Raw genomic sequence first — 288358 nt, 5'->3', positions numbered from 1 at the left:
CTGCCGGGAAACTCCGTATTACAAAACACACAAAAAGGAACTGATGGAAAAGACTGAAAACTGAGTTACAAAAGTGCAAAAACGTAATACACTAATCCCCGCACATACAAACGTACAGGTGTAGTACCACAACAGACATACAATTAGTCATAAACAGAAAGAAATAGATTTAGTTAGGTCAAATGGTGTGCACTAAAGTGTACTTGGTAGTGTACACTCAAAAAATAGTTTACTCCAGTAAACATGGAGTAATAATTTTGAGTAAAATGCAACTGAAACATACAAAATCAAAGGTTTATTTATTCAGATAATTAATCATGAAGGAAAATGAGCTTGGTTTAAACAGAATGTTCCAGAATGACCAGATTCCATTAAGGTTATCATTTTATATGTAAATAGATCATATGTAAAGGTTTTACAAGTTGTCAAATTGCTTAATGTCAGAATTTGGGGCATAAATACTTCATTGATTGTGTGAGCTCTCTGCTGCTCCCCATATTTGTGTCTCTCTAACTTTGGCTCTCTAACCTTTGTATTCAAGGATATTAAAGTTATTAAATAACTTTGCACACACATTAATTGAAATAAAACAGAGGTTACACCAAAGTAGGTTGTAGCTACATCTGTGGTGGCTCCATCTGCGGTTCTATAGTTGTATTCCTTTATTTTTAAACCTTTCACTTTTCCCTTATTATAGGATGACTAATCTACATAATACCTGTAGAAGAGCAGCAGACGTTTGAAGCACATGTACCCTTGTTTTGCAGACACTGCACTGGGACAGTCCATCACGTTCTTGCTTGCTATGTTATCACTGATCAAGCTGACTGTTCACGGCAGGCCACGAGGAAATGTTCCCCACCAACATGTTTTCAATTACTCTGGATTTTTGGTATAGTAAGCTTCACTTTGGTGGTTTTATGCAGGATACTACATGATGAATGATAACAGAAGGAACTGCACTGCCTCCAACCCAAACCAGTTTGGACAAGCAGTCCCGAGTAAAGGTCTAATCAGGCAAGCAGATACCTGTGAGTGTTTGTAGAAGCTTTAGGGGCCCAACGCCTCCACATAATTTTAGTGTTATTTTGAGGGGGCAGAATGGGCCGTGTCAACAGCACACACTAAGTAGACCCAATATTCAGAGTCTCAGGTCCCTTCCAGTATTGCATACATCAGTGTTACCAAGACAACCGTTCAATCTTTTAGTCAGGTTTTATAACCACTGTGATTAGGGCTCATAAAGCTGAGACCATAGCCTGATGTTGTTCTGCATTGTAAGAGATAGAGAGACAGATATATGAGCGGAGGCGAGGGAGCACATGTGTGTGTGCGGATGTGCGTGTGGAGTGAAGTGTGTTACAAGGAAAGATTGGATCTGACCCATTAACTTTACAGATCACTCATTGAGCTCCAGAGCACTAGGGGTCAGGAGGGAGATTTCACTGTAAATCTCTAAAACGATCAAAATGATAGACCAGAGAGCTGAGGGACAGCGAGAGGGAGGGAGGGAGAAAGAGAGGGAGAGTAGCAGAGCAACGAGCAAGCACAGCTTGCAGCAATGTTTCTGACTCTGTCCAAAGCCAAGATAAGTTTCACTATGGATGTCATCTGCGTCCAAAACAGCCAGCTGGACTTTATTTTCCTCTGTTACTCGTGTAAACAATTTGCAAAAGGGAGATTTTGACAGCTTTGCTATTTTCAGTGTAAATGGTGAAAAAGTACCTTTGGCAAAAAAAATAAAAGAGTTCATAAAGCCTCCTGAATTATGAGGATTAGGCAAACCTAATCAGACTAAACTAGTAATGCACAAACAGTTGTACTTCTCGTCTGTTTATTGAGCACATTTAATCAAGTAACTGCAAACTGTGTTGGGTTGTGTCTAAAAAAACAGCTTTTTGCGGCAGCGACATTCCTCACATGTTTTTGTTTGTGAGATTTGGACGTTGAGGAGGAAGAGGAGGAGGGATTTTGGACACTTATGTAACTGTGTCTGGTTCTCAACATTTCCAGGACATCTTGATCAACAGTTCTCTGCAGTTCATACTAAATCGTCATGGGTGGGTTAAGGTTGGGTTCTGAGTTGGGTTTTCTCACAAACAAATACTGGGTCAGGCAGAAAAACATCCCTCAGCCAATGACATATTCCTCATCATATTTCAGAGTTGCCCTTTTCCTCCACACATATTGTGCTTTTTTTCTTTTCTTTTTTTTTTTTCCAAAAACTTCAACTTTTGTCCCATCTGTCCACAAATGGTTTCTGGATGGTCTTTGATAGGTGTTGGCTGCTGGTGTTTTTCTGTTGCACACAGGTTATTTTCACCTATTTTCGGCACTCCACATTGTGCTGCAGATGGAATTTTTGTAGGGAGCCCGCTGCAGCAGCAATTCTCAATTTTCTCCATGTATTGAAAGTTTCCCTTATTGAGGACTGGTGAACCCCCAAAATTTCATAAAGGTTTTGTAGCCTATTACTATACTATTACTATCACTGTGAGCCAACCTTTTACGAGAGCTGATTTTGTTCTTAATCAGCTTAAATATACCATATTGTTTTTAAGCCGGTACTGATCTGGAGCCCACAAATCCAATCTTATTTTTAACATTTTGATGAAGTCATTAGTACAGAGCACAGTGATTATTTTTTCAAACACAAACTTTGTCTTATTAGTTTTTTCAGACTCTGTTTGTCTGTAATTTTGAATCAGATGGAGAGAAGTACATATTTTATGTACAATCAATGCACAAATCCTGGTGAATGTTCAAAAACATTTTCTTGCAACTAGCCCTGGATTATTTTTCCTTCTGGGTCTCTCATATTTCTGCCTTAACCTCCTAAGACCCGAACTCTTCCAAAGCATGCTTTTTTAATTCCTCTTTGATATTTGGGCATATTGGCACCCGATGAATGTAAAAACAAAGAATTACCAGATTTTTTTTTTAACCTTATTTTTGTTTCTAAGAAAAACGAGAGCCACATATGAGGATATTTGTTTAAAATTTCAATAGAACAGTGGCAGTATAATGTCCTCAAGTGGATATCAGGCCCTTGTGTAGAGCAAACTTGAGTATTTTGGTCTAAATAACCCAAAATGTGATGTCCACATATGTGGATGCCAGGTCCTAGGGTGTTTTTAGATGTGGCCTCTGGCTGTGTTGGGTCATGGCCTGCAACCCAAAACATTACTTCAAAAAGATAGCTAAGGAGGTTCACATGAGGACATTCAGCGCCTTAAGGTAAACACAAACAGCAGATGTGTCATGTAGAGGAGGTGAAGCGAGAAGAGGGAAAAGTCACTGTACTAAACTCTAGCCTCAGACCAGGATGTTTTTTTGCCCTTCTCTTTTGCCCAGTGGCACAGGAGCTTGTTTGCTTGGTCACACCTCAGATCCAATGACCTCTACCCGTCAAACCTCTACAATATTGTGGAACCATTATCTAGAATGACTTCTAACAAACCAACCACCTCTTTGTATTATCGACCTTGATTTTAGACATCCAATCACAATCTACAGGAAATTTTTCTGCTGTGTGTCACTATCACTACAACTGACCATCACACTCAGATAATCTATAACCTGGTGTCCATCTCATCCAGTAACACGTGATCAAGGTCTAAGTTCTTCTGCGATCAACGTTCTTCATGTATGTATGCACCGAAACCTTGAACAGCGTTACTAAAAGTCTCTCTTTTTCACTATAACACCAAAGAAAGCTGGATGTTACTCTATCTATAAGCCTCATTTCATGCAGAAAAATCTATTGACATACTATGGGGCTGTAATGCAGTCTGGCTTTTGCTTAGACACTCATATATTGCAGAGTGTAAAGCCAATCATGGTAATGGCTTTAGCCTGGGAATACTGGAAGGCCCAATCATCAGCCTGAGAGTGCCTTTTTTTCAGACTTGACATTTGATATGTGATTGCCGCTTCCATTCAGTTTTGTTTTGATCATCAGAAATCCACCCACACTGTTTTAAGCTAGATTGTTTGGTGCATAGAGCTCAGAAGTACTTAAGTGCAGCTCTTGTGCTCACTGAGGTCTAGCTCTGTGCTTTTGTGCCTGGGCTTTTACTGATTGAACTCTGAACTTTTGTCTAAGAGGCTAAGGAACTCCTGGTTAGTTATAACTGACCGCTTGATATGGGAAAAAACAAACACTGTATCATATAAATAACACTGACCTGCTAGATTTACATAAACTTTAACTATTTTTTTCACCCAGCAGACATTCATTTGTTTACTTTTCTTCTTACTGTATTTACTGATCTGATCAAGCCAGATGTTTTCTCTTGAACACTGCTTTTCCTCTGACCTTGGCCTTGGTATCTTGTGGGAGGAAGAGCAAGTGAGTAATTGTTTACCAAGTAGGAGATTAATTGCAGTTAAGGTCTCTGGCTAATTATGGGCCAAGAACCCAGATCAGCAACAAATTTCATTACTTTTTTTGTTTCTTTGTGCATATATGCATATGTACTCGTGTGTGTGTGTGTGTGTGTGTGTGTGTGTGTGTGTGTGTGTGTGTGTGTGTGTGTGTGTGTCTGTTTGCATTAGTAAAGTATAGTTATATTTGTGCACAATACATCCACACGCCAACCACTTAGTGATGCAGCACAGCAGAGGGAGTAATTACAGATTAGGACAGGTCACTAGGCCTGAGGTTCACCTCAGCCCTGAACGGTGGAGCTATTTTGGACCTCTGGGAAAATAGGAAGGGCTGCACTCAGAGGCCAGCTTAAGTTACGAGGCTAAGAACATTAATTACTCACTGGGACAACACATGAGTGCAGCTTAGACTGTAATTGGTGGGTTTGCCTACAAACTCCATGAATCAGGGTGCACCTCTTCTAACCACTGTATCCCTGACTGATTATGAGGATTGTATTCTTTGACTCCCAGTGAACCACAATTATCCTTATGCTATTAAAATAAGTGTTATTTGTTTTGCACTCAAGACCAAACAATTATGTAGGTAGAGGACGTGGGAATTTTACATGTAATATGAGGTGACTGTGATTTTGTCTATGAAGTTTTTTGTGTGTGTTTAATTTGAGGCACGGTTTCCATCTACATGTATGAACCTGTTATGGTGAGCTTGTCTGAGCAGAAACATTCCACACGTTGATTCTTAACTGCGCATTTCCTTCATGTCCTCATATCAACAACTTTCATCTACTGCATAATCTGGGTTTCTTGTGCTGTGACTTTATGTGATAAATTGGGGAAAATATTTTTTTCCAGCTACAGTACATTGAGGTCTTGTTTTCCAGTGTTGCATAATATGTGTGGTTTCCCAGAAGCCTGCCATAATTCTTTACTTTGCCACAGTTTTCCTGGCAAAGCAAAGCACAGAGAGACAGAGAGGCTCAGATAGAAAACTAGGGCTCTCTGAAACCTGCCTTCAACCTTTTGCCATGGAGTTTCCCAGATTAAACAGACTTCAGTCTGAGCCAATCCTAAAATGGGAGGGGATAGACCAATACAAAAACCGACTCAGGACTGAAAAATCTGTCAGTCTAGAAAATGACAGAACAGACACATGAACTTGAGAGGCAGTCAGATGGTCCACTGGCACTTTTTCCAGAAGATTTCCTTATTTGAAGTAACAGTAATTTAGTTACAACTGTCTTGAACTTGGACACGTTACCCAGCTGTCACTGGGCTTGCAGAAGACCTGGTAGAGCGTTTTGTTCTTTCAGAACCACAGGAGGTATTCTCCCTTTTTGTGTCAGATTGTGGCCGTGTTGTGTGACAGACTGAGCAGCATGTCAAAGGAGGTGAATTCAGAGAGCGTATCGCTGTGTCCTTTGAGCACAGCAGCAGCCACTGAGCAGGAGATGCTATGTATCTTTGGGACGGGGGACTTAGGGCGCTCTCTGGGCCAACGTTTGCTCCAGACTGGCTACAAGGTGGTGTACGGCAGCCGCAGACCCCACAGCTGTGGCCCATTGCCTCCGGGAACTCAGGTACAGAGCATGATGTCTGTTGTTTTTGTTGTTCTTGTTCTTATTTGACAGCTGATATCACAACATGTGAACTGAAGGATAGTCCTTAACCAAAACAAATACCCGTGTTCAAAGTGCATAGTTAATGCTGTGAGAAAAGCAGCTCTTCTAATCAGGCTTGACCTTGTTTAGCTAAACATGTTTGCTGATAATTTGTGGACATGCAAGCATCTCTCCAGATGTTGCTGTTTTTGTTTGTGCTCTACATTGTGCATTGGTTTGTTTCTTGTCCCGACTGAACTAGAATGTCAAAATAAATGAAACCATTTGTCAGCGGTCGTGTTACTATGTGTCATGGCCGTGCGTGACAGTTCTCCTGTGTTTATGTCTTGTGCAGGCGATGAGTCATGTGGCTGCAGCCCAATCAGCCAGGCTGGTTTTTGTTTGTATTCACAGAGAAAACTACAACTTCCTGGAGACGCTTGCACCTCAGCTCAAGGGGAAGGTACCTTGTTGCACAGTGAGATGACTTTGTGTGACAAAGCACTTGGATCATTTCTAACTTTTCATCCACTGTATTTATTTAATTGATTGGAAGGTTCTGGTGGATGTCAGCAACAACCTCAAGAAGAATATGTACCCCGAGGCCAATGCTGAATATCTGCAGAGGTAAGAGGAAACTAGGGCAGTAATGTAATAATATGAAATATTGGGATATCTCATGGACCATGTGGGTTGAATCACCTAAAAAAAATGTAAGAACATGAGGCAAATGATTGTTGTTTAATAACCAGGCTAATCCCTGGAGCTCAGGTGGTGAAGGGATTTAACACTTTGTCTGCATGGGCCCTTCAGAATGGACCTTCAGATGCCAACAGACAGGTAAAAGCTACATCTGCTTGTTGTGTTACAATCTCCTTGCTTGCATGAATACTAGGGGTCATGTAAAAGGCCTTATAGTAAAAACTATTACGTATTTCCATGCAGAACCACATGCATTTGACAGTCTACATGATATGTTCACACAGCAGCTGCTGACCAAGAAGTTAAAAATAATAATCTCTTTCCTAAAGGAAAATATTTCCAACCAAATTATATTATTAACTCATTTTGAAGTTTTGATCAAACCAAAGCCAAGCGAAAGAGGAGGAGAGGAGTCAGCCTCATGTCTTTCCTGAGAATGCTGTCTCTGTGGTATCCTTGAATCAATTAACTCCACACTCTCTCTTAGATCTAAGCTTCCCGTCATGTGTTTTGCTCTCTCACTGCAGCATGTGTGTATTTTTCTGCTCATTTTGATCCAGTTTCGGAGTCCCAGTGGACAATAAATAAAAAATAAAAACCACAGGAGATCGCGTGTGTTGTGGGGAGTGCATGTTTATGCACTGGACTATGTTTAATTTTGAGCACCATCAGCAACATTGTATAGGTGTTGAGCATTCCTATGACCACATTGACTGTCAGTGTGTCTCTGTTGGTTGATCATCATGTGTGTGAGATTCATAAACATAAATGTGTAAATGTAGAATGATGAAAACCTGCACTTCTCACATGGGGCGCTTCTTGAGCGTTAAAAAATATAGATTGTTTTTCTTTCCTCTCCAGGTGTACGTGTGTGGGAACAGTCTTGAGGCAAAGCAGGCAGTAATAGAGGTGGCTACCAAATTAGGCTTCACTGTTCTGGACAGGGGGTCTCTGACTGCAGCCAGAGAGCTGGAGGATTTCCCTCTGCAGCTCTTCCCAGAGTGGAGGCTGCCCTTGCAATTGGCCACTGGCCTCACTGCCTCCTTCTTCTTCTATCTACTCATCAGAGATGTCATCTATTCATATGTGGTGAATGATAAAGACATCTCCTTTAGAATCATGGCATCCTTGGCCAACAAGGTAAATCCTGTTTATTACCTTACAAATTAGCACATGGTACACTTTGAAAAGTCACCGCCAAATGTATCCCATAAAAAATGACTAAACAAATAATAAGTTTTCACTTAAAACTCATGGTTTTTATCCTCAAAACAACTTGCGCTGTAACTGTCTCCGTCTTTCAGGTGTTCCCCATCGTGTCGCTCATTATGCTGTCTTTGTGTTACTTGCCTGGAGTCATAGCTGCCTTCCTTCAGCTCTACAGAGGAACTAAATACAAGTCAGTAATCAAAATAGGATGCAATTATATTTAATCCCAGCAGAGAGGTGTGCAATTTTCTAATCATTTTTGTGCCATACTACTCAAACCCATGTTTCAGGCGTTTCCCCGACTGGTTGGATCGTTGGATGTTGTGCAGGAAACAGCTGGGACTCGTAGCTCTTGCTTTGGCTTCTCTGCATGTGCTCTACACTCTTATCATCCCTATCAGGTGCGTAAGAGCTGCACATCTTCATGCCTCTTCATTAAACATATCTGGGACTGTTTATAACTGCTCACTAGAATAACATTGTTTGGGAAGATGTACATGGTCCCAAATGTCATTGACTTTCTTTTGGTCTCTGGTCGCCACATCGTTGACAAATGCTTCATGTGTGGATTCAACTTTAAGCACTAGTTTTAGACTACCCATAGATGACATGTCAGGGTCTGGTTGCCTAGGTAACCCTTTCACATATATACAGCTATAATGATAAGCCTAAATCATGCTTTAATAAACTTGTGAATAATGTTAATTCAGCAATTCTTGTGAAGTCTTCATCTAGGTTTTATTTCAGATCTTAAAGAGTTATGCCCATCTGAATTGTCCACATGATTTTTCTCTAAATAATCATTTTTGCCCTCAGATATTATGTGAGATACAGACTGGCAGCACATACTATCTCACAGGTAAGACTTGGAAACATTTTTAATCATACCTAGTTCCACCACTCCGTAAACAGCTGGTAAAAATGTTTACTGTGATTTTAAGATCAAGGAGAACAAAACGTCACCGTTTGACACCACCATGGCCTGGCGTACTGACTCGTACTACGTTATTGGGATTCTGGGATTTGGCCTGTATCTCCTTTTGGGAATAACCTCCCTCCCTTCTGTCAGCAATGTGCTCAGCTGGAGAGAGTTCAGCTTTATACAGGTAAGACGGATATAAAATGTAGTATCTAAAGTGATGTATCTCTAGCAGAAGGGGATTGATCTTTGAATTTGTTAGAAGTCTGGCAGCCAAGTTTTCAATGAGCTGGAAGCAGAAGAGGAGGGATTTATAGTAGCCCAAACATCATGAGATGAAAGCATGGAGCACTTTAGCAAGACCTGCTAGACAGTAAAGAAAAGAAAGTAATAAAAACGTTAACTGGAGAAAGCTTAGACCCAACGTTGCCTTGTAAACCTGTCCTAACAAGTTGATAGAATTGACCTGCTCATCCACTTATTTAGAAAATATAGCTGACTTAAAATGTTCTTATTGAATAAAAGAGGCCAGAATTATATACTGTACCCTGTTAACTTAAGTTGTGATTCAAGAGCCAGGGTCCGTTTATCAAAGACATCTATATAATCACACCACTTTTTACAATCAGAGGAACTGTCCTCCGATGGTCACTAAAACAAATGTAGGTTTTCCATCTTTGATTTATAGTATGTGGTTAGTGCAAACTCATATTGGCACATCAGCGAAACAAAACTCTTGGCCTGATGAGTGAATCCTGTTTATAAGAAGAAAAACTTCAAGTCACAAGTGGAGGAATGTGTGTGGGATTTTTCCCTGGAGCTGGCCCACTGATGTTCCGAGCAATCCATCCAACAGATTTGTGCTTGTACAGAAGTTGGCATCTTTGCTTATTACTGGAATCAATTAATATCAAATAGAAAATGGAAAACATGCTCTCCATCTAGAGCAGGGGTGTCAAACATAAAGCCTGGGGGCCAGAATCAGCCCGGTGAAGACTCCAAACCAACCAACTGGATGGTTTTGGAAACAGAACATTTGGACATTTACATCTGTGTTTTCAAAAGTTTTACAGATTTTCCTGATGATAAAGAGATTCCCCGTGGCTATCCATACAAAGCCAAACTAATTAAGTTATAGATTTGTATAATTTAAAGATGTCACAAAGATAAAATGTGTTTGACATCCCGGATCTACAGTAAATGAGTATTTTTGCTAGTCTCTGGTTTACTCAATCACGCTTAAAAAAATAAACAAAAATAACAGAAGTTTCAAAACATATTTTTTTAAACAAAGAACAAATAAACACAGTGGTAGGAAAGAGCATTTCTATGATATTTAATCTGTCAATTTCTCATAAAATGAATACAATAAAGCTCATTGGTAAATTTAATTTGTTTCAACTGATCATCTCTTCACTTGGCCAAGAAAAGCTGCAAATGACAACCAGATTGATGATTCAGTTAACACACGGATGCTTTTTATGAAATATCCCTCGTTGGCACTCACTTCTAATATGTTGGCTGGAGATGCTTTAAAGTGCACCCTGAAATTTTCCACATACTGCTACTCCACTATTGCACTTATTTATACTTGAGGCTGCTGAGGAGCAGTTAGTGTGAAAATTGACAGAGAGGCTACTGCGCCTTCAAGGAAGGATTCTGGCAGAAAAATTGTTTGGTAAATTCTTCACATTGTGTCTAATTTGCAAAGGTACAAACTGTGACTGGCAAGTACAAATGTGGATAGGAAAACACACACATGGGCCAGGCAGCTGTGTTAAAGTTCCCACTGGAAACAAACTGTCAGAAATCTGTTAGTTATATTTCCCTCCTTCTCTTTCTAACTCTGTCTTTACTTAAACAGACACAAATAATGTTTACCTTTGTTCCCACTCTGACCAATCAAAAATGAAATGGGACACACTACAGGGAACAAACTCATTCATAAATGTATCTGGGTCATGTCAAGCTCATATTCTTATTCCACCCCTCCCTTTACTCCAGCCCAAATTAGAGCAGAGATTTAAATGTTAAGTTATGCATCAGATGTAATTTGGGGGCATATATTATCCTGGGCCTCAGTCCTAAGGCTTTGTTCATGTGTATATAATGTATTTAAATGTGCACAAGTATGTATGTGTACCTTTATGTATATGAGTACACAAAGTCAAAGAGTGTATGCGTTGCACATATGGAGCTATGTCTCTATTAAGGTCAGCTTGTCACTGCAGTTTTTGACTTCATATAAAAGAAAATAATTTGTCTTTTATCTTTATTCTTTTTTATTTTATTCACATTTATCCCTCAGCACCTCTCTCCTCTGAGTAGCTGAGGCATTCACACACAGACGACATGTTCCTTATGTATAGATGCAAACAAGTCTGTCAGAAAGAAAACTGACTGCACATCATAACATCAATGCTTTCTGAAAATAAATGGGTGAATGAAATGTAACATAATGAACCTGTTTCATTGTTTTACTGTCTTTCAGTCTAAGCTGGGCTACCTGACACTGTTCTTCTGTACATTTCACACCTACCTGTACGGCTGGGATAAGTTTCTTCATCCTTCATCCTACAAATGGTTTATGCTCCCTGGCTACATGCTTAGTCTGGTGGTGCCTTCCGTGGTGTTAGTGCTCAAGCTGCTTCTCCTCCTGCCTTGCGTGGACAGCACTCTCACCCGGATTCGACAGGGCTGGGAGAGAACTGATCCCGAGCAAGAACGCAAAAAATTACTCCTAACATAAGGCAATGGCACTGTACAAATGAATTATAAACACAGACGCAAAGGCATAGATGTCATAGAGCCAGGATTATATGTTTACAAGAAAACTGTTCAGTGTTGTAAACGTGGTACATGTAAAAGCAGCTTTCCTTTGCCTTTGTGTTCGCCTCCATTGAAGCTCAATAATTTCCACATGTACCTCCAGAAGTGTTACATAATGTAATCTGAGATTCTGTGTTGTGTCCTCTATGACATCCTTATAAAAAAAAAAGAAAAAAGAAAAAATACTATCAATCTGAACTTGCAGTGTGTAGTGGGTTATGTTTATTGCATTTATAGTTACGTATTTGGTTCTCACTGCTTTTCCTTTGTTCTTTCTTGTTAAACACCCATTATGTTAATTGTAACCACTGTAAATACTCTTTAAAATAAACAGCAGTGTAACAGACCAAGATTGTCTTGTCTTGTCTCTCTTTCTATATCTCTTTCTATCCAGAAGCTCAAACTTTGGGAGATTTCCCTGCTGAGTTGGCTGTGTCTCGTTTAGTCGTCTCGATCTGATCCCTCTCCAGGGTTCATCCCTCTGGCTGATCAGATAGCGTTCTCTCAGAAACATTTGGCCTGAAAACCAGCCTTCTCCCCAGTCACCGCTGGATCTCATCACTAGGAAAGAGGAATTTAAGACTCCTCCATCACCGTCGTCTGTTGAAAGAATCTATTGTTGGGTTGTCACAGTTCAGATAGCCCCGTGATGTTGCGCTGCATCAAGTCATTTCCTGAAGTGAGTAAGAACACGTAAACGTCATTTTATTAGTAGCTGTAAATGAAATCTAATCATGACAAGTACAGGCGTAGATGTGAAAGAATCTATTCAAAATAAAGGATACACCATTCCTGTGACTCCTGCTGAGTGTGATGGACGCGCAGTGAAGGAAACTTAGGCACAGGTTAAAGTCCAAAAAAAAGATTTTTTATTTAACCCAAAAAACATAATTGGTTAACTCGTTGAAAAAGAATCAAAATCTTGGGCCCATAAAAGAGGTCAAAATAACAGAACTCTACTCAAAGTTGCCAACACTACTGATAACTCAAACAAACTGACCTAACTTAACGAGACAAAGGGGAAACTTAAATAGTGGCTGATCAGCCCACAAAAAACATGAGAAGGGGTAAAACACACAAAACCTAACTAAACCAAACATAATGAACTCCAATTCCCCCCCATGGTCCCGAGTTATGGCATGAACCAATTTGTAGTCTTCCTTTAAAGCTCGCTCCGCCCCTTTTCCACCTCTTGGCTCCTTAATCAAGGGACTGGAACAGCTGCAACTAAGGTAACTCAGAAAACAAAAGATTAATCATACATAACAGTGTAAACTAAAATGTGCGCACTTATTTTAGAATGCAGTGTTATGTGGATATGTGAATTAATTCTAAACCAAAACCAGTTATTTATTGTCCTGTAAATTAATTCCCATATGTAAAGAAAGACAAATGTGAGTGCAATGTTACTTATAAGCCTCTACACTAACATGGTGGGTATTACCACTGTGTGGCTGTAAGTGCAGCCATCACACTGAGATAAAAACCTTCCGGTCTCATGAAGTTGCCTTTTAAATGGCCCTTATCAGTTAAAGATCTATACCACTGCTGGTGGTGTCAGTCAAAGTTGAACTTTTTGCCCTATCCATAAACGGGTGAAATGATAACAACTTACTTGAGCAAGTTAGGATATGAAGGAGTGCCCTTATAACGCCATCTAATAAGGACAGTCCAAGGAATGCTATCTCCTGGTAATGATAACACTTAATAAAGCAATTAAAGGACTCCAGAGACAAAATATAAACTAAGAGGCAGTTTTATTGCTGGGAGTTACAAATGAAAATACAAAATACAAAGTCTTGACGTGGCAAGGCATGAACCACGTACAGAGAACTTCAAGCTAGACACAAGAAATGAAACAGAGCACACAGCACAGAGAAAACTCAGCGGCAAGACTGACATGAAGACTGACGACATGACAGGAAACAGAAGGAAACCGAGGACTTAAATACACAGGGGAGGCAAAACAAAACATAACACACGCAGGACAAGAGACTATCAAAATAAGACAGGAAGTAACACACAGTAAGACCCAGACTAAGACATGTGAACTAGACAGTGGGATATGACCGGGCTGAGGAACAGAGAAGGAGAGAGGGACACATGGGGAAACATAGGTAAACATGGAGACGAGGCAGACTTTCACAGAAGTCGATGAGGACAAAACAAAAAACACCAAAAGCAACCTAACAATGTCAAACAAGACTAGAGAGTCAAGAGTAAACCGCACAAAGCTCAAACTTAAATCATCTTCTTAAGGTAAAAATGCACAATAAAAATCAAAATGCTGGGTCAAAAATTCAGGACCATGACATAAAGACTTAACACTTATTTGATGCTTTCCAAGCAAATACTCAAAACACTATCCTTCTGTTTTGCAAGATGCTTGAAATAAAGCAAGTGCTTGTTGGCACTGATGTGTGATGTCCATGTGAGGGATTGTGTGTTTTTGTTTGTTTTATTGTGACATCCACAAGAAAATAGCTACATACCTGGGAATACCATCAGCTGGAGGGCACTGGAGTTACAGACTTTAGAAAGAGTGCTGAACAGGCACATGCACAGATAGACCCCAGGTGGTGCTCAAGCACCTGACCCTTTGGGCAGGAAAGTTTTTTCTCCCACGTGTGTCTATTTTATAATTTTACATTTTAATTTCAAAGTAGTCCCATGGCATCAATTCCTAATTGAAAGCATGTAATGCCCAACAATTGTGTTTTTATAATTCTGCAATGCCGTACACCCCCTGGCCCCTGCATCGCCTTTCCTTGTTGTCACAATCAGTTGCTCGTGCCATTGAAGAGCTCTGAGGAGCAGCGTCACATCTCAGACCTGCTTTTACTGATTACAGACAGGTAACATTAGTGTCTGCACTGGCCTCATCCACATTTGTTATTGCTATGTAATTAAAAACCACTAAAACACATCAATTTAGGCAGTTAAACATTAGCAATTATACCGCAACATTAGCTTATCAAATGCAAGGTACTTTAAAATGCACAAGAGAAGTCACTTTCACTCTTTGTATGACAGCAGAAATAATTACGTGATCATTAGTCTAATATTTTGGAATGTTCAAAACTGAACTATTATCAGTACCATTGTTCATTACATTATTATTATCATTATGAATGCCTTAGTGTAATACAGAATAACCATTAATTATCATGTACAACGTTAACTTTGAATTTACCAATGACAGCTCTATGCGAACAAAGGACATGTTATAAAACAGCAAGACAGAGATCGACAGCAGGCGTCCCTCTTCTGTCCACGATCACGCCATCAAACAGTGAGGAAGATGAAAGAACAAGTAGCTTATATAAGCAAGTAATAGCTGTGGTCCTGGATACCATTTGATTTTTTTAATATATATGCCACCAAAATGTGGCATTATTGTGTTGTTAGCTATACAATGTAGCATGAGCTACAACTCTTAGGCATCACTTTGAGAATTTTCCATAATAATTTCATATCTCACTGTTTTATTCCCCTTAGTCAAACGTTTTAAGCTCATTAGTCTCCCGTTTATACTCAGTTCATGGTTTAGTTGAGTATTAGTACAAACCAAGGAAGTTTCAACTGAACTGACCTTCACCACTGTAGAATTATCATCATACTGCAGATTACAGGAAAAAAGAAAAAAGTAGGAAAAAAGAAGAAGTGGATGAAGGAAGTGAACACACTGACACAGACAAACCGCCAGAAATGGGGAAGAAGTATATAAAACTCAAACTTTCACAACATTCACAACTGCTGCACAGACAGTACCAGACACAGATTTCAAGGTAAGTTGAGACATTTAAAACTGGCATGTGTAAGAACGTAACCTTCATTCTGTTATATACAAAACTTCATTTTCTTTCATTTTGTTTTTACAACGAGCAATACAGGTGAAGTAGATAATTTACGCCTCTGTTGTTTATTGTAGGAATCCAAAGCAAGCAGTAAACTGGTGTCACTAGTCTTGAGAATAATTCGAAAAAGTTCCATTTATATAATTAAGTATAATTTGTGCTGTGATTTTTTGCCTTGTATTAGATGAAGCTGTTCCCTGTACTGGTGATGCTGACAGCATGTGCTGCAAGACCTCAAGGTATTTTGGGTTTTTTCTGAACAAAGTGAATACAACAGCAGATTTCTACGATGTTCATGTATTTTGTTATTCACTTTTAATGATACTTTGTTTTTTAATAACGTTATTAAAATTTCTAGCCAATCTTTGTAACAAGACTGAGAAACAAAAAGGATTTACATATATTTAAAATTTGTATTTTTAATGTTGTTTCTTTCTGGCTTCATGTGAATTTGACTCATTGAACACCTTTGAGAAAAATATAGTATTTCCTTCTTTTAAGTTTTCTTATTAATCGTATTCATTTCTTATTAAATCTGAGTGTTGGCGGGACCCCGCGCACATGCTTCTCTGTGTTCATAATTTCCTGCATTTTCCTTTTTCATAAAAAAAGGAAAACCACTTGAAAAGTGTCTTCCTCTTTCTCTCTTCTCAGATTTGTCTGGTAAAATGTTCACTTTCCCACTGGAATCCAACAGAGCTCATGTGAGGCTGAATGCGTCGAGATTGGATTTCAGTTCTTTAACACTCTGTCACAGGTAGCAATGAATATGTATGCATTTCCTATAAGAAGCAACTGTATCTCTGATTGTGAAATAAGTCATCCTTTGCCATGCCTACAGATCATTTACAGACCTTAAAAGAGACCACGTTTTGTTCTCTCTGGCTACACCTGTTCATTCCAATAACTTCCTGATCTTCTGGGATGGTACAAATAAAGAGATTGAGCCCCATATCAAGGACAGGAAAGCTGAATTTGGAGGACGAGACTACAAGCCAAACATGTGGCACTCTATCTGCACCACGTGGGACTCTGAGTCTGGACTGGTGCAGATTTGGTTTAATGGGCTACCTTCGATTAGGAAATTTGTCAACACTGGAACAAACATCGTAGGACCTGTTATAATAATTTTAGGACAGGTACATGTTTTATTGATAAATTATAAATACTTATTTAGATTCAGTCAGACGCTGTATATACTAATAATGTACTATATGTACTATAATATACAATGTAGTTTTAATCTATTGTATCTCAAACACTGCATTCTTTACAGGAGCAAGATTCCCACGGTGGCGGATTTGACATTAAGCAGTCTTTCATTGGCATGATGTCTGACGTCCACTTGTGGGATCACATCCTTTCCTCCTGTGAAATTCAAAACTATGTGGATGAACTAAACTTCACGCCAGGGAATGTGTTGAACTGGAGCGCAGTGGAATTTGAGATCATAGATAGAGTACTGATAGAAAATAAACTCATGACGTGTCGTTAATCAGAAAATTACAAAGTCAAAAATCTGGTCAAAAAAACTACTTTGTTTTTATGTCCATCATAAAGAATATTTGATGATTTTTTTTAAACCCTTTTACGATAATCATATGAAAGCGTTACACTGGTCGCTGTGATTACGTTACATGTTGGTTAATTCATGAACAACATTGAGAACAAAAACTGGTGAGCATAAATATAAAAAATAAAAAATAATTTTACGAATTTCTAATTGTAAATTTATTGTAAAGTGAACAATAAATTGACAATTCATCAACTTGTGCTCTAAATGTTTTTCTAGTCAGTGCATGACAATAAAATGTAAAAAAAAAAAAAAAAAAGAAAAGAAGAAGAAGCTTTTTTTTGCCAAAATATCACCATCAGCACTGTGTCACAAAGTGCAATCGACAGAGAAGTCCAAACTTCTCCATTAAATCTGAAAACTCTGCATCTCTACTTAAGTATTTCAACTTAATCTAAAAGGTGGTGTTTTAGATGTCGCCCTCTACTGGCCAAAACTGATAAATGCAGTTTTTTTCGTTGTTTTGGCTTTTTTAAAAATAATCAGATCGTTCGAGTACTATTTGTGTAATTTTATGATTAAATGGACCTATACCATATACACAGAAGACTCTGGGATTTTTATTGTTTATGTGAGTAGTTCCTTTTTGACAGATGCCCCACAGTGGTGCAATCTGTGAAACTCACAGATGAACACACACTGTGTAAGAACACTGAAAGCTGTGTTTGTTTTATTTGTTTAGATCAAACATGACAAAACACATAAAAGTGTTTTTAGATTACCATAGAGCTGTTTAACGCACACATCTATTAAATCTTCATGTATTTACAATACAGAAATGGCATTGCCATGAAAATTGTGTTGCTATGTTCAGTTCAAATGTTCAAACGATCAATGAGTGTAAGTAAACAAGTCCAAGGAGCACATGCAGGAGCAAATAAGTGCTTTGCTAATAAAATGGGGGAAAACGTGCACTCACGTGGACTTTTGATTGCCGTACAGGTCGTTCTTCAGCCAAACAAATACTAACTGTCAATAAAAGTCAATAAAACTACTTCTGCCATTCATGCGTCCAAGATCAAAGTGAAAGTACAGAGACTTGATCTGTAAATGACTGCAGAATATCAGCTCTGGTAGAAAAACAACTCACCAATCACCTCTATTTTTGATATTTTTGTTGGGAACTAAAGAGAACCTCTTGAAGGCCCGATTCTTAGTGTTAGTGACCTTCTGCATTTCCACTAAAAAATAAAAAAAATATAAACTCAACAGTAAATTTGCATTTCTTACATGTAACTTAGCACTGGCTGGAATTAAATAGGACACAATAATGCTATAAAGTGCGTAAGATATTTTAGTTTGGACCAAACTGTAATGCAACTGGTGACCAAAGTAGGACTTACAGCTTTATTTACAGTCTCCCACTTTCAGAGGCTCAAAGGAAGTTTATCAAACTAATATAAGGATTGTTTTAATATGACAATAGGATGAAAATTCTTTACTGTCTGGAATCCAGAACCCATGAACATCATCCGATGTGTGTTTCCTGGCTTTAGATGCTCTCCAAGGCCTTTATAGCAGCCACATTCACTTGCTGCTTGTTTTTGGGTTTTTCAGCTGTCAGTTTTGTCTTTGGAAACTGAAAAACTAATTAAGTCAAGTTAAATTTGGTTTAATCTGTCCAAAGATTTGTTTCCTGTGCATGCTCTTTTACATGTTTTCTGGCAAAGTCTATTCAGCCATTTTTGTTTCAAGTGTAACCAGTTGTTAGCACTTTGTAAACTCTCTGCATTTACGCTCAGGAAGGTTTAGCTTGATTGCAGACTTTAAAAATAATATATCTGCTTCATTGAGATTGTAGTTTCTTAACAATGGTCTTCCAGGCCTTTAGGCATTTAGTGTGCAGCAGGTTTATTTTATTTTTCACCCTGATGATGGTCATAAGATGCAAGAAAAAGCTACCAAATTACAAGTTTAACACTTTGAATTATCTCCAGATCTTTTATCTGCTAAATCTGACATGAAATATTGAATAAACAGATCTGATTTGGCCATGAAACTACTCATATAGATAATACAATTTTATATAATATATAATATTGTATTATACATTGTCGCAGGATGCCCTGAGCTACAGAAAACTTATTTCTAAGTCAAATATTAAAAATCTAAGCAATGTTTGATTTGTAATATGAGTAGTGTCTTTGTATTAGATGGCACTGTGGCTTCTATTGTTGATGCTGGCATCATTGCTGCCAGTCCTAAAAGTACAGAAGATAAATATTAAAATGAAACTCAAAGAAAATTCATGCTGATGAAAATTGTGTGCAGGATTTAGATGTGTTAAGTTTTAATGCTTGTTATCGCTTAGTGGTTTGATTTAAGGATGAAACTAACATTACTAGATCTTAAACCCATGCCTCCTACAGCAACAGCAATAGATAAATTATACAGGTTGTGCATAATTGTATATCTATTGTCTTATAGACTGTATTTTGACTTTTGGCTGCTCCATAAATTCACTGACTTGTTGTGCACTAACAAGGAGTTCACCAGGCTAAGTAAACAAGTCCAATGTCCAAAGGCATGTCAGAGATAATGAAGCTTTGGAAAACATAAATTTCAGAGTGGATTAGCGGGAATTTTGGCAGCTCACAAGGACGAAGTTCATATTTTTGGTAGAGCAGCTTTTAAAATGTTTAATGTTTCAGAGAAGACATGCATCTAACTATTAAAGATGCTTCTATCATATACTTCTATAGACTGTTTTAGACTGAGATATGACAACAACACAACTCATTTGTGTGTCTAGAAAGGAGGGAAAAAATGACGGCCAAGTCCTCACTAAAGCAAAAGTACACTGAACTACTTTTGTTTCACAGGGTAGATAATGCTCATTTCAATGCTCTAAAGTAATATTGTTTTAAAGTAATATTGTTTTAAAGTAATATTGCTACTACAACTGCTTCCTCTTGCCCATAGTGGCCATAAAGAGATCTCAGTTAGACAAAATAACAGGATCTTTCAATGGTGCACTTTTGTACAAAATGCTTCTGTGTTACTGGACTCACTGTCTATGGTCATACAAAGGAGGGAAAAGAACTTTCGAAAATATCAATTTAATCTGACTAACTCAGACTCCCAAGCTTTATGGTAGCATAGAAAGAGGACTATGGAATTCACTTTTCATTGGAGAAGAGACCTCTTCTCAGCCATTATAATTAGAGCAGTAAATACACAATGTCATGTGAAGCATCCTTTCAGAGACTTGAAAATGTGACCCACATGTTTCAGATGTTAGAATGACGTCGTAATACATTATTTTTACTATTGCTTTCATAAATCCTAGTGCAGTCGAGCGCAATAGGTCACCGAGTGCAGTAAACTGATGGATTTTACATTTAACACCTTTTTTTTCCTTCACAAAAATGCAAACTATATAGTATTCAATGAGTAAATGACATGGTATATCAAAATGTCTATTAAGTGTTACGGGTCTGCTGTTCTGTGGTAGCAAGTTGTTCTTTCATTTAAAATTGGTTGAGAAAGTTTGAGACTTTCAGCCTAATGAGAACATTAAATTACTGGTTTTGGCTGCTGGTCCGGGGATCTCCTGCCCAGGCCTCCCCAGTAGTAACAAAACAAGTACAAGTACAATACTTAATTCTTTTTTTAACCAGTGTTTGATAGGATTTTAGAGAATTGACTAGAATTAATTATACGTTTTCTTAAGTGTGCTAAAGCTCTTTCTGAGACGCTTTCTCTTTTTGTAATTCACTGTAAGAGTTTGAGGCCTTAAAGGAAGCAATTATAAAGTAGGTGAAATTGGGGGTCAATTAATCAGAATGGTTAAAATTCCTACAAAGTTAATGCAACACTTTGGAAAAAACCCTTGTATCAAAGTCTGTACTCCAGTCATGTTGATTGTTTGATTTAAAATCCAGAGGTTGTTTACAGAGGTAATATTACAAAATGTGCTTTGTTCTTGATCTAAGGGTAGGACAAACCCAGAGTCAATGACCTCAATGAAGAAGACCTATTTTCACTAACAAACACTGCCACTATAAAACTCACTCCCTCGCTGGCCTCATGCAACACAACCTCCTGAGACTGAATTCAAGGTAAGACATGATACAAATGGCAAATTAAATTAATGCTTTCCACACAAAAGTTTTAAAATTTTTCTGCCTGCATTATATATTGTAGCAGGTTGCCTTAAGTGACAGACACCTTATTTCCATACTGAAGTTGAAAGGTGAACATTTGAGCAAATGTTTGTTTTGAATTATTGTATTTTCTTTGTATCAGATGGCGCTGCTGCTTTTACTGGTGACGCTGACAACATGTGCTGCCACTCCTCAAAGTAAATTTATGTATTAAGTCATTAAACACTACAGGGAGTGCAGAATTATTAGGCAAATGAGTATTTTGTCCACATCATCCTCTCCATGCATGTTGTCTTACTCCAAGCTGTATAGGCTCGAAAGCCTACTACCAATTAAGCATATTAGGTGATGTGCATCTCTGTAATGAGAAGGGGTGTGGTCTAATGACATCAACACCCTATATCAGGTGTGCATAATTATTAGGCAACTTCCTTTCCTTTGGCAAAATGGGTCAAAAGAAGGACTTCACAGGCTCAGAAAAGTCAAAAATAGTGAGATATCTTGCAGAGGGATGCAGCAGTCTCAAAATTGCAAAGCTTCTGAAGCGTGATCATCGAACAATCAAGTGTTTCATTCAAAATAGTCAACAGGGTCGCAAGAAGCGTGTGGAAAAACCAAAGCGCCAAATAACTGCCCATGAACTGAGAAAAGTCAAGCGTGCAGCTGCCAAGATGCCACTTGCTACCAGTTTGGCCATATTTCAGAGCTGCAACATCACTGGAGTGCCCAAAAGCACAAGGTGTGCAATACTCAGAGACATGGCCAAGGTAAGAAAGGCTGAAAGACGACCACCACTGAACAAGACACACAAGCTGAAACGTCAAGACTGGGCCAAGAAATATCTCAAGACTGATTTTTCTAAGGTTTTATGGACTGATGAAATGAGAGTGAGTCTTGATGGGCCAGATGGATGGGCCCGTGGCTGGATTGGTAAAGGGCAGAGAGCTCCAGTCCGACTCAGACGCCAGCAAGGTGGAGGTGGAGTACTGGTTTGGGCTGGTATCATCAAAGATGAGCTTGTGGGGCCTTTTCGGGTTGAGGATGGAGTCAAGCTCAACTCCCAGTCCTACTGCCAGTTTCTGGAAGACACCTTCTTCAAGCAGTGGTACAGGAAGAAGTCTGCATCCTTCAAGAAAAACACTGATTTTCATGCAGGACAATGCTCCATCACACGCGTCCAAGTACTCCACAGCGTGGCTGGCAAGAAAGGGTATAAAAGAAGAAAAACTAATGACATGGCCTCCTTGTTCACCTGATCTGAACCCCATTGAGAACCTGTGGTCCATCATCAAATGTGAGATTTACAAGGAGGGACAACAGTACACCTCTCTGAACAGTGTCTGGGAGGCTGTGGTTGCTGCTGCACGCAATGTTGATGGTGAACAGATCAAAACACTGACCGAATCCATGGATGGCAGGCTTTTGAGTGTCCTTGCAAAGAAAGGTGGCTATATTGGTCACTGATTTGTTTTTGTTTTGTTTTTGAATGTCAGAAATGTATATTTGTGAATGTGGAGATGTTATATTGGTTTCACTGGTAAAAATAAATAATTGAAATGGGTATATATTTGTTTGTTGTTAAGTTGCCTAATAATTATGCACAGTAATAGTCACCTGCACACACAGATATCCCCCTAAAATGGCTAAAACTAAAAACAAACTAAAAACTACTTCCAAAAACATTCAGCTTTGATATTAATGAGTTTTTTGGGTTCATTGAGAACATGGTTGTTGTTCAATAATAAAATTATTCCTCAAAAATACAACTTGCCTAATAATTCTGCACTCCCTGTAGGTGTGAGAAATCTGGTCTGGTTATCAGCATCACGGAAAGTTACTGATCATTTTATTAATTTATTTCTCTAATTCCTTTAAGACCTGGAAAGTAAAATGTTCACCTTCCCAGAAGCGACAAACACAGCTCACACGAAGCTGTTAACAACAAAACAAGATTTAAGTGCTGTAACTGTCTGTCTCAGGTAATGTTGAATATGCAAAATCAAATAGTAATAATAATCATCATCATCATCATCATCATAAGCATCATCATGTACGTCAGTGTCTTGTCATTGCTTACAGATCCTTTACAGACCTCAGAAGAGGCCACCCTATTTTCTCTTTGGCAACATCGCTTGCTTCCAATGACTTTCTGATATTCAAACTAGATGCAAGTGATTTGTTTGATCTGTGGGCCAGGGACAAAAATGCTGAATTTGCATTGCAAGACTACAAGCTGAACACGTGGAATGCGATTTGTTCCACTTGGGATGCTACCTCTGGAATAATTCAGCTGTGGGTAAATGGAAAGCCTTCCAGCAGGAAATTCGTCAGCTCTGGATTCAACATCAGTGAACCCATGTCTATTGTTTTAGGACAGGTACAGTTCAAACTCACTGTGACTGGTGTACAGTTGCTATATTAGATAAAGTACGGTGATTTGGTCTGAGAGGTTAATTATGTTAGCTTAGCACAGAGCGATGGGGAAACAGGCTGAAGCTCTGGATCTGTAACCAACATACTAGTGCTTCAAGTTCACTTTATATTAAAGACAAGAATTAAAGTGAAAACCACAATTTTATTTTTAACAAAAAGAGTATAAGACCTGACAATACTTGTCTGGAACCTGTGCTGATATCCATAAGGAGTGCAGCTCCAAACTTCCAGTGAAGCATTTTTCCTGGTTTGGTTTTAGTATTTTTGGGATCAGCATTGCTTTAGATTTCCCCATTTCCATTTTATGTACTATGCTAAGGTGACTCAGACTACTTACAGCGGCTTGCAAAAGTATTCGGCCCCCTTGAACTTTCCCACATGTTGTCACATTACAGCCACAAACATGAATCAATTTTATTGGAATTCCACGTGAAAGACCAACACAAAGTGGTGTACACGTGAGAAGTGGAACGAAAATCATACATGATTCCAAACGACAAACACAGCTCACACGTGTTTGTCACGTAATTATTCAGCCCCCTTTGGTCTGAGTGCAGTCAGTTGCCCATAGACATTGCCTGATGAGTGCTAATGACTAAATAGAGTGACAATGTGACAAAATGTGGAAAAGTTTACAAGCCAAGCCACTGTATCTTGGACAAACAATACTATTATTATGTTATATAATTAAAATGTTTTGAAATTTCACAGCATTTATTTATTTATGTTTTCCAAATATTCTCATTCTCCTTATTTGTGACATTGTGTCAGTCAGAAACAGTGCAATATAACTGTTAATTCAACTCTTTGCCATTTCTCAGGAACAGGATTCCTATGGTGGAGGATTTGATATTAATCAGTCTTTTATTGGCATGATATCTGATGTCCACATGTGGGACTACACCATGTCTACTTGTGAGATCCAAAAATACTCAGATGAGCTGAGATTCACTCTGGGGAATGTGCTGAACTGGAATGCTCTGGATTTTCAGATAACAGGAAGAGTGTTGATAGAAGACAAGCAATACCGTTACTGTTAATACTGTTAATACCAATTTTATGCCCAGAATTTTTCCAATCTATACTATTAATATGTTACACAATAAAAATGGTTTTAAAGCGTATATTGCATTTTTTTATTACATATTTTGGAGTTTTCAAAGCTGGGCTTTGTGTGTAATGTATTGATACGTACCCCTTTTTCTTCTCTGTTTCATTTGTAAGAATGAAATGCACACTTTTGTGTCACTTATAATTGACAAGATTGTCAAAACAGACTCTACTCCGCATACTCTAACTTATTTCTATAACCCAAAGACATGAATGTTAGTGACTGTTGATTCAAACTTCGCTATAGGCGTGAAGGGGAAGTTTTCAGATTCCTCGGATCTAATCCCGTAAGTTGTAAACACACGTGCGGGAAGTAGGAACATGGAAATTTACAGAAACGATGACTGCCATAAAAAATTAACCATTTACAGCAGCAGCCATGGTATAAAAGGAACCATTCTGCACTGTTAAAAAACAAACCATTCACAAAAGGACCCAGAGTATAGAAGGCTCTATCCTGACACTGTATCCAAGGTAAGATATGATTTTCATATTGAAACAAAATGTATTGCATGTGCAGAAACCCTTCTGTTTTTTACCTGTATTGTGGTGCGGATGATGAAAGTGACATCAGATTTGTTTGTATCACCAGTACCAATAAACAATGTGAATTGGTATGTTTGCATGTCTTTGTAGATGCTGCTGGTGCTTCTACTGGTGATGCTGACATCGTGCACTGCAATCCCTCAAAGTACCTTCTATTTTTTTTAATTTATCTTAATTATTAAGTATTTAACATATGCAACCAAAATTAATAACAATGAAGGTGTATTAGACTTAGAGTGTGTAGCCTACTGTGTTGATAAATACTAACATTAGAGGTGTCCATGTTTACCATTTTAGATATATACTCCTTCATCCTTATTCAAAAGGAAAGCAGGAATAGATGTCACGGTCCTGGGTCGGTGACCTGGTGTTTCAGTTTTTTGTATTATTATTTTTGGTCTTGGATTTCATCATGGTGGCTTATGACTTCTAGTTTTGTATTTCTAGCACTCAAGTTCTTCTATGTTCTGTAAATTTTTGTTCCTGTGTCCTCGTGTTCAGTGTAGGTTTAGCTCAGTGTCTAGTCTGTGCCTGTCGTGTGCTTCCTGTTTTACTTTGAAGGTCCTATCTCATGTTAGTGTTTCTAGTTTCGCTTCCCTTCGTCTCGTCATGAACTCCCAGTTTAGATCATCCTTCCTAGTTTGAGTTTTGGTTTTATTTTCTAGTGTTTCTAAGTTCCTTTTCTGCCAGTGAATAAAAACTGCCGCCTTCGGGTTTAATACTCCATCTCAGTCCTGCATTTGGGTCCATAGCCTGCTACACAGCTTATGATGACAAGAGACAGAATATGTTTAAACACCACACCATACGTTCACTTGGCAAAACTTATGGCTAAACCAATTTTCCTTCCTTTCAAATTCTATACCTATTATTGTAATTGTTTTTTTAATACATTTGATACTTAGTGTTAGAGGCAGGGATTAATTCCAAATATGTCAGAAATAATCAAACAATGGCAAATATTAATATGCAGTGATCTGAGTTTCCAGCTAGAATGTTTCAGGGCACACAGATATGGGCAGGTATTATGGAGGGAAAATTCGAGCTTTTAAAGGTTGCATTTAACATTTTCAGTACCAGTTAAATTTGTATACATTTCATTTGAATGCGCATTGGTAATGATAAAATATTGCATAAATGAAAAATCATCTTGCATAAATCATTGCATGTCTGCAATATGTTTTCCAAAAAAGCTCATTATTCTTCTATGAGACTTTTTGTCATCTGTCATAAAAACATAAGAGTGAAATACACCTGCTAATTCATCTCTCGGCCATTTCTCAGGAACAGAATTCCAATAGTTAATATTTAATTTGAATGTGAAGTGTTGTTGTATTGTGAAGCATTAGCTGCACTAGTGCTGTTGCTCTGTGGAGGGCAAACTTTGCCGTAAAGACAAACAGCTTCAACAAAAATCATTCTTCTGTTTTGATTTTAGATTTTCTCAAATATTCTTTTATTAATTCATTTTTATTATAGTATGCTGCTTATTACTTCCTTTTCTATTTGCATTATTCATATGTTTCTCTATTTTTTTAAAGATCTGGCAAATAAAATATTCACCTTCCCACAACAAACCAATACAGCTCATGTGAGGGTGACTACATCAAGACAAGATCTGAAGGCTGTAACCGTGTGTTTCAGGTATTTTTAATTAAACAAACTGAATTAAATAAAGAAACATGTAACTACCGCATATCAGACTATTAAATCAATTTTTCACTGCTTTTAGGTCCTTTACTGACCTCAATAGAGGCCATTCCTTGTTCTCTCTGGCTACACCCTCCGCTGACAATAACTTCCTGATATTCAAGGAAGCTGCAAATGGCTTATTTGGACTGTGGGCCAGGGGCAAGTCGAATACAGTTGAAGGGATTGCCTACAAGCTGAACACATGGCATTCTATTTGTTCCACTTGGGACGCTACCTCTGGACTCATGCAGCTGTGGGTCGATGGAGTCCCCTCAAGTAGAAAATTCACCAGCTCTGGATCCAACATCAATGGACCCATTATCATTGTCTTAGGACAGGTACCTTTACAAAGCACCACACATAGAAAACTTTTACTTTATCTTCAAACAAACAGACACTGACAAATATAATACAAATTCAAAATTTGATCCATTTGTTCATGTTCATGGACATGTGGTTCATTGCGGCATAAGAGCGTTTATATTTAGAGTATGTTTTGTGGGCTACATGCTACATCCAATATATGTATAATATACTCTGGGGCTAGAAGAAATTATACATTTGAATACTAAAACACATAAATGAAATACTCAAAGTTTATTAGATCATACAATTTAAAGATGTGTCTGTGATATCACCAAACTGTTTTTAGCCAGTGACTACGGCTTGACTGATGTCTAACTGTAGATGATTTTGCTTGAGACCATACAGTTAGGTATATCGAAATATAACAATACATCTTCTAATTAAACGCTTTGCCATTTCTCAGGAACAGGATACCCATGGTGGGGGATTTGACATCAATCAGTCCTTTGTTGGCATGATGTCCGATGTCCACATGTGGGACCACACCCTTTCCTCCTGTGAGATCCAGGACTACTCGAATAATCTGAGCTTCACAGCAGGCAATGTGCTGAACTGGTATGCGTTTGAGTTTCAGACAGTTGGAAGAGTGCTGATAGAAAACAAACAAGAGTTGTGTCAATAGGCAAGAATTCTGAATTCTTATAAGATTTTAAAATCAATATCTGAAGTTGGATTTTATGTTTAAGTCAAAGGTTTAAATTTTAATTTTCTGAAAAAGTACAAAAACTTTACTGTCTATGTGTTGCAATGTAAATGTATATATCTAAAATCAAGTCTTTTTTTTTAAGAATTTTTACTTTTCGACACTATTTCTTTGTTTTTTATATTTGTCTGATAATTTTTTGGCGTAACTGCACTGTTTCTTTGATCTTTTTGTTGTATAGTGAGTGCTGCATTACTGACGTAAAATTTTACAGCATATTTTTGAACATGCTCAGTGTTGAAATAATTTTTGACAAATATGTTATCTTTTTATACATATAACAAATTGTGTTACTGTTTTCCATTTCAATTATCTATGTATGTTTTTTTTTTACTAATTGTGTACTGGAGGCATGATCAAAGCAAGAAGTTTTACTTTTTATAATAACATTTAAATTATATTCAATATGCATTAATTTCATATGTATGTCTTTTGTAATAGTATGATAATTCAACACTTTTACTGGACAATCGCAAAAAAAGCAGGAGAACTGTGTGGTGTTATAAACACCATATTAGTGGACCATGGCCACAGGTCTCATTGTTGAAGAGTGTCATGAAATCAATATCCTTAGTATCCTTATTTTCCTATTATATTGTTTTATGTACTTTAATAATGAAGGCTTGTAGAGCAAGGCCACTTTTGACTCACAAAGTGCTCAGCCAGACTAAAAAACAGGAAGTTTTAGTGCACAGGCATATTAATAGATAAGACACAGAAAAGAGGAACTTTGCCATATAAGCAATGTTTGAAACTGTGTGACGTGTAAAGTACCAAAATAAAACCTATATGAGGCACAGTTTATGATTCTAATGTTAGAGATCCTGCAACTGGCATTTGGGCTGTGAAGGGGTCTCTCTCTTCCCAAAGATGATTGAATAAAAAGAAATATAAATGTTTTAACACACTATGAGTCGGTTTTCTCTGTTCTATCACGGGGACAAAAGAATCGGGGTTAATAAGAGACAGTGAATGCAATGAAAAATGAACCATTTATACCAGCAGCCACAGTATAAAAAGCACCACCCTGCACTGCTGTGTATAAGGTGCTGACACTGCATTCAAAAAAAGATTTTAAATGAACTGCGAATTAAATTAAATATGTGCACAAAATCCTTCAATTTTTTACCTGTATCGTACTGTGAAAGGATGAGAAGATTAAGTCCAAACTTGCCGGAGATAATCTAACAATACCAAACATCATGCAGTGAGCTCAGTGGAAATTATAATAAAAATTAAATAAAAATAATATTAAAATTATAGTAATTAAAAAGTAATTCATTACACTAATCATTACTTTCACATTACTTTGTAAAATGACCTGAAATAAATTGTCACGCAATTACCAGTTAACAATATAAACCTACAGTTCAATACACCAACACAAATCCCTGAGGACCCACATCAATCTTTGTTCTTTGTTTTAGTTTTTACATGTGAACACAAAATAAACACAATCACCAAGGTGATATTACTGTAGAAACATGTAAAGCTAGAAGTGAAAGCTAAAATGCTGCAAATCATTCTGCCTTTACTGCTTATTGAAGTTTAGGGTCATAAAGGCTGAGGTCATAATGTAATGTAAATTTATATATCTACAATAGGGAAATAAAAACTCAGGTCTGTCTCATTTTTAAGAACTTTGAAAAGAAAAAACTTCGATTTTCTAAGATGTTTGTTTTTATGTTTGCCTGAAAACACCCACAAACACAATAGTGCACCCAGGAAATAGGCTGAAATGAATAATAGAAGAATAATTCAATCCAAGTTGGTGCAAAGGGATTGTAAATTGTGTGTGCAGGTAATATTGTTAGATGCTAGATAATGCGATCTCGGTGGCTAAATGTTGAGCTTTGGGCAAAAAAGGTGCTGCATGTATTGTCGTGTAACACCAGACTCCTCTCTCTCTCATCTTCTCTGCACTCAATCATTTGCGTGCAGATTTTGGTCTTCGTGCATATGAGGTTCTCCTTGTGTTTTACAGAGAAAAATAGCAAAAAAACCTCCTGTCTTTTCAGTGCGTGGTGAGCTACAAAGACATGAGGTCTCATGTCACAATTCAGGTTGTTTGCGCTAAGTTTCCTCTCTCACACACACACACATGTTGTATAGCCCTGTGAATGTTACAGAAAATAACAAGAATCCTGCTTACCTGATGTTGCCTTTGGGCTCTTCCACAGAAGACTGTTATTTGCCCTCTGGCCCACACATGGTGACCAAGCTCTCGACATCAGTGATGATCCTTAACATGATGGCTGAAATTGCAAAAGTGTTTGTGAAACTAGTCATAAGAAAAAAAGAAAATGTTTCCAGGGATCCGAATAAAGCAGGTGTGGTGGTAGTGCTGTAGAGGTCCACAGAGAGATTAACTTGAAACAGAAATCAGCCAAATTTAAAAAAGGTATTGTGCATTTTATGGATTGAATTACAAACTTTTTTGATCATTTTGCACACATACTTTATGTGCATTTGCACTAAATATCCACACCTATATGTTTTTCTTTATTTTTTTTAATTTGATATAGAACTAAAATATGACACTTAATACAACCAGGGCACCCTTAATTCACTTTAGTGTGCTTATTTCATGTTGAGTGAGGGTGTAAGTACCAGTGCACCACTTGCATCCCTAGCATTTGCATTTGCACTAATCTGGTAAATAGATTTCTGCATATAGAGGTCTAAGAGGGACGTTAAGAGGTCTGAGGGATAATACAGGAATTGTGGCACTATATCCAAAGAACTGACTGGTCAGATGGTGATTTCATCCCTCACTTGCTCAGCATACGCATATCCTTATGTTTTTGGAAATGGCAACATTTTTATACTACAGACTCATTATTTTTTCTTACCTTTAATTATTACTATTCTAATCATTTGATTTTTTTTTTACTTAATAGCTCTGTGTCAAGGACATTACTGTTTTTAAAAACCCTGATGTAGCCCTGCATGTGTATGTGTGCTTGTGGTTTTCATTTCAGTAGTAGTAGTTTTAACTTTTTTCACCCTGTAAAACATCCCACATGCAAGACGAACCAGTCATGCAAACGGATTTATTTTACATGGCACAAAAAGGTTTTTAGGATTTTTGTCATTCCCCAGTTTTACTTAAAAATGTTTCCTAGACATAAATGTAATTCACCAGACTTCTGCACGCACAGAGGGAAAATAAAACTATTGTGTGTAGTGAAATCATGATTCCCTTATATGAAGGAACATTACCATCAAGATAATAGGTATAATTAATATTTTGTTCACCGTTTCATCACTATCATGGCTTGTGGTTTTACTGACAGGCTGTTACATTTTATGTTTTTCATTGCCAAATTTCTGCACAGCAGCTCAGTGGTTACAAGGTAAACTCTGACACTCTGACAGTTGCCTAAGGCTCTTTATGCAGGTCACTGCTTAGTGTTGTCCTCTGCTGCACCATACAAATGCTGTTTTAACAAACTTCTCAGAGAATAACTTGCATCTCGTGCCATTTCCTCTTTATGTCTGTTATGTCACACTGTATTGTTGACAGTTGTTTATTCACATTGTTTCATATGAAGTTGAGAAGCAGGTTCACACTTGAAACACTCCTCTTCCCATCATAGGCATGTACAAATGCTGGCATATATGTTCGTTCTTGCTCTTCCCTTCCTCATTCTTTATTTGTCATCCTCTCTCACAGATGCCAGGCCTCACTGAGGCCTACTTCAAAATGCAGCCTTTGGCTTAGCTAGTTATTATTATTTATCTATTATTTTCATTATGATAGTGTGGTTCTTGTTGATAAAATACCACACCTCCTACTGCTACCTCTGTAGTATTAGAGTCTTTTTTTACTTTGTGATAACATTTGTGAGAATGAAACATTCCCTCTTGTGTTGAGAAACTGATAAGAACATCCGTTTTGCATTTAAATCTTGTTAATAACAAATGTTTTACAAATACAGAGTCGATTCCCAGAACCGTCACAGAAAAGTCATTTTCTTCTGTTTTTGTATGTTGATCTTTCTCTTTGTCTTTCAGCAAGATAAGATTGGGGGGGAAATGCTTAGCTAAATTTCCTGAAACTTGATGGAGGTAGAGCATGAGCAATAGATGAAGCCATTAAAATTTGATGCAGACTCCAATTGCTTTAGAAAAATATGCAACTTTTTATGAAGTTATAAATTATGAAAGAGTAGTATTGTAGTAGTTTGATATATTGCATATTCTAAACAATAGCAATGTCTTGGGCACAGATATATACAAAGATGCTTCAATGTATGAATACCTGAGGACCAGTTACACCTGTTGTTCTGCACTCTCTTGTTAAGAAGGGTAACAAAGAATAATAGTACTCATTTCCTTTCAGTAGTAACACAATATTAAAATAGTACAGCATTTTATATTCATGATTATATCTAAAACCAGCTTCATACCTGAGTGTAAAAACCATTAAAATGTTCCTCAAACTGATTCAAAAGTTTTTCTCCATTTCTTGCCTGCCAACTACGTCTCATCCTGTCTGGAGGTGAAACTTGGGGAGTCTTTCCCTGCTGAGTTCAGTGTGCTCTGCCTAGTCGTTTCAGTCTGATCCCTCTCCAGGGTTCATCCCTCCAGTTCATGATTCTGTTCTCCATGACAGACACATCACAGATGTCCTCTGAAGACATGGTGTAATATTTGGATGTGACAGTACAAATAGGCCCTTGATGTTGTGCTTAGACAAGCCATTTCAGCTATTTCTGATAAAGCAATGACTTTATCAGACAACCGGCAGCTGCTTATCACAAGTAATCAACCTTTATTTAATTTAAGTCTGATGGGAAAAGGGTAAGCAAAAAGACCGTAAAGGAAAAAAGAAAGAAATCAGGAAATACTGTCTCGCATATCAAAATGCACACGTTTACAAAAAAGGATGCTCACAAAAGAGCTTCTCACTCTCATCAATGCTAGTTAAATAAAGAAATTCTGGACTTCTGACTAACGAAAAGATCAGATAACTGCAGCATGAAAAACCAGAGGACTGGAGCACGATCCTAAACTTTGGTTGCATTTGTTGAAAAGGTGGCATTAAATTAAAGTACCATATTATGATGGTGGGGTGTGGTCTGTGGATCAGCTGCAGGAGAGGTGCAGTGGGTTCATGAGTAATGCCAGGGGAGGCTGGCCGGCGCAGCTGGTGATAGTTATCTAATCATGCCTCCCCTATTTCTTCTCTATCTCTTCCATCTCTAATATATTGCATCCTTTAGCAGATTGAGGCATCTAACACCACTGACAGTTACATGTTGCTTTCCCAGTTTCTTGGTTTGCGCATGGATTTTAAAAAGAAACACTTTGTAAGCTGCTGTAGTCTGTTTTATTTTGACGTCCCATATGACTAGGACTTCAGCCAAATTACCTTTTAGTGGGTCTGCTTGTAGTCCTTATTGCCTCAAGTTAATGATGCAAGGGTGTGTTTATCTTTTTTAAATTGCATATACGCTGATTTATTTCCTTGTTTTATTATTATGAGTTTTATAACCCACATTATTGAATTTTTATCATTTGAATTTTTATTTTAACTTTCTCTCACACTGTCCATTCATCCATTGTCTTCTCCTTATCCTCATCAGGGTCACCAGGAGGGGCTGGAGCCAATCCCAGCTACCACTGGGTGAGAGGCAGGGTACACCCTGGACAGGTCGCCAGTCTGTTGCAGGGCTAACACAGAGAAACAGGCAACTATTTACACCTATGGGCAACTTAGAATTACTGATCAACCTAATTCCTCTCATCCACTCTCAGCAACTCCATTAAAACATTTTCTAAAATAAGGAGACAATATTTTTAACACCAGCACAGTCCTGACCTTTAAAGTTCATTCTTCTTAAAATGGTCACATTTACAGTAAACCAGTGAAAAACATGTTGCACACTGTTATTTACCAGGACATGGTGTAATCATGAACGCTCCAACTGAATTGCACATCGATTCCAGCTAGAATGGGGAAGCTGTGAAGGCATGAACTCAAAATTACAGTTCATTGTTGATCTTGACAAAGGCTTATTGTCTAATGAAAAGAGCCAGAGTGTTAAGGTGGCTGTACTTTCTTTTCCTTCTGAATTGTGTGTATATATACATATATATATCTATATATATATATATAGATATATATATATATATATATCTACATATATATATAGGGGTGCAACGATACTCGTATCGATATTGAACCGTTCGATACAGTGCTTTCGGTTCGGTACGCATATGTATCGAACAATACACATTTTTTTATTTATTTTTATCAACTTTTCTTCTGACGATGCTGTCTGTGTTGAGCGCTCAGTGAATCTGCGTTCGACTACTCTGCCTAGGCTCCACTGTCGAGTGCAGATCCACTGAGCGCAGCGCAAACTAGCAAGACAGAAGCTAAGCTCGTTGCAACATGGCAACTGCCTCAACGCTACCCAAAATTGAACCTCCACCACCCTCATTCAGATCTGGCGTTTGGAACTATCTTGGTTTTCATGTGAAGCATGACCCTGATGGTAAGCACGTCATGGACAAAAGTAAAACAGTATGTTGGATGTACTACGCAATCTCAATTACATTGGTGGGAACTAGTGCGTTAGCTCGTTAACATGTTGACGCCGTGTCCAGCCCCACACACGGGGCAATCCGCGGTAACTCGTGTTACGAACTCGCATGTCCATGTGTTTGTTTTGTGCAGGTGTTGTGTCTTTTTATGTTAATTTAGCTGTGCCAGGGCCCTGCTCCGATTGGTGCGTGGATACACCGCCCCGATGTGACTGGTTCCAGCTGGAGGACCCGCCCATTAAAAGGAGGCTGGAGTGCTACAGGGGGAGAGGTCCTCGCGTTTCTCCTCATGACCCAGCAGTAATCCTGTGGCAGCCGCTGGCTGCAGTGCGCTTGATAGTTGTGGAAGTGGAGTGGGTAGGGGTGAGCTGCCGTTTCTTTTGATCACCCGTTTTCTCCTGTTTTGAGTTAGTTAAGGAGGTCAGACTCTGTCTTTATTTTCGACTTTGTTTTGGTAAAGGTCAGGGATGCGGGATTTGTGTAGATTTGTTTTGTTTATTGTTTTGGCCTTGGCTCACCCTGAAGTGTTGACACTCCCGTTTTGGTTCCTTTGTTTTCACATTGTAAATAAATCACCTTGTATCTAACGGATTTGTTTCTTGTGGCTGCTTGGGTCTTGGGGGGGGGGAAGCGAGTGCCTCACTCATGTTATGGCCTGGCCCTAGACGGGTCGTAACACTCGTTAACGGAGATTTGCCACGTTATGGCGTTAATGTCATTTTAACGAGATTAACGCTGACAGCACTAGTGGGAACACAACGAATATGACCAGATTTACGCCGACATCATCCTAGTGCAAAGACAAGTGGAAGCAGACAAAAACAACAAGCACGCATGCTACAAATTTTACCCGAGTCATTTAGACAGCCGTTAGCACATGATTCTCCTTATGGGGACCTGATATGTTTAATATGCTGCTGAGAATATAGCCCAGAAGAAGCTTTTATTTTGGAAAGAGCCATTTCTCTGTAATAAACTCTCTTTTCCAAAGATGAGTGATTCCTCAATCAGATAGATTTATTTATGTTTTATTATTTTGTTGTTTCAGCAACATTAAATTTAAAAACTGTACTTTTGAGTTAAAATATATATTTATAATTTTAATAAATGACAAATTAAAAAGGCATGAACATTTTTTGTATCGAAAAAATATCGAACCGTGACACCAAAGTATCGAATTTTGTGTATTGTTGCACCCCTTATACATATATAAATATATATGTATATATATATATTTATATATATATTTATATATGTATATATAGGATATGCATATATAGGAAGGTTAGAGGGAACATGTTCCCTCTAAGCCTGAAGGGAAAAAGAAGGAACACACATGTAAAGGAAGCACTTAAAACATGCGGTTATCCTAATTGGGCGTTTATAAAGTCAGCAAAGATGCACAGAAAAGAAGATCAGACACCAGCTAGGGAGGATAAGAAAGTCAGACGCAACAACATTGTCATCCCCTATGTAGCTGGTGTATCAGAAAAACTCAGGAGGGTCCTCTCCAAGCACGACATCCCAGTGTACTTCAGACCCAGCAACACACTCAGACAGAAACTGGTTCACCCGAAAGACAAAAAACCCCTAAACACAAACTTAACAACATGGTATATGGTGTACAGTGCAGCGAGGAATGCCCAGACCTCCACATCGGAGAGACCAAACAGCCACTTCACAAGCGCATGGCACAACATAGAAGAGCCACCTCCACGGGACAAGACTCAGCTGTCCATCTGCATCTAAAGGACAAAGGTCACTCTTTCGAGGATGCCAATGTTCACATTTTGGACAGAGAGGACAGATGGTTTGAAAGAGGAGTGAAAGAAGCCATCTATGTCCACTGTGAGCGACCATCTTTGAACAGAGTCGGTGGCTTAAGACACCAACTGTCTGCCATCTATAATCCAGTTTTGAGATCCCTTCCCAGACACCTTAACGTCCACTCACATCCTGGGCCATCTGACCTCAGGAAATCACATGATAGGGTGGGGCCAGGTTTCACAATGAGCTCACCCGAAACCCTGGCTGATTGTGACCCACACCCACTTTCACACCTTGGCTCATGTGATTAGGTAGAGGATCATCAGGGGGTCCTTTGTCCCTCTTTGGGGGGAAACTCCCACTGGGTTTAAATCTGGGACTCTCCACCATTTGACCTTAGAACTGAAGAAGCTTCTCGGATGAGAGGTGAAACGTCTTCAAGCAACTCATAGAAGTCCAGACGCTTTTCTTTCCAAGCTCCTTAGACTACGATGACCTGGATGACTGAGAACCTTCACAGACACACTTTAATAATTAGGTTATTTAATAACATGGTTGACTTTTAAAAAGACCCACCCAGAATAAGAAGAGCAACTACTACTAAAGCTACTTAGAAAAGAAAGCTTGTCTCAGGGAGTTCAGGCTGTGTGGTCATATTAAGTGTAGTTTGGTATGATCATCTGGTTGTATAAACTGTGTTTTTGCCCTCGCATGCTTCAGCAAATTGCTGGTCATGTTTTCCTAGCAAAAAATAAAAGGGTGGATCAAGAGTTTTGCACATGCTGTACATCATTAAATCTTGTAGTAAATAATAGTTCAATTTATATACTGAATGGCTAATGGGGCCATGAAAATAATAATGGATTGCATTTATATAGCGCTTTTCGGGACCCTCAAAGCGCTTTACAATTCCACTATTCATTCACTCTCACTTTCACACACTGGTGGAGGCAAGCTACAGTTGTAGCCACAGCTGCCCTGGGGCAGACTGACAGAAGCGAGGGTGCCATATCGCGCCATCGGCCCCTCTGGCCAACACCAGTAGGCAGTAGGTGAAGTGTCTTGCCCAAGGACTGTCATGATCCTGGGCCATGTTGGCCCTGTATTCTTAGTTTTCATGTATTTTTGTATTTTGTTCCTTATTTAGGCCATGCTTCCTTGGGTTGCCCTGTTACGTTGTTCCTTATGTGTTTTCCCCTTGTGACCCTTGCCCCCTGTGTGCCCCTCTGTGTATTTGTGAGCCCTCATCTCTCCTTGTGTTTTATTCCGTGTTTTCCCCAGCCTGTTATGTCTGTGTTCTCCCCATGCTCTCTCTCCTCCTGTCTGAACCTCTGTGTACTTCCTGTTTTACTTTGCCCGTCTCCCGTCAGTGTTGCGTTCACTCCTGCTGTGTCTTGTTATGATTATCAGTGTCACCTGTGTTCCCCGTGTGCTCCCACTTCCCTCGTTAACCCTCTGTGTATTTATGTCTGCGTCTCCCTCAGTTCTGTGTCGCCTTCTCCCTCATGACTGTGTGCCCCTCCGTGTGTTTCCTCGTAAGTCCGTTCCTTAGTACTTCCCAGTTTAGTTTCATGTTATTTTGTATCGCTGTTATCTTTTGTCATCTTTTGTCAGCAATAAAGCTGTATTTTGAGTTCAGTCCTGTTTTCCCGTGAGTTTGCGTTTGGGTCCTATTTCCTGCCTGCCCCACAGCCAGATCATGACAAGGACACAACAACCGAGACTGTCCGAGTCGGGGCTCAAATCGGCAACCTTCCGATTACAAGACGAGCTGCCAACTCTTGAGCCACGATTGAAAGACTAAAAAACAACATTTTAACACAAATATGGCACTAACCTTTCATATTTGTTATTATTAAATGGATATTTTAAAAAAACAGTAGATTTCCAGTGTTGAAGTGCACAGTAACAAGAATGAGGAAGCAGGTATAAAACACACAATTCCAGTTTGTTCTCGTCACATCGTCTTGGCACAGACTTAAAGGTAAGACTACGACATGAATAAGGATTAAGGTGGCAGCACCTTCCCTTCTATTTTCCACTGCCTATTGTATGAGGTCAGGAAAAGCTGTGCGGCAGCACTGAATTTATTGGACTGAATTGTCTGGTTTGACTTTTTATCAGATGGCACTTCTGATTCTCCTGGTAATGCTGACAGCATGTGCTGCACTGCCTCAAGATAATACATATGTATTCTTATTTCTAAGAGAAAATCAAAAGGGCGTTTTTACGTTGATGTTATATCTTAAAAACAGTCTTAAAACACTTTTATCACTGATGTCTTATACCTTCATGTATAAAAAAGGTGAATAGAACATTTAAAGTGTTATTAACCATCTTCAGTCAGGTTCATCCAACTTTTTGTTTCTGTCATCAGTTATGTAATGGATAAACTGTGCACAGTATTGAGATGTACAATATGGCATTAGATTTGGATTTTTTCAGTCATAACTTGGTCTGTCCAACACCCCTTTTTTTGTAGATCTCTCTGGCAAAATGTTCATCTTTCCACAACAAACTAACAAAGCTAATGTGAGACAGAATACATCCATGCAGAGCCTCGCAGCTGTGACGGCCTGTTTCAGGTAGTTTTGAAACAATGATAACTGCTAAATGGAACCAACGATTGATATGATTACAAAAGCAACATGTCCTGTATGATCATTTTATCTTACCATTATTCCTGCAGGTGCATTACAGACCTCAGCAGGAACCACAACCTTTTCTCTCTCTATACAAGTTTTCTTTCAACAATGGCTTCCTGGTATTCAAGGAAGCAGGAAGTAATGTGATTGACATCTATGTCAGAAACAACAGAGTAACAGTTACAGGCCAGGATTACATGCTGAATCGTGGCAGTCTATTTGCACCACTTGGGATTCCGAATCTGAACTGGTGCAGCTGTGGCTTAACGGAAAGCCCTCAATAAAGAAATTCATTGGGGGATTGGTCATCACTGATCCAGTTGTTATCATAGGATAGGTAAATTCATACTTTCTGGGTATTCTGGAGAATTTATTTATTGTATGAATATATTTCTGTGAGAACTCATCCTAACTCTCTGCAATTTATACAGGAGCAGGATTCCCATGGCGGGGGATTTCACATCAATCAGTGTTTTGTTGGGATGATGTCTGATGTCCGCATGTGGAACTATGTCCTTTCCCCTTGTGAGATCCAGCTTAGAAGATCTGAACTTCACTCCTGGGAATGTGATAAACTGGAGGGCGCTAGAGTTCGAGGCCACAGGCAGAGTGCTAGTAGAAAATAAGCTGACTTGTGAATAAAGTTACACTATAAATAAATCAAGTCATTCAGAAGAAGCTTGAAAACATCTGCAGCTGGTCTTTGGGTAGGGTAATGTCATTAATCAGTTTCATTTCTATGAAAAAAACAATCTCATGCTTAATCAGAATAATCAATTTAAAGAAAAACATGTTAATTAATTGCTTTGTATGTGTATAATAGTTTGGGGTTTCTCTTTTACACCAGCTCCTGTCATCAATAATCTAAATAGTTTCCTCAGTATAAATACTCTTCCCTGTGTTTTCTGCCAGATTGTCTTGGTGCAGCGAAGCATTACTATGTGTGATCATGTGTCATTTTATTTCTCTAATGTTCTTCTTCATAGTTCATTAAAAACAATAATTTTGAACTGCAGTCTTGTGTCCAGTGTCCTTTATGACTATACTGACAAACCATTTATAACACTGTAGTATAAAGCAAGGGTTCCCTGGACTTTTTGACCTCTGAACATAATTCAGTTCCCCTTTATGTGTTATCATCCATGTTTATGAAGACTGAGTCAGCTCTTGGCTCTCCTTGTGGAGCTCATCTCTACACATTCATCTAAATGTGAGTAAATTCTGCTTTATATTATCTTTATGATTGTAGCCCTTGAAGGCAGGATAGGAGGAATACTTGGGCTCCTGCACGAGTGTGCCCGTGAAGTCATGTTGATTTATTCACTGTAAAACTGCACAGCTCACATTAGGATCAAATTAGGACAAAACCCGAGGAAAGGCAGAATATCAGTGCTTTAAAAGAATTTCCTATATGTCACATAGACAGTCACAAAACTACATTCAATTTTCCACCTACATTTTTACAACCATTAATCCATCTAATGCTCTATGATTTAATGGTTCATATCAGAACTAGTGTTACTTAGTTCAATGCCTGGACATTAAACTGAGCAGCTTGTAATTATTCTATATTTCTCCTCTTTTTATGGCTTCTTAATTCAACTTTAATGACCGTATTTTTAAGCCTTTTTTTAGATATGAATGCTTGGTATTACTTTATAGAAGACCAAAAACTTTAGTGATTTCTGTCTTTGAGTAACTACTTGGCAGAGCTTACCAAGAAAAGATAGCAGGTAAAGTGGAAATATCCACTTTAAATCACAATAAATCTCCTAGAGTGGTTATTGTTGCAAAACGCATTCTTGTAATATTTTTAAAGAGGATTCACCCAGTTACAGACACCCTGATTAGTCTCACTCATTCTTGCTTTATGGGTGGGTCTTCTTATCAGTACTGTTGTGTACTCTCTTTAAGACAGTACTGAGCTGAACACAGAAGCTTGCAAGTTTGTACCACCTTCAACATGCGCTTGGAATTAACCAAAACATCGAGTTATTCATCATCACATTGTTTTGCCCAGGTTGAGCTCTTTTTCTGAAGGAATTGCAACATTTCCTCAAACCATGGCACTGGTGATGCTGTAGCCTACTTGCAAACCTCCAGGGGCTTCCACAATAAATTAGGCTGCAAGACTGGAGCTGCAGCAGTAACCCTGCTCACTTTAAACACTTCACTTTTGACATTTGTGCTGAATCAATTAAGCATATGTGCTGTGTGAAAACTCAGAAAAGCCCCTTGTGATAGGCTAGCTGCTTCCTGATGTAATGGAGGGCAACTTTTACCTCAACAGAGTGAGGGAGATGAGAATTTCTAAAGGTCCAATCCTCCAGACAATGGGAAACACTTTTTGCTTGAAGTACCATTTGCTCCACTGATGTGCTCGGCCACAGTGAGTGCACCTCATGCTGCGCTGAAAATGTAAGTCTTTAATGCAATCCTGAAGCTTACACAGTTTGCTTGCATGAAAAACAAATAAATGTGAAGATAGCATATGGCAAAATTTATTTTAAACAACACTGCTTTTTAAAAAAATATATATATATATTTATTTTTTTTTTCTTTTTATTGAACCTGAAGACCTTAAAATTTAATAGTTCAGGGAAAGCAGAAATATTGAAACTGTGAAGTGGAAAAAAAACTTAAGTAGATCCTTCTTTGAGCACTGTGTTTATTTGGGTTTTAATAAGAGTTCAGTGAATACTTCTTAAGACCCTTTTCTGAATGTTGAATGTCTGCAAAGCCTTGGATTTCTCTGAGAGAAACCATGTGAAACAGGACAAAACAAAGAAAGAACAACACAGTTTTTACCATCTATTCTTCATAAAAATGCAGAAAAGCATTCAAGGCTCAACACTCAAATCTAAATTAAATATAAATTAATAATCAGGCTAAGTATGCAGAGGCATATTTCACATGAATCTTAGTTTAGAATATTTTTAACTTTACAAAAATAAAGACATTTGTCTGTGTAGTCTGTGATTTCAAAAGCACTTTTACACAACAGATGTGATACTATGAGGCCTTACCCAGTGTTGGGAATGTTACTCAAAAAAGTAATATATCACACAGTACTCATAAAAGTATTGCAGTACTTCACTTACTTGCCAGTGAAAGTCATTAGTTACAGTACATGTTGCTTTACTCTATAAATTACCTGAAACACATTGTCTCATTATTTCCTGTTACCAACATAAAAAAGGCTACTATTCCACAGTGACATAAATCCCTGAGGATAAATGTCTTTCTTTTAGTTTTTTATGAAAGCTGAGCAACCCCAAGAGTCTTCAAAGTGCAGATTGAAATGCAAAAACACAGATAGCTACAAGCCTGAGTGCTCATCACTGCGTTTATTACCCGTTGAAGTTCAGGTTCTGACTGCTGGGCAGAAGTCAACATACGCTTTAACCTCACTCTGGGTTCATGGATAGCTTTATGTTAGCATGCTGTCTGTGCAAAGACATCCAAAGATCCAACGTTCTGTTAGCAGCTTAATGCAGTTGTTTCTGTCCTGGACACAGTTTGTATTTTACCATTGTGCTCTTGTCCTTTTGTGCAATAAAAATAAAAGTCATGTCTATATTTCCACTGAAATCAGCAGATTGCAGCACAAGTCCACAGGAAAAACAGCAAAACAAAAAAAAAAGTCTTTTTGTTTGAATTTTTTTTTTGAATGCCCAGTGTGCAGATATAACTGAACCTTACCAAACCTTTACCAAAATTTTTTTTTTCTTTTGCAAAATATTTTAGCATTAGAGGGACATTAGTACGGTACAATCTCAAAAAAGGTTTGAGATGGCGCCGGTGAGGTCGGCTGCCGTCACGACTGCTCCGACCACCTTTTCTTTGTCTTTGTTTTTTACGTTAGTTTTCAGCATTTCTACATCGGCAAAATCATCACCATTGGGTACATTAGGTATGACAGTGACACTCTTGTTTCTATTGGTATACAATGTACTCACAATTTGAAGTTTTTAACTCCGGATCCGAGCTGGCCGAGTGAGATCTTGAGGGAGAACAAAGGACGCGATGCGAAGCGGCAGCCTCGAGGGAAACGAGCCGGCGTCAGGAACAGGCTGAGAGCTCGTGCACACCGCACACCTCTGCCTAGCATCCTGCTCGCCAACGTCCAGTCACTGGAGAACAAGCTTGATGACCTCACGGCCAGGATAAAGTTCCAGAGAGACATTCGGGACTGCAATCTCCTCTGCTTCACCGAGACATGGCTGAACCCAGCGGTGCCGGACCACGCCATCCAGCCGGCCGAGTTCTTCTCGGTTCACCGCATGGATAGGACACGGGACTCGGGGAAGTCAAGGGGAGGCGGCGTGTGTTTAATGGTGAACAACAATTGGTGCAACAGTGCGAACGTTGTTCCTCTCACACGCTCCTGCACACCAAATCTGGAACTACTGTCCTTCATGTGTCGTCCTTTTTATCTACCTCGAGAATTTACATCGGTCATTATACAGTGGGGCAAAAAAGTATTTAGTCAGCCACCGATTGTGCAAGTTCCCCCACTTAAAATGATGACAGAGGTCAGTAATTTGCACCATAGGTACACTTCAACTGTGAGAGACAGAATGTGAAAAAAAAATCCATGAATCCACATGGTAGGATTTGTAAAGAATTTATTCGTAAATTAGGGTGGAAAATAAGTATTTGGTCAATAACAAAAATACAACTCAATACTTTGTAACATAACCTTTGTTGGCAATAACAGAGGTCAAACGTTTACTATAGGTCTTTACCAGGTTTGCACACACAGTAGCTGGTATTTTGGCCCATTCCTCCATGCAGATCTTCTCGAGAGCAGTGATGTTTTGGGGCTGTCGCCGAGCAACACGGACTTTCAACTCCCGCCACAGATTTTCTATGGGGTTGAGGTCTGGAGACTGGCTAGGCCACTCCAGGACTTTCAAATGCTTCTTATGGAGCCACTCCTTTGTTGCCCAGGTGGTGTGTTTTGGATCATTGTCATGTTGGAAGACCCAGCCTCGTTTCATCTTCAAAGTTCTCACTGATGGAAGGAGGTTTTGGCTCAAAATCTCACGATACATGGCCCCATTCATTCTGTCCTTAACACGGATCAGTCGTCCTGTCCCCTTGGCAGAAAAACAGCCCCATAGCATGATGTTTCCACCCCCATGCTTCACAGTAGGTATGGTGTTCTTGGGATGCTACTCAGTATTCGTCTTCCTCCAAACACGACGAGTTGAGTTTATACCAAAAAGTTCTACTTTGGTTTCATCTGACCACATGACATTCTCCCAGTCCTCTGCTGTATCATCCATGTGCTCTCTGGCAAACTTCAGACGGGCCTGGACATGCACTGGCTTCAGCAGCGGAACACGTCTGGCACTGCGGGATTTGATTCCCTGCCGTTGTAGTGTGTTACTGATGGTGACCTTTGTTACTTTGGTCCCAGCTCTCTGCAGGTCATTCACCAGGTCCCCCCGTGTGGTTCTGGGATCTTTGCTCACCGTTCTCATGATCATTTTGACCCCACGGGATGAGATCTTGCGTGGAGCCCCAGATCGAGGGAGATTATCAGTGGTCTTGTATGTCTTCCATTTTCTGATGATTGCTCCCACAGTTGATTTTTTCACACCAAGCTGCTTGCCTATTGTAGATTCACTCTTCCCAGTCTGGTGCAGGTCTACAATACTTTTCCTGGTGTCTTTCGAAAGCTCTTTGGTCTTAGCCATGGCGGAGTTTGGAGTCTGACTGTTTGAGGCTGTGGACAGGTGTCTTTTATACAGATGATGAGTTCAAACAGGTGCCATTCATACAGGTAACGAGTGGGGGACAGAAAAGCTTCTTACAGAAGACGTTACAGGTCTGTGAGAGCCAGAGATTTTCCTTGTTTGAGGTGACCAAATACTTATTTTCCACCCTAATTTACGAATAAATTCTTTACAAATCCTACCATGTGAATTCATGGATTTTTTTTCCACATTCTGTCTCTCACAGTTGAAGTGTACCTCTGGTGCAAATTACTGACCTCTGTCATCATTTTAAGTGGGGGAACTTGCACAATCGGTGGCTGACTAAATACTTTTTTGCCCCACTGTAAGTGCCGTTTATATTCCACCACAAGCGGACATGGTCACCGCCTTATGCGAGCTGCATGAGGCACTCACACAGCACCAGACACAACACCGGGACGCTGCGCTTATTGTGACGGGGGACTTTAATAGTGCCAACCTCAAACGCGCAGCACCGAACTTTCATCAACATATCACCTGCCCCACCAGGGGTGAAAGGACACTGGACCACTGCTACACTACGGTCAAGGACGGCTACAAGGCACAATCCCGCCCTCCGTTTGGCAAATCCGATCACGCCGCCATCTTCCTCATGCCAAAATACAAACAAAGGCTGAAACAGGAAGTTCTGGTTCAGAGGAAGGTCGCGCGCTGGACGGATCAATCGGTGGCCGCGTTACAGGACGCACTCGATGACGCAGACTGGGACATGTTCAGAAACAGCTCCGATGATGATGTCAATGTGTTTACGGAAGCGGTTGTGGGATTCATCGGAAACTAGCGGATGATACCGTGGAGACAAAGACTATCACAACGTTTCCCAACCAGAAGCCGTGGGTGGATAAAACCATCCGCGACGCTCTGAGATCCCGCACCGCTGCCTACAACACGGGACTCACGACGGGGGACATGGACCCGTACAAAGCCGCGTCATATAACGTGCGGAAGGCGGTGAAAGAGGCGAAGCAGCGCTACGGGAGGAAACTAGAGTCACAACTCCAACAGAGTGACTCTAGGAGCCTGTGGCGGGGACTAAGGACAATAACGGACTATAAAGCACCAACAACCGGTATGATGAACGCGGCCGTGACTCTGGCAGATGAGCTGAACTCTTTCTATGCTCACTTCGAGGCTGCAGCTAAGGACTCCAACGATACTAGTGCTAGCGGCGCTAACGGCTGCAGACAGGAAGATACTGCCAGCACCGGAAACGTGCTCGTCATCTCCGAGCATGAAGTAAGGAGAGCCTTCAAGAGAGTGAACACCAGGAAAGCAGCAGGACCAGACGGCATCCCAGGTCGTATCCTCAGAGACTGCGCATACCAGCTAGCTCCTGTGTTCACTGAGATATTCAACATCTCTCTATCTCAGTCGGTGATCCCCACATGCTTCAAAGAGTCCATCATTGTTCCTGTCCCGAAGAAACCCCACCCTGCTTCTCTCAATGACTATCGCCCTGTAGCCCTCACCTCAGTAGTGATTAAATGCTTTGAACGCCTGGTCAGAGACTTCATCATTTCTTCACTACCAGACACACTGGACCCACTACAGTTTGCTTACCGTCCAAATCGTTCCACAGACGATGCCATCTCTCATCTCCTCCACACATCACTCACTCACTTGGACACTAGAAGGGGGAATTATGTTAAAATGCTCTTCATAGACTACAGCTCTGCATTTAATACCATAATTCCCTCCACACTCACCACCAAGCTGGAGCATCTGGGACTCAGCTCATCTATGTGTCAGTGGATCTCCAACTTCCTAACTGGCAGACCACAGGCAGTAAGGATGGGCGGACATGTCTCAGCCTCCACCACTCTCAGCACTGGAGCCCCCCAGGGGTGTGTTCTGAGCCCCCTGCTGTACTCTTTGTACACATATGACTGTGTGGCCACTACCAGCTCCACCACCATCATCAAGTTTGCTGACGACACCGTCGTGGTGGGCCTGATCTCTGATAACAACAAGACGGCCTACCTGAAGGAGATTAGGAATCTGGAGAACTGGTGCCAGAGGAACAACCTCCTTCTAAACGTCAGTAAGACAAAGGAGCTGATAGTGGACTTCAGCGCTAAGCAGGAGAGGAACTACCAGACCCCCGTCATCAACGAGTGCCCAGTGGAGAGAGTGGACAGCTTCAAATACCGCGGAGTTCACATCACGCAGGACCTGTCATGGTCCTGTCACATCAACACCGTGGTGAAAAAGGCCCGTCAGCGTCTCTACCACCTCAGACGCTGAGAGACTTCCAACTGCCCTCCAAGGTGCTCAGGAACTTTTACTCGTGCACCATAGAGAGCATCCTGACGGGAAACATCTTAACCTGGTTCGGGAACAGCACCATGCAGGACAGACGAGCTCTACAGAGGGTTGTGCGATCAGCTGAGCGCACCATCCGCTCCGAGCTCCCTGACCTGCACTCAATCTACAGCAGGCGGTGCTGGACCAAGGCCAGGAAGATCGTGAAGGACCTCAGCCATCCCAACAACAGACTGTTCTCTCTGTTGAGGTCAGGAAAGCGATTCCGCTCCCTGAAGACCAACACAGAGAGACTGAGGAGGAGCTTCTTCCCGCAGGCGATACGGTCTCTCAATCACACCACCACACAGTACTGACCCACACATATAGTTCTTACACACACACTGGACATTCTGGACATTGTTTTCACTTCATCACTTAAATCACTTTAAGCATATTTGCACTGCAGAAGACATAATGTGGATTGCACAACACTGTACACTATATTCTTCATTTCCAGTTAATACTTGTACAGCTGCTGTTATTGTGTATATATATATATTTATATCTCTTCATACATTCTTATATATTTCTATACTGTGTATTGTGTATTTTGTTGTACAGTTATTTTATTTTCAACTTTAATTTTTATATTTTATTTTATTCCTTCCCCGTTAAATTTACCCTTCATTCTAATTTGTGTTGTACAGTTATTTCATTTTTAACTTTAATTTTTATATTTTATTTTATTCCTTCCTAGTTAAATTTACCCTTTTTAATTTTCATATTTATTTCCTATCTTATTCATAGCCCTTTCGTTTTTTTTTCTTTAGGTCACGAGCAGTTGTCTAAGCATTTCACTGCATATCGTATTGTGTAAGACTGTGTATGTGACAAATAAAATTTGAATTTGAATTTGAAATCTTACAAATCCAATTCCCAAAAATAAAGAATAAAAAAATGGGACACTGTGTAAAATGTAAATAATAACAGAATGCAATGATTTGGAAATGTCATAAGCCCATATTTTATTCACAAGCAAACACAGAAAACATCAAATCTTTCAACTGTGAAAATGTACAATTTTAAGAAAAGCATATTTGCTCATTTTGAATTTGATGGCAGCAGTGCATTTCAAAAGATTTGGGACAGGGCCCAGAGGTTTTTCTATACCACGATTTGGCATCCTCTCCTCTTTTAACGGCAGGCCGTAAACGTCTGAGGGCTGAGGAGACCAGTTGCTGAACTTTTGGGAGAAAGTTGTCCCGTTCTTGTCTGATATATGATCCTAGCTGTTCAGCAGTTCTTTTTTGTTGTATTTTGCAGGCAGACCAGTCCAGCATCAGATTCTTTTACTACAAAGCCATGCTGTTATAATAGTAGCAGTACGCAATTTATCATTGTCTTGCTAAAATATGCAAGCGCTTGCCTGAAAAAGACATAATGTGGATGAGAGCAGATGTTTCTCTCAAACCTGTATATACTTTTTAACACCGTTGGGACCTTTCCAGATGTGCAAGCTGCCAGTTCCACAGGCACTAATGCACCCTCAAGCCATCAGAGCCATCTGACCACAGAACACTTTTCCGCTTTGCTTGAATCCATTTTAAATTAGCTTTAGCTTAGTGAAGACAATGGCATTTCTTGATCATGTTCACATATGGCTTCTTCTTCGGATGACAGATCTTTGACCTGCATTTGTGGATGGCACAGTGAACTGTGTTCACAGTAAATGATTTCTGGAAATGTTCCTGAGCCCATGCAGTGATTTCCATGACAGAATCATAGCTGTTTTTAATGCAGTGTTCCCTGATCATCACAGGCAACCAGTACTGAATTTCAGGCTTATCTCTTGCTCTGACAGATTCCCCCAGATTCCCTGAATCTTATAATGAAAGGAACATTCTGAAAATGTTCCAAAATTTGTAGATGCAGTTTTTTTGTAGACAAGTGAACCTCTGAAGCTATACACAGAAGCTATTCACAGCTTTTAGCGAATTTGCCGTAAAACTGAATGCCTGTGGAAAGCCACAAAACTTGAGGTTCATAAGCTCCACTTAAAAGAAGTATTATCTACCTTCAACAACATGGTGAAAGATGCGAGAGCCACTTATTTCTCTAAACTACTCGCAGCAGGGAAAAGAAACAACATAGTAAATAACATAGTGTCCCCCCAACTCCGTGTATACCTGCCTTTTCAGATAAGGGCTGCAATGACTTTCTAAGATTTTTCCAAGGTGAAATCAGTAACCTAAGAGGAAACATAGCTCCCTCAGATAGTCCTTTCAACCATGATCTTCCACACCCTGTAATTATGGAATCCTTTCACCCAGTTTCTGTAGAAGACCTATCAGAAATAGTGACCCAAATGAAACCCTCAATGAGTCCAGTTGATGTCCTACCTACTTCGTTATTTTGCAAAGTTTTTGACACCATTGAGCCCTCTGTGGTCACACTGATAAACTGTTTCCTGCTGTCTGGCTCTGCCCCAGGTGCTTTAAACAGGGTGTTATTCAACCTCTGCTGAAAAAGCCGAACCTGGAGTTGACTCTTCAGTCCAAATTCAAATTCAAATTCAAATTTTATTTGTCACGTACACAGTCATACACAGTACGATATGTAGTGAAATGCTTGGACAACTGCTCGTGACCTAAAGAAAACAAAAAAAAGGAAAGGCTATGAATAAGATAGGAAATAAATATGAAAAATTAAAAAGGGTAAATTTAACTAGGAAGGAATAAAATATAAATTAAGGTTAAAAATGAAATAACTGTACAACACAAATTAGAATGAAGGGTAAATTTAACTGGGAAGAATAAGATAAAATATATAAATTAAAGTTGAAAATAAAATAACTGTACAACAAAATACACAATATAGAACTATATAAGAATGTATGAAGAAATCTAAATATAAATAATATATACACAATAACAGCAGCTGTACAAGTATTAACCGGAAATGAAGAATATAGTGACCAGTGTTGTGCAAAAACAATGTCCAGAAAGTCCAGTGTGTGTGTAAGAACTGTATGTGTGGGTCAGTACTGTGTGGTGGTGTGATTGAGAGACCGTATCGCCTGCGGGAAGAAGCTCCTCCTCAGTCTCTCTGTGTTGGTCTTCAGGGAGCGGAATCGCTTTCCTGACCTCAACAGAGAGAACAGTCCGTTGTTGGGATGGCTGAGGTCCTTCACGATCTTCCTGGCCTTGGTCCAGCACCGCCTGCTGTAGATTGAGTGCAGGTCAGGGAGCTCGGAGCGGATGGTGCGCTCAGCTGACCGCACAACCCTCTGTAGAGCTCGTCTGTCCTGCATGGTGCTGTTCCCGAACCAGGTTAAGATGTTTCCCGCCAGGATGCTCTCTATGGTGCACGAGTAAAAGTTCCTGAGCACCTTGGAGGGCAGTTGGAAGTCTCTCAAGCGTCTGAGGTGGTAGAGACGCTGTCGGGCCTTTTTCACCACGGTGTTGATGTGACAGGACCATGACAGGTCCTGCGTGATGTGAACTCCGAGGTATTTGAAGCTGTCCACTCTCTCCACTGGGCACTCGTTGATGACGGGGGTCTGGTAGTTCCTCTCCTGCTTAGTGCTGAAGTCCACTATCAGCTCCTTTGTCTTACTGACGTTTAGAAGGAGGTTGTTCCTCTGGCACCAGTTCTCCAGATTCCTAATCTCCTTCAGGTAGGCCGTCTCGTTGTTATCAGAGATCAGGCCCACCACGACGGTGTCGTCAGCAAACTTGATGATGGTGGTGGAGCTGGTAGTGGCCACACAGTCATATGTGTACAAAGAGTACAGCAGGGGGCTCAGAACACACCCCTGGGGGGCTCCAGTGCTGAGAGTGGTGGAGGCTGAGACATGTCCGCCCATCCTTACTGCCTGTGGTCTGCCAGTTAGGAAGTTGGAGATCCACTGACACATAGATGAGCTGAGTCCCAGATGCTCCAGCTTGGTGGTGAGTGTGGAGGGAATTATGGTGTTAAATGCAGAGCTGTAGTCTATGAAGAGCATTTTAACATAATTCCCCCTTCTAGTGTCCAAGTGAGTGAGTGATGTGTGGAGGAGATGAGAGATGGCATCGTCTGTGGAACGATTTGGACGGTAAGCGAACTGTAGTGGGTCCAGTGTGTCTGGTAGTGAAGAAATGATGAAGTCTCTGACCAGGCGTTCAAAGCACTTCATCACTACTGAGGTGAGGGCTACAGGGCGATAGTCATTGAGAGAAGCAGGGTGGGGTTTCTTCGGGACAGGAACAATGATGGACTCTTTGAAGCATGTGGGGATCACCGACTGAGATAGAGAGATGTTGAATATCTCAGTGAACACAGGAGCTAGCTGGTATGCGCAGTCTCTTAGGATACGACCTGGGATGCCGTCTGGTCCTGCTGCTTTCCTGGTGTTCACTCTCTTGAAGGCTCTCCTTACTTCATGCTCGGAGATGACGAGCACGTTTCCGGTGCTGGCAGTATCTTCCTGTCTGCAGCCGTTAGCGCCGCTAACACTAGCATCGTTGGAGTCCTTAGCTGCAGCCTCGAAGCGAGCATAGAAAGTGTTCAGCTCGTCTGCCAGAGTCACGGCCGCGTTCGTCATACCATACATAGTCCAGCTACAGACCCATCTCAAAACGTCCTTTCATTTCTAAAATATTAGAAAAAGTTGTTTGGTCCCAAGTAAAAAAGGCACTGGAGAAACATAACATTCTTGATAACCTTCAGTCATGATTTAGAAAATCACACTACACAGAAACTGCTCTCCTCAAAGTCACAAATGACCTTTTGATGGCCGCGAACAGAGGTGATTGCTCAGTCCTTGTCCTATTGGACCTTAGCTCGGCCTTCGATACCGTTGATCATCAGATCTTAATCCACCGCTTAAATCACATGGTAGGGATATCTGGATCTGTTCTGAAATGGCTCACCTCATTTCTGACAGAAAGAACAATCTTAGTTTCGGTAGGAAACTTTCGGTCAGCTGTTGCTAAATTGCCATGAGGAGTCCCGCAAGGTTCGGTTGTGAGCCCCCTATTGTTGTCATTATATATCCTTCCTTTAGGTCATATCCTATATCCTATATCCTATATTAGCAGCTTCAAAATTATTTCCTACCATCTGTATGCAGATGATATCCAATTATACATCTCCTTTAAACCCTGGGAATTCGACAAATTATCCACTCTAATGACTGTCTTAAAGAGATTAATGGTTGGATGACAAACAATTTCTTGCAGATGAATGCAGTAAAGACTGAGTGTTTGATTTTTTTTTTTTTTAAAATTTTTTTTGCCTGTCCCATTTGGTTCTTTAGCCGTCAGAATTGTTGTCTGAAAACCAACAAGGATACCCAATGGATTTACTTTGCCAAATGGATCATCACGGCTCATCATCCAGGCTCCAGACATCCAGAGGCCCCAGAGTGCGAGAGCCCAAGGAGGACCACCGGAGGGGCATCCGTGCCACCCTCCTGGAAAGAGCTGAGGAGAGCCCCAGATGAGGGGTCACCCAGTAACCACGGAGCAGAAGCCAGAGGGGGCTGCAGTGGTGTGCACGCCGGCTCTGCCGGCAGCCAGCTGTGCCAGAGTGAACTGAGCCGCAGGCCCAGAGGCCGGAGGCCCGAGGGCCCCCTTTGCCCCGGAAGAGGCCTGACCGAGCAGCAGGCACCAGGCCCCACCAAGAGTGTTTGATTTTTGCCCCAGAGAGCATCAAGTCCCAAATTAGTCAACATCTGGGTCCTTTCTCATCCTCAATTAAAGCTACCGCTCGGAATCTTGGGATCATTTTTGATCAATCTCTGTCTTTTGACGCTCATATCAAGTCTGTGACCCGCTCCTGTTTTTTTCATCTAAGAAACATTGCCAAACTCAAGACTATTATATCCAAAGGCGAATAGGAGATGCTTGTCCATGCTTTCATCTCTTCTCATTTAGATTACTGTAACGCACTCTTTTCTTGTCTGTCTAAGGCTTCCCTAAATCGCCTCCAAGTGGTCCAAAATGCGACAGCAAGGCTTTTATCCCACAGACATAAATTCGCCCATATCACCCCTGTGTTAAAATACTTGCACTCGCTTCCGGTTGAGTATAGATATCAGTTTAAAATCCTCACTTTTACATTCATGTCCCTACAAGGTGAGGCCCCCAATTATATCAGAGCTTCTCCAACCCTACTCTCCAAACCGGATCCTTAGATGAACTGATAGTGGTCTTCTAGCCATTCCACGGACCCGTTTGAAAACGAAGGGGGATCGTGCTTTTCAAGCCTTGACTCCAATATTATGGAACAGTTTACCTCGCCCACTACGCACCATCAACTCTGTAGCTACTTTTATTAAACAGCTCAAAACACATCAGTTTAGACAGGCATTTAGGTAATATTCATGTGTAGGAAGCTGTTTTATTGGATGTACTACTATACCCTATTTATAGTGTTTTATTGTATCGATTGATATGCTTTTATACCTGTTTTATACCATTTTTATTGTTTCGTTTGATGTTCTTTTATTCCCATGTGAAGCACTTTGAAAAAACTTCCAGTTTCAAAAAGCGCTATATAAATAAATGTTACTTACTTTACTAACTCTCCCTCTCTAAGATGCTCTTTTAATTTACTGACCTGTTGTTCCATTGTGAATAAAATATGGGTCAATGAGATCATTACGTTGTTTGATCTCATTTTACAGTCCCAACGTTTTTGGAACTGTGGCAGTACAATTCAAAGGCAAACCTCATAATTTATCTGTAAGTATCGGCTCAGTCAAATTATCGTCTTCTGTGAGTTAAATTTAAAAGTGTTGGTATTGCACACTCCTGTGCGCACAATTTCAAATATCTAATTTCTGTATGTGAATAGTAACTAAAATATAATGACGGCTGAATGTCTGTGGATGTCCGATTTTGCAGAATTTGTCATTTTCCGAAGTGTTTTTAATGAAGAAAAAAGGACCTAATGAATAATAAAAACAAAATCCTTTGCAGAAAAGCTCTCATAAATAAACCATAATTTCTTAATTAAATGCATTTTATTCTGTCACAATTCTGGGATACATAATTTACATTTCTGAAGTTCCCATGCTATTTTGTTATACACCTTTCATTTAATATCTAGTTGTACATTTCACAGGTGGAGCTTGAATGTCAGTGATCTCTGTATTAACCCACAATTTCTGCAGCTTATTTACACTCACACAGGTTTAAGCCTTCAAGGCTAGACACAAATAAAGTTATTATAGGTTTCATGGCTGTCTAGGTGTGTAAAATTAAAGATGAGAGGAAATGAATTATGTAAGTTAGCTTGTTTCACAGCTATTCTGCTCTGCATGTTGCTACATCTTAATTCTTTCCAGAGGCAATACTGGAATAATGGAATAACTCACACACCAACACACGCACACACCAATGCACACGAACAGCAGGCAGTTTGGTAAAATCGGTTCACTGGTAACAGGAGGCTAATACAATAGGAGAGGATGTAAGGGATTACAGATTGTGTATGCAGATAATGCTGTTAGATGCTAGATAACAGGATGTCTCTGCCTAAATGTTCTGCTTTAGGCGAGAGGCACTGCGTTTTCTTTATATAGCACCAGAATCTGTCATGGCGACAGCTACTCCATCTTCTTCTTTCCTTTTTCTGTCTCTGTATCATTAGGGATGTGCATACCAACCTCTTCTAACCATCCTGCACCTGTTCATCAGCCATCACTATTGAGTTTCCCATTTCTGCTCATCATCTGTTCAAATCTAACTGGATCTGCTTTCTCAGCAATTCCTCGGTAGTAGTGGGTATTTTGAGGGCAGCCTGCATGTTTTATTACTACCTACCTGCTTCAGCCGGGTAAATTTGCTGGTGACTGTAACACTGCACTAGACCTATGGTAGTAAAGGTGTTTGTGAATCTGCTTTTGACTACAAAATCTGTTGTTCCGCCCCCAAGTTAAGTGCTTCGTGTTTTTATTTTGTTTTTTCATATAATCTGCATGCAGAAATCCAATTAACTTACTCACCTTCATGCTGTGTATGTGCATCATAAGCATGTGTGTCTTAGTGTGCACTCTGGTGTGCTCTTGAGACGGAGGCAGGTACGGGTAGTGAGATATTTGTGTCAGAAAGCAGGGAGATCAATAACATCCTGAAAAGAGAGCAACCTCAGGGATACAATTGCTCCACTTGAAGGGAAAGGAGAGTGGAATACAGAAACTATTGCCTATGTTTATCAAAACAGTGGATTTCAACAGGGGATAGCAATCTATTTTTCAGCACATTTGGTGAAAAAGATACAACACAAACATCTGAAATGTGTGGGGGGGTTTCACTCAAAAAGAAAATACACATTAAAAATATTTATATCAACAGAAGCATGTCAATTTGGCATAAACCTAACTTTTCTCTGAGTATTGCAAAGTTAGGAACAGGCAGGATCAGACAATAACTCACCACTGGAACCACTGGTCTTTCTTTTTCTTTACTTTGTGCAAAATCAAAACGATTGTTATGCTATTTCATTTTCCCTACTTTATGATTGTCTACAAATGAAAAATAATATAACATGTCATTGAAACATTCAGCAACCCTGGATCACATGTTAGTGGCTTTGAGTTCACCCATCTCATCCTTTAACCGGTTGCGTTCCCAGCCTTGGCGAATGCGCATGAGCGGACGGTTCACGCAGGGGAGGACGAGGACCAGCTTGAGCACCAGTGTTACCGAAGGAACAATTAGACAGAGCATGGAGTCCGGAGGAGTGTACCATTTATACGTAGATTTGCGAAGGAATTTATCCCAGGCATAAATGTAGCAATGTGCAGTGGAGAGAAAAAGAGTCAGGTAGCCCAGCGTCAACTGTGGGGAAAAAGAAACACACACACACACAATGGTAAAAATTAAAGATTAAATACAAAAGAGTTAAACAAGAAGACGATAAGCTTTCTGTTATCTGTTAAGTAAACATGAAGCTAGTGTTGAGTTTATTAAGTAGGTAATAAAAATTTTATTTCAAGCATTTTGTCATCAACATCACAAAGTGCTTTAAAATAAACTTACAGAGCATAAAAGCAAAAGTTAATCAAACACAAGTAAAAAATATGGGTTCAGCTTAGCTTAGCAAAAATACTGAAAATGTGTGGAACCTTTGTCCAAAGGTAGAAGGTTTTTTTAAAAAAGCAAATTAACTGGTGAGGTTTAGAGGCGCTCAGTTTTGTTGTGACAGTATTTGCTTTCTCCTTTTGTCATGCTACTCTAAGCTAAGATAAGTCAACTCTAGGCTGGTACGAGCAAATTTACCACACAGACAAACTAATGGTATCAACTGTCTCATCTAACTCTGTGGATGAAAGAGAATGAGAATGAGCTATCTCCCGAATTACCAAACTATCCTTGGAAATGCTTTATGCTGAATTTAAGACTGACATGCACAGACGCAGACATAATAACAAACAACCTAGTGCATAATGTGCCTCCATTTCCATGTTTTAGCATTTGCAATAAGGGCAAACAGCAGAGAAAGCAAACAGTGCTATTGCTATGGCGCAGTAATAAACTGTGCCCCTGTGTGATGACGATAAGGGATCTTGCACCTACTTGCACCTTATTAAACCAGTGGAGAGCAAATATCATATTACACAGTGTCCTAGCATTTTTGGATATTTGCTTGTATTCAGGGCTTTATATTCCCATGTTGACAACAGTGATCACAACTAGAAGCAAAAAGTAAGCTTATGTAAGCATATTATTGTTATTTCATGTCTTATTTCATAACTCTCCTCACTAGATCATAAGAATTAGTTTGACTTTCACCTCCATCTCTGAGTACCATTCGCTGTCTGAGGTCTATCTATGGACCTGACCTTTACACAAATGGGCCTGTGACCTGTATTAAAAATCTTCTCACTGGAGGATTATACCAGGTATCATAATTCTATTTAATGAATAACTTAACATTTAAAATCCTTGGCTAAAGTCTCTCTGTGTGCCTGTGTTAGGCAGCTAGTTAACTAGGCTCTGGGGAGACGAGTGCCAGTGACATATTGCTATATTGCTTTTACAACACTTTAATAACTGATAAAAATCTAAGAAGTTCTAAATGTAGATTATCTAGAAGGCTCTAAAATATGACTTTACTGATATGAAACACATGACTGATAAAGCGTGAGAATTTAAAGGTGTGCATGAGAAAATGCACATTCACACACAACACATACATGTGAAGGACTGTGCATTTTTATCTGCACTGACCTGAACAAAGCTGAACTTTCTCCAGCTGAGAGTGCCTCCAACAGAGGGCAAGGATGTTAGCCCCAGCAGGACAAAAAGAAAGAAGCCCAGGATTCCCAGTGCATATAATGAGTCAGTGTGCCATGCGCTGGTATTGTCAAAGTAAAGTGGAGTGGTAGTATTTTTCTTCACCTACAAGGAAGAGAGAAAAGTGGAGGGACTGTTATTGCAGTGAATGTTCTACATGTACATATAAGCTTTATTTAATATTTTTCTTTGTGCAGGATTGCAGAAACACTCCAATCAGTTTGCACCAGCCTGCTGCACTTTACCTCATTCAACACATTGGAGATGACTCTTTGTCTGTCAGAGTAGCGGGCAGGAATGATTAATGTGTAGATAGCATGGAGCAATGCAGAGCTTAGTGCAAGAAGACCCAACTGTTTCCTGCACAGCATCCAGCGATCTAGCCAATTGGGGAAACGCCTGGAACATAGGAAAACGAGCTAGGCACTTTACGCTGCAAAAATCATGCCCTTTTTTTTTACATTGTACCAGGAATGAAAATGTTTATGTTTGATGCCTGACCTGTATTTGGTCCCTCTGTAGAGCTGAAGGAACCCAGCTATAGCTCCAGGGAGGTAGCAGAGCGACAGCATAATGAGGGACACAACTGGAGTGATCAGACACATGGAAAATAAAAACACAATGAGAAATGTAAAATACCGTTTTACGAGCAACTAAACAAAGAGGAGCATATCTTTACCTTGTTGGCCAGGGATATCATTATGCGGTAGGAGATATCTTCATCATTTTCCACATATGCATAAATGATATCTCTAATGACCAAATACAAGAAAAAGAAGGCAGAGAGGCCGAAAGCCATGTACAAAGGCATCCTCCACTCTGGGAACAGCTGCAGAGGAAAGTCCTCCACCTCTTTAGCAGCTGACAGGGACCCTTTGTCCACAACAGTGAGGCCTAGTTTGGTGGCCATCTCTGCCACATCCCGTTTTGCTTCTCCATTGTTCCCACACAGGTACACCAAGGGCATAAATAGAAATAGTCTATAAATGTGTATTTCTCCAAAGGCATAGAGCTTGTCACAAATATAAAATTACAATTTTTTAAAGGTTTGAAAAATTCTCACTAAGCTTTGCACTGCAGGTTTTATCAAAGACTCCTGAAACAGGAATAAATGATGCTTTTGTTGGGGGCTTTTCAGCCGGCAGTCTGGTTCTCTAATGAGTATTAAGGCAGCAGGACAGCATATGTGCGACTGATTCAAAAACCTACACCTTCTGCATTCATGTCTGCAGGCAGGAGAATTTTTACCAGTGCAACAGCGCGGACCATTAATCTGTTCTTAGTCGTTTTTGACCAAAATGGAAGATGATGCGGTTTTAGCTGTCTGTGAAGTTTCATCGTGTCACTAATATTATCTTTTCTTTGCAGTTACAAACTGTATTAGTTGGTAAATTGATGAAAGCATATTCTAAAATAATAATATGAATATTAACATTTATTAAAAATTTTCTCTCAACACATTTCTTATGATCTGTGTTTCTATTACTAATAGATGACTCACCTGATTCGAATATCTAGTGAATGACTGCACAGCTACACCTACAGTGTGTGTCCACAGAATTACCCCTGTTTTATCTGTCACCCACCGCTCCTTCAGTATTTTGGGAAGTAGCCCCTGAAAATGTATTACTAGGTAAGCACACGTGCCTACTTTATATACATATGCTGCTCAATATGTAATCCCATTCTAGATCACAGCATGGTGAAGCTTATTACTGCACTCACAGCTCTGTGATAAGACGATTAACTTGTTTGTAAAAGGCGAGAACTAACGAGAGCTAGAGAGTGTGTGACAGAGAGAGAGCAGTTTGACAGGCATATAGGAGAGTCAGTGGGATTGAGCAGTTTTCCCCAGGTGTGTGTGTGTAAGTGGACCGGGCAGCCAGCCATGTCTCCCTACATTACTGCACCAGTAACAGCAGGGGACAGCCGACAGACTAAATCTCCATCTGAATGTAAATGTGACAGAGCCACAGCCCCGCTGTGGATCTAATCAAATTGCTGGCTGGGGAATAGCACACACTTAAAAGCATGAGTGTGTGTGGATATATACTGTAACTACATATGCGCTGATAAAGAAACACACATTCAAACACACACACCCTCTTTTCTCTCACAGCTACCTGTTTTCAAAGAAATAGAACACTGCAGTGGTTTCTGTGTGTGTGTGTGTGTGTGTGTGTGTGTGTGTGTGTGTGTGTGTGTGTGTGTGTGTGTGTACGTGCGAGCGTGTTTGTGTTTACGTGCACACGTATGGGGGCTTGTTTGTGTTGAAGAGGATTTGAGGCAGATTCAGGTTTGGTCTCCAGAGGTTCGAGGATGTTTGTGTTTCTCTTTGTAGCCGTGAAACGGAAGCTGCAATAAACACTGGTCTTTCAACTTTGTAAGATCATGAAGTGTGCTTGTTTGTGTATTTTTACAAGCGCTGCCCTCATTTTCTCTCGCATTGTTATGGTAAGACAGCAAAATCAATAATCAGCAGCAACAAAACTGAAATCAATTGCTTCCCTAAATTTTGCATGGCGTATGTTGAAGCAATCTCCTGTTATTAAGCAGTTCAAGAGACATTTTTTCCCATCGCAAAACAGAAAATGCTGAAAGCAGATGTTATTTTGTAGTTTGAAGTCAAAAATTTCTCATGGTGATCAGATCAATTTAGTAATCTCCTCTTTCTGTTACTGCTTTGTTTGTATCTTTATTCTTGTCAGCCATAGTCTTCCTTAAGGCTCAGAAGCTTCCTGACTTTGTTTTGTCTTAAGCCAGCTGACATCTTTTTAACAGATCCCTTACTTCTACTCTTGTCTTACCTGTCTTCCTGCTAGAAGTCCATTCTGCAGGGCCCAGGTGGACAGGGTGTTAAGGCCTTTAACAACGGCTGCTTTAGGGACCAGCCTAGAGAACACACAGAAAGGACTTTAGTTGCTATTGTTTCCTTTACAAAGACGCCCAGGGGAAAGAAAAAGTCTCAAAACGATGAGAATCAATGTTTCCACTTCAACCGAATGGATACACAGCAGGCTCACCTGTCAAGGGAGCTGCAACCACTTGATTTGTTTCACTTCTTTAGGATTCAGTGGAGAGTTTTGATCTCTCATTTTCCAAGAGGTCTTTAGGAGCATTTTTCCACAACAATGTCATTCTCACATAGATTTGTAATAAGCACAGTTGCAATGAAAGAAAAAGATATCTTTGACAACAAATAAAGATTGAACAAAAAAAGGTTAGGCTCCCTTGGTGAACAGAAGGAATGACTTGCATGCACAGTGTATTCACGAATGAGAGACTCTTTTTCTTTTCCATACTTTTGAGGGCGTATGTTACCTCTGCAAGTAGACGGCATTTGCTTCCATGTAGATGTCTTTCTTCAAGTTGTTACTGAGGTCCACCAGCACCTTGAAATAAATCCATCAGCATTGATTAAGTAGAGAGAAAAAATAAAGTAGTTAGAATATTTGTCATTTATTTCATGCACATCCTTTTACAAAAATCATGTGAATGATTCTGTTAAGATGTGAACATCAGAAAACACTGACATTACACACACATAAGGTGTGACTGGATAACGTTGTGTTTTTGTGTAGCACCTCTTGTCCACCCTCCTCACTCTGTGTATTCATTTCCCATGATTACATGTCAGTAGCCTCTGGTTCTTTCTCCTGTATTTTATGCTTTCTCCTCTCTCCGTACCTTTCTGGAGATGTGTCTCGATCCATAGCTGCTTGGTTTTGACCTGTGGTTACTGTCCCTGCAAACCTGCTCACTGTTTGTTATTTTTCAACTGCTCATTTTTTTTTCTCTCTCCACTCTCCTGTCACCCCCGACCGTTTCAGACAGACAGCCCCTCAGCCTGAATTTGGTTCAGTCAGAGGTTCTTCCTCAAGAGGGATTTGTTCAGTGTCTTTCTGTAATACTGTAAGGTCTAGAACCAACTAAACTGCCCTGAGATAACATCACAACAACACACAAATAAATTACTAATAGTTTTGTCTCTGATTTGCTTTCCTTGAAATTTTTTGGTTCCACTTCAAATATTTCTTAATAATGGGCCATTTTGATCTGCTTGTGTTTTTAATTTCCTGAGTTATTTTTGTTTATCATGGGCTAAAATGTAATATTCCCACATGTAACTTGGCCATTCTTTTAAAATGAAAATAGTTATCATTATTATTAGTAATAGTGGTAGTAGTATTATACTGTGCTGTTGCATGGCATTAGTTGTTGTTAAGATTTAATCCTTAATTCATGCTGCAAATAAAGTTACAAAGTAGCATAATCATCTTAGCAGGATTTAATTGATAAAACAATGCAAACCTAAAAGTAATTGTTTTTTTCATGTCTTTTGATCTGTAACAGAACTAAAGTAATGCTAATATTTAATGTTTTCTTAACAATTCAGAACATTTACTGAGGAAATTGTTGTGGTTAATGTCTTGAGGACAAACTGTTCCACAATCCAACTGGATGCAGAAGATGTCAGAAGATGTTCAAGTGAAGTAATAAACTTCCGAGATCTTGAGATTATTTTATTTATAAAAAAAAATTTCACAAATCACTGTCAGGGATTACCTACATACGCATACAAAAGCCCATTTTCAGACGTCCTCTCTCCTGTCTTACGGCGGCACTTTGCTTTATCCAGTGTGAATGTGTTTAAAGTATTTTGAGACTGTAATTGAAGCTACGCAGGCTCAGATTGACCAATGTATCGCTTCTTTAATCAGCTGTGCTAACACCAGTTAGACCTTTAACATAATGAACTTGCATTAGGTAATGCTGTTATCAAAATGAGTTACAAATTAATCAGTCATTGATTGTCAGACCCATGATTTAGATAACATGTGTCTAAAAATTATTTCCTTGATATATGAATGACACAGCAGTTAATATTTATATGTTCTCTCAAACAACATGAATTATTGCTGACAAATCGCCATGATAATTCCATGAAAATGTCATTTTTAAACTCTTGCTATCATGTTTCCACTGTGGGAACAAATGCAATAACCTATGTGTACACAATATGTTAAATATTGTTTCCAGGCCAGCTGGCAAATAAAAATGTAGAAATGTGGATTCACAGAAAGAGAAAAAAAAAGAAAGAGTTTAAAGGTGTTTAAAGATTTAAAGGTGTATCTTTTTGATTCCAATTTTAACTTTGGACTCAACTAACCTTTCTTTCAAGTTGAGGTGCCATCTTCTCCAGAAATTCATAGTGTTCTCTGTGAACACAAACGAAGATCATCTTGGCAGACCGGGCTGATTCTTCATGGGTCATCACCTGCGCAAAACAAAGGACAGAACATGTTTGAGATACGTACAGTAATGTTTCTAAATTTAAAAACTCTATTCAGGTCAATATAATGCTATAAGGCATACCTGAGCTCCCTCAGGCAAGGGGCCACAGCTGTGAGGTCTGCGGCTGCCATACACCACCCTGTAGCCGGACTGGAGCAGACGCAGGCCCAGAGAGCGTCCTAAGTCCCCAGTCCCAAAGATACACATCAGCTCAGGCTCAGGGCCATCTCCCGATGCCAGCGGATGCAGCATCGCACCTTCTGTCTTCATGTTCTCTGATATTTCTTTTTCCACACTTATGATCACACACTGAGATTGGATGGTCAGTTTTAGCTGTGTATTTATAATGTTTTGGAATCTGACCTATACACTGCCTCTCCCACTTTGTGCGTGATTCTTCTTTTAACCTCTTTAACCTCTGTGTGACATAAGTGTGTGTAATGAAGTTATTATAGCTGTTTATTACATCTGCAATCAACATCTGAAATCGCATGTGTTGGAATGCAATACAACTCATATCTGTGTTTTGTTTTTTTCGCAATGTGAGTCAGCATTTTATCCATGATTTCTTTTGGATGTATATTTAGTTTGTTTTTATATTGCTTGTGCTCACCAGCTATTGGCTGATAGAGCAAGACTTTGAACTCTAAATTAACTGTATGGGGAGCCATCTGCACTCTGCAGCAGTAACATTAACCTCAGATTCGCACTTTTTTAACATTTTATTATTCTTAGAAACGCCGACTGCTTTATCTACCTAGTTCAGCCAGAATTTGACTTTTACATTTGGTAATAATAAAAAAAATCTTTTGCTGCTGCTTTCCAGTGCTGCCTTATTCTATTTCTTCTGTTTCCACTCTAGACATGATGCCATGTGGGAAATCCTGGCCCACGGATTCATTATCATTTCAAAACCCGCTGTTCCAACCAAACAACCGGGAAGAGAATTTCTGCAAATTTAGTGTTCATGTCCCCATGGCTTAAACATCTGCAAAGTTGTGACACGAACAAACTCAGTAGAGCAGAAATGAAGCTTGGCACATATGTAAGTGTTTTGCGTGTGGCTGCTTTGCTTTGTATGAATGCATGGGTCTGTTCGCAACTGTCAGTTGGTGTATATATGTGTGTGTGGTCGAGCGTGTGTGTGTGTGTGTGTGTGTATCTGTGCACTGAAATGGGTCAGGAGGATCGGAGCTGAACAGAGTCCCAGCTGTGATGTGAGGTACCAGGGGAGTTGGCTTTGTGTAGACAGAATGACTACCTGGCTATAGAAATGACACACAGCATCACATCAACTTTAACTATTTGCACAAAAATATACTCGTCTCCATAAAAGCAGCCTCATTCAAATAACAATATACATACATATAGCCAGAAATATTTATGGCAGACAAGCAGCCTGTTACCTCAGGAGCTTTTACACTCAAGTCCATAACCAAAGCGTTAATGTCTACCAGGGGGTATATCGCAGCAAAATGAGAAATCATTTTATGCCTAACCTTTAAGGCATCCATTCACTTGTAGCACTGTTAGAATAGACCTGATAGCAGATTCACTTCAATGACTCATTTACTAGCTCTGCCTCCAGGACAACTCTCTTTTCACGTCCTCTTCTTTCTTTCTTTTTCTCTTTGCATCGCCACTTAGCCCTCTCCTCCAAAGCCTGCGTTCTTTCTGTGCACTCAGTTCCTAGTGCTCTCCCACCTCTTAGCCGAGCTTTCTCTAACTTAATAATTATTGAACCCACCGAGTAAATTAAACCTACGTTGGCTTTAATTATGCTGTCCAAGGCCATGACTGTCTATCCAAGAAAGTTAGGTAACCTTCAAGAATAGTTCTTCCCACCTAACATTATCAGTTTAAGTTTTTCCCACAACTCTTTCAAGTAAGTATTTCATCATTAGTGACTGTAAATAGCTCTTGATATGTTTGTCTATATATGTGGTTGATTTGCCTATTCATGTTTTATAGATTCCAGGAAAGTGTGAAATTCTCACGTGTCATTCACATGGGGCAGCAAATATGTCCCTGGAATAGAAGAGAAACAGAGCTGAAAGAATTCATCACTTTATACTCTTTTGAAGTGACTAAGCAAAGACAGTTAGTGGCAGTGTTGCCAAGTCCGTAATTTCCCACAGAACTGGGCTACTTTTGAAGTCTTGCCACAGGGTGAATTTATGGTCCACTTGTTGGGTAGACCTAATTTGCATGAAAATTACACGAATATCTATAAATAACCACACATAAGTTACATGAAACAATGAATTTATACTCAGACCCTGCTAAATCAACCGCAGATCAGATCAACATGTAAACAATTCCAGCTACATTCAACCACGCACAGTATGCCATAATTGCCGCACAGTGTGGGCACTAAGCTAGTTTTGTCACAGTCGTGTCTAAGGAAGGGAAATGAAAGAATTAAGCAATTCCAATTGTATTATTGATATCAGTTATCAGTTTGATTACTTATTGATTTTCTTATAGATTCTCAATGAGTTCTCTTACTTTGAGAGTGACCATCAACTCTAAGCAGCAGATCAAACACATTTGTGCAAATGAATTGCATAATGTGGGTCTTCGCAGCCAGCAGCGGGGAGTTGGCGAAGCCAGCTCGCACCGGCATCTGCAGTTAGAAGACGTGACTGAAGAGGAATTCGCTGTCATCCTAGGAAGGACAGCATGCTCTCCGTGAGCTCGAGAGTGGTACGAGAGAGAGGAGTTTCTCGGCCCGCTCTGCATCGGAGAGAGAGTAGCGCCGCAGCAACAGCAGCACCTTAAGAGCGATGTATTTCCCTTGGGTGGGGGGATGCCGGAAAACGGTTATCACAGGACGGTTGGACAGCGGATCCAGCAAGGCCACCACGTGTTGGTATTTCATGTCGTCAGCTGAAACGCCACGGGGAGCAAACTGAGCTTCAATGTGCACGAACCACGAAGGAGGGTCATGAAGCCAAAAATCCAGCAGCTTAACTGCCACAGCAAAAATTAAAACGTGCAGCTCTGTAATCACTTTCGACATAAATGAAGACAGAAAACTGAAGTTGGGCTAGCTGGTATATAATGATGTGCTAGCTACACAGCTATGGTTAGCACAACATAAACACAGTGAAGCTTGAGGATGAACGCTAAGGTTTTTTCACTCAATAAAAGTTAACCTGAGAGTTCCCGATGATTAGGGACAAATGTAATTGCATGGCAGGATGCTGTAAACGGACCAAACTTCAGTCAGGAGAACAACTGCAATACAAGGTTAGTCATTAATACACTGCTGCATGGGCTGGGCCATAGGTACATTGTAAGGTTTTAAAAACTGAGCTTTAAAATGAAAACTGATGATAACAACCGAGAGAAGTCGACAGTGGTCACTGACTTTTTCAAATAAATTCAAAGCATTAAACAGGTTAAAAACACAACAGCCTTAATAAACGCAGAGTAGTTTGGACCCGGAAGCAGGGTTCATACGTCATCACTTAAAGATTGGATTTCCCAACTGCTGTGGATGTTTTAATGCAGTGCAGTTGTTATTATTAAAACTTGCCACATCCTGTTTATGACAGTTACAATAAACACTGTTCCTTAGTTTGGAACTACAGTGGATACTCATATTACTCACTCATCCATCGCACATTAGCCATGGACATCTGGATTAGAACTCCAAAATTCAAAACCTAAACCATACAAACTCACATTGCTGCTGAGTCTCACTGATATGATGAAATGTCTCAGACATCCATTGGAAGCAGTTAAACTAAACTGTTGTGTTGTCTCTGTTGTATGACAAAGCAAGCACACGTAAACTTTTAATTGCATTTTTAAGGACAGTCTTTCTGCTGCAGACAGATTTGCTAACCATGTGAGTATTTTGTGCTTTTTCAAAAACATCTTGCAACATTTAACCGTAATGCGCTCTGGGACATGTTTACATCGAGCATATGCTGAGCCTTCAATTTATAAATGTCAGGGTGGAGTTGCAAATTACAGCACACGTGAGAAAGCACACTCAGATTCTTTCAGTGTTATCTGTCACTCTGCAGTGCATTAAAAACATGCGTATAATAGTGAGCGTTGAACATTTGTTTTGCCAGCTTAATGGACAAAAATAAAGAATTCACATTTGCAAGCAAGAGTGAATGGCTGTGGTGGGAATTACTTGAGATTACAGCTGTTTCCAGGCGTCATGAGGCACGCACAATGAGGGGCAGTTGTTAAAGACAGTTTTCAGTGAGAGTGCGCCTATTATACATAGTGCCATGGTGTTACAATGAGCAGAGAACAGCCTGTAAGATAGATGAGTTCTAAGAGATTTCTGTTATGGCAATGCATTACATATGAGATTCATATTGAGGCTCTGACTGAGCTCAGGTTTTGAGGTTGTTGAAAAAGCAGTGGAAAAAAAGTGGTAGGAAGACAGACACACACTGGCTATACGATGAGACACAAAGACAGAAACATAGGGAGCATAGCAGAGAGACTCAGGCAGAGAAAGAAAGACACCAAGAAGAAAAAATTGAAAAAAATTGTGTTTCAGTAGAACAAAGATGCTTGTTACAACCAGTTTCCCATAAGTATTCCCAGAAATATTCTATAAATATTCCATTACCAGCTTTCCAGACAGAAACACTTGGGATGTTCATTATGAAACACTTAGAGTAGGTTTAAGGAGAATAAGAAACACTTTGAATGAAAGTGCACCCTATTTTTTTTTAGATGTTTGTCTTTGATGAAGTTGCTGCTTTAGGGCTGTTGAGATAAATGAATAGTGCGTGTCCTTTTGTATAGCATGGTGTGGGTGTTCTGTTACTGGTTATGTTTGTCTGTCCAGCTCAACATGTTCACTGGTGTAAAGAAATGTTCATGTGTGTAAATTTATAGTCAATATTCCATTTTTATCATGTCTACAACAGGCCTACATGCATTATAGAAGCATCTCAACTCGGAGAGCCTCATCCCCTATCTCTGCTTTAACAGGATGAGCCCTGACTGTATGTTTGATGTTCAGAATCTTATCTGGCAAGCCAAGCGTCAGAAATCAGAGGCTGGGAGGAGCTGCATGAAACTGCAGATTTAGAGATTTTCCTCTTTCGTCCGGCACACATCGCTGCTGAATTATATGGCCTTGGTTATTTCAGAACTCAGGCTTTTTAAGAACAGAGGGGACTGGGACACTTTGAAAATATCTCCACAAAGACAATGCTTGCATGGGATTGTCTTATCCTCTCCTTGGATAGCAAGCTTTGATAATCTTTTTGCCTCATTTAACTTCTTTTCCTCCCCTCCACCCTGCGCCGTTCTTTGTGTGATCCAAGATAGAAGAAATTGAACAGTCTTTTTCGGTTTACATGCTGAAAAGGTTGAGATTAAGATCTCCAATGTATCTGTGTCATTCTACATAGTCATATCTCCACAAACAGCTGTGGTCTGCAAATAGCATGCATCCCCACTGTTCCTCCTTTGTGGCTGGAGGGAAATCGACAGCCCATTATGAGGCTGAGATAGGCCTAAAGAATTTTTCGCCTCATCTCCTCAGCCATACCTCCAGTCAAGTGAAAGAGCTGACAAGGTAGGAAAAAGCTGACACGGAAGTCTAATTCTGTAATGATGAAAACCTCATAGTCATCAGAGGTGCAGGTTCCCTACTCTGTATTTTTTAACGCAGGTGGTGTGCTGAGGGAAAACGACAGAGAGTCAGGAAGCATGCAGTATGCTCAGGTTCACAGGCAATATGGTTGTGAATGGTGATGAGGCAAACTGTTGTTGCTAGGTACAGTTTCACAGCAAAGCTATAGTTAACAAGGCGACAAGAACGTTCCTGACAGCCAACGATGGCATTTGTTCTAATTTCCTTTCAAACTACCCTCTGGGTCGCAATGCCTAAATGAGGTTACTGATGATTGGTGCAAAAAATAATTATGAGCCAACAGTCCTCTTAGATCAGCAGCATGGTAACCATGTTTGTGTATGGCCCTGACTGGCAGTCAAGATCATAGCTAGATATCTATCCTTTTTTCCATGTAGAGTTATATCGGATTAGTGACTTTTTTTCCCGAGTGTCTCATCTGTTGTTGTTTGTATTTATTGATTGATTGATTGATTGATTCTTTATTTTGAACATGTTGAAAAAGTACAACAAAATAGAATTAAAAGAGACAAATGAACAAAGCAAAACAAAAGGAAAACGAGCGTCTCATCTGTTGTTGTTTGTATTCATGGTTTTATTATCGTGAAAAGCAACACAAAGCTGTGGCATTTGTTTGTGTATCCTTTTAATTAATAAGGTCTCTTTCAAAGAAGGTTAAATCTCTGCTTTCTCCAGTATGTGGAGATGATAGACAATTTCCAGGTGATATTTGAGCTGTAGCCAGGAATGACTGCCTGGAATTGTCTTTTAAAATATAAAAATTCTTGAATTAATACAGACTTGTCAGTTCTGGTGTTCTCTGGCCAGCATTCATGCCACCCACATTTTTCAATGATGAAGACATTTAAGTACAAAGAAAGTTCTTGCTTTGAGCACCCACTAGAAACTCAGAGCTAGATGGATGCCCAGCACTCATTAGACTAGAAAACAGAAAACCAAGAAGGACAGAGGGCTTCAAAAACAAACAGAAATACATAAAATAGATGTAAACACACAGCAAACAGATAAACAAAGTCATTTTCAGATTTTTTTAAGGGGAGTTGTTAAGCATCCTTTATTCTTTTAGTTTGATTTGTATCAGTATCCACACCATAAGCAGGAAACACAGGCTCTCAGTGTATTTCAAGGTAACTTTATTGTTCTGTGGAACCACCACAATATGTAGCTTAAGGGTGTGAGAGAATCTCAGATACACTGACTCAAATAAAGCAAACCACAGTATAAACGGATGTTTAGATTCATGTTTGAACATTAGTTTATAAAGTGTGTTTTTCTTCCTTTCTTTACCTCCGGCTGGTCGAGTCATATGGTCTTACCAATCCTGGTTTTGCCAGAGGGTTCTTCCTGTTAAAAGGGAGTTTTCCCTTCCCACTCTTGCCAACTGCTTGCTCAAAGGGGCTTCTTTGACTATATCGATGTTCTCTATATTATGCTCTTTACCTTACAATATGAGATTGCTTGAGGCTGCTGAGATTTGGCCCTATATAAATAGAATTCAATTTGATTTGATTGAATTGAGTTGAATTTGGAATTTACGTTTTAGATTTATTTTTTTGTCTCACTTCATTAAAATTAAGCTACCATAAAAATAAGAGACTTTCCCTTCTTTGTAAGTGTGCACACTTACTATGAAACATGAATGTACTCATCAGTTTATACTGTGTTTTATTTGAGTAAGCGTATCAGCTGATATTTTGTCACACCCTGTTAGCAGCGTTTTGTTGTAAGTCCAAACCACACTACAACAAAGTTATCTCGAAATATGCTGACAGTCTGCAGTTCCTGTTTATGGTGTAGATAGTGCACACAACCCAAACTAACAGAGCAAGAAAATGCTTAAAAATCTCTCTAAATCCCTTGAGATAATCTGGAACTGCCTTTGTTTATATGCTTGTTGAGTGTTTACATCTATTTTATGTATGTCTGTTTGTTTTTGAGGCCCTCTGTGCTTCTTGGTTATCTTTTTTCTAGTGTTATGAGTCCTGGGCATCCATCTAGCTCTGAGTTTCTAGTGGATGCTCAAAGCAAAAGCTTTCTTTGTACTTCAATTTCTCCATCGCTACAAAAAAAATGTGGGTGGCAGAGAACACCAGAGCTGGAAAGTCCACTAGTGTCCTGTTCTCTTCAAAGATGAGAGCAGACTCACACTGAGTACATGTGACAGACATGAAAGAGACTGAAGACACCGCTGCAAAAATAATGCGGCCTTCAACATCATCCAGCATAACTGGTTCGGTGGTGGATCAGTGATGGTCTGGGGAGGCCAATCCTTGGTGAATGTCAGTCAAGCTGCAAGGTGCTAGGCTGTGAGCACAGGTCCTGTTAAAGGTTTCTTCTGACAATTTGGTCAGAAACATACACATGGATGTGCTGCCCTTAAATTACCCCATCTCTGTCTGTCAAATTTATATATATATGTCTGTGTGAGAGAGTGTGTGTGTGTGCATATGTGCGTGTGTTATTATGTTATTCCCAGTAATTAACAACTATTCAGCCTTTCCATGTTTCTAGCGACCCTGGAGAAAATACAACTGTACAAACTGTCAGCGCTGATAAGAAACACCAGATTCTTGTGCATTCTGCAGTCCCATGTAGGTTTTTAATAGAAAAGGAGAATTATTCATTGTCTTCTCAACAAATCTGTTATTTCTACAAAACTGTACTTCTGATTGCCATTGCGTATGTTTCTGTGATGTTCTATTGTGTTTCCAAATAGCAGATGGCTTGCTGGCAGCGATAAGAAACACGCATTTAGCAGGTAATGAATAAATAAGGATGATGATTGGGGAGTAATATCTAATATTCATATACTGCCAAACTGCCATAACAAAAACAACATTTCTTCACTTATTTCCGTGTGCATGTGTGTACAAAGAGGCCTGAGTGTCTATCATTCCAAAGAATTTAACTTGCTGCGGATGCATAGATAACATTAAATGTAAGACATACTTGTTATCCGCACTTGTTATTTTATGAAGCTTGCTTAGTACTGAAGTGCAAATTACAAAAAAGTTGTTAAGAATTATAATTCATGCAAATAAGCCTATGGCCTTTTTCAAACTCTGAGCATGTGTAGCATGAAAGTCTGTGATGGACAGAAAGATGGTGCATGTCCTTGTCATGCAGGAAGATATATTTTGAGAGAAGCACAAATAATTAATGACTTGTGGCAATCAAATATTAGGGAATTCAGGCATGAATCATGAATGAAGTGTGTATGTGTGGATAGGTGTGTGGGTTTGTGTGTCCTGAGGTAGCGTCCTTGCTGCAAAGCTGTGGGAAAATTGCAGAGCATGCAAACCTGAAATGGCAGGTGTCGGCAGGCTGAAAATCACACACTGGATGATGCATTGTGTGCGTGCGCCTGTTATTTTGTATTACTGACATTGAGGGAACCTGCCTCCTCATGACATAAATCATTCAATTCTGGATGAAGGTTAGAGTGAGGTTAGGTTTTGGTTAAAATTAGGTTTAGGCAAGTCATGATTAGTGTTAGAGTAGGTCTTGTAGTAGGAACCCGTGTGTATGTTTGAGAGAATGGAAAGACAGAGTATGTTGATGCAGGGAATCGACTGTGTGTGTATTTGATGAGGAAAACATGCTGTAGAGACTATTTTGCTTTAAAATGAAATCTATTCAGGAGTGGTGCAGAATCATGCAATTCAAATTTGTAATACCTGCAGTATAATCATATGAGTGTGTATTTGTGAAAGAGCGAAAAAGAGACAGAGAGTTAAGGGGAGTGACAGTTTGTACAGCAAGTGCAGGTTAATTGCTGTGTGACCATGCTGAGAGCAGTGAACTTTGACATGCTTGGAGTCAGGCATAGTCCTTTCTGATTGGCTTACAGAGAAAAAAATCTATAATTACTCAGAAAAGCCTCGCTGATAGCCTTCATAATCAGCAGAAAACACTTCAGAACACATATATAAGCGAGGCACAGGCACTCACAATGTTGACAGGGCCACAGCCCCATTATTTCTGAAATAGAGTAACATGACAGACATTAGTTTCCTGCTAAATTCTAATTACTTTTTCACCTTTTCTGGATAGATTATAACCTTGCCACTGGACACTGTAAAGATTTAGACATAACCACCTTGACCCACTCACTGGTTTGGACCGTCCAGCTGACTGTGTCAGAACACCTATCAATCAGTGCTGCCACAACCTTAATGCCAGTTTCTAGATGGATGATTTTTTTTTTTTTTTTAATCACAAAACTCTTTTATACCAGGCTGTAAGCTGTAAGGATGTTTTTCGGTTTGTTTTAAATTACTGCTGCTTTAGATTTATTTTCAGTGCTGTAGGTTGCCCTCTGTCTCACACTGGCGAAAACTATAATGCTAACAATCACATATGTGTGGGACAGAGTCCTCATAATTAGCTTAATCTCTACAGAAGTGAATATGGTGAACAAATATTTCCCAACATGTCAAAGAATTTATTTGTGAAAGGAGTACCTTTGTGTTAAAAGAGCACGTGTTTTATTGTGTTTTTGCTAATGTGTCTGGGTGTGTGTCCGCACGGTCCTAAAGCCATTAATCCCTCCAGCTTTGTCCAGGTCACGTATCGTGTCAGGTACCCATGGAGATTCAAAGAAGGAGCCAGTGGAACGTCTTTGTGTCAGCAGACGAGTATAATTAGACTTCCTGAGCTATACAATGACATTTAAGTATCATCCTTTTTTGGTGTGTGTTTCACCACAAAAAAAGAAAATGAAAAAAAGAACAGAGTTAATGATCATATATATGACTTGTATTGTTCTGCCCTATTTTCATGTGTACAGACACAAACACTCACAGTAAAAAAAAAGCCTCAGAATGTGATTCACCCTTTCTATAGCATGTCTGAAGCTGGTCATAATCTTACTTGACAGGTTATGACAGAAACTATGACAAGATATCATATCACTGTGGCTGGCAGACCCCAAACACAGACAGCAGGACTGCACTCGATACTAAACGGATGAGGGAAACTGCAGCAAATTTTATTGTCCTGTACGGTGACGTTGTGCTTTGAGCAGAGTGCTGCTATGCCACACCGTGTTGCATTGTATGGTAATTTTTCATACTGTATTTGGTAATGCTCTGTGCATGTTTGGAAAAATTGTTTTCTATTGTGTAGGATTTTTCTTTGTCCTGCAACCAATTTAGTCCTGCAGCTGACATGACCCAAGGACTTCTGTAAATGTTGATGTTAGCAAGACCCAGTAGTCCTGTGTGTAGCTGTACACGCTTTCTCTTTTAATGTGTGCGTGTATATGTGTTATCGTGTCTGTGCGCCTCTTTTGGCATTAATGCCACGGAGGAATGTGTGAGAGCTGTCAGAGAACATCAGGTTCCTAAAATAGACACTTCCCTTGGGAAAAATAGGAAGAAAAAGAGAGAGAAATGATAGAGTAGCTTTTCACAAAAGCTAGCAAAAAAGCCCAGAATCAGGAAGAGAGCCAATGATTAATTATAGATTACAAATTATAGTAAAAAAGCAAGCGTATACATGCACACAATAAATTCCCACGCACAAACATACTCGTATTTTACATCTACATCACAATACGTCCTAAATTTCTAAATAGATTTGAATACAAAGCACAGCAGTAAGTTCATTTTGAACTTTACAAAACAGCTGAAATGCTAATATAATAAAGTAGGAGGTAATAAAATTCAACAACTTCAAAAAATTCAAAAAACAACTGACTTATAAAAAAAGAGGAAAAGATACTTTTCCCAGAAAGTATTACTCACAGTATCAAAAATATAAAAAGGTTTTGGCATAAAAAAAACATACTTAAAGCAAAACTTTGAACTGGACAGCACTTTATAGTACGAGCCCTATAAATTCAGACCCTACTTTAGAATTGAGCAGTGCTAGTGATATATAAATATAAAATAAACTCTCTCTGAATTAGACCATACATGTCTATGTGAAGCATTATTATCAAGGTTGAATTTAGTTTTTATTTGAAAAATTGGAGATGTTAAGACAAGATATTTACAATTTATACTTAGAGGAATTTCACTGCATGTCTGACACTGCCGAATCGACCCACCGTCCCAGTGTGAAAATTACAGAGAATAACAGCATCATTTTTGGACTTTTCACTATACTTTGCACTGTGCTGCATGTCGTAAAGAATAGATCACGTCATGTCTGCACTATTATTTTAATCTGAGCCAGAGGTCTGATCATTGTCAGCTTTATGGCTTCCTACTGACAAAGACATGACCTATGGCCTGCCCTGCCCCAGAGTAAGACACTTCAGCAAAGAGGCGATGCCAACAAGTTTCTCTGAGTTACAACAGTAGCTTTGTGATTGTAATAGATTAACCAAATGCAAACTGCACTTCACTAGGTAAGGACCACAATGTCAAAAACAACTAGACAGTGTTTAATGATAGAGAATGAAGAATAGAAGGTGAGCAACAACTTAGGCCTGAGTCATTAGTTTGGTGCTAGTATTAATGAGGATTGTCAGCAGCTGCCAGACCAGATAGATCCCCCTAACGTGGAAGGAGGAACATGGGGTAGGGGGACCATCTGTTTTTATAAATGGATGGTTCATTAAAATGTGCTACTTTACTCTAAAAGAAACAGTCAAATTTAGAAGTTTTTTTATAATCAGTTTGGGGTTTTTCTTAGTAGTTTCTCTGAAGATAAGTTTTTATTGTCATTGCACAGTCATACCTAGTACTCTCCCACGTTGGCATTGCGCACAACACAACACAACACAGTAACTTAACTTAATAAATAAAAAGAATGAGTGTATGTTTACTGCACATTATTACTATTATTGTTGTTGTTGTTGTCTTTGTTGTTATTGTTATTGCCCCCATCAGAAAGTCGAGGGAGGTAGCCAATCAGGTAAGCTGCTAGCTTTGATTAGGGCTATTGCCCTGTTGTAAAACTGAAACTGCCCATTTGAGATCACAAAGGGCTGCAGGTTGTTGTAAATTAAGAAGCATGAGTTTGACAGCAGTGCAGTAAAAGAATGAAAGTGATTTTGCTGCTACAAGCTTTGTCCTTCTGTTGACATTTTTTTCTCCTGTATGAAGCGGTTTCTCGTGATGTCATAACACGCATTGTCCAAGAGTTGTAGCTATCGGTGGCTAGGGAAAAATGTGTATTCCTTGACCAGGTGACAAGTGGTTTCTTGAGGAGATGAAGGGAGATGTTCACAAAGAGACTGCTGCACCTTCAGTGTTACTTTCGACACTGGCAGATTGCTGCAGTGACCCATAGTGTCAGGCGTTGTGTGGAGGCGAGGAGGAAGGAACCCAAACGCAGGACTCGCAGGTAGGTGAAGACTGGTGCAGGTTTATTATAAGGAGTGGATGAACAGAACAGAGGTAGACAATGGCTGGCTGACTTGACTGAACTGAATGACATCATCAATGACCCGACACTGAATGGGTAGAACCGAGGGCTTAAATACACAGACTGGTGATAATGATGATAATGAGAGACCGGTGAGTACACAGCTGAACATAATGAACTAATGATAATGGGAAGAGGACTGAACATAATACACACAGACCAAGGCTAACACAATAAAACAGGAAGTGGAACAGGCAGTAGATAAACAGTGAATGTGAACTGAAAACACTGGGTCACCGACCCAGGAACCCTGACACATAGTTTGTATTGCAATCCTGCAAACAGTGTCTAACTACTAGCCAAGTGCTTTTAAAACTTGAAAGTGTAGGAAAAAAATTACGTTTTGCCTTAGCGCCACAGCAAAAAACTTTGTTTCACACTTTCTATAGTTTCACTAGGGTTCTGCAATTAATTGGCGAGTATTTGCAGACAAGTCATCAAACTAAAGGTGACTGTGGAAATCTGCCAGCCATCAAACCCAGAAAATATTTGGACATTGAATAGTTGTTGGCTGAAAAATCTAAACTCTCAACTGGCTAAATTGTAACTTCAACATAGTGGCATGATTGCGTCACAATTAGTCCACGATCATTAAAAACGCAAACTTATTTTGAATCAGTGAATGAATATGTATGATGGAGCAATCAACTAAAATTAAAATGTATTGAAATTCTAAATGGGAAGGAGTGCTCTGAAACAGATAATGATAATAATCATTATCATCATCATTTGGGTTGCTTACCACGCCCTATTCAAAGCAGTTAGGGATGACGATTACTTAGTACAGTCTCTTGAATTGTGTAATCCATCACTGTAAGCACTAATTCAGCACTATTTTTGCAGAACCTACAATAGCGTGATAATGCATCACAGGCTCTTCTCCTCTGATTTGCATGTAAATGAAAATACCAGTCAATGACAAAGAGAAAAAATTGTGTCAACGTGATGTTCAAGGTGATGGATTAGAAAACTTGATACATTTCAGGTGTCTGTTTATTAATTATCATATTATTAAAAAATGAAAAGAACTATGACACTCTCACCCCCCAAACAACAACAGCAACATTTGCAAAATGTTATTTACTTTAATGTAAATATAAAATATTTAATTTAAAAAAAAACAGTGGTGTTGTCCTTTAAGATCATCTGCTTTGGCAGCCGTTAAAAGGCGGGCCTTCTTTTATAGGGAGAGCGGTGAATAAGCTGCAGTGACTCGTGGGTCAAGTTAAATATCAGGTTGCTGAGAGTGAGTCATGGTTTGGTGACAGATTTCATAATGCTTTCCTTCACTGTATCCTTGTAACAGAGATTTAGCTGTTTGGAGATTGTTCTTTGAAGGTGCGTTCAACATTCTTCATGTGCCCCTCGTGCTTGCCCCTCGGGTCTTTGCCCTATCACGTCGGTATTTTCCTTTTTTTTTTCCCCCATACTATACCAACACTTTGTCCCTGAAGTTTTAGGTCATGTTATTTTCTTCTGCTTTCAACTTCAGGATCCCCCCATAAGTATAAAGTATGCAAAAGTGATTTTATACTGTGAATATTTGGGAGAGATGTTTTTAAAATGACAAAGATTATTCTGCCACTGCAATAAAAGACACATGAAAGATAGATATGTGGTGTGTGTGTGTGTGTGTGTGTGTGTGTGTGTGTGCATGCGAGAGAGAGAGAGAGAGAGGGAGGGAGAAAGGGGAATCAATCGTTAAGTCATCACACTACTCTATCAGGCAGTTGATGAGAGAATAGAAGCCCCCTCCTATCTCCGCCTTTCCACAGCAACCCTCTGCTTTCCATACAGGAGTGGTGGATAATTAAAAGATAGACCGATTGCACAGAAGAGCAAGAGGGCCGCTGAGACCTCATCTCTGTTCTCCCTGCTCTGACATAATTAAAATAGTAACTTCATGAAATCCTGCACAGGATTCTTCCAGCCACACTTACTCCATCAACACAAATCATTTCTCCGATTTAATAACTCCGCTTAACAACACAGAAAAGATGATCTGTGAAAAGAAACACAGTATTTTATGGACACAGTCATGGCAGCCATTTAATTGCTTTGGGCAGGTTATTGAGAGGATATGTCTTGGCCGGTTGGTCTCAATTTAATCACTGTCTGAATTCTACGCCGAACCCGTTTCCTTTTCGTTCTGCACTGTACTGCTTTTACTTCTTACCACCCCCAATTGTGTTTTGTCACTATTCATGTTTGCATGTTACCTCAGAAGATTGATCTTTTGTAAGTACGGTTGAACTGCATATCGTAGCTCATAGTGTGCCTAATCATTTTGGCAAATGAGATTTGCTACTTTACTCCCTACACTGCATCATCCTGTCCGTCTCTGCCGAAAACCAAAAAATGTCTTCACTTATCTTTTAGGTATAAAATGAACTGGGTTGCTGCAGGGTTTCTACAGCAGCTCTTTTTGCAGGGCGTTTTTCTTTTCCTGTTTTTTTTTTTTCTGAGGATGTAGGTTATTTTACAGTGTGAAATAATCTGTTTTATTTTCTAGGTATGACAACAGCAAACTCACAAGGGGCGTTTTTAACATCGTTTTGAGGAAAAATCTTAAAAGATTTGACTATTTTGTGGGTTTTTTGGAGGGTGAAAGAGTGGCCACAGACTAAGTTCCCTGGTGCTATTTTTTTCTTTCTTCCTCTAAGTCCCTGAACCATTCTTGGTCACCTAGGGTGGCTCTTTTCAGCCTCTTAGATAGACAGATCAATTTTGTCTGACACTCAGTTCACTTCATGTTTTTTTGAGTATCTTCCTAGATTCTTTTCCCCTCCCTGTCATAACGCTACCATTCCCAGTTTGCCTCATTGTAATCCCTCGATGTCTCCCTGACTCTCATTTGCTCTCTCTGCTTATTTTCCACTCTTTTTCTCAGTCTTTGGATGTACTTCCTCTTCTAGCCTTGAGGTGTGTGTGTGTGAGAGAGAGAGAGAGAGAGAGAGAGAGAGAGAAAGAGAGAGAGCCCTACAAGAGCTTTTCTAAATCCCAGGTAAGAGCAGAGCTTTGCTGTGGGAGAATTTCATTTCACCGCCTCTCATCTTGCACAGAGAGCATGAGGATAGGAGTCTCCCCAGTTATGAATCCAATAACCATTATCTGTGTGTACCCATGTACGTTTGTGTGTGTGTGTGTGTGTGTGTGTGTGTGTGTGTGTGTGTGTGTGTGTGTGTGTGTGTGTGTGGGAGGGGGGGGGGGGGTGGCTGTGGCCTGTTTACAGGATTGGAGGTTATTCCCATAAACTCAAACTGAAGGTCAAGAAGTAAACGGAAGAGAAAGACAGAGAATAACAGTGGCTATGTGTGAGCTGCTTTTGAACTCAAGTGTATGAATGAGAAGATCGATGACTGAGCATGTGAGGGGTGAGATTAAGGGGGCATTATGACACAAGGCCGTTGACAAATAAGCAAGCTTGATCTTACACTTATACACATACACACAAATGCACGCTGCAGCTGAGTGGAAACGAGTGTATTGAGTTAGAGAGATGGGGTCAGCTCTAAATCATTACAGGTCACCGTGGCAGGGTTGCTACCAGATTAGATTAAAGTCCAGTTGATAGACCCAGCCATGCACATTAAAGGCCACGCACAAACATACACACACACACGCTTGTGCATAGAGTAAACACAGAAGTGGAAACCCTAGCACATTAATCACTGTAAGCCTGGATGTAATGTGCTGTGATGGAGCTTTGGTTTCTTGTACAGAAAGTGAGGCAGCTTCCTGACCCCTGATCAGTAAACAGCCGTACAACAGATAAAAGCAGCATCTGTCCCAGTGGAGCAGACTGTTGGGAAACCAGCCTATTAGGAAGTTGAAGAGACTGATTAGATTAAAGCAGGCTGAGTCGGGTCACTGTACTGGTCCTCTGGCTCCAAAAGCTCTCACCACTGGGATGACACACTCCAGAGCTAAGATACACAGATACAAGCTTGCGCTTAATTCTCTGAGAAATACAATTCTTTTGTTGAGATTAAAATGTGTTTGGGCGTGCATCTGGATGGAAGAAAGGACAAAATGAATAGAGGAGCAGCTGCTGTTTATCTGCATGGCATCTCTGCTTTCAAGCACAAGCATAAGAACAACACTATAAAGCTCCCTTGGTGGGCTATATGTTACTGCAACATACTGCTCTCTGCACCAGCTGCACTTCTCTGTTTCGAAAGAACAACAGAAAGAAAGATGGAAATTGTTTCTCTCGTTCCTTCTGTACTCCCTGTCTTCCCTTATAGCCCCTTTCTATCGCTTTCTAGTGCAGCAAAACGCCAGTCTTTCTCTCTTAGGTGGTGGATGTCTGACCTTCAGTGATGAATTCGCCATTTGCTGCCAAGTGGATCTTTAAGTGTGTCCGTGATTCACATGACCTCACTTCCTCTGACCCTACTAGGCATTCTTTGGCGTGGCTTGCAGCCAAGCGCAGAGGGGCACCAAGCCAGGCCTGATAAGGGCTTCTCCAAATCAGCTTGGACCGCTATGATAGCTGTCCTCCTTACTCACGCCACTCTGTTCTAACCCCCCTTTTCTCCTCTCCACCTATACAATTACTGATGTGGGGTGGCGCAGCCTCTGCGCTCCCTAACATCGCATTTAATCTTAACTGTCATTGCTTTGAAGTACAATAACTGTAGATGAGAGGACTCTTGAGTGTGCTCCCCTGTTTGACTGAAATTGGCCGTGTGTGCTTCCTCCGTGTGTTTCACACTGTCCTCTGGGACGAAGCAACGACCCATCACAAGACCTTATGTATTATTTACACAGTACCACTGATATTCCAATAAATAACCCAAGTGCCATTCTAAACAACTCTCTACTGTCGCAAACAAGAGAAACATATTCATGTGCTTTCAGGCAGCCAGACACAGCAGCATCTTTTGATGTAGTGAATAGCATTTTGAATAGGGCTCCACGATGCCGAACAGGTATGGGGTTGATCGATGCAGTAAAAGTTCATGGCACACATGCAGTGACTTGCAAACACAAATAACAAAAGGAGAGAAATTTACAAAACGGGCCGGGAAGCCAATAGATGTGTGTCCAAACAGACACACACTCAGGACAGATAACGACCCATTCTGGATTTGGTTTTGTGTATGTCTATATCAGTGCTAACTCTAAGGCCATTACTTTCATCTGCAGGAGAATATATGCTAATTAGCTTCCAGGGAGTAAGCCAGGGGAGGTGAGAGGGCTGCAGAGGGGGAGTAGGGGGCAAAAGAGGAAAGTGGAGGTGCTGGGGGGATTTTGTGAGATATGTGAAATGAATTTCTGGTGAAGTGCATTAAAAACTACATCTTCAAACTTTTACCCACCGGAACATGGCAGAAGGAGCTTGAGCGAACGTATGCAAATACAGATGCAAACGCGCAGTGAGAAACTAAATGAAAAATATGCGCAAATAAACGTACACACTTTCTACAAATATGTATGAGTGAGAGTTGTGGTCTCATTAATAGCGTTGGAACAGCAGCACACCTTAATGATGCCTATCTTTCTTAGTGCATCTGCCTCTGACATGATTTCACATCGACTGCGGGGCCAGCAGGGTTCAAGTCAGGACAGAACACTACTCATACTCTGACCATATATCACACATATCATCCTTTACCAGAGAGTGACTAATTGACCACCGCCCATGATATCAGGTCCACATCTAAGTCAGGTTGTCAGCTCAGCCAAACCAAAGTCTGGCCCTTGTCCCATATTTTACCCTCCCCTCCTTTTTCCGGGGTTCTGTCTCAGTGGGCGCTTTTGAAGAGATTTGACTAGCTTCTTATTTCCTATTCTCTCTCGCTTAAGCATGAGTCTACACCTACTTTGCTCAAGCATGAAACCATACCTAAATATAAATCATTCCCCTTTCTTTTTCTGTCATTCTGATAGGCCTTCCACAGGCCTTCGAATTTCTTCTCTTTATTTTCTCCACCACTCCAATTCCCTTTTTCTGTCTCTCATATTCTCCTTTTCTTGCTCTCCACCTTACACAAACACAAGTATAATAAATTGTGGCAGTGGTAATTACATAGAACCCACCGGTAAATTTCACTTCCATTTACATTTAGATTAAAGAATATTTCATTCCCATCAATCTGCAGTGAAAGACCAATGTGTGCATGACTTTGCCCATATGCAGACGCAACTGTTCATGGCGTTTTATATTCTCACTGATGCAAACTCTTGGAAACCGACGTTGGGTGAGAGTACAAATGCTTGCACTCAAACTGTGCAAGTGCATAGTTTATGCGCACACATTTAGGTACTGTAAGTGGCAACACACACGCTCATGCTCACAGATAATAATAAATACATTCAGCAGTAAAGAAAAAATTCCCACACAGATAATTGTATAAATATTTGTATCCTAATTTCATACTAATATATGTCAATTTGAATGCACTGTAGGGAAATTTGATTGATAATGGGGCAATATTGTATTATCTATAATTTACTATCGTGTGACAGCCTCAGAGACAAATTCAGCTTAATAATAGAGTTTAGAGTTTCTTTTTATCATTTATCAAGTAAGCAAGCAAGCAACAAAGATGCCAATTACACTAATAACAAATGATCGATGTGAATCAAATGTGAATGACATGTGATCTTAACCTTGACATCACCTTAACAGTCAATAAATGTGGTCATGAATTTAGATTAGTGTTTCGGAAAAACAAAACAAGACAACTGTGAATTCAGAATACCAAGTTAACGGAGAAGAAGGTTTGGTTACTGCACGTGTGATGCTGAGCCATGGTGAGGCAGAATCATCTGTGGATCAGCATCAAGCTGAAGGGTGATGAGCAAAAGTTGCATCCAGAATGAAGGAGTTTTCATACTCAGTTTCTGTGAAACAGAAAATGTTCATGCAGCCCTTTAAAAAAGTTTTGTACAACCTTAAAAGAAGATATTTTTGACAGTTTGCTGGTGTTGAATGTTCAGCTGTGTGTTGACACGGTCTCACAATCATCCCTGGTGCAAATGTACATGTTTGCAACAATGTAGCTTAACAAACTACAAGACCTCTGCAATAATGTCCTCTGGACAAACGAGAAAGTGGAGCTCTTTGACCAAAATGAAATCTTTGATGAAAACCAAGCAGAGCACATCAGCACAAACAACTCTTACCTACTGTCGAGCACAATGGTGGAAGCTGATGATTTCTGCTTGTTTTGCAGCCATGAACTCTTCTGTATTTCAAACTATTTAAAGTCAAATGTGCAAACCTCTGTCTGACAGCTAAAAATTGGTCCATATTGCTTCAGTTTATTGCTGCTAAAGGTGGTTCTGAACGTTATTAAATCATGAGGCATACTTATGTGGACTCTGTGCACTCCTGTGAAAGTCTTGTTTTTCACAGGACTGAATGCAAAAAAAAAGCATCTGACAATCATACTGATCTTTCTACACAGGTGGCAGTGTTGACTTCTTCTTTCCTGCCCAATAAAGAGTCAAAGGTGATTCGTACAAATGTGGCTTTTGGGGTTACTTCTAATGAAACTATAAAAGAAACCGGACCTTAGATTAATAGTTATACTGGGGACATTTTGGGCTCTTATTACTACTATTACTACTACTATTACCATTTTGATTCCTATGAAACCAAACATCACGGGCTCATATTTAACCATTTCCAAATTATTCAATTTAGAATAATAAAAGGAGAGCAAGTACTGAAAATCAACATCTCTCTCTGTCTGTAGCAAAGGAAATTGGGGCCCAGAGAGAGGCAGCTCAAAGATATTTTTAAATATGGCCACTTTTTTGTTGTAAAGTTCAATGTGTTTCAGTCTTATTGATGAAATTCTTAAAAGTTTTGCTTCAAGAAAAGGTGCTTCTCCTTTTCTTTGTCCAGTCTTTGTTAATCCAAAGGTTTTTGATGGTCATATATCTGTGCCAGAGGATGGCCTGTCCCTGGATTTTGGAGGTTAGGTTATTATCTCCATAGCCTCCATGCTCACTTTTAAGGTGAATTGAAAGGGTCTTTGCTTGAGAGTGACAGCTGCACAAAAGCCTAGAAAAAAAAATAAGTAAACAAAGCAAATTCAGAAAGTATTCAGGACATTATCACCGGTAATATTGCATCAGTACATCATTATTGAGATGCCCCTAACTCTATTTTGGTTAATACTGTTTCTTCCATATGAACATTTATATATTAATTTAAACCCTCTCCACAATTGCATGAAATGCCTACAGCTTCATTTAGCGGTCTGTCTGCAATTTAGATCAGAAAGTATCGGTCTATTAAGAGCATGGAGAACATCTTCTATTAAGATGTCTTTGTGTTTATCTGAATTTCTTCTGGGTGCTGCAAGCGATTACCAACAACATACAGTGCGGTCAGAGCGACTCACAGATGATGGTGTGTCTCAGATAATAGCTCAGGTATGTCGTGTTCATAAACTGAGTGCGGCATTGGAAAAGAGCTTCGGCTTGCCTTGAACTGTGCAATATTTAGCTGTTAAAAGAAATCACCCTTAACCACCCCCTCTATGGAACTCTGGTCTTGTTTATACGAGTGGTACAGAAATGCTTCTGTCAGAATATTTATCTGCCTCCACACGTACACAAATTTTTTGCTCAGTATTTTCACACTGATGCCACGGTGGCTGTTTAGAGGAAACCCACTTCTGGTGTCCCACACACACAGACATACCACGGGCACACAGGCGCACACTTAACCAACACTGGATCATAATGCATTCAGAAGCAATCTCATCCGCTGTGCATAAAAGACAGCAATATGCGCCCAAAAGCTAACTGTAATATTTCAAAGGTTTATAAGGAGAGAAGAAAGCGAGGAGGGGGAAAAAAGACCCAGAGGCAGCAACAGGGGGAAATAGATACCACCACGAATTTGCCTTCTCCCTCTGCTTCTCTCTCTCTCTCTGTTTCTGTCTCCCTCACTGTCTGCTACTTGCTCCAACTCCCCCACCCGCCTCCCTCCTCTCAGTATTACTGCATCATTTCCAACAGTAATGAGTGCACCAGGAGCAGGGAGAGAGCAGGGGAGAGGGGAGGTACTTCAGGGAATTAGAGTGTTTAAAATATACACATTGGCTTTCCTCTTGTGGGTGATCAGTGCAAATAGTCCCCCCCTTCCTGCACATATGCCCAGTATTACCAGCAGGTAGTGAATCAGTGCACAACACCTCTGCATACTGTGCACCGTCTGATCCCCAGCATTACTGTTAACATTATTAATAACCGCAAAGAAGCTTGTTTATCAGACACCATTTTTAAGGGTTTGTATCACTGTGTTGCACTACATTATTGTTTAGGTTACACTGTTTTGCTTTCACTGGCACTATAAGACGTAGAAAATGCATTACTTAGCAGTGCTTAAGTGTGTAAGACATTAACTAAACCTTTTGCTAGAAGACAGCATGAAGGTAATTTCCTGTGTGAAATTGGTTTCTTTTTTCGTGTGTCAAGGAAAAAGTATTCCCAGGCGGTAAAGTGGTTTAAAAAAAACAAAGAAAGAAAAACACCGGGTTTAGTAATCAAATCCTTTACTTAAGTTAAAGTATAGATCTTTATTGAAAATATCTGATTACAAATAAAAGTCCTGCATGGCAAAAGAAAAAAAACACTACTCGAGTGAAAGAAAATAAGTGAAAGCAAAATGTAGTTAAAATATTAAAGCAAAAGAACTATTCTGGTGCCTGTGATTGGTACATTATTTTACTGAAATGACATCATTGGATTATTATTGGAGGAAGCATTAGTGTGTAAGCAGCCTGTTTCATTTCTAGCTGCTGGAGATAAAATTAGTTTGAGCTGCTTTATAAACAGATTTATTTATTTGTTTATTTATTTATTTATTTGAATACCAGATAAATCTAAGAAGTTGGGAGGACTAATGAGAGAGGAGAGCAGAGGCACAAAATTTGTTTTCATTTTATGGACTTTATGTCCAGTCCTTGATATTTTAATTAGATATCTGACCATTCGACCTTTTATTGAAACAAAACCATGCAAAAAGCTGAAAGGGCAAAACAAAGCAGCATTTGGTGAACCAACTCACAGACATCTGAAATGTGGCTTTCACTAACTACACACTGCTTCTTTGTACAATGTCAGAAGCCAAAAAGGTGGGAAACTGAGTTTAACCATGTGTTGTTTTGTATTTTTAAAAGTTATTATAGCATCTATTATGTAAAAATGTCTATAGGGACTAAAACAGACTAATAAAAGACATGCAGATTTCTCTTAGTAGAAGGAAGAAGTAGCAAAAAAAGAGTATAAATAAAAAGCACAAGTACCTCAAAACTGTACTAGAGAAACATAATTGGGTAAATTTACATTGTTACTTCCCAACTCTAGAAAGATCACACACTCTGGTTCATTCAGATTGGCATTAGACACATGTGAATGAACCAAGTGCGAATATCTGCTGGCATTTATGGTCATGTGAAAAAGAAAAATTTTCACATGACTGAGGAAAAAACGAAGGACATCCAAAGGAACTAAGGGGGTAAGTTGTTCCAGGTGCTGATAACCATCAGCTGATAATTAGCAAGTGTATCCATCTCTATAAAAGCAGAAGATTTGGCAGTTTGCTGGTCTGGACATAAGCTCACAATCATCCCAGGAGTGGATGTCTTAGCAGATTCATCCCAAGGTCAGACTGTGCAATGCTCAGAGAATCTTTAAAAAAAAAAAATCCAAAATCTACGTCTCTACAGGCTTCAGTTAGCGTGTTGAATGTTAAAGTTTGTGACAAGAAGACTGAACAAATATGGGTTGTTTGGAAGGGTTTCAAAAAGAAAGCATCTTCTCTCTAAAGAGAACATGGCAGCACAGCTTAGGTTTGCAAAGTTGCATCTGAAGGAAAACACAAGAACAGTGTCCTGGACCCCTGACAGTTGGTATGAGGTGCTTGTGCTGATATGCTGTCAGTGTGATAAAAGGCCAGTTTAGGACTGATTAATGTCAAACTTAGATATGTTTGGTACCAAACCAGGAAGCATATAAATTTGGGGGGTGTTTTATGTTTTTCCTTATCCAATGTTACAAACATCCACTATGAAGGACACTTAAAAATAAAAGCCTCATATCACAAATATATTTTACTTTGTTTTTCTGTGCAATCACACAACTGAGTGGATTGGTAGATAGGTATACTGGACACGTTTTGCCGTTCTGATTTTTTTCCTGTGCTGATTGCAGTATTGTTCTTGAAGACCCAGCTACATGCTGAAATGCATCGGTCAATTAAAAAACTTCAAGTGCTGATGGAACGAATGGCTGGAAAAAAGAAAAGAATTAAAGTGTTGAAATGGCCCAGTCAAAGTCCGCACCTCAACCTGATTGAAATGGGACCTTAAGAGAGCTGTGCTTAAACAAATGCCCACAAACCACAACTGAACTGGAGCAACATTGTTAAAAAAAAAAGAACAGGCCAAAATACCTCACAGTGATGTGAGAAACTGATAAAATCATACATCATTAATGCTGCCGAAGGGGACTCTACAAGCTGCTGAATCATGGGATGCATATAGTTTTTCACAGGGCTGCACAGACTTCTGCAAAAACTTTATTTTTCACATGACTGTATGTGTTCCTGGCGCCCAGTCAGTTTTATTGTCATTAGGGGGTTGTGTTAGTATTATGAGCAGAGGCAGCTGCAGGAGAAAATTGCGACAGCAGCATGATGTTTGAATTTAGACTGCAGAGGAGTTAGGGAACAGGTATTCTCAAAGGGTTATTTTGCAGCCACATACTTACATACATGTTCAAACACTTACTGTTGACCCCAGGATGTTCAGAAAATAAATTGTTCACAGGGTTAGCCTCACAGCAGGAAATGAGATTCATTTGAATGAGCAGAGGAAACACTGCTGCGATAAGGAATGTGCATGCAAACTTGAACACTGGTGGGAAAAATTCATGATTAGCCAACACTTCAGAAATATTGCCTACATGAGCCCAAGTACATACTCCTTTAAAAAAGGAAAAAGCATAGGCAGACACAGACATGATTTATATCATATAATTATTTTACTGTCACTGTGAATCACCAAGTTTATAAGAACAGACGTGCACAAGACTTTATACGAAGTATTACACAAACTGAAACACGATTTCTGATAGATGTCGTTCATAAAGAGATGGAAAAATGTGAATTTAATGATTGAAAACCTTGACATAACTTAGATGCGGTATGTGCAAGCAGCCTGTAAGTAAAATCTAAAACATCTTCCATGGTTAGTGCTTAATCTGGAGACCAGCATGTGCCTCAGAGAGAATCAATAAGGTTTAATTTAAGTTTTGCTTTGGAAAGATTTTTGAATAAAAGTTGTGCCATAAAGAAGTCCCAAGGTTAGGTCTGTATCACAGAATGTATGGCCTCCCATTGCTTATTATGTTGATGCATGCATCAGATTAAAAACAAAGGTGGGCTGTTGTAACCAAAGATGAACCAAAATAGATTGTTTGCTTGTCTGCTGTTACTTAATAACACAAACAGACACCCACAGAAGCAAATCTCTGCCTGTGATACAGGCTTGCACTGGGTGGGTAAATGTAATTACCGATCTATCAGCCAGCCATGCCGCAAGCACTCAATTGACCATTATGGAGTTCCAGAGGACCAAAGAGCAGCATCACACTCTCTCGGACTATAATGAACTTAAACCAAAACCCAAGTGCATCTGAGACCAGTTCATGTAATAATGCTCACACATGTTCGGGAGGGCTGAGAAGTGCTAGAAAACTGGCCTCTAGGACTAGAAAGAAACTTATTAAAGAGGAAAATGAGTCGAGTGCAGAGCCGCAACAGTTTGACAAAGAGTAAGAGGCTGCTGCGGACATAATGTTTGCAAAAGCTCCAAGAGCACAAGGATCAACCACAGTTGTGTGCTACAAATATGTGGAAGCCCAGATGTCTCACGAAGAGTAGATTTTGCTGCTGCTTTTAAACTGAAAGTTTAAAGGATTTCGTCATTACATATTTGTCGTCCTTAAAGCTTTACTTATCCCTGCGTTAATAACAGCAGCAACGGCAACAATATAAAGACTGTCAAAAGTTACACGATGAGTATCTGAATCTGTCGGTTTTATCATTTATTGCAAAGTAGAAGTTGCTTAAACTTCGTCGTGGGTGTATATTACCATCCACCCACACAGAAAACACGAAAAGCGAGCAAAGTGGACTTCACTTTTTTTAAACGCGTCCTTTGGTGTCCTCTTTAGTGTTTACCTCTAAAATCCAGAGCTGTCTGCAGCGCTCAGGGTTGACGTTGAGCACAAAAGGCACCCTAATCCCAGGCTGAATATGCATGACGCGCCGTGCACTGCTGTGGGTGTTCGCGGTTTAATTTCAGCACCGCGTTAAGGAACAGCGCCATACGCCGCTGAGACACACCGTGAGCCTCAGCTGCTGCTTGTTCCAGAGCTGCTCTTTGACGGCAACCGGCGCAGTTTGACAGGCCGAGCCGGGGAAATACGCTTTTATCTGTAATCAAATCATCAGCCCCGAGATTGCAAGTGAGAGAGATTTCCTCTCCCCCACCAGACGATGCCAGGATCTTATAAAACCATGACGCTTTAACTTTCGTGCCTTGTGTGTGTGTGTGTGGGGGGGGGGGCATGAGAGGGAGAGATGGACGTAAACACGGGTTGCCATCGGTGGGTTTAAATCACATGCAAGGATATACAGTTCAAAATAGATTCTCCCATTTCCTTGTTGATGCGCACAACAAGAATTAAAGACAAGGGAAGAAAAGCTGGAAAAAAGAGAAAGTGTGGGGGGGCTTCAGTTCGGAGTTACTCAAGCAAAACATGCACTGAAGTGATCCCCGTCCATCCCAGACCCACGCGGACACGGACTGCATATTATAGTCTACAGCAGACAGAAATCCGGTCCGGTGCAGCCCCCTAGGAGAGAAAGCAGGCGCACACGCACGCACATACAGATCGCGGGGGTGAGGAGGGGAGGGGGAGAAGAAGAGAGAGTGTGTGTGTGTTTCTGAGAAAGAATCTGAGCCACTTCCACCTGCCTGCGCTGGAGAACGATAATAACAACTAGCTCTGCTCTGGATGGATTTACCGTCCCTCCCTCCAAGCACCGCAGAATTTCATTCACAAGACAGGTGACTGTAAACCACTCTGCCAATAAATATAGAGCAGAAGGGAGGGAGGGGAGGTGTGTGTGTGTGGGGGGGGGAGACAGAGAGGTCAGATGTTTTCCCTTTCTTTTCTGTTGGAGGTGCGTGAAGAGAAGGCGCACCTGCGAGAGTGTCTGCTGCTCTCTTCTTTACTGAGAACTCAAATTGGGGTGCCGCTGTTGCTGTTTGGCTGTGGCTGCCTGCACTTTACAGACTCGACCAGTGGACGGGGGGGGGAAAGACGGGGAAGAGAGAGCGAGAGGAGGGGTGAGCGAGAGAGGGGGTGTGTGTGAAACAGAGACTGGATGGATCCCTCTCTTCCTCTGGCACTCCACAGGCGCTCATTCATTTATTTAAGCCTGGCCGACGACAGCATGCCAAACGCAGACTCCAGCATCAGAGCTCGGTCAGTAGGCTCTAGCATCCTCATCTTTGAAACTGTCTCTCATTCTTTTTAGTCTTTTTGTCTCTTCTGCGTTCACGCATTTACACGAACGCGCGCATCTAAGAAGCAGGTACAGTCTTAATAAACAGCAATTCTCCTCTCTTGTCTTTTTCTCGCGCAGACAGAGACTTTCCAACAGAGGACAGCAGGAGTGAGACCCCCCTCCTCTTCTCGCACCGCTCCGACAACATTCCTACCTGCACAGCCTCCCAGCAGGACTTGACTTGGCGCTCATCGGACACCGCCGACACCCAAGACCAACGTGGGAAAAAAAACATTTATGGGCCCCAAACCTCGCGAGGCCCCCGGGATGGCGTGCAGCGCGTGCTACTACCTGGTTATCAGCTCCACACACCTGAGTAATGGACACTTCAGGCGCGTCAAGGGAGTCTTCAGAGGACCTCTGTGTCCATCCGCAAACAGTGACTCACCGGTAGGACAGCATACAGGCTCTGACAGATTTCTCTAGATGTGTGTGGGTTTGAGCAATCAAGTTTGAAAGAGTTCAAGTGAAGTGTTTTTTTTTCTCTATTTTAGGAGATATGGGATTTATAACGTATGTAAAGTTAAGTGATGTCATAGGAAGTCCAAGTATAGGGAGGTAAATGTGTGTGTGTGTGTTTGTGTGTGTAAACTGTGGGAGAAACACTCAAGTGCCCAGCAGACCCAGTCGTGCTGTCATACGGTACTGAATAGGTGAATATTTCTGCAGAGGATGATAATTTCCTGAGCCTTAAGGAGATTTTTTGATTGTGTGTGTGGGGGGGGGGGGGGGGGTGCAGGAGATGTGAATATTTTAAGCTTAGGGGAAAAAATTGGTGTATCCAACCATGAAGCCATTGTCCCTCCTTGCCCCCTTCTCCCTCTCATGGCTATGGGAATTAAACGAATCAAATTACATTAGTTCTTTGAGGAGGAAATGAGTTGCCCTGACAAAAATAGGCCTAATTACCTGGGGAGTATTTGTACGTGTTTGTTTTTTCTCTCTGTGTATGTGTGTATGTGTGTGTGTGTGTGTGTGTGTGTGTGTGTGTGTGTGTGTGTGTGTGTGTGTGTAAGAAAGAAAGAGAGAAAAACCAGTCTAGGCTTGTAGAGTATAGTTTCCTGACCTTTCCACGCTGCTCATGATTCCTTTGAGCCAAGAAACTGGCATTCAGTTGTAAACTGTCTTTCAGTGTATTTGAGGGTCTGTGCATGTTTGTGTGCACACCTGTATAGATAAAGGAATATCTGTAGTAGAAAGGTTTTTAAAAAAAAAAAAAAAAAAAGAGTAAGAGAGCAATGAAAACAAGGCATAGAGAGAAGCAAAAGAAATGGCAGCAAATGTAAATATGTATGTGATATTTTAGACCGTGTGAATTAGGGTGGTCTCTGCATCTCCATATCTCTCGGCGTTTGTAGCCTACGTTTTGCGTTTTGTGTGTTGTACATCCAGGAGCTGCTCCAAGGGTCTCTGGTAATCACACATTATTCATGAGCTCTTAATGTGAGACGAGACAAACTGGCGGAGCTGATGACAAGTTTGATGAGAAAGGAGGAAAGGAGCAGCTGGTATGTGTGTATAAGTGCGTGAGTGTGTGTGTGTATGTGTGTGTTCATACTGAAGTCATTACCAGTCTGTCATGTTCGGCCCGCGTTCACTGTGTGATGGGAATGAGCGAACAGTGTTGAGCAGACACAGTCAGACTGGCAGAGATGGTGCAAGGAGTATTCTTGCAAACTTTTAAACACACGGAAATGATTTCTGTGCGTCTGCCACACAGTTTAGATTCAGCATGCGCAGCACATGTTTCCATTTCTACAAATTAGGGCTTCTGTTATATTTGATCATTTCTCAGAACCCTCTTATCTTCTTGTAAGATCATTAAACACTCAGTCTTTATTGCTCCTGCAACAAGTTTAACCTCCTCCCAGAAATCACTCTAAATTCTCAAAGGGACTCTTACTTGAATTCATTTGAAGCTTAATGACTATTTTAGGCATGTCTATATTTTTAGGCTAATGAATGCATAGGCTCCCGAGCAGCCATTCTTTTCCAAATTCGGCATGTTATGAAGAATCGTTGAACTACTTGTCACTTGTTTGGGATAAGTAATCCGTTAGAGTGTAGCATGTCTTTTTAAGATTTGTCAAACTTTCATGACACACATAGGATGAGCTTACAGTTGTTTCCCGCACACCAAAATCCGTTAGTATCCTCATCCTTAGCATTGAGAAAGTACGTTTGAAGCTGTTTAATACCAGATTATACATTGGGTGCAATTGGCCTAAGTATAAAGGATATATTGTATCCAGATATATGTTGTGTAATATCAGAGTAATTTAGAGGTTTCTGGAACAGTTCTGGTGCAGTTTTACCTTTTTCCAAGTTGTATGGAGGCGAGGAAAAACTCTAAAGAGGTCAAAGCTCCTACAGTGGTTACGTAGTATATAGAACAACTTTACTGCGTGACTGATGCATATCAGCTCCCAGGCTTCATTGGGGTTATTATGATAAAGGTTTAAAGCTGAGACATATCAGATGGTGGCAAGGATGTGTTCAAAGTTGCTAACTAATCAGTTTTATATGAATTGATAGACACATGGGCTGTGCTGAGATCTCTGCTATATTATAAAGTAAGACTCAGAGTGAAACTTTTACCTGCACCCAGGCACAGAGGCTCTGTCTGGGTGCCCAGTCACTCAGCGATAAAGACAAAGAGGTGCGCCTCTCTCCCCAAGCGACTGCAGAACAATATTGGAAACAGATTCGTCACGAGGTGGTTAATAAGATAAAAAAAGTGGAAGTAAAATATCATTAAAAAGTGCTTTGAGAGAGCAGCACTCAAGCTGAGATTGGATACATTTCCACATTTAAGAAACAGATATCACATCACAAAATCAATAAGTAATAAACAATAACCCATTTGATTCTCTTTTCAATAAAATGCTAATAAGCTGTAGGTTTATATGTGTATATACAACAAACCTAAGCCATTATGATATTGGGATTTTTCACCCTTTTGAAAATTCACATTAAAATAGAAACACACAGGTGCAATCCTGGCAAAATGCTACTTGATTTATACCATATGATAAAATCAGAAACAATATGAAAACAGCAAAACTGCCATCATCATTTTATTATTCACACCTGGGATTTACCTGATGTGATACGGCATCATGGCTTCAGCATAAAAGCCCCATGATTATAAATAGTTGAACTGTTACAGTGAACCATCAAATCAGATCTGACACTGAAAATTAGGAATCTCTACAGGCCACATTTCAAATCTGTAACCCTTCAAATATCATCAAAAAGAAGAAATCCCATCAAAGAAAACCATTCAAGCAAAAAACATGAGCAGCAGCTGCTCTGAAGATTCCCTTTCACCCTTAGTATACAGTAGATTCAAGCGTTCCTGACAAAAAAAAAGAAGAAAGAAAGAAAAAACATTGAATCCATAGCAGCTTACAGGCTTAACTGTAGCTGACCTCCATGTGAACAGACAGAGACAAGTAAAAATAGAAGTTTGAATTTTACTGAATACATTTTGCAGACTACAAGCTCTGTTTTTCAGGTGTTATTCATGGTACGAAGGACATCATTTACCTCCAAGGCCATGTCCAAACTAATGAACATAAATCTACATGTGGAAAGTTCAGCAAAACGCTGGCCAAGCATGTTTAGAAGGTCAAAAAAAAAAACCTCGCTTTCAGATTTATCCATATTAGTTTAGACAAGGCTCGAGCCTGTCAGCATGATACAGAATCTGCGGTCGTGGTCAAGGAGTTCAAATGTGACTGCCTGCGTTAGGTGAAAGTTAGCCCTTCAGTCAGGAACCAGTGAACACATCTCTTCAAGGTGGTTAAACATGCTGAGCAGCATCTTTTGCCCCCGTCCATCCTGTTGTAGGGAACGCCACGCCAGGCAGAACAGCAGACGCTCTTTGATTTAGCTCAGATCAGTTGACTACAAAGAATTTTACAGCTGGGATTTGTCAGGAGTAACTTCTTGTGTCTTCACTTTGATAAGGCGGCATTAAGCAAACACTGGGTGCCAATCAATGCACACACTGCCCCCTTTTTTACCACAAAAAAAGAATCTTGTGTTTGTTAAAATCCTTTTGTTTTGTTGCTTAGTTAGCATCCACACAGTGTAGCATGGGAGATCTAGATTGGGATTTTATTTATTACTACTTTATACCAATTAGTCACTGCGATAGGCTCCTTGGATGTTTCTAAGTTTTGGATCCTGCATGTATATTAGTGCTTAATCATCACTGATGAGTCACTCCTAAATCTCTTGTTAACACCTCAAAGGTTTTTTGGTTTTTTTGGTTTCGCCGTCAACATTGAGGGAGGACAGCAGGAGCGAAAAGGTGTGTGCAAAGAGGACAAAGTCATGCATGATGCTTCTCTCAGTTCCAATGGATCCAAACTGTCTTTCTCTCGCTTTCCTTTACACACACACACACACACACACACACATTCACGGCTATAATATTCTACTAGAAGTGGAGGTGGACTGTGTGTATGTGTGTGTATGTGCATACTTACTGTTCATCCCCTGAAGACCACTTTGATGTATATTTCACTGCCGTTGCAGGAAACAGATCACTGGCTATCCAGCACGGTGTCAAAGTGAGTGCCAATGCGGCAGTGTGTGTGTGTGTGTGTGTTTGTGACTCCACATTTGCTCCCTCCTGTTTTCATTGATTCCACAGGGAGCTGAACAGTGTTTATGTAAATGAGGTGGCATTTAAACATATGCCCCGAACAATTACCTTGAAACAACTGTTTAGCTGCACAAAAACAGTGCCGTGTTCAGAGCGAGCCAAGTGGTTAGCTTTAAATATTAAGCCATAATAAGGGGACAGAGGTGAGATGAGCCAGCCGGTTGGCTATTTAGCTTGCTAGTTTTCTCGTGGACGCTAATGCATTCCACAAGAATCTAACCCAGGGGCCTTAAATGATGATCATAATAGTAAGTGATCCAGCCTCAGTGTTAAAAGGACTCAGAAGAGAGGATCAAGGTGGTAATTGCGGTTCAGCAAATGTCAGAAAGAAAAAGAGTTAAACGTTAGCTTGAGATGAAGAAATGTCTGTGAGAAAAGCTCAAGAGCAGCTGTTGACTTGCTGTGTTGTCACAGCTGCGGAGTCAAGGCTCTCTTTGCTGCAGTCGCTCACACAAAGTCTAATGTTATTGCACACATACACGTGCACACGCACCAAGTCAGCCATTAAGTGGCATTAGAGCCGTTTGAGAGTGAGCAGGTGAGTGCTGCTGAATGTGAAAGTTCTGTATGACTGGACCATTCCTGCTGACCACTGCAAAGTGCTCCCACTGATCACCGCTAATGTCCTCCATCACAGTTTACGCTCAACACTCTGGAGAGAGAGAGTGTGTGTGTGTGTGTGTGTGTGTGTGTGTGTGTGTGTGTGTGTGTGTGTGTGTGTGTGTGTGTGTGTGTTGGGGAGAAAGGTGGATAATTGGGACAGATGGGTGAGATAGGATGAAAAGAAGGAGGAGGGCGAGCAGGAGAAAGAGACAGTTGGCATCGATTTTAACACTCTCTCAAGCCTTTATTGACATTTCATTTAGCTAATGAATTCATTAGTGCTTCATAGCATAATAACCTCTACTTGATAACCAGGATGATTCCCCAGAGGAATAGTGCTGCCTATACTCTGCTGCTTCTCTATTTTCTGGCTCTTCCAGTTTGATTCTCAGCTTTCTTCATTTTATTTTTTTTATTAATCCACCTTAGCTTTTTTTTCTTCTACCCTGCAAGTTTCTTCCCTGTTTGTTTGGAATGCATTGTGTAGCTTGTAAATGAACCCAGCGTCTGAGGTGACATAACCTGCCAGTCTCTTAACAACAGCGCAGCGTGCCCTCAGGAATGGAGAAATGAAGGAGATGCAAGATGTTTGAGCATCCTCAGCCTTTACTTATCTGTAGGTGCCTTTGTGCTTCTACTCCTGTGTGCGTGCGAGCTTTGTGGCGCTTGTTCATTGGAGATGGAGATGATCTTTATTTATTTTACTGACAATTCTTTATTTGTGCATCTTTGACTTGCTACCTCCTGACATGCACACAGATGTACACACACGCACACACAGCCTTGACTTGAATGAATTCAGCGACCATTTGAACTTCCACAAAAAAAGTATTTTTCAATCACAAAACGTTTGATGATTCACCCCTGAGAGCTTGTATTTTTACACATTTACAAGCTTCCATTTGGACTAAAAGTTCTACCTGACCTCTTTATAATTTGGAAGAATTTATTAACTCCAGTTTGGGTCCGATGTCTATGGCTTCGAGGGCAAAGATGCCTGCAGGGCTGATTTAACCTGCAAGGGCTTTGTGTGGGAGTGTGCGAGCATATCTAGAGGGCAAAGAGTGGCTGAGCGTTTGGTAATAGTTGTGGTAAAAGAATAGCGAGGGCCTCTCGTGCTGATTTTATAGCCACAGGATGAGCAAGCATCTTTAAAGCACAGATTTCGGCATTATACGCATGTTGTGGGAAAGACACGAATTCTGTAGACTCATACGTGTCTGCTCACAGGCACAGCAGATGGCCAAGCTCTCATTCTGTATATTACCTGGGGACAGATGTTTGTCTGTGTGGTCATTAGTGATCACAGCTTCAGATAATCACCTGGAGACACACCAGCACATAAACACACACTCACGTACAATTAGTGAGTGTTTGATAATTACTGGATGTTTGATGAACCATCTGGAACACCAGCTCAGGCGGAAACTGAAAGACACGCTCATAACAAAATCATACACACAAATACCCAAATCATAGTAATCAAACATGTATCGTTGAGCTTGTGCTAGAAAAAAAATATATATATATATATATATGTGAAATAGCAAAAAATAAACTAAGACAGGTGAGAGAAGAGAAGATGAAAGCATTTTTGCTTCACAGTCATTAGGATGTCACGTCTCATTCTGGGTTCGGTCTTATCCTCTTTAATTCCCTTGACATGATTTTCTCTGCAGTATAAACTTTGCTCCCCGCCCACCCTCCCTTTTTTCTTTTAAACTATAATTTGCAGCTAGCTTTTGTCTTCCCCTCTAACCATTTCTCTAGCCACTACCTTTGCTCTCAGCCCCTTCTCCCTGACACACCTCTTATATCCATCTCCTATTGCTTCTCATCTCATCTCTGAAGCCCATTCATTTTTTAGCAGGTCAAAGGTTCATCTGTTTAGGCGTTTGAATTGTGTGTGTATGTGTGTGTGTGAGAGAGAGAGAGAGAGAGAGAGAGAGAGAGAGAGGAGGAGCGATAGGTATGCTGTGTGTGTGTTTGTGTGCATATCTGTGTACAGTATGCCTGTACGGGAGCGTGTGGGTGATGGGAGTAATATTGCAGTAGCAATATTGCTGAAAAATCCTTCAAGGAACGAAAGTGCAGAGAGGGTGCGCTTTATTTGATGGTCGGTTTCTCTGTTCTTCAATAACCTCCGTTTTACTCCTCTGCCTTTTATTCTGCCACTCTACCTGGATTCATTCTTTCATATAGGTGATGTAGCTGCAACTCGCTAAATACAGCCTGCATATTTGTATGTGCATTGCCTTACAGAAATTTGCACCTGCGCTCTTGATTACCTGCGTGCGTTTTGGCTGCTGACATGGAGGCCAGGGTTAAGAGCAGCTCAGACAAATTAATTATCTCTCCTCTGAAGAAGGGATGACTCACTGAAAGAGAGGCTGTGAACCAGCACCTCCCAGTTGAGCAGAAGCCCTGGAAATTCTCCCAGCTTAACGGGGACCAAGGGGCTCCTTCTGAATAAAGCAACTTGGATTTCTTTCACAGCTTGATCTTCACATCATTTTTTTTTTTCTCCACTTTTCATGTGCATAAGGGTGATTTATAAAAATAACTACGACTGAAAGAAATCGAGCAGGCACTTTGCATTTAGAGATCAAAGTGGCAGAGGAATTTTAATGCATATGAACAAGTTTTACTCCCTGGATTCGTTGACATAAGATCAAGGCTTTCATGTTGTGCTTTGCTGTGCCTTGAACAGAATAGGCCGTTATGGTGCACTGCGATCTATGTGACTTATACTGGTGTACTGCTGGTACGCCAGTATAGTCACATAGATGGCTCAAAGTCATACCACATATTAAATTAACGGAGTGACTTAGATTACTGTAAAACATATGAAAATTAAAGATTTCTCCATTGTCTAGAAAATAGGGATGTAGTGCTCTGCTATCAAGTTGCTATGATGGCACATGGACAATAGATCTAGTACAACATGGTTAGAAACCTTTACTTACTGAAAAAAGTCATTGTTGGGATCAAGGATTCAGAACGTTGAAAAGGGTATTACTGAGCTATTACCTTTCTTTTAAAGTCTCTGTGAACCTGATAAAATCATAGTACAAGCAGGGCAAAAATACATGTAGTATTATCATAACATTATATGAAAGTCCATGTGTGTTCATTCTTGTGTGCTCTCATGTTTATGTATTACAGCAGATAGGACCTACTAGGACATTCTGATAGTGCAGTCGGTCATGCATCAGTAACAGTGCATCGAATTATATCAGAGTTACCTCCACCAGCAGCGTGAGCCATGATGCAGACACTAATAATTCATGCTGTTTGCTTGCGTCTTCATATCAGCAGTGATGGAGCAAACAACCCGCCGTAATTATCATGAGCAGCAGCATTCCTGCGTTTAGCAGATTGGAGATGCCAGGCGCTCAGCTTAGCATTGTGCAGAAATGCCCTGGCTGCGTGCTGCAGGGATGGCAGGATCACAGTGGTCTACGAGCAGCCTCCAGCTACGCACTAGGCCTTGGCTAACGGCTTCATGGGCAGTGTGCCTGTTTCCTCTGTCTGATTGTGCATGTATGTTTGGCATGTTTGTGTTTCAGCATTTTTGGACAAGCCGCCCCTGGGGTGGGGGGGCTTTCTTACCCTTGCTGTGAGGTATATTCTTACCCTGTAGTACTGGATTAGTTTCAACAGTGAATGGGAAGACATGGAAACAGCAGGAGGGGAGGTGAATGGAGAGGGGAGGAGAGGAGATGAAGGGAAACCCTACAACGATGAGAAGAAATATGTTGGTGGAGTGCGTGTGTGCCTGCATGGCGTGGGTGCTCATCAGTTTCCCTAAGATTCCTCTGCCATATAACCCAGAGGCAAACTCAAACTCTGTAAGATCTATTTCTCTCTGCTTGTTTTTGTCTCCTTGTCTTTCACTCTCTCCTCTCCACTTACCTATGCATTGTTATACGATTGTTTAGCTTGAGTGCAAAACATGGTTGTCTTTCAGGAAAGGCAACACATGTTCTGTGCAGTCCATGGGATTTTGAGCATATTGTCTTTAATCACTGGGTATTGTAGGGTTGCAGCTGTTGAGTGCTATTGTCATGTACAGTATAACCTTTATGAATCTGTATTCACAGCTCAAATGAACTTGGCTCTTCAAGGTATGACACAAATGAGGTTTTTTGGGGAGGTTTTTTTGCAGAAAGCATTAAAAATTGTATGAGCCGTGCCCATCAGAGAGCAAGCCAACATATATGAACTTTGTGTATTTGGCTGTTTGTGGGTGTGTGTTTGTGTTTATGCGCAAGAGTGTGAAAAATAGCAGCGTGTGATTTATGTAAATGAGTGTCATCGGCCGAGGAGAAGGCAGAATTCCCAGACCTGATGAGTGGCTTAATGATTCATCAGCCTGGCTGAGGCAGGCATCAATAATGGATGACAGAGTGGGTCATGCAGGATTGCTCGCCCCTTGATTAAAGTGCTCCACAGCTAAACGCCTCACTTCCTCCCTCTTCTCACCCTACCTTCTATGAGGATAAATACAGAAGTGTGCGGTACATGCACACGCACACACACACACACACACACACACACACACACACACACACACACACACACACACACACACACACACACACACTTGTGCATGTGGTCACACACCTCTTCCTCAATCTCTTTCTGTACAGCTTAATGTCATCTCACCTCTCACATGCTTAATAAGCTCTCATCCCCTCCTCATCTCCACACTCTGTTTCTTTGGTCTTAATCCAATCATAGTGAGTAAAAGAGGCAGAGAAAGGGGTAGAGAGCGAGAACAAGAGGGGGGAAGGAAGAAGATGGAAAGTGCAGGAGAAAAGAAGAGAAAAGCACAAATTAGAGCTTTATGATTTGTACAGAAATGGAAACCTTCTCTCTGGAGATAAGACGGGAACATAAATGTTCCTTCTTTACCCTCAACACACAGAGTGGAAGGAGCCATTCTGCCTCTGTCTCTTGCTGTAAGCTCTTTGTGGGTGTGACAGGACAAATCTCTGTCTATTAGGGGACATAAACCTCTAAACCCTGAGCTACACGGCCATACATACTAATGCAGCCGTACTGAGGGCTGGATACAAGTTAGGAATGATAGCACAGGACACCCAGAGAAAGAAATGAATGTGGCGAGCAGGATGTTGAAAGCAGAGAAGAGAGTCCTGGCGGGATTTCAATCCTGGCCAGCTCCAGGTCTTAACTGCTACAAAATCATATAGCACAGCAAAACCAGCTTTCAAAAAGTTGGACTGTTGTGCATGACAGAGCAATTCACTCAGCTGGCGTGTAAGTCCCCAGACAGTCTCCAATTTCAGCCTCTGATCTGTAGTATCTCTAGCTATCCATGCACTCGCACTGTAATGTGCCAAAGAAAAGATCACTCACTTATTGGACACACTCGTGTTATCCTCTGATAGCACAAATGAGCCAACACACATACGGCGAAATGCTCACCTACATGAAAACTTCAAAAGAATCTGGAAGCACAATGTCTGAAAGAAAGCAATCATTCCTCAGCAACTCTTTCCTCGCGCATACTCGCCACTCATCTTTGCAAGTTTCTGACTTGGCGAGACTTAGTCGAGCATTAAGAGTAGTGTGTAATCTTCGATCATATTAATCCTCTTCTTTAAATCTGTCACTTCCCAAACTGATTACCTTCATCTCCTTAACTTGTCTTTCACTCTAATCTGTATCATCGCACTCTGACAGATTACAGCCCTTGTTTGATCCCTTTAACAGATCCTCCTCAATCCCCTTTGAAGCAGTCAGTCAGCTGCCTTGTCTGGAGTGTGATTGACAGCACACGAGTATAAAGAAAACGTGGGTGTGTGTGTCTGCTTTATGTTTGCAGGTCTAATAACTTAACAGTGCTGTATATCCATTTATCCATGCAGAGTCTTCAGTTGTGTCTGTAATTTAAATGTCAAGAGTGTATCGTCCATATATTTCTACTTTTTTTTCTTTCTGCTATCTGGGAGGAGAAAAAAAATTAATATTGGAAGTGACATTTAGCAAGAGAGGAGAAAAGCCTAATAAACCCAAGGTTTGAAAGACATATGACTGACAAGTGTTTTTAGTGCATAAAGAAGAACCAATAAGGAGGAAAAAATTTGGAGGAAGAGAAAATATAAATTAAAAAAAACCGACAGAAATGGTGGGTGGAGCAATCAGAGAGAAAACAGTGAAAGAATAAGAGATCATCACATCTCACCAGTCTATCCTTCTAAAGCTCTTCTGATATCATTTTCACCCCTCAGAGCAGCTTTGGAGAGAATCAAAGAGGAAAACAAGAGTTGCCAAAAAAAGAGACGGCACACAAAGCATTGACAATATACGCATTTAGAAACAGCAGAGACGACGGGTAAAGTTCAGCTCACCCACCATTGTTCTCACCATCCTTTGTCTCCCTGTAATTGGTATATGATTTTCACTTTGATGTGCAGTGAAAGAACAGGAAGGGAATCTTTGTCTTTTTCACAGAAACAAATGCAAGTCCTTGAAGAGCACAGTGAGTAAGTGAGAGGTAGGATCATAAAAAATACATTCAAAGCCACAGTGGAGACCACAGTTTGTAGAACACCTGGGTATTCCAGGAATTTACATGCAGGCGTTCACGCTTTTGTGTTTGTGTCTCCCAAAGAGCGCAAATTGAATTCACAAAAATCCTAGAAAGCACCTATGGGTTATGTTTGTTCAAGTGGCGAAAATGTCTTAAGATGTCCTCTGCTTTTTGTGTCTGTAAGCTATGCTCTACCCGAGTGAATCAGTTTAACTCATGACGCACAAGCCAGAGGCTAAGTTCACATTGTATTCAGGATGGTATGAACACAGAGAGATTGAGTGAGGAGGGTGGCGATGTTGAGAGGTGGACAGATTTTAAATGTGGGCACAGAATAGGATTGATCAATGGTAGAGCGCTTGAATAACTCCGTGAAAACAAGGTAGCCCTGTTGAATAGGGAGGAGAAATAGAGAGAGACAGAGGGGATGAGGGCAGGGAGGGGTGGACACATCAGCAGTGGGAGCTTTTTGGCCTTGCATTGTGATGGACAGGGAATTAAATTTTGATTGCTTGCTGAGTGATCGTTTGGTTGGGCCTTGTGACTAATCATAGATTTATGGCTTCAACAGGAGAGCACTGCAATTTGTCGGTGCTACAGACTCCCTACTGTAGCCCGACACAAAAGCAGTGCAGCTATTTTGAGGCTTTTGAATAAAGTTCTTTTATTATTTTTTTCACTTCTTTTATGTTTGGGTGGTATTGCCTTAAAATCTATCAACATTGTTTAGAAATGTGTGAAAGCCAAACATACAGATAGACTGAAAGTATTTACATAGTAACAAATTCTAGGCTTTCTGACGTGCATTTTAATAAAACATAGACTGCAAAACTAGAATACTTGCTTCCAACTAGCTTGAAAGTCAGAATTTGCTATGGCCACTTTTATTCTTCAACACAGCCTGAACTCTCAAGCTTTTTTCGTCATTTCTTTAAGTAGCTCTCAGGAATAGTTCTTCAGGCTTCTTGAAGGACTTTTAAAGCTTTTCTTTGGCTGTTTGCTGTCTTTTGTTCTGTTCTTTGTCAGTATGATCCCACACTGCTTCAATTATTTTGAGGTCCGATGCCAATCATGACTGCAGGTGTTCCACTGTGTGTGTTTTTTTATCCAGGTGTGCGTTTAGTGCAATGGCAGTGTGTTTTACATGATGCTGTCAACAATCAGGAGACTCTTTCCAGATGACATTGCATGATAGATCAAAAGCTGACTGTATTTTTTGTTGATTATTCAGTCCAGTTCTGACATATGACATAGAAACTGAACATTTAACAGTATTTCCTGAAAACCGTCTTTTGTCTGATCATTTCCTAATAACATTTACATTTACAATAATGGATTACACAGAGGTACGGAAAAGATTTCATCACAGCAGCTGTCTTTCTGAAAGAGCTGTAATTGAGTTTAAGGATATAATTCATCCACTGTTATCTTCTTCAGTGCCAACACAATTCAGAGCAGCTATCTGAATGCTACTCCCACAGAGGTTGATTATCTTGTTAATATTTTTACTTCTTCACTGCATACCACTTTAGATACTGTAACTCCTCTGAAAAAGAGAAGTACCTGATTTCCTAGTGTAACTCTCAAACACTCACTTTAAAGCAGATAACTCGTAAGCTCGAGAAATCATTTCTTCACAAATAAAATTCTAACCATTAGAGAAAAACTTGTTCATAATCATCTCACAGATGTAACATTATGTACAGCTACTTTCAGTACCCTTGATATTTGTTTAGGCTCTTTTTCTCCAATTGATCTTTCTGAGTTAACTTCAATAATTACTTCCTCCAAACCATCAACATGTCTTTCAGACTTCATTCCTACAAGACTGCTCAAAGAAGTCCTGCCATTAATTAATGTTTCAATCGCAAATATGATCAACCTATTTCTAATAATCAGCTATGTACCACAGGCCTTCAAGGTGGCTGTAGTTAAACCTTTACTCAAAAAGCCATCTCTAGACCCAGGTGTCTTAGCTAATTATAGGCCAATCTCCAACCTTCCTTTCATATCAAAAATCCTTGAAAGGGTAGTTGTCAAACAGCTAACAGATCATCTGCAGAGGAATGGTTTATTTGAAGAGTTTCAGTCAGGTTTCAGAGCTCATCACAGCACAGAAACAGCTTTAGTGAAGGTTACAAATGATCTTCTTATGGCCTCTGACAGTGGACTCATCTCTGTGCTTGTCCTGCTAGACTATTAGAACGATTAGAGCATGCTGTAGGTATTACAGGTACTGCACTGAAGTGGTTTAAATCATATATAACGAATAGACTTCAATTTATTCATGTAAATGGAGAGTCCTCTTCACACAATTATAGAGTTCCACAGGGTTCCATGCTAGGACCAATTCTGTTTGCATTATACATGCTTCCCTTAGGCAGTATCATCAGAAGGCATAGCATACATTTTCACCATTATGCAGATGACTCACAACTTTGTCTATCCATGAAGCCAGATAACACACACCATTTAGTTAAACTGCAGGAATGTCTTAAAGACATAAAGACCTGGATGACCGCTAACTTTCTGCTTCTTAATTCAGATAAGACTGAGGTTATTGTACTCGGCCCTGAAAATCTTAGAAATATGGTTCCTAGTCAGATGCTTACTCTGGATGGCATTACCTTGGTTTCCAGTAACACTGTGAGGAATCTTGGAGTTGTTTTTGACCAGGACATGTGCTTCTATATTCAACTTCAATATTCCTTCAATATTGAACAATTATGTAGGACTGCTTTCTTCCATTTGCATAATATATTCAAAATGAGAAATATCCTGTCTCAGAGTGATGCTGAAAAACTAGTTCATGCATTTATTACTTCTAGGCTGGACTACTGTAATTCATTATTATCAGGAAGTCCTAAAAAGCCTCCCATTGATCCAAAATGCAGCAAGAGTACTGAAAGGTACGAGAAACAGAGAGCGCATTTCTCCTATATTGGCTTCTCTTCATTGGCTCCCTGTTAAATCCAGAATTTACAATCCTGCTCCTCTTATACAAGTCTTGAAAAATCTTACTGACCTTATACTACCCTATCCAATCACCCCATTAGAGCTCTTTGCTCTCAGACCACAGGCTTACTTGTGGTTCCTAGAGTATTTAAAAGTAGAATGGGAGGCAGAGGCTTTAGTTTTTAGGCGCGTCTTCTGTGGAACCAGCTTATAGTTTGGATTCAGGAGACAGACACCGTCTCTACTTTTAAGATTAGGCTTAAAACTTTCCTTTTTGATAAAGTATACAGTTAGGGCTGGATCAGGTAACCCTGAATTATCCCTAGTTAGATCGCAACAGGTCTAGGCTGCTGGAGGATTCCAGTGATGCACTGAGTGCTTCTTCTTCAGTCACCTTTGTCATTCACTATGTGTTTATACACCTTTCTGTATTTAACTATTTGTTATATTCATCTCATAAATAATAACATATTATTGTTGGGGTTTTCTCTGTTTTCTTTGTATTATTGTAGGGTGCCGTAAAATACTTACCCTACTTACTTACCTTACAATATAAAGCGCCTTGAGGCAACTGTTGTTGTCATTTTGCATTATATAAATTTCATGTGTAATTTGTCATACCTCAGCCTTTTCTCCTCGTTTCCCTTCCTTAAGGATGGGTTCATCCACCGTCCAATGAGATCATTTCTGACGGTGTCAGATGGGCCAGATGCATCTCTCAGGTCCTGTGTCAGGTCTTTAATGGAATTTTTTTTGTTTCTGAAGGACATGATTTTCAGATACTGTTTATCTGCATTAGATATTTTTTTTAGGCCTCTCACTTTTTCTTTTGTCCTCCACTTGTCCAGTTTCCTCATTTTTTGTGCGTCTAGACAAAACAGAGGTTCATTGTTATTGTGAATATTACATCCAATGTGTAATTAAAACTGGAATTTTATCCTTTCCCATTTTTCCTCATTCAAAGTCCATAGAGAGACCATACAAATGTGTTGTATATATGCTATATGTGTGTAAATATTTACTGGACTGAAATAGCAACAATTAAAAATAAGAATCAGATTTAAGAGTAAACATAAATGTCCATGTCAGCTACAATGGATGCAAAGAAATTAAGGATTGAATCTATTCTTTGTTTCAGAAATGGCAACAAAGGGGGCAGGAGAAATAATCAAATAAAATCTCTCGCTATTATTTACTTATTCAGTTTGGTTTGTGCATGCAGCTCAGCTTAAAAGGTCAGAAGGAGCGGTAACAATTTGTTATACTTCACGGTACTCACTGATGATGTCATTGTGTAGAGGATTGTGCTTTAGATAGTTACAGTTTACACACACACACACAAACAATGAAATATGGCACACCTGACAGAAGTTTACTGGAATACACATTGTGCTTTTATTTGCTGGAGTCTCACTTTGTGAAATATTTTAGCCTTTCTACTTTCTCTTTAACAGAAGTTGCTGGTAGTTTGAGAGATTATGAAACTCACTGGTACTAAAACATCTGTCCTTTTGGCTGTGAAAAAGCCCTAATGACCATATGTATGGTCAACACATCTGTGATTTTGGCTGTGGTTATTCCATCTACTTGTTTTGGCCATACCTCTAACTGGCAGTAACGATCTGGAGTAAACAAAGATATACAAACACACGTACAAACAACATCAGACAGTTGCGCACAGACAAAAACACCGTAAAGCCAGGGCATAGATTGTTCCACAGTAAATGGAAAAATGGGTGGGTAGCACAGAGCACGCAGGCATATTAAAGGCAGTCAAGGGAGATACATCGGGGCTGCAAATATCAGCTCATTAACACTAAGCTATCCTGCTTGGCATGCATGTTTGTGCACAAAAATGTCTGCCACTGAGCTTTACAGGTCATTACAGTAATGAGTAATTTAGGCCTTGGGTCAACAACTGTCACCGGCTACCGAAAAAAAATGCAGGAAATCTCACTGCGCTGCCAGGCACTCGCGCGAGTGTGAACGCATCTGACGGAAACACGTCACAAGAGCGCTTTAGACACAGGTAGAGAGAGAAAAGAGTGGCAGATTAATGTAAATGATTTGAGAGAGCAGAGCGAAGCACAAGGCAAAAAAAAAAAACTTGCTGAATTATTTTTAATTTCAATTAATTTTTTTTCTGTTCATTGCCGTTGCTAAGTTAGGGTGATAATTATAGCGGAAGATAATTAAAGATTTAATTGGGCTTGATAAAACTTTTGGAATTGTTTATTGAATTGTTCTCAAAACCAGAGGTAACAATTAGAAGTTCTGTAAAGTCACATGTCTGTTTGTCATAGTTTATGCTTCTCACCTCGTCTCCTTTTCTTCTCTTTACCGCTGAAACATCTAAAACCTCCAGAACAAACGAGAAGAAGAAAAAGATTTCAGCCAGTAAGAGAAAGAGAGAGAGCACTTTTGGATATCATGCTTCATATAGGCCATACACACATTTATGTGAATAACAAACAGGAGCATCAGCTGATAACAAAGTGATCGGTCCTTTTATATAAGTCAATTAAAAGAACAACAGCACATTATTGAAAAATTAAAATATACTCTCTAATAGTAAGATTAAGGCATCATCACAGACGGCATGCATAAGCGAAGCGGAATTAGCAATAAAGAGAAAACCGCTAATTGGCCTGTATTTTGTATGCTCTGTGTCTGCAGCAGCTCTGCGACGGTAAATTCTATAACAATAGTTTCTTCAAAGTTGGTCATACTCATCAAGTTTTTACCATATTTTTTCCTCCACCCCCTGCAGTAGAAGTTCTCTTCAGTGGAAGTTAATATATATGAACAGAGAGAATCTGTTTCTATCAGTTCTGTGCTACAAGGCTCGCTCTCGCTCTCTTGTCGTGGATTTATTATGCATGCACGAGTGTTGTTTCGCCCTATTTTTTGGATTTCACACTGAACCGGGATTGCGATTAAAGCTCGTGTTGCAGTGCTGTTAACAATTATCACATCTGATCAGTTACATTCGAGTAGGTCCGAGCCAAAGTGCCTCATAATTTTGAGGAGATGCAAATTTGCACTTGTTTTCCAATACTGTTCAAGTGCTCTCCACCCGGATTTGTATCTATTCCCGTTCATTTTTAAGCACACTGACGAATATACAGAGAAAGGGAGAGGAAGAAAATAAATAAAGTGAAAAAGTACATGAAATGCTTCCGAAATTTGCAGTAATACAATTACAATATTTTTATATCAACATCTCTGTGTTGGCTGTGTATATCTCAGGGTGTCATGTGGTAAGTGTAAACATATTGCTTTTTTATTTGGCCATTCCACTTCTTTAGTCAAATAAAAAGGTGTTTCTTATCAAATTTAGTCTACAGTTTTAACTAGTGGGGCACAAAGTAAGTGCCAGCTTCAACAAATGCCAATATCCTGACCAAATGTCCAACTGGGTTATTAACAAATAATAACTATGTACAACATAACATCAAATAGCAACTTACAATAAAGCCTATTAGAGCTCAGTAGCACATGCTCACAATCTGAAACAGCTGGTGTTCTTAGCACACACCCTAAGCAGGGCCACCATTAGGGAGTTTTCCCACTAAAATGTCAATGCAGATTGGCGAGAGATAAAATCTGTGGTCCCCCTTTGGGCCCGGGTCCCCAAGCAGCTGTGAATAGGCACGCCTATTCACGAGACAGTGTGACTGGCTTCATCCCTCGATCCTTATCAAAAATGAATGTTTTTCCTTCGACCATGCTCCACTTGGAAACTTCCCTGGCAGTGAATTCATCATGTCCTTGGAGGAGGTCATGATCTCTCTGCTTAAATCTCACCCAAACAACCACTTTTGTTTTACATTAGATCAAAGAAGCGAATGGCTCTCAAAATAATGTTACAGTATAGCTTTAATATAATATCAGCGCAAAAGCCTGTAACCGTTCTTCATTCTATCACTAAGTTGAATCTACAGGAATGTTGTTCAATATTTAATTACAACTTACAAGAAAGTGACCAGTGAGGAGGGAGAAACAATTTAGCTCGAGGGCAGCAGGCAGGGAATGAGATTTTAATTCTTTATTATAATGCATTTGATTAAATCATAACAAACTGTCACGTCAGTCACACAGACAACAAATTGTAAACGACTACAGACTATTTCTCCCACTGTTTACCACGCCGAGCATAAAATGAAAGCTTCAAGTAAAGTGTTTTCAGCCCGAGTTTTCTTTGATTTTTCAGAATACATAACCACTCATACACTCTTACACAGACACCACATAAATTTGCTTTTTTGACTCAAAATATTTGACTATCCTATTGAAATTAGCTCAAGTGGCTTTCAAAGAGTCATATTTAAGTTATAATATATTTCAGAGATATGCCACCAACTCCATTTTGTATTTTTAAAGGGTCCTAATTATTCTGCAAGAGGTTTCTCATTATGGCCTGCATGGTTTGCTGCTGTAATTCAGCTCAGTCAGTGAAGTATCCTATAGCTGTCTTTAGCTGGAAATCTTATTAATTAATTACTTGAAAACCTCATAAATTCATCCAGCTTCCTCTTTGTCCTTGACATGGTTCCACCTGAGTTCAATTCAATGTCAAGATGTAAGAGTTACATTATGACACTGATAAGCATATTATCATATGGTTCTTTGATTTATGGTGCTGTTCAGCAGTCTTGAAGGTCAACTCAGAAATGAAGAATTTAAAAAAAAAAATGTAGTTACGGTTATTTAAAAATCATCTCCACAAGCCTCAGTGCAGCATGTTCACTGCTAATGAGCATTTTTTGATTTTATATACCATAGGAGTCATCAAAAAGAAAAAAAAGGGGCAGTCTGAACTGTAATGATGGCAGTGAATCAGAAAAGGTGCTGCCACAGTTTAAATCTCTAGAACTCCCAGACGTTCCCAAAAGGATATTCATGTTTGGGGGCATTTTTCATGAATATATTGTATATCATTAGTTTGCAGTGCACATATTCTCAAATGCTGACAAACCACGTCTGTAAAACACTTTAAGCGTGACCTGTTCATTTCCACAGCAGCTCAAAGACATTAAACTGTGTGTCTGAAACTCTGGTCATGGTCCAAAACGACTCCTATTTGTGGCACAATTTCAGCTATAAAAAGGGATAAATTGGCACTTCTCCTACAAACTGTGGATAAGCGCAAAGAAAAAGAAAAAAAGCATGGATGCTCACAGCTCTGCACAAACACTCACACGCATAATCATGCAAACAATCACTGTCCATTCAGGTCTGCAGATACATCAGTTGTGCTTATTCTGCAAACAGATTCATGCCAGTGAGGTAAATTGAGGTCTAGATTAATTTGGCACCGGTATATCAGGTTGACACATTATGTGTGACTGTGCATGCATAAGTGTGTGTATAAGAGGGGACTAACTATGTAGAGGTGTTTCTATAAGAGTGTCTATAGTGGAAACTTGTATGAGATGTGAACATTTAAACCAAATGAAAGCTAGCGCGCTTGATTTCAGCATTCAGCAGAAAAATGGGCAACCTCTTGCCAAGACGCTTCTGACATAAACAAATGGCCTCTGAGTTGGCCCACGCACGCACACTTAAGTGCACGTTTCGGCTTTGATGCGTTCACACCTTTTCTCACGTCTTTCTATGTATATTTTTCTCGTTGTTAAAAGTAATTATCCTGACAGAGTCAGAGAGGTGAGAAGAAAGGGTTTGGGAAAGGCAAGCGCACAGAGATATATACAAAACCTCTCATGTACACACATCCACTGACATTCACTTACACGGTTCCTATGTAATCTTGCATAAGCCCTACAGTTGACCAATTCACAGCATTCATTATCTCAATCTTATCACACCGGCAGCGCTCAAATGAGCACTGCTCCGGGTGATTGGATCATTTTCTTGCAGTGACTTAAGCCCGCGAGGCAGATCAATACCATGCACTCTTGGAACGTCACAGGATCAATGCATATTAGTTACCTTTGTGTTGATTTTAGTATAGGAGAGTCCTACCACCCTGTCCTTCAGCCTCCCTTACCCTTCACACATACTGGATAAATTCCTGCACAGCCAGAGGAAGAGCAAGTTATTTTGCAGGTTAATGTATGTGAGTAGAGTACCTGGATGTAGCAAATAACGCTTAATGATGATTGTTACTGGCAATAATAACGCTGAGGTGCTTGTGAGAGTCTGTATGTGTGTTTGTGATGCAGGCAGGGGTTATTTCTCCTCTTGCCTGCACTCTTATCCTCCCCTTCTTTTCCTCTCACCTCTGTTCCTGTGTGCAGGCATATTACTGAAACAAATTGGGGCCAATAGACTCTGTCACTGCCTGACCCGGGACTCAAACAGAAAAAAAGAGGATGCCAGAAAGGGAGAAAAAGGCAAATAGAGAGGATGAAAGGGAGTGGGGAGTGTGAAGTGAAAGAGAAGAAGAGTGATTTGAAGGAGGAGCATAAAAAGGAGGGACGGAATAAGTGCTACAAAAGAGAGGGAGCGAGAGATAGAAGATGGACAGAAGCAAAGGAAAGAAGCAGAGAGAGAGAGAGAAAGAAGTGACAACCTCAAATTAAATTCCCATCATGTCAGTGTAGAACAGAATTCAATAGTGTTTATTGGCAGCCCCTAGCCTCAGGGAAATTACATTCTGAAGCAGAGCATGGCATGAATGCACACACTCCTCAACACACACACACACAGTCACACACAAGGAAGCATACACATCTATTGTACACAACACTGTGCATGTATTCAGACCATAAAAAAGGCCCTCTGGCTGATGTGAGCATGCAGACAAGCGATTTACTCCCTAAGGTCCGTGTGCCATTTGCATAGCGGTTGTGTATCTGTATCTCTATCCATGTGCTATTTACCTGCATGTCTCTGTGTGTATTTGTCTGTACAAAAAGTCCAAGTTGTGCGTTTCAGATGCTTAGGGGGTTTTTTTGTTTTGGGGGGGGGTGTCATTTGTCAAACATCAGTTTCCTCACAGAGAGATTCAGACTATTTGCCATTTTAGCACATACACAAGTTTCTATTATAGCGGCTGTATTAAACGTGTCCCCAGGCTCAAGTTGCCATGAGCACAGGGCTTTGTCCAGCCTCCAGCAGTGGCAGCAAAGGCAACATGCTTTAATGGCAAGCCGTTTAACAGTTTTATGCAGAGCACATGCAGAGGCTAATATTGCTGATTTCTCTGGGATGCAGATTTCCTCTAAATGGCTAACAATCTTCCATTCTCTTGATCCCCCCTCCCCCCTCCCCACTCCCTGACTCCTCTTGCTCTCTATCTCTACCTCTCTAACCCTTTATATCACTGTCTGTTTATGCCTCTAGCTTGAGTCTTTCTCATTTCTCTTTCCCAATCCGTCCAACACGTTCACTCATTCTTCCCATCTCTTTCTCCAGGAATGCACGGAGAGGGCTTTGGGTTGCTCGGTGGAGGATCTGAAGGCTCTTTTCTACTGTGAGCTGTGTGACAAGCAGTACCTCAGACACCAGGAGTTTGACAACCACATCAACTCCTACGACCATGCACACAAACAGGTACATGAGATGCACACATACACACTGTGTAGGGACACAAAAACTAACACACAGGTTCTCTATCTCTCTCTCTTTTTTCTTTTTAACCGTATTTTCTTGTAGAGTTTGGGTGTGTTAGTATTATGCGTTTTGATGGAAAGCTGCTTTACATGTCCATGTCAGTCTGCCCATTGGGCACAGTTTCTCACCAGGTAACAGTAGGAGTGTGACAACCGCATCATTTCTTACAAGCACACATACTGAGGTGGCACACTTCAACTTGAAGAAAGCACACAAGCAAACACAAACAGCCTATACGCACACACCTAGCACTCCAATTATATTTTAGATTTCCAGTTGAACAGGCTGATATAAAATTAAATAGCCCACATTGATCCAGCACAGGGTAATTGAAGTCGTAGCACCTAAAGCAAATATCCAAAGACGCTTTAATAAAAACAAGATAATAATAAAAAACGAGTCTCTAGTATAAATGCTATAGTAGAGTTAATAAAGTAACTGTGGTACTGTATATACTAGACATACACAGTAAATAAGTATTTTGCTACAACAAGTTTTATGTTTACAGATATTAATAAATGGGTCATTTTGTCTGACAATGTGCATTATAACTTTGCAAACTGGGCATGAATCAAAAAAGGTAATATTAATGGGAATTATCAGAAAGTAAAAAGTTATTCACAAAGCCTTTCTTATTGTGTGATGGCAAATAGGGACATTGTTATGACCCAATAGAGTTGTCAGTGATCTGACAAATGTTAAGAACTTTATCCAAGCAGCATGCAAAAACCGGGGCGAAGTCCAAAATTTTCTTGTACTTTATCTTGTTTCAAAACTTCTAGATTTTCAAGCAAAAAAAAGGGCGGGGGGTCATTTATCTACCTATTGATTTTTATCTCAAAGAAGTCAGACTGTGCATTCTTTGAAATACTGTAGCTCAATAGCAATGCCAACAGATGAATACTCACTTATAGCACCTTTTGTAAATGATCACATTTCTAGTAAAAACTCGACTCGGTTTACAAGAAACACTCAATCGATTGCAATCCACACAGCACCATCACCACAGGCTAAACACGGAAAAAGTCACCAGCATCATCACTAATGGGGCAACTTTCACTGACTGACTGGCCGGGCCGCATAGCCGGGGTTTTCCCCTCGAAGCTGAGAGGTTTGCTGGATGAAGGTTTGAAGCAAAAACAGCGTGTTGTTTATTTTCAGTTAACACATCAGAAGCTGTTCAAAATACATTTTTCAGATATAGTTTAGAGAAATATTTGCAGACAGTGAGGTTAAGATAACAAATATTGGAAAGTTCGGTGTTCTTGATGGTGTCATAGTTTTTGTATGCAGCTGAGATTCTAGGTCTGTGTCTTTGGCTGGCTTTCATTGTGTTGCACATATCAGAAAATCCCCGATAACAGAAGTAACAGCACACTAATTTGGTAATTTGGAATCTAATGTCTCTGTGAACCAAATAGGGAGAATGATTTAGCAGAGCATTAAAAGCAAAGCAAATCTCCTAATTTTAGAAATAAGGTGATAATACAGTGTTTAGTATGAGTGCTTAAAAGGGTCTCCAGGAATTTCCAGGAAAATTTCAACATAGCTTCTGAGTTATTACTGCATGAAAAATAAAATGACTATTTTAAACAAATACAACACAGTATTGCAGATGTACACCAGGCTTGTAAGCCACAAATTCATGATAGAATAGTTCTTTTTTTACCTCTAGGCCAAATCTCAGAGCTGTTGATTTGTATGTCACTGGTACATAAAAATGCATCTAAAATTCACTTTATTCCTCAGCTTGTACTTCCTTCAAAAAGAAAAATATTCAGTACCAAATAACACAGAGCTATTAGTCATAGCTTAAGTATGATTCCATTATTCCAGTTTGGACAAGATAAGGCCAATGGACCATTAGAAAAAGCCTCAGCAGCAGGTTTTCTTCTGCATTCTGCGTTCACATCCATTTTCATACACAACCTCCACTCTGGACTAACAAGCTGTAGGTTCTTCTGATAGCTCATTCTCCTACAGCTATCTGTTGTCTTGCCAAGGCGTACACTTGCACGCGCAAACATACAGACATGCACTTACCCGTGTACACACTCATCTTCAAATGCAGGCAATCTCTCAAACAAGCCAAGCCGCTTCCCACTTCTGAACACCCACACTATGTATCATGAAATAAACATTAAATAAGACTGTTCCTCCTCTGTCATTGTTCTTTGAAAATAAATTGAGGCAACTGCAGGCCAATGTTAATGCTTTGTTTTAGCCAGCGGCAGGCACATGAAACGAGCTGCATGAGGCACTGAGCTGACAGTAGCCACTGGCGCTGTAGGAACACACACGCGCGCACACACAAGTACAGAAATGCATGTACACTCTGCCCACAGAGCAGACAACAGATGAAATTCTAGCTGAAGACAGTTTCCCTGCAGGAGTATTGGCTTTGGAGAATGGAAGCTGATTGCGTTTGCTCTGTCTTCTTTCGCTGTCATCGATTCAGGGATAAACATGTCTGAATACAGGGCTTTATCAGCATTTACTGCCGATTACAGAAATTGCTCATTACAACAGAATTACACTCCCTTTTAAATAAAAGGCAATCAGCCCATTAGCATGGCCACTCAAATGCTACCTAAGAATACATCATCCTTCATTCTAGGGCCCTAGTGGATATGAATCAACTCTGACTCATCCATAGTTGCCTCAGCCTGAGCACTCCTTAACACATCTAAAGGAATATTGATCGAAGCTTTGACAGACGCATTGAGCTTCACAGCACATAGCAAGGCTTGCATGTTGGAGAGCAGGAACATCATTTCCTGCAGTTGGGGACATGACATCAACTTTGAAGACAAAAGTAGCCACTTTTAAAGTTGAAGTATGTCTGTCCTGTGTATTGAGCCAAAATGGTACTGTGTGCAATATTTGATTTGTCTCTAAATATAGTTTCAGGTCTGCCTGCAGTAGGACATGGTTTAAGAGAGAACAATAACCTGGAAGAGTGCAAATGCGGCAGGAAGCAGGAAGTATTTATCCTCATATATTTCATCTATTACAGACTGCTCTCTCTCTCAGGCATTGCCACTGACATTTACAGTACAACAACTCTTTTTTTATAGCACAATGCAGTGCAACAAATTTTTCATCCTTAGGCCTGCTGGCTCCATTCACAGTTGTTCATTATGAATGCCTCCGTGCTTGAACAAGATTAATATTTCCCATAGAATACCACTGGCATCACAACGACTCAGGGCTTTTTGATGTACACTAGCATATGATTGCTCACATCTGCAGACATTCCACAAGAACTTAGATAGTGTCTTTAAAGAATACGAACCCGCATGAGTGTTGATTCTATGGTATATACCTAATGCTGTCTTCAGTGAGCTGACATATGGATGCTAAGCATTGAGTGATAATGTAAAAAGACACCAGCTTGTGCAAGACTCAGCTGGGATTAACCTGAAAACTGTCCGCTCCTGCACAGCATCTGGGTGTGAAAGAGAGTGACTGTATAAAAAAATCTGATGCGTAAGAGCCTAATCTGATGCATGCGTGCGTGTGTGCATGTGTGTGTTTGAGTGTGACACATATTGCGTGGATGGATAAGATAATGGTATAACATAATCTAAAAATGAGTGCAGTGTAATCCTGTCGCAACTTGCACTACAGGATAAGAGTATATATTGTAAACAACAAATCTTGGATGCGTAAGCTATGGAGCAGCTGAGATTATGAGAATATGTGATTCAATAAAAAGGGGAAATAGGATGGATGGTGGTGCACAATACTGCAGCTATCCCCAAACTCCCGAGTCCCTCCTTACCCTTCAGACATGCACAGACAAAAAGAAAGACACCAGCATCCGTGCACATATACCTGCCAAGCATGGATAAAGAAGGGATTAAAGTGTGTCAGAAAATGGAAACTGGAGAGAGGCGCATGAATCATTGTTTCCCCAAGAGAACTGGTGCACCTATGGCTATAGACATATAAGTTCATATAAATACACACATGTGTAAAGCTGAACTAATTAATAATTATCCTGTAATATAATGGAGGTAAAGACCAACCAGTTTGCTCACAAAGTGCCCACAGACACACACAACATAAAGAGCAGTCTAGAAGAAAATGTCAGGCCTTTACAGCATTTAATCTTGTGCCTTTGTGTTTGGTAGTGTGTCATTCTAAGATCATCAAACAAAATGTCTTCTTCCCTGTTTCATAGATTCAAAAGTACCTCTATTTGAGCTGTGATAACTAATAAACTGAATCTATGGCACACAGTTGGACTGAAGGGCGCTAACCAAAATGAAAAATGTCGCTCTAATGGTTCAGAAAGAGCAGCAGCATCATGAAACTGCCTATTCCGCTCATCTCAACCGCACATGTAATCTACTATTCACTAGTTTTGGTGTTTGGTTTCAAGCTGTGTGTTGAAGGAAGGGTCCTTTCTTGAAGACTGAATGGAGTTAATTGGACACGAGGTTTGGAGGAGAACATCTGCAAACACTGCTGACTGATGTGTATGATCTGAAAGACAGCTGCCTGCAGAGAGCTTCCTAAAACTAACTCTTTCTTACTTCTCCTCTTTCTCCCACCCTTGCATCTCCCCTCTCCATCCACATATGGATTCTGTCCCTCTCTCCATCCCTCTTTATCTCTTTATTGCCATTTCCTGCAGAGGCTGAAGGAGCTCAAGCACAGAGAGTTTGCTCGTAACGTAGCCTCAAAATCATGGAAGGACCAGCGCAAGCAGGAGAAGGCTCTTCGGCGTCTGCACCAGCTCGCACAGCTGCAACAGGAAACTCAGCGGTGAGTGGGCGGAGTGTGTATTCGTGCATGTGGCAGCATGTGTGTAATGAGACCAGGGGCAAGAGTCCTGGGGGAGGGGGTCAGAGTGCGTCACATCCAGTCAACAATTCGTAGGTTTGATGGATGCGTCCACAGATGTGAGAGCGCTCAGCTGGCTTAGCTAGGCCACAGGTCCACAGGTGAAGTAAATATATCATGAAGACACACTCTTGCTGACACTCGGAGCATCTGATTCATTTGTAGGTGGAGGACATGAGGTTTTAGTGAAAAATTAGCAGCAGAATAACCATGAGTAAATAAAATGAGCAAAGTGAATTGTGAGAGGAAACTTGCGTCCCGCCTTGCTCACCTAAAGCAATCAAAACAACTAATACAATAAGACAATACATCATGCAATAATCAACTTGATTGCAACTATTCCCTGTGCAATTAAATGTGTTTTCTATAATCAGGTAGCAATATGTGAACAGCATTACTGTGACTACCAATAGAACGCACCTTTCCTTTCCTTCTCTTCTTGCTTTCTTTATCCTTTTCCTTGTTAGGTTATAAAGATAGAGTCTATACTAAAAATTTAGGTCCCTTTCCTTTTTATATACTCTGTCATCTATTCGTCTAAAACTCTATCGATTTCCATATTATTCAAACAATTAATGTTTTCATGGCTGCATTAAATTTAAGAGTAAGTGTCGTAACAGCAGCTTTGAGCTGTGGTAGAAAAGTTTGCATTGGTGCATAACCTCACCCAAAAACGATGCCACAGTAAGTGGCTTTGTGTAAATCTAGAGTGATGCCAGGAAAACTTAGACAAGTATTATCAGCTAAAGTCACATATGCTTGTCCTATCACATCTCGTTGCAGAGTCCAAAGAAGGACCTATGGCCTAAGACGCACAGTCAGAGCTGTGAGTCAGAAGCGTGATAAAGATGTGACACAAAGAGACCGCAGCCCTAAGGACAAACCTGAACCCTTGTGCCAGCCCCAGCGATCCACTTCTACACAGCCCAGGACAACTACTGTCAGCTACCCGTCAGAAAATCTGTGCAACTCTGTTTCCCAAGTACCACCGGCCACTGCTCTAGCAGAATCCCCACTAGTGACTGAGACAGCCGATACAAACACTCCTGCAGTGAGCCCCCAGTCTTGCCACAGCCTGTATCCTCAGCTGCCTCTCTCTTCACAGGGGAGAGTGGGAGGCAGACTTGGAGTATCCTTCTGTTTCTCACGCAGGGGGCCTAGGCTGGAGCCTTCTGCCTCTGTTTTTTCAGACCTGGAGGAGGAGGAGAGAGAGAAGAGGGAACAAATGAAAGAAAGGATAAGGGGAATAATTGAAGATATTGACAGGGAAATTGGGGTAGCAGATGAGAGGAAACACAGCGCAAGTGAAAAAAAGGATAAGTCTGGAGCTGACAGTGTCTTACCAAGCGACATGCACCCGTTCCCAAGAGAGGCCACAAAGGAGGAGGAACAGGTTGAAAAAAGAGACTTAGTAAAAGAACACTTTCCTATTTCCACATCAGCACCTGATAATCAGAGTCATGATTCGCTGTTCTCAGCGTCTCAGGTGACCGTATGGGGCATAGGATCAGCAGTAGCACACACGGATACCAAACACACAGAAAGCAAGTCAGAGGAAAAGCAAGAAACGGAGAGCGAGCGGGAGGCGAGTCAGGATGTGTGTGTGCTCGGGAAGGATGGCTCTACCCGTCTGAGATGGCCTGTCAGTTTGCTTAAGTTCACCAAGTCTCAACCACACATCTCCTACAGCTGCAACCCGCTCTGCTTGAACCTTCAACGGCCAGAAAAAGTCACAGAGAATCTGAAGGACTCACAACAAAATCAGTTGTGTTCCCTTTCAGGTGAATCAAAACTACGCACACCAGCTATTCTTAAACCAGACACTCAATCGTGTTTACAAAGACAGATAAGACAAGAGTTGAGAGCACACAGGGAGAAAAAAGCTGCAGAAATTTTCAAAGCAGAGCAACATATCGATGTGGAGACAGAAGCACACCTGTTCCTAAAGAACAAAAACCTTTTATCATCAGAAAGAAGACCAGAAAAAGAACGATGCATGCTAAGTATGGAGAACTGCATGCGGGCAGCTCCCCATCCATTTGACCCCACTCATAGTGACAGCTCTGATACAAACTTCCAGAATCCTCTGGGAGGCAGATTAGAGGGTGCGAGAGGGATCAGGGAGAAAGCCATCACAGCCCTGAGCTGTAAATTAGAGTCTGTCACCCAGCCTGGCACACAGGAGATGTGCATCAGTCCATCCAGGTGTGAGTGTGGGAGTGAGACAATGTGCAAGTGTGCCAGTGCTCCACAGCCGTATGTGGGTGTCTCTGAAGTATCACACAAAAAGAGGAAAGCCAGCACAAAGAAACACAAGCTGGGAAAGAGAAAGATGGCTGAGAAGGAAAAAACTTCAGACAAGCGCCAATCAGCAAGGTGCAAAGTGAGGAGTGTTATCTCTACAGTCTCCACTGGAAGAGAGAGGAGAGGAGAAACTGGAGGGAGATGGGGAAAGAAAAGGAGGCAAAGAGAGACGAGGATGAGGAAGGTGGGGGGAGCAGGGAGCAGCTGTCTCCTGGGGAGATGTGAGGCTGAGCCAGTATCTGTCTCTGTCAGGAAGAGGAGGCCTCATAGGAGCCACAGCACTGAATGCCAGTCACAGCCAGACAGAGAGCAGGCAGAACACTCCAGCGTCTACTCCCATCTCAGCAGACACACAGCAGACCGAGACACCGAGAAGGAGGGAAAGCGAGACGGAGACGCGGCGACTTTTCCCTGGCGGTCTCACTTCTCCTTACATTCCTTCTCACCAGGATGTAACTCAAAGCTGTTTTGGGAAAGGGGTCACCATAGCAACCCCAGGAGTTTCATTGACTGCTGTTACCCTGACAACAGCTGCTGTAACAGCTCGATGAAAAAGCGAAAACTCCTCCACGGGGACAGGAAATTCATTCATAGTAAGAGGAAGAGTTTGAGGCATCGTGAATTCTGGGAGGAGAGGGGGAGGGAAGCACAAGGGCATTCAGGTGGCCGAGACAGAGGCCTGACTTCAGGTACAGAAGAGTGGGAGTGGATGAGAGGGGCCTGTCCTGGAGGTAGTGAGGAGGTGAGGTCAAGGACTGGGTGGAGCTCGAGGAGCAGAGCAGTGGAGTGGGATAAGGCTGCAAGGTTTAGCCCCAGTCCTAAGCGCTGGGGCAAAAGGCGCAGACATCTTAGCACTGAAGATGTCGACTGGGATAGATGGACATGGGGCAGCAGTGACAGCTGGGAAGACAGGGGGACACACAGGTCCACATCAGGCTCCAGGACAGGAGCTGACAGCAGAGACAGCCCGGGCGGTGCAAGGATATGTGCAGGCACCAGACGCTCAAGTTCAACACACTTCTCGAGCCCTGAGTGGTGGACAAGCAGACAGACGTACAGCTGCCAGAGTGTGATCAACACACAGGACAGCAGATGCCACAGCCCACGCTCTTGCAGCCCTTGTAGCAGCACCAACATGTCTGAGCTGAGCTGGGAGTGGAGCAGGAGTAGCACCTGCTCAGGAGTCACTATGGATGGGTTGACAGTTAGCTCCTGCAAGACGTCCTCGGGGGCTGCAGAGGCCAGTCAGCAGGCAAAAAAGCAGAGCAGCCTCACGTCCATTTCATCTGCCCTCTCCTCGAGCCCGTTCACACATTCATCTCCCAACAGATCCACTTTTTCACCGACAGTTCCAAGTGTCAACACACATAATTGTGACCGAAGTCTTTCACAGCTAAAGGATTCACAGTCTAGCCAAGGGCCCTCTGCTTCTGTCAACATGAGGGGCCCAGGCACAACCCTTTCAGCTTTATCCCCCAGTAAGTTACTGCTACAAAAACCATCTAGGTTGCTTCTGCCCCTTATAGGAAAACTACCTGCAATTCAGCGAAAGGCTCAGAAGAAAAAGGGGCTGCTTGAGAAGAGTCAGGAGAAGGAGAGAGAAGAGGAAGAGGAAGCTAAGAGTTGTGGCACAGATCCTGGAGCAACCACTGACAGTCAGAAATGTTCTCCAGTTGGGTCAAATCCCAGCAGCATGCCAAATGCCTGCCCATCACAGATTAGAACTGACGATGAACAGACAGGTGGAGAGACAGCTCCGCCGATCAGCTTTACCGCTGAAGAGATGGACAAATATCGTCTCCTGCAAGAGCAGGCAAGAGAGCACATGCAGAAAGTCCTGGAAAACATACAAGAAAACACAGACAAAAACACGCAGGCAAACTACACACACAACCTGCAGACAGAGAACTGTGGGAATTCAGAGGAGCAATACTCATCTCCGCAGCCTCAAGCCCAGTTAATTCACACAGACACGATGCATAAGCAAGTACACCACACCCTCCAGGTCAGTCTCCCACTTCCACACGTCAACCCACAAGAGAACTTTAGTCAGCCCATAGCTCTGGGTGTCCCAAACCTCACCCCACTCGCACCATCTTCCCCTCTCTCGAATCTCCATCACATCATTTTACAGCACACAGGCCTATCCATGCCCCCTCACTCTTCCTCGACTTCCAGCTCACCCCCCTCTCCTGCCATCCACCCACAGCCAGTTCCACTTCCTCACCCCCTCCCCCCTCGCCACCCTTCCCTCCCTCATCATCTTCACTTCGCCCCTTTCTCCATCTCCTCCCTGTTTCCCTCCATCCTGCTATCACATCCTCCCACCCTTCTCCTTCCCCAGTCGCCCACTTTCCACGCAACCCCAATCTCTCCACTCTCCCCAGTAGCTCTGCAACCCTTGAATCCACAGCCTATCATGGACAGATCGTGGCCAGTGAAGTTTCAACAGAAGGCGTTATGATTTTGAGAGTGGGTGCCGTGTTTATTAATCTTTCTTGGCAGCACTGGCTTGTGGGAGAGAGAAAAGAGGAATGTTTGGTTTGAAGAAAGGCCTGCTATTTGAAATCGGGACGTGTCAGTGCTTTTAGTAGTATCAACTCCAACTCTTATTGCACATATGCCTTCAGACACAGATACACACCAAGACACACACGCTCGTTCGCATGCATACACACAAACAGCCAAACTATTGACTGTTTTCAAATGAGAATTTGTTTCTCCATTTAGCCTTTGCTGTGTTTAAACAGACAGTGAAAGAACAGACTTTGATCCCTTGCTTTTTCCATCATTCCTCATTCACAAGCAAAATAAAGAGAAAGGTGCACCTGCTATTCAAAGACAAGCTAAGCTTGTGTCATCTTCTCTCTTTCCTTCTGAACCACAGACAGACCAGCTGCCTTTTGAAGTATCCTTCATGCCAGGGACAGAGACAGTGATAATACTCTCCCCTTATCTCCATTTCATACAGGTTATCTGAGTTAGAGAGTGACTTTCAGCTAACATAAATAACGCTCCAGTGGCCGGTGAATATGGCAAAGACATTTTAACCTTCTTGTGGACTGTATGTGCGGGTGTAAGGTAATTCTGATGACACACACTCATTCACAGCAGGAAGAACAACATCTAATTTCCATATCTGACACGTGTAAAGACCTGCTTTTTCTCTATAGTGTAAATATTCTGACAGTATATGATAATATTAGAATGATGAGAAACACCAAAATAAAATGTGAATTTAACCTTGACCAGTAGTACAATGCTTACCCCACACTCCATGGCTTCAGTGATAGACCTTTTACACAACCTTCCATGTGTGACATTAAAAACTGTTTTTTTTTTTCCTCCATGAAGCATTTAACAAATCAGTTTGTAAGACAGAAATGAATGAATCTGATAAGTTACAATAAAGCGTGAGTGAAAATAAATGGGCTTTCATGCTTTTTTTTCCCTCCCCCGTCTTATTCTTGTTGATGAAGTCCAAATTAAGAATTAATACTGCATGGTTTTTCTGCAGTGGTTACATCTTTCATGCAAGCCTTTGTCAAAGAGTGCACATGGATGATTTTAAAATGGTACAAAATTATTATATTTTTATTCTATCATAATGTTTTTTAGAAATGCAGCAATTTGTTGATTTGGAAAGCAGTTACTGTGTGTCCTGACCATCCCAGAGGCACGAAAGAAAAACTAATTGTGACTCTTTTGTCAGCCGTAGAAGAAGACTCGAAACATTCTGTACATCTTATTATCCTTTACAATTTTTTAAAGATCTGTTTATTCTTTAACCAAATTTCACCATCTAGCTGTTTCAAAACAACACTTTTTAAAAGTGTATATAGAAGAAAAAACTTATTTAATCACTAAAACAAGAATAAACACACACACACACACACACACACACACAGATGACTTTCTTACATATCTCGCCAAGGGTTATGGATGCTGGTAACTGTTGCTATGTATTCAAGCCTGGTGATTGGTGATGTGTCAAAGCTGCTTGCCAAATAGTTGATCACTGCAGCGGCCGGCACTCGGGGAGCAGAACACAGAAGAGAACAGAGCGGTATCCAGATGGTCTATGGGCTTAGACTACCCAGAGCGCTTTGAGAGATTGGATTGATTTGCCCTCCGTGATATCAGTGAACACAGCCCAACACATGAGGGGGGCTTCAGCAAGGGGTGACATAAATACAGGCTCAAAAGCAATACACAAAATGTACACTTTCTGTCCTGAAGCGTTGGCTACAAATAAGTCATCTCTTGCAGAGATTCGGTAATTAGAGCACGGGTCTGCTTTCTCCTCCCTGTGACCCTTGAGCCTGTGTGTAAAGCGCGCGAATTTGGGAGAAACAGAAACCGAGAATCCCTATCTCTCTCCACAGGACCGGAGATCAAACAGACTGTGTGAAATATAGAGCAGCAATAATTAGCAGCTGTTACAGCATCAAACCTTTCTATCGCTACCTCTCCCTCTCTGACACGCACACACACTATTACCCCATTCTTTCCCAGAGTTTAATTTGGAGACACTCAAATGTGCTGCAACTTCTGCGTCCTCAAATGCTGATAATCACAGAGATCATATAAAAGCAAACTGCTCCAGTTCATAACTCCGACTCTCTAATGGGGAAATCCATGAAAACAGTCACACACAAAAGAACCTAAAAGGTGGAGATTGAACGCTAAACACAGCGTGTCATTTCAAAAGCCTATTTATCCATGAATAGCGAGGCAATAGCGGAATCTTCACATTATTATATCACTAGATTTTTAGGCTCCCACGCACACACTTATCCAAACTGGGGTCACATGAAAATTAGCAATCGCAATATCACTGTACTTTCTGTCAGTGACTGATTAAACCATTACCTAAGCCCCAAGATTCGCCCCCTGGTGTGTACATGTTTTGCTGCTGTGTGAGCACACACACACACACACACACACACACACACACACTCAGGAGTGTGAGTTGATTTATGATGGAGAGGAAGCGGTTTCTTCAGTCAATCGCTTCTGAGAATTAATGAGGAATAAAAACTAAAGCTGGCACTCGGTCAAAATCCACCAGCAGTCACAGAGAGCTCACTGCTGAGGCAGGGTCGCCTCTATTGGCACCGCATTTGATTGTTAGATTGCGGGTAGGCTATAGATTGCACTGAGCAAAAAGAGCCCCTTACGGCTACTGAAATGCTCCATCGACCTAAATTGCAGTGTTGTATAAATGAGACACTTCCCCGTCTCTTGCTCGCTTCCTTTCTTTCCCTTTTTTGCGATCTCGCCTCCTACCCTTCTCTTTGATTCAACCAGGTCAGTGGGGCTGCCTTCAGCTCCCCCGGCTGTTCTCTGACTGTGCAGAAGGAAAGGCACCATTACACTTTGTCATCTCAATTCCCTTCATTCAGACCATATCTTTTACATGTTTGAATGCTGTTGTACTGCACAGACCTTTGCAGTGCAATGTGCTTTTGTGGTGTTATTATTACAGCGCCCTTCCTATTCCTCTTCCCCCCACAGTGACATTCATTAAAAGTTTTCCTTGTGCTGTAAAAGAGACTGTAATACAGTTTCTCTCCAATTTTCCCTCTTTTTACTGGATCTCTGTGACTCCTAGGTGTAGGTGTTATACTAACAGCAAGGGTATTATTCTAACTGTTTTACTCAACCACCAAATGACACTGAAGCAAAAAGGAAAATAATGTAAAAAAGAAGAAGAAGAGGGTAGAAATTCCCTTTTTCGTGAGTTGAATAGCGAGATGATCCTTTAATCACATATTTTATCATATAGGACTCTGAATTTTCTGTGATTTTGATGCATCACCTTGTTAGCTTTTGTGAGCTTTTGAACTTCCATAAAAGAGTACACTTCAAAGAGTAATCTGTCACCACTGATGCATAAGAGATACTGCTCAGACAGGTGTAATATATGGAAAGCTAAGCGGATCCAGGCTGTTTAGAGCTTTTACATCAAAAACGTTGCATTACTGTGTATAATTCTGAACCATGTAAAGCCAATTTATCATAGAGATTGCTAGTCTATTTTTTTGTGTTATTTCAATTATTTACTTTTTGCTTGGCTTTCACGTTGAGTCAAAACTTGTTTGCGTAAGACTTGTATTATGTGGAAATGACTATGTGAATTTTGGTCTACAATGGATTTAAGGATTAGGGGAGGTGGTGGGCTAAGCGATACTCTAACATGTGGCACAGTCCCCCAAGGACATGACACTGTCAGCACATTGCTTACACTCATCTGCACACATACACACACACACACATATACACAGAGAGGTATAATAGGGTATAATTTAGGGGGCTGTAATAGTGAGATGTGATGCTCGGTGGTAAGACAGCATGCCTAATTCCTCGGTTATGTTATCTCTGAGAGACAGATGTTCCCACCAAAGATTACTATGCACACACACACAAACTGCGAGCGTGCAGAGATGCACAAACCCATTCAATCCTCAGACAATAGCAGCAGTGGGAAGAGTCTAAAATAGCCATATTGACCAAAAACACAGATCAATGATGAAGATGACTTTTCTGAGAGTTATTTACGAGAGTTTCTCCAGAAAACTAATGAGGAAAAAAAAAACTCAAAGTTTTCCCTCAACAAATCTTACATTTAAGAGTCAAATAAATCATAACGGACATAACCTTGCGCCTCACTGAATATTTTAATGATCACACAAGTCCCACAAAGCTGTGGGGTTTGTGTGTCAATTCATCAGCAGGGTTTTCCAGGCCGTGCACACAGTTCATCTATTAGGAAACTGTTCTATAGGCGAAATGGTTTCACAGCAGAGGATAAAGGTCACTTTATTCATGGCTGTCAGGAAAACCCTTTGGTTAGATAACCATCACTTGCATTACGTTGTTAATTCACAATTTGGATGCACAGCCACAGCGTTAAGAACATGATGGGGATGAGGGACGCACAGTTCCTGTCAATCCTAAAGTCAGTCGAGACGATTTTGTCCGATCGTCTTTGTCCTGCTTATCTGATTTTCTGTCGCCTCCTAGGCTCTTGCTTAGGATCCCAGAATATCCATGAGCCTCTCCAGCATCCCAAGTGCCCAAGACTCAAAAAGAGCAAAAAAACAGCAGCTTTGAAAGGGTGAACAAATTGCTTGTATACCGTAAACCAAATATGAGTGCTTAAGCGTGACTTCAAGGGGACAGTTTACATAAATGAACATGTGAATGTGCGTATAAACAGTCAAACTACCTCTCAAACTCTTTTCTCCTCTGAGCTTTGATCCCCCTCCTCCTGCTTCCGTTTAACTGGTTTCAGCATTAAGTCTCCAGATTCTGATAATTTCCCCCTTAATCCCTTCAGAGGAGCACCCTGCTTAACTCTCTAATTAAGTCAACGACACATTCACCAGCACAGGATAAACAGCACACGCACACAGCTAGGAGTATCTAGCGATCTGATGCACGGACAACTGGTGGTTCCTGGATTGGGGAGTTTGTGTGTGTGTGTGAGAGAGAGAATGAGTGTTTGTGTGACTGTATTTCAATGATTAAGTCCCAATCAGGAGGTTGTTATGACAACACATGCATTTTTAAGCTGTTAATCCAGGATTATTCTCCCCTCCGCTCATCTCATTACCGTCGATTATTAAATAAAAAAAAAAAAGAAAGAAAGAAAAAACCCACATACAAATGCACACAGACACACACCCTAATTATGGACTGGTTTCTCTGGAGATTGGAGACCTTTGCACCGTGTGTTCAAAGACATTTTTGCACACAGGTAAAAACAACTTACTGCATCTCAGACATTACCTATATACACAATGAAGCGATCACACTTCATAGATAAAAAGGCATGGCCATATATTAATAGAAGTATGATTATTACTGTATTTTTGGCACACTCAGAGACCAATTCTGGCCTTTCAGGGAGGAATTTCCAGCCAGAGCTGGAAAGAAAGCAAGCAAACAGTGAGTGTCCTTTACCGGTGATTGAATGTGTGTCCTTGTGTAGAATCTGCACACCCCTCTCTCAGCGAGAGAAAGTATTCCTGCGGTGCTGAAGCTGATGCACAGGTGAGAGAATGGCCAAGGATTTTGAGATCACCTAAGGCTTTGTGCCGACTATGGCCCACTCACACTAGGTCAGCTCAGAATAACCAGAAAGGGCTGACCGCCAGTGCTCACTCGCCCCTGGAGTCATTAATCACACCGCACCACAAATGAGCCGCATGGACGGACACACACACGCACAGAAAAAACACACACACAGTGGAGCTTGTTTTAATTATAAAAGGCAAATGCTAGATGACAGCATCGCTCCAGGTAGTCATTCCTCAAGGCCTGCACTGGTACATTACCATGTACCAAACATCACAGACATTGAATATTTCTGAGCAAAGCCCAGTCCACAAATAACAACACATCAGATCACATTAAGCTACGATAATCTGCTGCATATACAAATACACACATAGCATTATATCTGTAACTTTTCTCCTGAGCTGTATTTTATGCTCCTTAAACACTAACGCGCACTATCAACTCACACTATCTGAACCCCCGCATTCCCAAACAGACCTCTCAGCTTGCAGTCGGGTCACTATCGGGATCGGGATCTCAGATAACGTTCCCATTTACCGGTTATGAAATTCTTCAAAGGGGCCGTGCAGCAGCGAAAGCCTGTGGTGTGTCATGTTTGTTAACAGGCATGGTGCATGGAGAAATACTCCGTGGAGGTTGTGCGTTGGTGAATGTATGTCGCATGGAGCAGTCCCTCCTGCTAAAGGCATCTAGGGAGAAAAACTCGACACGCACCAAAAATATATCAAAGCGCAAAAGTCACAGCTCATACACCTACATAGAGACACACATTCTCTATGCTAAAAAATCAAATCAAACAGATGCTTAAAAATGAGGCAGCTAGGAGACGCCGACTGACTGCCTGCATGTTTGAAAGGCAACAAAAGGATAATACGGGGTTGCAGTGTGGAAAAACTCTATCCAAATTTTTCATACATTAGCTTTCAAACATGTCATCATCTAGTTAACTGCCATGTTGTGAATGTTTCACACTTTGGGTTTTTCTGCTGTTGATAAAACTGTTCGAGCGACATAATTATCTTGCCACACACATGCACGCACGCACACAGTCACCCACTCAGATTTCAAAGCACTCTCTTCACCTTGCTGCACTCGGCTCTAAAGAAAGTGAAAAGCTTCTGTCCGTTATTGAGGTACGACAAAACATAACCCTGCCTGAGCATTTAAAAGCTAGTTTCTCCTTTCTGAAAGGGCTCAAGTCACTTTCAACAGTCAAGCTCAGAGAATCGCTTTCTGCATCAGGTAGTCAAATTCTCTTTTATGTCTTGTTGAATTAAATGAGCTCCAAAGCAGGAGAATGAAATTAAATGCACATAAACTTAACATAACAGAGCTGCATGTAAAGTTGGCATTTCGAGTAACTCTTACATGAGATGGCTCACTCTGCACTCTCAGAGGGGAACGCTCCTGCTGTCGTACTGAGGAAGAGCTGAAGTAATTAACGTGCTCCCTTTGTGTTGTTGTTTGTATGTGTCGTGTATGTTTGCTTGTAGAAACCGAGCGTGGGTGCGCATAAGGGGTAAAAAAGCCTTCAAAGGTGCTCAGCTTCTGCTGCTGCTGAGATGTAAAGCTTTGAAACTCATTTCTTAATAAACTTCTGTCAAGGAGATTAAGGGAAGCATTACTCAAGTACGGACTTATTTCAGTGAAAGCATTAAACAACTGGCTGAAAGAGATTGAGGAGACTGCTGCTTTTAATGCCGCTCTTTTGTGCATATCAGTGGATTTCAGATTTAATCGTTGATAAGCAGGTGGAAGAGGAAAACCATTAAAAAAAGGCACCTTTGAGATTTCATGAACTACAGAGAGACATGATGGGAGAAAAGTGAAATCACAAAATACAAGCAGGGAGGTGCGGTCAGTGTTCCATGGGTGCTTCTGCATCCTCCTCTTCATCATCATCACTACAGGGTTCAAAATCTTCATCCAAGGCTGGATCTGCATCCTCTCCCTCCACCTCTCCTCCCAGCTCGCCCAGAAGCTGCTCCACGTGCTCCAACATCGGCTGGTCGTCACATCGCAGTTTATTGTACAGCTGGCAGACCGAAAAAGACAAAAAACAAAGAATGATGCAAGCGTATAATAGAGTAGTGTGTACACTGGAAAACATGAAAATGTTGAATAGAACGTAGGTTATAAAGCAGAGATCCAAACAGAAAGTGCAAAATTATACTGTAGAGGCAACTGAAGTAATGATATGGTGAGTGAAAGGCTCTCAGCAGAAGCTTGGTCACTACGACATCCATAAGCAGGAGATTCGAGTTGAGGGAAGTGAGCAGCCCTCAGGTTTTAAGTCTCTAAGTGCCGGTTAGGACATTTGAAATATCCAAAATCATCTGCATTCTGTCAGCACAGCAGCCCACAAAATGCTGGTAAACAGTTTTTGTCTTTATTTTGGCAAATCAGCACATTTGATGCACAATCCAGCCGAGGAGGCAGAAAGACCATTTATCTTCCTCTTTCAACATGCATGCACACACAGACACGGAGAAATGTATCCTGAATCGAAGCGCATATGGTTGTGTTATAATCAGAGTTACCCCAGTGAAACACGCTGTGAGAAAGCAAGATAGAAAACTCCCGTTCTCCAAGCAGCTAGTAGATTTATCTCTGGTAAAATACTCTGCTTGTGTGTAATTGCTGAACTTAAAATGGAGCTGGGTGATAAAACTACTCGGGCTACCAATAACGGACAGCGAGCATAAGACTACGCTTCTGTGTGCAAATACATTACATAAACACGGGAGAGAGGATGCAGCGATTCATATTTTTGCTGCTCTTTCCAGAAACAAAACTAGAGAGGGGGAAAAAGGCAGTTGGTGGATTTATATAATCTAAGAATATAACTCTATTTCGTCTACCAAATGCAGTTAACAACCAAGCACACAGTGTTTTATGCTCACGGACAATCAACAGCTGAGTGCCATCATTCTTACTAAAAGTGTAACAAGGCCAGGAGAGTGAAGAAGAGTGTGTGTGACTGCTTTGCCCCAGGACCAGTCTCTAAGCAACAGCAGGTCCTGACAGGAGACATGCAGTCCCATGGGAACTCATTTGGAGCGTTAGGATGTGCAGAGTGTGTGTGTGTGTGTGTGTGTGTGTGTGTGTGTGTGTGTGTGTGTGTGTGTGTGTGTGTGTGTACTTAAGTGGATGCTGTCTCTGCAGGTTGGAGCTCCAAGGAGGTGGAGTGTGACCTAGGTCCAGGCACAGGGTCTGACGCAGAGGGGATTTGACCCTCTCAGACTCTTTAGAGCACCACACACACACACACACACTCATTCTGCCAGTGTCACTCTGAAACGCCTAGAGATGTTTTTCTACACCAAACACTCTGAATAAAAGTTGGGTTGGGTTTATACTAGATTTGCCTCAATACCCAGAATAATTGCACACTGCAGCCTTGGGTAATAAGTAGCGGGCAGTGGATGTCTTTCAAAAAGGAAATAATCTAGCAGATACAGTGAACATCTGCAAAGGTGCTCTATGTTCTACTATACTGAGCGTTACTTGGAAATTGTATTTATATGTAGATATACGTACTACAAATCAATAGCACATTGTGTCTGCTGGACAGGGTGCGATTATTCAACGTGATACTTTCAGCTAGCTAAACAAACCAGAGCTATTCTTTACACATTCCGCAATGAGTGCTGCTGAGATCAGCACTGCCGTCGCAAAAAAACAAGCATTTCTCATTTACAACAGCCTATGTTTTTTCTTCTCCCTTTCACGGCTCACAGAGCTGCCTGAAGAGGGAGGGAGAATGCGGCTGATCGTATAACTTTTTCATGGTCCACTTTGCTCTACTTTCAAGCCCTAAGTCACTGCCCAAAGCACGCTTGAATAGTGACATAACGACTCAGACACACTCACATACATGCAGCATATTATACACCTGCACATGCAGAGGTGTACTGACAGCGATGCGCGCTTGCTATTCCTTTTTTAAGCCGTTGTTCAGAGGTTGGTAATGTTGATCTGTCTGTCAGATGTGAATACAGCTCCATTGCCTTCTGATGTTTGTGGGTCCAGGGTGAAATATCTCAGCAATTATTAGATTATTTGCCATTACATTTAGTGCATGCATTCAAGAGGGTAATGACCAAAGACTTGGCTGTGCCCCATATTCAAAGATATATCTCAGTATCTATCTAAAGGATACGTACCAAATTTTGTTCTACCAGGATGATCATCAAAACAAAATGTAACTTCTGCCAACATATATTGGTTTATAGCAGCATACCTGCAAAAGTAATGATACTCTTCAGCCTGTTAGCATCTTTACCAACACTGACAAGTAACACTGACAAGTGCCTTAAGTATTTATTTTAAACTGGATGTTTTCCATCAACCGGTCCCTTTAGAGGTCGTCACAGCGGTTCATCTGCCTCAATCTCACCCCATCCCTAGCATCCTCTTCTGTCAAACCAACTCTCTACATGTCCCCTCTCACTTCATCCATAAACTTTCTCTGAGGTCTTTCTCTTTCCCTCCTGCCTGGAAGCTCCATATTTAACATCCTTTGTCCAATATATCCACTACCCCTCCCCTGCACATGTCCAAACCATCTTGCCTCGCTTACTTTGTCTTCAAATGATGTACTCATCTCTAATCCTGTCCCTTCTGGTCACTCCAAACTAAAATCTTGGCATCTTTAAGCTTAAACCAGTGTTATGACTAAATAGAGCCTCAAAGAGTTCAAAGTGTGGCCACATATTTTGTTATTTCATCATGGGACATTCCTGAAATGACAACTTTAATTAAAAGATGGTGAGTCGTAAATTTGATCGAATATCTTTAGAATTAACTTAAAAAAAATATCGAGTGCACATAAAATGTATTAGTATTGTATGTTATTTCTTAAGGTTCAAGAATGTTTCTGCTGTGCCTGTTGCCAGTGCATGTTCACCTGGGAACTGGAGAAAAATAAATTGAAAGTTATAATTCATCACTGAGCTCCAGGTTCTCCGACATTTAGTAACGCGATCCACTATAAATCAACATGGCAGCACTCAGTGAAGAAATTTCTGCTGAGAAGAGTTGGCAAGTTTGAGCTCATGATAACAACAGCATCAGCTCCGATCACCGGTAATAGAATTGAATGGGCCCATGAAATTTAATTCAAAACAGAATTATGTTTATTTCAAGTAAGCAACGGTGCTTTGGGAGCTGAATGAAGCCTCATTCTGTTTATGGTCATTAAATAAAACCTGCAGGGGCCTTCTGCTTGTTTTGAAATATCGAACAGTAAAGAAGAAATAAAAAGTCAAAAATGCATTAACTCAACACTCCAATTAAGCAAAGACAAAGATGTCTGATGTGTTGTTCCTATGGTAGGAGCCACCATAGATTAACAGGATTGTCCAGCACGAAGTGGACGAAAGTCTAATAAGCACAAACGTACCCTTCACAGAAAATATATTTTCCTCTCATTTTTTGGTGGAAACCTTTTTTTTTTAGAACTCGCATAAAAGGACAGGCTGATTACGCAGTAAAAGCCTAATCATTCCATCATTGTTCAACTTTTGCTCCACACCTGTGCTTAACTTCCACTTTCATCTCAGCCTTTATTTCATTTGGTAATACCTTCATTCTCCCAGCTTGTCTCCTGACTATTTTCCCTCAGTGCACTTTCCTTTTGCCTTCTTTCACTTACATTCTTGCCAAATGACCTTCCTGTCAAGGAGGCAGACAGGTCTTCTTACGCTCATCAAGCACTTGTACTGATGCGCGCACACACACGCACGTATATACTATTTTGAAGAATAATGGTAAAATCTTACTCTTCTTTTAAGTTTCTCCGTGACTACAATCAAGTTATCACCATCTTTTTCTTTGCCAAAACACAGCACTCCCAAAAACACGAGAGCTATAATTAAAGTAATTGTTTCAACACATTTTCTACCTTTTAACTTCTCTGTATCACTGTCAGCAAAAACATCAACACACTCCGTCACCAGCAATGGTGCTTAGAGCTCATCATATCATCCACGATAACAACCCCTAATAATTTCAGACATGATGGAAAAGTGTGCAGAACAACCACATGTCAGCCTCAGATGACAATTTGCTACTTAAAAAAGAAGCTGCTTCAACAACCCCCAACATCTTTCGTGGGAACCCAGAAAACAGTTCCCATGAAGCAAACATGTTTCAAGGCAAAAATCACTGTGGATTAGAACCACACTATGAAGGACGAGGAGCTACTAGCAGCTGCAGATGTGCGACCCAAAGATAAACAACCAAGCATTGCTAGCTACTGATGAAGCTACATGGTAGTAAAGGAGGGCTTTAAGCAGCTGGTTAAAATGATAAAACATTCCCAGGTATAAAATGTTTTTCAGTTTTATTGCATAGCTCCTGAACACTTACAAGGTTAAGTTACTTTAGTCATTGTTTTTCTAAAGTGCTACAATTTCCAGGAAAAACCCATAAAAACAGATTCACACTTTGAATTAGGAAGCGTGCCATCAATGACAGTAGCTCATGTGAAAAGGAAGATGAAAATTGCCCTTCATTTCTTACATACACAAATGCTGGTGTCTGCAAGCATCGATAAAACTTTGATCAGTATTTTTTGCTACATCTTTAGATAAATAACCATAAATAAATACGTTTTCTTGTAATATTGTGATATAGTTTTGAGGCTGGCCCCTAATTAGAGCTCCTTTGAATGTGAAGTGATGGCCAAAAACTCACACACACACATATATGCACATGCACACGCTTACAACTTAACACCTCAGTCCCCCAGTCACAGCCTTGCAGGGAAAGGCATTAAAATTACATGACAAGCACACCTTAGACCAATCCTACCCACAATCTGTGCTCATGGGATACCGTCTCAGACACTTCAAATAGTAAAGCTTTTGACCTCTGTTTGCCCTAGCTGCCTTGCAGCTTCTTTGCACACACACACACACACACACACACACACACACACACATATAACATTGTCCTCTGTGCATACACTGCAGATCCTTCTTCAATCGCACCCTATCTGGCTGAGACTCAAATTCCATTTCACGTCCGGTTTACTATTGATTTTACCCTCGCCACTATTCACCAGCTACACGCCCCGCACCTACACACACCCAACATCCAATCTGTTCCCTCCTCACCCCCCCATTTTTTATTTTTCCACTCCTGCTCTCCCTCCTACACTTCCTATTTGTCCTCTTGACCCATCCATTCTTGCCCATCATTCCTTTGTAGAGCCTCACAGCTGAATATAGTGCGTGAGAGTGAACAAGTATCGATCAGGAAAAAAGATGAATGACAAACAATTTCTTAACAAATAATATGCATGCAAGCTGGCACACACAACTAAATTAAATGTATGCATCAACATAAGAGCACCTATGAATGCCTGAATGCTCAGTATATCACGCGCACACACACAGAGACAAAGCCATAAAGTATGCACAGAAGTGGACCGGCGCCAAAACAAGCCATTGGGCTTTGAGGCCTCATTTCCATGTTGGAGACCATTTTAACTAGCAGACTGACTCATCATTAATTATTAACACTCACAGTAATGCTCAGAAACAAAGCTCGGATATATTAAAAAAATGTTTTTATATCCAAGCTTTGTTTGCACATCGCGGCTACACAATGCACAGATGCACACATCTGTACATTGTGTACCAAGCTGTGGAATTAAATGTACCACGAGGGGGCTGTTTTCCCTCCACATTCCATCTCACCTTTTCAAGGTCTTTGTGCATTTACCTTTCACATTATTCTGCGCCTGTTGCTTCGCTCACTCTACAAAGAAACTGCTTTGCTGTTTACTTGTCATGCTCCGATGCCTCACCCAATTCTTTGCCAGTCTTTCACCTTTTTATTCCTTTGCATTCTTTTTTTTGTCCATGCAAAGAATGGCTTAGTACTTAAACGACCCTATTTCTCAGTTCCATTTTTTTTCTGATTGTTTTATTTTTTCTCCCCAGTTATTAAATCTCACACACTGCACACACTTATTTTTATCCTGATAGATTCTTCCATTCTCCTGCTTGGCAGCTCCAAGTCCACCTCGCTCCCATCTCAGTTGTGGACATCACCAGTGGAAGCCTGTTAGATAGGCCCATCAATACACGGCTGGCCACAGAGACAGACGTCAATATATTGTCACTAAGCTGTCCCTACTCATCTCTAGAAGAACACGGCGGGGTAGGAGAGAAGGAAAAAGGGTGTGTAGTTGGGTGAGGAGGTGAAATGGAGAGGAAAGCAAAGAGTGGAAGAAAAAAAGAAAAAAGAAAAATCAGAGGTGGAGCCTGCCATCCGTCACTCCGTGCTGTCTGATTTACAAGCCTATTGGATTTTAGACTAACATGAATCACTGCTCCATAGAGGCATTACTCCCTGACAGAACGACAGAATGAATTAGACAGTGTGCTCGTGTGTGTGAGGGGGAATAGGAAAGAGAGTAGGGGGTATATTTACACTTCTTTGAGATTATACAAAGACATTTCCGCAGCAACAATGAAGCTTAGCTAGGATCGTCTCACATTCACAGTACTGCATGTACCCTTTCTATGACAACCAGCTCTCAGAAGAATTAACTATTGTGACAGTGTGCTGGATATAACCATCTGTACCCACAATTACTACTCAGAAACTACGAAAGGAAACACATAACTAGAATATAAAAATACAAACTGTATATTGGTCTGCAGCTAATCATGCGTTAATTATAGATCGATCTAAAGATTGTGTTCTTGATCTATTTGGAAGAATTTTATTTTTAATTACAGAAAAAATAGGAAGAAATGTTCATCACAATTAGTCAGACCTCAGAGTGGCATCTTCATGTTCTTTGTTTTTGCCGAACCAGAAAAACATTTCGTTAACTGTAATGTAAGACAAATAATCACCATTGAGAAGTCGGGACCATAACATATTTTGTTCCATTTTTGCATGTATACGGCCAAAAGACAATGAGGCACTGGCCATGGGATTCTGATAACTAAGATGGATAAATGTGATGTACTAGAAGTAAAAAAAAAAAAAGTCCTGAAAGGACATGCTTTAGTGAAGTACACACACATGTGTTACAATGGCAGTGCAGTGTCAAAGAATCATTTATTTTGAGATCACAGATAATTGACAGCTATACTGAGCTTTAGATTTAATGGCTCATATTACAACCCTGTTTGCTTTTATGTAAAATGCACATTTAAAACAATGACTTGCATCATCAAATAGCTGAATAATTGTAGCACACAGACTTTCAACAAATGTTTAAACCTGCTGGAACACGTCTTAATTTAAGTTATGTGGTATTCCAAGCAGATTCTAAGGTGGTTTTGGAGTTCTTTACAACTCTGGTTGAACAAATGATTCAAAAGTTTAGGAACAGTGCTTGAAAAAAAAAAAAATGGTGGATTTCATCATCTACGCAACATAACATTAAATTATGCAGAGAATCTGAAGGAATCTTTCTAAGCAAGGGACAAGGCTAAAAATCAATGCCGAGTTGCCTTGCTCTTCAGACCTTTAGTCAGTACTGCATTAAAAACAGATGCGACCGTGTAATGAAAAACACTGCATAGACTCAGGGACACTTCCAAAAACCACTGCCAGTGAACACATGTCATCAGTGCATCATTAAAGGAGTCATCTTAACCTTTTATTAACTTTGTGTACCAAGTTTAATAAAAGGGTTTGGATAATTTCAAATGGCAGCTTTCAGTTTTTATTCACTCTTTCCACTACACCCCAGCTTTTTAGCTTAGAAACATATATATATGAGGTCATTATGACTGGACTACCTTCTTAGCATTAGTCAAGTATGATCTGGCAGCTTCCTTCAATGCCGTCCCCTCCTCCTTTTCCTCTTCTGTTGCTTCTCTTCCTTCCCTCTCCTGCTGCTCCTTTGCCTTTTCCAACTGGAGGTAGCACACCCAGCCAGAGAGATACCACACCTGCGAGGCAAAGCGACACAGACAGTTTATGTGGTGTGAGGTGCAAAGATTTAGAGTGACAGTCAGTTACGACAAGGGGAAAACATTTTCTGACCCTCAGAGAGAATGAAATCCAACATCCGTCTTTGACAAACGGGTTTCGCACATTTTACATGGAACCAGAAATACACAGTCTCAGACACGCACAGGCAATCAGTCACTCACATAATAATTCACCCTGACAAAATCATGACATAATGTACTCATTTACAAATGATAGCCCATAAGTGTAGCTTCCCATTAATTTCAAACTTCTTGTTTTCACAATTTTCAGTTTGTTTTCCCCCTCTCTGTAGCAAAAGATGCAATTAGTAAAATAAATACTCAACTGTAACATAATATAACATAATGAAAAAATGAATTGCCTCAGGAAAATAACATCTGGGCCTTTAAATTCATATCATATTCACAATTTAGACTGTTGGCAGTTTTGCACTAGCTATTACATTAAATGATGGTTTTAATATGGTTTGATTCCACAAATAATTCGAGTGTTGTACCTTATTATTCCTCACAAGTATGTTTTTGTGATCCCAAACATATAGCAAAAGACTCCAAGTACTATCACACTAAAAATAAGAACAAGGAGTCTCAACACTTTAGACTCCATCTGTGACTGCATGATATTTCACAAAACAGGACGTTCTACAATCTGCTGATTTTTGTAAGCGACAATACTGAAAGGAAGAAAAGAAATCCCTAGGAATAACTATAATTGCTAGTTTAGAAGTTGTGATGATTAGGGTATCATTTACACAAACATCATAGATGTTTCTGTTTATCAAATGCTCAGAAAAGCAAGAATATACACAGATTTCCCTCAAATAAAGTAACACCGACTCCCTGCCTTTACTGTGTCGAGGCTTTTTGAGCCTAAGCATGCAATCACATCCTAAAGGTTTATTCTGAGACAGAATAAATCCTGATGTCACAGATAAACAACAGCTCTAATGCATCTAAATCATAGATAAGCTGTTCTTTAGCACAGGCTGTTATTAGGCTACCACATCCAAATACCTTCTTAGAATTAACCAGGTAATCTAGCTGCCAACTGAATGGCCCCATCTCTTTCACTTGGCTCAGTATACTATCATCACACTAGTCAAACAAACTGAGATGCATCACCTACACATTGGGATTACATGAAGAGCCACTAAATGAAGTGAACTGATAAACAAAAAACATTCGTAGTCGTGAATAAGTCGCAGTCATGAGGCTTATTAAAACCCCTCCCTGCCTGGGAAGTTGAGCAGGTTATCAAAAATTAGACTGTTGATGGTTCGACACCTTAGAACACACCCACACCCACACACCCACCCACACACACTTCCAAATGCATCCATCCATAAGTGTATAATAAACAAAGCACTGTACAAATTCAATAAAGACCTTTATAAGGGCGTGAATAGGAGTAGAACAATGCAACATAAATGCCATTTCATTTCTTTAAGTGTCTAAATGTTTTCACAGCATGGTATTTTTCTTGCTCATAAACTGCAAAGAGGGATTTTCTACCACTTACTACTTGCGTCTGCTTTAGAAGAAAAACATCTGTTCAGTTGTGTAATACTCATTTACTGAGTCAAGCTTTTAAATACCATACAGTTTTAAACCAATAAATATGATTGTGGATTTTTGATTTGCCCACCAGAGAATTACTAGCTCACTATCAATGTGAGAATATTCAAGTATGTGCTTTAAAATATGTTTTTATCTTTTGACACAACACCAGATTAAATAAACTGCATTTTGAAGTATTACTTAATATGCTAAAACAATTATTTATCATGTATGAATCAGAGTTTTGTACCATATACACCAGACAGTTTATTAGGTACACCTTGCTATTACTATGTTACTCCACTTCAGAACTTTGCTGCACAGATTCAACAAACGTGCTGGAAACATTCTTCCAGCGATTTTTGGTCCATATCGACATGATAGGATAACACAGTTGCTCCAGATTTGTCAGCTGCACGTCCATGATGAAAATCTAATTTTCCACCACATCCCAAAGCTGGTTTACTGGATTGAGATATGGAGACTTAGGAGGCAATTGGAGCACAGCGAACTGTACGTCACTGTTCACGTCACACCACAATATCCTGGTGGAAGCAAACTGTGACATTTAAAAGATACTCATTTGGTACTAAGGGGCTGAAGTGTGCCTAGAAAATATACCCCAAAATCATTAAACCCTCACCAGCAGCCTGAACTGTTGATACCAGGCAGGATGGATCAGTGGTTTCATGTTGTTTACACCAAATTCTGACCTACGATCTAAAGGTCACAGCACAAATCGAGACTCATCAGACCGGGCAACATTTTTCCAATCTTCAGTTGTCCAATTTTGCTGCTGCAAATTGTAGCCTCAGGTTTCTGTTCTTAGCTGAGCAGCTGGTGTGGTCTTCTGCTACTGTAGCCCATCTGCTTCTATGAAGAGCATTCAGGGATGTTCTCTTCCACACCTCTGGAATAATGACTGCGTATGGAGTTATTATTGCCTTCCAGTCAGCTCGAAGCAGTGTGGCAATTCTCCTCTGAGTTCTGGCACGAACGAATTATTTTCATCCAGAGAACTGCAGGTCATGTCTTGACCGTGTCTACATGTCTAAATCCATTAAGCTGTGGCCACATGACTGGCTGATATTTCTGTTAATGAGCAGTTGAAAAGGTGTACCTAGCAAACTCACAGTATTAGAATCAGTTCACTAAGATTCGTCTCAGCTGAATATATATCAAAAAACCTAGAGCAATATTTTTAAAATAGATCATTTGCCATCATTCCCTTTTTGAACCACAGAGTTCAAAAAGGGAATGATATTTTTAACTGTAAGTTACTTTGCTGTAAGACACCAAAGCACCTAATTTTCTTTCTTTTTCACAATAACACATTTTTGCCTCTGCATAATCTCAAACACTAACTTGTGCTTCATCCTCTACCTCTAAACACTCTCACGTTCAACTCTCAGTGAACTTGGAGGTGTGAGATCGCCTCTCATCACAGGCCAAAGATCACCCACCCACTGTTCTTCAAGCATCAAGACACAAATATTAGCTTTATTCATTATTCACTGAGAGCAGAGGCAGTAGGGACCAGCGCCCCTGCCAAATCAACCATTTAGCTAACAAACACATCAAGGCATGGCACACTGAATTCAGAATTGCCACTCAGCATGCTGAGTGGGAGGCTACCCCCTGCAGCCATACTTATCAGAACAACAGCAGCACTGGATAAATGTAGTGTTGTTGCAGGCCCAGCGGTACGACATTTTTATCACTAAAACATTTCCCTGAATGCAGAAGTTAGAATAAAATGTGTAAATTCAAGTGAGACAGTGTAATTGGGTCACTTAAATTCAAAATTTTAACTTCAGAAATAAGAAGCCCGTCTTTAAACACTCAGAACAATGCTAGGAAATTCTGTGCAGATGGTCCACTGTGAAATATTTGCGTCTGTAGTATAGTCTGCCTGAGCATCTGCACTCAGAATTAAAACATGTGAAAGTTTGCTAATTAAGAACTTCAGAGAATCCACTGTGTCCTACTCCAACCCCAGACCGAGGCACGCGTAATAAAATACATTTTGTGTGTGTCAATCAAATCGCTGGGACTATTGTAATTTCAAAGTGAAGGCACATCTCAGTTTCCATATGGTGCTACTGAAGGAAGAACAAAAGCATCATGAATCAACAGAATACCTTTGAAACAAGATTTGCAAGAAAGTAGCTCACTTGTTTTTGCAGACTTAACGTTATATAAGTAAGGTTCCAACTTTGAGATATGCAAGAGAAAGAAGAAGGAGTAGAGCGCTAACCTCTTATCTGCTGCACTTAAGAGAGAAATAAGAGAAAAAGTAAGACAAAGAGGTGAAAGAAAGGGAGAGAGAGAATATAATGCTTTTAAATGTGTCTGTCATACATTTCTGACATCACAGATATGACTCTAACAATGTACCCATGTTGTGATCAGACGATACACTTTCTGACCACCAGAACTGGTGACAGTACCAATATTTGATTGGCTGTGGGCATGCTCAAATTGAGTGTCACAGCAGTGCGTCTCTGAAGTGAGTTTAAAAGTTCAGCCCCCTGATGACTGCTCTCAATCTGTCAGCTGAGGGGTGTGTGGGAGGCTGAGCCTGAGGGGGAGTGGGGGAAAGAGAGAGAGAGAGACACGACCGTGCTTTTCTGTCTGACACTTAGTGGCACACCTTCGCTTTCTATTGCAGCGACAGTGGGGATTTTGAGCACACTGACAGCACAGAGCTCATACTAAAGCACAGAAAAATACTGCAATTCACTCTAATAAGTTCAGCGGCAGACTATGTGTGAGCACATAAGTGCTGAGATAAAGCAATGCAAATGCAGGGAGTACACAGAGCTCAGCAGAAGGAACTAAGCTCTAGATGTGTGAACCGCTATGACGTCATCCAAAGATTACTGTATTTCTGTCTTGAAGTCTTGAGGTGAGCATTTTGGTCATTGCACTCTTCGCATTTTGAAACTGAATGTGACAAGCTCTTACTATAGCCAACACAAGATACGCTCGCCCAAACCTGCTTTATCATAAAGTCCAAAATTTACAAACTTCAATCATTTTGCGAACCTGGAGTCTACATTAATTTTTTTAATATACTGTCTAAGCATATAAACTGAGATGATCCTTCCCACTGAAATGAAAAAGAGTTGCTTTTGCTTTATACCTACCCAGCAGTTTCTACTGTATTATAAAAAGACTGTATGCAAGAGGACCATTGACTGTATATAAACATCTTATCAACTGGACTCAAAAATGACATCAAATCTTATCGCACACATACAGTAGAGAGCAAAACTCACAAGCACTCTAATCATTTTTTAGATATTCGCTAGGAAAATGGGTAACAAGTGCAGTGACTTATTGACACATATGCAAACACACATGGAAATCCTGTATACAAGGCAAAAACAGAGTTTGCGCAATTCTAACAAGCTTGAAAGTCAATATTTGGTTTGACCTCCTTTAGCAACCTTTAATATTTGTTTGTCGGGTCCTTAATGTTTGCTTATTTTTTATTTCTAAATCATTTGACTTTCAGACGCTGTTCATTTCCTGCAGGTACTTTTTGTTTTAGTCCTTTTGATGTCTTTCTTTGCATTCTACTTGTCCAGCTTCCCTAATTTTTCTAAGACACACTACGCACCATATCGAGAATGTTTTTCAGCTAATATCTCTTGTGAATCACCTTGCTGTTGTAAAAATGGTATGTTATGCCTGTCAAACTGCGTTATCTTTGTTATTTTTCATAGATTCGACAAAAGAAAGGGGAACAAATTATGTGTTTTTGTGACAGACTGTTAGTAATAAAGTGCCTACGGAAACAATTTAAAATTGGTTGTTTGCCAAGTTGTCTGTTATATGTACACACAACACTGGATCTTTCCTTGAGTAAAGGGGCTTTTTTATGCTTGATGATTCATAAGTGGTGTAACAAATGAAAATGAGTGAAAAAGTAGCCAATCTCCAAAGAACAATTTTGAGAGAGCACAAGAAAGCCTGGAGAACTATTGCTCTAGACCATGTTAAAAAAAATTACAAACAGTTTGGCTCATTGGAAACAAAATATTAAAAAAAAAAAAAGTTTTAAAATGGGTGATTCAGGATTAAGATTAAGAATCGCCAAAGTTAGTCTGGACAGACTACCCTGAAATTCAGACTCAGCTGCTTTCTTTCCCCACTTTGCCTGGCACCAGTATTATGACAGGTAAATAGTAGAATGGTAGGTATTTTTGGTTGTATTCCCTGGTCAAACTGAAATCAAGTTTTTCACATCTGCCAATTTTAAAAGACATTCGAGCGAATACGTGAGTTCAGTTGTCTCAACAGGATTACTTACAGATGTATCAATCACATCCACACTTTGATCCATACAACACTGTTTCTGCTGTTTGCAAGTTTGTACATAGGTACACAAAAGGTATAACCAAAGAAATCTGAAGCTGTTTGCAACTGAATTTTGCTGTTTGCAGAAGCTGAAATCACAGAGTAACAGCTCAGAACAGGACTTGATCTAAAATTAATAACCATTCTAGAAGCTGTCTTGACATAACCAAGAAGATTGGCTAGTCTTACATTTAAGGCACATTTTAAATCAGGCAAGTTTTTGTGCCACTTTTTGATCACACCTCCAACAGTTTGGTAGCTTATGAAGTTAATCCTGCCTAAAAATCTGCGGTAATGTTATCCTTTCTACAACCAAAGCTGGTAAGCAACCTGGAAACAAGAAAAATGTGCTCACAACAACTTCCTATTCAAATCAGTTGTATTTATATAATGCCAAAAGCGCTTTGGCGACAGTAGGAAGGAAAAACTCCCTTTTATCAGGAAAAAACATCCTGCAGAACCAGGTTAAGGGAGGGGCAGCTATCTGCCACGACCGGTTTGAAAGACCCCATAACAAAAGAGAAAACATGCATTTAAGCAAAACGCTACATTTTCAAGTTCAGAGAGAGAAATAATTACGATGAAAAGTAGAATAAAAAAAAAAAAAAAAGACCTTAAATTACAACAGCCGGAACAGGACTTCATCGCTTACCTGGACAACTTCGTCATCCTCTTCTAGTAGACTCTCCAACACATCTACTGCCATCTAATTTAAAGAGAGACAAACAGATAGTTACCATTTTTAAAAATGTATTAAAATTACAAACAACAATCATACTACACTCATTTTTGTCTGTAGAAATTCATCAGTACTCCCTCTATTCTCAGGTTTGACTGACAAACCAACATGCATAAAGGTAAAGACAATATTGTTGCACACAATCTAGCACATCTTCCAGTCAGCCCAATCAATCAAATGGATCAGAGGGTCTGATAAGCATCGAACAGGTCAGCAACCCATACACAGCACCGTCAATACCAACAAGACAACAGACATGATCGTCAATAGATACACTTACAAGTACTTATCACACAGTCGATAGTCACTTTAGCCACCGTCTACCATTGCCTTTTTCCCCAGCATCTTGTCTTTATTAGAGACAAGCAGCAGGGAAAGACCAGAGCAGTCAATACCATATATTCATAGTAGCCCCCTCCACTCCTTAGGATACACGATAAACCTAAAGACCAACCAGACCCAGAGCTCGTATTCCCCTTCCTCTGAAGCATTTGTCTGATTTCCTCCCTGTAGTGTCCTGTGGAGGCGATGTGAGGTCTCAAAGGGGTTTAATGTTAGGTGACCTTTGTCACAGCACTGTCTGGGTCAGTTTCTGTGGGAAGTTTCCATTACAGAAATCAGACCTTGACTAAAGTAGGCTGGGTGTTTGTTTTGCTCTGTCTCCCTCCTTGTGGAACCTGTGGTTGTGGTATATGTGTGTGCGTGCGTTTGTGTGTGAGGCCCCAGGTGATGATATATTGATTTTTGTCTACTTCAGGTTGGAGGCGACTGTTAGCCAATCACCCGTGGTGAAGGGCAAGAATAAAAGACACGCACGGACCTGTGCATTCACACACACACCACTTTACAGTCACACACTACAAAAAAAGCCTGCACACAACAATGAGCACAACAAGCAGCACTTGTTTCTTGTTAAGGGAGTCTTATTAGCTGGAGAGCTTCCTAATTCCCCCCCCCCCCTCCTGCTCGTTGGAGTTCTCTGCTCTTTTCATTAAGTCTATGCGGTTCCGGTGGCGATAAAGAGGTCTGTTGGCTGCATAGAGTAAGGGGTGTCAGGTTAATTGAGAGTATCTCATTAAGATTGTGCAAATATGCATGTCAGGGAGTCAGTTGATTGATTGCCAGACCAATTATCAGCTGAAATACCATTGTCCTTAATTAATTAATGACTGATTAAAAATACACAAACAAAAACATCTAATCCCAGCCGATGATGAATGGATTCATGTCCAGCTTCAGAATGATCTACTATCTACTTTCACTGTATCACTACAAAGTGACAGACACACAAGCTGCACACACACACACACACACACACAGTAAATCGAGCCAAGCACTAGATATAAAAGATGGGAGAAAAGATCTGCTTGGGTATTAAACAAGTGATAGAACAGGCAGTTTTGGAGCTACAAAAATAGAACAAGAGATATCTGGGAGCCAGGATAAGTGAGCAATGATAACCATTATATCGTCTCCAACTGCACATCTTCCTAACTACACCGGTCAGCCCAGGGGCGAGTAATTAAAGATTCAGAGATTCTTAGGCCGCTTCATGCTCTAAACAACAACAAGATTAATATTCCCATGAAGATAAGGAGAAAAAGAGGCTGTACTACGAAGGAGGGGGGGGGGGAGGCAGAAAATTGGACGAGAGGTTAAAAAAAAAAAAAAAAAAAAAAAAAAAAATCTTAATAAACATTGCAAAAGTGGTTCAAGAAAAACAACAGTGCGCTACAGAGACACACAACCAATAACACATGCAAGACGATACATACATGTTGTCCTCCTTATTTTAAGGACTGTTGAAGGAACCAAAAGAAAAAAACCTGCATTCTGTGGAGGAACTCATTTATAATGTCCATCGTGGGCATGTGCACAGTGTGTGTGTGTGTGTGTGTGTGTGTGTGTGTGTGTGTGTGTGTGTGTGTGTGTGTGTGTGTGTGTGTGTGTGTGTGTGTGCGCGCGCGCTCATGTATCCATTTCTGCATTTGTGTAATCTTCAGGCAATTTTGTTTAACAGAATCATTTTACTGGAGCGCACAGCAGAGACAGGAGAAAGACAAATCACTTTACAAGCAAGGGCAAGCTATATCTCACACACATGCATGCACACGCACGTAAACAGGGACATCGAGACTTAAGTAAATAAATCCTGGGGATGTCACTGCTAACTGTACTTGCAAGCAATATAGGAAAGTACAAGCTGTACATTGTGAACTAAATATAAGAACAGAAACATTCAATAAATAAAATACAGCCAAAGAAGAGTGACAATGACAAGGTGCGTAACTACCCATCAGCTTCTGCGACGCCTCAGCTAAGAGACACTTGAATGGCTGTCAGGGGAGGGTGTCTGTCTGTCTGTCTGTCTGCTGTGTGGCAAGTGAATCAGTGGTTGTGATGGGTGATCACGGTAATGTTTGTGCGCGTGTTACAGTAGGGAAAACGCTGTCACCACGCTGTTTTTTGATTTTTTTAAATCAAGACTATAAAATACATCATTGACTAGCCACTTTATTAGGCACACCTGTTCAAACTGCTAGTTAATGCAAATATCTAATCAGCCAATGATATGCATTGAGGCTACAGACTGTGCATCAGAATGGAGAAGAAAGGTGATTTAAGTGACTTGTAATGTTTGGTTGTTGGTGCCAGAAGTATTGCACAAACTGCTGAACTACTAGGATTTTCCTACACAAATGTGTCTAGGCTACAGACAATGCTCTGATAAAGGAAAATATCCAGTGAGTGGCAGTTCTTTGGGAGAAAATGCCTTGTTGATGAGATATCAGAGATCAGAAGAGAATAGTCAAACTGCCTCAAGCTAATAAAAAGACAACAGTAACTCAAACAACCACTTATGACACCCAAAGTATGCAGAAGAGAAACAGAAGGCCAGGCCTGGTGTCTCTCCTGTCAGTTAAGAACAGGAAACGGAAAATGTGCATAGTCTCATCAAAACTGAACAACCCAGGATTGGAAAAAACACAGCCTGGTCTGATGAGAAGATAAGATATGCTAAGATAAGTGGTGGTGTATTGTGTGGGAGATATTTTCTTGATATGCCTTGGGCCCCTGAGCCTCATTTAAATATCATAGCCTACCCAAGTATTGTTAGTGACCATGTAAATTCCTTTATGTGAACAACACAGTGTACCCCAGTGGTTTGTTGAACATGGCAATACATTCAAATGGCCTCCACAGTCAACAGCTCTCAATCCAACAGAGCACCTGTGGGATGGAACAGCAGATTCAGAGATGTCTGGTCTAAAATGTTTGCAGCACCTTGTGCAAACTATGCCATAGAAGAATAAAGCAAAATAAATTATGTATGTAAATAATATATATATATATATATTAACATAATTCCTATAAATCACTGATGCCCCCACTCCCATTCAAAGGTCAACAAACTTGAAGACTGATGTGACTATTTTAATGAAATTTCCTACCATATACTACAGAGACCCTCATATTGGAAAAGATGGGCACCATATAATAGTTGGTATTTTTGCTTGATAAACAAACAAGTAAGCAACCAATCATCTCCACACTGATTGCATTACACTGTTTAGAGTTTATTCTATAAAACATCAGGAAACCTCAGAAAACATGGTCTTCAAACTGCTTGAAAATATCAGATATATTCAGATTAAAGATTTTTAACAGCAGCAAAGTATCCCATATTAAACGCTGGAACCAAACATTAATGAAGACAAATGACAAAAACCAAATGAAAACCCAATTAATTTTCCATCAATCAAACCAATAACAAACCTGTTTAAGCGCTGCAAGCGCTCTCACAAATATGGGGATATTTGACAATAAAACCAACACGTTTGTCTCACTTCTCACTTCTTTTGCTTTCAAGCACCCTCGTGCGCTCTTAATCTATTTCCATTCTGGAAATCACAAACAAACTTGGCAGTTATTCAACTAATCAAAAAAGGGAGGAAAAAAAAGACTCGCAAAAGCCTTTTTGGTGACTTTTTTCTCCTCTTCTAATTTAAGTGGCACAGATCCATGTTTTGCAGAAACAGTTGACTGAAGAGAAAAGCAGCAATTGTGAAACTGATGTTTTCATGAATTTATTAACACGGTGTGTTTGGAATGTTTTCTATCACGTTTTTTAAAGTAAACAAGACAATCGCACAATGGAGCACAAGTACAACCAGCCTATGTCATGGTTTTCATGCTCTTATCCCTTTCTCAGTCAAATTTACTATCACATTCAGCTTTTCATGTGGCAAAGGTTTTTTATTTTTAAAGATTTCCTCCAAAAAACAACTGAAAGCCACAGTCTTGACAAAATTTTTATTATAAAAGATAACTATGTATTTTAAAAATAAATAAACTGTAATATTTGCACATGCTCTGAGTTTGACATTATTATTGCTGACGCTTTTTAATGACAACCAACTACCCTCATAAGAAACCTTGAGTTTTGAGACGGTGGGGAGACGGGTCTATGACCTAGTAAAGTGCCCAAGAGATGTGACAGTGTCTACCCACTAAAGACAGTTTGTCTTGAAAACATCTTCCCAGTGTTTTTCAGCAAAATCTTTCTCATTTTGATGAGAATTGGTGGAGGGAGATAGAGCATAAGGCAAAGAAAGAACCCGCTCAATTTTGGTGCTGATCTGAATTTGTGGGGTGGAAAATAAGACCAGACAGTGGAGACTTCTGGGGAAGTCTCCACTCTTTGAGTAAACTTCTATCTCCCACCACTATGCACTATAATCACCACACTAACACTGCCTTATTGTGGCCTAGTTAATTTGAATTCAATCCACATAACACAAAAGTACAGACAAAGACCATGAGATGAAGTTTCTGCCAAAGAACATGGTAGTACCTCTACACCTTGTGCCATTCTAAAATTAACATTTATTTACTAGACGTTGCTGTATGCAGTTACAGAAAACAAACAAACAAAAAAAATTCTTTAATATGTTTGGGGTTATTTTTTGGCAAATATATTAATGCAAATTTCAAAGCCTTGGCCCAGCTTTGGGGATCAAACAAATTATTCAATGGGGAGAAAGAGACAATTGGTTATATTCTGGCACCATTTTCGAAAGACAGCCTTCCAACTAATAACTCTACTGGAAGTAAACAACTTTACGCAAAGTTTACAAAGAGCATAAAACTGTGCATAGATCCTTCTAAGTGAGAGATGCTAAATGTGAAAGTGAGAGAATGTGTGTGTGAGTGTGTGTGACAGAGAAGTACCGGAAGCAAAGAGCTGAGAGGATCCTATCAAATCCAAGTCCCAAATCCCAGGCTGGGAGAGACAGACAGAAAATTGTTTGCTTTTACTCTACTTTCACCCTTAAATGCAATTGCCAGAAACTCCAAATAGCCCTTCACGTGTGTGTGTGTGTGTGTGTGTGTGTGTGTGTGTGTGTGTGTGTGTGTGTGTGTGCGTGTGCGCGCGCGCGTGTGTGTGTACACATACTTGAGCACATGGCAAAATATTTGACGTTATAAAGCAGTAGGAATGGGTGCGGTTTGTGGTTCGGGCTTCATGACACCAACAGCAGGATGAAGACAAACGACATGTCAGAAACTGTGGACCGAGACGTTGTCATTTTACTGATACACCTGACAGCCCATCTCCCGCACACATGCACCCAAAGATATAACTGCAGCTGAGCTATTTGGGTGTGAGCAGGGGGAAGAGGAGAAAAAAAAAAGGGGGGGGAAAGGACACTGTTCTCATTCCCCGTAAGTAATAACCATAAACCACCCAACAAGAGTGACTGAAAATTAATCATTGGATCACAATAGAAAGTAGCTAAACTGCTGTTGGTGTGGCGGTAATCACCGAAAATGACTTCAAGCGTTAATGACAGCGTTAGGAGTTTTAGCACTGAACTGAAGGCAGTGAGCCACTGAAATCAAGGCCATTAATACCAGAAATTCCTGAGTGATTTAGTAGAGAAGTATGCTGTTTCGAGATATGGCCGCAATTCATCAGACCACAGCTTCAATTTTTTTATTTTTTTTTATTTTACTCTTCCTCCCAATCCCTCCACCCTTGTGTGCCCCCCTTAGCCCTATCCCTTTTTGTAAATACCACTCTTCAATTATTGACACTAAACTCCAGAGGGGATAAAGACCAGGCATGGCCTTCCCACCTTCAGTGCTATTCACCAGAAAGGAAAGCATACAAACACACAGATGTGCGCACACGCAAAAAATGCCAGGCTGCCCTCCCACCACGAAACAAACACAGACCAACAACAACAAGGGAGTGTACGAGCACGACACAGCAAACATTTTACCTCGTACTCCTCTGACTCAATGAGCAGTTTGGCTGTGGTGATGCGAGACTCATATGGAGGGATCTCATTCTGAAGGAGAGAAAGAAAGAAGACAAAAAAAAGGACAATACAACCACCTCTGCAGTAAGTGCTTTCACAGGCATCCACAAACATAGTTCTTCCTTTGTCTGATAATAACACAATCCAATTTCAAGGTACAAAACGTTTTTCAGCTATGTGGCTGTTAATCACAGCCAAAGTGTCAGCAGGCTGTGTTCACATCAACCTGCTCCCGAAGATAAGAGTCATAAGAGTGGTGTCACTGGGATTATTGTATCAAATCATCACACCAAACCCTCTTACATCACTTTGTTTATTATTTGAATCTGCAATTTATTTTGAGCTATTCAAAGCCCATCCAGCTTTGACATTATAGCCATTTTTCCTTTATCAATTTCCATGTTGTACTTTGCTTGTTTATACTTTAAAACCCTTCCTGGTGTTGAATTTATTATTTGCTTTCTCTCTGTGCACTCTAACACAAATACATACAGGTTTGTCAAGTCTGTGCTCCACCTTTCATCTTCTATCATTCCCTCTTTATCTCTTACTTTTTTTTTTAATATGTACAGCTGTCCTTATATTTGCGCATACCGCATAGCATGCTGTGAAAATCTTGTTAGTTAAAGGGGCTTTATAACTAAACCGGGCTCTTACTGGGGCTGGTGGAAGTGAGACAAATACCAGCCCACAGCTACAGCCTACCTGAATGTCTTCCCCTGCGCTGGACGAAGCTGCTCTCTGTTTTAGCGCAGGTAGCCACATTCCAACACTCTTCAACAGGTAATCTTTGCCTTCCTGAACACATAAAAAGAGCATATAAATATAAAAAGCTTTATAAAAAATATGCATTTCATTTGTTATGCAAGGGTTAGGAGTAAGTAAGGAGTAAGGGTTAGTAATTGGAGAATGCACTCTTCACACAAATCAGTTCCTACAGACTAATCCCACTGTATAATTTACTTCCACAGACTAACTATTGGATTTTCTACAGAAACCAAGAACCCCTGGATTAATTTGGGAACAATTTATTTTTTCTTGTTTCTTAGAAAAAAAAATTTTAAAAAAAAAGAGAGACTTTGTCACAGGATGTGGAAAGGTGTGAAGTGAGACTGGAACCAGCCTGACCCCTACAGCTTACAGGTAGTATTACAGATCCTTCGCTGCTCAGTTTGGTGATATGAGTGCATGGAGAGTATGGAGAGACAGTACAGAGGTTTGAAAATGCCCATTACATATAGTTTGCAAAAAACAGTGGTAGGTGAACTGAATGTTGTTCGTTGTATCATCAGTGCATGTTGAGGATGATTGAGGCAGACAGCACTGCCAACAAATACTTCCACGTGGTAATTTAAGGCCATATTTCAATTAGATTACATTTCAAGTAAACAATAAACATGTTTAAATACTTTCAAAAAAGCCTTTGCCTTGAATGCCTTCTATTAACAGTGGTTTAAGATGCTCTTCATTTAGCAATGTCTCCCGCATGCACAAATATACATGTAATGTAAAAATACAGAAAGTTTATTTAGGATATTGTTCTAAACTCACTGTCAAATGTTACACTCAAAAGGTCCTGTGGAATGTTTTCTAAATTTAGTCCAATATGCTTTTCCCTCATCTTTTCTCTTTTTAGCAGATGACTGCATGACCTTAATGATCCGCCCAGTAATTAACATTCCTATCGGCATGACCTGTCCATCTGCTGATTAATCGCATACGATTCAATTTGCTCAGAATAATTAACTCAGCAGATTCCCGCTTTAATGTGGTGATAACTCATCTCAAGTGTGTGTGCGTGAGAGAGAGACAGAGAGAGAGAGAGAGAGAGAGAGAGAGAGGACTGACCTGGTTTCTCTCTGTACTGAACAGGTAACTGGCCATAAGCTGTAGAGCCTCTGGGTTGTCATGGCGATACTGTAATGCTTTCTCTATGAACTCCCTGCACTTGTCGGCAGCCCCCTCCTCCATGCTACATGCACACACACACACACACAGAAAAGGAAAATCTCAAAATATTACCAAAGGCAGGCCTATCAGTGTCAAGTGCATAACTCTGTGTGCTCCAGTACCAGAGGTCTGTTAAGTAAATCTCAGCGATGGAGCAGTAGGCTACACTAACATCCTTCTCTGTGGGGAGTTCGGGGTCCTCATCTGGTGGGGCAGCAGCTCCAGCCAGAGCCTGCATGAATCAAAGGGCAGACTTCTTTAGTTTCTAAAGTTCATATTATTCATTACAAATCAAAAGAGACTGAAAGAGACTTATATGAAACAGAATGTAAGACAGGTTTTCTTTTTGAAATGATCAGAATAAAAAGGGACACCATCTGAATAAGCCTTTTCCTCTGAAATCATATTAACATGTCACAGCAGGAAGGAAGCAGTAACATCAGAGTTGCAAACTGCGTGAATTAAATTTATCCAATTTACTTTCAGAGTCATTGCTCTGTTCATGTTGACTCATTGTCACAGTTATTGAGTACTGACACACTTATCTAGCTAGAAGTGACACTTCTAGCTAATATATTTAAGACATCTGAATGAGAGTAATAAAGAGACCTCACAATGATATTAATAAACATGGTGTCACAAAGTTAAACAACAAGAATATTGAATAAGTGAATGTAAAATTGACAGATTAATACATGTGCAATTAATACAATGTATCCTAACCTTTTTAACCTTATTCTTCTATTCTATTTTTCTTCCATTTGTTCTAATTTAATGTTAACATTGTAATGCATGGCACATTATTATGTCCTCTAAATGAGAAAACATTTTATCTTTGCTTTCGCAAAAAACTTAATGAGTAATATTTTCTTTTTTAAATAAAGACAGAAGTTGTAAAACTACCATCCTCTGACAATTTCCAAAACTACCATTTTACTCTTTCACATTTTCAGTGTAAAATTTGTTTTGTTTCAAAGTTGAGTTCACAGTTCATAGTTTTAGTGCATTGTAGTGTCGGTAAAGTGTTTTGTAAATATCTTAAATTAGTAATACAGGTCTGCAGTAACAGTTAAACAACAGGATGCTTATAGGTTTGACATAAATCTGTCATAACAATGCATGTCACTAAGACATGCATTGTCCAATAGCACCCTCTTGTGAAAATGAAAAAAAATCAGGAGCCTTGAACACAAAGTCATGACATCTAGTTCACTTTCCATAACCAGAGAAACAGAGAGGGGTAGTCCTATGTGTAATCACTTACTGTTGTTGTTCCTTGTTTCTCCAATGTATTCAGTAGGACTTGTATGCCTTTGGTATAGTAGTCCACAGCCTCCCGGCCTGTGTGGATTTGTCCCAGGTACATGTACTTACTGTGGCCAACATCTGGGCTAAGCTCCACAGCACGTAGAAATACGTGAGAGGGGAGTCAAGGAAGCCACAACAATCACTGCATTAGAGTAGAATGAAATTATCACGGCAGTGTAGTGAAATTACAAAATTATGGACACAAGCAGCGAGAAAGGATATTTCTTTAGCTTTCTGTGTGTCTCCTAATTCAGAGGAAACGTGTCCCAGCATGTCTAGAACTTGCAGGTTGGTGGGCTCCACATCCAGGGCTCTTTGACAGAAAAGGCTGGCCATTTCAAAGTCAAAACTGTCCATGCATTCTTCAGTCTGTACACCACAGTACATAAGGAAAGCTCAGTATCTGATTAGAATTTAAAGAATAAAATGATATTAAGGCAATGACATATTTGGGTCCTGCCTTTGTTGTGGATATGTAGTAAACATTACCTTCTGTAGGAGTTGCTCTACTGAGTACTTCTCCGCTGTCTTCTTCTTGGCTTTTTCTTGCATTCTTACCTTCATCCTTTCTTGAGGTGATAAACCAACAAATCCTTCATCTGCTGAGATGTCACAAGTGCACGTGTAACAATAGTTCTTATTAGAGCTGCACTCAAAACAAAACATAACAGTCCTTCCTTTCTATAAACATTGTGCGTACGAATTTGACGTTATACACAGTAAATAAAATGATAAACCAGTGAACTTACCCCTGTTTGGACGGTTATCTTTCCTCTTCGGTTTATTTTTCTTTTTACCCTTAGCTTGACCACCCATTCTGAAGAAAAACGCGTCGTATATTTCTAAAATCCCTGGGCTCAAACCCCACTTTTCCCAAAGTGAGACTCTAAACACGCGTGGACAGCAAGTTAAAGTTAGCTTAAAGTATACAGTGCACATGCGCCGGATGGTGACTCTATTGCTCCTACGGAGAGGGGTAGCGGCCAAAAAAGCAAAGGTCCTGACTAAAGCTGGTAAAATGAAACGCTGAACGAGGATATTTTATATGCCTGTTGGTATGAGCCCGTTTATTTAAAAAATATTTAATTGAGAAGATTTCCGAGACTTTAATAATAATATTTTTCTTTCTCCAAGTTGCTAAGGAGAGCTTTAGTTCGGTTAAACCACTTTCCATTTATGGGCGGGGTTCTTTAATATGATTGACAAGTCTCTAGACTATTGAGGCGACGCGCTGACGCCGCAGCCCTTGACGCATCTGGAACTTTCTGGATTTCAACCAATGGGCAAGTACGTCAATTGTACGCTCTTCTCTTTTCCCCCACACAATTCCGTTGTAAATAAACGAATGACAGAGACGCGGTTGATGGTGAAATTGCTACCAGAAAATTTCATCAATACAGGATACCATTACCGGACTGTGTATTAAGGTAATTAAGGCCTCTAATATAAAGCTAACGAAAACCTACGAGTTCATGTAACGATTCTAGCCGTGGTTTTAATGTGCAAAGCAAATGAATGACAAAGCAATGAAAAATTAGCTGCTAGTAGTGATGCTAATGCTAACTGTTGACATTACCAAACTAACTCGGTTCTTAAGATCAAAATTTGATGCATTATTTTCTTAAATGTCTTGCAAGGTAACAACGTCGCCAAAAATAAGCAAATTGTTATCTAGTTATCAGTTTTTAATAAACGATTCTTAAATTGCCGTTAAGTAACTGGTAGATGTTTAGCTGGTTTATAACCCCGGGAAGTATAAATTAGTATTCATTTACCAAAGTAAAAAACTAGTTGGTCTTCATCGAGGATATGAAAGTAATCTGCCATTCCTAATGGACATTTTCCGCCACAGACCGAAACATGAATATGTGTTTTTCTCATAAACTGCACGGTGTCTTTTCTATCACTTGGTAGGCTTCTGTGGTTACGTTGATGTCATTCCTACCCGCCAGTGTGCTGTCAGTACTTGTAGTCAGGCTGTCGTGTACAGGCAGCTTGTGGCCAATGCCACAGGTTTCGACCTGCCCGGAAAAGTAAACTGTCAGCAGCAAGAGGAAAAAGCAAGTTGGTGTAAACAGCCCTATCTTTTCTCCACCTGGCTGTTGGACTGAAGAGGGACTGACTTTGGATCATCCAACACTGAAAGCTAACATGTCAGAGTTAAATAAAGATGTGGTGGATTTGGTTTGGGGGAGACCCTCCAGTGGAGTGTCTGTCTCCATTTTCCGCAGATGGGCCCAAGGTATGATACTTTTTCTCAGTATGTTGATAAGAGTTTAAACTAATTTCGCCCAAAAGGGGTATGAAGCAATAATCCACTGTATCCAGACTTTAAGACCAAAAGACAGGAAGCAGTGATTTTGTTTGAAATTCTAGCTGAAACAAAGTTAAAATGCAAAATACTGAAAATGAAAATGAAAGTATAAATACTTACCTGCCTGTTGCGGTTTACGCCCTGATTTTGTCTGTGGCCCTCAGATCTTCAGCTGGATATCCATTTGTTTGTTTGTTTTGTTTTTGTAAGTTGTTATTGACACAAAATCTTTTTGCTGTTTATCACAGGATTTGTTTTTAGTGAAAGTGAGCTCACAGCACTGGAGCAGTTTGAAGGAGGGCCCTGTGCTGTAATTGCACCTGTCCAGGTAAGATCATATTCAGCCTTCTGACAATTTGTCCTGCTCATTTATGATAAAATATCTGTATGCAATTATTTTGGTTAAAATTGAGATTATAATAAATGCAAACTGAACTAAATGTGCCCCAACTGGTATGTGATGACAATAAGGTTTTCTGCTTTAAAGGAGATGTGTTATGCTCATTTCCAGCTCCATGCTTGTGGTCTTGGTCTCAAAAATAGCTTTGTTTGACTTATAGTTTAAAATAATTGTATTTTATCTTACACTGGGCTGTAGTGTAGCTCTTCAGTTTATCCACATTCTATAAAACATTTTCAGCCACTTTTAACCTCCCTTGAACACAATTTTCTGTTTTAAAACACAGAGTGCTATTTAACAGTAGGTAGGGCTACTCACAGCCAGACATGTGTGGCTCACTTTAGAGCACCTGAGCGTTTAGCTAAGAGGTATTATATGCACATATGCTGACCTCACATTTTGAAACATATTCCTTGTTTTATGTAAACATCCACCATTAAGGAAAAGTATAATAGATCCCATCATGAGGAAAAAAAAAGTACACTGGATTTATAAAAGAAGACAAAGTGAGACAAAAATTGTGAAAAATCTAATCTTGACCATCTTGTTTTGATCAAAAATTAAATTTGTATAACTGGCCACCCCATACCAGTGTTGGGTAAGTTACTTTAAATTAGTAACTTAGTTACATTACTAGTTACTTCTATCAAAAGTAACTCAGTTACTTCAAGTTACTCGTTACTTTCAGAGTAACTAGTTACTAGGGAAAGTAACTTTGGTTTTACTCAGAATTCTCTTGTTAATGTGTTGCTTCCGTAACTGGATACCCAGCAAGTTTGCCAGTCTTCTAGCTTGCTTACTTGCCACAAGTGCACTGTGCCACCTACCAATAGAAAGGAAAAAAATAATGTGCACATTTCCACGAGAGAAATCCCACGCCTGGACCGTCGTTGACCGCCGCATGATTCTAGCCTGCTTTTTACATCCAACACAAAAACTGCAGTTGTGGTGCTTTCGATTGTACTCAGAACTCAGAAATTCTGCCTTCCGAATAGGAAGATGTAGGTAACACCAGACTGCAGATGAGCTGCATACAGGGCTGGACTGGGACAAAAAAAAATCATCCTGGGGAATATGACTAGAGACCGGCCCACCATTATAGGAAAAATCATAAAGCCTTTGAATGAAAACAAACGCTGTTGTGACAGTGATGTACACTGTTCTGATGGTATATATGTATCAATCTATTAATTGTTTGTTGTAAGACTCAGATAATTATTTTTTTAAAAGCGAGACATTTTAAATGAGAATAAGAAAGAAAAGTATTTCCTTGTGCCCCCCTCTCCCCGTTAATGCCCTACATGGCCCCCTGGCAACACTTTGCTAGACCCGCCCCTGCACAGTTACCAGCTGTCAGCTACATAAAAAAAGGATCCTGGTGTTATTTGTCTCTCAGAAACAGTTCATAACTTCCCTTCAACTCATTCATGTCACCTAAAAGGTAAACCTGTTTCTCCATCACCTGTTCAGCTCTGATGATTCAGTAAGGACATCTCCTGGTTTCATCTTCATGTTTCCCTCTCACCACATATCCAAACCGACATCATGACCAGCAGCTTTACAGCTGTGGCTCCAGCAAACATCAGCTGTACTAGAAATTAATATTAAATAAATTCTAACAACAGCTGATCAAGCTTAAACGTGCTGCTGTTGTTTAGCGCGACATCCGCTGGTTTCCTCTTTCTGACGCAAAGTGGGCGATAAACAAACAAGAGAGAAAATGGCCTGCATTTGTATAGCGCTTTTCTAGTCCCTAAGGACCCACACAGTCATTCACCCAGCGCTTCACACAGTCATTCACCCATTCACACACACTGCGATGGCAAGCTACATTGTAGCCACAGCTGCCCTGGGGCGTACTGTCAGAGGCGGTCACTGGCGCCACCGGGCCCTCTGACCACCACCAGTAGGCAAACATGGGGTTAGTATCTTGCCCAAGGATATTTGGCATGCAGCCAGGAAGCAGCCTGGGATCGAACCACCGACCTTCTGCTTAGTGGCTGACCTGCTCTGCCACCTGAGCTAAAGCCGATACGCTGATCACTGATCAGTTTTATGATTGAAGTAGAATGAGAGAAAAAGAGGCAGCTGTGCAGCGTAAACACAGAATAACTCCAGCTTTGTGTCTTTTTCATTGTAGCTGAAGACAAACTGCATTCCTTTTCACCTCAATATGAAACGCGTAATATTTTCTCTTAGGGGACGGTTGGCAACTCTAATAATTAACCTTATGAACAAAATAAAGTTCAACATCAGTAACTTCATAGCACCACCCAGCTGTATAGAAACTCCGTAATGCTAGCTAGCACGCAGTACGAAAAAGTCAGCATAACGAAAATAAACTCCACCTAAACTTGGTTTATATCTGACCCAGATGGACTGCAGGTCATAATTTCTTACCTGAAGTTCAGTTCACCTGACACTCGGACCGGCGGCCGCTTCGGGTCTCTCCTCTTGCCTCCCTTTTCCTTCATCCACCTGCTGGCATCCACCACTTGCTAATGTTATTGAATCTATGGAAGCTCCGCGATAGCCACCACACGAAGTAACGAATAACGAGCCTATCTAAATCCCAGTAATGATTAACACGTTCCTGATTTTGGCATAATAACTAGTTACCGTGCTCGTTACCACAATAATAACGTAGTTACTGTAACGCGTTACTTAATAACGCGTTAGTCCCAACACTGCCCCATACAAATGGTTACTTGTATAAAATGAAGTAAATATTAGTTTCTGTTAGTCTGTGATTGCTGATTTTGGACAAACAATGTCTAAGAGATAAAGCACATTGCACCATGCAATATTTCTTGCAAATTTGGTTACAGAGTTTGTTTCTTTGCAGGCTTTCCTCCTAAAAAATGTCCTCTTTAACAGAGAGAGTTCCAACTGGAGACAAATGTCAGGTAATTTCTTTAAAAAAAAACCTCATTCACTGAATTGCCTGGTTTTGGAGGTTTTTTTTGTTTTTTTAAAGCACGTTTTATGTTTGTGTATGTTAGAGGAGGAGCAGAAAATGGCACTCTGTTCGACGCTAAGCGAAATCCTGGAGTCTGTCTGCTCCAGCACCTCCACGGGGTTCTGCCTGGTGACCTGGGCCAAAGGACAGAGCCCACACACTAGCACACAAACAATCACACAGGCACAGTCGCAAACACAGGACATGCCAGAGCCAGCAAGCAGTCAGCCACCACAGGAACAGCAACCCAGTGAGTCCTACGTCTGTCACGTTTCCATAAACGATGCACGTTGAAAATGAAACTGCAGAAGTGTTTTTACTGTTTAAATGAAGACTTGTCTTAATATTTAATTGTTAAATAGAAATTTTTAATGACTAATCACTTGATCCAGTATTTTAATGTGACATGCTCTAATACTATGGTTTCTGTGTGTTTTATTGTGCCTAGCTGCTTTGGCTGCTGAGGAGCTTGGCTTTGAGCAATTTCACAGTGTTCTCCAGTAAGTGACAGTAAATATTCTGTCCATATATAACAATTAGCTTCTTTAATACCCATAAAATCCTGATATTAAGTAATTACTGTTGGTATTCTGGAGGGATTTGGACTTTGTAAGTCATTGTGGGACAGATGTCAATATGTCAATACTGTACTAGAGAGCAGCACATTTCAACTAGATTAATCTAAGCCTGCAAGAATTGGCTTTCACATCGGTGTTACCTTTTTCACTCACTCACTGCTCACAATTTGCTGATTCAGCATTTTCACTGATTGCCTAATAAAAAAGAACTACCTTTCTCTCACACCGTCTGCCACACAAACACAAGCCAAATAAATGCAGTGGTGTGTTTGCCAGACAAATATTGAAATTTCATCAAATAGCGCACTGGCAGTTGAGACGGTAGTCAGCAAAAAGCAGTGCTGACTCACTGTGAGGAAGTGCACGCAAACCAAGACGAATAGCTTCACTACCAAACTTTCCAAGGTTGAACAAAGGAGGAAAGTGGCTCCAAACAAAAGATCAGATTATTCTTCAACCTCTCATTTATTTGATACCTGCCCTGTTGTGAAAGGGCATCTGGGCATCACAAACTCAGTTAGTGCATTTGTCAAATTGACACCTCCTGAAGCCCAGCACATTTGTCTTTTGAGTGTTTCATACATCATTCTTGTGTTTGTTTCCCTCCTGCAGCAAACGGACGGTCATGTCAGTGGCCCATCTCAGAGAGGAGGTGCTGTCTCTCTACCACACCTGGAGGGGGTGCTGTGGAGTCTTGCTTTTCCTTTATTCTGTCATCCTCACTAAGGTAAAGAAATGAAAGCACTAGACAGAGATGGTTAGAAAAATGCAATACTGAAATAATTATGATGTGAGTGAAACCGCTGCTGAATTTAAGACCTTGATTTTTTGCATTAAATCATCGTCATTCATCAGTTTAACCAAAAATTAAATACATTAATTTCCTCTGGTTCTGTTTGTGCAGGGCATTGAAAATATAAGGAATGAGATCCAGGACACAATGGAGCCTCTCATAGATCCTGTACATGGCCATGGGAGGTAGTGAAGCAAATCTTCTTCTTTTTTTTTTTTCTTTTTTCTTTTTTTTTTTTTCACCCTCTTGATGTGTCTTTTCCCCTCTTTTGCAGTCAAAGCCTGGTGAACCTTCTTATAACTGGTCATGCTGTCTCTAATGTCTGGGATGGAGACAGGGAGTGCTCTGGAATGAGTAAGACTTCAATTAAGCATTGCACGGAGATGCTTAAAGACACCAAATCCGCACAGAAGAAACATCTACACATATGAGAGTTGCAGAAGTCATTTGTGGTCTAAGATTTAAACTCTGGTCACCAGACTGTCATAACTCTTAAACCTCACAGCACTGCACAAAACTAAAAATGAATACCAGTTTGACATCATTGGAATTCTTATTTTGTTGTTGTTGTTTTTTTTTCTCCCCATTCTTGTCTTGCAGAACTACAGGGAATTCATAAACAGGCATGTGTTGGTTTTCTCACACTGATGGAATCACTACGCTACTGCAAGGTACAGACACAGATACACTTACATTTTCACAAAGCTTGGGAAGCTCTCTAAAATGTCACAAAACATATCGTTTTCAAATCAAATGAAACTTACATGTAGTTACAGGTAGTAGTTACATGTCATTTGACTACGTGAACATCAAATTTTGAATCCTAGAAATTGTATTGGCTTTTGAAAAAGATCCGCTCTGCAACAGATTGGCCTGCAGGGGCGCTAAAGAGCCGTGGTTTAGCATTGTCTTAGTGAAGCAAGCGAGGTCTTTCTTGAAAATGCATTTGACATTTTTATGTGGTTAGCAAGTGTAGCACTGATTCCTGCATATATTGCTAAGAAATAATGATTATTTGCCCGATGTGCAAGGCTCTGTTTGTTTACAAAGCCCTTCATGGTCTGATTCATTATTACATGTCCGACCTCTTACATCAATGCGCTGCTTCCAGGTCCCTCTGCTCAATCGATCGGATGCTTCTGACTGTCCTGCGCTCTAGATTTAAACTTGGGAGAGGTCATGCATTCACTGTGTTTCCCCCAAACCGTGGAACAGCATTCCCCTCATAGTCAAATCTGTTCCTTCATTGAGTCAAAGCTTATTTGTACTAATTGGCATTTGAGTGTCTGATTTGCCCATTGTGTCTCCTGTGCTCCTATGTTTAGCACATTCTTATCTATTCAGTTTTTTGTGCTTTATAAATGCATTTGAATTAAGTTGAGATGCCCTTACTTTATGCACCAATGCAAACACATAATGCCATACCATCATAGATGCTGAATTTTGAATTCATGCTGATAACAAGCCAGACAGTCCATTTCATTTGTTCCTCAGAGACACAATGTCCAAGATTTCCAAAAAGGAATTTTAAATGTGGATTTGTCAGGATGTTTGTTTTACTCTGGTTGCATAGTTGAGTTTTAACTTGCATTTGTGGATACAGCTGCAAATTGTGTTTACCAGCAATTGTCTATGTCCATTTATAATAATAGTGATCAGAAAAATGTTAGTTTTCTGGTTTGTCCTTTGCGTACAGATATGTTTCCAGATTCTCTGAATCTTTTGGCCGTAGTACGAACTGTAGATGATGAAATGCCCCGAGTCTTTGGTAGTTTATGTTTGGAAACACTCTTGAATTATTTAACATTTTGACCATATGGTCTCTCAACAAATGATGATGCCTTCCACATCTTTACTTCTGAAAGATTCAGCATCTCTGGGGTGCTCTTTTTATATCCAGCCATCATCCTGACTGTTTCCAGTTTCTAATCAGTTATAAAATTCTCCACAAAGTGATTGTTTAGTATTGCCCAACTTTTCCAGTCTCTTAAAGCTGCTGTCCCAATTCTGTTTTTCAAAAACCACTACAGTTTTCTACAGTTCCAGCATTAAAGATGTTTTCAATTAGCTATGGAGTTGAAATGGATTCAAATCATTCAGGTTTTTTTCATTTACATTTTACACAGCTTGCCAACTTTTTTTCTGTAGGTTCACGAAGCATAATTTAAAAGTATAAACAAATTGTCCAGTGGTGGTTGTTTGAGAGCTGCGCAGAGGATTTGTGTTTGTTCAAGAAAGCTTGAATGCAAATAAAGATGGACGCCCATTGTGAAAACTGAAAGGAGGACTACAAATACAAATAAAGACACGAACACTTGTTGTTAGTTGTAATTCTGACATTTCAAACTGTGAACCATAGGCCAAAGTTTGTACTCCCAGGGGAAAATATGTTTGGAAGGAACAGTTATTTTTGGAAAACGTGTACTGAAAGGCTGATTTATTCAAAACCAATCACAACGAAAACGTATAAAAATGCTTGTACCACAAAATAATTCAGCTGGCTTGAAAAACAGGAATGCTCATTTATCAATATAAGCAAGCCAAAAATAGCTGAAGTTGAGATATGGAGCCTGTGAACAGGTAAAGTGAGTAAGCAGCTGTAATAGGTTAATGGCAAGTAGATGGTTGCCAAAGTAACTAAAGAGCTCTTAAGATCGACGTTACAAAGCAGCGCATTTATATGCTATTCATGGCGGTTTAAGTTATCATTGTCATTTTACAGCATTTCATTATGCATATTATTGTCGAGGGTTTTAGAGAAATAACATGCCGCTGTTATTTAAATATTAATGTTGAATGGAAAATCTGCATGTTACATTTCAAGCGATTACTGATTCATGATGAAATTTACTGAAATAGACACTCACAGGTTATGCATTCCTTTTCTGTGTGTGTGTCTGTGTGTTGCAGGTCGGGGCATTCCTCAAGTCTCCAAAGTTCCCTATTTGGATCCTTGGCAGTGAAACTCACCTCTCTGTATTTTTCACCAAGGCAAGTTCAATACACACATCCATTGGAGAGGTAGCATATAATTCACACAGAGAGACATACAATGTGTAACATAAGCCAGTGTTCTCAGCAGGTTAGAAAAACCAGAATATGGAAGGTGCTTTAAAATAGTGCAGGTCAGATATCAATGTGGGGGAAAAACCAGAGGCAGAGAGGGAGGGGGGGAGAAAAATGAGTACAGAAGATAGTCATATATGGCCGGTGCTCTTTCTTGGCTTTTCACCTAACAAGTATGGGGGGAAAAAATGCTCAGTTCCCAAAGATGAACTTAACAAATACTGGCACACAGACATGGTCTGCATTCTCGCTCCTTCTCACTTCTCAAACACAAACACACAAAGTTTTAATTTATCAACCATCTGTGATCAACTAAACAATATGTGGTTTATTTTTAAGTATTGCAAGCATGCAAACTGCTGAGTTTGTGCTCCAGCAAGAGTCTGTACTTCTAACCACCTTCACTGTCAGGTTAAATCCATCAGTATGGATCACAGATTTTTCTCTTCTGGCACAAGTTTTTTATACAGCGTTGTCACGAGAGCTATAAAGCCTCTGAAACAACAATCAGAAGTAGCTCCCAGTACATGTATGATTTTTCCATTGCATTTCAGGAAATGTCAGTAAGCAAATGGAACACAACTGATTATTGGCAGTGGTTTGGTATGAGATTTTTACTGTGAGCCAAGATGCCAAAATAATCTGAATGACATTAAAAACAAGATAGTGAGATAAAACTTTGCCCCAAACAGCGCAACGAATGTTGGTCTAAGTATTTAATCCAGTAATAGTTATTTTAATGTTAATAATCCCAGATGTCAATTCACTCCCACATACTCTTGTATCTCAAATAATTAGGATATTATGAAAATATATTTTTGGTAGTTTGGTTAAAAAATATAGACTTATATTCTATAAACAGTATGTTCTACATTACATTGCATGTAAAACTCTCTGATATCTGAAGTCCAGTATCCCAGATTATTAGACTATTTTAAGTTTGAGCAAATTGCCAATCAAGCAGTATAAAAGCTCGTCCAGTCTTCTCTCTCAGAGAAGCCTGGTTACTTCACAGCTGTTCAGATGGCGATTATCAACACCCTTCTAAGGACAGTAAGGCACAGAAGGTCATTGCTGAAAAGGCTGGCTGTTTTAAGAGTCACGTTTCAAAGCAAGCCGACTACAAAAGAAAAGTATGGTAGGAAAAGGTGTACCCTAACCTTGTCGAGAAAAGTCCATTCAAGAACTGGTGAGAGCTCCACAAAGAGCTGACTGAGGTTGATCTCTTCTGGAAAGGAGCAGCAACTGTCACATTCCTAATATTAAACCGCTCAGACACAGTATCAGAAACGTCTTACCAGGTTTAAAAAGAAATAAAACTGGAAAAAATTGCACAGTGGTTCAAAGTTCTCTTTTTAGATGAAAGTACATTTTGCTTTTCATTTGAAAATCAAGGTCCTGGAGTCTGAAGGAACAGTGGCAAGGCACAGAACTCAAGATGTTTGAAGTCCAGTGTGAGGTGTCTGAAGTCTGTGATTGGGGGGGGGGGGGGTGTATGTCACTTGCTGATGTTAACAGTTGTTACTTTTCTTTTTTTATCACATCCAAGTCAACACAGCCAACTGCTGGGAGATTTTAGAGCACTTCATGCTTCCATTGGCTGACAAATCTTATAGAGATGTCAATTTCCTTTTCCAACAGGACTTAGCACCTGGCCACAGTCCCAAAACTGCTACCATGCTGCTGACCATGTTATTATTGTCTGTGATTGGCCAGCCAAATCAGCTGACCTGAACCCAAATGAGAACCTATGGAACATTGTAAAGAGGAAGATGAGATGCACTAGTATATTACTGTAGCACTGTGTGAGATTGCTTTACAAGTTGAGGCGCTCTGGAGATTTGTGTTCTGTAACACACTATACTGATTCAGTCCTGATATACCAGAGGGGCTCTAATTGTGGCCAAACATGTTGTTGGAAATCTGAGGGGAGGAAAAAGAAATCTTTGGTTTTTGGGAGTATGAATGAATTATTGTCCCATTTTTACTTGTATCAACTTGCATCTGAGTTATACACTCAAACAAGCCTTCTCCATTAGTGAACATGTAATTTAATATGCTGCTTTAGCTTGTGAATTAAAGCTGGAAGTTTCAGTTGTAGCAAATCGATTATCTCTGCTGTTGTGAAAATTGCACCAGAGGGGGGGGGGATTCCCAAGTAATCATCTCCATCATAACGCTACCCTGCTAATATATCATTGATTAAAAGCTCAGTTACGGGAATAATCTCATGCCCACTATGTGAGTGGATTGTATTTTGCCTCTGCTATGACCTAAAGTCGTCATGCGCGAACAGATGACTTACCAATTTCTACAATTCCCCCAGCACTAGTGACATATTCGCATATACACACACATTCCAGAGCACAGGAAACCTAATCCTGATTAGCATTAGTTGTGTGTGTGTGTGTGTGTGTGTGTGTGTGTGTGTGTGTGTGTTGCTTTAGGTGGATGGCTTCTTGAAGGAAATATGACTCCCATGTTCTCATCTGGATGTATTTGTACCTCTAGACACTGGAAACACACTTGAACACACTCATTCATGTATGCATATGTACTGAGGAACATAGGCTAGTTGTACACTATGCCAACAGCAATGAGCTCTGCAACTTTGAGCTTGAGGTCAGGAAGGCAGATGTGGGGCCTCATTCAGTGTGACCTTGTCCTACTGTGAAGTGAATCTGTGTTTCGAGAATACTTTTCTGGGCTTTATGGTACAAAAATAAACGTGCCTGCTTATGTAGCTTTTAGCTCCGATATAGAACCATCGCCACAAAAACAGAAAACCTGATCCCCGCCTCTGATGTGTCAGTGGCTCCTTCTTTCTGTCACTGGGGACGGGTGTGTATTCCCCTGAGTGGTTGTCAGTGTGACTGTGGCTTTCAGGCCATCGGCTTAATGCCATTAGTGTTTTGTTTTGTTTTATCTAATCTGCCTACACAAAGACCATCCTGCCAATTTTGATCTGTACCCACAATACCTCCTGCACTCTGTTCTCAGTTGTATTAATGTGTGTGTGCATGTGAAAGAGAGAGAGTCTGAGTGTGTATAATGGCATGTAATGGGATCTGTTTCTGGACGAGAGTTTTTTGAGACGCTGGAAAAAGGACAGAAAGCAAAGAAGTGGAGAGATGGGTGACAGATGAGACGTATCATATAGTATGTTTTTTAAAAAACAAAAAAAGATTCTTCCATCCTTCCTTTTCCTTCTTTCTTTGAAGTAGCTGAAGCTTGGTCTATTGCCCAAGTGAAGGACTCCCCAGCGCACCTTAGCCAGTCTCTTCAGATTGTTGGTCCCTCATGGGAAGGAAAGAGGAGGAAAGGAAGTAGAAAGGAAGGATGCACTTTAAAGAGCAGTGTGGTGGTCACTCAGGAAAGGAGGTGGGGGTAGCCCCCCTGTGACATTTCTCATCGCTCTTTACTCTGCCCTCACTGAGTGATGAGGTTCACAGGCTGTATCTGCGCTTCTCCGGGGAGTTATGTGTGTGCATGTGTGTACAGTAGTTGTGCTCTGGGTCAGTGATTTACTAGGAGAGCGAGCAGCCGCTATGGCGCTCTGTGTCCCATAAGACTCCAGCTTCTGTCTGCAAAGACAGAGGATGTCTTTCAGGGACTGGTAAGGAGGAAGAAGCTGTGTGCAGACACAGTTAGCTTTAATTCATTGGTGTTTTACTGCTACTGGAATATGGCTTAAATCTTCAACATAAAATATTCCAAACCTAAGGTGCATTTGCCATCCCTTTCCAAATATCTTGTCTGCAGCTCACAGTATTCTTCAGTGTAATGTGTAACATATTATTTCAACTCGTGTGTTTGATGTAATAAAGTAAATTGCAAATCTCCCTGTTCATTACTCAATCAGTGCATGTTTGCAAAACGACATATGTATTGCGTTCTTAAAGAATTAATATTGAAAACGACAACAGAAAAATAATCTGCGGGGCCTTTATGAAATTTGTTTGGTCATCTACGATTAATTTCTGGTCTCCATATGATCAGTGGGCGCGGGCCACACGCAAACACAAACTAACAAAGCGGTGTACATTAACAGTCATTAATAATCTGTGACAGGTCAGACCAAAGGTCTTTGTAGTAGGATAAAAGTCTATCTTTGTCACTGTATGTGTGCATTATTCTTCCCTTTCCCTCAGGCGCTGCTCTTTGTTATAAGACGCATCATTACGCTGTATAACTATTCTCTGGTGTCTCCTTTCTTTTCTGGTGAGACACGTTTTTGCCCATCTAAGACAGTTTCATAAATCACTGCTTAGCCTGCTTTGTCACACCTGAAACTGCACTCACTCATTATGTAGCAAGAGAGACACGGAGCTTCTGTTCTTCTCTGCACTTGTGATCACACAGGCTAGTTAAGGTGAACTAAAGGGGCACATACAGTCTACATAACAAGCCCTCACTCACAGACTCTCTTCTCAGCCTGTCATGTAGTGAGTCTGTCGTTACCTGCTAGGAACAAGATGGGAGACACTGCCCAAGACCTCTGCTTTGTTGTTTTGAAACTGATCTCTACAGACGCACTCTATGGCCACTCAAAGCCTCTCAGCAACACAATAGCTCTTTGGATGGACCGGTGAGAAAGAGAGTAATTCTAGTAAAGTGCTATGTCTACCTGTCTTACCTGAAGTAGCTACATGCATGTGGAGATAAAGGCTGAAAGGTGGAAAGAAAATGGAACAAAAGTTAAGGGAGGGAGGGGAGGAAATACTCCAAAACTGGAGTACCTATTTAGCACAGAAAAAGGTAAGTGAGGGGGGGGCGAGCTGGGCAGGGAGAAAGAATGAAAGGGGAAGAAGGAAGGGCATGAGACGTCAACCTAAGAGAGCCTCTCAGCCTGGTGAGCACAGTGCAGCATGAAAGCAGATGGATGGAGGTGACGTTGAAGACAGTAGTCAGCAAACATTTCTTGAACATAACACAAATAATAAAGATCAGCCGAGCATTGTACTTTATCTAACATGCTGCAGTAAATCTTGGGCTGCTGTTCTTAAGCTAGGGAGGAAAAATAATGTTTTTGTTTTTTTTAACTGTGTTGATAAAACACAAAATTAGATTGTTTATGGTTGATCTCATTAGATATGCACTCATTTCTCATACTCTTACGGCATTGGGTACGGAGGTGGCAATCACAAAATCCAACAGGCATTACTTCCTAAAATTGGGTTGTGCTCATCAGATAACAATAGTACACAAAACACTCCTTCATCCAGTTTAATGTTTGTTCTTGGGGGTTTTCTTGCATCGGTTGCTGTATGTGTTTGCTTTCATGACTTTTTAAAAAAAAATTAGTATTTTCATCTGAAAAGAATAAGAACATCATCACCTGTTACATGAAATCGAAGGTTGCAAGTAAACCTAAATAATTAGTATTCGTCTATCATCATCTTAATAGCTACTGCACAAGTAGGTCTGTGATCTTAAATATTTTGTTGGCTAAAGTAAGACTTCCTCTCTGTGTAACATGAGTTAATTACCTAAAATACGCATAATTACAAATTTTATTTCCTATCTGTAATTTGTTTTGTCTAACAATGTTCTTGATCTAATAAAAAGACATTTGCTGAAAAGGACGGTTGATTGAAAGACAAACACACATTCCTGAATTCTTACTTGGATCCTCTTTCCGGTCTCTTAAAAGTTTTTGGCAAGGACCGTAAATGTATTCCAGTTTTACTTGGAGCAAATGTTCTACATTACATTGTATATTTAAGTCCTTGTGATTGCATGACTGTAGTTCCTGCTTTGTTCCTTTAGAGAAGCTTGTTTTCGCTCCCTTGCTGAGGTCACGGGTTTGCACAGAAAAGGTTGCACTGCAGAGATTGGAATGTGCTCCTTCACAAACAGCGTTTGCATCTCAGACCTGGCTTTGGTGCTGCAGTGTATCATTGCACTGGTTCTCTGCATTAGCATTGTACCAAATGAATTTCATCACAGGATGCAATTTATTTGTTGCACTGACACTACCTCTTGCATAGACGCTCGCACATACACACTGACATGAACTGTTACTCAATTAGTTTGAGTGGAATGAAATTGTGAGGCACACAACATGCGTGCACACACTTCCCTGCAGAGTTTGTTAGCTCCATGACATGTTTTCCAACTCAGCAGCGTCTTCCCCAGGCCTCTAATAAAACACAGATCAAAGATGACCAAGCAGACCTATCATTGCACACACAGTCATGTAGGCTTTGCTGTCATTTTATGTGCCTGTGCATGGTCTTGACGCTCACATGAGTCATTGTCTTTATTAGTCCCTTTCTTGTGCTCATATTGGTGTGAGTCTGTGTGTAATGGTCGGCCATAATGATATTTTTGTTTAGTGTGTTGATGACCACTTAGTAGTGTTTGTGTCTTCGTTGGAACGCAATCTGTAAATGTTAGATTATCAGGTGAACATTGCAAACGGACTCTCAGTTCACGAGGCTTATTCGACCTCTATATGTAGCCCTAAATTAATTAAGCCCCGTGTCTTTCAAATGAGGATTATTTTCTCAGTCGGGGTAGAAGGCTTAATTACATTTTATCAGAACAGTTCATGTTTCATGATACGGACGTTTGTTCAACTCCTGAACTTTTTTCAGCACTTTATTCCTCTGGGAATTGTTCAATCTTGGAAGTGAAGCATAGACGCATCTAACTAATGAAAAATCTTCTGTCAGATTTATGGAGCCTGTAATGTTAACACATCAGGCCTCTGCTGTACTCTGTCACAGAAAAGTGTGTGAGCGTACGTTTGCTGGTGTGACTGTTTTTCTTTGCATCTGAAGAGCCTGCAGCTGGGAGTCATCTCTTCTTGGACGTGTCTCCCTGACCCCCCCCCCCCCCCCCCCCCCCCAAAAAGCCTCCTCTCTCCTTAAATAAGCCCCGAATACAGTAATAAGTGGACCATGAAACTCAAGCAGCTTGTGTGGATCAGAGGCTCAAGCTTTAATAAAGGCTGGCTAAAGGAGATGTGGAGGGTTCATTTGCTCTCCCAAAACATTATGTGTTTGTCCAGTGATTCATTGTCATAAGTACAGTCTTGTAAGGAAGAACAGTGAGAACCCTCCGACTCTTGTCTTCACGTTTTGAACAAGTATTTCATCTTTACCTTCTCTTCTCTTAAAAATATTCCCTCCATCTCCCGTGAGCTTTTTTTTTTTTCTTAAACTCTTTTTAGTGTTTACACATGAAAAATATTTATAGGGCACTTTAACATTTACCTTCGCTCTCCTTATCACTGATTGCTTTCAGTGTTGCTTATCAGACACTTTGGTTGTTTGACTCTAAAACCTGTATAATCTTGACAAGATCTGACACCAAGTTTGAAAATATCAAATAATACCTAAATGCAAGATAAGATAAGTCAGGACGTTTCTTTTCATTTTGGGGGGGAGTGTCCAACAAGATCTATCGCAGGCCTCTGGGGTTAAAGTGCTGTATTAAGGGTTTGGTATGTTTTAAACAAACTTGATTTTCAAACACATCATCCAACAGCGTCCAGAGGCAAAATTGTTTATACTCCAAATGGGTAAAAACCTTGCGGTCATGTCCTCCTTGTGGGTCAAAATACTTTCCTGATTTTACTATTGGAACTCAGTTGTGTGCAAAAAAAAGGGGTCTAAACCTTTATCACCCCTGAAGATTTTAGTTCATGCTTTCATATTTTTAGTTTTGGGAAGTAAGACAAAATGTCAATTGCAAAGTCAGAAAGTGGAATGGAGTGGGAGGAAGAATTTCAGAGTCTAACAGTCTGATAAGTTGTGGGGTTTTTTTTTTTTGGTTTTATTTTTTTATTCCCAATTTCCTCAGTATAGAAAGAGTAATGAAGGCTTCGCATAAGCACGCTGTACGATGTATCAACCACTTATAGATGGATAAACACAACTCTTCACATCTGCTGCGCCTGTCAGCGTTGCTCTCTCCAAACTTTACCAACATACAAACATTGCAGAGCTCGTCATAAATCACAAGCTAGATATTTAAGACTTGATTTCCTGACACTGTGTTTGGAGTGAAAACAAGCCATCTAACTTTATCAGCAAATCAGTTAATAACCCAGTGAACTCTGGTGATTGCACAGGCCCCTTAGGTTCCACACATACATGCTTAATGTACCAACAGTGAATCACAAACCTACTGCTATGAGTGGTGCTCTGTATTGGCTGCATGTTTAGAATATAGAGTGGGTTTGGTGCATTAGTATTGCTCAACTTGGGCAGGACCAATTGAAATCTGTTCTTAGTAGAGATATAGATAAAGGAAAAGATAGCGATATATATAGACGATCATCTGAAATGACAGAAATATGACCCAACTCTTCTCCTTCTCTCTCCTCACTCTGCATACAAATATTGGATGTGTGTGTGGTCACTTTAGGGTTAAACCTCTTCACGTTCTAGTGCACACGTGTTTTTTACTCGCTCTTGTCTTTAATGTCTTGTCTCTTTGTCCCTACTGTCTCCAAATAGGAGATGTCACTGGTTGGTCCAGAGTCTCCATCAGAACAGGCAAGGAGGGTTTTCCAGTCATTTGATCCTGAAGGTAACGGAAAATCAAGTGTTTGTATTTAAGATGTACTACTGATGGCTCTGTTTTAAGCTTTGACTGATACCAGTTTTAAATTAGTAGTCCTCACCACAGAAGGAGAAGAAGAGACTCTGCATGACTCTTCTATATGTAAGGCAGCATCAGGCTTTACTTAAGGAACAAGGCCAAGAAAAAAGTAAAATGGGCATTTTTTTTTTTTTAAACTTTTCAATGTTTTTTTAATGCCTAATTTATTTGCACTTATTTCATTTGAGAGCAGTTTGATAAAACACAAGAGACTTTCAACTATGTTTGCAATAGTTTCTTCCCCAGCTTCCTCTGCTCCCTGCTTCACCAAGTCTGTGAATGTGTCTATTTCACTATCCGCAGACCAGGCATGGGTGAAGTTTAAAAAGCTTTGCAGCAAAAGTCTAAACTTGACCAAATAAAATAAATAATTTAAAAAAAACTAAAATAACTGGAGGAGAGAAACCAAAAAGGATTTCACCATCAAAGACTACAGTGCAAAAAAAACACTAACAGAATTTGTTCTAGCAGTAAAAGTGAAATGCATCCAGGCCGCTCACCCTTTGTTGTTAGCTCTCTCCATGCTATATAAGTTCTGTTTGCAAAATGTAAGAGTTTATGGGCGCACTGCTGCTGATGCCTGACATACTAAACTTAGAATAACACAGACTTGAATTTAAGAGGTCGGCTCCCTGCCCTGAACACCTGAACCAGCACTGAGGCTGTTATCCAGTATTGATACAGTAATACACTAAGTATTGATTGGCTTGCCTCAGTTTGATTCATATACAGTCCACATGTTATTCACCTTCTGTCTGTCACCAGCTGTGCACAGGTTTTGATTGAGCACTTTGCTTTATTTGCTTATTAATACACCAGTTATATGTAACCTGGCACACGGATGTACTTTAGTTATTCCGAACTTTCACTAACACAGCTACACACACAAACTGAGAAAAAGACATCCTGGCCCAACTGTCTTTTCCTTCCTTCTCCCTGCTTGCAGATGCAGTCATAACCTCTTTTCTTTGTTGTTCTCATCACCATTATTTTCTTCTGCAAAGAGAACAAGGGTCCCTGTCCCTCCTCTGATCTTCATTGTTGTTGTTTAGGTTAGTGAGATCAGCTCAGCTAACAGCTGAGTCAACCATCCTGCTTCTTCCCCCTCTCTTCCTCATTTTCTTAAACCTTTCTTGTCACTTCCAAGTCACTGTGTAAAAAGACCACAGGAAAGACACAGAGAGAGTGGGACAATGACAGCAGAGGCAGCAGGTTGTCATGTCAGTAGAAATGAAAATCTTGTGTGTAATTTTCATTCACGCAGCTTCAGGATTATATTGTTAGATATTTATGTTCACTCAGAGAAGAGAAACATGCAATGAAACATTTAGTGTTAACATCTGCCGTGCAGTGTTTTTCCTTCTGCTTGAATACAAGAGAGTGAAGTGAGCAGTAAAGAGATGTCAGGAGCCGTACACAGGACTTGAGCATGAACTATTTTATTATTAACGTGTGCAGCTGGGAACCAGTTATAACACATATTTATGTTTTCCTATTTTCAAGGGAACTGTGCTGTTCTTCATTGCTGTAAGCTGCATTATTCACGATATGTGCCGAGGTCTTTCTGTATTTTGTATAGGGGTGGGTATCTCTAAATGATATCCAGATATTTATGACGATCTAGGAAAACAAAAGTACTATCCATACTTGCAGGCAGCAGCATTTATCCTCCTGGTTTTTTTTTTTTTTAACAATTAATAACTGTCATTGATGACACACTTTCTGATTTTGAAGGTGCCAGCGCTATAGTGCAGTGGTGTTATAACAGCATAAATTATATATAAGCCCAAAAATAGCCTTGGTAGTATTTTACCTGGAAACTCTAAATGGAAAGTATATAATAACTGATTAACACTTAACAATAACAAAACTTTCCTGTGTAACACTTCAAGAGCTGTGCAAGGTGGTCACATAAAAATATTTTCTACCTGGGATACTGACTCCTGAATCTTGGATTGAGGGATTTTAACCAGCTGCTTAAAACGCTGCTTTTCCACGATCTGACCGCATCAGTAATTTCCATCCACCGTTTGCTCTTCCTGTCATATGGCGTGCAGCTAATGAGTGCTCCAGCAAAGCTCGGTGGAGTCATTTGTTTACATCTGGGTCTCTCATCACCAGCTGCTAGTGTCTCCTCTTTTGTAGCCTGGTTGTTCTCAACAGTGTTTTTTGCCTCAAATGGTGAAACGAGTGTTGTTTCTAGCTTTTGGCAGGAACACTTGTCGTGCATATTTTTCAAAGCATTGTGCTTTTGTTGGAGGTTGTTGAAGTAGCTCCCTTTTCAGGTCAATTGTCATAGGATGTTGACACGTGGCTGGCTGCTGAAATTATATCTCCAAATTACATTTGCTTATATCACGTTTTTACGTTGACGGTATGATATAGCGCAGCTTTAATGTGGTGTGATGTGATGTTACCGCATGATTAAATCCTACCAGCTGACAACAAGCTTGCAGGCTCCAACAGCTTTTACAACAAATATGTAAACACAACCATCGTCTGCACTTTCCTTGTTCTTCATTTGTCTCTTCCTGTTGCACAGAATACCACTTTGCTTGTTGTCAAATCCGCTTCTGCTATCATCTGCCAGGACATTCTGCATGCCATATGGTCTTTTCTCACAAACACTTGTTCAAACAAACACATGCGTGGGCTCCAGTAGTTGGACCCACAATCTTATAGGGATACGTATACACACATGAAAGAAGAATACACTGTACAGATGGGTGCTGCGTAACAGGGCCATAAATCTGTCTGTGTCGCATGTACGGTCAGTACAGCCCCTTGTGTTGTGGAAAAATGGCGCCAGAAACATTCACACGCACGACAGTGATTCACAAGAATTACAAACTCAGTAACCCACTGCACTTTTTTTTTTTAAAAACATTTGTTTGCCATTGTCCCTGCTGTCTGCCCTCTCTGCTCGCTGTCACACCATCAGCTGCCACTCTAAGAAAATATCTCTCCGTCTTGGTAGAACGAGATTGAGTTTTTGAGAGCGAACTAGCAGCACACTTGTCAGTTAGTGTTCTTTCGATCGCATTTGGGGTTTATGTGTATATCTAAACACGAGACCGCACAGGCTCACATGTTGATGTTTAAATGACATAAAACTGCACGGCCAGACAGCAGCGGACAGAAACACATGTTAGTGTTTAAAGCTTCTCCTCTCAGGTAAAGCGATCATCACGCTTAAGGAATGTAGGTCAGAGAGAAAAGACAAGGTGTCTGTGTGAAATGTGTGTCAGATGAGTTCATTGCCCAGGCCTGTGATGTAAATAGTTCTTATGCCACATGTGTGTAGGTGAAGGCTTTGCCTGGTTTTTTAATTCAAGTTTGTATCTTATGTTTTGTCTAAAGTCAGCACCCTTTCTTTATGTCTCTTTCTCTCGCTCCCTCTCTGTAGATAATGGTTTCATCCCAGAGTCTCTGCTGGAGGATGTGATGAAAGCTCTTGACCTTGTCTCAGAGCCTGAATAGTAAGTGCTTGCATGTTCAAGGCTTTATGTTTGTGTGTGCATGCTTGTGTGTGTGTGTCCGTCTCCATGTGGCACCTGTAGAGCTTCTTAGATTCTACCTCCAAAGTCACTGGCAGGCCAGGTCAGCACCTCCTTGCTCATGTTTCACTACCAGGCTGCTATAAAGCAAGACCAGAGAGAGCCCGCTATAAAGACTGGGGAAGAAAGAGTCAGAAATTGAGGCTTACGGGGAGATCGTTAACTGCAGGAAGAAAGACTGAGAGATCGAGGAAACACTTTAAAGTGCCGCTTCAAACAGAAGCACGTTCTCCTCTGAGGAACAGTAAGCCTTAATGCTGTAGTCACTGGACTTGCCAAGTAACCGGACCAATAATCTTGTCTACAGACCCCCAGATGGCCGATACATCACAACAAAACACAGCAAACTGACGGGAGACTCCCAGTGCTAACAGGAGAGTCTCATTCCTTACCACACAACAAGATCTCACCGGGATTCCTATGTTAAAAATAGCATCTTGATTACATCAGTATTTAATAGCAGTATCGAGACTTTAGGAAGTAAACATCGTCATTGAGAGCAGTGAAAGTTTTTTGTTTCCATCTATCCTGTGACCTTTGACAGTCAGCAGCTCTAAGACTTTTGTTATGTTTGGCAAATTATTATTTCTTGAGATTTTAAACACATGGATACATTTCTATATAATTTGATTTTGATTCTATAAGTACTAATAGAAATGTACTTATAGACTGTTTTGGTGAACATGTGAATTCACTTTCTGTATGTCTGGAAATTAAGTAATCAGCTGTGATGCATAATGGGAACCAAAAAGTGAGGTGAAATATTATTACACGGTGAGAAGAATATAAACGAGTCTCCTTATTGCGATCTACAAGCACTTAGATGGCATTGTTGCACCCTTACTATGTTTTGAGCAAATCCAGCATATCCAGTGCAAGAAATCCACTGACGGACAATTCAAGTAGTCTACATTTTGATATTTAGGTATAATCTTAATCAAATATTACCAATCTTGCTAATCTACTGTCTTTGTCCAATTCCTAAACAAACAAACATGATCTGAGAAGAAATTAATGTGGCATACTCAGTGTGTGCAGATTAATCTCACGTCCAGTCAGTTTTTAAGTGATGTAAGTCATGCAGCATTTACTGATATAACCCACCAAAAACAACTGACCCTGCTGAGCCCCATCAACACAGAACAACTTTTTCATAGTGGGATTTTTATTTCTTTTTATTGATTCCTCTCGTCATGTTCTTCTTTCCTCCATACAAAAGGTGCAGAAGGTCAGCTAGAAGCTGTTAGTATTTCAGAGGGTTGCTCAGTGACACTGAGTCTTACTCTGCGTGCTCCTGCTGCATGTACAGTTGGTAACAAATCGGCAGATGAAGAAATAATCGTTCTTTTCCTTCTGTGTCTGCGTATACTCCTCACTTTTCTCCTCACTGCCTTAAAAGGGCAATCTGATCAGATTTTTTTTTCTATCACAGTGGAATAATAATAACACTGATCTAACACATAGGAATGTCTGGGCAGAGGTATATTTAGTTGTACCACAGTATTCACGAAAATATGCACGCGCTTTCCGAAAACATGCATCATGAATCCACGCTGAGTGACGAGGTGATTGTAAATTTGGCTCAACTTTCATACACAAATCTTGTTTCCTTTGTGCTGATAATTCCTTTCTCCTGAAACTTGTTTTTATCTGTTTTGTTGGGGCATTTTATGCTGGGTTTTGTTTTTGTCTGTAAATCTGTTTTCGTCTGCTCACTGTATGTTTACTCCCCCTTTTTTTTTCTTTTCTCTTCTCCTTCTCAGTGTGACTCTGGTTAAGAGTAAGCTGGATCCAGAGAACTTGGGCATAATTCTTCTGGGCCCATTCCTGTTGGAGTTTTTCCCTGATCAGGTATGTGTGTGTGTGTATGTGTGCATGAAGATGGAGGTCAACTACAACTTCTACAATACAGCCCCTGCATGATAAATGCCTTCCATCCGTTATACAATCCATATCACAGTTAAAACATATGGAGGAGGACTTGTGCCCAAACACATATGGGTGACACTTAGGTCTGTTTTCAAAGAATATGTGGAGTGCTGCTTTAGCATTATGCCAATAACATTCCTGTGGTGTCTCATGTGAAATGCATGTGTGCCTGTGTGTGCTCACAATCATATGATGCTGCTTGCCGAGAAGTTTTAAGAAAGAGCGGTAAGATGCTTTTATGAGGCCGGGCGAGTGAGGAAGACGGGGAGGTGGGGGAGATAGAGGGGAACTGTGTTAAAGTGATCAGGGCTTTAGGGACTCGCCAGAAGAATGGCCCCGAGCCGCAAAAAAATTATACTACCATTAGCCAACTGGACACACACACACACACACATGCAGACACACGTGGGATTGGGGCGAGGGTTAGAGTTTCATATATACCGTATAAAGACGAGAAGCTGGACACGCTCTCAAGAAACACACCCAATTAGCTTTCTGCACCTTCAAGAAAAGTCATTGGAAGTGTTTTGGCTCACTGTCATTGTTTTGATCATTTTTTTGTAGCGTAGGCTGTTTTGTGGTAATTTGGAGTTACGCACGCATTTCTGTTTAACGCCTGGGATTTAACATTAAGCTTCGGTTGCAGCCAGAGATGTGACTGTTTGACTTTTGCTTTTCAGCTGGCAAAGGTTCTGCCTCTGTGGGTCTCTGCCTCCATCTCAGTGAGAAAAGATTGCTCAGAGAGTCTTCAACAACACAGCATGTTTTTCACCCCGTTCACTCTGTGCCTGTTTTTCAGGATTCAGGAATCCCAGACTCATTTCCCGTCTACCACTACAATGGTCTTAAACAGTCAAACCACAAAGAGAGGGTAAGACACTCAGGGTTTTCACTGTAACTAATGGCACTGGTTCCCTTTTCATATTCTCTGTCTCTCTCCCAATTACCTCCGCTCCTTTTCCCGTCATCATTCATACATACATGCGCACACATACACACAGCTGGTGGCAGCCGGCCACTCCAAAATAAACAGTAGCTGTTGCAAGCCTAATAGCCTGTCCGTCCATCCAAAAAAAAACCCTGGCTTAGCCTCGCGTTTCTCTGAGCCATTTCAACACGAAGGCCACTGTCAGCAGGCTTTCTGTGATAAATGGTGAAACACAGGCTTGTTAAGCAGGATTAGTTTGATGGATGATTATCAGCAGATGCCATTGGTGGCTTTGCACAAACCTGGCAGTCAAAAATATCAGTTTCTTCATCTGTCACGTTTCCTGGTGTGTAAAATTGCTCATTTTTTCCCCCATACCGCTACCTGAAATTGTAGGAATGGCACCATGTGTGCCCACACAAAAGTGCACACCTACTCACATAAGAGGCAGGTTGTGATGGCATTTCCATTCCTATAGCTCCAAATGGGAATAACAGGCCTGCTGACTGTGTGCCTGTGTCTCTGTGTAAGACTGCTGTGTACTTGCATCCCTTCTGCTGACACCCTCAGAGGAACAGTCAGAATTGAAGTACACTGATTTGCATTTAGGGCGGTTAGGACCATCGTCTCACAACAAGAACGTCTTTGGTTCAAATCCCAACAGGGGCCTTTTCTGTGTAGAGATTGCATATTTTCCACGTCTGTATGGGCTCTCTCCAAGTACTTTGGCTTCTTCCCTCAGCCCAAAGACATGCATGAGGTTAGGTTAATTGGTCATTCAAGAGATGTTGGGGGGAGGATATTTGCTGTGTATTAACCTGCATTTATGTGCGCTCTCAGGTCGAGTACGTGGAGGGGACTGCTTTGGTGCTTGGTTTTGAGGACCCCATGGTGCGGACGGATGACACTCCAGTTAAGCGCTGCCTACAGACCAAGTGGCCCTACATCGAGCTCTTGTGGACTACCGATCGCTCTCCGTCGTTAAACTAGCACTGACACAACAAGCAGCGTGGTCCTGTGTATGCAGATGGACCACTACTGTGTCACAGCACGCCTCTCTGCACAATGACCCCAAAAAGGTCGGCAGGCTACAAAACTGAAATACATGCAACACAGATGAATGAGAACAAGGAAAACAAAAAAAGACACAAATGCACTCAAGCGATACATGTTCATGGACTAAACATTAAAGCCAGAGATCCATTCTGTCATTCTCACATTCCACACAAACTCACCTCTACACTTCATGCTATTGTCTGTACACCAGTGCTTGTAACTGACACTGAAGATGTTTATGATGTGATTATTTAAAACAAAAAGAGTGACTGTTTATTTTTACAGGTCTGCTCTGTGCCGACACCTGTGCTACAGCTTGGTAGTAAACCGTTAGCATACTAGTTTGATTCGACTGGAGCATGTCATCAAATCAAATGCTGAATCGCATGTAGAGCCAGTCGACTGTGAAACACTACTGTTAACCCAGCTATAGGACTGTTCAAGAGAAAACCTACCAAAGCCTTCCACATAAGAGAACACAGAGACGGACTGCTTAGAGTTTACAGCGTAAAAGGGACCAACCCGGACGCAGAGATATGACAGGAGGTTTTCCGCGTTTTAACCAAGACGGAGCTGGTTTAGGTGCTCTGTGTGAGTGCTTCATGCACTACACTTGGATGTTGGACATGTGCTCATGTATTTATTACCAACACTCAAAAATTGTGAAATAAACACCTTTTTTTTTGTTGACATGCTGTGTGGTTTGGTAACTTAAAATCCTAGAAATTCCCTTCTTAAGTATCCTGTCATGACCAAACATTGGACAACATAAGGTGTCGGATATCCCAGCTCGGTCAGGACCTTCACCACTAAATCCCACGAACGAATGTTTTGTGTTCCCCAGAGACTCTAAATCTACAAGACACTGATGGTCACTTAAGTACCTTCCTATAAACAGGAGATCCTCCTAAGAGGAAAAAAAATGCATGTTTCTGTTTGCTCAAAATTGTCCCAGTTGAAGACAAACGAGACAGTCTGTACTCGGTCTTGTATGTCCTCACACTTTGGTCCCTCATAATTCAAAACAAGTGGTGAATGTTTGCAGAGTGAGAATTTGCACCATTTTAGCTACTTAGTCTCGATTCGGGGTTATGACAGCAGCATTTGTAGCTCAGCACACATGTATTTGTGTGTTTATATGTGGATGCAGAACGCTTGTTCCTCTCTCCGTCTATGCACAGGAGATGTGTAATATTACCTGGGTGTGTCTCTAATGGAGAAGGGATGTGGCTATAATCCGACATAACGCTCATTTTAAAAGTCTTATGGTGAGGTTTTACAGAGAGAAGAGAAATGAAGTCAAAGTGTTTAAAACATAAACCACCACTGTTCTCGTGCAGTCATCAATCCACAGTGACCTGCAGTAAATCTCTGATCAGGACACACTGGCAGATTGACAGGAAGTAACATGAACAGTATGCGAAGTAATGGTTCCACGTTTGGAAATAGGACGTCTGTGATCATTTTATTGGAGGCAAGGCAGTGGACAAAATGATTACGGATGGAAATGTGCACACCGGATACTCAAACTGAACTCTAAACCTGGAGAATGATGGCGTTACACAGACTGCAAAAAGCGCAGGACGTCTGGTGTCTCTTCACTCCATCATCCTTCTCGCCATGTCGTCCTGCGAGCGAAACTAAAAGAAACACATCTGCGCCTGCTTCTGTCTGCTCATGTTTTCAATTCTTTATTTCCTCTGTTCGTCTTAGATTTACTTTGAAACAGCTGAGAAAGAACAGAGACATTCCCTAAACCCATTTTCTCTCTGTCACAAACGGGCAGACACACAAACCTTTCACTCCTCTACAAAAGGGGAAAAGGGGGATGAGAGATGTGCAGACAAAGTCGAACAAGTCTGTGATAATAAAGTAAAATGAAGCAGAGGACACAGGTACACAGGCAGGGTTTGTACAGGTGTGGAAGTTTTCCTTTTATCTGTTAGGTGACGGTTACATCTTCTCACCTTTGCGGGCGGGGGGGAGAAAAAACGCTTCACTTTTGCGCTGCTTCACTGTTTTTACAACCCTGCGAGCCTGCCAGGGGAACTTAATTTATCACTAACGTCCCATAAAGCTTGGTTTAATTAAAACAAACTTCCCATGATAATAAGAGGCGGTTTGCGGGTTTGTGTCTTTTTGTTTCCTTCCTTTTATTTACAATTTAAAAAAAAAAGGCTCTGATGTGTGCTGAGCTAAATATATTCTACTGCGTGGTCTGTCACCTCTTCAAAAGTTTTTTTGAAAGGTGGGGGGGGGGGGTTTCTAAGATATGCAGCCTAACAAAACTAGCACATACCTCGATTTTTCTTTTCTTTTTCCCCTGCAAGTCGACATAATAATTACTGACATAATTACAAGTGATTATTCTCCACGGAAGGAAACGCAGCCCTGTTTAACGGCATGGTTAGCCCGTAAAAGTAGGCTCTAATGTGCTTTAATTTACCAGTCTCTTTGCGTTTGCGTGCGCACTGGCCATATCTGCGCGTGCTCGGCCCAGTGTTTAATATTAGTTATTGTTTCGGGATGTCTTAGAAAAGCTCCTGCGCTATAAAGGGAGCGGTGACGCGCCAGTCTCTTCTGCGCGCTCAGATGTGGGGGGTTTTTTTTTTGTTTTTTTGGGGGGGGGGGGGGGGTTGCCTTGTGATGTGTGGGGGGTAAAGTTTTGTGCGGAAGGCGGGGGCGCGGCTGTGTAGTGTGGAGGCTCTGGGCAGACTGGTGGTTTCAGGGTGTCAAGAGTCAGTTCTGGGCGAGCGCAGCAGAGTGCATGAAGGAAACCAGGAGCAGGGAGAGTTGGCGGGCTTAAACTCTGGACTGTGCGAGCAAACCTCACCTGCATCTTGGAATCTCTCTCACCCCCTGTCTCACTTTTTGGGAATAGTGGGAAGCTTGCTGTTCCTTGGGATGGAGCGTGGATGGGACGGTGTTTCATATGCTGGGATGTGTATTCTGGGTGTTCTGTCCGTGCTCTCGTCGGCGCTAAACGGAGTTTGGGGGTTTAACTTTTACGCAGAGCATCCCACAGTTTATAGGGGACCCGATGGAAGTTACTTCGGTTATGCTGTGGACTTCTACCAAGCTACCGCCGACAGCAACACGTGAGTGGCAACATCAGGGCTGAAGCTGTCCTGCAGAAGTTCTTCTTAAACTGTACCTGTACAAATTCAACACATTGCCTAACACTAATACTAATAAAATAATAAAGAAAAAGAGTGATGGGGGGAATAATGAAAATCCATGAGCGTCATTATCTGTCTTACCTCTGACAGATTAAGGAAAACAGAGTAAAAGGACCTGCCATGTATGAGAGTTTATGTATTGTTTGAAGAGTACATTGTCTTGCATGTGTCTTGGTTTTTCTTTTGCCTATTAGGATCAGTGTGCTGGTTGGGGCTCCCAAAGCCAACACCTCCCAGCCCGGCATCGTAGAGGCTGGAGCCGTTTATTACTGCCCCTGGCCTGGGCTGCCTGAGAGCTGCAGACAGATACCCTTTGACAACTCCAGTGAGTTACCTGAAGCCTGTTTTCTCTCTGTCTTTCTCACTGACCTGAATAAACATGAGGTAGACTGCTGGTTTCTTTGCAGTAAATAGAAAGGATTACCCGTTTGAGCTGGACAAACCGTGAACCTGTCACAGTCATTGTTTCATGAGTTCTCATATAAGTGTTTTATTTAATACCAGAGATGAAATTGAACCATCATTTATTAAACTTGTAATAATTCCTTTTAGAATCATAGGTGGCCCCAGATGTTACTGGAATTGAAACCACTGTTTTATAACCTGTGTGTGTCTGTTTAAGTTGGCGCAAGTGTTATTGGATGAAAAGAGAGAGAGATGAGACATGTGGGTCTCATCAGCTTCCTGTAACAAGAAAAAAAAAAGAAAAAACAGTATGGCAGGTTTGCTGGTGGATTTCTTCATCATGTTGATTATGGTATCCAGTATATTATCAACAGTGGTGTCCAATCAACTTTTGTTGGTGGGTCTAATGTCTCTGACACACGCTTCTCTATCTGAGTTGGCATGTGTGTGTGTGAGAGAGAGAGAAAGAGGGAGAGAGAGAGGAGGGGGTAAACTGAATGCACATGGGAATTTAGTTTCCCTTCGGAAGAAAGGGGGATTGGGCGAGGTCTGCTTTTTATTAGATCTTGAAAATGTAACCCTGTCTCCTTTCCCTCCCCTCCATCAGTCTGTCCTTCTCTCTCTCTCTCTCTCTCTCTCTCTCTCTCTCTCTCTCTCTCTCTCTCTCTCTCACACCTATTACAAGGACTTCTAACATCTTTGTGATGACCACAAAAAGTGAAGTGGTGAAGCAACTGGCTTATCAGTGCAGTGATAGGAGTAACTCTACTCTCTTGTAATGTTATGGGCAGATCTAACATATCCAACAGGATCCAGAGAAAGATGTACATATATATAAACAGCAGATTGTAACTGAATTAACATAAAAACCTTCAATCCATAAGAAAAAACCTTTGAAGATGAAGCTGCAGTTGGAAGCCATACTGCTGCAGAGATCGTATATCTGTCATATTATTATACTACAGTGTGACTATGACTGGATAATTTATCAACAAGCAGCTGATGCGGAAATGCAACTGCTGATAGCTGATCAGCTGATAAAAGCACTGCTTCAGTGTTCTGCCTGAACTACAGCAAGGCTCCATGAAGATAAAGACTGAGATGTTTTGTTTTCTCTAAAGTTAATTACAGTTATTTTTCACCGAGGGGGGTTTAGTTTTAATTTGAAGTGTTTTGGGGGTTAATTTCAGGTTTGAGGGACAGAGGCATAAACTTGGTGGAACAAATTTGTGTGTGAAGTCATGTGTGCATCTTTCCACTACAATGGGGGGTTATGCACAAGTTGATTGATGACCGTGGCCACTGTGGATATTTCTAGAGTTACAGCAGACCCATTCTTACAGGTATAAACCAGACTAGGTAGGAGGCACATGCATACACACACTGATGCACACTGTACAAAGTATCCGGAGCAGAGTGCTGAGCATCTGTGTGCACTTGACTGGTTAATGTCCATATATCAACTTCACGTGCGTCTGATTATGCGTGTGCATGGTTTCAGTGACATTATGCAGATGTGTCAAGTCATGCCAGTGAAGTGAAGTGAACAGGAGAGGGGATGATATGCTATCACAGATTAATGATCGATTGGATGTCCGTGTGAGTTAAGAAGTCTGGAAAGTAAAGCTGAATACTCCACTGCTTCACGTCTGCTCTGCTGATGCATTGCTACTCAGTTTACCAGAAAAATGATGTTTTCATTTAGAAACACTTAAAAATGATGAATATTTTTGAAATTCTATTTTCCTTTTCCAAGAAGAGATGTAGGTAATGTTCACAATCGCACAAAATACATGCACATCTGAAAGCAACACCTCGCATAACCCGATCGTGGTTTTATGCTGTGAAGGTAATCATTCAATACCCTCATCCACTATTACTCAGGCTTTGGGAATAAAAGTGGCACTGATACTTAATTGAACCTGTATTGCCAACACTGCAATGTTAATGATTACAATCCTTTTTTAAAATGCACACACACACACACACACACACACACACACACACACACACACACACACACACACACACACATATATATAATCTACATTATATATAATCTAAAATCAATCTTGACTTTAACTGGCAAACTTGTACTGTACATCTGGTTGTCTGTAATTTTAGTGTGTGCTTGCTAAAAGAAGGTGTTTAATGAAGAGAGGTCTGCACTGCATGGCTGGACTTTATTAACACTGAAAACTACCTACAACAGAGCGAAAACAAACATGTACACACACTAAACACCAAGTCGACACATAATTGTAATCTCAATGAGGAACCATGTCCATGTGCGCTTTGTGGGGAGGGGGTGGGGGCTCTATGTATCTGTGTAGGGTCAGAATGAGTCTCTTAAGTCTTGTTATTTTTTATGAGCTTTAACTTAAAAAAAAAGTCTGTGTAGTTTGACAAATGTCTGTTTGTGGGGGACAGATGTTGTTCTGATGTGTGTTATTGGTCTGTTTATGATGTTGCTGTTTGTTCTTTATTGTATCTAGGGCAAATGTTTTCTGTGCTCACAAGCAGAGCTACAGGCAGCCTCAATGGTCAATATCTCAATATCGCTTTTACTGCCATCCATTATACATTATATATTTTCTGTACTCTTACGGTACCCTTTATGTCTTTATTTTTTTTTCTCTCCAGATAACAGAATGATTAAGGTAAATGGTACCAGAGAGCCTCTGGAGTTTAAGTCGCACCAGTGGTTTGGAGCATCGGTCAGAGCACACAGAGGCGAAGTGGTGGTGAGTGGAAATAAAGTCAGATATTATCTGAATCTTTTAACTTATCCCACACAGATTTTCCCCCTACATTCCCCTCTTTTCTAAAGAAAACTGATGAAATCTTAACTGATTTCAGATCAAGAGGGAAGGCGCACCAGCAAGTAGCTCTTCATGGTGACCATATTATAATAAGTCGTAAGTTAATAAGAATATCTAGGATGATTAACTGGTGTCAGGGGATTCAGGTACAAGGGCACTACAATTCCATGCAAAAGCTGCAAGATTTTTTCATAAATGGAAATGAAAAAGTTCCATGTAATGGCGTAAGAGCAAGCATTCCTCAGAAATATATCACACTCTGTCTGGTGAAAAGAAATTGTCACCATCAGGGTGGGAGTACAAGACACCGCCTTTGCAGACTTCCTGTGGCCAACTTCTCCGTCATACCTTCCAACATAACTGTTAAACAAATCCAGGTGATTTGAGGAGTTTGGCACTCGCGCGGTGTCACACAGTTTTTGGTTTTTTGTGTATTGTTGCGACGCTGCTGCAGAGCACTTTGTTCTTAAATGTATTTCCTGTAACTGTAATGTCCTTTCTGTTGTGGTTGTATTTATCTGGCAGTTGCACTGACAGAAAGGGAACTTCCAAATGGATAATAAACAAAACTAACTATGGCCGTCATTTGTTTTTAAAACCGGAATCAAAGTGGGTTTTTTTCATTGGGCAGGCATGTGCTCCTCTGTACCACTGGCGGACAGTGAAGATGAGTGGGGAGAAAGACCCAGTCGGGACCTGTTATGTAGCCGTCCAGAACTTCAGCGCCTACGCAGAGTACTCGCCATGCAGGACCAGTGAGTCACTCTGCAGCCCTGTCTGGAAATGTTTCCATCAACCTGTTGTTCCTTTCATCCCCTCCTCCCTTTGTTTTCTGCCTCTGCTATCAGGATAAACAGAAAATTAACCACGTCGCGTCGACCAGTAAGACACCACGATATCACATGACGTATACAAAGTGCATATTTTTCATTTTAGTGGACAGGAAAAAGCTGATGTTCACTAAATATTCATATAAATTATTCAAATATTCATATAAATATTCATATAAACTTGCATTCATCGTCTGTGATGTTGTTGCGCCTACAGATAGCATTTGGTTTAGTTTTGGTTTTGAGATATATGCCTGAGATTTCCAGCACGTATATAAAATGAGCTGCTCGGAGCAAGAATAATCCTCAGTTTCTCTCCTGTGACCATCACAGTCAGGATTACAAAGATATCTGAAAACCCAGACGAACAAAACAAAAACCGTGTGCGTGGCGAGGTCCGGGTAGGGAAGGTATGGAATTGTGCTTCCAGAATAAATCACTTTCTCTGATGTTTTACAAGTTGCCACAGTAACCTGAAAATATATCCGTCACTAACAGTTTATCAGACTCTCTCTGTGGCCCTCTTCTTTCTGTCATCAGTTCTGTAAATGGAATTTATGGGATTTTCTTTTTTTCATTCTCACTTCCTTCCTGTGATCTCTCTCCCCCTGTGCAGCGATATGAGCCGGCATTAAACTTTGATAAGGAGAAATGAAGGCTATCAGGTGGCACATCATAAACAGCAGAGAAAACCTAGCCTTTGTTGTCCACACATACACAGACATTCATATTTGTGCTCCCTCTGGTAGTTGGTTCAAAGCCGTAAACTCAGCTCTTCCTGAGGAGGGAACGACTGTGCCCTGTTTTACAGGGGAAGTATTTCTGCGTCGTGTTTCTAAGCTTTTTCTTTTTAGTTTGCTTTATCTTAACATGTATGTGCAACTATTCAGGCTGTAACACATTGTTTATAAGTGCGCTTGTGTAGTTCCGCATCATTAAAGGTCACTCCAGGGGGCCACTGAGATGGAGAACAATTTATGATTGGCACATATGTTTTGTGTGTTCATGCGCCGTTAGATGAAGTAATTTAAACAGAAACACACACATCAGTGGTTTTACATTTTTATGTATGCCGTAAGTGCTTGATTATCTTAATTATCTAAATATTTATTTTGACAGTAGGTTGTAGTTACATGGTTTCATCTATTAGAAGCTATGATTTTGGCACAGTTGAATACCAGGAAATTGTCTCAAGACAAAAAAAAGTACCAATTAATTGTTGCATTGTTGGAATTTTGTCAGACCATTCAACATTAATACAGCAGAATCACAAATTCCCTCTTTTTTAATTCTACTTAATTCCTGTGAAGACTTGTGCCCTGCATTATTCCCAATGAGACAGTAAAATGCAGTTTGTTCAAAAAAAAAAAACACTCCTACTAGAGCTGCACTGTGTGTAGGTCTGCGTGCGTCCCACTCCACATGCATTTATCAGTATTTTTCTTGCAAACTTGATGACGAGGCCCCTTTGTGCTTAAGAAAGTCAGTGGAGAACCATGAACTGTTCTTCCCTCCTGCGTGGGTGAGACCTAATTGCCCTCTCGCTCTCTCTTCAATCTCAGGTAGTTTCTATGTGCAAGCCAAAAGTACTTCCCTAAAATAAGTAAGATATTCCTTTGAGCGCTTCTGTTGTTTCAGTTTTTGCATGTGTGTTCATGTTGCTTGCAGATGATCCAGACCCAGAGGGACAGGGATTCTGCCAGGCTGGTTTCAGTGTGGATTTCACCAAGGTATAGACTGGAGCGGCAGTTACCCTTTATTACCCCAAAACCTCCTGCACACTCTCAGAGTTCACGCAGAGAAGACTCCCATCAAAATTTATGGGCAATGGGAAGATCAGAGAGCATTTGTGCCTAGAGAAGCCTCCACGCCCGATGTGACCCATCGCCTCGTAACACAATAGACCAGGCACACATAAACACACTAACATATACACACGCATTCTTTCACTGTATAGTCAGTATGAACCTTGACCTTTCACTCATGGTCCGGCCTTACCCTCCTTACGTACAGGAAGCTGTCATTCTCTTCAGGATGTCAGAAGGCAGCGGGAATCATATGGGCACATTCACACAGCTATACACATTTTATAAACCTCTAGTCACACTTGCACAATTTATTTAATAACAATTCCTCCAATATGACTAAGCCTACTTAATTGTATTTATTCCAGGAAGGAAAGCTGGTGGTAGGAGGACCTGGAAGCTTTTACTGGCAAGGTAACTGAAACAGCAGTGTGTAAACCTTTGTTTGTCTCTCTCTTGCAGTGATTTCATCAGTGGGACAGTGTTCAAATCAGAGAAAAGAATGGAGATGAGTTTAGCAGTCGGGACAGCCCACCTACACACATATGCACACTGGACACACTTTCCAAATCTTACCTAAGCGAAGGTGGAAAAAAAATGCGTCCCTTTCTCTGCAACCCTTTTATATTCGCTTTTCCTTTCCTCCTTTTTTTTTTTTACTTAATGCGTCGCTCTGTCTGAAACGGTGTAACAGGAAGTTGGTGTTTGGGCTCTGTAATGAGCTGATCAGGGGGTAATGGAGTGGAGGACCTGCCCCTCTGCTCCTCAGAGGAGCTTGGGGAGCTCTGAGGGGAGAGGAAGAACCTCAAGCCGAGGCAGCAGGGTTGAGAAGGACAAAGGAAAGGGGTGGCAGAGAGAGAGCAGACAGGACGGCCTGAGTGATAGAGCCCGGCGATGGAGATGACAGAGAGAGAAGTGATGGAGTATGTTGATGAGAGTCAGACACAGAGCAAAGAAGCAGAACGATTTATCTCCTTGATAAAGTCAGAGCTGAGGTCAGTCAGATTGCTGGATATGCATGGGTAGTCTAAGCAGAGGGATGAAGTGTCTTAATAGGTGTAGACACAGCTTGAGTGTGTCATAGTTAAGCTGTGGAAGTGTAGCGGTACTCCCCCTACTCCAGGTGTTACAGCGCGCGTGTGTGTGTGCGTTATCCAACATTGTGCAGCTGCTTGCAAGGAGAAAGGACACAATTATTCATCACTTGAACAAACTCATTTCTCTTTACTTTCTTTGTAACCTAATGATCTTTGACCTCTGAGGCACATCAGCTGCTTAAAAAAAAAAAGAATAACGTAAGACATAATGTGTTTTTCAAAAAAGAGAGAAAGGAAATAGATTCATTTTTTTATTCAGAGATACAATGATTACTTCTTGTTAAATAATGAATGCTGTGGCATAAAGGACTGCACTAGACAGACATCATACACACCCTAATGGACTGCTCTCTCTCTCTCGCCGTGCCCTCAGCACTGGCACGGCAGCCTGCCTCCAGTTAAAACACTTCCTCCAAATGTTTATAAAAGCACTCAGCCTGGATTTTATGGCCTCTAATATACAACAATTATCTTCAGCCTTCAGCTTGATTCATCCTCCAACAAACTCACATAAAGCCTTGTTATCGCTGAGTGAAAAATAACTCGAAATTAGCAGCACTGATTTATGCATCTCTGTTAACAGTTTATCTCCTCAATCAGGTTGTAGTTTAATAATGAGTCGACACGGTGATATGAGATAAAGCCGGCACAGTGTATGAGAGAGGGAGGATGAAGGGCTGCGAGAGGAGCTGAGGGGAGGGTTAAGAGGGCACATTTCCCTCCCCATCAGTACACACACATTAAGGAGGATTTATGGAAGGCTGAAGGCGGCCAGAGATAAAATCATTTGTTTGTCTGACCTCTTGTTCTACAGCAGAGGAAGGGTGTTGTTTGTGTGCGCACACCTATAATTCAGAAACCTTGTGATGGAGAGGGCAGCATTCTTCTTGGGAGTTTTTAAAGGCGTATTGGCCAAACGTATCAGCTTTTTGTTCTGCAAGAACTAAGATGTGTAAGTGTTTCTGCCTCTGAGAGGATTGTGCGCTGTCTGTGTCTTTCATGTGGGGCGAGCCGTCCAGCTCCAGCAGTTATCTGCAACAGTGGACAGCAGGGCTCCCTACACGGAGTCTGAGCTTAAACCGCTGCCTATAAACAGATGTGGCTTTCAGATTGATTGTTTTTCTCCATCCGTGTGTGTGTGTGTGTGTGTTTGCAGGTCAGGTGATGACAGCAGGGATAGCCGAGATACTGAATGGCTATTCGTTAAAGGCAGTGCTGAGACAGGTTTCAGGAGAGAAACACACAAGAGCTGCTGAAGACACACACGACGACAGCTACCTTGGTAACATGCATTAACAAACACACACCCAAGCTTACATTCAGGTCTATAATTATTTAGACAGTTTTTGTAATTGTTGCCTCTGTACACCACCAAAGTGGATTTTTAAATCAAACAATCAAGATTTAATTAAAGTTTAGAGTTTCAGCTTTAATTCCAGGGGTTTAACAAAAGTTTACTATTCATTCTTTAAGAGTTACGGCCATTTTTATACACAGTCCCCCATTTGCAGAGGCTCAAATGTAGCTGGACAGCTGACTGACAAGCAGGTGAGGTTGTTCTCACATCATTTTAAGTTAAACAGAAATTAAACGCAAATTGTTAAGCTTTCTTTTTTATCTTTTCAATGAAACTCTTGATATGAGATACAAGTGAAGGAGGCCATCATTCGGCTAAAAAGGAAAATAAACCTATCAAACAGATAGCAAACGCCCTAAGAGAGTGGCCAAAACCACAGTCTGGTACATTCTTAAAAAGGAGTGCACTGGTCAGCTCAGCAACACCTCGAGGCTTGAATGACCGCAGAGGTAAACATACTGCAGGATTCTTTGTTTGGTTAAGAAAAAGCCCTTCAAACACATCACCAAAGAAAAAACATTGTGTATTTCTGATACTCTGCAATAAAAAGACTTTCATGATGGAAAGTCAAGAGGCTTTGCAACATAGTGCAAACCACTCTTTACACTCAAGGACAAGAAGATCCGATTTGACTGTCAGATGACATTTAAAAGACGCTGAACATTTCCAAAGCAAGACGAAGGACAGAAACAGCTCATGATCAGAATCCTACCACATCACCCGTGAAACATAGTGGAGGCAATACTATGTTATGGGCATGTATGGCTGCCAGTGGAAGTGGGTCACTATTGCTCATTGATATAACCACTGATAGAAGTATCGGGATAAAATGTGAGGTGTGGGGGCTGTGCTCTCTGCTCTGATTGAGACAAATCCAGCGAAACTGATTGGATGAGGATACTAAAATGTGCAAAAGTGACCCAGGAGTTTGTCATGGCAGAGAAATGGGATATTCTTCAGTGGCCAAGTCAGTCACATAATCTCAACCCTACAGAGTGTGTGGTTCATTCTGTACTTCAGGCAGTCATTGACTGCAAACGATTTTCATTGAAGTATTAAAAAACCTTCATGTTTTAAATTAGTTCATTTTCCCTGTTACATTTGAGCCTCTGGAAATGTCGGAATACTTATGGACCCAACTTCATGAACAAATCATAACACAATTGATAATATTAGACAACTGCAATTGAATTATAACCACATGTGCAACTGATTTCTCCGTAGGTTACTCTGTGGCAGTGGGAGAGTTTACGGGAGACTCAGAACAAGGTGAGAAATCCAAGAATTCATTAGATTTGAGGAACCTCCTGAGAACATCGGCAGTCTCTCCTGCAGCGCCGTCTAAAACGTTGCATGTTTGCGTTTTCTCTGAGCGATAGAGAGTGGACAGCTGTGTGATTTTGCCTTTGTCTGAACTTAGCGGCAGTAATTAAAACTGTCTCTGTACGTCTGGGTCATGACCCTGAGTGGACAGGACTTCAAGGACTACTGATAAAGGGCTTTCCTGTCCTCCATTTGGAGTGATTAGAATGATTATTGGCAGACTCTGCAAACCTCTTCATGTCTAGAGTGGGTCCAGAATCACGTCTGGATTTGAAATATTAGGTGAAAAAGCGCTCAGGCATGCACATATTTGTGTTTTATAAAGGATTTGCAGGTGGGGAAAAGTGCCTTTGAATTTATCTTCAGCTTTTCAAATGTGTGCTTTTTAGAGCCAGCATAAATTCATATAAGTTATGAGTACTAGAAATGTACAAATCCTTTCATTTTTTAAGTATTGTACCGCATAGATACACTCTGGTATATAATCGTGGCTTCTCTTCAGGTGCTGCTAAAGTTCTTTTTGATGCCATAACTTTGTGTGTGTTTCAAACGGGACAATTTCAACCAAAACTAAAAGAAAACAAAATGTTTCCAGCCACAGTGTCACCACATCACTTTTTAAACCAATTTTTCTACTTCCTCTTTAAACAGCGTCACCACACGGTTTCACGTTAGCTTTATACACCCCCCCTCCCCAGTGTCGCTTTGCTAATCAGCATTTAGTGGGATTTTTACGGGACAACCTTGTGTTTACATACCCCTATACCAACCCTGCAAAGGCCCTGAACCGCCTAAAGCGCAACACATGTCAGAGAGTCTTAAAGAGAGCCTAAAGAGGTTACACATGCCTGCTGATGCACTGTGTTGTGGTGCAAAGCTTGTTGTGGTCTTGTTCCCTAAACCCTCTTCAGACTGGAGAACTGGTTGTAACTGGGAGCTCTGAGTGAAGATGAAGCTGAGAATTACTGGTTAATAGGCCCGCGGTTCAGCCTGTTGAGTAGAGCCAGAAGGCAGGAAGTGGGGACTCTGTCTTCTCGCTCTGGGTGGGACCCTCAGATCGTCACTTTAAGTTCACAACGCTGCACTCATCAATCAATACACACGCAGAGCCCGAGCATCCAATCACTTACTTTGTTCTCTGCGACACTTGGCTGTGAGGTCGGTGGGGGTTTCAGGCTTTTGAGACAAACCTCTGTCACTTTTTTCCCCACTGTCTTTTCCGCTGTGCATCTTTCTCGCACCAATTTGACTCTTTGCTTTATTTTTATGTTTTCCAGAGCTGTTAGCTGGAGTCCCAAGAGGAGCGCAGAACTTTGGATATGTGAGTATGGACGGACAAGCCAGTTAGAAGATCGCAGTTTCATTTGGAAACAACCAACTGAGAGACAAAAGAAAAATGAAACAGTGGGAAGTCCAGCAAATATAGATGCTTATTTAAAGTATGTTAAATATTTGAATAAGAAGAAATATCATATGCTGTAGCCTTCACAGTCACCAGATCTTGAATCAACTTATTGCATGTGTGGGATTTTTGACGCTTTACTCCACCATGACCAAACACTTTTCAAAGAAATATCTTCGAGAAGAGTGATGTTCATTCAGTTGAGTGCCAGTGACTTGTCGACAGATATCTTAGATATAATTGGCGGCTCGGTAGCCTAATAAGACATTTCATGCAGATGTTTCCTTTAATTTGTCTTGCATCTGTATTCCATCTGCATGTAAACTTTTATTGTGAAGTTGTGTGAAAAACCTGCACTCAGACACAAACATGCAACATGAAGTCTTTGAAATTTGTCTGCTGACACAGAAATCTACTTATGTTTGCACGTATGCCAGTAAACTTTAGTTTGCCTCTTTTTCTTGTATGGGAACTTGTCCCCGGCGCTCACTGTGTCAATCCTCCGTAATGACACACAGCTTCTGCTGCATATGAAGGCCAGTGGCCCCACGTAACCCCGCTAGCCCTCTTTGACACACAAATACACAAACACACGACCTGTGACAGTGTGTTCCTCATCCCGACGTTGTAGTTGCTGCAAGACTGTCCCTTGGTGTACAGACTGGATGCCACAGAGTAGGAGGATGTAGCTGGTAATTGGTGCAGTAGATGGAGTGATGCAGGTAGACCTGACAGTGGAGTAGCTGTCAGTCCTGATTAGAATCTCTCTGCAACATATTTGACAACTGACAGCAAAGGAAAATGAAATCTCAAGTTGTTGATTTAATATTTCTTTTTACACGTCCTCATCTGTCTGTGTTCATAAGTCTATCCCTCTTTAGTACGTCCCTGAGACATGTGTGATTGGGTCAACTTGTATCCTCCACATGTGAGTGTGTGTGTGTGTCTGTGCATGTGTGTGTATGTGTTGCCTCCGGCTCCCTCCATGTGGTTGTTATTTCAGTTCTTATGAAGGAATTCTCAGCCTTCCCCCCTTTTCCTCCATCTCTCCCTGCAACCAGGGTTAAAGGGGGGGGGGGATGAGGGGAAAATGGTAAAAGCACAAAGAGGATGGTGGTGGGGGCGGGGGGGTGTTCGGTTAAATAAAACAGTTTTTTTATGCGGTTTCTGACTTTTTTCCAACATTCTTTATGTGCCTGTTTGTCAGACTGCTCCGCCGTGTTTACTGCTCGTACACTAGGGGGACAAAGCTCGGTGCCTTATTAGTCATGTCTGCTTGCTTTAGGTGGCGATGATCAACTCCACCAACATGACGTTCATCCAGAACTTCACAGGGGAACAGGTAGGGCCATCAACACATCACAGTCTCAGACTATCACATATACGAAGCAGCGTATTTGAAATTAGTATTAGATGAAAGTCATGCAGCTTTGTCGGGGTTTGGTTAAAGTGCTGTAGCCTTCCTTCCTTGTCTGTCCATTAGATGGCCTCCTATTTTGGCTACTCTGTGGCTGTAACTGACTTAAATGGAGATGAGTAAGTAGAAAACATCTCGGTCTCTCCAGATGCTTACACTTTCTATTCTATGTGTGATCACTAATTCTTCACCCTGCCCTCCCAGGACAGATGACGTGCTGGTTGGAGCACCCCTTTTCATGGAAAGAGAGACGGAGAGCAAACCCAAGGAGGTGGGCAGGGTATACCTGTACCTCCAGCTGGCTCCGCTCACTTTTTCTGAACCTGTCGCTCTCACCGGCACCTACACTTTTGGACGCTTCGGCACAGCTATCGCACCGCTAGGAGATGTCAACCAAGATGGATACAATGGTAGGTCTGAGACTTTCCAAGTCAAGGAGAAAGGGAAAAAAAAGAAAAAAAGATAAATTGATATGGATTAACTTAATCAGAAAAATGAAAAGATACAAGTAGAGTTATAGAAGGGGACAGATATGGAGAAGGGAAAATTTGTTTGATTATATTTTTCCTAAACCTGAATGAACCTTCTTTTATGGGCCAATATTTTCAGGTTAACGTGATAAAAGAACAAATCGTTTTTTCTGTTCCTGTGCTGTTTGCATGGTTATGTCACTGGCTGAGGAAATACTATCAGATGCTGCTGTGTGAGAAAACCTAAAGTTCTCCTGCCAATCAGGAAGTGTAGTGATGAAAGGTTGTCCGTGTGAGTGGTGTCTTCCTGTGACGATCCGCCAAAGGCCATGTGTCTATGTGTGTCTGAGTTATTTTTAGCTCACCAGATGTGCCCTGAGATAAAAATCATCTGGGAGTTTTTGTCCTGCAGCCCGGAGTTCATTCCTCTTCGATGTGTTTGTTTTATCCTCATATTGATTGTACAAATACAGCCACACACACACACACAAATGCACACCATGTAGCCTGGAGCCCAAATGTTCTGCAAAACTAAGGCTTGTTGATTGCAGCTATAAAAAAAATTGAATGAATGAAGGCGCATCTAAGCCTCCTATCACATCAATCCCGCTGAATTGTCCTTTATTTATTCATGGAGAGCATGTGTTAATGAGCCTACCACGCCTTTAAAGTCATTAACCATTAGATCAATAACCACTGGATCAATACTGATGGTTTTTCAGACTAGAAATGTAAATAACATCTGCTCTCTGTTAGCGTGCAACGGTCTCTGAGGGGCACTGATGTGACCTAAGATCTGCCTCCTGAAGTGCCATGGAGACAAAGTACTTACTGAGAGTTAATCTATTGAGTGCACATCCACGTCTGTGCACGATTTCATTATTCAGTATTATAGTGTAGAATCTCAAAGGAGGGACTGTGATCAAGGCTTTCAGCAGCTTTTCTTTGCTAATATCAAACCCAAACCGTGGACCATACCTGTGCCCTCGTGTGTCCGTATATAATCAGAAACAGACCGCTTTCTTTCTCTCCGATGAACTCTTCCACATCATGATCATCACTCCATTTCCAAGATTCTTCTTAAAAGTGGAACCATACCCATTTTGTCTCATCTCCGTGGCTTTACTTGCTGTCAACTGTCAACACATTGCAATTTAGCTAATTTCATTTTCCATGTGGTTTCTTTTGTTTTTCATTTTTATCGGCCAACGCTGTCAGTATTTTTCACAAAGTGTCGGCCTGTTTTTGTCTGAGAAACAGTTCTGTAGTTTTGGTCTCAGTGATCACAGTGGGTGTTCAGTGGGTGTTCTTGATGCTCTTCTTTTTGCTGCACATTCTGAGATGTTGTTGAGCAATGCCCATGAGTGACTTTCACATTATGTGAAGACTTTTTAAAAAAATTTCTTAACTCAGCTATTCAGTTATGTACACATACCCGCACATAGACATACAGACTCTCACACAGGCTCATATATACACTTGCACACACACATGGTTGCATTTATCGTCTCTACCCCACAATCTGCTTCATGTGGAACTAGTTGTTTAGACTGAGAGAGGGGGGGTCCGGAGACAAACAGGATATCTCGAGGTGCTTGGACAGCTACAGTGCTAATGGGTACTTTAATACAGGATGGTGTGACACAGAAATTTAGAGGTAAAACAATAAACTCAAATCTGCTTCTACTTCATCTGCACAGGAGCTTACTGTATCCGAATGCTTATATCTCTTTCTTTGCATTTAGATCCCCCTTTCCTGTACAGATACTTACTTCATTAGTCACACCTTGCTAGTACCGAGTTGGTTCTTTTTGCCTTCAGATTTACCTTAAATCTTCATGGCATGAATTCGACAGTCTGCTTGAAACATTCCTCAGATGTTTTGGTCCATATTGACATAATTGTATCACATAGTTGCTGCAGATTTGTCAAGTACGTGGTGCAAATCTGCCATTTCACCACATCCCAAAGGTGTTCTATTGAGATTTGGCAAGATGCTTTCATGTCCATGCTTTCATGTTGTTTACAGCAGTTTTTGTAGTGGAAATCGAGACTCGTCAGACCAGGCGACGTAGTTCCAGTCTTCTATTGTCCGGTGTTGGTGAGCACGTGCTAACTGTAGCCTTAGTTTCCTGTTCTTAGCTGATGGAAGTGGCACCTGGTGTGGTCTTCTGCTGCTGTAGCCCATATGCTTCAAGGTTCAAAATGCTGTGCATTCAGAAATGCTCTTGTGCATACCTTGGTTGTAACGAGTGGGCATTTGAATTGCTGTTTCCTTCCTATCAGCGCGAAGTAGCCTGGCAACTCTCCTCTCACCTCTGACATAAACAAGGCATGTTTATGTCAGAGTGTGGGAAAATCTCAGTATATCAGCACTTTCTGATACTCAGCCAACCATCCTAACCGGTGCTAACATCCATACTATGTTCAGTCACTTAAATCACCTTTATTCTCCATTCTGATCACTCTCAGTCTGAACTTCAGCAAATGGTCTGACCATGTCTACACCTAAATGCATTGCGATTGGCTGAGTGTATATATCTACATGTCTGAAGATATTTCTAAAGGAAAGGTTAATATTTTGGTGAACGATGTGCTTATTTTCTTTCCTCTTGAGAGTTAAATCAGAAAATATGTTCCAGAGTAACAAAATACAACTACCTACGTTTTACACTTTACACTTAGAGTACAATATTTCATCCAAGACATTAACCGCTAAATGCAACAAGCTGTTTATGCACTGTTTTAGAAGTTTAAAGCATACGGTGGTAATGACTCCAATTTAGAGGTGCTGGTAGGCAGGTTTGTTTACATTTAGCCAGGTTAACTGCTATGCTCCGGTTTTCATCTGGCCTCTCACCCAGTGACAGCTAAGATAGGCTCCATCCCTGCCATAACCCTAAGCATCAGAATAAGCAGATAAGAAAACGAGTTAATATTTTTTTCCTCTGTTTCCATGACTTGGTACCTTGTTCCATTTCCTATTTAAACAAATATTTCCCATGCTGAGCATAACATAAACAGTGTTTATAGAGATAAGGATAGATAAAGCTGAGCCAAGATTAAAAATAAATTTGTAAAAAAATTAGAAAAACAAACAAAAAAAGACGTAAGTAAATGGCCTAGCTGCCATGATCGCTCAGTTTATGACGGTCAAGCTCTTTTCCTTTCCTCTTTCCATTTCCTTGTACCTGTATAATTTCCTCTGCTCCCGTCTCAAAGGGACTTTAACCCTGTTGATGTCTAAACCATGCGTATGTGTGTGTGTGTTGTTATCCTTCAGACGTGGCAGTGGGCTGTCCGTTCGGAGGTGAGGAGCGTGGAGGGAGAGTATTGATCTTTAATGGCAACAAAGACATATCCACACAAGGTATGACGCTCAGCCAGGAGCTGAGGGCGGCCCACGCCCCAAGTGACAGTTTGCCTGGATTTGGATTCACTCTGAGAGGAGGCCAAGATGTGGACAACAATCAGTACCCTGGTAAATACTCAACAAATCGGCCCGTCTCTACTCAGCTCCCTGCGTTATAATCAAAATTCTCTCTCAGGCTCGCATTCTTTCGCTTCTCGACTTTCCTTCCAGCTCCTCTCATTACAGCCTTCCTCCTCTTCATTCTTAACCTCCACATTTCACCGTTCCCCCATGCACCCCTCCACTACCATCTCCATGTTCTCCCCATTTTTGCTTTCCTCCTTTTCTCTGGTAAAGTCATCAGAAGCGGGTATAGGGATTTGTGCCATGAACTTCTGCCGCATCCATTCTTTAGAGATTTACAGTACTCAAGTAGGAGAGAAGACATGAGAGTGGGAGAAAAAAAAAGAAGCATAATAACACATTCTCCTCATGTTCAGTCTGCCAGACCTACAAGCCTCTGTGTATAACCTCAAAACTGTGAGCAGACAAAGCAGCATTCAATCAACTTACATGCAGCAACTCCCTAGCCTTTTTTGGCACCTTCTTACTATACCACACACCTTCACCTTATGTCTTCTGAAAATAATGTCAAAACTGAACTGGAACACACAGAGAAGGGGCCATTTGGAGGTTTTTGTAGAACACACAAGTTTCTAGTCCACGAAAAAGATTTGAAACAAAGCAGGTCTGTAAAACCACGCTTTTACTACCTCATTTTCTCCCCAATTTGGAGCCATCCGGCTCTCAGCATTAATTTTGCTTAAAGCTTCCACAGATTGGGCTGAAAATGAGAATTTGTTTAGTTTCACCTTTTGTCTTTGCCCCCTCCTACCCCCTCTTTGGCGGTTTCCCTTTTCATTCTGCTGCAATAACAGATTTCTTCATTCCACAAACAGGATACAAAGGGAAGTAATAACGCGCAAGTTCACATGCATGGCTTGTGATCAGTTTCGCTGGCAGCTAGCAGAGTGTATGTTGAGCACGGGCCAGGCTCCAGGTCATAGTTAGACCTGCGCAGACCCACTGCAAATCAGAGATCAGAATTAAAAACAGTGTGCAATAAATACACACACAGGAGTTACAGGTTAAAACTGGTGGAGGCCCTTTGGGAGGAGCACGTAGAGAAGAAACTCATGGGTGGCACAGCTTTCTGCCAACACACACACAAACGTATAAACACGCGCGCACACAGACGTGCAGGGCTCGTGTCGTCTGTCATTAGAGAGCTTGCTGACGGAAGTGAGGCACACACACACGCACACGGTGTGTCGTTGGCAGGCTAGTAAAGTCACACTGTTCAAAGGAGCCTGAGACGTTTGATCAGCATTATGAGAGGACTGCAAAGGCGTCTGGGAGGCCTGCTACAGCTGCCATGCGCTCTCATTGTGATTAAATGTCATTAGTCGACCACAGGAAGATGGATGATGACTGTGCTCCAGTTTTATGGATTTTTATCTTTAAGAATCATTTCAGATATTTGTCTTTGCATTTCAGATCAAGCAGTGTGGAACTAAACGAAAGGTAGATAGGACAAAACCTGAAAAAGCAGGCGGTACAGGGATCAAAATAACACACACAGCTCACTGCTTCAAATCAAGCTTCATTAAATCACAGACATATCTGATTTTGTGCAAAACGGCCGGGGTCAGTTATGTATCTTAAGGGTCACATTGCCTTCAAATGCAATTTTGGTTTCATTTAACAGGTTAAAGGCCAAAAACCCACAATGTTTACCTGACAGTCACTCTCGCTGAAAGACTTTTTGATTCGTGTTTATTTGGTTGGAAAGTGCAAAATTGATTAAAGGCCTCCAAATCAACTCTAATATTTGGCGCCCATTTTTATTCTCATTTCATGCATGATACAGGGCCTTGGTACAGCCACTCAGTCTAGCACAGGTTAACCTTCCTTCTAAGTAACTTTCCTCTGATTGGCTGCCCCTCTCAGGGTTTTTTGAACAGCAGGTGGGTGGCGCGTCAGTGCCTGAGATCACCATATTAAGGATTTAACCTCTCAGTGACACCTCACAGAGCCTAGAAAGTAACAAAAACTGCCTGAAACAGAGCATTTAGAGTAATCTGAGCTTTTGGCACACCGGGATTACTATCTCTGACGTGTTTAATATAAACCACCTCTCAGCACTGTGTATATATGACAAAATAAATAAAAGCACTAAGTGTGTAATAGGTGCAATTTAAACAAAACCTGCCATACTATGCAATCTAGAAATAATCCAGGCAATTATCCTGCTCTGTGGTGTAAAAATAGTGTTTCAAATGTGTGTAATGGCTGGCAATTTATTGAATTGTCCTAAAACACCACACATGAATCCAAGAATGAGGAAAACCTCTCTCTGAAAAACCACCTCTTTTTCCACTGAGAGCCACTGATCTTTGGCATTTCATCATCGTGTCCGATCCCCCGCAGCTTTCAGGGCATACATCCACTGACAGCTTGACAGTCTGTCTAAACTCTGGATGGAGGTTGTGTTTTCATAGCCCAGGATGGACACCATCAGCTAGCAGCTCAATTACCGAAATCATACCTGCACCTAGAGATGCCCTCGTTGAGTGATGCAGCCTGCTCGTGTGTGGCTATGGCTCAGTGGGTCTCTGTACACACACCAACCTCAAATCAACAGTGGTGGGCAAGCTTTCCTGTGTATACGGAAATGGAAATGACATGGAAAAGGAAAGTAGGCCGTTGGTTGATTTCGCTCCGGATGAAGCCATGTGCAAACTTAAACTCTTAACCCTGAAGGCACCCTATCCTCAAATAAGCCTCATGTCATGCGTCTTTTTTAGCAAATGCAAGCATTAAAATAAAACCGCCAGCTGATGACATGAGTGGAGTTACATTTTCCAGGTTACATAACTGCTACAGTTGGATGGGCTCTCCCTCTCACCTCCTTCTCTGTTTCTGCTAAAAAACACACCTTCTTCTGATGGCTTTCACAGATTGTGATTTAAAAGCCAAACATCATCCTTTTCTGTCTACACCTCACCTTCTTCTGCTTTTCCCCCTCTGTTCCCAAACTCCAAAATACCAACATCTTCACATCCGTCCTCATTGTAGCATTTTTAGTATAACACACACACACTTACATAGTGACATAACACACCCCAGGAGAAAAGAGACAAGGTCTAAATGTTTAATGCTGTGGTTTCAGGGGGACTCTGCGACTGCAGCCAAAGGCAGAAACAGATGTGCCTCACTCAGATTCAATTAGTCCCTTTCTTCTTAAATACACAGGAGAGGAGTGGCACAGCAAATGACAAGCGAGGGTTACAAGACTACACTTCCACTTGCTTCCATCCGTTGTCCTCATGCAGCAGGTTACCACAACACGAAGGGGCTGGTAGTTGATATTAGTGCTGAAATAGTCAGCTGATTAATGATGCTATCAGCACAAAACTGATTAAGTGTCTCTCGCTGTTTGTCTTTACAGTTTTGTTATGATATATCAAAGAAATTCTAGATGGAATCTGAGATGCTGCAATTTTTCCACCGTGGAGATTTGAACTTTTGCCCTTATACCCAACCATGGAGACTAAATTATTTAAAGGCCCAACATTAATAAACTAATCATAAGAATAATAAGAGATTAATTAATAATGAAAATAGTCATTTGCTGTAGCCCCCGTGGCCTCTCGCTGTGCAGTCTCTCTCAACATCACACGGCTTGGGTTTCTGCTGCATCTGGCAGCGGTGGCTTGCATCCATTAAGTGCCTCTCTTCAGTTTCACATTGTTTTAATCAGCTCTCGTGTGTGTGTGTATATGTGAGTCCGTGTCGGCGTGCGGCTTTCATTGGTATGTGTCCCCCGACCGCAGCCATTAAATACCGGCTCCATTTTAAACTTTGAGAGCCAATTAAAAGTGTGTGTTCATCACAAATCCCATGAAAACAAATAAAAATCACATATAGATGAAATCTGGTGCTGCTTGCAATTAGGAGTCGTTGCTACGCGGGCTGTTGGGAAATGTTGCTGTTTAGCGAAATGTGATTGTGAGCTTTCTAATGGCCCTGGAATGTAGCGTGGGGTCCCTGTCTGACAGCACAAACACACAGGGAAAGCACACGCATGACACAGTCGTGCAAACGCTGTTTGTGAATTTAGTCTGAAGAGGGTCATGTGTGAAAGGCGAAGCAACATGATATCAGAATATCAATTCTATATGACAGTCTGCGTGTGTGTAGCTGATTTGTGTGTAGCTGATTTGTGTGTAGTTGATTTGAGAAGTCTGTGTCTGATGAAGATTGCTGGAGACCTTGAAATCAGTCCCATCTGTGGCATTCTTTGAAGCTCTCTGCTGCTCTCTCACTACGCAGATCTGATCGTGGGGGCTTTTGGCGTGGGCAAGGTGTCAGTGTACAGGTAAACACAAAAAAATGTGCAAGACTCCCAAGTTTTGGGATTTTGGATCGTGTTACAGGTATGCATCTGTTTGTTTGTGTATATGCAGGTCACAAGCTGTGGTATCTGTGGAAGCTGAAATGATCCTGACCCCCAAAATCCTTAATCCCGACGACCGACAGTGTCACCTGCCTCAGATGAATATCATGGTTACCTGGTAATTACAGTCTCTCCGATTCATAACCATGTATTAATATAACATAGCCTGGTCAAAGTAAAGTCACACATTCATATTTTGATGGACCACCTTCAGGTGATGACGGCACGCATTCACAATGGCATCGTCTCGATAAGCTTCTGCACTGTTACAATAATATTCTCCACTCTTTCACAACCTGAGCCTGATGAATCTCGGCATTATCATATACAGATGTGGCCCTGCCATCAGGGAAGAAGAATCTGTTGATGGAAAAACCCGACGAGTCTGTGTATTCAGATAGTTAAACTGACTCCACTGCCCCACAGGCTTGTATGACAGGCACTAGACGGGGCAAAGTTGTGTGTGAATACAATCCCTGAATAGTGCTCATAGGTGTGGTTACAAAAGTTATGCAGTTTCTTTTTTATTTGTTTGTTTTTTTCTTTCTTTTTTTACTAACACTGGATTTTTTGCCAAAATCCAGTGTTAGTAAATCTGGCCTCAGGCGTGATGGGTGTATCACTCCATCTCTCTCCCTACCCCGGTGCACCCATCACTCTGGAACAGGGTAAATCTGGACTCCTTTTTCCATTGCTCCAGAGTCCAATCTTTATGCTTCCTGGCACATTGAAACTTTTTTTTTAATTAAAATTACTGATAAGTGTTTTTCTTAAGGCTACACAGCTGTTTACTCCCAAACTCCATGAGCCGTCTTTACATTGTGCATGTGGAAATGTTTTTACCTTCACTGTTAAACATGAACGTTCTACTGTTGATTTCTTTACAGTCTGATTTTCCCAGCATAAATGATCCCTGATAACAGTCAAGATTTTTTTTCCATCTACATTTCTAATTTGAAGATGTTGGCCGTTTAGTTTCAGCAGTTGCCAGCCGAAATGTTTTAATCACTGCAGTAATTATCCAATAGGAGGCTCTTACCTGTTGGTTTAGTTAAATCCAGGTGGTGACCTTTGTTTTTTGGCCAGGCAGTGTATTAACTGTGATTGAAAGCACCAGTATATTAACTTCTTCTTCAGCTGCCCTCTCCTTACCGATAGACATAAACGTTACACATTTTTTGAAACCAGTACTACTCTGACCAGATGCTGACTCCTTGAGCTTGAAGGAGGTTAGTCAAAAACCTCCTTCATCCACTTCTAATTTCACTGCCATTGTTTACTTTCAATCTGACTTTTGGAAACGGACCTATTTATACATCTTAACTGGATATTTATTGTTGTACCAATGTTTTCATGCAGCGCTCTTGGCAGGGTCCCTCTTGAAAAAGAGATTTTGATCTCAGTCAGATTTTTTTTTCAAGGTTAAATAAACAAAATCAAAGAAAAACAGAAATCTACAAGAGTACAATAAAAGAATGTGCATCATTACAGAAATCTATATTCTGACTCTGCTGCACATTTTGCAATTAAACAGGCGAATCCTTTCCCACAGAATAAAACGTTGATTTCCTTTTGTTTTGTGAGATGTTTCTCCAGCTCGTCACCACAGTCTACAGTTTGTTGTAATTTTTTCCAGCTGGGTCACTCTGCCGCTTCCGTTTGGCATGGCATGGTGAGAAAAAGGCAGTCGAATCCGCACCTACGGTCGAGTTAAAAATGAAGAGTGACAGCTCTTAGTACCTAAATTAGACACTTTTCCAGCGTTAACGCCTTTGGTCAGTTGTAAATTATTTCGCAGTTTGGAAAAACGGACCTTGCGTGTGTTTGTGTGTGCGCAGATGTGTGAGTGCATGTGCAGGTGAATGAAAGTTAAAGGGATCAAAGTCTTAAGCAAACATAAGACTAATGAGGCCCACTGCTGCTCTGAACCTCAGATCTGTAACAGAAACCATCCTGCTCGTACTGTATCATAATATGCTGTGCAGTATAAAGTTTCCCATTTTACAAATTACACCCTCACTGACGGATGTGACAAATATTTCACCTCTGCGCTCTAGATGTCTGCCATCGGCCAAAGTCTGTTTGTCAGTGTCTCTGCTGCAATGACACAGCAGCCCACTGAAAAAGCACACTCATATGACCCGGAACCTCAGATTTACGGGGCTCTGCAATTAATCTGAAACGGCATAATTCTGTTTTGATTATATTATTGTTGGTGGGGGTGAGCACGCTGGCTTTGAACGGTCTGGGGGTGAGTTTAGTTGAGGGCAGCCAGTCTAAAGGCTCCTGCGGCTTCGCTTCGGTCTATTGTTGGTCCTGACTTTTTGGGACAGGAACTGCTGTAGGACTGTTTGGACGGAGAAGTGGGCTCGGCTTTATGCCATCGCGGTGTCTGCGTAGTGGTGTGTGAATATTGGCAGTGAGAGAAAAAAGACAGGGGTTTGGGCTGGATTGACATAGAGCCTTATACTGTGGAGTATTGTCAAAACAAAACTCAGCCTATTTAAATAAACCGCTATAAAATTATGGTCCGAGGTATGGAATCAAATAGGACTTTGGACATATGCAAACACGCAGTGATTCAAACAGCAGCGATAGAATTAAAGGCTGTTTGAGTCTCTTGTGTTTCAGAGACATTTCCCTGCAATTTGAACTAGAAAGGAGCATAAAGGGCGAAAGCTCCAGCCTGTGCTTCATACATCTCCATTACATTTCAGTCACATAGTTAAGTATCTGATTTCCTGAAAAATAATTACCCAGCGGTCTTTGACTCTGAAGGTGGTACAACAACATTGAGTGTTTGTCTGAAGTGCTTCCACTGTCTTCTAAAATATTCTGTCTGCTCCAGGATCAAAAGAATAAAACATTTGTACTTTTCCCCCCTCAAATACAAACAGACATGGTAGCTTTAGATGAAACAGGTTCTTGCACAACAGGAACTGAAATTAAAGCATACGTCGATTATGTTTACATGTTTTTTAAATAAGATGCTTGTTCTTTATTTGTCATTTCCAGCTTCCTTGATTAGGTTGTTGTTACTTGGAAGAGGTTAGAGACGTTCAACCAGTATTTTCTTATCCAGTTTTTAAATGTGAGGGAAATGAGCTTTTTAACTGTGGGTTCTCTTAGCTTGACAGATCAGTTAGAGGAAACGAAAAGGCAAAGTTTAAAAGGAAACCCACTCACTTCTTTGGTGGTAAGTGGGGAAATCTTTGTTGATGTTACGGTCACACGAGGGAAAACAATGACAAAATGATTGTGACTTTGTGCAAACTCATTCATCGCCTTTCCAATGGTTGCTTCGATGGCAGTTACCAGATCTGTGACCACTCACAGTCAGCCATAAGGTGGAGTCTGCTCTCAGTCTGCAACTGAATGGGGTCCAGTTGGAAATCACACGTAGTCTGTTTTTGATAATAGTCAATGTGATGAATCTGTTGCTGTTTATCGCAGATCTTTGCCATCTGCAGACACAGAAATTCACATTAAATAGAAATTCATATATGGACAGAACCTCACAAATTTGAAACAGGAATTCTGAAATCCATCCATCCATCCATCTTCATCCGCTTTATCCGAGGCCGGGTCGCGGGGGCAGCAGCCTAAGCAAATCCTAAGCTGAAATCCTCCCACAAATAGTGACATCTCACTTTGTGACGTCTGTAATTGCCTTGCAATCAAAAGTGTTGGCTGCAGCTACTTGCAATCGGCCTGTGATAGCAAAAACATTCGGTGTGATCACCGACAGCCACCGATTTTCCTAGACACAAAGAGGATGTGATCCTATTTTTACTCTAGTGTGACTGAGCCTTGACATGTTTTCCCTATGAACCCAAGAGGCAACGGCATGTTCTGTTCATAGCTTGTTTGTGAGGCCAAAAACAATTTGTCCCAAGCTTAAACAGCCCTTTTAAAGATTAGCTGGTAATTATTTTTTCGGAAAATCTCATGCTCAGCTCTCTGATTTCAATGTAGTGGTTAAGATGCGGCACAAACTGGCGCTGGGAAAAGAGGATGAAGAAGTAGAGGAAAGAGAAAAAGGCGACTGGTCTGTAGCAAGTTTTAGGGCCTGTTATTTTAGAAAAGAACTGCGCAACATGTTATCCAGTCGTCTTGGAAATGTAAGTGTTTATATATGAACCAAATGGCTACACTCAAGGCCAGGGTCAAGAGAAACACTCATAAAAAAGAGGGGCAGCGACAACAGAAACCATTAACCCCCCCCCCCTTCTCCAATTGTATGTCATAATGGTCTGGGGGAGGGGGGTTTCCGACACTGTGCAACCTCAGAAGCAGCTCTGATGCAGAATATCAGTTAATTTCAACTATTTTGTGACTTATTTAAGGCTAGAGCAGGAAAGTTCTATACAGTAACAGCTAAATAAAGAGCCGGGGCTGTCGGCAGTAAACTAGGGGTCATTTCTGTGTTGCGTGCACTTAAGTTTGGCACACAGTGCTTATTAACATCACACTCGAGCATACCCTCGAACACCGCACACATGCAACACATATTTACTACATGTGAAACTACCTGAAGAGGTTATAATGACTCAGGGGAGCATTTTTTAACAAAAGAGAACCTGCACTTTGTCATACACACACACGCAAACTAACATCTGCATCACACTTGAAGAAAAACCAGCTCATCATCATTGTGTCATCTAATTGGGAACCTAATTATTAGCAAACACAGGAATCTGCAACAGCTGCATTCTGCTTGTTAGTGTTGGTGAACTGAAACCAAAGAAATAATGATCACATGAAGCACTGTAATTCCCTCACACTGGCTCACACTTGCTGAGTCGTCAGTGTAAGAGGAGCATTGCATCCATAAGCTTCCCCAGATTAGTGGTTATTAACAGCACAGGCCTTCCTGTGTGAGAGTTCCTGTTCTTGATTAAAGTGGCGATAACGCACATGCATGCTCAGAAAAAACACTTGCACATAGGGTAATACCCACATAAATTGAGGAAATGCAGAAGTGTTTCCCAGTCTCCCATATCTGTGTGTCTAATGGGCAGGGGGCACTGTGGTAATTCCCCGTGCCCCGTGGAGTGCAGGAAGGAAGAAGTGCCTTGTTTGTGGGTTGTTGTTTTTTTTTTAGTCATTCTGATTTTTTTTTAACATTTATACAAATGTCATGAGAATGTGTGGAGAACACATGCAGCAAATAAATGAATAAATAATAAAAATTAAATTAAAATGAAACTTCTAGCTAGGATCTTTGGAAAAGCCATGTTAAAAAAATCCTTTCTCTTTAACAGCACTTGGGAAATCCCTTAAAAAAAACCCTGACATTTCCAGTCATGTATATAAATAGTGTGCACCAGTTTGCGTTCTCTTACACACAAATTAACTAGAACTACCATCGGAACACATGTGAGACTCAAATTTGTTACCTCTTGTCTCTTTTTCCAATTTTCCTTTCTCGTAGCCTCAAAGTGGATGTTTGTGCAGCCGTGAGTGGTGTGGGCATCCCCAGCTCTGTAGGTAAGCAGCTGTGCAGTAGCTGAAATCGGCTCTGCTGAACATACTGTATCATTATTAGAGTTTCCTGCTGGGAATCTTCTGCTCTTATGCACCAATCAGAGTGGAGAACAAAGGTGGGTGTGAGGAACAATCGATGAGATAGAAGACACACAAACACGCAAATGCAAATAGGACTTTATCCCATATCTAATGGAAAGTCACATCGAACCCAGACCCTTTAGAGCATGGCTGTGAAACATAAGGCCCAACAAAGACTTCAGTCCGGCCCACTGGCCAACTTTGGAAAATGTGAAGTAGTGCACAGATTTTTAACTTTTAACTGTATTTTCATAAAGTTTACAGCTTTTTTATTCATTAAGACCTCACCCACTGCCATTCATACTATGACCAAGTAGTTAAGTCACAGATAAATCATTAAATGACAGAAAAGCTCCTCTTTTTCACTGTATACTATATTACTTTTTCTTTTTTTTACAGTGGGTCCACAGTGGAAAAATATGAATTAATAAAAACTGTATGTTCTCTTTGTACAGGACACCCTGGGCAATCTGCTAACAGATTTTTTCCTGTAATTTTATTTATTTATTATAAAGAAAACACCCACTGTTGAAGTTGCAGTTCTTTTACTTACAATAAGAAATTTTCAGGAATTAAATATTTAGTTAAATGTCTTTCACTGCTTTGCCCTACTTGAGATCAAAGTGGGCTGAATGTGGCCCGTGATGTCAAATGAGTTTGACATCTCCGCTTTAGGTTCAACAGTTAAGTAGTGTCTGATTGGCTGAATCGTCTACCTGTTAACTCAAATTTAATCTCTACTTATTTATTATTATCTTCTGTGCAGACCTGAGAGCGGAGCTGCAGCTCGATTGGCTCAAAGGCTCCAGGGGTGGAGTGAAGAGAGTGCTTTTCTTGGACACCGAGCAGCCTCAGCGCATGGGACTCCTGAGGCTGGGTCACAGTCGCCCACGTGCATGCCTGAGCTACACAATTTACCTCAGAGTGAGCAAATCAAACCGTGCACACGAACACACATACAAGAAATAGTTAATGAGCTTTGTAAGTGAGGTTGTGAATGACTGACAGCACGTTTCTCTCATTCTCATTCACACTTTATTCCAGGAGGAGGATGAGTTCAGGGACAAGCTGAGCCCCATCTCACTCGCTCTCAACTATAGCCTGGCTCCAGCTACTCTTGACCAAAGTCTTCCACCTGTCCTTAACCACTACAGCAGCACCTTCCTCCAAGAGCATGTAAGCATACATGTTGTATGTACATATAAACGCATAATGCTGTACAGTACAGTGTACACGGCACATCAAAGAAGGATTTCTCCTGTTTAATGGATTCTTTGGGGGAGCTTTTCTTTATCAGAAGAAAGGAGGCTTTAGGTTGTTGAAGACCTATGGAACAAATGTGTGATTTGTGACACTGGGCTGTAAAAATTGAACTAACTCAACTTCCCTAAGCGATCCAGAGATCCAGAATCGACCTGAGATCATATTTCATTCAGTCATTGCTTGATTTAAAATGCTTATCTTGGACACAAAAAGACTGACTCCCAAATAAAAACCATCTGATTCACCTAAAATCAACTTGGAGTCTATCATTTCCCGGGATGGGACAGCGCAGTTTACCTTTGCAGATGAAACTGTTATAATCTAGAGTTTGGAGCAGTATATTTACTTAATAAAAATAGCAAAAAACTAAGAAAGGCCCTGATGTACGCTAAGATCCAGCTCTAGGCCATTTTCAGACTTGTTATGATGGAAGAATATGCACTCATTTGGTTGCGCTCCCATGTGTGAATTGAGTTAATATAAATATTAAGAAGCTTTTCAGCACTGAACTATGTTCACTGGAAACATGCATCATATGAGGTCATGGTGAAAAGAGGAGCATTGCCCATATTGTTTATCGTTTTTAATAAGAAGGATTTATTTTATTGTTTCCATTAAAATTAGCTCGCTCAGTTGCACTTCCTTAAATTTTTGGACGTTAAGTGTCGTAATAAAACAAAACAGCAACAAACCGAGGACTATCATAGTAGCCGCAGAGAGACAGAAGTCAGATCTCTGCCCAAAGCAGGCAGCAACACAACAAACCAAAGGCCTGTGTGAATATGTATATGTTATATATAGAGCACCTGCATCCTTCCGTGTCCTCATCTCACTCCTCTCTTTGTGCCCCTCTTCCTCTCAGGCTTACATCCTCCTCGACTGCGGCGACGACAATATTTGTATCCCGGACCTCCAGCTCTCTGCCAGCATGTAAGACGCGGCGGCACCCTTTGACCTGAACTTCTAAACACCCAACACTTCAGACAGCCAAACGCAGGCACCCACGCACACACAGCGAAACCAAAGCAACTGTGTCTGTTATTCCTCACACAATGCGCCAAGTTTACACTAAAGTTGCTCACATTATGGCCCCATTTACCACGGAGCGTGTGTTTGTGAGTGTGCTCGTGTGCATGTTGCATATGTGAATTAACCTATTCTCCACAGTGCTTCCAGCTGTTCGATATCTCCATGGCAGCATTATGCAAACATCCTGTCAGCATTTACTGACTGATTAACACACACACGCGTGCGCTGGTGGGGTTATTGTTGGGGTCGGAGGTACTGCATTCTTTGCAGCTGATGAGATTGCACATGTCCAGTCCTGAAAATTATTAACTAGAATTTACAGGGGGAAAAAACACTTTTGTTTTTTATATTTAATTACAGCAAAGTGCTTTATTTCCTGCCTCTGCTTTTTTCTCTTCCTGCAATAAAACGCACAAACACAGGGACCGCACAGAGGTGGTGATTGCAGATGACAACCTGGTCATGTTGACCATCACTGCGGTGAACCGAGGAGAGGGAGCCTACGAGACAGAGCTCTACACATTGCTACCGCCTGAAGCTGACTACATCGGAGTAGAGCGCAGGGTGGAGGTAAATACTCACGCACACTCTTTTACACACATTGCACACAGATTTGTCTGACATCAATTATCCCAGTTTAATGTCAAGGGCCAGAAGGGTGGATGCTGAAAATAGATAAGACCAAAACTGTTGTCTCATCATCATTGAAGCCAAGTTCAAAAACTGGGAAGTGGGCTATTTGAGGCTTCAGTTACAGTCCGGCATCACATCCTGTTGTGTCTTTGTGGTTTGTGTTTGTTAGACATGATTAAGGCAAGGCTATCAGCCGGGTATGCTCTACTGGCAACAGCTCAAAAGCCCCTATTATGATTTACAAGCTGCATTAGTGACCACGGAAATGGATAGGGTCAACTTCTGTGTGCGTATGTGTGTTTACGTCTGCGTGTGTGTGTGTTTGCACGTGTGTGCGCTAATGAGTGTGTAATGGGGCTGTTTGATTGATGACATTGTTACTGTCAGAGCATTCATCACTCTTCCTCTCCTGTCCTCCCCCCTGCCTCTCTCCTTCTCTTTTTCACCCTTCTCACTCCCATCCCCCTTTGATGGTGTTATACTTGCCTCCCTTTGTCTTTTCGCTCACCACTTGGCTCTCACTGCTCTCTATTTGTCACTTTCATTCACTGTTCTTGTCCCACTCTTACTGTCTTTCCGTACCTTGGATCTCCTCTAGTCTCTCTCTCAGTTAAACTGTGAGTACAAGTTGATCAATGAGTCCAGGATGGTGGTGTGTGACCTCGGGAACCCGATGGTGGCCGAGACGGAGGTGAGTTCTCGCACGTAAGCGCAAACGCACACACAAACGTTTCAACAACACCCACACTAAGAAGGCGCAACTGTTAGGCCTCAGGTTTAATTCGCCCTGATTGATGCTTTCCAGTGATTGCTGATGTTCACCTTGACCTCCATTCCACACAGTCTGATTCACAGGGCTAGGCTTTGCATTCAGTCCAAGCGTGCATGTGTAGTAATAATCCATTTAGGTCGTGCGTGGCTGACACATGCAGGAAGCCAAGGCTTTGTAAAGTAAAGAGCGGTCCCATGTTACATGAAATTCTACCACTCAGATACACAGAGATGTGCTACAAAGCATGACATGTGTGTGAATGTGGGCTTTTGTTGTTTTTTTAAAGGCGTCAAGGCTGGCAGAGAGGTGCATTTGCTCTTTGGAGGTGACACATAGCATTCTGATAAATCAATTATGCGGTCATGTTTCACTGTTGGGGGAGGAGAGCATAACAAAAGCGTGTAAAAGGACAAGGCATGCATACACGTGTGTGTGTGTGTGTGTGTGTGTGTGTGTGTGTGTGTGTGTGTGTGTGTGTGTGTGTGTGTGTGTGTGTGTGTGTGCGCGTGCGCGCGCGCGCGCAGCTCTCCAGCTATCCAGATGTTTCCCATATTGAACTCTCCGCTTGCCCCATTGAACGTTCAGGAATCCATGAGCTGATGCAGAACATACCTCCATGTCCCCCGTACAGATTCTGGTTGTATTGTGCAGCTAAATAGTTCTCATTACTGGTGGTCAACCCTCTGCTGCATGAACAGAGCGATGAGTTAAGGGTACACGCCTGAAGGGAAGCAGTTTTTTTGGCTTTGGTATTTGCATTCATCTGCCTGCCTGCATCTCTGTCATCATTCTTCCTCTACTGGTCAGAATCTTAGTTTCAGTCATTTATCAATCAGTGGAGTCCTACTTTGAAGATGTGTTTTTGTTAGTGTTTCACAAAATTGCAGTGCTTAAATTACTGATTCCAGCAAAATATAAATGAAAAATACTAAATTAATTGATTGCAAATTTTTGCTATAGGAGAAATGCAGTTATACACATATCATATTTATAGTAGCTGGAGGCTACTGGAGAGCATTAATGGAATGAGTAATGGCTGCACACAGTTTCCAAACCACAAAGTGATCTAACATAAGTATCAGTTCTAGCCACATCACATCAGAAATACAGATTTTATTTATAATGGCAATAAAAAAACTCTCCCCACCCTAGCACCGTTGAATCCAGACTGATTTCAGGTTTAAAACACCCAGATGTATTCAGCTAACCACTTTTGTTACTCACATATATAAGGCAAAGGAAGAAATCTGAATCTTACATTTCACTTTAGTGGTTCCCTCTTCTTTTGCACTACTTTTAGTTTCTGTCGCTCTCTTGCTTCATCTTTTTTTGTGACTACTCTGACACTGTGGCTCTTTTTCTTTTCCAAAGTAGAGTTTCTGCAGCTACTCGGTTTGTTCCACCATTTGGAAAAGAAGTCGCCAATTCCACATTTGAATAAATACATTTGTTTTTCAAACAAACACACAGAAGTCTTAATCTCTCAATTCAGGTGTTTTCAGTCTCATTGCCACAGTCTGCATCTAGCCATGCAGTCGGTTTGCAAACATTTTGAAAGGGTGGCTCGTTCTAAAGAGCACACTGAAATCAAGCATGATGCTGTAATGGGATGTGACTGTTCAAACGCGTCAGTACATGAAATTTCGTCCCTCCTAGATATTCCATGATCATCTATAAGTGCTGTTATGTGGTGAATGAATCCTCCCTTAGTTGTGCTGCAATACACGTAGGCTGTCGGGGGATTCCCATGGTGCATTGAGTTTTTCCTTTCCAGTCACCTTTCTCACTCACTATGTGTTAACAGATCTCTCTGCATTGAATCGTACCTGTTATTAATCTCTGTCTCTCTTCCACTGCATGTCTTTATCCTGTCTTCTTTCTCTCACCCCAACCGGTCGCAGCAGATGGCCCCGCCCCTCCCTGAGCCTGGTTCTGCCGGAGGTTGCTTCCTGTTAAAAGGGAGTTTTTCCTTCCCACTGTTGCCAAAGTGCTTGCTCATAGGGGGTCATATGATTGTTGGATTTTTCTCTGTATCTATTATTGTACGATCTACTGTGCAATATAAAGCGCCTTGAGGCAACTGTTGTTGTGATTTGGCGCTATATAAATAAAATGAAATTGAATTGAATTGTTATTGCAAAGTGGAACCATTTAGGAACCACAGCAACTCAACCCCAAAGTGGCAGACCACGTAAAGTTACAAACTGAGGTTGCCTAGTGCTGCGGCGCACAGTGTGTAAAAATCACCAACTTTCTGCTGACTGAGTAACAGCTCCAAACCTCTGACGTTAACATCAGCACACAAAATGTGAGCCGGGAGCTTCATGGTATTTAACCAAGCAGCTCTTGTAGCAATGATGAGTAGTAATATGTACTTTTGTTCAGGTAGTGTAGTTTAGAGTCAGGTGTGCAGGGAAAAAGAGAAGAGTGTGAGTTCAACGTGATCCATGATCTTGATTTGAAATCACTTTTAATCCTCCAGCTGGTTGCTCAAAGTTTGCACTTCCATCCGTCTTTAAACACGGTCGCTGTGGTCAGTTGAAATTCTAATAATAGTAACCACCTTGTGATGCTGACAAGAAGTATTACATTGTCAGCGGAAAACCCTCAAACCACTTCATTGGCATAAACCACTTCTCACTCTGTCGTTCCAAAGAATCATTGTTCTGTTAAATTATGAGCTAAACACACTGCGCGAAGCGTTGTGGCTGCCAAACACAGGAGCCGAGTATTTTAGCCAAGCTGCAGTTTTTGGAATACACAGTGCGCTGACGTAAGGCAGAGAATATAACAAAGATGCATTGCTTTGAGAAGGTTTAGGCGGATGTTTTGAAGATTTTCTGCACCATGAAAGCACAACCCATTTTCTAACCAACCTAAATTCAAGCTGACCACAGCGACTGAAGGACAGTACTGCAAACATTAACTCCCAGCTTTCAACCACAGAGTTCCAGGTGCCCTAAAGACAGATTTTAAGCTTCACCCTCTCTGAAACGGGAGGTAAAAGTGACGACTTCTCTCCAAATGGTTTGTTCTCACTTGGTGCCTGTCTCTGTAGAGCTTCTCTGCCTTGCTCATCTCTCACATGTGTATCCATAAAGATAACTTGACTTTGTAGTCCCACACTCCACCATCACTCCCCCTCTCCTCCCCCAGGTCTCCCTCTTGAAGTGCACGTCTGCATGCTGTCATTTTCCTCTCTGATCCATGTGCTTGACCTGTTGTTCAGCAGAACTCACATACCCGTGCACACACATGCGTACGCTGCCATGCCTTCGATGATGAACTAATTCCTGCATGTGTTTCAAGTTAGTCCAGAGGACGGAGGATTTAAACTGAGGAGACACAAGAAACCTAACTGTGGCTTTTATGTGTCTGTGTGTCTGTAGTCTGGCTTTTTTCTGATTTAAGAATCTCGCGCGCTATCAACACACACAACTTTGATAATCTGCCTTTGAGAACCCAGAAACTGATCTAGTTAATGTGACTTTTTATGTACAGATGGATTTTATTTCTCTGCCATCTTTCTTTAACAGCCCCTGCCCCAACACCCATTCTTTCTGTCATGTTTTTGATCAGTTCTCCCTGTTTTTTGTGTGTTTTTTTTACATGCTCCTGCCCTCACCAGCTGTCTGTTGGCTTGAGGTTTTCAGTCCAAAGGCTAGAAGATGCTGGACCAAAAATCAGCTTTGAACTACAGATCCACAGGTGACACACCCACCAGCAGTCATGCTCAACCCCCCCCCCCCCCCCAACCATCGTCACTGTTTCTGTCCTTTCATACACGCACAAAGAGCCGTTTGTGTTTCATCTGATCCATGTAAATACGTTTCGTGTCTGTCCCGATCATGTTGCTGTCTGTGGTTCGATGAAACTAACCGCAGACGCAGAAAAATACAGATGGCCCCGAGGAGCTCCAGACAGGAGACAAGCTCTACACAAGATGCCCACTGTGTGCTTAATAGCGTTATTTTCAATATCTCACATCGCTAGATGCAGATGTTTGACTTTTGCAATCCCTCTGCTAGGGGAATTCTTGTCAGAGTCATCTGAACCTGAAAATCCGGCTTTATTATGAGTTCATCTTGAGTTTTGGTTCTGTTTGCACTGTATCAAAGCCTCACTGGAAATAATAAAATCAGTTTGTTCTTTTTATAGTTCTTTTATTTTAACCGTATGAATGTCTCCACAGCTCCAACAAAGATAACTCCGACAGCAACCTGGTCAGTTTGAATCTGTCTGTCACCGCCCAAGCTCAGCTTGATTTACGTGGGTGAGTCAACCATTGCTTAAGTCTCTGAGACACGGTCGCCGAATGCTTTGTTGCCTTGAAACAAAGCATTATTCTAATTATCCTAAAGATAATTTGTTAATATGACAATCTTGTTTCAGGCTAAACTTCTTTATTTTTATTGTAGGATATTAATAAAATGCTTGAATTTGTGCCCCCTGTTCATCTGCAGATAGAAACAAAGAGCATAAAAACACATCTCTAGTCATAAATCTAAGCTAATCACGTGCACATGGAAAACCTTGGAGCCGCTGGCATGTTCATGGATTCCCGTATGCCTGCTGATGCACACAAACGCACACACCACACACACACACACACACACTTCAAAGCTTGGAGCCTTACTTGTTGTTGTTTGGGTGTGGTCAGCCGTACACACAAACACAGCGGGACCTGGTATAAGCAAGACGAGGGCATGCTCCTATGTTTGCACTGTAAAAATGTCCCTGCTCAGATGAACATTTAAAATTTAGCAATTCACATTTTAATTCTCTATTATTAGTGGGGGTGGTGTTTGCTTCAGTCTGATGCGATGTCTACTTTAATCCTGGAATTAAGTAAGATATTTTAATTAAGCTCATCATGGAGAGCTGCTGTTTGCTAAACTGGCTCAGTTATGTCCACTTAGCTGCAAACATTATGCCCACAGTGGGGAATGTAAACATTTTTGCCCACTTAGCTTAGACTACCATGAAATTATCAGAATGTCATCATCAAGAGGCAATTATAGCCCACAGTACTGACAATTCCACACCAGAAAAATCTTCAAACATTTTACTATTATATATATATATATATAATATATATATATAACTGCACTAACAATGCCACTTCATTAGGTACATCTTGCTGGTACCGGGTTGGTTCCTCTTTTGCCTCCAAAGCTGCTCTAATTCTTTATGGCATAGATTCAACAAAGTGCTGGAAACATCCCTCAGAGGTTTTCGTCCATATTAACTCGATAGGATCACATAGTTGCTGCAGATTTGTTAGCTGCACATCCGTGATGGGAATCTCCCGTTCCACCAAATCCCAGAGGTGCTCTGTTGGATTGAGACTTGGTGACTGTGTCGGCCATTTGAGTACAACGAGCTCATTGTCATCTTCAAGAAACCATCTGACATGATTTGAGCTTTATGACGGTGTGTTATCCTGCTGGAAGCAGCCAACAGAAGATGGGTACATTGTGATCATAAAAGACAGGCTGTAGTACTGTGTTTACTCAGTACTACAGGGCCAAAAGTGTGCCAAGAAAATATCCTCCACACTATTACACCAGCACCACCAGTAGCCCAAACCACAACAATTCAGGATGGATCTAAATTTTTAAATTGTTTACAACGAATTCTGACTCCACCATCTGAGTGTTGCAGCAGAAATCGAAACTCATAAGACCAGACAACACTTTTCCAGTCTTCTTTTATCCAATTTTGGTGAGTCTACGCGAATTGTAGACAGGAGTGGGACCTGGTGTGGTCTTGTGGTTCAAGGTTCATGTGCATTCAAAGATGCTCTTGTGCAAAGCTTGGTTGCCACAAGTGGTTATTTGAGTTACTGTTGCCTTCCTATCAGCTTCAAGGAGTCTGGCTGTTTTCTGACCTTTGACATCAGCAAAGCTCACTGGATGTTTTCTCATTCTGGACCTTTCTCTGTAACCTTAGAGATGGTTGTGTGGGAAAATCTGGCACCAACAAACATGCCACATTCAAAGTTGCGTAAATCTCCTGATCCTCAGTTTCAGCTTCACCGAATCGACTTGGCTATGTCTGCATGTCTAAATATGCTGAATTACAGCACATGTGGGGTTGCCTCTTTAGATATTTGTGCTAACAAGCTGTTGAACAAGTGAACCTAATGAAGTGGCCAGTGAGTATATGTTAAAACTAAGGTAGTTAGTATTGGTGCTGCACTGTATAATCAGGCAGCATTGTCAGGGATATTTTAAATGGTCTGTTCCTGTCATATTTAGAAATAAGAAAAATACAAATTTAGAAAGTTCCTGTTGCCTTTAAACACAATATTTCTAATAAAAACTGAAAAGTATTAAATCAGGATTTATATGTTCAAATGCACTTAGCAAAAGTCCAAACCTATCCATGTGTACATGCATTATTATCACCACACTGTTTCTCTTCTCTCTTCTCTCCAGGGTGTCTCATCCCTCTCAGGTGGTGCTGCCATTCCCAAACTGGGAACCGAAAGAGAAGCCCATTAAAGAGGATGATGTTGGACCACAAGTCACACACATCTATGAGGTAAATTCCCTCCCTTACGCTGAAACACAGCTGGGCAGTCTAATCAGCTGTGAGGAAATGAACAGGATGAATTTGTAGATGAAGAGATTGAGAAATGGAAAGGTGAGATATTTTGTGTTTATCGTGCTGTTCAGAAAGTCTCGTCTTGGATGAAAAGAGCGGAAAATAGGTGTGGAAACTTGTGTATTAGGCCACATCAAAGGGTAGGGGCTCTGCAAGATGAAGGACACAGTAAAACCAGTAGCTCTATAAAGAATTAAACTCTGGCTGATCGAAGGTCTCCAGCTGAAGAGCAATTACTGCTGCAAAGGCAGGAAAAAGCAAGACAGCGGGAACCAGGAGCAACGAGGAAACAAGGCGAGCAGGGAGCATGGATGCAAACATTCTTAACTGAGGTCATAGTGTAATAAATAATAATTATTAAGAGGAAAAACAAGGTCAAACAGGATAGTGGGGGGGTGGCAGACAGGCCGGCGACACTTAACAATAGGGGCATGTGCATACGTGCATCTGTCTCCTATACATGTGATTTCTTTTTATTTTAAATAGATGGCAGCTTCATTGAACCGGAGCGCTGCGGTGTCTGGTCTGTCCCGCAGCTGATAATGATTTTCATTTGCCGTACTTTTCCCAGTGGGCAGCTGCTTCTAGTTAGAGAGGACAGAGGGGTTTTTTTTTTCTTTTCCTCTTGCAGAATTCCTGCCCTGCAGCAACAGGATCATGTCCTGTTTGGATGACTTGCTTCAGTGTTAATGACCGTGTGCATATGTGAGGACATATATATATATATATATGTATATATGTGTGTGTGTGTGTGTGTGTGTGTGTGTGTGTGTGTGTGTGTGTGAGAGAGAGAGCGATAGACAAAGAAAGGGGCGAGTACAAAAGAGGGTTTATTGAATTGATGGTTCATTTAAGCTCATAATTCAGTCATCCTAAATTAGATATGGAATGATGAAGCTGGTGATGGTGTAGGTTTTACTTGTCTTGTATTTCAATCCCGAGAGACTCAAGGCTGCATTAGTATTATCTTCATTATTATGAAAACACAGGTGGCCCGTTTCATCATCCCACAGTTATGATAACCTGATTAGAGCTTTGGCCGCTTGAGACCGAGGCCGGAGAATACTGACAAGTCTCGCTGTTTTTTCTGCCGCCTCGCTCTCACCCGCAGCTCCATAACTCCGGTCCCAGCAGCATCGGGGAGGCTGAGCTTCACGTTGGCTGGCCGTCTCGCTTCCGCGATGAGAACCTGCTGTATGCCATGGAGATTAAAACTGACGGACCAGTGAGCTGCCGGACAAACACCAGCCTTAACCCGCATGGTTTAGAGGTAACATGAAATATACAGTGCGCAATACACAGAGCACAACACAAGTATGCAGCCAAAAAACAATGAAAATAAGAATGAGAATAAGAATGAGTCTGTTTGCACATTGTGCATTTCTAACTGATCATTTACAGCACCTACTCATACAAACCGGCTTAGGTACATTTTTTTATTTATACCGTTAGTTATATCTTTTTCTATCCCTTAATGGCACCATTTATGCCATTCACTCCAAATTATTCTTGTGTTCTTTGTGTTTTTTTTTTCCCCCAATAGGCTCCATACAAGTAAGATGGATTGTTATGTTTACAAGCAGAAATGAGAGCTGGAATCATTTCCAGTATCTATGATATCACGCGTAGGATAATTGGAAAAGAAAACATGGAGTTATTTGAAAATGTGAATGTGTAATCATCTATGAAAACAGCAGCATGTGTCAGATCCTCTGAGGAGACTGATTACAGTAGTTACTTCTTTCACCTGACTGCGAAGTGTTATATCAAGATCGCACAAGCAAAGAGATTCACATAATGTTCTCCAAATTCCTTCTATGTAATTGGCGTCTCAACATCCGTGTTACTTACAGTCGGTAAATCAGTTATCCGTGCATCTGTGGCTTGTTTTCTGAGTGCCATCTCTGGGGCAGAGATGCTAATCACTGAGCTGCAGGAAGATAAAGGCATACCTGTTGTTGCTATCCTTTGCTTTCTTAGCTGATGTAAGAGTCAAAGTAGTTTCATGTCCTGCACAACTGGTCCAGTTTTTAAAATGTTTAAATGTAATTATACAGTGAAGACAAACACCTAGAGGAGAAACCATTCTGGCTCTTTATCTGTAATCTCAGAGTTGTGACTTCAAGAGTCTCAGGTTGTTCGCTCGTGTCTGCTTTTCGCTGTTCTCAGCTTCATGGTATGACCAGGAAATTAAATCGTTTTCAATCCTTCAATCGACTAAAGATCAGCGATGAGATTTCTTAACATTTTGCTTTTTTTATTCCTCTGCTGGAGGTTTTGCGTAATATTATTATGTCTTCTAAAACATCTTAGAAAATCCTAAAAAAGGCCGCAGTGAAACAACGAGTTTTAATAAGGTGTCTGGACTGACAGAATACACTAACATATGTTAGAGTACGATTAAATTGGCACTATAAACTGTAAGCACTGAAACAGACAGGGCAAGTTAATTTACAAGGTACCTTTCACACAAGAAGGCAGACAATTTTAGTTATATAGCACCAAATCACAACAACAGTTGCCTCAAGGCGCTTTATATTGTAAGGTAAAGACCCTACAATAATACAGACAAAACAGAGAAAATCCTAACAATCATATGGCACCCCGTGAGTAAGTGCTTTGGTGAGTGTGGGAAGAAAAAACTCCCTTTTAACAGGAAGAAACCTCCAGCAGAACCAGGCTCAGGAAGGGGCAGCCATCTGCCACGGACCAGTTGGAGAATCATATATCAAATTTTCTTTTCTTTCAAATGTAAAATGATAATTTTTACTTGCTTGAACAATAAGTATTGATAACATTTTCCCGTTTGTTTCAGATCTCCACTCTCCAGGACACACCAGAATTACTGGGCTTCCTGAGGAACACCAGCAGTCCTCCTCACCGCCACAAACGATCTATCAGCACCGCTCAGGATTACAGCAATAAAACCTTGGTGAGCCAACTGTAAAGTCTCTAAAGAAAACAAACTAAGCCAAATGTTCATTAGCCATTCACAGGTGTTTGATATATTTCTTCTCCCTCCACCAACCCTCTCCTTATGCAGAACTGCACTAATGTCTCCTGTCTGAAGATAATGTGTGTGGTCGGCCGGTTGGATCGCGGGCAGAGTGCTGTGGTAAAGATCCGATCGCGACTCTGGGCGCACACTTTCCTGCAGGTCAGTTGATTTTTTTGTGTTAACTTTTTGTTTTACTTTAATCGCTCAACTCACTCAGCAGGAAGGTCTGATATGTAACACGCCACCTTTAAAATAATAACTTTTTTATCTTAAAGCGGCGTAATGACCCCTACATTCTCAACTCTACCGTGTCCTTTGCGGTCACATCGATGCCTTATCGCATCCAACCCGCCACGCTGCCTCAGCACAGAAGCGCGGTATGATAAAAAGCAATAAAAATGAGTCTTTATGCCAAGCTTCGAGAAAAAAGGAAAAATTTATAGACAGTTTTTTTTCCCTGCAGATGGGGACTCTGGTATTATGGGGGACTCCTGATGTATCATTCGCTGTTCCACTCTGGGTCATCATCTTGGCCATATTGCTGGGGCTGCTGGTCCTGGCCATCCTGACATTAGCCATGTGGAAGGTACATACATCATCCACTATCCTCAGAACTCCTTGTGGTAGTTTAATTATTAAAAACTCTACTAACTGGCTAATGTGATTCCCTCAGTGTGGTTTCTTTGACCGGGCGCGGCCACCTGCCGATGATGACATCTCTGACCAGGAGAAACTGACGTCTGATCAAACAGGTGATGCATAAGACGTGACAGCTGTTGGTTGTAAGACAGTGGTTTGGGAGGGATGCGCACCTTCTGAATGACTTAAATCAGATCTGGGATCTGTATTAGTCGGGACCGACATTCCTTGGCTCGAGGTCTCTCTGTGAATCAACCGGACTGAAAGGACAAACCGAAAACTGCAGCTCCACACAGACTGGGACCAAAGCAAAGTTGGACCAGCACACTTAACAAGCTCCATCACACACACATGTCTTTTGTTTATAGATTGCGATGAAGCACCAGAACTGAAGACAGACTGGACTTTGTTACCAAAACAATGCTTTAAATGTGTTACTGCACATTTTTGTTTGAGTAACAGAGAAAGAGACTTTAGATCTATGCACAAGTGCTGTTGTGAGTGTGTGTATGTGTAAGTCGGTGTGTGTGCAGGTACTGTACATACGTGTCTAATAGGTGTCACTTGTGTCATTCAGTTATTGATGTCTATCACCACCAGATTTAATTTATCCAAGTTCACACCCACACACACATGAGATGCAGCCACATGCATAAACAGAAAAGGCACAAAGTTGAAGTGTATATTTATGAATGTATGTGCAATAATTTGAGAGTTGTGTGATACTTAAGCTTGTTTACACTGGCATTATTTTTATTAGAGCTTAACGTTTCCATTGTTTGTGTGCATACTGTAAGTGATTAATTGTGATATTATTGTTGCTGAATGGAGCGTTTCTTTAGACTGATTTAAGCCAACACGTAACAATCAAAAAGAGAGGAACAAAGCGATACCAGTAAGAACAAAATAACTTATTATTTTCTTATAGTGAGTATAGAATTTATCTTCGAGGAACAGGCCGCATATTCACAGCTGAAGCGCTGTCCTGATAATTAAAGTTTTGTCTGTCATGTTGGATGTTTAAAAAAAAAAATAGCGGTTGACAAGACTTCAAAAACTTGCTGCAAAGCCACAGTCCGTATCAGAAACGCAACGCAGTCCGAGACAGAGATGGTGTACATTACTGCGTGCACTGTGTATTACTTAACAGTACGTTTAATGTTTGTTAATTATCTGTATCCTGCACAGACATGCAGAACAAAGCAGCGAGAACATCAGCATTTCCCTCAATTAAAAACTAAAAGTTAACGTGTACGTTTGAGCTGCTTCCGATTTTTGTATCGCCTGGGAAGTTTTATTAGAATAAAGTGTTGCTTGATTACTGATTGATTGCTGAACTTCACATTGCCGTGTCCGCTTACAAGTTAAAGAAATAGTAAATGTATTTTCTGCAAAGTGCACAGAAAACCAGTAAAGAACTTTTGTACATGATAGACTGTGTACAATAGCTTTGTGCCTTGTCAGAGGAGCAAGGTTAACAAGTTCATTTTCCAATATGACAGCCTCTGCAGTTCTTTACAAAGTTTTAAAGAAGTTTTGCACCCAAGGATAATAAATAAATTGGGTATTTCAGTCTGTGTTTAAGTCTACTGTCTCCAAATCAGAGGAAGGACTCTTGCTCCCCCAGGTGGTGGAGTGTAGAAGTGTCTGTGCAAAGAAACTATGTTATCTAAGGAAACACAGTGCCATCTCGTGCCGTGCATTTGCCATACACTTTCTGCATAGAGGATAATGATGGCATGTAAAGGGCTTTATAGTTCAGTTTTTTAATACTCCGTTTATCCAATTCAACAGGGCGCATATAGACATTTGTTCTCACTCACGTTAACACCTACGATCAGTTTAGAATCGCTAATTAACCAAATGCATGCAAGTCTTTGGTCTGTGGGAGGAAGCCAGAGTACCTTAAGACAGCCCACAAAAGTGCGGGGAGAACATGCAAGCAACTCCCCCTTTATAGTTAATTTACAGTTATTTACAACACTCTGTGTCAGAGGTGTCCAACATAAGGTCCAGGGGCCTGCGGGGCGGCTTTGGTAAAAGTGGAGGAAGGCATAAACTTTGGATATTTAAATGTATTTTCATACATTTTGCATCGTCCTTTCTGAAGACCTCACCTATGGCCTCTCATACTGAACCAAGTAAATAAGTAATAAATAAACAATTAAATTATAGAAAGTTCCTGTTTTGTTCCTTTATCTAATATAGAAATGTGTGTTTTTACAGCGGCTTTAAAAAAATAAATTTCTGTCGTTTTCCATGTTTATTTCTTACAGTTTAAGGCCAAAAAGCCGTACTGAGAGACTTCTTTCATTTACTACAGCAGCATTTCTTTATCACGTAGAAAGATAAAGATTTAAGTGGGTGTGGCTAAGAATGTAAAACTAGTTTGATGTACAGACACTCTGTATACAGTTTATTTTTCCAAAGCTGATTTCTTCATTGAAGTTCTTTACCTTGAAGAGGAAAACATCCGTTGAGAGTAGTGTTGCTCCTTGGAGTTTCTCCATTAAGGAGCAGCTATTTCAAATTTAATATACTACAAGTTCTCGGTTTTCAGGACACGAAGATGTTCCTGATAAAATATCCTGCAAGAGGTAAATCTGCTCATTTAATATGAATGTGTGCATGTTCTCAATATGAACTGAGACTTAATGGGCAGCCACACTAAACCCACACTATTTAGTGTTTTATGAGAAAGAAACGAAATGGGATTGTGTTATTTAGCAAAGATTTCGGCAATCACAATCTTCAAAGAGCTTCTCTGCAGCGCTGTGACTGCTATTCAGAATATGAAAGATCGTTGTCAGAAATATCAAAGCAAGAGAGTGGAAGCGAAGGCGTTATCGGATATCTCTCGAGTGGAAACATTTATCATATTCTCACAGATGGTAAGCCTCATTTGAACATGAAAACACAGCTGACGGACCCTTTCCTTCTACCTCTGTCACTCACAAACACAAAAACACCCCCTCCCCACCTTCACCCTTACAATACGGTAAGCAAGGACATCTTGTGGAAAGGAAACATGAAAAGACACGTGCTGCATTTATTCTTTATCATCTCTTTATTTCTTTGAATATATTTGATCAAATGTAAAATCAAACATTTGGAGTAAAGATTTAACAGTTTTCTGACTAGCAAATATCAACACCATCAAAATAAAGGAACATTATTGATACTTACTACATAATGTACGCATATAGGACATACTCTATCTTAGCTAAGATTTATCCAAACAGACCCAAATTACAAAATATTTTTTTTAATTTTTTTTTTTAGTCTTTGACTCCCGTTATTTCCTGGGTTTTTGAGCTGGTGCAAAAAGAAAATATCTTAGGTGAAGCGGTATCTTGTATCCTTGTCAAATAAATGATGAAGTATTTATAGAAATAAAATGTCACTTTAAAGGTCTGTACATGGGGATCAGTGTTTTTCCTCTCCACTGGCAACAAGGTCATACCAACGTTAGAATGGAAGACTTTGGCTATTTACAAATCGCTGAGATGTTGTACAGGTAGCGTACAATTCCTCCCAGACATGCTGTACATTACTTGTGTTTATCAGTTACGCTTTCACCCCTCCCCACGCACACACACACGCGCACACACACACACACACCCATATGTCAAAGTGCAATTCCATAGATCACCACAATGCAGCACCTATATGCCATATTCAACATTGTACAGAACAGCTGTGAAAATTACATATTCTAAGGGGCCCATCTTTAGAATATAAATTAGAGTTAAAGGAGTTGGATCTATATTATTACTAAACCTTTCCAACAGTGTGATATAGACCTACTTCACAGCAGCCATTCTGGCATGAATTAGCTGGAAAACGCAGGAGTTATTATTGACATTAATGAACCATCTGTTCTGTTTAGGTGCGGCGTTATAATTCATGTGATTTCTGCGTTTACGTGTCATTTTGTGTCATAATGGCTGCTGTGGGGGGAAACCAAAGGTCTTGAACTTGCAGTAAAGCGCTTACACGTGTGGTTACAAGTGCAGACCAACCTTTCAAGTACAAACTCCGCCCCCGTTAGTGTGATGATGTCCACCTTTATTTACCTTTATTAATACACACCATTTAATTCACAGCACGCACAGCTGAGTAGAGGACTGACTACCAACAATAACTGTGTGACTCTGCAGGGCTTTTGACGTTAAGACTGGTAACATGTTTCTCTTATTGTCAACAAACACACGTGAAAAAAACATGACGATTCATAATCAAAGGAAATCATGACTAACATTCAAAAGTGGAGCTTCATAGCATGGGTTTCCGTGGCCGAGCAGCTCCTGTAGGTCCAATGTGCAGTGGTCTGGTACTTTTGTCCACATGGTTCAGTTCCTAATTTATGTCCAATGAAATATAAACTATGATTTAGCTTTAACACCAACTATTCAGTAGAAATGAGTATAGTTTGATGCCACAGACAGGGGGCAGCGAAGAGATTTGTTGACAATAAGAAAAAGTTTTAAAAAAAATACTTTTTTCCTTTAAACATTAACTTGACATTTCAAATATGTTTTTCCTGTGTCATGGAGTCCTTACAGTTGAAAAATAATTTGCTTTAGGAAAATACAAACATGGGCCAGGCTAGGAAAAGGAAATGGATCAAACAGGAGCTCTGCTTTGTAACAGTGAGTAGGATATAAGACCACGTAGCTTTGGAGAACAGTCACTGGGCAGTGTTTAGCCTGAGCAGTCAAACACAAACAGAACAGTCTGGTTACTTGGGTTTACAATAAACACCTTTTAGGAGTTCAATGGCTATTATGAGAAACTGCAGTCCGTATTCACACATACTGTAACGTTGCAGTGTGCAAATCAAACTACGTCTGAGGAGGCCCTAATTATGAAGATGTATAGCACATTCATTGACATTTGATCAATACCAGAAGTGACGGAAACGATAGGACCACTTGGTTTTGGTGCATTAATGGAATGATTGAAGAAGGAGGTGCCGTGGCACATACAGTACATAGGCTACATAAGGGTTAAATACACACTGTACACTTTCTAGATTACAATGCACTGTACATGATCAACACTAGCTGGCTAGTTAACTCTGCATTTCTCTCTTTCTTTCTCTGAATAGTAGCTCTATAAATCATCAAAAATAAAGTTTACCCAATGTGTGTTTACATTCCCTGCTCCGCTATATAATGCTTTTTCTCTCTCTCTCAGTGATAAACCTTTAGGACATGTGATGCGATGAAAAACAGTCAGTTATTCTCATAATATCTCATAGTAGCTGAGTAGGAGGGACACCACCACCACACTCCATTCGGACGCTTCATCAAAGTGCTGCTGTCAAAACACACATGTACACATGACTGTGGACAAACAACATTGTTTCAGGCCGTACACACACTCACACACACAGCATACACTGGCTGCTCACATGCACACAGACATATATTGTTCCTGAGTATGAATTGTAGGATATTTCTTTAGGAAAGAAATAACATGTCCACTAATCTACTGTCAGAAACTAAAGTTTGCCGTTTTAATCGGAACAGCAGTGCTCTGAAATACATGTATGGGCTTAAGAAAGGCACACCGCCTTTAAGGTTTTTAACAGAAAAACCCAAAGAACCATGTGCTGCTGTGAACTACATACATACTATAGATCTAAGGCCATAGATTCTGTAATGAAAGCAAGCTCACTGCAATAATAAGAGAGCCACAGAGCTGTTCAGCATCGTTCAGTTTAATATTGTGCAGTTGTGGCCTGCAACATACTCTCTACACTCTTACTGGCAGCTGATTTCAGTTAGCTTGTACTCGTCCAGCACCAAACAGCAGACAAGCGTCTCAGCAACTAGCTGGTGATGCAGAGATTAGCAAGCGCCAGATATACTCTTCAGGAAGTGGTTACAAAAAAAAGCTAAAAAGTATGATAAAGTGGACTTAACGTCTTCCTGGCTGTCTGAAAAACACCCCAAATGAATGTTGCTCTGTGTCTTCCGGGTGCCTCATTACTTAATGCAGTTAGCCAGCTATGTTTTGCATTGCAGTATTAGGGCTCAATCCACACAGGAATTAGCTGAAACTTGAATTATCTGTTTGTATGGATCTGAAACACTGTACACAGCAGCCACAGCTAACGACAGATGTAATTTAGTGAAGCACGCAATCGCTGAAAGTATGAGACTAAAACTCAAGGTCAAGGTATTGAGGCAAAGTCAACAAAGGAACTTTACCAGAGGAATGCATCTATGTGCAGCTGCCGTCACCTTATCTTGTGAGTGGCATGGCAAACGCGAGTCAGTACTGAGGACAGACTGAGTGGTTTACATTCAGGCCTTATCCGTCTTGATTTACAGGTTAACAACTGAGCTCATAGCTTCCAGCAACATGTACGCTTTAATCCTGTGGTCTGTTTAACAGACATGGAAAAAAAAAAAAATCACACACACAGAGACCAACGCTCAGGCACAAACACTCAGTGACGCACACACACATATACAGACAAGGCCACCTGCAGTAGCATATGGATTTGTAACGGCATGAAGAAAAAAACAACTAAAACTCAGAGTTTATCGTTGTTATGACTGAGCGTTCTCATCAAAACATCAGAAGGTCTCTCTTCGACTCCCTTGCACCACAACACACCAAATTAACAGTGAATCACAACCAAACTTTCTAAACACTGACGTCAGGGTTTGTGCTCGCTCTTGTTAAATGGTTAACTGACCTGCATCCACCATGTTTAAAGTCCATCTCCAACGGAGAGCCAGCTTATGATATGTGACACACAAACCAAATGACTCTCAGATGTGTGCCAGCCATTCGTACTCAACATTCACTCTGCATTCATTTTTGCTTTCAGCATTGATTGCACTGATCTTGTGTGTGATACCACTTATGAAGGTACTCCGCTGTCCTTAATTATATGTATCAGACTTGTATGAAAGAAAAGAAAACATGTAAATACTGCGTAAACTTAGTCTTATATTACAGTAGTCTGGATAGAGAGAAACAAGAAGGAGGTTGGGGGTGGGGACTAAACACAACGCATCTTGCAGGTGTTTAAAATTCTCTCAACAGTCTACTCTTTTGTTCAAGCATCTTTCACTCCCTGTACGTGAATGGCCCTCTATGCTGATTTTGACCTCGTGAGGGAGGAAGGAAGGTTTGGGCAGAGTCACGGGAGGCTCGTCCTCAGCTCTCTCAGTCTGGTCTCGCTCCGGTGCTGACCAGCGTCTCTTGCGGACTGCAGGTCTCTCTGTCTCACTGCATTGTTGTTTAGACAGAGTAGACATGTCTGTTTTCACTGATTCCTGTCTTATGTCTCCAGTCCCAGAGATTGCCAGCACAGGTCCAGCTCTGTAGATCCCTTCTGCCTGTCCTGGAAGTATTCCCAATCCTGCTGGTAGCTCTACTCCTGGTCCCGGACCAGTGGCCTGCTGCCTCTCCAGTCTGTCTCCATTGGAAGCCTTCATGAGAAGACCGTTGTTACTGCCCACAGAGTTTGCACTCATACTGTTCCTTAGATTGGGATCCATGTTGTGACAGGAGTCAGAGAGGTGGCCAGGCTTTAGCTTTTTCCCCAAAGCTGAGCTGTCTGTTAGAGAACCATTCCTCATGCCACGGAGGGTCAGAGACACACACACATCCCCCACACAGAGCTTAGCACAGGACAGCTCAAACAACTGTGTGGTCCGGTCAGGGCAGCACGATGACCAGCCCTGGCCAAAGACAAAGAAAGGATACTCCACCAGCACCTCCACACACACCTGGACAGGAGAACAAGCACAACAGAGTCAGTCAAATTTCTGCAAAAGACACACAGAAAATATTTAACCATCTATTCATCCACCTCAATGATCCATCTATATTCTGGACTGCTTATCCAACTTAAAGTTGCAAGGGGACTGGAGTCTATTTTTTCTGTCCTGGGGTGAGAGGTGGGGCATACCTCGGACAGGTCGCTAGTCCACCACAGGAAAACAAAAACCATCGTAAGCCAAATACATACAGCATGTTAATAATAAAAGAAAAATAGAAAAAACACCAAAAAAATACTTTAAAGTGGGTGGATTCTATTTTTGCTTCAGTGTCAGGGTCCCCGTAAGGTGGATGGTAGCTCACTGTCAAACTGTCACTGCTTACTGGGCCAGCTGGATTGAAGTGAGCCCCAAGAGCAGCAAATAATTCACTTAAGAAAGAGACAAAGGCAAAAGAAATTGGGGGAAAAAATTGAGTCATAGGGACCTGGAGTTGAAATGCTTACCTTACAGTTAAAAAAACAATTAAAAAACAACTGAAAAACAAATGCTTGATTGCCTAAGTCAACGGCATTGGTAGATTTGCATCGGTAATGAAACAAGACAAAGTTGTGTTTAGTGTGTGTTAATGATGCATAAACATCAGCTGTTCACTCTATAATATATTTAACATAAATCCATACTTAATGAACAACTAAAAAGAGTACAGTGATGCCACATCTACTGTATGATTCGCTTGTCTGCTTTTTTTTTTCTTTCCCTTCTTCCCACAGCCAGTCGAGGCAGATGGCAGGCCCTCCATGAGGAGGGGAGTTTTTCTTCCCCACTGTACCCAAGTGCTTGCTCACAGATCTAAAGCACCTTTGAGGTGACTGTTGTTGTGATTTGGCACAATATAAATAAAACTGAACTGAATTGACTGAAATAAAAAGTGTTTGTTTGTTTTTTTAAAGTGTCAAAATCTGAGCAGCAGTGACATTTTTCAATATAATGTATTTTAATATACACACATACATACACACACACACATATATATATATATATATATATATATATATATATATATATATATATATATATATATATATACACACACATATACATACATACATACATATTCCACTTGAGCATGGATTTCTATGTTAGATTTTATTTATTTATTTTAGCTGTGGTGTCATTTGTTGACCTTAATACTCTAGAATCAGTCAGGCTGAAGTCCATATGGCTTTTAAAACAACTGTAACATGCCCAGATTCACCCATCTATAAAAGTAATGACTTTTAGCCTTTCAAACATAGTGCTGTGTTGTGTAAAATCTATTTTTAGCATCTGTTCTAAAACAGCGAGTTAGAGGATTGGAAAATAAAGATGCGCAGCAGGAAGAGTGTTTTTAATTTAAATTTAATTCATTTCTAAATTATGGATGAATTTTGAAACACTGCAGCTTAAAGTACTTTGCTGCTTTAAGCAAAAGTGGATTGTTACAGAAATGCTGTCAACGATTTCATGATTTCATCGTTTGGAAGCAATACAGATTTTTGCTGCCAATGTATCTTTTGAGATTTTCACCAGGGGGTGCCAAAGACTAGAGATTGCAAAGACTCTTAAAAAATAAACAATAAAATGAATGTGACATCATTTACCTGGGCTTTGAGCTCTCCTACAGAAAACTGTATAACCACAGCATTAGGACTTTGACCACTGTCAATACGCTCCACGGTGCTGGAGTCAATCTTGAGCTCGCTGCTAATCTCAGCACTTTGGATGAAGTCCTCTGTCTTGAGGTCCTCCACACGCTTCAGCTCTCCATCGGCCAGCTGGATGATGGAGCCCCGCATGAAGAAAGGAGGAAGCGCCACAGGAGAGGAGGAAGCGGAAACCGAGGGGGAGGCCTGGATGGCAGCAGGGACAGAAGCGGGAACCGGAGTGGGAGTCGGGGAGGGAGTAGCCACCACTGCAGGAATCGGGTTTGAAGGCAGTACTGACAATGCTGGAGCCTGTGCAACTGCGTTGGGTGGTTGATTTCCATCTGGCCCTAGTGCCTCACACTTGGACAGGGCTGTGGCCAGATAGGCATGAGGCATGGCGGTGGATATCTGAGGGGTAGTAGTGGAGGTGAGGGCACTTACAGTACGACTAACCTCCATTTCTGTGCAGTTATTGGAACTGCTGACTGGAATGAGAAGGGACTGACCACTCGGGATGACCAGGTGCGGAGGCAGTGCTGCGTGGTAGCTGACAGTATGCTGGTTTGCACTTGTGATATAGCCAATGATCGGTGCCTGTGTGGAAGAGTAGAGACTGGCTGGCATCTCGTCAGGGGGTAGAGTGGTCTGGATGACAGTATGTGGAGCAACAGACTTCACCACTTCTGACGAAGAAAAGGAGGCAAAAGACGAAGGTCTGGACACTGGCTTCCCCAAGCAAATCCCTCCTTTCTCCGTCTGGACTAAAGAGATCTTATTTGAGCCAGTTTCGTGCTCAACTCCATGGTTGGGCTGGGCCACAAGCACCAAAGAGGTCTGGAGTCCTGCAGGGTTTTGGCCATAGTCAGCAGGTAGGAGGATATGTCTGGCCTCATAACTCTGCACCTGCTGATGGTTTGCTGGCTGACTATTGGCTTTTGCCTGTTTGGCTGCCTCCACTTCCCCATTCAGCACAGCCTTAGCGTGCCCTTCTGGTTTCTTTCCAGCAGAACCATCTGCATACTGGACCACGAGCTGGGAAGGAGCAAGCGTAAGCGTCTGGGGGAGGACGGCTGTGTGAGGGTGGAGCTGAAGTTGGGCCGTAGGTGAGGCAACAGTCAGAGGTGCTCTGCTGTCCAGGTGGATGTACTGGCTGGTGACTTGAGGAGAGCTTGGGAGTGACACGGGGGCCAGTTCAGTGGGGGAGAGGCCTATTTGAAACTGCTGCTCCCCTTTGGTGTTGGGCGAGATAAGGGCAGTGGTGTAACCATCCAGCTGGGGACGCTGTCCGACTATGGTCGAGCTGTTTTGCACAGTATTAGCATTTGTTGAAATAATATGAGAGGATATGTATCCTGCATAGGGCCCAGAGCTGATGAACTGAACATTGGGTCCCAGTTGAGCAAACTGGATTGTTCCAGCTTGCTGGGGTAGGGCTGCGGGGTAAACTGCAGGCAGAGAGGCCAAGGGTAGGGCAGATATAGGTGTGGCTGAAGAAGGAAGAGAAGTAGAGGGAGAAGAGGAGGAAGCAGAGGAGATGGGACATCTAGGGCTTTCTACTTCCCTGGATTTGCAGCGTTCACTGGCTACACTGGCCAGCCATGCTAGGTTTTCTGTGTGGGGACTATCAGACGCAACTGCAGCAGGTGGTGTTGCTGTTGCTACTACCACTGGCCTCTGCTCCATAGCCAGGATCTCACGCTTCTTAGGAGGAAGGCATCCATTGCTTCGCTCTTGGTTAGATTTCATTGTGCCGCTGCAGTTTTAATATTCCCTGGCACTGCTTCTAGGTCCCTCTGAGGCTACTTTCTCTCTGTCTCACCTCCCCTCAGTGGTTATATGCAGGGCCAGCCTCTCTGGGCTTGGTGACTCTGCCTCTGTTGTTTGTTTTCACTGTTCAGGGTCTCACACCGGAGAAGACGGAGCCATTCCTGCTCACAAAATGAGCCCCAAAGACTTCATGAGGAATCATCTCTGATCGAGCCGCCTCTTCCACAATGTCAATGGGAATCTGAAGGCAGAGAGAAGCTAACGTCAGCATTTGTGCTAAACAAATAAACTGAAATTAGAATTAAATCTCATTCGTCTAATGGCACTGTAGAAATATCCCAGTCTGCTCAGGCAGCGATTATTAAACATATTTTCAAAATGCTCTGCAGAGGTGGAAACAAGAAAAACAAAACCACTACCCCCTTGCTTCCATGTTTGTGAAGCTGCTGCTCCATGTTTTGCCACTAGGTGGTAGCTGGTGTAAGCATTGCAGGTAATTCGTGTCGGTCTATGTGCTTGAACACAACACGTAGTGCAGTCTGTGTAGGCTACATGACGCTCTGTGAGTAGACTCCAAATACTATCTGCAAGGATCTACAAAGACTCGTCAGTCATAGTTCAACCCTCAGCCTGCCTTTCCACGAGCAATACACAGGAAAATACAGTGCAATGCTGTGTGTCATCATTTGCATAATGTGGAAAAGGTTTCTCATGTTTTCACCAGGCAGGAGTTTTCAGAACTGCCGTGTTTTCGTGTCTGTGTGCAGTCTCATGTGCACTGCTATTGGCTGTTATCTTGCTCCAGGGTCTAGTGTAAGAAAGCAGGGCAGAGTGAAGGGATAGCAGCACACAGAGAAACAGCCCCAGAGGACCATATGTTTTTGTCTTTACTTTAAGAGTCTAAGACCTTGGCATCATGAGTACTTTAGAAAATGAAGCAAAAACAATATGCACACAAGATTTCAACAATTTGAAATCTGATTGTATTACATTCTGCAAGATCCTTGATTTTTTTTTTCCATCTATACCTTATTTATAAAGGGTATCAAAGTTCAATGTAATACAGGACGGAAAGCAAACAATGAATGAGTTTGGTAACAGCCCGGTTTAGCAAGAGGCAGAGTGAAAGCTGAGTTAAATGAGAAGTGAAACAATGTGTTTATTCACAGGAATAGGGAGGAAAGTTTGATGTGTAGGGGGTCGGTTAGTTAGTAGCTAGTGGAAGGTTCAGTTTAGATTCAGGCATCTGTACTCGCAGATATGATATCTGTAAAACATGCACATAGAGGGAAATGCAAATTCCATAAATTCAAACAACAATAACATGCAGTATTTTGGCTCATATTTTGTGTTTCTTTTATTTCTTTTACTGAGAGATTGTTTTTTTTTTCTTCAGGCTTATCTCTGGGTCAATGCACAAGACTCTGAGTTGTTCATTAGCCAGAGGAATGACTGAAATGGACTATATGACACACACATCCATCCATCCATTCGTTTTCTCTTCCTCCATTCCTTTCATAGAAGCTCCACTATTGGAAAATGCTAAAGTGTATTTTCATCTTACGCCCGAGGTTTACTACAGCAGGCAACCACAGACATGTTACATAAAAACAGAAGGAAGAAAAAAAGGGGGGAAAAATGCACAGAAGACGATCTTGGTCCTTTTTTACTCAAACACATCTACCCCTGACACCAGCTTTGGCAAGGTCACTGTCTCGAAAAGCAGCAACAACCCCTGTGCAATTTATCTAGCCTTGCAGACAAGTAGAGCCACCAGATGTAACAAAGGGGGGGAAAACAGCAGAGATAGAAACAGAAGCAGAAAAAGAAAGAAGGAGAATGAGGGGGAGGAGAAGGAGAAATGCAATGCAAAACGACAGGATGTGGAAGGAGGCGAGGGAGCGAGGGGAGAGACAAAAGAAGATTAGGAATTGGGAAGAAGGAGGAATAATAGGGAATGAGAAGGAGACAGAGAACGCTGCTTCTCCTGACCCACATTGAGCAGCGCCTGCAGCATCAGAGCGCCATTGCCCCCGCCTCGCTGAGAGATCCCCGATCGGCGACGCAGCCGCCGCTATAGTCTGAGAGACACTGTGCGGCATCGCTCGGCGGCAACAACCCCACCTCAGCAACACCGTGTCAACACCGTAATGACATCACATCTGAAGCACAAGGACCTCCTATCATCACAGCAGCACTGGAAGACAAAGCCAGCACGCTTTGATTCTCAAACGCCACAAAAACACACCATCAGTGTCAACAGACTAAAACAGGAAGCTGTCTCTCCTTTCCTGGACACAGTACTCGCTACACACAGTTACACATACACACACGCGCATACGGCTCAGCAGCCAAAACCTCTCTAGATTTTCCACCGTCAGCCTATTATTAGAACACTGACACCAACAAACATAAGGCCTACGCGATACTATGGAGAACAAAGGCGAGCTTTCAAGATGTGAGTGTCACACCGAGCCACGCAGCACGGGATCCCCGAGTCAGTCTCCCGGACCGGGACTGACACCTTTAAGACATGCATGGAGGGATGACAACAGAGAGGGAGAGAGAGAGGGTGGACAGAACTGTCTCTGTTCCACTCATCACACTGATGCTTTTCAGCTCAGACTGAGTGATGGAGCCACCCTTTCCCTTTTTTTCATACTCCCACACACACACTCACAAAAAGCTACATAAACCACAGAAATAGGTTTGTGCAGCGGTGTGTGTCCGGATGAGGTGATTTCATTCAGCCTCTTCTGTGTGCTGTCTCCAGGTGAGAGGCCCCCCCGAGCAGACTTACATCTCCTCTCTTATGCAGCAGTTGCCAGCTCTTCCAGTCCCCCCGCCTCTTAACTTCCTCCGCCAGAGCTCCGAGTCTTCTCCCAGACCTACTATTTACTCCTTGCATTGATCACAGCTTCATAGCAGCAGCATTACTCTGGAGTCAGATTATGCAGAGAGGCACTGACATTATTTGATGACAATATCTTTTAGATCTAGGCAAATATTTACACAGAAAGCTAGTGCAATGACCCCGGGGTGATGAACCTGTTGTCAAGACTATACATCATGGCTCACCTGCTAGAGCAGACACAGACAGTTAGTGAATACCCTGCACAGCAAATGGCTATATATAGAAAACAAAAACATCATTATCAATCTGAGCTCTGGCATGAAACAGAAAGGGGAGGTATTGTGGAAGACAATGTGTGCCTCGGTTTTATGATTTGCTGCACGCAAATAGGACCTCACTTCACCTACTGCTGCTTCAAGCACAGGGGAAAAAAATCAATACAGCGTACTGCTTTTTCTAATATTCAAAAGAGCCATTTTACTGTCCGCTTCTCTGTACAACAGTGCCGCCTGTGCCTTTAAGAGGCGGACTTGACTGTGTGGCAGACTAAAGCAGACAGTAAGAACAGGCACTGGGGTTCAGGCTGTTTGTCTTCACAATGACTCCAGAGTTCTGCATCACGGCTTGACACACAGCAGACGGGTGCATGCATACATGCGTCCCCTTCTCAGTGAGAACCCCTGCAAACGAGCGTGGTCACTGCTGTTCAGTCCCAGCGGCTGGTTGTGACTGTGGTCAGATCAGTGGGACTGATGCTGTGGCTGTAGCTGTAGCCTCTGGGGGGCTTAAGGATGACAGTGAGAGCGCATGAGTGTAGTAGCAGGGCAGAAAATACTACTATGCCACAAATCAAGAAGAAAAGAGAGACCCCCCCCCCCCCTCCTCCTCCTCCCTCCTCCTCCTCTCCTCTGTTTAAAGTACTAAGAATAGCTCACCAGTCTCACCACAGCCACTGCTTGCAGAGCATGTCCGAGGATTCTTCCTGCCTGTCAGCGCGTGTGCGTCTGTGTTAGAGACGTGTTTCCTAGTAGGACTCCGCTTCCCGTTTCTCTCCTTTGTGCTGCTCTCCTCTCCTGGAGCCTGTGCTGTAAAGCTGCTCCTGTTCTGCCTCCTTCTCGTTCCCTCTCTCTCTGTCTCTGCCTCTGAATTCCGGTTTTTGGAGGGTATGCTGCCCCTGCAACGAGCTGACGGTAAAGGAAGTTCCCCACTTCTAGAGCTCACACCAAGACCTACGTGCAAGGCTGCTCTAACGTGTGTTATGCAAGGCCACCAGACCGCCAGCTCCCTCTCTGCTTGGTTGCTTCTCTCTCTCTCTCTCTCGCTTTCTCTCTCTCTCACTCAGTGTGTGTTTCTGCCTCTCTCCCTCTCCCTCCCTCCCTCCTCTTTCTTTCTCTCGCAGTACTCCACTGACACAGCTCCTCCCCCAGCCAGCCTCATCAGCCGCATCAGGTATTCATTCAAAAAAACACACTCTACTTGGCTCAGCGCCCAGACTACGCTCACACAGAGAGAGAGCGAGAGCAGGGAGGGGGAGGGCGCAACAGACGGAGGGCGAGGGAGGGAGAGCTGGAGATTCAGAAAGGGTTTGCACAGACAGATACTGCATGGATGAGAACAACCGTGGGATATTAATGTTGCAAACATACATGCAGACACACACAAGCCAGCAGAGGATTGTGGTGCTCAGTACACTAAAGCTTTGTTAATGCTCCGCCTTGCACTTTTTCATTTTCATATGCATTTTTCCTCTTGTAGAGCCAAATCTCCTAATCTGCCCTATGAGCTGGTCTACAGTTTACTTTCTCAGCCTCTATTCAGCTGCAAAATGGCTCAGAGTACACCCACCATAGGTCTCCCCAGGACTCCCCAAAGATATTTCCCTTGGTGCAGGCAGGGAGGGCCAGTTGGCACCGGGGCCCTCCTCAAGGCTTCCTGCATATCCTGTGCAGTTCACAACAGAAAGACAAGGAGGCACTCAGCACCAGACCAGCCAGCTTCCTGGGCCTCTGCAGGTGAGGCAAGCAGGGGAGGCTCTTAGAGGATGCTGAATGAGGAAAAAAAAACAGGCTATAGAATACAGCAAATCATTTCTACTGCATCAATAAGCCCAGTATTACACAGGCAAAATCACAAAATTATATATATAATGTTATAGTTAGGGCTGGATCAGGTGACCCTGAATTCTCCCTTACTTAGGCTGCAATAGGTCTTGGCCTGCAAGGGCTTCCTGTGATACACTGAGTGTCTCTTCTTCACTCACGTTTTTTCGCACATTGTGTTTTTACACACCACTCTTTCATCATTAGTTATTACTCATCTCTGGCTCTCTTCCACAGTGTATCTTCTCTCCTCTCTTCTTCCCCTTATACAGAACCATTAGTGGCAGATGGCTGCCCCTCTCTGAGCCCGATTCTGCTGGAGGTTTCTTCCTGTTAAAAGGGAGTTTTTTCTTCCCACTGTCACCAAGTGCTTCCTCATGGGGCGTCACTTGATTGTAGGTCAGGAGTTCAAATCCTAACCAGGGCTTGTGGCATCTGGCAAGGTCCCCCAAGTCTACCTCGGTACAATCAAGAAGAATATGACTGAACACAGCTGCAAGTGTTAAGGAACCAGGACATTCTGATGAGAAGTGAGCTAGTGGAACAAGAAGGAATCACAACCGATGAGAATAGGGAACTGTTGGAATGCTACTGCAAATGTAATCCCAGTGTTACAGATATTTGCAATCCCAGTATTGCAGGAAAAGGATGTGGGACCTATGAATATATATATATATGTATAAAGTTGTAATTTTTGTGTTGCATGGGTGAAACCATAAATGCATACTTTTCCATGTAGACATTAAACCCTGATATATTGCCAGAAGCTTCAGCGAGCTGGAAGACAGAGATACAAATGACCACAAGCATGCAGAAGCACATGCCGAATGTACAAACTGAAGCTGTGTTTTTCCAGCTGTTGAACCTGAGAGAAAAAGAAAATAAACTTGCAGTGTGTCTTTCTTGCCAAAGGGGTACAGCCTCATCTTCCTACAATGACTGATATTACTACCAAGACGCTGCCAAGCCAATGTAAACCTCAGGACCTACACTATCCCCACAGAAAGGCAACCGAAACCGCTGTGAAACAAGCATCAACAACAAACAGAGGTTTGCACTGCCATAAAATGGCTCACTGTAAACTGAAGGTCAGAATTAATGTCAGACAAGTGATCTGACACGCTGCCTTCCGAGAATTCACAAATCCAGCTTAAGTTGCATGGGGTGAAATAAATGTGCAGTGTATAGAGGAGATCACATCAAGCGTGAAGTCGCATAAAGACAGAGCTTTCAAATGTGTCTGGCTGTTTGTATCTCGATCAAAGGCTTCCTTGCATTAGTATGTCGGGAAAGCTTTCACCACAGATCAGAATATTGAGTCCCTGTTGACATCTTCACAGACACTGAATAATATCGGATGCTGATTATTGTGGTCCAACCCGATAGGTTTGTTTTGCTAGCCTAGCTGCACAGTCTAAGCAACATTTCTCAGTATGGTGCACACATAATGAGAGTGAGTACATGAAACCAAATGTTTACACTGTAGTAGTGCAGTAGCGACAGTACTAGTCCTGGAGTACTTGCACTAGTAATAGATAGTGGTTTTAGCAGCAGCATATCATCGTTCTAACAAAATAAACAACGTACCCTTTCATTTGTAAACACACACATGTTCCTATACACTGAGTCTACGCTCTCTCCTACTCACGCACTCAGTAGTTTTCAGCGAGGGAAAAAAAACCGTGAAAACTCAAGTGGGTTCCACTTGCTGTGGGCAATAACGCTGTGTGACCTTCACTCCAAAGCCAAACATGTCCAAGTACCAATTTAAGTTCTGGGGCAACTCTTTCAAGGTTGAGCTTTAAATGTAAAGAGATGCATCATATTAGGCCTACCTTGAACCTGGTGGGTGTCGAAGAAACAATTATCCAAGCATCATTACCCGCATTCTGTCCTGCATCCACACCACTTACCGGGCATAAGTGAGCATCCACTACTGCGGAAGGCATGTCCAGACATGCAAAAGCGCTTCTACTACACACAACTAAGGGGAAGCCTGCACGATGCAAATGGTCACATGATTTGGGAAACGAAATGTTTGTTTGTTTGTTTGTTTGTTTTTCCATAGTGAGTTGTTTTTGTAGCCATTAGGTCATTTATCGTTTCTCAAAATGTTCCCCAGAACATCTGTCCAAAGAGCTCAGCAGGTATAGGTGTTCCACACAATAAGTCACACTCAGATAAACCAGAGAGCTAAAACAGCACTGACATAATGCAATAAATATTTAGCCAAAAATCCCCCATCAAGAAATTATGAATTATGAAATTATACAGTTTTATTTATATAGCGTCAACTTACAACATCATCTTGCTTTATACAGCAAGGTAAAAGACACATAAAAAAATGTTAGAGGGAAAATAATCATAAAATCCCCTATGAGCAAGCACTTAGTGATCGTGGGAAGGGAAAACTCCCTTTTGACAGGAAGTATAACCTCTGGTAGAGCCAGCATCGGGGGGAAGGCAGCTAGACATCTGCCGGGACCGGTTAGGGAGAGAAAAAGGACGGCTTGGCGAAACGGGGACAGAACACAAACATGAGAGAGAAGACAAAACTTTATAGCAAGCAGTAGTAATTTATGTGGGTGGTGAAAAGAGGGGGTGGAGAAGAAAGGGTCAGTGCATCATGGAAAGTCCCCAGCAGTCTGAGCTGACTGCAGCATAACTAAACTACAGTTCAGGGTCATGTCATCCAGTCCTGACTCATCAAAAAGCGAAGTTTTAAACCTAATCTTACAAATAGAGATGTTGTCTGTCTCCCCAGTGTAAACTGGGAGCTGGTTGCACAGAAAAGGTGCATGAAAGCTGAAAGATCTGCCCCCCATTCTACTTTCAGAAACTCGAGAAACCACAGTTAAGTCAGCAGTGTGAGAGTGAAGTGCTCTATTGGGATTCAAGGCTATTTATGTGAGAAGAAGGATTTTAAATTCAAGTAGTCATTTTTTAAAGGGTGCAAATAAAGAGAAGCCAATATGGGAGAAATATGATCTGTCTTTGTAGCCCCAGTCAGTACTCTCACTGCAGCATTTCTTTTACCATCTGCAGGCTTTTTTTCAGGGAACTTTTAGAAAAACATTATAGAAAGAATGTACAATAGGCCAGCCTAGAAGAAACAAATATATGAATCAGCTGTCTGCAAAAGTAGTCTGATCAAAAACACCACCTGTACAGGGGAACAGAGTGGGGTGGAAAGTGTCACATTAATAATAAGATGAAGTAGCATGCAAAATTAAATAAAAATACAATACTTCTGAATGGTAATTGGGTTACTTTCTTTTCAGCACTCGTTAGACACTCTATGCTTGTAATAAACACACTATTACTGTGTTATAAGGAGGTTTGCAAAAAAAACAATATTTTATTTTACCCATATTTTCTATGCCAGCCTTTTATAATTTTTTTGTCAGTATTTTAAGGCTTCATTAGTTTTATATGAAAATGTTGGCTTTAAATATGCACATGTCCCCATGCAGGTTTAATTACAATACAGCTGTTGTGTTCCCAGTGACCTTGAACAGATTCCTTGGTGGACTGATGGACAGGAAATAACAATCAAATTTGATAACTGATTAATATTTTCAAGCAAAACAATTGAAAACTATACAACAACTAAACTAAACATCCCAGCTCCTCTAATTCCAGGATTTACCATGTTTGCATTACCTTTTATTGTTGGAGAGATATATTAGTAACACGAATTAAATAAACTATTAATAATACAAACCTGATTTATTCACCCGTGGACCTTCTTATCTTTTAGAGGATTGTGGGGGAGCTAAAGTCAGCAACAGATACAAGGTGTATAATGCCAGGAACACCCTGGGGAGATTACCGGTCACTCAAAGGGCTACTGATGTATTATTCTTAACATTATCTTTACTAAGATGGGAAAAATGCAGTTAAAACCCAGACTTTTTTATTTCATTTTAAGGCTCCTTCACAACATCTAAACAATAGATAAGTTCCTAGCCCCCAATGACTAGTTCCACTTCACTGCTACACCTTGTGAAAAATAACAAGCAAGCTTTAAGAAATATTTTAAAAAGCACCTGTTGGAGCAAAGTTCTCTGTGAGAGAGCAGCCACAGGGAAACGCTATGCATAAGTAATGACGAGAATGGAAAGTGGAGTGTGGGTGGTGGGATTAGGAGGGCAGTTGGTATCAGAGCAGGAGGTAAATAACCCTGGCTCAGTCCTGTCTGAGAGCAGACCTGTCTCTGCTGTGGCGCGCTCCAGTTTGGAAGGACAACATGCATACTCCACTCTATGTGGGGAGAATGTGAAAGCGCTTGCTGCCATGGCAACAAGGCAGCTCCACAGTCTCCAGTCCCCATTAAGAAAGATGGGTGGCAACGTGGCTGTAGCTCAGTGGTGGTGTAGCATGACATGCTGAAAGAGCCTATTGAAAGCCAGTGAATTTAGCAGTTAATGAAAAGAGCAAAAAGGGACAGCAGGTCCACGAGGCAGGCGATACCGACCCGTCCTCTTGTTTTGGGTCTTGCGTGCTCTCGTGAGAGGTGTGCGAATATTAAATCGACTCAGTTTTCACTGTTTTGAACGGGGGATATTGTACACTTTGGGCTTCTGTGAGAGATTATCACAGGAGTGGAGGTTTAATTACAATAGAGCAATTGTTGTGCTCACAGTGACCTTGAACAGAGTCCTTGGGTATCTAAAGATGAAAGGAATGACGTGTAAGCGAGAGGATGAAGCACTGAAATGTTTCAAAAAAATGTTACCCTGGGTCTTTGTAAAAAAAATTTAAAAAATAAGCACATTTAAAAAAAAATAAGCTGTTGAAAAAACTTTTCATAGTGTCAAGGTCAGCTGTAGATTTTAGGAAATGTTTTGTTGATTCAGGGTCTGAAGGTTTTCCCTACAAAACACAAGAGCTAAAAAATGATTCATAGTTTAAGCAGCTGATGCTTGATGTGGAGGAGTAGACAACCTTTTAATCAACCTGTTACATCAGAAAGATCAGAAAGATTAGCATTAACATTTTCAACAGACATCAAACAAATGCATTCTATCAAAATGGGTTTATTTTTGCCATCGTTATATATGACAGATTCCCATGGCGACAAAACATTACTCTAAAAGTCATTCCTCTCAGTCAGATGGTGGTGGTTTTACTGCAGGACACAATTAAACTGAGTTCTTTAACTCTGTTTCATGTAGATACTGTGCATGTGGTGGGAGCCAAATTCAGCAGAACAAAACAGATTTCATCCTGAGTCCAAGTGCCAAGACTCTTTTCATTCAGCTGAAAATAGCAAGCCACTGCTTACGCACATCTCCAGAACATAGTTTAGGCAACTAAAGGATTGGGTGGGAGTGATTTGTGGAGGAGGAATACAGCCACTGCAGGAGCTCAGTGGGGTTCGAACCAAATGAATCAGAAAGACACCAAATTGTGAATAAATAAATAAATAAGCACACTGTGGAGCCAGGAAGTAAAGTTAATGTTGGCCTTTTAATCGCAGTTTCTAAAGACATTCGCAAGTGTTTTGCTGGGTGGTTTGTGAGCCAAGACAGGAAAGAGTAATGAGTAATAACCTCCCCTAATAACACAGTCTTCTTATATTTATCACTACGACAGAGTCAAAGTTACTACAGACACATTTCCTCTGTTATGAGCACAATATTTGAATATTCCTGTCAAGAAATCCATCATGGACTGAAGTGACCTCAGTGACCCCAGTGACAGACTGCCAGCTCCTCCCGTCATACTGGACTGTAGGCTCAATACCAAACTCACACAGCAGGGGGCAGTTCATCAGCCTCTGTGACTCTTGAGCTGTAGCTCAGAGCTGGATAGATACTTCAGTATGTTGCCATTTGTCTCTGCCTTATGCTTTAAACTGCCTTATGCCATCCAGCAAATCCCAATATGAGTAAATGTTATAAACACAGGGATATGGAATCAGATTAAAGCAATGTAAAACTCTCAAAATTTACTGTTATTAAATTTATGAACTATTCATGACCCCTTTTGAACTAAAGAGTTGGTTTAATAAACACATTTAGTCAAAAAGCTGCAGATTATGCTCATCTAACTAACTTAAAGCCCAGCTACAGTCATGTGAAAAAGAAAGTTTTTGCAGCACTATGCAGTCGCGTGTACCCCACATGCTTCAGTAGCTTCTAACGGGACCTTCTGCGGGAGTGGGCGTCCCAGCAGTTTTGGTATGACTATCAGTCTCTCACATCATTGCAGAGGAATTTTGGCCCATTTTTCTGTACAGCGTTTCAGTTCATTGAGGTTTGTGGGCATGTTGTTGTTTGTTGCTCACCTCTCTTAATGTTCCACTTCAGCATTTCGAGGTCTGGACTTTGGGCGATTGCCTCACCTCGATTCTTTTCTTTTTCAGCTATACTCTCGTAGATTTGCTGCACTTGGGATCACTATCCTTTTGTTGCATGACCCAAATTCTGCCAAGCTTCATTTTAGCTTTAGGACAGACGGCCTCACATTTGATTCTAGAAGAGAGTCCTGTGATTGCAAAACAAACCCAATTCATTACCCCACCACTACCGTGCTTAAGAGTTAGTATGAGGTGTTCGTGCTGACATGTTGTGCATTATGGCCAAAACATTGTGACATACAAAAATTACTTTTTCACATGACTGTACACGCTCTTCTTTTTATTCTAATTATATTTAGCAACTGTTTTAGCATTTGATCTTAGCCCAGTGAATTGCTGACATGTAACCAAGATACACTCTCTTGAGATAAAGGAAACCGAAGTCACAAGTAAGCCACAAAAAGACAAGCGGCTTTCTAAATGATACCAGCGAGACAGACATATTTTTTTACCCTTCAGTTTCTCACCAAACATGAAGGAGTTTCCATCTGATTTTGCTCTACACCACCATAATCTAAGAAAGAGAGAAAAGGCTGAATTTCTCTGCAGTATCCATGGTTGTCTTGACAACTCAAGCCACTCACTGCCTAGAGCAGAAATCTACTGTATTCAGAAACACAAACCCAGAAACCCGCTGTTATGTCACAGAAAATGGTATGAATGCTGTACTGCTTCATTTCAATGCACACACTCACAGTCTCTCTGTATGCTTTTATATCACTCATCTTGAGTTTGTACGCGCCTCATATTCACATCTATTTTTATAACAGGAAAATGAGCTCCTGCACAGGCAATGTACTATTCTGGAAAATGAGTTCACATCATACTCATTCTTATTCTTCAACTATCCTAGAAAGCCCTTTAATTGTTCATTTATTGGAACTGTAAAAGGAAATAACCTCAAATAGTAAACTGCTGATCAGACTAATCGACTGTATGTAAGCTATTGAGCCAATGCCATTAAAATTCCAATACAAACAAAAAAAAAAATTCAAACCACTCTTCTTTTGAGCAAAGGGCCACTGAGTGCAGCGTCACTGTTATTACAGTTGTCTAAAATAACTACAAGAACTGGATAGAGGTGGCAACTACATGTACTTCAAGGTAAGACATATAATAAAAATAACAGCCTGCTTTGAAAAAGTTTAAAAATTTAATTGTTCAGTCCCCAAACCTCTCTGTAAAAACAGCCCAGGGCAACGACTCGACCGCTAAATTAAATTATCCCAGTCCAATCACAGGTGCCACAAAAAGTGACCTACAGATTGTTTAATGGTTTTAATGTGATTAGGTACGCGTGAAGAAGATTCAGTTCAGTTCAATTCCATTTTATTTATATAGTGCCAAATCACAACAACAGTTGCCTCAAAGCGCTCTAAGGTAAGGTAAAGACCCTACAATGATCTTTACAAAGATGGGCAGACTGTGGTCGTAAAGGGGTGGAGATGGTCAGCAACAACACTCAGGTAGGTTGTGGTGTTTAAATAATGCTCAGTTGGTACTAAGGGGCCTAAAGTGTGCCAAGAAAACATCCTAATACCACCACCATCAGCCTGACCTGCACACACAAGGCAGGTCATGCTTTCATGATGTTTATGCCAAATTCTGAATCTACCATTCAAATGTCGCAGCAGAATTCTAGTCACATCAGACCAGGCAACACTTCTATTGTCCAATTTTGGTGAGCCTGTATAAAATGTAGCCTCATTATTCCAGTGCTGTTCTTCCGCATACCTTTGTTGTAATGAGTAGTTATTTGAGTTACTATTTTTACCCACTTGCTGTATGTTTTCCTCTTTTTCAGTCCACTATCAGTAAACCCTAGAGATGGTTGCGTGGGAAAATCCCAGTAGATCAGCAGTTTCGTAACACCTAGATATAAATGCCTAAATACACTGAGATGCTGCCATGTGATTGGCTAATTAGATATTTGCATTAACGAGCAGTTGAACAAAATAGCCAGTGTGTGCATTTGATTTAACGTTAATTAGCCAAGTAAATCCCACAGAGGTTAGAAAGCTCTTTTTCCAATAAATAATAACTACTTTCCATTATAGCCCATCAAAAACTGACATTTTATATGAAACAACCCTTATTTATTTCCCCAGAAATCTCTTTTCTTTTTGCCAAAACATAGGATTAAACATTAAGGTTAGTTCTCTTAGACTTTTTCCTTCTCTCAGACATTTTTTTCTCCAGTAGTAACATATAAAGTTTTTAAAAAGCAATAAACTAAATGAGAAACCATTAGATAAGTGCTGATCTGCACAGCTGAATAAATTCTGTGCATGTAGGTAGCGACATTAGGAGCCAGCAAAAGTTTTTATGTGTGTGAATGTGCCCATGAAATATGCGTTGCCTTATGACATCCCTAGCGTTAGAGCAGTCACTTATCTCCCTCCCCAGTCAACAGGTCTCCTCTTCATCAACAGCCCTTTCCACTCAGGCAGAACCCAGCCAGCCTGTAATTACTGATGCCACTTGAGAGGAATACCAACAGGCACAGACACACCAGAGAGGAAAAAGCATCAGCAGCGAGCACTATTTCAGCCCACAGCACCTTTCCACGACTTCAAAACACCTGGAGCCTGCTGCTGTTGTCTGTGTGTGAAGAGCAGCAGCACCACCTGCCACTGCGGAGGATCTAATGACCAAATAATGAGTGTAAGGACACAAACTTAGGGAATATTTTAGTCCAGTTGAGCCCAGACTTCATTCCTTCTGGCTTGTACATGGCTTTGTTCAGACACAGACACATGGCTGTCTGAGAAATCCGTGAGCCTGTACATGACTTCTTTGTTAAAAGAGCCAGAAAGAGTGGCAGGAACTCAGGCTGGACACATCAGCTTGATAACGTATGGCATGCCATGTGACAGGTCGGAAGTAGATTTCCGAAGCAGGGCATGACAACATAAATATACTATGAGCGATAAATTTTTGCACCCAGCTCACCTCCTCTAACCTCCATTATTTCCTTTCATGTTTTAAAAATTGATATTTTAATTTATTTTTACAAGGCTACATGAGGAATCTCTTCCAGCACTTCCATGCTTAGTGGCACATTTCCATTTATGGAAATGTAGGCGATCATCAGTGGGATTTACATACTAATGCCAGGAGTGTTTCTAACTACAAGCGATTGCAAGGTCTTCATTTACTTCGGCAGCTGAGAGGTTTTGTAAAATATTAAGAAGTTAAACACAAAAATTTGCCATTAACTACGGGGATAAATGTCCCCTTGAGCTTTCCTAAAATCTGTCTCTTGCACTCTTTTTTGGATGCGAGCCAGAAGATGTCAATAATAAAATCAATTACAAAAAACGCTTCAACTCCAAACTGAGCTACACTCACTCATCAGAATATAGCACAGTGATACTCGTGGGCAGTGTCTGCCCACACTTTCTTCACAACAATAAGCTACATTTTTCTATTCCCTATGGCATGATGCATGGCAGCCGCATGTGAGGGGGGGCGGGGAGTCGCTCTGTAATCTGGGAGTACCATCTGTGGCTGTCAGCTGAAACTGCCATTTAGTGGGCCTAACACAATCACCATGTCAACAGTTGCCAACACTTGGCGCTTCCACAGTCCCCTCGGAGCACATGTGACATGCCAGAAAAGTCTAAGCATGGGAGAAATGTCCCAAAAACAAGCTGAGTCAAGCTGCTGTTAGAGTCGGATTGATTCATGTCACGGGCACACAGCGATTGGTTCTCGGCGAGGATGAATGAAAATCACACAGAGACAAATGTAGGCATGTTACCATGTAGTGATCTCTGTGATTCATCACAAGAGGCAGAAGCCTGATGTCTGCAAGACCAACAGATGTACAACAGGTGGAGCCAAAGTCTTATTAATAAGAAAAATAGGATCAGTAAGCTGCCATTTTTACACAGTGTAATCCTCTCACGACTGAAGTCGGCCCATTTACAGATTGTCATCAAGTTACACAGTAGATTTCATCACAGCACATCTAGCAGGCATTTTTGGTACTTTAGCACACAGAAGAAAATGCTTAACAGCGTCTTTGATCAAGGAAACTGGAGTAGAAAATGTCCATTAATGCACTTTTATAGCAGAAATTGTCACAGTACATTTCCTCTATAAGCTCTCATAATTAAATGTGTAAACACTTGATAATGCCATCTGTTATTAAATTAGGCCAATTAGTAGGGATTATCATAAGATCTTAAGTGGTTTTGATTCCACGGCAGCTTCAATCACCTTTGCACAGATCAGAGGGAGGGCATTTTGCATATTGTGGTATCATCCATCCATCCAGCCATGTGGTGTTTTTCCATTTGTTACTCCTCTGCTTCAATTTCTCCCAAATGTTAGTGCTAATGATAATACTACAATCAGCTATTACAAAGCAGCAATAATCACACGTTAACATTAATGCATGATTCCCACTGTGAGCAATGATCAAAAATTTTAAGTCTGAGCATACAAGTCTGAGGGTACGTATTTAATACAAAGACATACTTGATGGCGTAATCTCATTAATGCAGGATTAGCAACTTAAACCTGTTGCAGGCAAAATGTTTTTAGAAAAAACTGCATAATAACTCAAGCAGATGGAAAGGAAACTAGAGTCTTGCACCTTCTCCCAGCTCTGTCTTTTTAAAAAAAAATAAAATAAAATAAAATTTGCCCCAGTAGACCTTGGTCAATCACAATGCACATCCCCCAGGAAATGACTAGAAAATAAACGCTTGGAAAAATGACATGAGCACTTGTTAATGCCTGGTTAAGCTGCTGCTGAGACACTGTCAGCACCTTTAGATGGGACAGAAACTTACATATCTATCTCCTAGACTCTGCGCCTCCTTAAAAGGGGAAATGTTCGTGCATTAGAGATTTGTTGCCTCTAATCTTGTTGCCTTTCATACCAGATCATGTGAGCAGTGCAAAATGTTATTATATATTATTATTAATATTATTTTAAATATTATTTTTTTTAAAAAGTGGGGGGTGGTTAAACAGAACAAAAAAAGGTGCAAGAAAAGGGCTCTTTAATCTTCATATTCTGGCTGTTCTTTTAAATAAAATCCTGTCTTCTCTGGCTTCCTTGCCTACTGAAACTTTAAATACTGAGTTATCCAAGTTAGACACTCACCCTTAATCTTGAAAGACAATTTTAAAAAGGAAGCGAATCTTCTGTCAATAAAAACTTAGCAGATACCATCATTTTTTCCTTGCACAGGACCTGATTCTGAAAGCAGCATGTAGACATACATACAGAAATACAGTGTGTGTGTCAGAAACACAACAAATCCAAATTGAAACAGTTCATATTGGTGTGTCTCAAACTCAATGCAACCATCCCGATTCTCTTGTGCTCTGACAATACCTTGAAAGGGAGGTGTCTGAGTTCAGTCGACGTTATATTTTTAAAAAGAAAACAAATTGTCACTCAGTGCCTGTTCAGAGTTATTGTGGGGCCATTCTTCTGTGCAGCATCATCTGGCCCTGGATCGCTTGACAACAATTGTACCAGCAACCATATCATACACAGTCCTGTTGTGCTGGAAGAACAGAAGAGTGATGAAGGCTGGGAAGAAGAAGGCAATGGAAAAGTTCTTATTCAAGGCTCGAACAGTCGATCTGAAGAGGGAGACAGAAACAGTACCGTTATGTGATGTGAGGCTGTTTGCATGCACGCTGTGACTTCTGATGGATAATCTTTAAAAAAAATAAATAAATAAATACTCACGCAGAAAGAGAGACATTAGTTGCTGGCACGACAAGAACCCTGTTAGGCTGAACCAGAACCGATGAGTCACATGTCACGACTCTGAGTCCAATGAGAAACTTTCCGGGAGTGGCTCCTCCTGCTCCCCAAATGCATATGATCTAAAAAGAGAAACGTGTATCAGCTACCAAACATAAAATACATTTTCCACAAACAATTTAACAAGTTACGGTCGGTAAAATATCACTGCTAGATGTCAGCAAATTGCAGTCGACTGAGTTCAGTCTTCTTCCTTAAGTGCTTAACTCTAAGTACGGTGACCACGGTAGAGCAAACAACTCTGGCTGCTGTTCGTCTCTAGTGAGTGGAAGCTTTCAGTCTGCTACCTAAGCTGTTGATATGCTGGTGTTGTAGTCCATTTATGTTGGAGGAGGCTGTAAAACTTTGTGAAAGGACTCCGATAAGAGTCAATGAGTCAGCGAAGCTCACTTTTGACTGACGACAGCGACACTGAGGTGAGTTGATATCTCAGACTTTTTCTTGCTGGTTTTGCCACTGCTAATTGCTGTTAGCCTCCATTAGCTGCTGTTAGTCAGAGTTAGTGAAACTTTCTTTGAAGTAAATGTAACACTGTTGGACTCGGACACTTACCAACCAGACCCTCATATGACGTGAGATGTGTAATCAAACTGTTTATCAGAGCGAAAGTGTGACTTTTAGGAAAATTGAGCCTAACATTAGCTGGCATAATGTTAGCTTATAACCAGCTGTCGCTGTTGTGTAGCCGGCTTAGTGGCAGCTGTCCAAAGAAAAGAGGGTCGCATGTCAAATCAGCTGACAGTAAGGGACTGTGACAAAATCAGGAATGAATAAACAAGTTTATGTAGGTTTTTGTATGTTATTGCACTGACAAACTGGCACCTGCCCATTTTAATGGAGACGCTCTAAGGTTATGAGAACACTGTTTGTTGGAAGACGTAATTACACACAGAGCAAAAATACTTAGGAGTACGACAGCCCCTGGTTCCCCTAGCAGCTGTACCCTTAAGACCAACATCCTAGTCAAGACTCCAGATAACAGCATAAAACTTCTCCGTGTCCACTCACCTCATAAAAACAAACTAATATCCGATACACAAGAGCAACAAGCATCATTTTCTGCAGCTCCTCCATCGATGTGTCTTCATCGATTTCCTCCACAATAAAATGCATGGCGAACTTGGAAACATCTCTGAAAAGTGAATGAAATGATACAGGTTTAAAGAATATCTTAGTCTGATTACGAGTCTCCTTCTTGAAGGGATAAAAATAAAAAAAATTTAGAAAAACATAAATACACAAACTCACTTGATTCCACTAAGGTGCATAATACTGATGATTATAGTTGCTTTGATGAAAAACAATATGAAGAAATCCACCATCTCAGCCATTAGTCTTTGGAGAGGAGAAGGAATACTGTACTCTCGGCCTGGAGAAAAGAAGCAAAGAAGTTTGTTTTATTAAGGGATGCCGGACTGCCTTTCAATTGTTTTTAAAGGCGCTCAGTGCCAGAGGGTCATCATAACCCTCAAATGTAGTGACCCTTGGAGTTTGGAAAAATCGGATATGGTTATATACTGTCTGTAGCAGCTTTTACCTGGTCTCGGTGCATTTCCGTTCTCCCTCGCCTGCTGCTGCTGCGGCTGAGCAGGCACTGCTGCCCCGACGATGGTTTCACCTGCACGGCCGCTCGAGGAGCCGGCCGCGGGTGGGTAAGGAGGCAACGGAAGACCAAACGGATTGTTATGCCAGTGCTGGGAGTTGATATCAAGAACGGTCGAAGTCCCGTTAGGTGGCTGTAAACAGTAAGGGTAGGACATGGCTGACGCTGCTAGCCAGCTTTGCCAGTTCACATATCCACTGTAGTACTGCCACATCCATGCCTGTAGTTTCTCGCAGTATTGTGTCGTGGCACGGCTTTCTTCGGCGTCCTTCTCGCCGTCAGTGCTGCCCCGGTTGTCTTTTCTTTGGGTAACTTCGTCAGCTAATGGCTTAACTTGACTACCACAAGGTTTATTCTTTCTCTTATCGACATCCATACTTCTGTTTTCTTTGTCGGCCATGTTTGATCGCGTTGCGTCACGTAACGTCATCTGGACGAAGAAAATAAATACGTGTCAAGATAGAGATATTGTAAAGATATGAGATGTTATGGATTCAAATAAATTGAATAATATTTTTCAATTTAAAAAAATAAAAAAAATCTCTATTTATAATTCACGTTAAACTGTTACCCCTCCTCCCCTCTCCACCTAGCAGGATGTAGTGGTGCCGCCCGATAGTTGCCTGCTATTACGGGAATCAACCACAAGGGTGCAGCATATCCGCGAGGTAGAAGTTGCAGTGATAGTGAGACATCTGGGGTCTTCGAGTTCACACAATTTAATATTCAAATGAGAAAGTACGGCAGCAAAAGATTTTCAGGACTTACTTCTGGATTTTCTCGGATAACTGCATCTGTAATTATCACATTGTTATAGAACTTATGAGATTAACTACATGAATACATGAGACTACATAAGATGACTGCAAATACAAGCCTAGTTCCAAAAAAGTTGTGTGTGTAAAATAAAAGCAGAATGCATTGATTTGCAAAATCATAAACATATATTTTATTCAAAATGAAAGTGTGGACAAAGTTCACCCTGCCATCCACAAATGGTGGTTACAAATGTATGATGCAATAAAGAAGCCATCTAGAAATCTGGATCTTCTCTAGAAAGAGCTAATTTAAAATGAACTGGGGGGAGGTAGAAAACTTTTCTGTGGTCAGACCCATCAAAATTTAAAACTTTTTTGGAAAGCATGCACACCATGTCCTCTGGACTAAAGAGGAGAGAGTGCTTGTCATCAAAACCCTGCTGTGCAGGAATTGGGTGCATCAATGCCTATAGAAAGGCACTTGCAGGTTTTAGATCAACATATGCTCCCATCCAGGTGACATGTTTTCCAGGAAAACAATGCCAAACCACATACTGCATCTATCACAACAGCATGGCTTCACAGTAAAAGAGTCCCGCTGATGAACTGATTCAGATGTTATTTTAATTGAAAACATTTTGCAGCCTCATCATCATGAAACAAATAGTAAAATGAGTCAGCTGATACATACGATGTGTGTTCTGTGTGCAAGATTTGCAAATCATTGCATTCTGTTTTTATTCACATTTTACAGAATGTCCCAAATTTTGGAATCACGATTTATTGTGTAACAGTAAATAATGTCATTTCTTACAGCTTCATGCTGATGAATGAGATCCTTGTAGGACCTGAAACCACCTGTCGTTATTGAGATTATTCCATCACAATCAACAGGCTGCTTTTCTTAAATAAAACAGAAATGGAATAATTGTTACGGTATTGGTGTGCACACAGCCACCACATCCTTTCATAATGAACAAAAGGACAAAAGAATTTAGCAGCTGATCATGTCGTTGTGTTTAAGGGAGCTAAGCAATTTCAAAGGAAGTGTGCTTCTTAAAGCTGGCACCCACACAACACCATAAGCATGCTTAATCTGTAGGTTGTTTTTTTTTGTTTTTTTGAGCTGGTAGGACCTCAGGTTTCACTGCATACCTTATATTTATATCTGAGCATGCATTATAAAAATATAAGTAAATGCTCCACAACACATTCTTTGTGCAGGCAAAGCACCAAAAAACATGTGTGCATATGGCACCATCTTACATAACATGGCACTTGACAAAACAAAGCAGCTTGTCATTAGTCAATACTCATTGTTGCTTGTCCACCACCTGGGGCCGCAATCATTCACTACAGCCTGGAAATCTTTGAGGATTTATACCTCAGTGTAGTGCTCTAAAGGACCCTAATTAAAACTAATTATGTGCACTCACTTGAATTTTGCATCCATGCAACCAAGACTAGGTCACTGCTCCAACTGCAAGCAGGGATTTGGCCTTCTCACCTCCTTGTCATATGAGGGCTACTCTGATTTTAGGAGATTTCCTTCCCTTTGTTTAAACAAAAGGCCTTTGTAACCCCCTTCCCCTCTAGCTTTAAGATCAGGTGTGTTTAAGCCAATCAGGTTTCTTGCTTTAAGGTTTCACATCTAAACAGTTTGCTACAGTTTAGTAGAAAAGGTAACTGCAGGTCATGCCAGCTACAAACATTAAACTAGTGCAGCTATACAGGGAGGCATTTCCTTAATTTTGCACCATTAACTGACCTGATTATGTGCAGCTGGCACAGCATTTTTAGTAAAGGATGCACGCTTGCATAGTGATAGGCATCTGGATGCAGGACATGCTGTATTGATACAGTCTATAATGTAATTCTTGGAATTGAACCAGCCATATTGAAAATGCCTTTTAAAGTGCAATCTGTTAAACTGAAGGGAATTAGTCTGGCTTTGAAAGTAGTGTTAGAAATGGAGACAAACTGGCTCCACTGTAAATTTTGAGTAGGACATGAGCTGCACACATTGACAATCATTTAAACCCCAATAGGTCAAGATGTTGAATTGCATTGATGAGTAGCATTTGACATTCGAGTTTATGCACCAGAGTCACATTAGAGTCAATAAATGTGCACCTGATGATGCTTCACAAGTACAAGACTTTGTAGTAAGAGTCAGACAGAGTGAAGTGTCACAGTTTAAACTTTATTGGCATGTTTGGCAGTAGCACACAGTCTTGAAGGAACAGGAACTCTTCACAAAGAGTGCATTAAGCTACTTTCTTATAGGTCCTCACTGCAACAACATCATCCATGTAACATTTCTGTTGAGACAGGGTTCAAAGGTCAGACATTCATTCACTTAAAGCTGTAGAGCAGCAACAGCGCCATGTTAGGCATGCAGACTGCATATAAAGAGCAAACAGCTTTAATGGCACAGATAAACCATCAGTTACTTACAGCTATTAGTTTTCCATCTTCAATTGCTCGCTCAATTCTTGTCGTCTTTCCATCCCAAGCCTGTTTCTGCACGAGTTTGCCATCCTCAATTGTCATGGTGGTCTGAAATTAGGAAAGTTTATAGAGAGGGCTTTAGTAAGACCTTAAAATGTGTGTAAAATAAAGTCTGGCTGGACCTGGGATGACCCACCTTGGTGGCTCTGCCGTCAGCAGTGTCCTCGTCGCATTCCTCATTCAGCTTGAACTTGAACTCCGTTGTCTTGAATGTAGTCACAGACTTTAGTGTGATAAACCCATCATCACCCATGCTGATCACCACGTTAGGCTTTGCAAGGATTCCCATTTGCCGAGTGGTGTAATTTACGCCTACAACACAGGAAGGATCCAATTAGTAAACTGTTAAAATACAACAGATAACAGCGTGCATCGTTTTAATCAAACAAACACACAAAATGAACAAGCTTACCGACTGCTTTCATGTAGTCATCAAACTTGTCGCTGTTAACAAGAGTCCAGTTTCCAACAAACTGCTCAACCATGATGGTGAAGGTAAAGCTGACGCTTGGGCTGCAGACAAAAAATACTTGAATCCTCTGCTGATGAAAGGCGAAGAGACCGAGAAGTTGTGAAAATTGCCTATTTGTAGCTTGATTGAGCACGCGTTTGATTCGGGCCCACCAATCAAGAGCAGGTGCCGGGGTTGCCTTGGAAATCAGCAGATTAGGGGCGTGGCTTTAAATCAGATTTCATCTGATTTTGATTAAGTGTTTGATAGAAGTGAAATGTGTAGCTTATCCTGGGTTTACTGACTTCAGCAATAAAACGGAAGTAAAAGGGGTTTAAAAAGCGTTAACAAAACATACACAGGACATGTGATGATTCATGCAAATAGACACCTAAATACTCCTGAATAAATACTAAAAAATAAATATCATTTAAATGTTTAAAAGTATTATTTATATGTAGAAAAGAAGATGTTTTGCTTTTTTTTTTTTTACATTAAACTTATCCTATTAGAGATTTATTGTGAAACTGCTAATATAACGTGTTATATTTCAGTGAATTTTCCCACAACTGCAACAGAATGTTAAATTGGAAAATAGATTCCGACACAATTCTTTACTTTGTAGTTGTATAGTTATGTTGACTTTAAGCAGTAGGTGGCGCCATGTGAACAGCAGTTAATACTTAAAAAGGGCTAATTCTGTGTTAGAGGTGCAGACAGAACAATTTGTGTGAAAGTGCATTATCAGGCAGATTTATAAGGTCGGGGGGGGGGGGGGGTCAACATTTATTTGCTCATATATATTTTCGACATACAATAGTACTTCATAATTTGCTTCCAAGGAGCCAGACCTATCATTTTTAAGTAGTCTTCCAAAAAAAAAGAGAGAGCGGCATAACATACAATCTTTACACCAGGAAGGTGTTTGGCACAAAAACTTGGTACATCCGGGTATGCTGTACGACAAGCAGACAGGCCTGAAATACTTTCTACAGCAGATGAACAGTGTCTGAAAGTCAGTAAAGTCAGGGAAAAAATCCTGCAAAGACCTGACACACGACCTGAGAGATGCATATGGTCCTTCAGCTGATCTGTCTGCTGTTCACTGAAGCCTCATCAGAAATGTTCTCAATGGATCTGATTGGCTACAGCTTCATTTCGCAGTATGACAATGATCCCAAACACACTGCCAATGGAGTAAAAGCATACCCGACATTAGTGAGGCAGTGTGGGATCATAATTGCAGAACAGAACAAAAGGCAGCCAGCAGCCAAAGAGGATCTTTGAATGTCTTTCTAGAACTATTCCTGAAGACCATTTAAAGAAATGACTGAAATCGAATTAATAACTTCTATTTCCGTGTGTGTTTGTGCACGTTTTAGTGAATCCCTCCACCTAGTTCCCGAATTTCCAAAACTGAGGAGTGGCTCAAGACTTTTGGACATTATTGTAGACGATGGTGTATATTAGTTACAATGTATTGTGTTTACAGTGTGAACAAGAGATGGTACTGTAATGTACTGCCCCCTAGTGGTTTCAGCAGCAGACTACAGTACGCTTTATATCTGAGCAAAGGCAACCCAAAATACCACACATGTCAAAGTGAAGTATGACAATGCAAAAGAGAGAAGCAAACTAATCCCAGTTCAACCAGTATAGTATAGTACAGATTCTATGTTTCATTTTTAGTAGACAAGGATTTATTCACCCAGCATATGTATTTACTTATCTTTTTTTTTAAAACCCCTCTGTGGAGGCCAGTATTTAGCACAAAAGTACAGAGTGATTAAAATAAAGTTTTTTTTTGATCAAAGAGCAAAAGAAAGCTAAGTTTTCACATTTTCACTAAATATTTTGGGCTAATATTAGTGCCACTGACAAATGTCTGAAGATGATCAAACAGCGGTGGGAACGGCTAAGATACAGACTGGAGCTGCTCAAAGCCAAAACAGCTTCAGATCAGATGAGTGCCCTGTGGCACATCTATGTGGACTGCTGTTTCATTCTCCTATGACCTCCTCCAATCGTTAAATTTCACAAGTGGCGTGTTGTGAAATCACATAAAACGGATTTGTTACTGCCTGCAAGGTATGAAATGGTTGCTTAAGTATAAACTCGTAAAAAAAGAAGAATCTTGTGAGTTTTGGTAGTGGAATAAAACAGGCAGGCCATCAGGCAGTTTTTGGCTTCAAGATGATACCTAGCACAGTATGAGAACACTTTTATATTAACTGAATATAAAACAAAAATTTATTTAAAAAAAAGAAACTCTTAGCTAAATAATAAATGAACATCAGTGGGTCCAGGGGAGAAAAAAAACTTGCTCTAAATCACAGAAGAAACGATTTTGTCTTTTAGCCATTTCGTTAGTTTGTGATTGATTAAAATCAGCGATGCTGGAATGAATACATGCTATAGATAGAACATCTGTAATGGGACTGTCACATGGCTGCAATATTAGATTTCATGGTCTCCAGGAATCACTTTATTATTAACTTCAGTGACAGACAGTAATGATGTGATGCATCACGTAATGTCCCAGTATGTCCCATCACCTGGGGTTTCTCCGCATACATACAGGTGCCATCCAGTAGGCACAGTGGCCACCTAATGAACATGAACTCTCGCCGGCATCCACAGAGAAGTCCTTTCCTTCTGGTTTTCATCAACACTTCAGCCCCCATTGATGGGAGAACAGTGACCATGAACAAAAGCTGTATATACTGTACAAACACAGCTCTGAGCGGCAGCACACTGACTCATTCTTCAGTGTGTGTGAGAACGGAGGGGGACCCCTTTCAGCTCCTTTGTGTTGGTGTCTGTCAACAGTGTAGTTGGAGGCAGAGCCCATTGTGGCGGCCAGTGTTTCGTATTGACACAGGGCCTCGTTCAGCTTGTTCCCAGGGTCCAACCTGAGGACTCATGAATAATGGAGAGAGGATCCTCAGGGCCAAGGAGGAGTTTGCCAGTCTGACTGGGATGGTTTAAAACCCAAACGACAACTTTATATGGCAGCAGGTAAAACTGGGGTCACAGCTGATCATGTTGAGTGCCGTGAGAGTCCAGCAGAGTAGTGACATGTTCCACATCAAGGAAGTCTTTTCACTTCTTCTACTCTGTGTACATTTGATCATATTCCCTTCTTTTAAGCCTAAACTGTCTTTTCTATTCCAGGTAAGCTTTTGTCTGAGGTATAGGGGCTAAATTTCCCTCACATAGAAATGAGTGAAACGCTCGTAAGAGTTTTGTCTGTGAATCCAAACCTTTGAGTGACTGATTTTTTTTTTCAGCTGTAGGCGTCAAATTCTGACAATGAAAATATGTCTTGAGACAACAAATTCATAGCTAGTAAAGAAACCCACTTAATTAAAAGAGATTTTTGCACATTTTTTTGAATTTTCTCTCCTTTTTTTGATAAAAATGTAAAATACCTGATGAGCGAGAAGTAAGTACAGCCCACATTCAGTGTGTGCCACACCTTTGGCACCAACAGGGGGCACCACTTTAGGTCAGGTTCCCAGCAGGTCCAGATCATCTGCTGAACGGCTCACACGGCCCGAGTGATGTGCCCTCTCCTCTTTGCCTTTTTACACGGCTGCTAGGGGAACCAGAGGCTGGTTACCGACTGTTCTGCACAGCCAAAATGAAGAGTGTATGTGTGTGTGTGTCTGCATGTGTGTGAGTTTGAGTGTGTGTGGCAGGGGTCAGTGAGGTGCCTCTCGCTTGTGTGCTTTGAGCTTTTTCATGCTTCCTGCTTTGATCTTCTCTCTCATCTCTTCATCCCACACGCTCCCTGCGCCTCAGGCTTCTGGTTTGCACACCGACAGAGGAGCAGGAGAGGGATGGGAGGGGGACATGGGGCTGCCTCTCACACAGACACTACTTGTTCTGTCAATACAGAGAGAGGTGCAGGGAGAGCTGCCCATGGGGCACAGCCACCGGGTGCAGAGTGCAGTGGGTGGAGGGGTCACCAGGAGCTAAAGTGATGCATACTGTACAGTTCTCTGCTCCTCTTTTATGCTCTCTTAGATCATCCAACAGTGGGTTGAAATTCTTGTGTGAAAAACAACTGCCACAGAGCTTAGAGGGTGGCCTCCTGACCCCTTACAACATGGGAAAGTGCACCCCTCAGCTGGTAGTTATATAAAGCCTGCCACAGAGTCATGAGAATCACTGGCTTGAGGCCACTTATGTCTTTCTAAGTCTGAGCAATTATTTCTAAGACTATTGTGACCTTTTCTGCCAAAGGTTTAAATAGCCTGTGTTCAGAGTGTTGCCATTTAGTTCATGTGGAAAAAGTGGGGACGCTTAGAAGAGCAAAACAACCATCATGTGAATACACGTCCTGCGAACCTCATAATCCTCATGAAAGCCCCCCTCATATACTCACACACATACACACACCCAATACCCCTCCCGCTGATGCGAGACTAGGAAACACAGATGCAACAGCACAGAGCAAAACCCCTAATTGAAGATTAATTGGAAGGGGGGAACACTTACCTTTATTTAGACATGTGGCTAGTGTTAGGCAGTGACAAGCAACTCAACCATCTCAACAGATGACTGCAGTTAATATTTCATGACTAGCTCTGAGGGAGAGGGCACGTTCAGGGAGATTACCATCCATTTCTTCTAGCATATTTACATTGTTGTCATAGTATAGAATAAAGCCTACTGGTACAACTAATCAATTATAACTTGAAAATTAGAAAAGAATAATAATGAATTAAGAATGGATTCAAAGAAAATTAATGAAGAAAATATGTGAATTATAGGGAAAAATGACAGCAAAAAAGAAACAACACTGGATGTAACAGTCGGACTTGCTTGGATTGTGATTCATGCTTGTGTGAGTGGGGAGAGAAAGAATAAGGGGTGCTGTGCTAACAGGCTTTCTGCAGATCACTGGCAGTTTGACTGCAGTGGAGAGTAATGGGGCTGGCAGGGCGGAATCAATTACTGGCCACAACAGATTTTCCCACAGGTCAGAGCTTGGGAAAGCAGTACTTTACTGCAGAGCAGACAGCTGGCACAGAGCATCCACTGGGAAAGGAGCCGGCTCTTAAAAAAAGACAACTTTTTTTCTCTCCTTTTTTGATAAACTTGTGACACATCATAAATTGGCTCTTTTCAGTTTCTCTATTATGTATAACATTTTTGGTGGTTATACCCATTCCTAATCAGATTTTATTTGAAACTGCACTGGGAAGGGAAAATAAAACTGCATGTAAGTGACCAAAAACACTTTGGAAAAGGTTTTTTGAGGTAAAGAGTTACTCATAAAATGACAGCTGAGCTTCAGAGACAGACTTGCTCTAAAACACTGATTTCCCACAGAAATGACCAAACGTGTCTTGTGACACACAGATGCAGAAACAGAGACTCTGCAGCTTAACTTGGCTAATAATTCATATGGCCGGTGTCAGTGAGGGTTTCTTGTGATGTAAACCAGGAGATACATTTCAATTAGAGCCCTCACACCCCTGCACTTTAAGACACACATACACAGAGACACACACACACACACACACACCATTGATATGCAAACAATGTTTTTCCTGTGGCAGCACAATGTGTGGCCTTAAAAGTAGCTTGCTCCGCGGTCCTCCTTTCTCTGTGAGGACATCACGTGCTGTCTCCTGTTGCGCTTATTTGAGAACCAGTCTTGTGATCTGCCTTCCCCCCATTGTGAACTTGCATAAGTTAACTGGTAATTTGAAGCATTCTGGTAAACCTTATGAACAATATAATTGTGAGGGGCCTATGTGCAGGAGTGTGCGACATTGTGGGAAAAAAAGGAGTGAAAGAGATTTTATTTATTCAGGAGTAACTTAGGTCATCCACTTCTTTTTTTTTCTTCCAGTCGGCACATAAGGTTGTCCATATTGAGTTCAAAGTATTGTCTGAATCTTTCCTAAATGCTGTTCATGCCCTGTAATCGACTCCAAGCCCTGTAATTGGCAGCTGGCACTGAAATCCTGGTGTCAGTATTGTGACCTGAGGCCTGAGGAGATGTCCTCATAAAAAAAAAGAAAAAGAAAAAAGAAAAGGCAAAAAAAACTTTGCTAAACAAAGAAAGGGGGAAGTCAACATATCCTCCCTGGCTTATACCTATCTGAAAAGTACAAGCAGAATGGATGCCAACAAAGACAGGAAAGTAAAGAATGAGAAGGCGGGTGTATTACGGTTAAGGAGTGGGAATGGGTCTCAGGCCTGCCCAATATAGCGCCTGGGTGCTGACCAGAAAGAGAGGGGACAGACAGGAAACTGTGGCCCATAGGATAACATTGTTGCATGAAAGCTGTCTGGGAGACATTTCCCTCAGTCAAACAACCTATTGAGGACCAGCATGGGTGGCATTTTCCTTGCCTTACATAATCATGTCATACCTAATGTAAATGCGCAGCAAAGCTCACACCTTTGGGCAAACATCGTCCAAATATGGATGAGGAAATTATCTCACACACATTAACGGACACATACATACAGCACACAAACCCACAGTTCACTCCAGCAGTTGTTGAGTGACAGGTATAAGATGTCAGGATGGTGTGCGCACAGGACGCAGGCACGGCTGTGAGCGTTGCTGCTGCCGACAGCCCCAACGGTTGACATAGTAAATCAATCCTGATGGGAGGGAGGGTAGGATGAAGGCGGAGAGGAGAGGGCAGGGGGTGGGGGTGTGGGGTCCAATGGGACTGAGCCGGCCTCCGTCAGACACACTCAGCCAGCCAGGGAGAGACGGCCGACGGGTGGGAGAACACTCGCCGGGAAGCGCTCACACGGAGATTGAGTTACCACGGAATTAGATCAGGGTTGTGGGAAACAGCACCTCCTAAACACACTTGCACACTCTCAGTCGCACACACATAAACACATGCAAACACACCAGCGCACACTCAGGCCGTGCTCTTGCACACAAAGAGTCACCAAGGGAAACCTGAGGGAAGATTGAGTAAGGCAGCTGGGCACACGCCAGTTTCAAACAAATGCTTGCTTATACCTTTTAGCTTCCTGGCACTGGGTTGAGAGGGGTTTCTAGAAATCGGTGCCGAGTTACGCCCACGTTCAATAGGCAGACTGGTAAGCTGTTGGAGTTATTAAATGTAAAGATGGTAGTCAAACAACACAAATGAGCCAAAACCAAACACACTCTAACAGAACAGGACATTCACGTCCAGCGTCACCAAAAGTGGACTGGGAAGGGAGAGGAGATGTTGCGATACCGCAGGTGAAAAGTCAAGGTTTTTAAAAGACGAATCGTAATTATGTTTAATGGGCCACAGGAATGTCAGCTCTAATGTGAATGACCTTGATGATCAGGTGTGAGGAGAGTGGTTTGTGTTGCCATAATGGCCCTATTTCCATAATAGTATCATAAACAGTGCAAAAGAGTGAGCATAAATACATTCAGATTGACATGTAGCAGAGTCACTGGAAGGCCAAGAAGGCACAGTTCATGCATCTTGCATGAGAAATTCAGTCCAAAAAGGGAGCAGGCAGGCCGTGAGTATTTTTCAGCACTGGATTAAGCACATGTTAGGATCTATAAATCCTCCAAGTGGGAGTATGGGAATGTGGAAATGCATGAAATGGATGAAGGTAGGCATGACAAGGAGAGGAGATTAGGTGGGGGTCTGTGCATGTATCTGTGTGTGAGGGATGGTGTGAAGGCTCATCCGCGCTCACTGCATCAACAGAGTGACCGAAGCTTGCACATTGTATCTGTCACCACTGAAGCCCCTCTGACATTCTGGGACCAGCGTGTTGGCCTCCAGTTGCTCCATAGAATCAAGCTCTCATCCGCACTTGTCTAGCTCCCAGCGTACAAAGTTAACAACTGACCTGATGGACAGAGGAGAGAAACAGCTGCTTCTCTACAAGGCACTGGAATTGAAGACAGCAGGGGCACTGCGCTCCCGCTGACAGCCTTAACAGACATGTCAGGCACATGTCAGAGCAGGCGCTATATCCCAACATCAAGTCATTTTTCCAGACCTTCCATCAGACAGAAAAGACTAACATTCATCTGTTTCTTTATCTTAACTGCTTTCTATTCTTGGTTCATTTGTGGTTAAATGTGTATTTTTCAAAAGCCCGGTCAGGTGATGGTTCTAAAACTTTTGTTTTTAAGTAATTAAACCAAACTTCTGTTACAAGAGAAAACAATTTTAGATTTATTAATTAAATGTGCTTACAATATGACCATAAAAGTGCTCTTTATGCAGGGTTAGATATATAGTAGGATCACATCCTACCATATATTGTATATGGAAACACTTTATCTGCAGGGTAACTACTGATCTTATTTGTTGGCAAATATAGTGATATATATAAGCATCAAATTTCCTGCTTTGTGGAGGATAAAACAGCAGAAAATATATATATTCAGGCATCTAAAAGTTGCACTATCATGTAGTATTTGTGTAAATGTACAAATATTACTTTCTATTTTTGTTTTACAATAATAGAAATTGTATATAATAGAAATTAGATATGGTTTTACACCATATACATGATATATGGTATACATACATGACAGCAGAAGTGCTGAGATTGTTCAATAAAAGTAGCAATACCAAAATTCAAAAATAAAGTAACATAAAGTAAATAAAGTAAGTCCCACATTCACATTATTGTTTCAACCTGTAACCCTGTAAGTGTGTTTAAAAGTGTATCTAATTACTTATTAATACATGAGTTTTTGTGAGTTTTTACCCCTCAAAATCCAAAAGAATTTGGACAACATTTTAAGAGATAAATTGCCAAAAAAAAGAAAAGAAAGCCAAATGTAGCAAAAAACTACAAGTCAGTTAAAACTCTTTTTTAAGTGATTTTTTCTAGTATTTTATATTCTAGGTTTTTATAGTTCAGTTAAGAATGTAAGAATTGTTTTTATCACATAAAGTATCAAGAGTAAGCGATTGTATTTTGCAGAAAATGTTCGATGGGAATATTTTAATGTGATATATGATTGACTTTTTTTTTATTGTTTCTACTGAAATTATGGAGTCTTAATGCTGTAGGTGTGTAAAGTTGGCCTTATTTTAACTACTAACTGTAACTGTACTCTTAGTAGTGTAGGGTAGTATAAATAAACCAAATTTTGTGAGATTCCCATGTTACTGCCCTGTGGGAAGCACTAAAAGGTCAGCTTCTAAGACAAACATCCCTGTTTTTGGTTCTGTTTCTATTTATTTTACAGTTTTCCAAGAGTATTTTATTAGTTTAAATATCTCATAAAGTACAAGAATGTTTTCAAACCAGAAAAATCCTAAAACGCTACATTTAAAATCCCTAAAACATAAGAGATCTGTTGTGGGTTCTTCTGAGTACACAAAAGAAAGAAATCAATGTGAAAGCTAACAAATATCTCAAAGAGAAATAGTAAAACATCAAATAAAGTACAAACACCTAAACTTTGTACTGTAGGTACAATACTAATGTCTAACATATTTATATATACACACTGGCCACAAGTGAAAGAGAACTTAGACTGAACAGCATCATTGCACATTAGCACGACTTCTCCAAGTCCTGGAACTTAGCTGGAGATATATAAATATCTAAATACATAAATATAGAAATATCATTTGCCCAACAGGAATCCCCTCACTTGATGTTTTGAACTAGAACTTCTTTTATTTATCCTTCCCTGACAAACCATGCCTCCACAGCGAAAGAGACCCCCCCTCCCAACTAAAAGATTTGATATGCCCCTAAACTAAAAACATATGCCTAAAGGAATCAGTTACACAGTAGCGCTAGCACTGAAATCTCCCATGTTTCATAGTTTGCCCCCCTGACCCGCTTGTATTAGTGGGGTCACCCTATCACACTTCTGCAGACCCCCCCTTGTTCCCCTTGTGTTCCTTATTTTATGCCCAAAGCAGCTTTACATGCTGTTATAGTTTTTATAGCTGCTTATAGCTCAAGCTTAAGAAAACATTTCTGTTTTTTTGCACACTGCACTGCAGAGAGACGAATGTTCACCCAGCGGGTGTATGGCTCCATTGGAAGGTCTGCCTGCCTGTTGACCTGTTTGCAGAAGGTTTAGAGGAGGAAGTTCCCCAGGAGAGCGTGGACACGCTAGCCCACTGTGGAGTCTCCTGGCTGATCAGTGACACTCTGGAACCACATGGTTGAAGACAGTCAGCTAATAGACCATCCAACCTTTATAATGCAGGAGAAGAATCTATGCTGCAGTCACTCCAGCTCTCTACAGGATGGATTAAAATGTTTAATTAATACATTGTTTTTATATATAGATTCATAATGTGATATCATTGTTTCAGACCACTTTTATTAGGATAATGCTCTTTGATCCCCTCAAGACTTCATTGATATTTTTAAGGCCCCCGTCACTCAAGCCTCAGCTCGATTCTGACTGGCTCAAGTCTGTCAGAGCCCCGCCCACATCATTCCGGTCACCCCGCCCTCCTCTCCGCCGTGTGAAAACAGACACAGCAGATGCAGATCAGACAGTTTTAAACTGTTACGCATACCTCGTGCTGTCTGTGCCCCGAGAGAAGAGACGAAATGAAGCGAAGCCACAACTACAGCTCATCGGACAGCGACCTGGACGACACTGTTGAGGTGGAGAAGGACAGTGGGGATGAAAATGGGTATGTTAACTTTTTTTTTTTTTTTAAAGAAAATCAACCTATACGACATGTTTTAATTAAGAATTGGTTGTTTTTGCGTTATTCCCTACATATCCTGTTTTTTTAAAGTGCTCTTTAATGTATTGCCTCAACATCGTTTTTCTGTCAGTAATTAAAAAAACAAACTGTTTTACTTTTTTAGTCAAATTGACTCCCACGGATCGATGTCACTCTCCACAACCACGCAAGTCCAAGCCAGAAAAAGGCGCAGAGGGGTATGTGAACCGCGTTTTCCCGCTCTTGTTTAATAGTTTCCAAAGTTTCTCATCCTCTGAACGATTGAATTAATGTTGAAATATGTTTTCAAACAGATCATTGAGAAACGGAGACGTGACCGGATCAACAACAGTTTGTCAGAGCTGAGAAGATTGGTGCCGAGTGCTTTTGAGAAACAGGTATGTTATTCTTCATTTTATTTGGCACACACAATTTTGTTGATAAATAATATATAACTGAAAGAGACGCTTTATTATAACGTCTTTGCAGGGATCTGCTAAACTGGAGAAAGCAGAAATACTCCAAATGACAGTGGACCATTTGAAGATGCTTCATGGTTCTGGTGGGAAAGGTAGTGGATATTTTCTTTGAATAAATGCATGTTTCAGCTCTGGTATTAATAAATATGACATATTCTTTGAGTAACACGTTTATTTAACCATGTTTGTTCTTTTCTCACAGGTTACTTTGAAGCTCACGCTCTTGCTAAGGATTACCGCAGCCTGGGCTTCAGGGAGTGCCTGGCAGAGACAGCTCGCTACCTGAGCATCATAGAGGGTCGGGACAGCGCAGACACCCTCCGTGTACGTTTGGTGTCCCACCTCAGCAACTATGCCTCTCAGAGGGAGGTGCACACTGGACTGGAACACTTAGCCTGGGGCTCTGCCTACGGGGCTACTCCTGCCCATCTACCCCACCCACTCCTTGTACAGCACCCCCAGGGCAGGACACCTGCATCCAGAACCACCAGTAGCCAGGCCCCTTCCTCCTCCTCTTCACCCTCATCATCTTCCTCCTCCTCCTCCTCCTCCACTGAGACATCTGGGACATCCAGACTCAGTGCCATGCCCCCCACAGAGTCCCTCAGGGTTCCCCCCAATGGCTCTCTACCCCTCAGTCTTCCCATGCCAACAACCAAGCTTTCTCCACCACTGGTCTCATCTCTGTCCTCGCTTTCGGCCTTCCCCCTCTCCTTTAGCGCATTCCCTCTCCTTTCCCCGACAGCCGTCAGCACCGTGAGTCCCTCCTCCACACTGTCAAAACCTTACAGGCCATGGGGCATGGAGATCGGGGCCTTCTGAAGCCAATCCCTGGACTGAGGGCAACAGCTGAGCTGTGCCCACCGTCACATACAGACTGCTTCAACTGTTTTACAACAATAAAATACAGGGGAACAAAACTGATTTTATTTTATTAAGCATAAGGAACAAGTGGGAGCGGTTGCTAGAGGATCTAATTTCTCATTTACTTTTAACAAGTAAAAAAATGTATTTTTATGTTATTAAATGAAATCATTAACTAATTTAGCTAGCCTGCACTGCCTCCAGGTTGAGGACTGTTGTAATGGTATGATAAATGGGTCATGGATTGATTTACAATAAGCACAAAATTAGAGATCAGCTGTTGTAGGCCATATACTGAAATATACAAATCTACACCTGGCGTAACATAGATTAACTTAATTATGTCAGCTTTCCTTATGATTTTGGGAACTACAGTGACAATAAATATGCATATTATGTGCGCAACTTTTGGGAAATAACTTTTTAAGGTTTGGAAACCTGGATTCTTGTACCTGTTTGTAATATTTTTGTACCAATAAACTGATTCTAAATATATACAACATGGTTATAAAAGAATGTGTATTTCTGTTGCCTTCACTTCTTTCATTCCTTTTTGGTTCTTATCATGTATACCATGTTGTTGCTTTTCACATTCATTCACATGCAGCCAAGTCCTACATACAAGCAGACGACAGAAGCTCCTTTACTCATAAAGCCCATACATTCCCATAATGACACACAATCTGCAGGTGCACTTCTGTTGCAGTCTCATAGAAGTCAATCATGAGCTAATGAGGTCCTGGCTATTGACTGAAAGGTAATTCCTTTACTGTGTGCCAGGTAAGTAACCGAATTCGACAGCATTGTTGCCCTTATGAATACACAGGAAATCATTAAGAGCCAGAGGAAATCCTTTACAATGTTACCCTGACCTCACCAGCTCAGGTTGGTCTGGAACGGAGACAATAGTGTGAACAGTATGAGGACATTGGAGGAAAGAGGTTGAAAAGTAACAACAACACTCAGGCAGCTGGACCAATAAATCACTGTTCCGCATTTTAGGTACTGTTTTTGTTTCTGTCTTTTAGAGGCATGGCTTTTAAGGGGTTCATTGTTTTAATGGCTTGGTCTTTTATCCATGCATGAAGCACATCAGGCATTCAGGTGGGGCATCTGCTGTCTGAATTGTATTCCCCCAGGGCTTTAAGTCACATGCCGTAAATAATAAATCAGATTATGAAAACTAAAATGTCAACAGCAGATTTTAGGAATCTAATATTCTAATTCAGCCAGTCAGTAATACTGTTAATATTGTTGCCTATATTCCTGTTTAGCATATTATATATTTTGTTGTTGTTAGTTTTGAAGGGTTGTAGGGTTTTGTTTTGTTTTGGGAGGGTTCTGGTCCCAAATAAATCTGACACTGCCACCTGCTGGTGGAAAGCTTAAGTACAGTTAGAAGAATTCAACCCCCCAGAGCTGGTGGCTCAGTTATGGCACTGTGTTGTGGAAAACTGGGCCCAAACCTTAGGGAAGGTTTACTGCAGTTTAACACAACGTGTGATGAAATATTTCTCTCCAGAGAGGACACGATGCTCCCAAGTGATATGATGAGTACAGAAATCATGTGAAATCATATGCTGTCCCCTCCCACAAAAGGATAAGTGCACATGGTGAAAAGGCCTTAGTAGGTCACTGCGTTTCCCAGATATGGAATAACCGTTTTTTGGGTTTTTTTCACCACTATTTCCACTGCTGCACAGCAAACACTAACTGTTGATAACCAATTTGGCAAGTTTTATTTTTTAAGTTGTAAACAAATACAGTTTAAAACAGTGTCGCCATCACAGTGTAATTCAGTTAAACAAGTAAGCTGAAGTGTCCATCATAGTGACCAATCACATTAGGACCCGTCATCTGTTGGGCTCCCCCTCCAGACAGTCGAAAGTAAGTTTAGCGAGCGCATACGTGTTGGTTTAGCAGGGTGTGTGTAAGCAGGCTTTCTCCACAGAGCACCCGCCAGAGCGTAAAATTGTAGCAGCACGTGCAAAGCAGCTAGCGTGCACGATGGCTTCTTTGTGTGCGTTGCTGGATGGATTGGAGTGTAATTGTGTCCCTGAAATAAAATGATTTGCTCAGATAATGTTTTTGCTCGTGCATGTGTTATGTCATAAATATAATTCCATACAGAAGCACCATGATGTCTTTTTCAGCCACTCCTTTGTAGATTTGCAAAAAGAAAGTTATAGCTTGCCTTCAAGACCTTGAAAGGCAACCTCAACATTGAAGTTTACCGGAAGCCCACACACACAGACCAGTACCTCCTCTTTGACTCCCATCACCCTCTGGAACACAAACTTGGAGTAATTAGGACCCTACACCACCGGGCAGAACATGTTCCCTCTAAGCCTGAAGGGAAAAAGAAGGAACACACACATGTAAAGGAAGCACTTAAAACATGTGGTTATCCTAATTGGGCGTTTATAAAGTCAGCAAAGATGCACAGAAAAGAAGATCAGACACCAGCGAGGGAGGATAAGAAAGACAGACGCAACAACATTGTCATCCCCTATGTAGCTGGTGTATCCAAGAAACTCAGGAGGGTTCTCTCCAAGCACGACATCCCAGTGTACATCAGACCCAGCAACACACTCAGACAAAAACTGGTTCACCCAAAAGACAAAACTCCTAAACACAAACTTAACAATGTGGTGTATGCTGTACAGTGCAGCGAGGAATGCCCAGACCTCCACATCGGAGAGACCAAACAACCACCAGAAGAGCCACCTCCACGGGACAAGACTCAGCTGTCCATCTGCATCTAAAGGACAAAGGTCACTCTTTCGAGGATGCCAATGTTCACATTTTGGACAGAGAGGACAGATGGTTTGAAAGAGGAGTGAAAGAAGCCATCTATGTCCACTGTGAGCGACCATCTTTGAACAGAGGCGGTGGTTTACGACACCAACTGTCTGCCATCTATAATCCAGTTTTGAGATCCCTTCCCAGATGCCTTAACGTCCACTCACATCCTGGGCCATCTGACCTCAGGAAATCACATGACAGGGTGGGGCCAGGTTTCACAATGAGCTCACCCGAAACCCTGGCTGATTGTGACCCACACCTGCTTTCACACCTTGGCTCATGTGATTAGGTAGAGGATCATCAGGGGGTCCTTTGTCCCTCTTTGGGGGGAAACGCCCACTGGGTTTAAATCTGGGACTCTCCACCATTTGACCCTTAGAACTGAAGAAGCTTCTCGGATGAGAGGTGAAACGTCTTCAAGCAACTCAAAGAAGTCCAGACGCTTTTCTTTCCAAGCTCCTTAGACTACGATGACCTGGATGACTGAGAACCTTCACAGACATACAGCTCTCCTTAGGATCATTGCCCTGTTGCACCAACCAATTTTGGCCAGCCTTTAGCGTTATTTGTCTCTAGAAAGCTTTGGCATACAGAGGAGAGCCTAGATGCTCAGGTCCTACAGATGTAAAACAAGACCAAATCATTACACCGCCACTGTCGGGCTTCACAGTTGGTATAAAATGTTTGTGTTGATGTTCTGTATTTTATTTTTGCCAAATATGGGGCTGTGCATTATGGTAAACCATCTCCACTTTGGCGGCTTCTCTCCACTTTAAATTTTTCAGAAACGACCTCATGACCATTACCAAATCATAGCTGATGTTTTTCGTCCTTGGCATTGTGTTAACACACAACTGCTCCAGACCATCAAACTGTAAAAATAAAACCCTCTGCTTTTATACAGATGCTCATACTTGCTGATGATCAATTACATATCTGTACATTTTAACTACTCTAAACACTGCAATAATAAAAATGTTAAAACGCTATTAAAATCAGATTAGAATACAAATTTACAGGAAGATTCTCAGGATGTGTAGATAACTGGTTCTTTTATTTGGCAGTTTACAGAAAAGTTTCAGATGGTGCATGCCATGTTCACAGAACCCCAAACTTTTATTCAGCAAAGCTTTCACAGAGAAATAGATGGAGGGAGAAAAACAAGCAGCAGAAGATGCAGGCAGATATCAGTGGTACTGTATATTAAAAAGAGACTAGTTTAGTGTGCTGAATGTAAAGCATCCTGCATCCATTCTCTATCTAACCCCCTAAATGAGAGAAGGTGCTGATGATGCCTCAAGGTAATTCTTCATTCACACACACCCACACAGACATACGTAATGTTCACACTATCAATATCAAGATGGGAGCAACAGCACATTCTACTGTCCAAGACACTATGCATGATACCAGTATGGTGTCATAACATTCACAACTTTATAAGGTTCATTCCCAATACCGTGTTCTTAACAAAGCTATTCGTTTGGGTAACGATGGATTCATCGAAAAATGGCGCCGTCGGGGTAAAGTGGTAATCTGCAAGTGTATAAACAGTTGCTCCCATTGGGCATAGACATTCTTAATAACAATAAAGCACCTATCGAGCTCATTTCAGAGGAAGTGGACTTCTATGTATCTGTGGGGATTCGATTATTGTTAAGTTCCAAGTGTGCGTGTTGAGAATGAGTAGGTGCGCGTGAGGGAGATACAGATGAGATACGTTGATATCTTGAGGAGTCTGTAGTCTGGAAACACCAACCATCATTCTTCACAAAAGACACAGCAAAAAACATCATTATCAGGACATCATCGGGAATCAATGCAAATGCCTGTCTACAGCCAACTCACACCACTGAGAGCTTCCACAAGAAAATGGTTGCAGAGTCAAACTTCAAGAACTGAACATTAATCAAAGACAAAGAAAATATTTGATAGATAGATAGATAGATAGATAGATAGATAGATAGATAGATAGATAGATAGATAGATAGATAGATAGATAAAAGTACTGACAAAATTAAAGCCAATAAAACCCATATTCTTTCAATTTCTCTTAAATCAACAAAACCATTCAATTCTCAAGATGAGTGTTATTCATGTTTATATCCACTGATAATACTGATAATAGTGAGTACTGGTGGCATGGTGGGTTGTGATATAGTGGTGAGGTCCTTGAACCTCTCAGCCTCCTGGGTTGAGTGTCTGTTACGAAGAGGGTGAAGGCTCTACTGAGGAAGGGGACAGGACTGGGTGGATGGAAGTCTGGACTCGTGTGAGGCTCATGCTGTCAGCTCTTCCCTCAGCTCTTTGTTTCTGCGCACCACAGCCGCGTGTTTCTCCTGGAAACGTCACAACAGCACAGTGAGAATGATTACTCATCAGGACGCTGCCCAGCCCCTTTCATATGCTTTTAGTTCTGATAAAGCTGACGACTCACCTTCTCTTGTAGGCGCTCCATCATGGCCGCCAGGTGGGCTTCACGGTTCTCCTTGATCTGCTCCATCTTCATCTGGAGCTTCTCCTCAGCCATCTTGCTGAAATTACTGTTCTCTTCCATAGCCTTTAGCAACACGTCCCTCTCATGTTCTCGCTTTTCTGCCAAAGCCCTCAGCACCTGGGCCTCTTGGTACTGAATATACAGAAGTATTCAAATTGAATCATTTGCACCTCCATCTTGTAAGATGAATTATTCATTTTCCATAGTTAAATGTCTCAAAGATTTCTTTTGTTTTACAGTTTAAACACCTAAAGCTTGTTGACATCGATGCAATATACTCACCTTCCTCCGTTCTTCAGCTGCCTCGAGTTTCTTCTCAATGTCGTCCAAGGAGATATCCCTCTTTGGGGGTGAGGGAAGGTTGTGGGCTACATCTGACACTGGAGACTGAGGCTTGAGAATCACCTCAAAAGCCTGACCCGAGGCCCGCTTGTTTATAGGTTTCACCTCCATGTCTGTAAATGACACAATTACAATGCTAATGGTAGCAAAGTCAAGACATATTACTGTATCAGTCCAATGATACGTATTTTTTGTCTAAAATCTGTATTAGAGAAATCATCAACATGGAGTTAGCTTGTTTAATTTAAAAGAAAATCCATGATTCAGCTGATTTTGTACCTTCAAAGTCACACACAAGCTTGTTGCGTGGCTCTGGGTAGAAGCAGGAGCAGATGAGGGAGAGGACAGACAGCTCCTTCATCTTCTCTTTGTATGCTGCAAGAACATAAAACCATAAAACAAACACAGCATTATCCATTTGTCACAACCAACATTGTCACAAATGGATACATATAGTTGAGATTTTCAATTTAATTACTTGTTAAGAAAGGGGAAATTCTCAACAAGCCTGTTAGCTCAGATGACTGCCTAATGAGCTGTTAAAAGTCTGAAATGTATCTAAGTGCAGCACTGCTTAATAATTAATTGGATGAATGTATTCTGTGAGCATTATCAAACTAAGAGCATAACAAGCATTACTTTTACTGAAGTTCACATGTGAGCTAAAATCAAGACATGAAACAGCTTTGTCCATTAATGCGCCTCGGTCACCGTGGTGTCATAGTCATAAAAAACACCAGATTAATGACCTGAACGTTCTTTTTTTAATTAACTTTCACCAGATCTTTGGACTATTTTTAATCTTCACCGCCAGTTCTTCGTGCTCTTTCTATTTTTGACAAAGTGCCCACCTGGCTCTTCAGGACTACAGATTGTCAGTGCTGCTATGCCTTCTGCTGCAAAGGCCAGCGTGTGAAGCAGCCCCTTGCTGCAGGGCTGGCCTGCCTCCCACCCTGCCGTACACCTGTCTGGTTAACTACAAATCTATGCTACTACATGCAGAATAGTGAGTTGGCACATTATATAACCTATATAAAAAAAAAACCCTGAAAGAATGGGTGGCTTATATTAAGAATTTTGTAAAATAGGTAGCCAAAAACAAACAAACCCATGCTAAATGTCTGGCCTACAACAATAACTACCCATCAGAAGAGATGACTAGCGTAAAATCTAGTTCTTAATATCAGTGTGCTAACTCTACCTACATTTTATTTTTGTAACATATATCAATAATGAATTTTTGGAAAATAAACTGCAGCACCTCTCCCACAGCTGGTGCAATCCTTTGCAAGGAATAGATAAGGAAAGCTAAAGACATGAATAAAGGGTGCAATCTTATAACCGACAACAATCATCTTAAAGAGACGTTTAAGTGACAAAAAAAAGTGAAACGATCACCTGCACCTTTCATTATAGCCACATGAATGTAAAAGTCAAACAGATGAAGCCTCCAAATGATTTGGTGTCGGCTAAATGATCGGCAACCCAGCATCTTGGGTGGGGTCCGTCTGCATTATGCTGCATGTTGGGGCCGCTGTAGCGTGAACCGCAGGTGGAGCATTGTAAGGTTAATAAACCCCTCTCAGGCAGCCCATATTGTATAATTACACACTGTTACCTAACACAATTGTTATATAAAAATGAATATGTTTACATAGGTAGGATAATATAGGAGATTTTTCAGTAACCTAACGACAGAGGATGCGCGGCGTGAGCCCACATTCTTATCATCAATAGAGTCCTGCGTGGAGACAATAGTCTGCAGAAATGTGATTTAATGCAATTTAGTGTTGAAAACGGCAAAGAAAGCTTTTATTTTATTTTACCTATTTATATATTTATTTTTATGGTGGAGCTGTTACAGAAGCACGACCACCAGCCGGTAGGCTACACCGGGCCGACACAGACCTTCCGCAAAAATCCTGCACCTGTACCGTGCATCCATCCCGTTTTAATCCATCTGAACCCATCCAGACTAATGCTTACCGGTTGCTGTTTTAGCCATGGCTGATGTATTTCTCCGCAGAGGATGCTGTAGATCTGTTCTGGTGAGCGGTGATGCTGCTTAAGGCACTGAGTCAGCGAAGAGACGGAGGAAGGATCGGATAGCAGACGGGAGGTGGGCACGCACGGGAGCGCGCAAACAGACCCTCCTCTCACGCGCCGCGCGTCTTACACCACCCAGTGCAGGCTAGAAGCTCAAAATACTGAGACACCACAGAATAAAGCCGTTATCTGTCCTCAAGCCTGAATAATAATGTAATAATAATGTGTTTGAGAACGATCCAAGTTAACAGTGCCAAAAATATAGGCCAGAAATAAAATACACCAACATGGTCACTTTTTTTGCGTAAAGAAGTGAATATCCTAGTGTGCAGATGATTCACCACACTGACAACAACCGATATTTCCTCAACCTGCAACTGTGTCATGATATAGTCCAGTATGAAGAAGTTACAGGAATTATAAATGACTAAAGTTTAGATTGAAAAAAACAAAACCAAAGTCTACGTGATTATAACACCTGCATTCACATACTGGTTCGTGTCAAAGCTGTGGCGGTGAAAAGGATCTGTTAAACTAATTCAAACAGATAATACTGTAACATAAGTAAGAATGAAGACTTCTTCACCGAGCTGCTGCAGGCTGCCACGCCTGCTGGTCAAAAATATCAGCAATGACACTCGCCATTAGTCAGAGTGTTCAATTTTATCTCAACCTTTAATGCGTCATCTATCACCAGCATTAGACAAAAGAGGGAATGAGTGTGCTAAAGTTATTCCTCTGACCAAAGCAGTCCAAAGTAACTTCAGTCTCAGCAGATCTTTCTAGAAAATGAACCCTGTGACACCAGCTGAAATTTTTAAAACCAGGTGTTTTCCCCATATAGCTGATTTTAACAGACAAACTAGGTTAGACCAAGGTTAGTATTCATGGTTTTTACTCGAATTTACATGAATTGCTGATTGATTGAAACATCTTTCAATAACTGTTCCTTCATTAAATCCAAGCCTAAGGTACGACCTCAAAGTAGGTATTCTTTCCATTTTTGTCATTAATTGTAACAAATTAATGTAACTTTATGATAACCTTAGCAGACAACACAACAAAGCCATACTTCCTTCGGCCAGCTGTTTGTGTGTGGCTCAACACAAACCATTCTGCCAACAAAGAAACAAACAGATATATTTATACAACACTGCCTTTACATGCCTAGCTTCAAATATCTTTCTCATTTCTTATACTCAGGCGGGGGCTCAGTTGTTACATGTGTCACATTTTAACCTAGCTACCACATGGCTTAAGCTTGCTGATGAAAAACCTTGAGCTTTTTAACAAATGTCCAATTTTTAACCGACTAATACTGTGAGCTTTTTATTACAAAAACGCAGCAACATGAAAAATTACTCTGACCCCTAAAAATTACAAAATACTTCCTCCCCTCAAACTTTTCTGTCTTTTCCACAAATTGACCACAGCAAAAGTGTCCTTTAATGTGGCATTAACAGTTAATGTGACAACAACACCAGTCTACCCTAAATCTTTTAGGGAGATTATTATTATTATCATTTATAATTTACTGTTCAATCAGTACACACCAGAACACCATTTATTAATATCTTTGGCTTGTTTAGTGGTCAGGATGCTGATCTTGACTTCACCAGGCTTTTCAAGAGCTGCAAATACTGACAGATCATATAACAAACTTCACATTTCATTTGTGCCGCAGTGCCTCTTACATAAAGAATTCTTTTCTTAATATGTTGTGAAATTTCAGACTGCACAAAGCTTTACTTGCTTGCTTTATTTATGACACAAAGCAGAAATCTTTCTCAAGCGGAGTGTTGTGTTGTTGCAGCTTTTATATTGTGAAAGAAATGCTGAGCACATATACAAAGGTCGAAGAAACTGAATACAATCTGGATGACAATAAAAATGTAAAAAAAAATCTCCACATACACAGTTAAGTTTTCAATAACAAATCTAAACCTATAAAATATTTTAAAAATGTATTTTTTATAATAGGTGTAAAAAGGTCATTTTGTTATGGCACCACTGTAAGTTTAGACTTACAGGTTCAAGTTTTACGGATCTGAAACTTTACATGTCAAGTAGAACAAAGACGACCTTAACTAATACACATATTTAGTGAACTTAACTCACTTTAAATACAAGGGTGCTACATCAATTCAAGTGTACTTAAGAGAAATACGAAATAAAACAACAGTGTAGCAGTGCATGTTTTTATAGCAGTGTATCAACTAAATCAGTGTCAAAGGAAAAATAGAAGGCATCATTTAAGTCTTTTGGAGATATTTAAAGGTATGGCTTCTAGACAGAAGATCATAAGAATTTACTGTATGCTTGCATTTATTTAGCTATCTTTCGCTTTGGCATTCAGCTGCTTCTTAATGTAGTAGCCGACCAGTATCTGAGGACGCTGCTGGTAACTGTGAAGAACTTCGTGAGAGCTGCGCAGCTGATCTCCCTTCAGCCGATCCAGGAGCGTGACGCAAACCACAGCCGCTTTTCACAAACAGAGATAAAAGTTTTCAGACACAAAAAAAATGCTGTCAGAAGTAAAACGATGCTGATATTGAAATTTCTTACCTCGTAGACCACTCAGTTTACACATAGCAGCAAACACTGATGACTCCATCTCTATATTACAAACTCCTGCTTCCTGAGCTTTGTTGAGGTAGTCTTGCTTGTCCTCCTCAGTGTAGGAGCAGAAAGCGCCATCCAAACGGGCTTGCCCTACATGTGTGATCAAACAGAGAAAACAGGAAGACAGTGAAAGACTGTAGATGTTGGCAAACAGTCTACTCGCTAACACATTGATGCATCAGAACTCAAACCTTCATAGAAATCCAGCGTGCACATGGTGTTGCCTACAACTGTCTTAAACTGGTTTAGCTCCTTGCTGCACTGCAGCAGGTCCTCAGCCAGGCTTTGGTCCAGATCAGTATTGCGCACCACGGTCTTCCCAAGGATCACCTGCTCAAACCTGGGCTGAAAGGTGGGATCCACAGACTGCTTGGTGACAACAACAGTGCCAGGCTCAAGTCCTGAAAGCCAAATATAGCAGGTTAGATGAAAAAGTTTTTTAAAGTGAAAATACAAATGTAAAGATTTTAGGACAAATTACTTTATAGCACTTTCTAGAGCATATATCTTTACTATGAAGATCTGTGGTTGTAAAATTTAGTCACAGCTTCTAGAATTGAATCACCATCGTGTGCATCATGTGCTGGAAATGTTACATGTATAGACTTCAAAATCAAAGATGCAACACAGGGCAACAGTTAAATGTTCATGCCATTGCTTGTGTAAGGAAAAGGTTGTGTAAATTTCAAAGGCAGGCTTCAAAGATCAGCTGATCTCTCTTTCAAAAATCTGAAAAAATGAGTTAAAACCAAGTATTTGCAATTAATTGTGAAAATGTTTTCATGAAGCGATTTGATTAAGGAACCTTAGTCTGTTTCTTGGGATAAAAATAGAAAAATATGCCCTTTTTAAAAACAAAGACTCTGTTGTCATCTCTTGCGTCATCACACGATCCATCTACTGGAAAGTACGTGCGACACGATTACAAGGAAAATTAGCATATTCTAAATAACAAACGAATTTCTAGCTCGCTAATGCTGCACATGTATTATTATATATTTACAATGACAAAAAATATATAACCCCTCAATACTGATCTTCATTTAAGTGTAACTTTAACCTAAAATGTCACAGTTTTCCAGTCTAGTGCTCAGCATTCTTTTGCTTACACCATCTCCGCTTTCCCGCTAGTTGTAATACCCGATCCTTTGAGCTTTGTTAAAATGTAACTAATAACACAGAAACCTTTGTCTCGTTTTGTCTAAACTGAAAACAAATCATTAACCTAGAGACCATTTTGTTGACAGGATCATACTTTTGCTTTCAGCTATTCACCGGTAACATTTTGTAACTCCATCTTGCACAGCTGCGCACAAGAAATAAATCAGTCCCCAAACTGACAAATATTTATCAAATTAAACAAAAAACCTTATTTTGGTTGTTTATTTTACTACAATGATTTGGAAAATGGGTCTGGTATGACATGTAATTAGTCCCATGGTAACTAAGATCCTATCACAAGCTGGTTTTTAGGCTTAATCTACAAATTAATCCCAAACAGCACCCAATTCCAAAGGGTCACTTCACCTTTCCTCACCAAGAAAAGGGCCCAAATGCACGTACCTACTCCACCTGATGTCCCAATGCGTATAATTGTAACATCTGTGCACTTTGCATGATAGAGGAGCTTTATTAGCTCATGCAACATTATGGCAATAGATGGGATGCCCATTCCGTGCTGCAAAAACAAGCAGAGATATACACATTTTCTAAATGACGTTCATGATATTATTATGCATTTAGGTAGATTAACAAATACAAGTTAAGAAAACGATCATGTGGAAAAACAAAATAACATTGAGGATATTGTTCTTACATACACTGACAGAGAGGACAGGGCCAACTTTGTACATGGCGTAACGATCCGTCCCAGCACAGATATTTGGATACTCAGATTTGGGGTCTTCCATACCGAGCTCAGCTGCGATGTACTCAGTGAATGCTTTCATTCTCCAGGGACTCCCACCCACACAAACAAACTACAGTAAAGCACACACATAAAGATAGACATGAGAGCTGCACAGACAAAAACAGGCTCAAGGCTTTAAAATAAAAATTAAAAAAGATGACTATGGGATACATTACTTTGACATCACCAAACATATCCTGTAGGCTATGAGTTTCAGTTCCTAGACTGAAGTGGTAGAGGATGTCTTCTTTCAGTGCATCCAGGTGTGGGTTGTGCACATAAACAGGGCTTTAAGAGGGGAGAAGGATAGACATGAAAGGGTCAGTTAAAACACTGAATCACACAGATCAATGAAGAGCAATGATTGTTACGTAAATATGGTGGGTAGCTAACGGGGCAGTATTACAAATATCTCATTGGTTCTGTAAAGACGGTGTTATTTAACAATAACAAAACCGTCACGACTTTCAGGGGGGGAAAGAAAGAAAAGAAAATCAATGGCCATATATCTTGTCACACCCCAGCTTCCTCATTCCAAGACGACATTGCAGTTGACGTGTGTGAAGCGGTTTTGTCGAGTAGTACCTGCGTTTTTAAACAAATATGTTGAACATTATGTTGACCGGAACTTCTCACCTGCTGCACGGAGCGCTTCCTTCGGCCTTGGAGTCCATTTTTCCTGCGAACAGCCGAATCCGAACAAAATTACTCAGTGAGTAGAATGAAAGAAACGCATAACCACACCTGGCTGCTGAGAGAGCCTGTTACTTAGAATTTCACCAACATCTAACTCAGTTCTCGAATCTGGACAATTAAGGTTTTTGGTTTTGTTTTGTTTTTACATTTAAAACAGTCACCATAGGAACATACTGTCAACATGCAGATTCAGCACTATCGCGCACCGGCTACAGGAAATACGGTAATGAGCTTCATCCTTACCTGAAAAATCAGCCAACGGGACTCACGAAACCAAGAAACAAAACAAAAAATAAAAAGCAGATATAGATGTTTTGCTCTTTGAGAGGTTACTTTTCTGCTGCTGTCTTCCTCCGTTTAATTTCAGTATGAAAATCTGACTTAACGCCGAGAGCCGGCCCACAATGCCGTGACGTCGGATGAGTCACAGGGGTACTAAATGAGTCTCGTCACCCACTCACTTGTTGGCTACCGGCTTCCGGTCACGTACAGAGGTCGACGAAGTGCAGCAGATGTTCAGTTACAGCGGCGCTATTAAAGGATTTCCGCAGATGTTGGGAAAAGCAGTACTTTTCCGAGTTTATTTTGTGTGAGTCAGTTTGGTCAAAATGACGAAGGTTGTACAAGAAAATGATTCATTAAAATTAATTCATTAACTACAGGAATCATGGTGGTTTTATCCTCGAATAGTGTAAAAAATATTTACATTTTATAAAATGTGCTCAACAAAATCTTTCATGTGTGATTTTCACTTCCTGTAGATTTAAGAATGCATGGTTTCATGTTGACCGTTAATCTTTTTTTTTTTAATAGCAAATTTGTTGTCAAATAACCACTTTATGTAGAACACATAACAAACAGATAAAATAAAATACCATTGGTGTTCCTGTTAATATCTGCTTGACTGATGCAAAAGTCACTCCCGTTTATGCCAATTTCTTAAGCTGTTTAATGCACGGACATGCTCACCAGCTGTACAATACACAGGTGTGTCATTTGTGATGGAAACTGCTGCTGAAGCAGGTTGATAATAGCAGAGGTATAGGACAGAAAATCAAAAGCAATTTGTAGACAAATGCAAATCTTAACTCCAGAGAATTTCTAATTATGTGTAAACATAATTGGCGCCATCACTTCAGTTCAGGACTTTTATTAAAGCATCTGAAAAGTAGCCATTCAGTTTGTTTTTTTCCTGTTTCAAAAAGGTGTTCACACAGTATAAATACACTACAGCACTCTCAGGGGGTTATCAAAAACTGAAATTCTTGTCAACCTCCTGCAAAATAATAAATAGGAAATAAAAAGTTAAATTAAACTGAAAGGAAGAACAGCAAACACAAACACTGCACAAGCAAGACTAATTTCTCAAGGTGAGTGAAGCCCTTCAGCCGCCCTAAAAACAAACAAAGGTGACATATTTTTATTATGGTGTTTATGTTAGCGACCTAATTTTAACAATATACCGTAAAAACTACCTTTTTTTCTAGGTTTTAACTTCAACTTAATTCCTACATATACACATTAACTGGTGTTATAAATGTCCAATGTTCAAATTAGTCTTGAAGAACAATGGGTATTTCATTCAAATCATAATCTATACTTTCTACTGTTTTTCTACTGTATGAAAAAGGCATTAAAGTCAAACTGTGGTAACAAATTTACAGTATTAAACTCACATTTTATCTTTCTTGCCATTCATCCTCATTTCATAAAGCCTTAGTTGCTCAGGATCTCTCTGTGAAGATAGTATAAAAGCATTTTAAATCCAGACACTACTGATATTATTTGGACCACTTAGCAAGTAAACAACAATAATTTTACACTTACTGCCTCACTTAACACTATTGGGTGCTCTGGCAAGAATTCTGGCTTCTTCCTGGCCTCCGGACAACTGGCCAGACCAATTAAGAAGTCCCTTGTGTAAGATATCCTGTCTGAAGATAAACATGGTATAAGAGTTCAAGTTAGGGATATCCAAAAGAATCTGGTTGCTTCTTTACCTCAAAGGTAATAAAGCTGACAAAAAATGTTTGTGATGCATTGGGATTCACCAACACTTCTGCATTGGCTAACATCGAACACAACCTCACTAAAAAGACAAACTCCTTCTAAGAAGCTTATTCAGGTCTGTGATAATTCTCTGATTACTGGATGTTAAGGCCCTCTTGTGGTCATTCCTCACAATATCAGCTTTTTGAGGAAAAATTTGTGATGTCTTTGGTCCACAATTCCTCCTTGTCACTGTTTATGAATTCATGGTTTGATGACAGGTGTAACAGTGAAGCTGTAAAGTATAGAGGTAATGAGGGTAAATGAGTTTAAATACATGGGGTTAACCCTTCAAAGGGATGAACAGAGCACAAGCGAGGTGAAGAAGAGCATGCAGGCAAGGGGGAGTGGAGGAGACCAGGGTTTGAGTGATATGTGACAGAAGTATCGCTGCAAGAGTGAAAGGGAAGATTTGCAAGACGTTAGCGAGACCTGCTGTGATGAATGGTTTGGAGACAGTGGCTCTGACAAAAAGAGACAAGGTCGAGCTGGAAGCGGTAGAGTTGAGACGCTCAGATTTTCAGTCAGAGTGACCAGAGGCCTGACTGTGAAGCAGGATATCGGATTATCCAGGTAACTTCAGAGTTAACCTTGGATTTCCCGTACTACAAAGGTGGTTTACTTCTTACTGGGGTACATTGCCATGATAACTTATAACCTGCTCTGGAGCATGTTATGTTCCAGATTAGAGACCAATCGGTATGAAATTACTGCCTAATGACCAAACAGTTCTTCACAAAACACTAATTCCAGGAAGATTCTTCAGACACCTGAGGGGAGAGTACGAGGGTCTGAAGTCTTTGAGTTTCCCTGATGACAAAATCTGATTCCTTGATATTTTTTTTTTTCTGCTGGCAACAAAAAACTTTAAAATAGTTTCATTGTTCTACAAGCATTAATATATGATCATAAAACAGGACCATATATTGTTGACTTCCCATCAAATTTGTTCATAGACTGAGTCTATGATTTTGTTTTTTATTTAATCTTTATGCTTGAACCCTTAAAAACCAGAAAAGCTGCAGGTGGGAGAATAAAAACTAGAACGGCCAGGAGCAGGTTATGTTTGGTTCAGAGGTTTGGTATAAAATTGTGAAGAACATTTTCTCAGAGTCTTGCATTTACAGCATTGTGATAGATTTTCTTCTGGCAGAATACATTTTATATGTGCAAGTTATTAAACCGTAACCTTACAAAAAACACTGAACGAAGTGAAAACTGTGTCTCACTCTCATGCAAACGTATGTGTCTTAATCTGTGATTCAGAAAATATATGAAATTCACTATCTATGTGTATACTTGCTTTTAATCTCCTGCTAAGCCTCCTTGGCATTTCTGGAATTGCAGCTACTAGAATGCACACCAAAAACACTTGTTTACCACACTGACAAGCTGAAGTGCTTTCCACGCCTTGTTTATTAGCCTATGGGACAGTAAAATATATTATTTTGGAAAAAAATAATATAAGAAGAAGAAGAAAAGACTCACCTTTTTTCTGTTTATGAAGGTTGATGATCTTGTAGAACTGCTCTACACCAATATTTGTCTATCAAATACAAAATTTCAGCTTAAATATATTTTTTTAAAAAGCATGATATCATGAGTCTAAAATACTGAAGCGCCGAATAATTAAATGATTAGTTATTTGAAAGGTTAGTGTTATGTGTCATCTTTGTGTAGTGCCACCGTTCTCAAATGTTGAGGTGTGTCACAGGTTTACTCTGGTGGCATAAGGTGCTCACACAGTGGAAATAATCATCTTAGATGAATCTAAGCCTGACAACGTCTCACCATGGCAAACAGCATCTCTACAAAACCCATATTTGCAGTGACAAGCTAGAGCCTGATGGACAAACTATGGAAAGCCAAAGCTTAGAACATGTTCACTTTCCCATCCTTTTTTGTTGTTTGATTATGAATTACCTTCAAACAGGTGGATGCTTTTTAGTACTTTTTTTCAGTACTGTTATACATGTATCTCCATATCATATATACACTGTCAGCTTCACCTTTTTGTAACAATGTCGTTTAAACTCCTTTTTTATTAGTAGGCTTCATTTACCAAAACTATATTTTACCTTCTGTGAAAAAAGTGTAATATGTTTAGTTTATCCCAGCTTTCATAGTGCACAGCTGTAATAGAGAGGGAGACAGACATACTCACATTCATACCTACAGTCAACTTAGAATCACATATTAACCTAACGTCTTGATGCATGCTCAATCATCCAGGTAAGTAAATCCCAAAAGGTGGATTCAGTTCATCTGGACGTAGCGTTGCATCACTCATCCAAGGGAATTCTTCAGTCTCGAGACTGAAGAATTCAATTGGATGAGTGACAAAACATTTTTCCCATTGAAAACGTAACGTCCAGATGAACAGCTATTAACCTAACCTTTGCATGTCTTTGGACTGTGGGAAGAAGCCATGCAGACACATGGAGAAGATTTAAACTCCACACAGAACTAACCTTCTTCCTATGAGTCACGAGTACTAACCACTGCATCACCATGCAACCATCTTCATAATTAGGGTTTTATTTTTTACTTGCCTCTTGATCCATCAGGACATGTGCAGCAGGATTTATTGGTGGATCTAAACAAAGTATTAAAATCCCCATATGAACATTCATTACACGGGAACACATTACATTTCAAACTGGCACATTTGATCCTGTTTACTTGCACTGATGACTTACCAATGTCGGCAGGAATGCAGCGGCGCAGGGGTCTCGCTGGCTCCAGGTGCTTTTGAAGGATTCTTCTCCTTGATACCTCCATTCTGGCGTCAGTAAGGTTCAAACATGCTTTAAGCCAACTAATTTCTACAAGCCTACTAAGCAGTGCTGCATTAACAGAAGGAGACATTAGTCACTAATATATTACTTTTCAGTGTTTTAAAAAGAGGGGTTTGGAGTCCAAACCAAGGCCAAGGCTGCATATCAGGAATACTTACAACTTTTCACTATAGTGTGTAATGATTTATGACCTATAAACCTATAAATTATTGATATTATTTTATTTCCATTGGTAATGACTTAATTATTTCATAATTAAGTATCTTTTTTTACAGCTACAATATTCAAATAATTCACTAAATAATTTGAGTTTATTGGTATGAAAAGTTGTAAATGTCATGCATCTACATAACAAGATGATTGCTTAGATTTTGTGAAACTAGCAAAACAAACAAAAACAAAAACAAAAAAACGTTTGTGATACAAAACCAAACTGCAATCACAGTCCCTGTTTCAGTTCAATTTATATACAGTCATGTGAGAAAATTAGGACACCCTATGAAAGCCTGTATATTTTAAAATATATTTGGCCATATGGATATTTAATGCCAATTTTAATGATACTGAGGAATCCAAATAATATCACTAAACAATTAAAAAAACAAGAAAAGCCTTTTTAAAAATTTATGTGAAATGTAATTTAAAAAGAATGCAATTTCTGGTGAGGAATAAATTAGGACACCCTCACATATTATCCCACTTAAAATGGTTAAAATCACACACAGGTGTATCACATTAGGTGCACATGATCAGTACATCGTTAACCAGCATTTTAAAAGAACCTTGCCTTATCTATAACCTCAGATTTAGTTTGGTGTACTCCTGACTGTTGAAGTGAGCACCATGGTGAGAACTGAAGAGCTGTGTGACGCTCTCAGAAAGAAGATTGTGGCTGCTAAGAGTCTGGTAAGGGATTTAAAAAGATCTCAAAAGAATTTGAGCCATTCCACCGACTGGAAAATTGTTTACAAGTGGAGGACATTCAAAACAACTGCCACCATGCCCAGGTCTGGCCGTCCCAGCAAATTAACACAAGTTTGGCTTTCATGGGAGGTGTGCAAGGAGGAAACCTTTGCTTACTAAGAGTGAACAAAGACAAAGACCATGACTTCTGGAATAATGTTCTTTGGACAGATGAGTCTAAAATTTAATTATTTGGACACCAGAACAGTAGACATGTTTGGCGTAAACAAAATACAGCCTTCCAAGAAAAGAACCTCATACCAACTG

General features: G+C 40.9%; 14 protein-coding genes and 1 pseudogene across 23 annotated transcripts; 8 read left to right on the top strand and 7 right to left on the bottom strand.

The window, feature by feature from the left end:
• Nucleotides 1-5387: 5387 nt before the first annotated feature.
• Nucleotides 5388-11996, top strand: steap4 (STEAP family member 4). The gene is made up of 10 exons (XM_040029604.1): nt 5388-5969; nt 6346-6453; nt 6547-6617; nt 6743-6830; nt 7554-7832; nt 7997-8091; nt 8192-8302; nt 8718-8760; nt 8843-9007; nt 11312-11996. Exons 1-10 carry the CDS (start codon nt 5769-5771, stop codon nt 11567-11569), a joined length of 1419 nt encoding a protein of 472 aa, XP_039885538.1. The 5' UTR covers nt 5388-5768; the 3' UTR covers nt 11570-11996.
• A 3361-nt stretch (nt 11997-15357) lies between these two features.
• Nucleotides 15358-17617, top strand: LOC120732186 (mucosal pentraxin-like). Its single transcript, XM_040029605.1, has 5 exons — nt 15358-15437; nt 15691-15745; nt 16161-16263; nt 16348-16645; nt 16783-17617. Exons 2-5 carry the CDS (start codon nt 15691-15693, stop codon nt 16999-17001), a joined length of 675 nt encoding a protein of 224 aa, XP_039885539.1. The 5' UTR covers nt 15358-15437; the 3' UTR covers nt 17002-17617.
• Nucleotides 17618-21042: 3425 nt separating this feature from the next.
• Nucleotides 21043-28752, top strand: LOC120732183 (female protein-like). Of its 4 annotated transcripts, none has more exons than XM_040029603.1 (5): nt 21043-21140; nt 21328-21382; nt 26816-26918; nt 27007-27304; nt 27736-28752. In XM_040029603.1, the coding sequence occupies exons 2-5, from the start codon at nt 21328-21330 to the stop codon at nt 27952-27954; spliced, it is 675 nt and encodes a 224-aa protein (XP_039885537.1). In that variant the 5' UTR covers nt 21043-21140; the 3' UTR covers nt 27955-28752. The 4 variants fall into 4 exon arrangements, with proteins under 4 accessions (XP_039885537.1, XP_039885535.1, XP_039885534.1 ...); XM_040029601.1 differs by lacking the exons at nt 26816-26918; nt 27007-27304; nt 27736-28752 and adding exons at nt 23062-23164; nt 23265-23562; nt 24440-25196 and having other exon boundaries at nt 21071-21140; XM_040029602.1 differs by lacking the exons at nt 21043-21140; nt 21328-21382 and adding exons at nt 24727-25202; nt 25365-25419.
• Nucleotides 28753-38481: 9729 nt separating this feature from the next.
• On the top strand, nt 38482-40001 carry LOC120732591 (annotated as a pseudogene).
• A 14009-nt stretch (nt 40002-54010) lies between these two features.
• LOC120732182 (metalloreductase STEAP4-like) lies at nt 54011-68708 on the bottom strand. Its single transcript, XM_040029599.1, has 8 exons — nt 62468-68708; nt 60619-60689; nt 60106-60189; nt 57969-58256; nt 57799-57888; nt 57543-57696; nt 57232-57402; nt 54011-55839 (listed from the first exon to the last, which is right to left on the bottom strand). The coding sequence occupies exons 1-8, from the start codon at nt 62570-62572 to the stop codon at nt 55576-55578; spliced, it is 1227 nt and encodes a 408-aa protein (XP_039885533.1). The 5' UTR covers nt 62573-68708; the 3' UTR covers nt 54011-55575.
• A 16465-nt stretch (nt 68709-85173) lies between these two features.
• On the top strand, nt 85174-123241 carry LOC120732176 (G patch domain-containing protein 8). 2 transcript variants are annotated; one of them, XM_040029589.1, is made up of 5 exons: nt 85174-89715; nt 90297-90608; nt 112391-112528; nt 117231-117361; nt 118223-123241. In XM_040029589.1, the coding sequence occupies exons 2-5, from the start codon at nt 90456-90458 to the stop codon at nt 122205-122207; spliced, it is 4407 nt and encodes a 1468-aa protein (XP_039885523.1). In that variant the 5' UTR covers nt 85174-89715; nt 90297-90455; the 3' UTR covers nt 122208-123241. The 2 variants fall into 2 exon arrangements, with proteins under 2 accessions (XP_039885523.1, XP_039885522.1); XM_040029588.1 differs by lacking the exon at nt 85174-89715 and adding an exon at nt 89768-90136.
• A 4751-nt stretch (nt 123242-127992) lies between these two features.
• On the bottom strand, nt 127993-155137 carry si:dkey-12j5.1 (probable assembly chaperone of rpl4). 2 transcript variants are annotated; one of them, XM_040029595.1, is made up of 11 exons: nt 154791-155137; nt 154531-154643; nt 154264-154410; nt 153998-154150; nt 152856-152965; nt 152632-152755; nt 151489-151581; nt 150745-150813; nt 144371-144424; nt 137602-137754; nt 127993-129863 (listed from the first exon to the last, which is right to left on the bottom strand). In XM_040029595.1, the coding sequence occupies exons 1-11, from the start codon at nt 154978-154980 to the stop codon at nt 129687-129689; spliced, it is 1383 nt and encodes a 460-aa protein (XP_039885529.1). In that variant the 5' UTR covers nt 154981-155137; the 3' UTR covers nt 127993-129686. The 2 variants fall into 2 exon arrangements, with proteins under 2 accessions (XP_039885529.1, XP_039885530.1); XM_040029596.1 differs by having other exon boundaries at nt 154531-154640.
• Nucleotides 155138-155245: 108 nt separating this feature from the next.
• Nucleotides 155246-180924, top strand: mindy3 (MINDY lysine 48 deubiquitinase 3). 2 transcript variants are annotated; one of them, XM_040029598.1, is made up of 16 exons: nt 155246-155328; nt 155956-156283; nt 156604-156683; nt 159601-159661; nt 159758-159964; nt 160163-160214; nt 160905-161019; nt 161197-161270; nt 161360-161439; nt 161686-161756; nt 163996-164076; nt 172620-172692; nt 176171-176243; nt 178085-178172; nt 179050-179121; nt 180019-180924. In XM_040029598.1, exons 2-16 carry the CDS (start codon nt 156193-156195, stop codon nt 180166-180168), a joined length of 1368 nt encoding a protein of 455 aa, XP_039885532.1. In that variant the 5' UTR covers nt 155246-155328; nt 155956-156192; the 3' UTR covers nt 180169-180924. The 2 variants fall into 2 exon arrangements, with proteins under 2 accessions (XP_039885532.1, XP_039885531.1); XM_040029597.1 differs by lacking the exon at nt 155246-155328 and adding an exon at nt 155341-155468.
• Nucleotides 180925-182897: 1973 nt separating this feature from the next.
• On the top strand, nt 182898-225295 carry itga8 (integrin, alpha 8). Its single transcript, XM_040029590.1, has 30 exons — nt 182898-183332; nt 183608-183738; nt 186462-186562; nt 187272-187395; nt 189139-189200; nt 189644-189689; nt 191529-191654; nt 192954-192998; nt 194330-194373; nt 195740-195796; nt 195938-195990; nt 196076-196281; nt 199625-199822; nt 204089-204134; nt 204223-204330; nt 209647-209702; nt 210547-210704; nt 210825-210956; nt 211906-211973; nt 212495-212642; nt 213304-213396; nt 217106-217185; nt 217670-217750; nt 219918-220023; nt 221198-221356; nt 222902-223018; nt 223130-223243; nt 223360-223461; nt 223548-223670; nt 223758-225295. The coding sequence occupies exons 1-30, from the start codon at nt 183139-183141 to the stop codon at nt 223845-223847; spliced, it is 3168 nt and encodes a 1055-aa protein (XP_039885524.1). The 5' UTR covers nt 182898-183138; the 3' UTR covers nt 223848-225295.
• A 1697-nt stretch (nt 225296-226992) lies between these two features.
• Nucleotides 226993-241822, bottom strand: LOC120732179 (ataxin-1-like). Of its 4 annotated transcripts, XM_040029592.1 has the most exons (4): nt 238713-239433; nt 237724-237861; nt 233112-235164; nt 226993-231477 (listed from the first exon to the last, which is right to left on the bottom strand). In XM_040029592.1, exons 3-4 carry the CDS (start codon nt 234900-234902, stop codon nt 230782-230784), a joined length of 2487 nt encoding a protein of 828 aa, XP_039885526.1. In that variant the 5' UTR covers nt 234903-235164; nt 237724-237861; nt 238713-239433; the 3' UTR covers nt 226993-230781. The 4 variants fall into 4 exon arrangements, with proteins under 4 accessions (XP_039885526.1, XP_039885528.1, XP_039885525.1 ...); XM_040029594.1 differs by lacking the exons at nt 237724-237861; nt 238713-239433 and adding an exon at nt 241712-241822; XM_040029591.1 differs by lacking the exon at nt 237724-237861.
• An 8399-nt stretch (nt 241823-250221) lies between these two features.
• On the bottom strand, nt 250222-254070 carry LOC120732174 (protein FAM8A1-like). Its single transcript, XM_040029586.1, has 5 exons — nt 253572-254070; nt 253283-253403; nt 253043-253166; nt 251957-252096; nt 250222-251847 (listed from the first exon to the last, which is right to left on the bottom strand). Exons 1-5 carry the CDS (start codon nt 254065-254067, stop codon nt 251703-251705), a joined length of 1026 nt encoding a protein of 341 aa, XP_039885520.1. The 5' UTR covers nt 254068-254070; the 3' UTR covers nt 250222-251702.
• Nucleotides 254071-256577: 2507 nt separating this feature from the next.
• fabp4b (fatty acid binding protein 4b) lies at nt 256578-257470 on the bottom strand. Its single transcript, XM_040029587.1, has 4 exons — nt 257319-257470; nt 257043-257218; nt 256853-256954; nt 256578-256716 (listed from the first exon to the last, which is right to left on the bottom strand). The coding sequence occupies exons 1-4, from the start codon at nt 257389-257391 to the stop codon at nt 256663-256665; spliced, it is 405 nt and encodes a 134-aa protein (XP_039885521.1). The 5' UTR covers nt 257392-257470; the 3' UTR covers nt 256578-256662.
• Nucleotides 257471-267828: 10358 nt separating this feature from the next.
• On the top strand, nt 267829-269864 carry LOC120733104 (hairy/enhancer-of-split related with YRPW motif protein 1-like). The gene is made up of 5 exons (XM_040031141.1): nt 267829-267985; nt 268167-268239; nt 268336-268419; nt 268511-268592; nt 268703-269864. The coding sequence occupies exons 1-5, from the start codon at nt 267900-267902 to the stop codon at nt 269320-269322; spliced, it is 945 nt and encodes a 314-aa protein (XP_039887075.1). The 5' UTR covers nt 267829-267899; the 3' UTR covers nt 269323-269864.
• A 3365-nt stretch (nt 269865-273229) lies between these two features.
• Nucleotides 273230-277141, bottom strand: stmn2a (stathmin 2a). Its single transcript, XM_040031166.1, has 5 exons — nt 276995-277141; nt 275288-275383; nt 274949-275121; nt 274607-274798; nt 273230-274508 (listed from the first exon to the last, which is right to left on the bottom strand). Exons 1-5 carry the CDS (start codon nt 277011-277013, stop codon nt 274449-274451), a joined length of 540 nt encoding a protein of 179 aa, XP_039887100.1. The 5' UTR covers nt 277014-277141; the 3' UTR covers nt 273230-274448.
• A 1476-nt stretch (nt 277142-278617) lies between these two features.
• On the bottom strand, nt 278618-285880 carry upp1 (uridine phosphorylase 1). The gene is made up of 11 exons (XM_040031142.1): nt 285819-285880; nt 284109-284215; nt 283958-284016; nt 282525-283674; nt 282222-282264; nt 281762-281873; nt 281497-281655; nt 281240-281354; nt 279868-280077; nt 279620-279766; nt 278618-279535 (listed from the first exon to the last, which is right to left on the bottom strand). Exons 5-11 carry the CDS (start codon nt 282257-282259, stop codon nt 279384-279386), a joined length of 933 nt encoding a protein of 310 aa, XP_039887076.1. The 5' UTR covers nt 282260-282264; nt 282525-283674; nt 283958-284016; nt 284109-284215; nt 285819-285880; the 3' UTR covers nt 278618-279383.
• Nucleotides 285881-288358: the final 2478 nt, after the last annotated feature.

The sequence above is a fragment of the Simochromis diagramma genome, unplaced genomic scaffold, assembly GCF_900408965.1.
Source record: "Simochromis diagramma unplaced genomic scaffold, fSimDia1.1 OVJJ01000361.1, whole genome shotgun sequence".
Lineage (NCBI taxonomy): Eukaryota > Metazoa > Chordata > Actinopteri > Cichliformes > Cichlidae > Simochromis > Simochromis diagramma.
Note: the sequence above shows the minus strand (reverse complement) of the source record. Positions and strands in the feature narration are given on the sequence as shown.

Bases quoted from the DNA above. Each gene is read 5' to 3' on its own strand.
- LOC120733104 (XM_040031141.1), top strand. From the start codon at position 267,900: ATGAAGCGAAGCCACAACTACAGCTCATCGGACAGCGACCTGGACGAC. The intron at 267,986-268,166 runs GTATGTTAACTT...TTACTTTTTTAG, and splicing joins GACAGTGGGGATGAAAATGG to TCAAATTGACTCCCACGGAT. The intron at 268,420-268,510 runs GTATGTTATTCT...ACGTCTTTGCAG, and splicing joins CGAGTGCTTTTGAGAAACAG to GGATCTGCTAAACTGGAGAA.
- LOC120732179 (XM_040029594.1), bottom strand. From the start codon at position 234,902: ATGAAATCTAACCAAGAGCGAAGCAATGGATGCCTTCCTCCTAAGAAG. The intron at 231,478-233,111 runs GTAAATGATGTC...TCTCCTGTCCAG, and splicing joins TAGGAGAGCTCAAAGCCCAG to GTGTGTGTGGAGGTGCTGGT.
- itga8 (XM_040029590.1), top strand. From the start codon at position 183,139: ATGGAGCGTGGATGGGACGGTGTTTCATATGCTGGGATGTGTATTCTG. The intron at 204,331-209,646 runs GTAATTACAGTC...CCTTTCTCGTAG, and splicing joins ATGAATATCATGGTTACCTG to CCTCAAAGTGGATGTTTGTG. The intron at 213,397-217,105 runs GTGAGTTCTCGC...TGCCCTCACCAG, and splicing joins CGATGGTGGCCGAGACGGAG to CTGTCTGTTGGCTTGAGGTT.
- upp1 (XM_040031142.1), bottom strand. From the start codon at position 282,259: ATGGACTCCAAGGCCGAAGGAAGCGCTCCGTGCAGCAG. The intron at 281,355-281,496 runs GTATGTAAGAAC...TTGTTTTTGCAG, and splicing joins GCCCTGTCCTCTCTGTCAGT to CACGGAATGGGCATCCCATC. The intron at 280,078-281,239 runs GTACGTGCATTT...TTTGGCTTTCAG, and splicing joins TGGGACATCAGGTGGAGTAG to GACTTGAGCCTGGCACTGTT.
- LOC120732182 (XM_040029599.1), bottom strand. From the start codon at position 62,572: ATGACCCATGAAGAATCAGCCCGGTCTGCCAAGATGATCTTCGTTTGT. The intron at 60,690-62,467 runs GTTAGTTGAGTC...ATTTATTTCAAG, and splicing joins CACCTCAACTTGAAAGAAAG to GTGCTGGTGGACCTCAGTAA. The intron at 58,257-60,105 runs GGTAAGACAAGA...ATTTATGCCCTT, and splicing joins GGACTTCTAGCAGGAAGACA to GGTGTACCTGTGTGGGAACA.
- fabp4b (XM_040029587.1), bottom strand. From the start codon at position 257,391: ATGGTTGAGCAGTTTGTTGGAAACTGGACTCTTGTTAACAGCGACAAG. The intron at 257,219-257,318 runs GTAAGCTTGTTC...CCTGTGTTGTAG, and splicing joins TGACTACATGAAAGCAGTCG to GCGTAAATTACACCACTCGG. The intron at 256,955-257,042 runs GTGGGTCATCCC...TCCTAATTTCAG, and splicing joins CTGACGGCAGAGCCACCAAG to ACCACCATGACAATTGAGGA.
- LOC120732186 (XM_040029605.1), top strand. From the start codon at position 15,691: ATGAAGCTGTTCCCTGTACTGGTGATGCTGACAGCATGTGCTGCAAGA. The intron at 15,746-16,160 runs GTATTTTGGGTT...CTCTCTTCTCAG, and splicing joins ATGTGCTGCAAGACCTCAAG to ATTTGTCTGGTAAAATGTTC. The intron at 16,646-16,782 runs GTACATGTTTTA...CATTCTTTACAG, and splicing joins TTATAATAATTTTAGGACAG to GAGCAAGATTCCCACGGTGG.
- LOC120732174 (XM_040029586.1), bottom strand. From the start codon at position 254,067: ATGACGTTACGTGACGCAACGCGATCAAACATGGCCGACAAAGAAAAC. The intron at 253,404-253,571 runs GTAAAAGCTGCT...TCTTTTCTCCAG, and splicing joins CGGAAATGCACCGAGACCAG to GCCGAGAGTACAGTATTCCT. The intron at 252,097-253,042 runs GTGAGTGGACAC...TTCTCTTTTTAG, and splicing joins TATTAGTTTGTTTTTATGAG to ATCATATGCATTTGGGGAGC.
- mindy3 (XM_040029598.1), top strand. From the start codon at position 156,193: ATGTCAGAGTTAAATAAAGATGTGGTGGATTTGGTTTGGGGGAGACCC. The intron at 156,284-156,603 runs GTATGATACTTT...TGTTTATCACAG, and splicing joins TTTCCGCAGATGGGCCCAAG to GATTTGTTTTTAGTGAAAGT. The intron at 156,684-159,600 runs GTAAGATCATAT...GTTTCTTTGCAG, and splicing joins CTGTAATTGCACCTGTCCAG to GCTTTCCTCCTAAAAAATGT.
- LOC120732176 (XM_040029589.1), top strand. From the start codon at position 90,456: ATGGGCCCCAAACCTCGCGAGGCCCCCGGGATGGCGTGCAGCGCGTGC. The intron at 90,609-112,390 runs GTAGGACAGCAT...CTCTTTCTCCAG, and splicing joins CCGCAAACAGTGACTCACCG to GAATGCACGGAGAGGGCTTT. The intron at 112,529-117,230 runs GTACATGAGATG...CATTTCCTGCAG, and splicing joins ACGACCATGCACACAAACAG to AGGCTGAAGGAGCTCAAGCA.
- si:dkey-12j5.1 (XM_040029595.1), bottom strand. From the start codon at position 154,980: ATGTGCACTGTATACTTTAAGCTAACTTTAACTTGCTGTCCACGCGTG. The intron at 150,814-151,488 runs GTAGGCTGTAGC...TCTCTCCTTCAG, and splicing joins GCGCAGGGGAAGACATTCAG to AATGAGATCCCTCCATATGA. The intron at 129,864-137,601 runs GTAGTCCAGTCA...TCGGTCTGCCAG, and splicing joins ACTTGACTAATGCTAAGAAG to CTGTACAATAAACTGCGATG.
- LOC120732183 (XM_040029603.1), top strand. From the start codon at position 21,328: ATGGCGCTGCTGCTTTTACTGGTGACGCTGACAACATGTGCTGCCACT. The intron at 21,383-26,815 runs GTAAATTTATGT...ATTTTTTTAAAG, and splicing joins ATGTGCTGCCACTCCTCAAA to ATCTGGCAAATAAAATATTC. The intron at 27,305-27,735 runs GTACCTTTACAA...GCCATTTCTCAG, and splicing joins TTATCATTGTCTTAGGACAG to GAACAGGATACCCATGGTGG.
- stmn2a (XM_040031166.1), bottom strand. The intron at 275,122-275,287 runs GTACAAAATCAG...TGTCATTTACAG, and splicing joins GCTTGTGTGTGACTTTGAAG to ACATGGAGGTGAAACCTATA. The intron at 274,799-274,948 runs GTGAGTATATTG...CTGTATATTCAG, and splicing joins CAGCTGAAGAACGGAGGAAG to TACCAAGAGGCCCAGGTGCT.
- steap4 (XM_040029604.1), top strand. From the start codon at position 5,769: ATGTCAAAGGAGGTGAATTCAGAGAGCGTATCGCTGTGTCCTTTGAGC. The intron at 6,454-6,546 runs GTACCTTGTTGC...ATTGATTGGAAG, and splicing joins CACCTCAGCTCAAGGGGAAG to GTTCTGGTGGATGTCAGCAA. The intron at 8,303-8,717 runs GTGCGTAAGAGC...TTTTGCCCTCAG, and splicing joins ACTCTTATCATCCCTATCAG to ATATTATGTGAGATACAGAC.